The sequence below is a fragment of the Perissodus microlepis genome, chromosome 3, assembly GCF_051167445.1.
Source record: "Perissodus microlepis isolate ML-2025 ecotype Zambia chromosome 3, ASM5116744v1, whole genome shotgun sequence".
NCBI classification, from domain to species: Eukaryota; Metazoa; Chordata; class Actinopteri; order Cichliformes; family Cichlidae; genus Perissodus; species Perissodus microlepis.
The window spans coordinates 40,008,694-40,256,736 of record NC_140463.1 but is presented as its reverse complement, the minus strand read 5'-3'; the positions used below and the strand labels follow the sequence as shown (position 1 = coordinate 40,256,736).

At 41.4% G+C, this 248,043-nt stretch overlaps 6 protein-coding genes across 15 annotated transcripts; 3 read left to right on the top strand and 3 right to left on the bottom strand.

Moving 5' to 3' along the window:
• Positions 1 to 473: 473 nt before the first annotated feature.
• On the top strand, positions 474 to 3,060 carry gpha2 (glycoprotein hormone subunit alpha 2). The gene is made up of 3 exons (XM_084918662.1): positions 474 to 582; positions 2,513 to 2,697; positions 2,791 to 3,060. The coding sequence occupies exons 1-3, from the start codon at positions 474 to 476 to the stop codon at positions 2,893 to 2,895; spliced, it is 399 nt and encodes a 132-aa protein (XP_084774788.1). The 3' UTR covers positions 2,896 to 3,060.
• A 710-nt stretch (positions 3,061 to 3,770) lies between these two features.
• majin (membrane anchored junction protein) lies at positions 3,771 to 17,689 on the bottom strand. Of its 5 annotated transcripts, none has more exons than XM_084924432.1 (10): positions 17,456 to 17,678; positions 17,152 to 17,268; positions 15,293 to 15,338; positions 15,119 to 15,194; positions 14,835 to 14,933; positions 14,217 to 14,233; positions 13,835 to 13,965; positions 7,261 to 7,327; positions 4,883 to 4,947; positions 3,771 to 4,410 (listed from the first exon to the last, which is right to left on the bottom strand). In XM_084924432.1, the coding sequence occupies exons 2-10, from the start codon at positions 17,250 to 17,252 to the stop codon at positions 4,365 to 4,367; spliced, it is 648 nt and encodes a 215-aa protein (XP_084780558.1). In that variant the 5' UTR covers positions 17,253 to 17,268; positions 17,456 to 17,678; the 3' UTR covers positions 3,771 to 4,364. The 5 variants fall into 5 exon arrangements, with proteins under 5 accessions (XP_084780558.1, XP_084780557.1, XP_084780554.1 ...); XM_084924431.1 differs by having other exon boundaries at positions 4,883 to 4,950; positions 17,456 to 17,677; XM_084924428.1 differs by lacking the exons at positions 3,771 to 4,410; positions 4,883 to 4,947; positions 7,261 to 7,327 and adding an exon at positions 8,160 to 12,294 and having other exon boundaries at positions 17,456 to 17,689.
• A 12-nt stretch (positions 17,690 to 17,701) lies between these two features.
• Positions 17,702 to 20,046, top strand: LOC146391463 (uncharacterized). The gene is made up of 6 exons (XM_084924427.1): positions 17,702 to 17,877; positions 18,242 to 18,547; positions 18,674 to 18,819; positions 18,994 to 19,133; positions 19,216 to 19,374; positions 19,457 to 20,046. Exons 2-6 carry the CDS (start codon positions 18,303 to 18,305, stop codon positions 19,634 to 19,636), a joined length of 870 nt encoding a protein of 289 aa, XP_084780553.1. The 5' UTR covers positions 17,702 to 17,877; positions 18,242 to 18,302; the 3' UTR covers positions 19,637 to 20,046.
• Positions 20,047 to 20,146: 100 nt separating this feature from the next.
• badb (BCL2 associated agonist of cell death b) lies at positions 20,147 to 24,873 on the bottom strand. The gene is made up of 4 exons (XM_084924433.1): positions 24,717 to 24,873; positions 23,902 to 24,048; positions 22,644 to 22,864; positions 20,147 to 22,533 (listed from the first exon to the last, which is right to left on the bottom strand). Exons 2-4 carry the CDS (start codon positions 24,038 to 24,040, stop codon positions 22,417 to 22,419), a joined length of 477 nt encoding a protein of 158 aa, XP_084780559.1. The 5' UTR covers positions 24,041 to 24,048; positions 24,717 to 24,873; the 3' UTR covers positions 20,147 to 22,416.
• Positions 24,874 to 42,901: 18,028 nt separating this feature from the next.
• On the top strand, positions 42,902 to 177,781 carry slc8a4b (solute carrier family 8 member 4b). Of its 2 annotated transcripts, XM_084924426.1 has the most exons (17): positions 42,902 to 43,282; positions 104,132 to 104,395; positions 105,423 to 105,562; positions 105,696 to 105,848; positions 105,943 to 106,170; positions 106,288 to 106,701; positions 109,618 to 109,728; positions 109,808 to 109,960; positions 113,350 to 113,446; positions 113,692 to 113,883; positions 115,292 to 115,484; positions 151,094 to 151,200; positions 153,512 to 153,636; positions 154,360 to 154,395; positions 155,067 to 155,166; positions 156,888 to 157,160; positions 171,004 to 177,781. In XM_084924426.1, the coding sequence occupies exons 2-17, from the start codon at positions 104,209 to 104,211 to the stop codon at positions 171,381 to 171,383; spliced, it is 2,889 nt and encodes a 962-aa protein (XP_084780552.1). In that variant the 5' UTR covers positions 42,902 to 43,282; positions 104,132 to 104,208; the 3' UTR covers positions 171,384 to 177,781. The 2 variants fall into 2 exon arrangements, with proteins under 2 accessions (XP_084780552.1, XP_084780551.1); XM_084924425.1 differs by lacking the exon at positions 154,360 to 154,395 and having other exon boundaries at positions 42,903 to 43,282.
• Positions 177,782 to 188,074: 10,293 nt separating this feature from the next.
• plcb3 (phospholipase C, beta 3 (phosphatidylinositol-specific)) lies at positions 188,075 to 245,219 on the bottom strand. Of its 5 annotated transcripts, none has more exons than XM_084924420.1 (35): positions 244,509 to 245,219; positions 229,990 to 230,013; positions 227,179 to 227,265; positions 210,751 to 210,819; positions 209,523 to 209,660; positions 209,121 to 209,200; positions 208,977 to 209,030; positions 208,687 to 208,759; positions 207,274 to 207,374; positions 207,009 to 207,175; positions 206,433 to 206,579; positions 206,184 to 206,341; positions 205,895 to 205,977; positions 205,538 to 205,622; positions 202,902 to 203,049; positions 202,650 to 202,748; positions 202,494 to 202,567; positions 202,312 to 202,408; positions 202,019 to 202,103; positions 201,337 to 201,461; positions 199,007 to 199,161; positions 198,760 to 198,921; positions 198,571 to 198,670; positions 198,326 to 198,430; positions 197,343 to 197,446; positions 197,110 to 197,245; positions 196,626 to 196,667; positions 196,369 to 196,478; positions 196,163 to 196,263; positions 195,824 to 195,980; positions 195,063 to 195,139; positions 194,365 to 194,454; positions 194,208 to 194,265; positions 193,943 to 194,029; positions 188,075 to 193,470 (listed from the first exon to the last, which is right to left on the bottom strand). In XM_084924420.1, the coding sequence occupies exons 1-35, from the start codon at positions 244,605 to 244,607 to the stop codon at positions 193,159 to 193,161; spliced, it is 3,789 nt and encodes a 1,262-aa protein (XP_084780546.1). In that variant the 5' UTR covers positions 244,608 to 245,219; the 3' UTR covers positions 188,075 to 193,158. The 5 variants fall into 5 exon arrangements, with proteins under 5 accessions (XP_084780546.1, XP_084780547.1, XP_084780550.1 ...); XM_084924421.1 differs by having other exon boundaries at positions 197,352 to 197,446; XM_084924424.1 differs by lacking the exon at positions 196,626 to 196,667.
• Positions 245,220 to 248,043: the final 2,824 nt, after the last annotated feature.

Here is a 248,043-nt window from a genome sequence, read left to right as displayed (position 1 = left end):
GATGGGAAACCACCTTGGCAGAAAGAGCAGGAGGCTCTCAGGAGGCCATTCATTTGAGGGGGAAGTTCATCCTGAGAAGATTAAAAAAAAAGACATCATGGCTTCTTCATGGCCCAGAAGACCAAATGCAAATCTGATTTAAGTGACGTAATGACTGGCTCCAACTTTTTTTTTGGCATGTTCTTCAAAACCAAACAATGCCTGCTCGGCTTAAAGAGGTTAAACTCTCCAAGATTTTACAGGAAACCAGGCAATAAAATAAGACAAAGCTGAAAAACTCTTTTGTGCAGCAATAATCATTCTGAGCCGTCCTGAGGCCGCTCTGATTTATTGCGCCAAGGATCGGAAACCACTGGCCCTGTGCATTTTGCATGATTTCCTTAAAAGCTGGGGACAAAACACTTCTCTTTCCTGGGTTCTTGTAGCAACATTTAACGTATCCCTCTGTTTGAACCATTCAGATGTCGCTGTGCATGACCTCACATCTCTGCCTGCTGGCCCTACCAGTGATCTCACTCCTGCTGCTCTCCTCTTCTATTGGTTGGAGCTCCGATGTCCTCACCCCAGGCTGTCACCTTTACCGTAAGTTTTAAACTGTATAGTTCAGTTTCCAGGTGCTAGCTTTTTAGTTAAAAAAAAAAAAGAAGAAGAAAGGTCTAAAGTTTGTGGAAGAGGTAACCAGAAAAAATTCACAGATGATTCGCGGATTCAGTATGCTCATACTACGGAAATTACCCCACCTTTGGCTGCACAGTTTTATGCGATGATCAGTTCCCAAACCTCTTCCAGTGTGGGCTGTTTCTCAGCAGACACTGAGGCCAGTGGACACAGTTACTTTCCAAACTGTAAACCAAACAGGAACCAAATTTTTGGTGTTTTGCTTCAAATATAGGTTCACCAACCAGAATGGAAACAGTTCAGTGTTGGTGCAGTGTCCACTTAGATATAGTTTTTGTTCAAAGTTAGCTTTTAGCATTAAATCCTCACAGACTTAAATTATGTCCTATTCTAGCAGCATTATCCTGACAGTGCCAAACCATACTTTTCATAATTGTGGTTTGGATCTTTTTTATTTTAACGTATTTTACTTTTTCATGGATGAATAACCTCAGAGACTGAGGTCTGATTTAAACTGACTTATAGGCTTTTGCATTTATAAACATGACCGAGAAGTAATAGTCCCATAATCAATTTGTATGTACTTGTCAAAGTATCATACATCCACTTTCTTCCACTTATCCAATTCAGCGGCCCCGCGGGGTTCTGGAGTTTATCCCAGCTGCCATAGCATGAGCTGGGGTACACTCTACAGGACGCCAGTCTGTCCCAGGTCAAAATATCATTTTGACATTTTCATTGTGGACTTAAAAAGTACACTCAGCATTTTTTTTTTGGGAGGGGGTGGTGGTTATGTAATAAAAGGTAAATGGACTAGTTCTTATATAGTGCTCTTCTATTCACTGCACTCAAAATGCTTTATACAATATGTCTCATTTATTCATTCATATATGCACTTGTTTTCTATACCTTTTCTACCTAAGTGCTTTCTGTCTAACATTCCCACACTGATGGACGCACTGGGGAGCAACTTAGGGTTCAGTATTTACCTAAGGTTACTTGGGAGCAGCCCAATGCTGCCTTCTCATAAACTTATAATTCATGCATTAAAAATACATAGGAACTGGTCTGAAGTTGGTGGAAACCACCGTGCTCCACCATGTAGCCAGAGACCCACCACATTTGCAGTACACCAAAGCATTACGCCAGCTAATGCTAAGCTTGAGTGTCCATTACATTCTCACAACATATGAGTGCTAATTCACTAAGCGCCAAAGTGCACCAGTGTCACTTCAAAGATATTTTTATTATTGTCAGCAAATAGTAGCTGATAGAGGCTAACAGTAGCTAACAGACAGTACAGTAGTTAAGGGTGGCAAAGAAAAAAAGCAACGCTACCATCAGTTTAGCATATCCTCACAAATCACCACAGTAATATTCTTCAGAAGCAAGCTTCCTTGACTTGATGATTTGTATGGGACTCTTTTCACAAATTTTTGTTCACAAATTTTATAGCGTCTCCCAGTGTAAATAAAGTTGGGCACTTTTCACACGGCATTGGGAGGTGAGGTGAAATGTGGAAATGGCAGCCTTCCATAGATAGGGAAAAACCCCCGGATGGATTCAGTCCAAACGGATTGAATGTTTTTTTGGCCGTTTGTCCTACAGCAGCCACCGTAGCAAGGACTATACACTTGAATTGGGAGAGGTAAGAAAACAGAACTCAGTTGATTGGAATCTGCAATCTACTGATATCTAGTGGTGAGAAAATGTACACATTGAGAACTCTTATGCATTTCATTGTATGACAGTGGGACATAACTAAGCATTCTTGGACTTAGTGCGAATGCATATCAAAGACCATGATTCTTTGGGAGTGAGCTATTGGTTAGTCTTAAATTCCTGCATGGATCTGCAAACCAAACACTAACCTGTACTTTTCCCCCTCCTCCAGCCTTCAACGTGACCATACGCAGCGACCGTCGCGGCACATGTAAAGGCACTCATCTGGTCTACGCCTGCGTGGGCTACTGTGAGTCCAGTGCCTTTCCATCCAGATACTCTGTACTGGTGGCCTCCAACTTCACCCACAACATCACTTCCACTTCACGATGCTGCACCATTAGCAAGGACGCCAAGGTAAGAGGTGGGAGATGTTGAGGAAACAACTATAGGAGCAACTACTGCTTCATTTTTACTGTTGTTCATTTTCTTTGGCTTCTCTTCACTTAGGTCAAAGTTCGCCTGGACTGCCCGCAGGGTCGTCACCATGACGAAATAGAGATCCTGACAGCGAAGGCGTGTCGCTGTGACATGTGCCGCAAATCACGCTATTGATACACAATGATATTATACTGCATACTAATGTTAACCACAATGAGTAAACCAGGTTACAGTGTAGGCAGTAAAATACTGACAACTTTTCTTTTTCTGTCCATTTAGGCTTGTTTGAACAAAATTAACTTTAACTGACATTGTAATATGGTACTTTCATAGCAGGGTCTCCTTCACTAAAGTGGACCTATTATGCTTTCCCTTAATTTTGTGAAATATATATACTTTGCTTTAGTGGTGGACGCTCATATTAATTAAACTCATCCTTAATATGGTCATCAGAAGCACAGAGTTTTGGCTGTAAACATATATATAGTTTACATATATAGCACACAATTCAAATCTTTTGTTTAAGACAGACAGCCAATCAGAACAAAGTGAGCCTGAGGTGAGGGGGAGGAGCTAAAACGACTTATTTCTGACAGCGGAAGAGCTGAGGGGCTGCACCAAGGCTCAGTATTAGATAATTAAAGATTAATCTGATATGTGATTCATGCAAAGCTACTCTAGTAAAGTCCAAGATCAAAAATGAGCATAACAGGAAATGAAATAACAAAACAAAAATTGTAGACAGTAAATTCTCTGGCTACAGATCCAACTACTTTATAACTGCATGAAAAATTCACGCTTTTTAATGTACTGTTAGTTTTTTTTGTGTAAAATGTGATGTAAGAGAAACTTGATTGACATGCTTTGAGTTTAGGCTGTAGAAACCATTCTGTCACACACACTGCACACAAACTAAACATTTTTATAGTGTTGCCTCAGGGCTTTGAGGCTTGGCAAACACTTCATAATTCAATCATCTTTCATCACACTTTGTGATTCAGTAGCAAGTGTCAGGACACAGACATAATCAAACTCGCAGGAACCAAAAGTCAGATTTAGAATGACTTTAATATAAAATGAATGAAAACATAGCAGTCGATAAAACAGTCGAGTCATGTCTTTGTTGACTTCGATTAACAAAAAAGTTGAAATACCGTCTTTGGAAACAATGTAAACCTCAAATATATGAGGAATGTCATTCTTGTAGTAACCACTAATCACAGTCATGAGACCAAAGAATGTACACAATTTATTTATATTTAAGAATCTGAACTAAAGTCATTTTGTAAATAATATCTATTGATGAAACCAAAGAATGTTGGAAATGAAAAAGAGGAACAATGCACTGTGTAATTTGTAATGAAACTGTATGTCAATAAATTTCTATTCTGCAACTTTAAAATAATTTCTGTGAATTTTCTATTTTTTTTTCTTAACAACCACGCACAAATAAACTTAAGCGGTCACATAACATGCCTAACCACAACCTCTATCCCTAAGCTTAACTTTAAATTCAGCCTTGAATTAAGTGATAAATGTTGAGTGAGTTTGTGCTCCTATCAACCTCATTCATCACTGTCTCACTGTACACGCATCATATCAATAAACAATTCAGTTGGTAATATTACTGAGGAAATGCTTTTCTAATTCTCTGGATCTTTGACGAACAATGAGAAAGGGAAGACATGGCTGCAAAGAGAAAAAACAAAGACTTTTAGAGATTGTTGCAGTGAACAAAATGCACATTTGATAACATTAAGACAGGGTTCTTGGGCTCAGTCCACGGAGCTGCTACCGTATTTCATTACCACCACGAAAAGACTTGTTAGATGGTTTGGCATGCTCGTTCAGAACATGCTCATGTTAGTCCTTGATATGCCTAAGGACATCGGGCGACTGTGAGCAGGCATTTCGCAGGAATACTGTAATTTCTGTGCTTACATGCACAGGAATTACAGCATTCCTGCAGAGTGGGACTTCCCAACCCATTGTAATCTTTGACATCTTATTTTATCAGCAGATCGACCGTACAAATCAGCTCTTGTTTCTCCCCTGGGTGTAAAAAATCAATCAACTGTCTGACTGTTACCCTGCTGTGTCTGCCTGCAGCATTCAAGGAAAAACTCTACTGATGGTGTTGGCACTGCACTGTCATACTGACCTGGCCAGCTGCTTCAGAAATCCTGGTCTCACGTGTGTCCCCTGCTCCTGCAGTGCTATCTCAGGCTGCTTTTATTTTTAAAAAAAGAGAAGAAAATGTAGATAAATAACACACACCTGCTATAACTTGTTTTCACCACTTTTCCCATATGGTGATATAACCCCAAAAAGCATAAAAAAAAAAATTTAACACCCCAAAACAAATCTAAAATGTTCAAGTATGTGAATTGACCAGGACAGAGCCACGAAAGGGCATAAGAAGAGATGCATTAACTAAGCCAGTATGAGGTTTTCAGTGGTCCATTCAACAGCCAACTTGTTATGTGCACTTTTTCAACTCTTGTTAACTCAAATATGTAACCAACCAATCACATTCATTGCATCGCTCAATGGCTTTAGACATGAAGACATGGTCCAGACAACCTGCTGAAGTTCAAGCTAAACATGTGGAACCTTAAAGTAGATGGGTTATAGCAGCAGAAGACCCCACCAGGTACCACTCCTGTAAGCTAATAATGGGAAACTGAAGGTACAATTCATGAGGTCACCATAACTGGACAATTGAAGATTGGAAAAATGTTGTCTGGTCTGATGAGTCTGATTTCTGCTGCAAAATTCAACTTGGTCTGAATGTGGTGTAAAAACATAAAAGTATGGATCCCTCCAGCCTTATATGAATGGCTCAAGTTGGTGTTAGTGGTACACAATTGGTACTCTTTGGGTCTCGTAGTACTACTTTAGCATTATTGAAACGCCACAGCCTCTCTGACTTCTGTTGCTGACCACATCCATTGGTACACAACCACAGTGAGCCAATCGTCTGATGCCTGCTCCCAGCATGATAACGCAACACGTCACAAAGCTCAAATCATCTCAACCTGGTTTCTTGAACATGACAATGAGTTCTTTGTACTCGTATGGCCTCCACAGTCACCAGATCAATCCAATAGAGTAGATTTGGGATCTGGCGGAACAGGAGACTTAAATCACAGATGTTCAGCAAACAAATGTGTAGCAACTATGTGATGCTGTCATGTGAAAGACTCAGAGAAAAATCTCTGAGGAATCTTTCCAGCACCTTGTTGAATCTGTGTAATGAAAAATTAAGGTTGAGCCAAACTGATAGTAGCAAGGTTTACTGAACAGTAATAAGGTGACCAGCAAGTGCACATTTGGCTGTTTCGGTGAACAGAAACGGCTTGAAGACGTTGCTTGAAGACGTTTCACCTCTCATCCGAGAAGCTTCTTCAGTTCTAAGGTCAAATGGTGGGGAGTCCCAGATTTAAACCTAGTGGGAGTGTCCCCCCACAGAGGGACAAAAGGACCCCCTGATGATCCTCTAATCGCCTGAGCCAAGGTGTGAAACTGGGTGTGGGTCCCAATCAGCCAGGGTTTCGGGTGAGCTCGTTGTGGAACCTGGCCCCACCTTATCATGCGAATTCCTGAGGTCAGATGGCCCAGGATGTAAGTGGGCGTTAAGGCGTCTGGGGAGGGAACTCAAAACTGGATTATAGATGGCAGACAGTTGGTGTCGTAAACCACCGCCTCTGTTCAAAGATGGTCGCTCACAGTGGACATAGATGGCTTCTTTCAATCCTCTTTCAAACCATCTGTCCTCTCTGTCCAAAATGTGAACATTGGCATCCAATTTTTGGACAGAGAGGACAGATGGTTTGAAAGAAAATAACCACAAATTTGCAGTCAACATTAGTTTAAATTGAAATTAATTTCATAAAAATGTTTTCCATCCTTCTCTTAAAGCTCGTATGTACATTAACATCATCAAGACCACAACGTTCGAACATAATTCTTTTTAAAGCTTGCAGACTTGTATCGACACTTCCTTCTCAGTGTTAAGACAATAATAACTCAAAGGGCTGACATAACAAGTTTAAATCATTTTTTCCACTTGAAACAAATGCTGAAGGGGAAAAAAGGAACAGAAGCAAGAGGTGGAAAAAGACAGAGTGGACAAATGTAGAAACAGAGGATCAGGTTAGATGAAAGGGCACGAACGAGAAAGGAACGGAGAGAGGGGTAATTTTGGATTTTACTGCTAATTAAACCAAAGAACATCACCACTCTCTCACATGCACACAATTACAGAGTTCTGTGTCTGATGTAATGCTATTATTAACCTTAATGACACTCGTTATCCTACCTGTCTGCGCTAATGTTAGCCTCGGGCTGCAATAAAGACAAAGATGCTACAAGAGTGTGTGTGTCAGAGAGGAAATGAAAGGGTGTTACAAGACTGACATTAGAGTTTGAAGCGTTGGAATCGTAACTCTAAACAATGACTGACGCTTCAATTTTACACGGAAGAGTGTGAGAATCGATCAGAAGTTACGAGTAAAACGTCGAACTGGAAAGGATCACCTTGTCAACGTGTCCTGGATCTTCTTTGGTCTTTCCCTGTGAGTGCTCACTGACCAAGTCCAACTTGCTGTAATTTAGACACAGACAACTTTCAAGTATCTGAGGAACTTTATTATAAATACAAGAAGATCTGTCAGTCAGTTTTGGTTGCCTCGGCAATAATTGTCCTGATTTAAGTGTGTTGGTGTGATCGTTTAAGTGTGCGTTATGCTCGCTCGGCCACCACAGATCGATACCTTTGTCATCAAATGGAAAATGTTCGCCTTTGATTGTTTTATTTTAAATAGTGGCTCCACAGATTAAGGTGATACATTTGAGGATTTAAAATAGGATTTAAATCTAGCCCGTCTATCAGCATTCAGTCCTTTGTGTATTTGCTTAGGATGTTGTTAAAAAGTCCAATTCCATGTCTACTTCAGTTTTTAGAAACAAGGCCTTACATAACCTTTAAATGCTTTTGCTATTATTCACAAACCGTAGTTGAATCAGTGAATGCAAGTACCTGACCCAGTCCCTGAGGCAGAGGAACAAGCAATCAAAATTTCAAATGGCTTTACAGCTGCTTTGAGGTTCTTCTGATGAGCAGCTGTCTCACTACAGCAAACATCTCTATCATTGAGGCCTGGTCTTTATGATTTGGTCACTTTAAAATTTGTGTTCAGCGTCTTTCTGATTGGTGACGCAAGGTGGCACAACAGTTGCAACAGTTACCTGCAGATCCCGGGATAAAATTTTGGGATTGTTGAAGAATTTTTTTTTCTTGGGCATGACACCCAGCCTCGAACAAACTAGCAGTCTTTAAAATATGATAATATGACCAAATTACACACTTACATAAAAAAAACCCCAGCAGACTTTTTTTTTTTTTGGGGGGGGGGGGGGGGGGGGGGGAGGGAATATTGACGATTACCATGTTGCTTAAAAAAAAAATATGAATGTATTCATATTAATATATACATATCCAAGATAGTAGAGAGTGGTACTGCACTTTAATGCTGGCTTTCAAAAATTAAGGGACACACAGCAACTAGCTAACTCCTATCACCATAAGTCAGAACCTGGAATCACATCGTTGATGGCAGATCTTTGGTCATTTATTAGATTATCTAGTTTCTTTTACATTTCTACTAACTGTAACTAGTCTGCACAGTTCTTAAAAACTCACTGACACTGTGACAGTAACAGCAAACTATCAGAGCTTTTGTCATTCTCTAAGTAGGTTCAACTATTTTCACAGAAAGCACCACCCAAGTCCGGCCAAATAAAGAACCTACTGTTAAAACATGTTAGTCCAAGAACTTTAATCTGCTAGGTCAATGACAAAAAATAAATAAAATACACACAAAAAAAAGAGCAAAATAAGAACCAACTATCTGCCAAAAGCAAGTTTAAAAAGTTTTTTTTTTTGGTGTTTTTTAAAAGACACCACAGATCTCAGGCTCAATGTGAGAGATCTCCAGAGTCTGGGGCCACTTGTCACAGCTGGGGCAGCAGCCGTGTGGTGGAGTGAATGAGGACCCAAGTTGCAGACAGTGGTGGAGATGCGAGTGAGGTTTGTTTACAGTGCTCAATAACAAAAGGCGAGGGCAGAACTAAACATGAACCTAAACTGGGGAAAACTAATAATAACAAAACACGAAACCATAACTCACAAAGTCACACGCGGGGAAAACATAAGGAGGTACGCAGGGGATGAAGAGCTGGGAAGGGAGATCAGAGTGTGGCGCAGAGAGACGTAGAGATGACCACAAGACGCAGAATGACACAGGTTACACAGACGAACCGACAAGGAGCACAGACTGACACCCACGATATGTACACACAAAAGGTAATCAGGTAATGGCACACAGGAGGGAAGCACAGCAGATGCTAATTCACAAGACGACAGGAAAACACAAGCTGACACAGTGATAACAGACACAGACCTTCAAAGTAAAACAGGAAATTCACAAAGACAAACTCAGGGACACGAACAGATCACAGGAGGGAGAACACTAAAGCACTAAACACAAGACCCAAACCCTAAGCCCTAATACAAAATAAGAATTAACACAAAACATAAGATGACACCAAAATGAAACACAAAACGCTGGGTCAACGACCGAGGACCATGACACCACTGTTGCAAAGGCTCTGCCTTCTTTAGTTCACAGCAGGCAGGCCCTGTTCACAACCACCTGCTAGGGATGTATGGATGTAAATGTCCACTTTAAGATGCTGGTGCTTGTCCATGCAGAGTTCTAAAAGTTAAAAACAGCATCTTAAAGTGGACCCTGAAATTGATGGGAGCCAGTACAACCGAGTTAGCGAGGGTCTCACATGGAAGTGTGTAGATTACAGTGGGAGAAATGTAGTGGAAGTACTTTGCCATGTGAGCAAATAACTACACAATGCCAGTTGTGTATGAAATTTGTGCATAAGCTTCATCATTAACTGCTTCCTTATACTGGATCAAGTGTCTGCTTATCAAAATAGTATATGTCAAAAAAAAGCCAACCTTCCATGAAATATCCTTGTACATTTTTAGATCTAACATAATCTGCCATCCACACTATATTAGGTCAGTGAGCAAGTACAAAGAAACTCTACAAGCGCCCTTAAGGGCACTAAACTATTCATTTTTTCTTGTGACTAAGGAAACTTTCTGGTTCAGAAAGCTTCCGATTGGCCAGAAATCTTAAAAACAGCAGTGCTTATATGATTTGTGTGCAAAAAACAAGAACTTCTAAATCCAGATACAGAGAGGCTTGAAAATAACCATCATTTAGAGTCAAGGCCCAGAAAAGAGAAAAGTGGACCAATGGTGGCTTGTGTTAAAAATACAATTGAGAGCCTTACTATAACTGATCCTGCTTCACAGGAAAACAGTAGAGATGTGATTCATTATTATCAGGAAGTCCTAAAAACTCCCTGAAAAGCCTTCAGTTAATCCAAAATGCTGCAGCAAGAGTCCTGACAGGGACTAGAAAGAGAGAGCAGATTTCTCCTGTTTTGGCTTCCCTTCATTGGCTTCCTGTTAAATCCAGAATTGAATTCAAAATCCTGCTCCTCACATACAAGGTCTTAAATAATCAGGCCCCATCTTATCTTAATGACCTTGTAGTACCTTATTATCCTATTAGAGCACTTCGCTCTCGCTCTGCAGGCTTACTTGTTGTTTTTAGAGTATTTAAAAGTAGAATGGGAGGCAGAGCCTTCAGTTTTCGACCCCTCTTCTGTGGAACCAGCTTCCAGTTTGGATTCGGGAGACAGACACTATCTCTACTTTTAAGACTAGGCTTAAAAATCTCAGTGAAACTTTATTTCCTGTGAATTGGTTCTGATGCTTGAGGCTGTGCCGTTTGCAGGGTGTGTGTGTGTCTCCTGAGTTTTAAAAAGGAGACAATTCTGTTTATATAAGTTAAAACAAACTAGATGGAACACGGGACCTTGTTTATGTGTGTGCACACATTTCAAATAATAATTTTCGCCCCACTGATCTGACTGTCAGAGTGATTGAGGTGGCGCCTCTTGCCTGTTTCATAACTGCAAGAACCACTGAAGCGTGCATTTGTGTGTGTGAAACAAAGTGGTCGTCAAAATGAATGACTTAGTGATTTTATGAACAAGGACACTGATTTTGATCCCTAAACTGTGCGTGTATAATACTTGTATGAACAAGTGTCCTCTTATTGTTCGCATCGTCTTATAACAGCAACATAAATGGACTCCGAAGGAGAACACAAAAATATGCACTGGCTTCTTTCCGAGAAAGTTTACCTATGTCAGTCACCTCAGTGACTCAGTCACCTTATTTCACCTGAAATAGAGTAAATCTAAACGAGGGTTAAGGCCCCCACTGGGTGACCCTTTGTCGAGCTCTGCGTGTACACAGAGCCAATACAGAAGCTACAAGATGTGCATTGGTGCAGTCCTCCAGATAGCCAAAAGTATGTCAGCTTTGGGCCGATCCTATATAATAATAATCATCATAACAATAATAATTATAACGATTAAATAAAAAAGGAATACACCAGAAGACTAAAATATGTTAATCAATAGAAAAAAAGTGAGAAAAAGGGCGATAAAAGATGTCATCACATAAAAAGCAAGTCCTTAAAGCAGGGGTGCCCAATCCTAGTCCTCGAGAGCTACTGTCCTGCAGTTTTTAGATGCATCCCTAATGGTTTGATTACCTCTTCAGCATGCCATCAAGTTTGGCAAAGGCCTGATAACAAGCCATTCATTTGATTCAGGTGTGTCAAAACAAGGATGCATCTAAAACCTGCAGGACGGTAGCTCTCGAGGACTGGGATTGGACACCCCTGCCTTAAAGGAACTGAGTCTACAAGCTTTATGTCCTCTTCTAAGGCCCCAATTGAAAAAGGATGGTGACCTTCAGACTGAAAACTTGACCTTGGAAAGGCTCCATCCGTGGATCTAACGCTGTGACTGGCTCAGATGAAGCAGAGGGCAGGTCCGGGCGTGCTTTAGAAGTTATTATCTTAAAATCAATTCTAAAATGTACAGGGAGCAAACGGATTAATCCATGAAGTCAGGATTAGAACAATGTTATTCTGTATGCGAAAAGCTGCTGCAGTTTGCATTGGTTTTAAATCTAGAGCTGGATCTAATTTAGAGGAAGCAGAACTGGACAGCTTTTTGTTGTTGTTGTTGTTGTGTTGGTCCGATTTAAATTGTCCACTCAAATCTGTCCCCCTTTGGGTTCCAAAACAGCCCTGACCTGTCGAGGCACAGACTCCACCAGACCCGTGAAGGTGTGCTGTGGAATCTGGCAATTCCTATAAGTTGCGAGGTAAAGCCTCCATGGATCAGACTTATTTTCCACAGATGTTTGAGTGGACTGAGATCTGGGGAATTTGGAGGTCAAGTAAACATCTCAAACTTTTTGTTGTGCTCCTCAAACCATTTTTGCTTTTGATTTCATTAAAGGTCTGCAACAATGTTTGTGTAGGTGGTACCCAAGGTTTCCCTGCAGAACACTGCCGAACCATCACACGTCCTCTGTTGGCTTGCCTTCTTCCCATAGTGCACCTAACCAACCACATAATGTAGAAGAAAATGTGATTCATCAGACCATGCCACTTGCCCTAATGCTCTGTGGTCTAGTTCTGATCCTCACATGCCCATTGTTGGCACTTTCAGTAGTGGACAGGGGCCACCATGGACACCCTGACCAACACGTTCTCATCCCAACGTGGAACATACCGACGACTGTGACAAATTATCAGCATGTTACACGTTCGGAGACATGCAAGTGACTTCTTCGGTCTTCAGTCTGACTGCAGGTTTCCCCAACCTTATAAACAATACATTTGCACAATATTTGCACATTATGTACATTAAATCTGTTCACTTTCAGATCCGGAATCACTTTGGAAAACACTATGTGATAGGGTTAAGGTTAGGGTTAGGGCTGGAATGGACGGCTGGCCTCTTCGCTAAGCGTGTCTTACTGCCGCGAGCGGCTTTCTATTGGATTCAATTGACAACACAAAGCGTTTGATAAGGACACGGAAGGGTACCTTTCTTGTTACTATGTGACACCTAGGGGTGTGACACATCGTCGGTATGTTACACATTACCCTGACTGGTCTGTGGTTATGCAAACAAACTGTGATACTCTGTGTATTCTGACAACTGTCTATCAGAACCAATAATAACTTTTTCCCACAATCTGAACTACAGTAGCTCGTCTGTTGGATCGTACCACACGGGCCAGCCTCCCCACGAACCTTGGCCATTCATGACCCTGTCTCTGTTTCACCACTGTTGCTTCTTTGGACCACTTTAATAGATACTGACCATTGCGGACGGAAACACCCTACAAGAGCAGCAGTTTTGGAGATGTTCTGACCATCACAGTTTGGTCCTTGTTAGACTCACTCAAATCCTTACGCTTTTCCTGCTTCGAACATCAGCTTTGAAGATAAAACTCCATCTGCTATGTGCACCTGGGCTTCAGTGAGGCTCACCTTCTACGTCTATAGTTTGTTTACATGCTCAGTTAGCTTACGCTCAAGTTTCTGCTGAAGAGCACCAATTTCTTCTTTTAACTCTCTTTTCAGTTCGTCTTTTAAAGTGCTTAGTTCGGTTTTTAGCTCTTGCGTAAGGTCTTTTATGTCTCTACAGATTGTAGCAAGCCAAACTCGGAGTGTCTCGTTGTGAACTTGGCCGTCCACTTCCTCTGTTGTGCCATCTTTGCTTTCCAAGACGATTCCAGGTTGTACCACAGCTTTGTCTTGCTGCCGGTTCGTTTTTCTACTTCTTTGTTCATTCCCACCACCCATCATCTCACGTTTATTTGGCCTGTTAAAGTATGTGGTGGGTTTATTATGCCCAACTTAGGGGAGTAGCTAACTATGTGTCTGCTCTCTCGCCACCTTCAACTAGCTCACCATTTCACTTCAAACCAAGTGCAACCTCTGCTGTTGCCATTAGCATAAAACTTGTCACAAGAGAACCAGGTGAGTGTTGAAGATATGCAATTTTTACATTTTCAAAGACAATTTTAAATGTTACAAATGGAGCAAATGCAGTTTGTGAGAGATGTATGCAGAGAGAGAACACTCACCCAGTCACTGCCACCCTGTTTTCGGCCTCCATGTCATTGATTAAGTCCTTTAGTATGGCCTCCTCTAGTGGTGAATCTCTCTTTAACTGAGGCTCAGGAATGGAGGGGATGTGCTGCGTTACATCATTCTCCTACAGAAAGACGCTTCAATGACTTCCCAGCTCGACTGTACAGTTGTATTACCTGATTGCACTCTATTATATTATAAGGAAAACATCATACAACCTTTTCATCTAGTCACTGATTTTAACTTTAAACTATGTGTTCAGAGCAGAACTTTTCGGCACTAACCACAGCAACATATTTCTTTGTTTAATAGTTTGACTATAAAATGTAAACATTCTCTCGTGTACTCTTGTGAGTAACGTAATAATCCACTCACCTCCACTGATTGACACCCTGAAAAACACAAATAAACTGACATGAGATATCATCATCCCTGAACACTATCCTTGATCATTGTTCTCATTTCCCAAGATTTTCTCTCTTTGATTCCTTCCCTTATTTCCTCGTGTCTTAGAGATGAGTTATAAAGAAGGCAGGTGTAAACCAACAGGGAAAGATTTTTTTTGTTTTGGAGCCATAATTTTAAATGAAAACAGTTAATATGAGGTATTGCACAATATAGCTGTGTTATGATGTATTGTTATATTTTATGGGCCATTTGACATATTTTATCTGTCAGATGAAGTGGAGTCATCCTTAAGAGATGGACAGAGGAGAAGCAACAAGGTGGCATAAAATAAAGAATAGAAAACTGCTAAACCTCTATAAAGTATTCGTCCATGCCTCTGCTTGCATCTTGCTTTTGATGACACAAAAAGATAAATAAGGGTGACGAATTAAATCTCTCTTCCCAGATTCTGTCCTTAAAACATAATTTTTTTAAAAAAAAGGTGAATGTCAGTTTAGTTGAAGCTTCCTTTACTTTATAGTGTGTTATGTTAGTACGTCAGCGTTAAAGCTGCAAGATATCCAGCAGACGTGCAGCTGCCCTCACCGTTCTGCATGTTTTTCTCCAGGTAGAGGATAAGAGTGAAAGGGTAGACGCTCAGATTCATCTCATCATGTTTGCACACACTCTCCCACTGTTTCTTATCTGACAGCTACAGTTAACAAAATACAGCAGGCAGGAGCTACCATTCACATTTTGACTTCTGTGATCCTCATTACATGCCTATGGACTGTATTATATCAGTTTAGTAGCATAGGTAGAGAAATAACGGGTCAAATTGAGGGATGAGAGGCGCTTAAACACAGAGATGATGCAGAGGTGAAGGATACAAGGAAAGATGATGTAATGGGTGGAGGAGAACGGCTGAAGGTCATCCAGGTTGCCAAGAACGGTTCTAATAATTTCCTTAAAACAGAGAAGAAGAGGCACAAACATGAAAAGAGGATCTAAAAAAGAACAGTGTGTGAAAGAACACATGAGTGCTGAGAAGGATCCACAATTACCTCTAATTCCTGATTGAAGGCGACTTCTCCCATAACATCCTGTTGGCTGTTGAGACACACCCAGCAGATGCTCACATAAAGTTTCTCTCTTAAAGAAGTTGTCAACTTATTACAAAAGCAGTAAGGTTAAATATAATATCTATCGTGTCACTAAAGGCTTTTTATCAACCTGGCCATCCTGCTTGGAATTCCCATACGAACTGTGCTATTTAAACCGTTTCAGCATGAATAGTTTTTGATGAATCTGCAAGCTTCTTTGCAACCCACCTCCACCCCCTCTGTTACCACTGAGGTTCTGTTGCTGCTGCTGCTTCGATAGAGTGTGGGTGGACACCAGAGCAGAGCCATACTGTACGACCAAATATGACACACTGTGGTGAGAATATTTTGATTAAAGTTGTCCTGACAGAAATAGAAACGGTTAAGTGCTGCAGGGCTTTAAATGTGTAAAAAAAACAAACATGTATGTTGTATTTTAAATAACAGAAAATAGCTTTAAGGCAGAATCAAGGATCACTCAGACTTTTATTACGGGGCATTATCCTGGAATATAGACAGACAGATCCAGTGAGATATGTTTCTCTTTTGCTGATCAAAATAACTGCCAGGAATCACATATCGTGATATATAACAGAAACCCTTATAAAGAGTGGCATTAAAAGCACGGAAATCATCAAAGCTTGAAGCAGAGCTGTTTCCCCAACTGATTTGGGGATTGAAAACATTTTACAGTGCTTTAAAGAACTTAGACTATCAAAGGAAAAGGGATGTCCCACGTGGCAACAAGAAAAAAGGTAGGTGCAACCTGAATCCTTACTTTCTCTGCAGCGCGTGTACTGATTTCAAGCTGTGCCGCAGGGTTGTTCTGCTTTGAAGAGATACACGTGGAAGTGGAATCGTCTCAGGCTTAGGCACAGTTAAATTATTTCATTGCTGAAAATGCTAGTAAAGCTCATTCTGGTTTGGAGAAAGACTACCAAGAAACGAGCAAACAAGAAAGTCTTCACTAGTACACAATTAGGATTCGACTGTTACCATGTTTATTTCTGCTTTTTTATGTGGGGATGTGACGTTGGTTCATTCTCTATACTGAAGAGAGGCAAAACGCACTGATCACAAAATCACAGGAACACTTTGAAAACACATCAGATCTCAAACAAAGCCTTGTTTAGTAGTAGACTAAAGAGACGCTCGGTTTAAAGGCGCTTAGCATTACAGTTGTCTCTCACTGTGACTATGATGCTTGATAACTATACTGATATTGACTGAGTCGTGTATTAGGAATGAAAGCATGCAGAATTACCTGAAAATGAAAATTATCAACCTAGAGAGTAACTGAACTCGAAAAACTCTGAAAATGGGCCAAAATTTCATTGGAGCAACTCAAAATGGTACCCAGTAATTTGCATAGCCCCTACGCGCTTGTATGGAAGCCAGAGAATGTCGGGGCATCCTGGAGGAGTCTCGCTACCTGTGAAACCTTTGTAGAGTCCAGGTATCACCTCATGCTATAAGCAGTGACAGTGATACTAGCCAGATGCAAAACTATTTAAAAAATAGTCACAAACGATCAGGAGGGGAAAAATGTCAGTAACCTCCACCCTCTAACACCGTTGCTGTGTTGGGGGTTGTCTTATTGTCGCCCAGTTGTTGTGAACCTTTTGTTAATTCCATTAACACTGCAGCAGCTGAAACTAATTAACAACCCCATCTGCTGTTTAACTGACCACATCAATATTGCTGAAGTTTAGCTAATGTTAAGCTATACTCTGATTAAAAAGCCTTCTTTTCATTTTTCCGAGCTGTGTACATATACACTAGAGCCTGAGTACGAAACACTGTGTATAACACTGTCTTGCCTGTAGCTGGAGCCTCCTCTGATCGTGAACTTGTAGATGAAACTCCCTGCTTTAAAGAATCGAGTTTCTGGGAGAGGAAATGATATGGCCTGCAACGGCATAGTCGACCTAAATGAGCTTAGGAAATAAAATGAGAAAATTAGCCAATTCCTGTATTCATTGTTATAGTGAGGATTCAATTGGAAATACAGCAGGGAGAAAATGTTCAGATAGCTATACAGGGCAAATTTCACATGCAGTACTGTCCTTACATATGTTAAAAAAAAACAAGATTTCTCTCTCGTTTTAGTTTTTTTTTAATTACCGTATTGTCTAATGCTTAAAATGGCGACCTCGAATTCGCTACCTCGTTCACTGGGTTATCTCCGACCTCGAGCAGACCGTGAACAGTTAAATCTGTATCCGTCAATCAAACGTCTGATTCGTCTCGAGATTTGCTGAGCAGGATGTATTCCCGCCTTCCGGCCGCTCGGGCTGCTGTGATTCGTTAGATCCCTCACGTCTTCTTCCAATCCACAGTGTCAGAGCAGGTGTCACTATGGTGACGGCGAAAACCGACCCAACTGTCACGTGACTGTCAGCTGACTACATATGGTAGCTAGTAGTAGGAAACTGTACTCAGCTGCTAGTTACCTTTGCTTTATAACTTGTTAGTAATTTCTTTGAGAGGACACTGCCAGTGTATGCACCGCCTTTCCTAAAGAAGTCACTTGAGGTGAAAAAAAGGTGGGGTGGAAATATTTTTCACGTAAAATTGTTTATATATTAGAGTATACCGTCCCCTTCCTGCATTGTAATGTCCACGTGTCTGCCTACAGAAATTATTAAAAGTGCTCTTCAAGTGTCATAGTCTTCATACACTGTGACCAGCTTAATTAGTGATGTTAGTTTACATCTTCGTGTTGCTTGCCTTTCTTATTTTGCGTTAGAGAAGCACCAAAAAAGTCTCTAGTGAAACAAGATAAAATCTGTATTATTACCAAGTTTAAGGAAGTGCTTTCAAGCAATTTTCCAGTGATGTAACACACAAAATGGGACAAAGGGCAGCAGAAAACCAGCTAAACTCACTTTCTCTATCCGTCTTTGACAGAGCTTGGCAAACCAGTTATTCCTAACAGGGTGCAAAGTAAAGAAGTGCCTTGTAGTCCAGGATGTCGTCCACCACCACCTCCTCTGTTACCCTAAATACTGGGGTTCAAATGCCCCTCCTGGGGTTGGGGACTTACAAGTTGCACGGCTCTGAAGAAGTGTATCGGGCCGTGGATGCCGCCTTGGCTGTGGGTTATCGGGCCTTTGATAGTGCAGCCGTCTACCGGAATGAAGCCGACCTGGGCCGATCCCTGAGGGAGCTCCTGCCCAAGCATGGCTTGACCAGACAGGATGTGTTCATAACCAGGTGATGCACAGGCTTCTAAAGCATAAGTTGACACATGATTTCTAAGAGAACACATTGGGGGCACTAAAGCTGACTTTAGGTGTTGCGCTGCTCATTCAGATCCCTGTTTCTCTTCCTGTTTTTCAGTAAGCTGGGCCCTAAGGATCAGGGTGAGCGGGCTATGGAAGGTGCCCTTCACAGCCTGTCTCAGCTGGACTTGGGTTACATTGACCTCTATTTGATTCACTGGCCTGGCACGCAGGGTCTAGCAGTGGCTGATCAGAGCAACCCAGGTAGACTCCACTTTTTTTTTTTCCAGTTGTTTCAGGTGTTTCGAGTGATCTATATTTCATTGCTGCACTAACTGCACAAAAACCATTCAAGCTGTCTTCTCTCATTCCTCCACTGCAACATAGCAGGCATTGAGTAACGGCAGAGATGAGGTCCTAATCAATATTTGATCCCAGGAAACCGAGCTCAGAGTTGGGCCACGCTGGAGGAGCTGCATGGCCAGGGGAAGCTGAAGGCCATTGGAGTGTCCAACTATACAGTGGCTCACATGAGAGAACTAATGCAGAGCTGCAAAGTCCCCCCTGCAGTTCTACAGGTACAATGCAGGAGTTTGAATGGAGGACAGGGAAAGACATTAGCAGCTGTTTGAAATCTCACGGTTTTTTTGTTTTCTTCAGGTAGAGTTTCACCCACGTCTGTGCCAAGCAGAGCTGAAGAGTGTTTGTGAGGAGTATGGAGTCTGTTTCCAAGCATATTCCTCCTTAGGCCAAGGAGATCTGGTTACTGACCCTGTGGTCCTGGAGGTGGCAAAGCAGTGCCAACGCACCCCCGCACAAGTGAGCCCACTCGCGCTGCTATCTTGGGTATACCTTTGTTTTTATTGCAAACATTTTAAGGTTCTTCTGTCCCTCTCCTCAGGTGCTGCTGCGGTGGGCGGTGCAGCAGGGTGTCGCTGTGCTCCCAAAGTCATCAAACGCAGACCGAATACAGGAGAACGCCAGACTTTTTGACTTTACACTGAGCGACGCAGACATGGACAGACTGTCAGCTTTGGACTGTGGACAGAAGTACTGCTGGGATCCGTCAGGGGTCGCCTGAAACACCAGCTTGTGTCCTCCATGATGCCTTTTTGTCTTCAGTTTTACAGTGGTAGTTTTGTTGGGGTTGTTTTTTTTTAAAGCTGCTACAAGTTCTGTGTCGACACTTTGTTAATTTCAAGACAAAAATACAGCATATTGTGGTATGAACTCTAAATCTATGCAACGTCACCCATCACATGACTTCATTGTCAACCATAAGCCATGTCTTAGTGAGAACCTTTCCCTTTGTTATTGGATAACAAAAACTTTTACAAATCTGTCAGTTTAACTGTTGCTCCTTATTCTGCATAATCTCTTGCCTTTTCTTTGACTAACCAGAAATCTCCACTGAAATCTCCACTGAACATAATTCAAAGGTCTTCTAAGCCTGTGTAGTAGACAATTAAAAGAACAAAATACCTTTTAAAAGCTCTCTTAAAATTATTTATTTAGACCAGAGTTTTCACAGTTGTAGAGAAAATACATTTACAAGTCATTAAAACTGAAAAAGAAACCAAAATAAGAAAAGTAATATTAAATTTTTATTTTCTCCACACACACACACATCTCCAGATTCAAGTAATACTAAGGATGGTTGCAAAAAATCCAGGTGCCCAGGCAGGTTTGGGGTGTGTTCACTGTCACGGATGTTTAAAGTCAAAAGAGTTGCCAAACTCCACATCAGCCATTTTATAGTGTACGCGTGTGTCACTTAAAAATCTCATGACAGTAAATGCACCGGGACATTTTTGTGCTTTCTGTTTTTCCTCTGAGTGTAACTTGTGAAAGCGAGCAGTGAAGTTTAAGGCTGTAATTGGGTAAACAGACGAGGCTGGCTATGCGGCGTCACAGGTCACAGCATGTTCAAGGCAGTTCTTTGCAACATTAAATTCATTTAAATTCCATCTGATCTTTATTTTCAGCAGAGTAAAGCTTCATAATCTGACCCAGAGTTCTCAAAACTGTGTGTGCACTCCCGGCAATTGGATAACATGGGTCTAACGTGTTAAAATGCAAAATGCTGTTTCTTGCTTAAACACTCATGTGTCTAGAAATCTGATATCAGAAAAATCATTCCTTTTTTATAATGGGAAGTAGTTTAAATTTGACAAATGACCAGTCAAAACACATGTGACCAAAAGGATGGTAGAACAGGATGAGTGTCAGGTAAAGTGGCCACCGTTTGATTGTCTGGAATTCTGATTAAAAACCAAGCTATATATTATATTTATATACGTATATATATTTTTTTCAATTTGAATTTGAAAACCATATAAATGCCTGCACACCCGAGCGCTTCACAACTCAACGCTACGAGTCGAGAGGAAGGAAGAATAAGACAACTTGAACAAACCCACTACCATTTTCAGCAATCACGTATTTATAAACAAGCCACAAGTAGCCCACTCATGTTTACCGAGCTGCACAGAAATGCTGATCTTTGCCCTTAGTTAGAATTTCCATAAAGCATATATATTATGCGCCTTACGTGCCTAAAAAACACCAGCAAAGCTGGCATCAGATCAGCACTTCTAAAGCTAAGGCATGAGAGTTTTATGAGCCCATTTTAATCACATCCCCTTACAGGTCAAAGTGATCAACTCACATTTAAACTGATTAAAAACAAAATAAACAAACAAACAAAAAAAAACATCAGGATGTGCTTTCTCCTGAAAACCCTTCAAGCAAAAAGCAAGTGGAAATCCCTCATTTTTAATGTGACTGGACTCTGTATTCATCCATGCACCGAGAGCTCAGCACGCAACATTTATCACAACAGCCATGGATTGTACACTGCCTATTGCTGGGTTAGCCGAGCTTAACAGCACGGTAACCTCGTTAATAAAATCTGGCTAAACCATCTTACTCACCCCCCACCCTTTACCATTTCATAAAATGTTAAAATATTTACACATAGAAATTTCAATTGTTTTTTTTATGCTCGTCCAAGGCTTTAAAAACATATTCATATTGGATTGTGCCTTACTGTTTAACGCCCTCAGCTATTATCCCTGAAGTTTTACAAAAAAGATATTACTTCTGCATCAGAGATTGTCCTTGTAAAAGATTTTTCTTTTTTTTTGGATAAATTTGTGATATAAAGCAGATGATAGTTGAGTACAGTTGTTTAAGAAGAGGCCTAAACTGAATGCCAAAAAAAAAGAGAAAAAAGTACTGTCTCTTGTTGCCGGCAGATCTTTTTGGCACAAAATGAGCGTGCAAGTCAAACACGAACAGCTTCTGGAGATTTCCTCATGAAAATGAGGAAAGCAGGAAGGAAAAAAAATCTAACAGCATTCAATTTGGCCTTCAGTAGTCAGGTGTTATTCCTCTCTCCATACACAGCACATCGTGCAATGTCAATGTGAGAGACAACTGTAATGCTAAGCGTCTTTAAACCGAGCGTCTCTTCTACGACTAAACAAGGCTTTGTTTGTGTGTTTAGAAGAGATTATAGCCCCTCTCTCGGCCCATCTTTTTATCCGTTTTGCAGGATTCCGGCAGCAGTTCCTCCTCATCACTGCCTTTCAATTCCACAGTGGGCTTCCCAATAACATTGTTTACACCACACTCAACACGAGTACAAAAGTTCTATTTAAAGGTAGTTAACAATGACATAAAATGGCATGACTATGATGGGATTCACTGAACATGTACTTTTTTGCTTTTTACTGCACGTCCCACTCTTTTTGATCGAGCCAAATCCTCTTCAGTCTTGTTCTGATCTTAAATATTGTCTCTCGGCTACAGTTTCCCCAATCCGCTCCTCCGAACCTTGTATCCTTGTCCTCTCAGTGCTTACTCAGTGCGTTGGTTGTGGTTGTCAAGATGGTTGTTCTCTCCTTCAGTCTCTTGGTGACTAAAGAGATAGCTCCACCAGGTTTTAGAGTGGTGCAGCTTCTTGAGCTTCATCTCCTGCACAGTGGAAGAGGAATAATGTCAAGTTAGCAACCTATCATCACCATCTTTTTCATCTTTTTTTTTCCAAAAAACTAATTTAATCCTTGACTCACTCCCATTCTTACCCCTTTATCTAGTAAGCTGTCAAACTCGTCACTCATTCGTCGAAGCTGCCTGCCGTACTTCTTGGCAGCCCACAGAGCAGGGGGAGCTGACTTTGACCTTCGCCTGAATGGGTCTCCCTCTGTGGGAGTACAGACCTCATCCTCCCCTCTAGCCATGAGCTCCTCATCCCTGGCAATTGAGGAAGTGTGGGACTCTGAGTTCACCCTGAGCCTTCCAGCAGCTAAATGGAAAAAGGAAAGGTGAGATAGGTTCAGAGTGTTTTAATGTAAGGCAGATAGAAAGGAGGAAATAAAGAATAATGTAGGAATAGAGGAATTCAAATCATTAGTTGTCTCTGCGACCAGCGACTGTTATTGTACACTGTTATTTTGGCTCTTTTCAGCTGCACGGTAAAAAGAGCCAAAACATCCTCCTATAGTGCTTTGAATGAAGCAATTCAAAATGCAAAACAGGTTAGCTTACAACACAACTTCATTTTAATGTCCCACCCCAGAATGCATCTCAAGAAAAATAAGGAGAAAGGATAGATTCTAAACTTCTCTACAGATACAGCCAAGAAATGGCTAAATAAAGGGGTGGGGGGGGATCTCATCTAGAGCAGGCTGTGGTCACGTATGCTGCAATATATGTTTTGCCAACAGAACTTCTGCTCAGTTAATCCACAACATACAACAAGGTACAACATCCAGGGCTGAACAGTAAAGCCAGTGCACAAGTCCCAACAACTTCCCCTCTTAAAGTACAGTTAAAAAAAATAAATACTGCAGCTATAAACATGTTTACAACCATATACAAAAATTTTTTTTTAATCTGTTCACATAATTGCACCCCTCATGCCAAGTGCGTGCCACTGGTTGGGTTGTACTAAAAGACACAAACAAACCAATCAGCTTTTCAGCAAGTGTGTTTTAAGTCTATTTTTTGTTTGCTTACCAAAATTAATATCATACTGTAATAAGGACATCCCTTGCTTCCCCCCCAGTTCTACCTCGTGATTCAAACTGTACATAACAGAAAGAGGAAGCCACAGCGATCTCACCCTCTGGTTTGTGGGAGATCGTCTGAAAGCCTCAAGCCTGGCATTGTGGCCTTGACTGTTGTTTTGGAAACCGGGTGCAATGTGACCATATCTGAACGCGTGAGCTGGGGAGTTATCACTAATCCACAAATCTAATTATGCACAATTTCAAGTCTTCATATGGTCCAAAGGGGTTGGCTATTCCACCGTATATCAGACAATTTATGTTGTGTTCCTACCTGTCGTTTTGATTACAGGAAGGGAAAGCGTCTGGGGCTTGCTTTCTTGAGCTTGTCCTGCTGACTGTTGGTTTTCTCCTTCCCCTACCTCCTCTGATGCCTCTGAATCACTGTCTGAAATTTTGAAGTTTGCAGCCATCCTGACATCTGGAGAGATAGGGTGGTGTTGGAAATATGAACGACAAAAATGGTTAAAGAAATGACAGTGTGTCCTTAAGTGCATGCACATAACAGATCAATGTTGTTATGACCACAGCAGGTTAATACTGGCGTTGCTCTGCCTTTGACCTTTCAAGCAGATATAGAAAAAAAAACACAATGATAAATTGATTATTTTTTTAAATTGACATCTTATTCTAACAGAAGACTGCACTGCAAAAAGTTGCTATATTGCAATTGTGCAATTTTATTGTCATATAACACATTACCCAAATATGTGTAAATATACCTAAGACTCATAAAATGGGATAATTCATTGTATCGGTGGAACAGCCACCGAGCACACCCAGCGGGCTATATCTTTCTTTTTAATGCCCCTGATACTGGCCGGTCCAAAGGTATTTCACTTTAACTAGCCACAAGATACCAGACTTGTTTGGACAACACGGGCCTGTATTTGGTGTTATTAAGGATTTGATCCTTGACTGTTGCTAAATTAACCAATACACCTTCTTCTTCGGTAAACACACTCTCTCGCTTGTTTTGTTGTTGACTGAAGAGGACAAAAGAAAGTTCCTTAAGGGCGGAAGCTGCTCCGGCCAACCTTAGCTAGCAGCGTTTGTAAGGAAATGACTCCACAAAAAACGACTCCTTACCCGAATCTTTATCGTGTGAGCCTCAAAAGTGTGAGTGTGTCTTTAGTTTGCTTCATACGGTCGCAGCTGTTGTTGTCCGCGTCTTGTCTTTTTACTCTACTGCACACTTTAACTCCGCGCTCACCCAATCGCCGCGCGTCACTGCACCGCAGCGGCGCGCTGACGTCACTGTTGCGAGCTAGGACTGGGCTGTGCCTTTGTTTGTCTCACCGGCTTACCGTAATATGCAGCGTAGATGCGCAGTACCAATTAACACGAACAGCCGCCGCATTTTTTTAAACTGCTGGATTTCTTGTAAAATTGCATAATAAAACTTTATATTTAAGAGTCCCGCTTTTACAATCCTACACAATAAATAATACCGAGGTTGCATAAAAAATGCTCTTAAATTAAAAGTACTGCAATTTTACAGTTAGTCTTTATTTGTTTTTTGTTTTGTTTTTTATTTAGTTTAATAGGAAAAAACATGCTGCACTCATAAAATATACATTTATTAGTGTGTCATTACATCTCCTAACAAACTGATGCCTTCTTAAAAACTTAGAATTATGCCAATGAAAATACTTCTTTTTTTTTCATTCAAACCTTTATTTAAACAACAGTACAATACAAAATAGAATTAAACAGTACCACATTAATGGTGTTGTACTTACAAAAAAAAAAAAAAGATTGCATAACACAGACAAACAAATAAATGAACAGTATTCAGAACCTACGATATAAACATGCTAGTAACTGATCAAACCAAAGAATAAAGTGATTGAAAGATCTTGTTTTTTTTCACAAACACCCATAGTTTTTATAGCTTTTGGGTTAGTGGAGTTCTTAATTGAATTAAGATACTGTACAAGTTCAAAGGAGAATACATAAAAAGAGGGATGTCTTCTTAAACATTTGGACTTGTGAATATGAAATTTAGCCATTAAAATTAACAAGTTAATCATATATCTGTTATCAATGTTGAATTGTCTTTGGTTTTTGTGTAGACCAAATAAAACATATTTCCAAAACAGTACAAATCCTTTAAATACATTTTCTGAGATAAAAACACATAAACTCTGCCAAAAATCTTGCACAAGGTTACAAAACCAAAAAAGATGTATAGTAGATTCCTTGGAAGTTTTACAAAAGCTACAGCTTGTATCAATGTCTAATTTGAATTTGCTTTGAAGATAATCTTTAGATGGATAAATTCTGTGTATTAATTTATAAGAAATATCTTTGATTTTGTTGGTAATTAAAAACTGATTAGGGAGTCTCCAAACTTCGTTCCACATAATACCATCAGACAACCGGTTCCAGAAAAAAATGACATATGGTACCGTGGTTATACTACTCTGAAATAAAGATCTGATAGATTTATTGTTGTTTTTAGAATGCTTAGAAAAGCAAATCTTGCCAACAAAAGTTTGTATTGGAGATGCCAACGGCCTGTGGGATGAAGTGGTATTAGGTTGATTCTTAAACAGCATACAAACCCCTGATGGTATTGAGACAAATACTTTTGTATAATCATCATGATTTATAGCTGCCAATAAAAATACTTAAGAGCAGGATATGGTTTGTGGGAGCTGCCATCCTTCTCCACCATCTTTACTTGTCATCCCGCCTAATTGTGTTTTATATATGTGGCTAGAGACCAGCCACATAGCTGGTACGCCAAAGGCAAAGGAGAAGAGAACTCGTAGGCCTTTGGCCTTTTTTTAGACTCAATACAAGACGGATCATACCCATGTTTTATCATCTGAAAAAGAAAATTTAAAGAAACAATACAACAATTGAAGGAAAGAGACAACACATGGGCATCTGGATAAAACATCATCCACCTAACCTTAAATTTTATATCCTGAACTGAAGTCACCTGCATAAAAATTCATCCATCCATCTATTTTCTACCACTTATCTGACGCCTCTTCCAGCTCATCAAGGGGAAACGAGTGGAAAGATATAATTTCTCCACAACTTCATTCTTTTGGTTGCTATGCTATTGCTATGAATATGCTTATTCATTCCCAATATTGTTGTCAGTAATTATCATCAGCAGATTAAACATGTGACCCTCCCATCTCCAGACAGCTGGCTAAATGACAACAGCAACTGGATATAAGCTAATATGCCAGCTAATGTTAGTTTTGAGTGTCCTAAAAAGAAAAAAGACTCTTTTCCTATGATAAAAAGTTTTCTTACATTCTTATGTCTCATGAAAGTTTATTTGCTAAATGTCTGAGTCTTACAATGTTAGATCCACTTAAAAGAAAGTTTCAGTAATGCCAGCGAGCATCAGCTAAAAGCGTAAAAGCAGACAGAAAGGTTCAGGATATCCTCAATAACTCACCTCAGCATGACTGTCACTGGACAGAAGTGAGTTTCACTGACCCACAGTTTCACTGCGGATCTGACTTTTATGGCCTTAAAGTGTGGCCTTACCTTTACTAAATTGCTCCACTCCAGGTCTACAAGTCAGGTTTTCAGGTCTTCAGACAGGGGCCTTCTTATGATTCCATGTACCCATGTGAAGGTAAGGATGACTGTGCTAAACCAAAGCACCAAAACTTTGGAACATCTAGAGTTTCTTGTTTTGCACTGCACTGCTTGGGAACTTGAAGCGTCAGCTTGCTCCACAGATTTTATATATATTCGATGGAATCTGGTTAGGGAACTCCATGATCTTAATGTGCTTCTTCTTTAGCCACTGAGAACCTTCACAGACATCTTTAGCCACTCCTTTGTTTGCTTTGTTGCCCCCATCCATTGGCCCCTCAATACAGTGAAGTCGTCCTGTCCCCTTAGCAGAAAAAATGCCTTAAATCATAATATTTCCACCTCCATGCTTGACTGTAGGGATGGTGTTCTTCAGGTAATACTCAGCATTTCAGCTTCTTCAAACATGGCAGGTTGAGCTAAAACTTAAGACAGGCCTGTACTTTGCGGGTGCTGCAAAATTTCAGTTATGAATTCAATTATGGTTTATGTGTTACCAGTGGTGTTCTTGGTGACTGTGGTCCCAACTGCGTTCAGATCATTAATAAGCTCCTGTCATGTAGTTTTGGGCAAATCAACCACCTTTCTCATAATCACTGTCACCCCATGATCTAAGATCCAAGATTTTTGGATCGCGGAGCTCCAAACTGAGGGTGACTGATCTTTCCATTTCCAAATAATCGGTTTGGAAGAGAGGTTGCAACAGAAGAAACTGATTCTGTGGACAGACATGCTTTATAGATAAGTTTATATAATGAGTTGAGATTGGGAGTATCTGTAATTGACTGACTGACTGATTGATTGAGTGTAATCTGTTTGAATTAACAGAGTTGTTGTGTTGGAGCCTGAATTCTGGCTCAGTTATAGGGGATCAAATACTCATTTTAACTCAATGACATGCAAATAAATTTATAACTTTTATGTAATGTAATGTTTTTTTCTAGATTTTTTGGTTGATATTCTGTCTCTTTCTATTAAAATGAAACTAATACAAACATTTGAGACGGTTTAATTTAAGTGAGCATTTAAGTGAACAAACATGCTAATTCAGCACATTTACTGTATCTGATTAATATGACTGTAAATACAATAGAAACTTTGCCTTATAAAGAGCAGGTAGAAGTAACTCCATAGTCATTTAAATTACATTTATGATGAAAAATACTCTTTTCTTTTCTTTTCTCCTTCCTGAAATGAAGTGCAGGGAAGACTGACAGCAATTTGTTGCTATTCCCTGTGAGTGCACCAGGTGGGGAGGCAGGACTACAAACTGAGCTGCAACTTAAGTCGAGAAAGTAATGGGCATAAACTCCTACGTGTAACTACAGCTCCAGAGGGAGTTCCTGCATATCTATGGCTTCAGCAATAATGCGTTTGTCAGAGAATGTGAAAGCCTGGCCTCGAGCAAACCTGTATATGGCTCAATGTCCCATGTGGATTGCACTTCAACATCATCAACACAGAAAAGTCAACCATGTAATTATTAACCTTTAACTTGTTTTAAAAAATGTAATGCTGCCTCTAGTCCTCATCTCCACCTTTACATCATTCTTCTCTTTCCATCTTTCCATCGGTCTGTTTTTGCAGAGTCAGTAAATGACACCTGAACGGGAGGAACAAACTGTTTCTGTGGATACTGTGATGTGATTTGAAGCGATGTGATGCAGCATTCTCTGATTCAGTGTATCCAAATGGAGCTAATGTGAGTTTACAAGTTTAGACAAACATCCAAAGTCTGCACAGTCAGCCTTTCATACACTAATGGATCGTCTCAGAAAAGAAATTATTAAATAATCTGTTCTTTTTCACTTCTTTTGACCTCTATTTTGGGATGGATTTCATAGAAATTATACAAAGGACTTTGGGTTGGATTTGGAAAGCTATACAGTTAATATCTGCTTTAATCTCTCTGTGTGTGTGTGTGTGTGTGTGTGTACTCCCCTTAAAACTGCCATCCATGACAGTGTGTGAGTGTCAAAGCTCTTACGCACTCTGTATGATCAGGATAATTTTCACACGCAAGCATGGAAGCTTGGAAAGTGTGCGTTTGTGCATGAGTCTGCTGGATTTGAGCTTTATCCGATGGAGCTATACAATTAGCATCCATTTATATCTCCCTGTACCAACCTCGCCCTGCCTCCCTGCCCCTCATCTGCTAGTTATTTTGGGAAATGGAGGCGTATGCACTCCCACACTGTCTCCAAACCACCACTCAGTGTGTTTCAGTGCACCCATCTGTGTGTGTGTATGTGTGTGTTTGTGGCTGTGTCCAAGCAGATCCCAAAATGTTCCTTTCAATTTAATGCCCCGACACAGCCTGTCTACCGGCACCACCACAGCTGCACTCTGTCCTTTCGAATATTTTCCTGTCTTTGCAGACCCAAGTTCAGTCAGTTAGCTCTGTGCTGGTGGCGAAGAAGGAGTTTCTGAATACCTGAGTGAGAAAGAGAAGAAAAGAAAGGTGGTATGAAAGAAAAGGACAATTTGGTTACCCAGTTCTGAAAAAATATTAGAAATGCAGTGTGTACCCGCTACTTTGAAATGCAGCGATACAGACAAAGAAAGTGAAAAAGCAACAGATGAACAGATCAAAAGTAAAAGCAGTCCAAGAGATTTGAGAGGTGTCTGAGAGTGCAGAGGAAGAGGTAAGGTAACGGAGGAGCTGAAAAGGTGACATCGTCTGACAGAATAAAAATGAGCTGGAGAGACAGAAATTCAAGGATGGCACATGTGAAAGAGACAGGAACACAGAGAGAGAGCAAACTTAACCTACATCAGAGTGAATCCACTCCTGCAGCCCGCTGCTTCGACTCGAGCCCTTTCATCACTGCTCTCGGTACATGCTCATTATATACGGACCGCTCCCTTGCTGTATTACCAAGTCACTCTGTGATCACAAAACTGGCATTTAGCAGCTTTCTAATTTGATCCACCCCGCCCTTGTTAAGCTTGCTGGTCTTATGAACCAGCTCTTCCTAAGGTCTTAAAGCCTGGGAATATATAAATGGGTAAAAACGTCTTTTTCTGTAGTGCAGAAAAATATCAAAACATATCAAATCGATCCCATCTGATAACAAACAAACAATAGCCTGACAGAGGAAAGCAGTGTGCTTTGATCATTTATAGCAATCAATGTTTGGATCAAAAGTGGTCCATATCTGCAGTTATTGTTGGTTCACGATGACTCAGCTCAGCCTCAGGTCCACCCTATATGTATAGCTATGTAGTGGCATTTGGGCCACATCTGGGCCACAAATCACTGCTGTGTTCTTGTCTAGCCTGGTGACTTTTGGGCCACATGCACTCCACATAACATTTGCCAGAGCTGTAACTGAGACAAACATGTCACAATGAGCCCACACAGGGCCCAAATGTGTCAGCTCTGGACTGGGATGATTTGCACCACTTTCATATCTGTAGCCAGTTTGCAGAGTTTAATATAAATAATGAAAATAAAGAAGACGGCTAACCTAGCTCTGTCTAGAATCAAAAAATACACCTACGAGAATCAAAAATATCGCTAAATGGTATCTTTATTTACTATTTAGAAATAAAAGTGTAACTTGGTGACTTTGATGAAGATATATAATTCAACACAAAGCCACTTGTGAAACTGGAACATGACATTTTACACTTTTGTTATTTTTTGGTGGTTTAAAAACCAGTATTCATTTATAATAGCAAAAAGTTGAGTTGCTATAATGTGAAATTACCAGAGTAGTGATTTCCCGTAGGGCTGGGCGATATATCGAGTTTTTTTTAAAAATATCGATATATTTTTATACGAGATATAAGATGTGACCATATCCTTTATATTATAGTCTATGTTACAATATAATTATAGTTGTGGAGCCACAAGTTTGCCTCTCTTTCGTCCACTTTTGTCTCTACGCAACATTACTCCGCCTCGCCTCTCCTTCACTGAACACAACTCCCCCTCCTCCCCCATCGCTTCACCTGCAGGCAGCAACAAGGTGGACATGGCAAATCTCCGTTAACGAGTTACTGCGCATCGCCCCATGTGTGGGGCTGGACGGCATCAACGTGTTAACGAGCTAACCACGCTAATGAGCTAACCACGCTAATGAGCTAACCGCGCTAACGCTATGCAGCCCAGAGGGACTGCACAGCCTAAAATCCTTTCATTCTCTCAAAAGTTGACAGCGCGCCTTATGTATGAATTCTGGTTGTGCTTGAAAAACAACAGTTTTCTTTTATTTATGGAGCATTATTATCTAATAAATGCTCATAATTTATTTTTGAGTAGTTTTTTTCATGTACATCTATGCTGTATGTTAATAAAAGTGCCTGTGTGACATCTGGGACACAGCTTTGACAAAGAACTCTCTTTTTGTTCTTACTTTATGGCTTTAAAAAAATATCGAGATATATATCTTATATCGCCATCCAGCTAAAAAATATCGAGATATGAATTTTGGGTCATATCGCCCAGCCCTAATTTCCCGATTTGCAGTTATTACAATAAGCTAAGCTAAGTAGCTCCAACCTCATGTAAATTTAATCCTTATCTCAAATCTCAAACTTCTTATTTTAAATACTTGATTATTGATTTTGGTAAGAAGCAACAGTAGCTAACAAAGGTTTGTTTGCCTTTCTCTATGAGCTGAAGGTTAGCAAAGGTTCCACCCAAGCTAGTTCTCTGCTTTGACAAAGAAAAAACCCACACTCTTCTGTCTGTTCCTCTTTTTTTTAACCCTCCAGTATCATCACATGGTTGGGTTGTTTTCATGTGGTTGGTCTAGGCTGTGTGTGTGAGTTCAGTTCAGAGGCTCATCTGAAACACATGTATCCTTTATATGTCATTAAGGTACAGACTTATTCATTAACTATCATTATATTGTATAATGACACTTAATGAATAGCAGCTGTTTTTTTTATATATAAAAAAGGTTGCTCATGATTCCAGGTCTTAATCAGCCTTTCTTCAGTGAGTTCAAAAGAAATAATGCATGATTAAGCGAGGACTCTGCTAATGACCATTGTGGTCATTAGCAGAGTGCAGCTTTAATTATCTGTGCTTAATTCAGCTTTTGTTGGCTAATCAGTATTTTTTTAGCGTGAAGCTGTACCTGCAAATTGAAATTGTTCAATCAGCGTAATGAAGTGCAAATGTATTTCTAAAGGGTAAAACACACTTTAACTTGTGGACCGTTTTGTTCACTAAACAAGAGTTAAAAATGAATGGTACCAACCAGAGCAAGACTGGTTAACATTTAACAGTTATTCTTTTGGCTTTCTGGGTTCAAAGGGAGAGCAAAGTCTAATTTCACTTGATCTAGAAACTTCTACTGAGAAATGTGATAGTATTCTGTAGGATACATCTATGATGTGTGCTAGTTATTTTCACTATTAAAAGAGAACTGAGCTAGAGTTAGTTTATGCAGGCCTTGAGATCAAGCTTTATGCTGTCCCAGCAATATTTGCTGATTAACTGTCATATGCGCTCGCTTTTCAAGCCTGTCCAAAGCTGGCATGCATCTGCAAGCCGTTTTGCAACCCAGCTTCTTCCAAGCTCTGATTTTTGTGCTGTGTCTAATACTGATACTGTCATTCATGCCTGCTCAGATCTGTGTGGAGATCCTCCTGCTCCTCTCAGCACAGAGCCGAACCTCCAAATATACTGCATTTTTCAGACTACAGGGCGCACTTAAAATCCTTTATTTTTCACAAAAATAGACAGTGCACCTTATGTATGAATTCTGGTTGTGCTTACTGACCTCGAACCGATTTTATGTGGTACACTGCGCTCAAAAGTCTGTCAAAAAATGTTTTAGTACGACTCTGGTACGCTACAAAGCCGCACCGCTTTATGGATTGTCTGAGCATTACAGAATTTATTCATTTTGGCGAAGTTAGAAGTTAGCAGGAAGTTAGCTCACTAGTTTCCACCTAAACATGATATACCATGTTCTGACTGAGAGATTTCTGGAAAAAATTAAAATGTACCGCTCTGCTATCACTTCCGACAAAAATGAAGACAGAAAACTAAACAACAGTGACTTTTGTAGGGTTACTGAAGTTGGGCTAGCTGGTATATAATGATGTGCTACGTGATCGCTAGCAACATAGCTATGTTAGCATAATAAACAGTGAAGCTGGAGGATGAACGCTAACTTTTTCCACTCGATAAAAGTTAACACGAGGGTTCCTGATGGTTAGGGACAAATGCAATCGCATGGCAGGATGCTGTAAACGGACCAAACTTCAGTCAAGAGAACAACTAAGATAATCCATCCACAATCTGAGGTTAGTCATTAATATACTGCAACAACATGGGAATGGAGCAGCTGCGAGAGAATTCAACATTAATTAATCAATGGTACCGAGGTGGAGGAAGAATGAGTTGAGTAAAGTCTGACTTATCTGACTGTTTTGTTTCGCTTACTGCGCCTTATAATCCGGTGCGCCTTATGTATGAAAACAGACCCGTTCATCGACAGTGCGCCTTATGGTCCGAAAAATGCGGTAAATGACCTCTTTTAACCGTGGTGGTCATGGCTGAAGACCTTTTAATTCACACTGGATTTGTAAGTTTGTACTATGTATGTTAGCTAAGATGGTTGAAACAGTTTAACAGTATCTCAGTTGTGTTTATTCCGCCAGCCATATATTGATTTGCTGCATTAACCTGCTGTCTTTCAAATCAAAAGTGTCGGGTCATAGCAATTTATTTTAAGGTATCAGGCGACACTTTTCAGTATCTGTGCTTGGGGCCTCTGTTTTTCTTGCCATCCTCCAGAAAAAGGGGTAATCCATCATCCTTAAAGATTTTATTTGCTTACTGACACTGATGAAAGGCAGGAAATTGGGTGGAGAGGAGAAACACGGTGCAAAACAAGACACATTTCCAGCCCAGACGAGAGTACACGGTATCTGCATTAGTAGATTCATCTTCCTCACTGACTAATCCTCTTCTCCATCATTTCACCCACTCACGAGCTCATCATTTTTGCCTCTTATTTTTTTGTTTTCAATTAGTCTGCCCTTCTGCCTCCATCACTTGTTGCCCCTCTGTGCCTGTTTCCCCCTCTTCTCTCCTCATCTATCGTTACTTCCCGTCTCACCCTCGACTCACCCTGATTTCTTTTCTCCACTTCTCTTTCATGTAGTTTCAGTTCTCCCTCTTTCCTTCCTTCCCTCTTTGTATCTGGGTTGCTGAACTAGTTCACCAGGAGCTTCCTCGCTGATGGCGCCATCGCTTGTGTTTAATTGATGCTGTTTGATAGAAACAAGCTGCTTGTTGGATTCACTCAGGTGGTAACAAAATCTTAAGAGCCCTTACGAGGTAAAACTCGAGAGGCGAGTAAAACATTTTTGGGGGCGTCTGTAATTTCACTTTTGGAGTCGTTTTCTTGTGTTTGACGTTAAGAAACTTTCCTTCAAGAAAAAAAAAGGTTCACACAGTGTCACGATGAACACTTTTGCTTCTCTCCGATTGCACTTTCAGTTGGCAAAGTTAGAGAGAAGTGCTGTTAAAAAAAAACTAAACTGTAGAGCGGGAAACACAATTACATTAACAAACTATTGAATTCTAATGAGAACTTACACTTGCTGTTGGCACCAGGACGGCGCAGTCAGCAGAACAGAAATGGGATGAGGAGCTGTAACATTACCATAACAATACAAATCTGCATAAAAATAATCAAATAAAGGCTGTGATAGATGGACATCATTAAAGGAAATGGAATTGGAACCCATTTGCCAATAACTCAATGTATTTTTCATCCTTAGGTCATCATAATGCTCCGCTCAGCTACTGTAGAACTTAGTCCAGTCGCCGCTGGCTACTGAACATTTCATCAACTCAGCTTTACATTTTAAACCGCACAGTTCGAAACTGCACGCTGGCATAACGTGAGGAAAAAGTGTGTATCTGCGCCTATATATGTGCGACTGTGAGCTTGTGTGTGGTGATATGAATCACAGTGGAAGGTCACTATGGCTCGAGGAGAGATGAAACAGAGGAGAAGTGATGAATTGCACTCGGACCATTTTCCCTGCAACACTCCAGGTTATAGTGAACCACGTGAGTCCGTGTGTGAGACACAAGAGAGAGAGAGGGAGGGCGTTCAGGTGCGCACGAGTAGGTGTGTGGCACACGTGTGCGTGTTCCCGTGTGTGTATGCTCAGCAGAAGTAAAGTAAGAGGAAATAAATGCTATAGTGTGTAAAGGATAAGAGAGAAGTATCACAAGGTCATATACGCGGGCTCGCAAACTTGACAGTTTATATGCACAGCAGCACGTGTGCATGTTGCGGTTGTACTGGACACTCTCGCAGTTACACTCGTCATTGCGAAGTGGAACTCTCCATAAATGACTTGCATCACTTGCATAAACTTCTCCTTTCATTTTTGGGCAGCAATTATGCAACAACAACGATCGGCAGGGGCGCAGAATATTAGAAATGTGTTTGCGGGGGTGGTGGATGGTGTTGACATGAGCTCAGGATACATGGGATTTGGGATTGGGGAGGGGGGGGGTTCTTCAGTTGTGCCTGGGCTTTGCTTTTCTGTCACGGGTCTGATTGGTTTCTGTCCCCTGATTATGCAGCGCCTTTTCAGCACAAACCAATAACCCAGCAACTGAATATGTCAGCTGGGTTTGAGTGCTGCCATCATCTATGCCTTTTAAAAAAAATAATATATATACATGTATATATGTATGAGTATGTGCATGTGTGTTTGAACAGATGGACACGAATGCTACAGTGCATCAACTGTTTGTGCACATAACAGCCGCTCCCTGAGCCACATAAGCCCCTACCAATCAAGTTTTATTGTAACTGACGATGAGCTCGACAGCCACAACACCACAGCCAGAGATGCTTTGATGCATTCGTAAGGCCATTAGCTCTGTAACAACCTGGGGTGGACAGAAAAGAAGCAACTGGTGCGTGTGGGAGCATATGTTTTCCTGATTGTGGATGTGGTTTGCCAGGACAGGACCGTGGGTGCATATACAAGCAAACGATGCAGTTTTATCCAGTGTTTCTGAGCAGACGTGAGAGGGTGTAATGTGGCTGTGATACTTATTTGCTCGCAAAGGATTGGTGCTCATTTTCTCACAATCCTCCTCATCATCATTATGTTCTGTTTCACAGCTCCCCTATGGACTGTACTCAGCATGACTTACAATTGCTGACACAGTGAGTTTGAGGCAGCTCGTGAATAGTCAGGAGCCAACGGTGCTTTATAAAGTTGGAGATAAAGCGGAGTGGGGGCATATTAGCAGGCTACTGTGTAATCATGTCCAAGGTCTGAGCGGTCTTCATGGGGCGATACGAGGATTGCGTAATGAAAGTTGGGGACTTTGGCCTCTAGTAGACTTTATTACTGAACATAGCTTCAGTAATTACATTAGGGTGTTTCAGGCAGTGCCTTGTTTACACAAGTTTGCTGGTTGTTTTTGGAATTTCTTTAAAAGTATTAACATCTTATAGGAAGTGAAAGTGATGTGACTGCAGATGCATATTGTGAAATAGTTGTATTCTTCCATTAGGAAATTGATGTTACAGGCTCAAGACTTAAGCAGCTTTATTGTCATATAATAACCTACAGCTCCTGTAAAGTATAGAGAATACCAGAATCGACAAAACGTGCACCAACACCAACCCATGTGTGCCAGATAGTTCAAAAGAGTACAATAATTTTGTAGTAAAATGTTGTAAATATACAGTAAAACTAACTTTCTAAGGCTGACTTTCTCTGGCCTCTGCAGCATTTTATGTGTTGCACCTTTGGAGCAATTTAAGAAAGAAATGTTTTCAGAAATGGCTCAAAGATGAGAGGTGTCATCAGACTAGTCTCTGTTAGATAGCGTGGCTGTGCAGGTTAGAGTACCTCAGTACCTGTTCCAGGCAACAGGAAGGAATAGAGTTTGTGTGAAGTGTGTAAATGTGTGTGTAGGGTCATCTACAAAACTGGTGATTTTGTGTAGGCAGCATGTAGTGTAAATATCGGAGATGCAAAAAGGCGAGACAATATTCTCAGCTGTCCTCACTTTCTCTTGCAGGGTCTTGTCTGAGATGAAGCGGGCAGTGATTCAGCTGGTCGGGATGCTCTCGATGGTCCCTTTGTAGGATGTGGTAAGAATGGAGGGAGGGAAATGAGCTTCTCTCAGCCTTCGCAGAAGGTAGACAAACTACTTGAGTATTGTTTGGCTAAAATTTAACAATGTCCCCCCCTGGGGGGACATTTAGGGGAATGCGTTTACCCTTGTTACTTGGACAACACAGTCGATGAAAGAGAAGCCAGCGGCTAGTTAGCTTAGCATGTGAGGGTAAAAATAGTTGTGATTGAGATCAAATGTGTTATTTTATTTATTTATTTTTTTTAACTTTTGAGGCGCTAGTAGGTGGGTTTTGCTGCCATCAAACACAGTTTAGCTGTGTCACAGTTTCAGGCCTCCTGCTAAGCTAATGTGCTAATGTCAGGAAACATGAGAGGTGTGTCAATTTTTATGAAGCTGAGCTGTGCTTTTAGACTTTAGGGAAGGAAAAGGTCCAAAAAAACTACAATGTGCTGTTTTTGTATTGTATCAAATGAGGCATAAGAGGTCAGCTAGCTCTAAAGCCTCGATTAAACTCTTTTCCAGACACAGATGGTTGGAGACCCGATGGCCTCGTTTTTAATTTCCAATCTGCTGCCTGGGGGGCATGCGTGATTGTTGCATTGTAAAGTAATCTTAGTGGACTCATGGATGCGAAAAGTATAGTCCCTGCTTAAGTGTTGCCTTTAGCGTCTAGTCTGTGTGCTATGCTAAGCTAACAACCCTCACTGTAAGATTTCTCAAAATGTCAAACTATTGTTTTTATCACATTTCCACACTGGAGCTTTCTGAGTTTTCTGCTCATCTGTTAGTTTGTTGGTCATGTAATTCAGTGATTGTCAGACTGTGGAGTGGGCTCCACTAGTGGAGGATTGAGCCACTGGGCATGGATAACCAGACGAAAAATACAAATTGAAGCTACTTAACTTATCTAAAGTCAAAGATTAATAAATGCAATTGATAGCTTGAGAAGGTTTGAGAGCCGCTGCTGTAATTTACAAGATAATCCTATAAAGACATAACAGAACAAAAGAATGCAGAATAAGAAACACTTGTTAAATATCTTAATACAGTATTGTAGCAGTTGCACTGTATTGGTATGCAGCCAGTGTAGAGCAGTTTATATCATCTGCAAAGGGGATGGGAATAGGGAATAGCAAATAGCAGTGTGAAGAAGAACTAGCTTCGTTTTTTTTTATTGCCTTTAGAGCCGTGCCAACTGATTGTCTGCCAAAGTCTGTTAAACACACGACAGACTACAGCATGCACTGTTCATTCAGGGAGTCCAAAGCTTTGGTTGTTAAGCGCTATCACCTTTGAAAAATTCAGTGCAAGTGCCACAGTCTGTGGCTGTGTTAACAAAGCAAATCTTAATTTTCTACTTTTGATACCTCAATGTATATATATATTTAAATATATATATTAATATATGTGTGTAGATGGCTGGAACACTGCTGGACACTGACTAATGGGCATCAAATACAGATTAGCGTGTCCTCAGCAAATTAAACCATGGTATTGCTGAGTTAATATTTCTAAGGGACATGTAAAAATTCTCATTATTTCTCAAGAGAAAAGCAAATGGTTGAGAAGGTTATTAACATAACTTATTTGCCTAAATTAGGGGTAAAAGGAACATTTGCCTAGAAAAATAACCTAATGCAGAGGTCAAGAGCAACATTATCCTATAGTAATATTATATACAGTACTGTGCAAAGGTTTTGAGTCACACCTGAGTTCTTTCTATTTTGGAGCTAGACTGTCTTGGATTTTTTAAAAAACAGTGGTCTTCTTCCACGTGGAATTTCCATGTCCTCCCCGTGTTTGCGTGGATTCTTCTTGGGTACATCGGCTTCCTCCCACATTCCAAACATGTACAGTTTGTGGGGCTGAGTTAAGGTTAGGTTGGTGCCCATAGTTGTGAGTATGAATGATTGCCTATCACTCTGTGTCCAGGGTGTATCCCGCCGTTCGCCCTACAGTAGCTGTAGCCAGCCCCGCCTCCCCCGGGATCCTGATAAGGATAAGTGGAAGAGGTTGGATAGTCTTGAGTAGTTCTGAAGGCCTTTTTAAATTTTGGCATTGGCTCCTTTTTCACTCGTTTTTAGTTTGACCATTTTCAGAAGTATTTTCACACCAACAAGGCAAATCCCAAATTAGCTGCAAATGGCATATTTGGCATGATGTGCAGTGTGTGCAAAAAATTCGGGGAAACTGGACAAGTGGAGGGCAAAAAAAAGGTGACGGGTCTAAAAATATCAGCAGCAGACGGACAGTATCTGAAAGTCATGTCCTTATGAAATAAAAAGTAAACTTCAGCAAAGACCTGACACAGGACCTGAAAGATGCATCTTGATCCATCTACTTCTTCAGAAATAGTCTCAGTGGAAGGGTGAAAAGAAACCATTCTTATAGAAGGAAAAAGAGACTAGACTAATCCACATACAAATAATTTTTGCTATTTATACTTAATGTGTCTTTGACTAATCTAGAACTTGTTGACAACATAAGAAAGACTCAGTTCTGTGTATAGCTAACAGACGTTTAACCAGCGTGCTACAGTTTCAGGATTCTCACGCTAAAAGAACAACATAATATTTAATGGAAAGAAATGATTATCCTCCAGGCTGAGGCTGTTCACATTGCTGCTTTCAAAGACCCCCTCTGCCCTGTGGTGCCGTCATCATTTTCAGCTGTTTTATAGTAGTGCAATAAGGAGGTTCTGCTCATTCTCTCATTGCCATAGAAACTGAGTGGAAATGCAGTTTTCTTAGAAGATATCATTGTGGTTTGTTTGGCAATATACTAGCAGAAGCAGGCAAAAGCACACCACGAGGAGATGGGCGAAGTTTAATTGGTGCCGGGTCTGTAATATTTTGATGCTGTGCTGAGACAGCAAGCAGCACAACAGCTGGGAAAAAATGAAAAGCATTATATGAATGTGAATATTACGTTTCTTTATGAAATGACTTTTATAATAAAATGTTTCAATACTTAGTTCCCCTTTTCTTCTCATACTGACCTTACTTGACTTTTTAAGCCTTAAAAAACACTGTTCCACTTAAAGGCACATTTTTTTCATCCTTTTTAAATGATATGCTTTTTAAGAATTTTGTTATTTTTATCTCTCTCGCATTCAAGAAAGAAAACATTGTGCCAGTCCCTCTGCTCTATAAAAAGACTTTCTAAGAACTGTTTTTTCACTGTTATATAAAATAAGCACATGGTTAAGAAAATGTTGTAGTTATCCTTTGATAAAATAAACACAGATTTTCTTTCTCAAATAGGAAACTAACAGTACAACACCCCTGTGAATGCCAATGTTTTGTTGACCTATCTGTCCACCCCAGTCCCCTCCCGTTGTGGGCTTTGCTGCTCTGTAGAAACACCACCTGATTTCCTGCTTTGGCCGCACCACAAATCAATGAATTGATCTTTTCAGCGAGATCTCTAAATAAAAGATGAATGATCACAGCAGTCAATTGTTCCTATAGCTACAACTTACAGGAGTATTTCCAACTAAAACTCCACATGAGAAGATAGGAGGCTTTGGAAAGGAGGCAAGGGCACGGCTGACTGACCAGGATAAGAGTTTAACTCTCCTTTGAGACCGCTTTTAAATTTCACTTTTCATCAGTGTTTACTTTTCACTTGCTGTTTGATGCAGTCTAGGCCCACATGCACTTGTATAAAAGTGCAGCCTTTCACGGTGTTAAAGTGTTTTAGCTCGACTGATCAGGTTCCGCTCGCACAAATGACCTACGAGATCACGTTGGAGAGGTCTTGTTCAGCTTAAAGTCTCTTAAAAAGATGTAGTTGAAACCATGAATTTATGGCCTATATTTGGCTCGTTTTAATCTTGATTTGGGAAAACATTTGAAAGCACCGAGATGACAAACAAAAAGAGAGGCGATAAAAGGGAATGTGTTATTTTTGCTCTAGTAATTATTCTGACAGGGAACGTTTTCCTATTTTCAGACACAGACCACCGTGTTCATTAGAAGAGCCCTGTAATATTACATCCACTGTTCACAGAGCCCTCTGTGCCATTAATTTGTGGACTTACCGCAGTAGATGTGATAGAAACGATGCTGCGTGTGTGTCCTCATGTCCAACTATGAATATGCGGTTACATTTGTGTGTGTGTGAAGTCGTGTTCTCTCTGCGTATAAAGAGCTGGGCCGGAGCTGTTCGTGTGTGTTTGTGATGTTCCCTCCGGGTGTGAATTAGCTTGCGGTGTAAGGGCCATGCTTCACGCTGAGACAGACCTCTGATCAACTGTGTCGAAAAGACGGATCATGTTAAACTACTCCTCTCCGCTTTCTCATTACTTACACTGACCCTTGCACTCCTCTTCTTCACCCTCGCCACTTGTCCCATCTTCACTGCACCCATCCCACACAGCTCCTGCATCCCTCCCTGCCCTTCTCTCCCCTCATTCATCTCTTGGCCTGTCACGTCCTCATCTCATCTCTTTGGAGGCTATCCTTCCATTCCTCTTCCTCTGTAAAGAGGTGCAGCAATGCAGAGAGTACTCAACCGGCCTCTGAATAAATTCCAGCACAAATAAGATGCTTATTTGTTCCCAGTAAAACCAAGACTTTAGTGCAAAAAATGAGCCGTTCAACAATGTCTTGACAACGTTGCTAGTATGTAATTATTGATTATTATTGATCTTCTTCTTTTAAATATGAATATTTTATGTGTTTGTTGGCTAACTGATGAATGGAAGTGAGAGGAAATATCATAACTGGTCCACTTTACAATCATATCATCAACAGTCATAAAAACAGATCTTTCCTGCAGCACCATTGAGTAATGGGGAAGACAACCTGCAGTGATGACAAACAACTGCTCAGCATGATGTTTCATTACTTGATGTGGCAACCCAAAGGGAGTAACTAATGATTTTTTAAGTTCTAGTAAGGGCGTTATCCGGGTCATGGTTCCTGATACTTCAAAACATTCATAATTAATTTGTCACTTGTTCTTTAGTAATGCAAGTTTTCATATCCCTTACAACAAAAGGTCATTGGTTAGGGGACAGAGTAGCTCATGCTGCATTGCTTTAATTTATAGACAAATGGAGCCTCATTTTGGCAATTTTTAAAGCGAATGGTTATGGTTACATTTTCTCTGATTAGAGATGAGTTTACTGTTGGTTGATGTAAATCTAATTTATTTGAAGTTGGGGTCCTTAAGTGGATTTTATTAAACTACTAATATAGAAGAAATAATCAATAGATTCACTGTGTACAGTAAATAGCTACTGGTAGGAGCCTTGAACTTAAGCAGGCTGCCCTTTTTTCAATTCATCTTTATCTTCTTCTTATCTCTGCTGCTTCTCAGCTTGACCATTCTCTTCTCTTCTCTTCTCTTCTCTTCTCTTCTCTTCTCTTCTCTTCTCTTCTCTTCTCTTCTCTTCTCTTCTCTTCTCTTCTCGTTCTCACTGGTCTGTGTTTATCAGTGCAGTGCTGCTTGAGCTACACGCTCCTTTGGTTTCCATTCATTCTGTGCTCGTTCCACACACACACACACACACACACACACACACACACACACACACACACACACACACACACACACACACACACACACACAGCCACTGTCTTGCTCTGTGTCTTATCCCTGCACTCCTGCTCACATCAGCTCATCCTTTCCTCGGCCCAATCTCTCTCTTTTTCTCTTCCATCTCTCTCTCTCGGGAAAGGAGGAAGATGCTCCTTTCCCGAGAGAGAGAGGCAGAAGCGCGCGCGCACACATACACACACTCAGAAAGACAGACAGAGAGAGAGAGAGCGAGGGAGATACAGGGGAGGGCGCAAGAGCGCGCAAGCGAGCCAGCGGGTGAAGTGCGCGTGCTCTGTCACCGCCGCCGCCGCTTGAGAGGAGGAGAGACGTTTATTCAGCTGGTGGATAAGGAAACGAGCGGAGGGCAGGGATGAACAGATAGAGGCACCAGCCAGTGAATCAATGAACGGATCGCGACCTGGGCTTTTTCCAGAGTACCAAACCGGTGAGAGGACACAAATATCGCGCCACTGTTATAATGAATTTATGTGCATTGTTAAAACTGTTTTGTTGCTCTTACGCGAGCCGTGTGTGTGTATGTGTGTGTGACAGGAGACAGTAACCGTGTTTAAGAAGTGTGCCGGCATGTGAGGTGCATTCACTTTGACAGTTTGTCTAGACCCTAGCAGCGGGCGCTGCTGGGTGCAGAATTTGGTTCATGCGTGCGTAAATAAGGAGCGAGAAAGTGTTTTGATGAGGCGGAAGAGATAGACGTTGAAACTGAAAGACACCGGAGGGGAGGTCTCTCAGGTGTGTTGCGACACCGCGGAGTCCTGCCCTGCGCGAGAGACGCATTCAAGTGCCGTTCCAATTAAGCATCTGTCCGGCGCGCAGTCTCCTGTGAGAACCAGCGTAGCCTGTGTCGTATGATAAGAGGATCTTGATCCACGCCGGCTGTTCTCTCAGCTGGAGAGCGAACGATGGAGTAAAATTTACTAAGACCTATAACCTTTGCTAAGCCGGGTTGGGGATTGCGCAAGAAAAGAAGGTGCGGGAACGTAAGATTATGGTTAGGGCTAGGTACACACCTGGGTACTAGGGGACTGTGCACCGGGTCAGGGCGCGCAAGAGTAATGGATTTGTAAGGGGTGAAATAGCAGCACAATAGCGGCCTGTAGCTTTGCATATGAAAGGAAAATCCTGTGAGTTTGAAATAAGGCTGATGATAATCGAAATGTAAAAGTTGGACGAATTCTATTCAGGTTCCTGCATTTCTTTAGAGGAGCTGATTATTATGACGATTTGTTGATTCTGGTGGTGGTGACGATGATGGTGATGAACGTATTTATGGAAGGAGTTGTGATGATACCAAAGCTGATTGATATGTGACACTTTTAATGATGGCAGTCCCAACATAAATGGATGCTGCTGCTTATAGGTGTTACACGTCGGTGTGGAGGTGGTTTTATAACAGTTGAAGAATTGGCAACAAAATAATGGAGATGAGGATGATGACGTTGATGGTTTATAGAGCATGATGACGGTGGAGAGTTAATGATGATGGCTACTGATGAGAACTTTTTCAACAATGATAAATAATTTACCCAAAGATATGTTGCCCTCTCAATAATTCAAGGAGCCAAGCTGTCTAAGGAAATGTAGGCTATAAATTAATCTGCATATCTCAATCCATTCCCAGCATATAAGCAAGAGTAACTCTTTGTGTTAAGCAGCTTTTACACAGGTGTTGCTATCCAGCCACGTCTACAAGGTAGCGATTTTGTACAATTCAGACATACAAAGCTGTTTTTCTGAATTAATAAAGGGTCAAAATAAGTCTGATGGTTCCTGGAAGGAAAATATATCCACATTCTGAGGTTAGCAACAGTTTTTTTTACCTTAAAAAATGATAATACATTCTTTTGCTTTATATCTTGGCTCTCAACTAATCCAAAAGCAGCAACAGTATGATTTTGGCTGCTTGTGTGAGTAGTGACTGTGAATAACTGCAAGTGCAGAGAAACCTGGTGCTTGGAAGGAAAAACACATGCATTTATTCATTATTTTTGTAGCGCCTAATCCTAGAAATGTCAATATTGACAATGATTTGGTCAAGTTCTCACATTTATATTTTGTTTCTAGGTCTGTGTGTTTATTGTGTATGCACGTAATGGAGGGTGCCTACTAGCTAAGGGTGTTTGCATGCCAGAAATATCCAGGACTTTCCCTGTCTGTCTGTCGTCTTTTCCTGTGACGGTATCCTCAGCTAATCCATTAATGACTTAAACAACACACTCACTTCCCCACAGCAGAGGGTGGTAACCCACATCTTGGCCTCTATTCTTGTCCATGTTAATCTGATTATGTGTTTCGCTGGCACCGGTCTCTGGTTTCTTGTGTTGTTAGTGGTTACTGAGCATAGGGAACCTGTTACTTTAAGCATAATGCATCTGTCCAGTAGCTGGGAGGGACAGGAAACACCCTGTGGTCATAATCCTTTTTTCTCCTGTGTGTGGGTGTTTGTTACACAAGGTTAGTAGTGCCAGCTTTAAAAACCTTGTTTTGAGTTGTGTACCAGAAGAAGATTATATTGACAATACTGTGAAATATAAAAAAGAAGACCTATTCATGTTGGCAGGAGCATAAAGGAGCAGGAACTTCTATTAAGCTAGAAGATACATTTTCGTGTTCTTTTAATTGATGAATTGTTGAATTGATTTATTGTTTGAGTGGTAGGCTACATGTAGCCAAATTTCTGTTTGGCCTAATGTTGAGATCACTAATCAGTTGTTTGTTATAACTTCAAGGGCTAAAATATTTCCTGATGGCACTGACTGATTATTTATTATATTTGTCCATACTGGTCAAAGCCTTTATAGACCAGTAAGATTGAATATGTAAAAGTGTAATACAGCAACTGGTGTGATATAATTAGCAATGAACTGATGCAAGTAAAGACATTAAAGCCAAACTCAAAAAGCAACATACTTTAACATAATTATCTTTGGGGAAAAAAAGTTAAATAAAATAATTAAGATGACAAGTTAGAAAATAATGTGTTTAATGTGGGTGTGACAAAAACCCCATATATATATATATATAACATAATGGATAAGCGATATGCACTCAACTCTCTCGTGTCAAAGTCATCTTCAGTGATGACTCTAACCCTATGCTTTCATGTCTTTTTAAAATTTTTCAAAAAAGGTACTTTATGCTTGCCTCCAAAGCATAATGATGATAACTTAAACCCCACAAGGTTAATATATCATGCCAAAGTAGTTGCGTTCCATTTTATGATAACTGTACCAGTATTCTAGTATAGCTGCCCTGATGTGATTATTAAAAGCAAACAGTAGTTGGACGTAATATTAACACGGGCTCTAAAACAGATTGTATCAAATAGAATACACGGCATAGTTGCATGAATCTAATTAAAATGATTGCGCACATTAGGGCTGGGCCATATCATACCGTTCACGATAATACCGGTGTAATGTTGGGCAATGATAAGAAAATGAAATATCGCGATAGAATATGGGTAAAACGCGCATGCGCAGTGCCTATGTTTACATACCCACATGGCTGCGACGCAGAATGAGAAGAGCGAAAGTGGATCGTTAAATGAAACGGATGAACTAGAATTGGTTTGTAAAAATGCTGCAACTTCAGTGGTGTGGAACTGGTTTAGCTTTCGTCCGTCAGATACACAACAAAGCATTCGTTTTGGTAGAGCATGCTAGCGGACTGTCATTATTACCGTGTTTTTTTGGGAAATACAGCACACTTAAAATCAATCCTTTGATTTTTCTGAAAATCGACAGTGTCCCTTATAATCCCGTGTGCCTTATGTATGAATTCAGGTTGTGTTTACTGACCTCGAAACGATTTTATGTCGTACACGGCGCTCGAAAATCTGTCAAAGGTTTCAGTACGACTTTGCTAAGCTACGAAGCCGCACCGCTTGATGTATTGTCGGAGCATTACGGCTATCGTAGGCAGGAGCCTCGCGGAGTGATACGTACTGTGCTTCAACATAATATTACCGTATTGTGTGTGTATAACCTCTTTTTAAGTTTTGTGGATATTATACATGGTTATGCTGAGGATATGTCGGCCAATTTCCACTGGAAATGCCTTTTGGTTAAACTGTCAGCAAGGATTTGCATTTGCACTGCAAATTTTTTATATAACTTTAATGCACTTAAAAAGCTGCTTGTGTAAGTGCAAAATACATTGATTTTTTTTTTTGCACTAATAAAGTTGAGGAGTTGTAAAGTATTTTGTCTAGTAATTATCGCAAATTTTCAAATGTATATTGTGATAAATATTTTTGGTCATATCGCCCTGCTCTAGCGCACATTATTATTAAATAGTGATTTGAACTTAAACATTAACAGTCCTGTGAGTTATTGTGCTCATCAATGGGAACTAGAACAACAGTGAGATAATAGCTCAACTAACTCATGATCTCTCACAGTTCATAGCTTATCATCTGTAAAATGACAAATGTGATCTTTACATTGACCTTGAGTAACATTTGGGTGAAGACTAATTAGGTGATAATTATTTGTAGGTTTGTGACCAATGCTGTAGGAGGAGTAGCGATTCTTGTGAATTGTGGATGAGCAGATGGCTTGAAGTCGTGAAACTGGATAAGCTAGAAGAAAAAGAAAATTAAATGTATTGCTAAAAAAACAGCTTTGTAGTGTAGTGGTTAACAAATTCCATGAGAAACACAAACCCAGCCTCAGGAGGTCACAACCAAATTTTGTCCTGTGACCTGGGCATATCACCTTATGTGTGGGAAGTTCTCCTCTTTGAGAGAGATTCTGACTTGAAGGGCTATGCTAGTAGCATATTGTACTGATGGTATGGCTTCTTTCAATTTAACTATTAATGCTGCTCTCCAACTGTCTTGCATGGAAGAAACTGCAAATTTGTCATGAAAGCCTTTACCAGGGTGTGCAAGTAGGCCTTGCAGTTTGTATTTAGTTGATTCATTAGTGCAGTGACATGAAAAGCAAATGCAGGACCCATCTTCCTCTGCATCTGAGAGATCTGTAATGTTCTTGACTTTCTTCTCACAAAAACACTCAAATTTCTGATCTCAGGTCCCGTAAACTTTAGCATTGCCCAGACGGAGCCACCCGACAGCCCTGTGGTAGCCTATGTCACCATCTGGAGTCTATTTGTGATTCAGTGCCCTTGCATTGATGAAGTGAATTATTTTAGTTACAACATCAACAATGTGGTTTATTTTTTAGCACTGACTAATACAACAACTCCTGGTGTGTAATATAATGCAAAAATACCATTAAGGTAAACAAAAGGATTGATAAATTACCACCGTGCTACTCTCTAACTGGTTGATTTGAAATTGTGTTGCCACTGTAGATGCTCTAGCTAAAAGGTAATTTCATGGTGGTTGGTGAGCTTAAAGGGCATGCAATGTAAAATATGTGATTAACTAAAATGTGGGCGGATCATAAAATATAACATGAAACAACAAAAAACTAAAGTACAATATCACATTTAAATGTTTTAGAATTTATTTAATATAATCGTCTTTTCAATTATTAAGTTATTGTTGATTTTAGTATGGAATCTTTGCATACTATATAATTGCATTGCAATTATTTTTAATATTCATTTAAAATTGAAATATTTGAAACTATATGTATTGGATTAATTATATTGTAAAATGCCACCTCTTCCCAAGAGGGATCATTAAACTTTCAGCTCTCATCCCAGGCTTTCTAAGCTATTCGCCCTCATTGTTTTAATTTTGTTTATCTTGTGTATGTACAGCGGCTTTATCCAAAATCTTAAAAGTTCACTCCATCTCCATCATTTGTTTTGGCTGCTGTTTAGATCTAGATAATTTTAAGAGGCATTTTAATCTCTCTGCAACCGAACAGTGAGTCGCCCCTCGAGGTTTAAAGCACGGCCTCCTGCCTACAGGTTGATTAATTAAGTACACTAACACAATAGAATGAGAGGACAGTGATATATCGAGTGGTTCATCTCTTCTCTGGCTGCGACACGAAGCCATTGGCCTATCCTTTCATTTGACACAGTGTTTGACATTCATGGAAACTGGCCAGTACCCATGGGTGGCGCCCAGTGCCACATCACATAATGGCACCTCAGTGTTTGCTCGACCGGAGGAAAGCGCACTGTGAGTTAAGACCAAGGAGTGAACTTTATAATATCAAACCCAAAGCTTAACAGTCAGTATGGGCATTTGGCAATTTGAGCTGTGAAATTAGACATTACAGCACGATCTAAATCATGACGCAATGAGAGAGAGTGAAAACGCGTTCAACATATTGTGACTAAAGCACAGATTAAATTAAAAATAAAGCGTTGCATCATTGCAAAGTGTCAAAGAAGGCTAAATCCTGTTTTAAATATCAGTAATCATTGGCACAGTCAACTAATTGCAATACAGGTTCCAGATATAGTCTGATTTAAATGCCTCTGAGTTTAAAAATCCTATAAAAAGGACGGTTGCAGATTTAATAACATCCTGATATCCCTCACAGGTTCAACTAGGTTGCCTGGGCCCTCACATCACTCATTCCACTCACTTTCAAATTGCTCTCAAAGTCTCAGTTTATGGCCAAATGGTGCGATTTCCAAGCTGGACAGCAGTTTGAGGTGTCTCAACAGAGATCTCACTTGCATGGCAAACTGATTTAGCCCTTACTCCTGTATACTTCAATTAATCCTTCAGAGGGAAACTACAAATGATGAACTAGTAGCCTGAAGCAGCAGTTTGCCTGGTCCACATTTTCACTTGACTGGCAAACGGATGTCAGGATTCCAAATATCCAGATGTCAGGATGTTATAGTTCTGCTCAACATTAATCAACAATTAGTAAAATCACCTATTTGTATATTCAGTGCTGGAACTCTTTGTATTTATCCAAATTGATATGGAAACTCATACTAAAAAGCCACGAGGAATGATTATTGGAACTATGACAGTCATAAAACATCAGTTTAGACAAAAGTAGGTATGTCAGGCTAGAAAAAGGAGTGTTGCTTTAAAATCTAATATCTTTATAAGACATAATTATGTTCTGGTTCTGCCGGAGGTTTCTTCCTGTTAAAAGGGAGTTTTTCCTTCCCACTGTCGCCAAAGTGCTTGCTCATAGGGGGTCATATGATTGTTGGGTTTTTCTCTGTATCTATGAAGCGCCTTGAGGCGACTTTTGTTGTGATTTGGCACTATATAAATAAAATTGAATTGAATTGAATTGAATAATTGTTTTCTGCATTTTTGACTTAGTTTAGTTATGTCTTACTCCTTTTTGCTTATCTCCACAAGTAAGTGGCAAAAAAGTGCTCATCAACTGTAAAACAATCTATTATGCAATACTCTCTATGTACTGCTGTTAAGTAAAAGGGATGCAATGGTGGAGCAAGGGATGTATAGGTTTAAAGAGGCAGTTTTAAAAATGAGGTAACACAGTGGTGACTCAGCCTATGGCCAATTGATGAAAGCACTCTGATATTTATATAGCTGCAATGTTACCAACTGACCATTATTTGATTTTTTTCTACAAATTATATTACAGGATAACACAAACCAAACACTTGCTGCTGTTGCAGCATCATATTAAAAGCATTTAAGCTGGTGAGCCTTTTGTTGCCATTTATTTTGTAACTGTCACGCAAAAAATTCAGTGTCAGTGAGTTGAGTGCTTACCATCATTGGCTAGTCATAAAAAACCAAACTTTTTGGCATTGTCTGGCAAATTAGCTTGAAATACTAAAGGTAGTAATGAAACCAGAAGAAGCAGCCACTGTGAGCTGCAGGCAGCACGCTCAACTCAACGTCTCCTTGTGCAAGCCACAAGGAAATGGATAAATCTGCATGAATTGTTTTTTGAAAGCATGGAAATAACTTGTTTTGCTTTCCCCGGTATTCAATGATTTACTAGGATTAAATTCTTCAACACAGCCATTTCAAGTTCCAAATTCAGGGTCGCTTACTAAATAGACATATCCAGGTAAACAAGCCCTCAGGCTTAGAGACTGGTGAGTGACCCCCTGGCAACCTCCGTTTGGAGATGGGAATTGATAAGAATTTAGCAATTCGTATTCCATTATCAATATCACTTGTCAATTTGATTCCTTATCAGTTCTCTTATCAATTCTTATTGGCTCTGCTTTGACAGTTCCCACGATCCCTAAGCAGCATATCAGAGAATTCACATTGATGCAAGTTAATTGGATGGTGCACAGCAAAATCTCCAGTGTTAAATTAACACTAGAGAGTGTCTATATGGGTCCACACCTCTGAGTGTTAAATACAACACTGTTGAGTGTTAAATTAACACTTTTGACAGTGTTATATGTTTAAAAGTAACCTAGTCAGTTTTGAAGATTAACAATGGCTAACACTGAGCAGTGCTGATTTTCTAACACTGGAATATTTCTAACATTTTGAGTTATTTTCCAGTTATTTTTTGTGCATGCTGGAAATATTTCCCATCTTTGTTGTGAGCAGTTTTGGGGTCGTTACTCAAAAAAAGTAATGTATTACACAGAACAGAAGTAATACAGTATATTACTGCTTAACGTTCCTTAATTTGTTATACTGCTTGTTACATTACTTTCATGTTCCTCTGTAAAATGATCTGAAACATGCTGTCTCTTAATTACCATTTATCTATATAAACCTACAGGCTACAGCCCCTCACACCAACACAAATCCCTGTCTTAATGACCGGGACGTTACAGACATACATATGATCTTTCTATTAGTATTACATGAAGCCGAAAGCACAAAGCGAAATTGAAAACCAGCACAAAGAGATTTTAAAGCAAATGCCACCACATTGATTATACTTTAGAAAGATGAGTGAATGGCAACAGAGACTGAAAGCACGACTGTTCATCTGTTTGTTATCTGATGAAATTCAAGCTATGGCTGCTGTGCTGGGGTTGGCATTCATTCACTTTCACTCTGGGTTCTTCGCTAGCTTAGTGTTAGCATGCTGTCTGGCTAGTTTAGCGTTAGCATGTTGTCTGTCCTGGATGTAGTTTCCACATTATCATTACGCTCTGTCTTTTGGTGCAATACAAATAAAAGCAGTATCCATTCCGGCACCATTTACCTCTGACGACACACGAATTGAAATCAGCTGATTGGGTCGCAAAAGGAAGAACTGATAAGCGGGATCGATAGACGGGCAGACTAACAATTCCAAGGAAGTGGCCTAGTGATTCCCATCATTACCTCTGTTCACTAGGGAAAATGTATAATGAAGTTAGTGAATGGTTGCTCTGTTACTAGGTGAAATTGGTCACATGTCTTTGTGAGTCCTTTGGTCACTAGCAGACTGCAGCACTCACCTGTACTTAGCATGGATGATACCCACTTGTTTGCAAACACTCCCTAACTACTCCTTAAGGGTAATGTAACTTGAGAAAGGTCACGGTGTGATGCAAACTTTGAAACGGAGAACGTTCGCCTTCAAAGTAAAAGTTGTGCCTTACTGCTCCAAACCGACGCGTTTAAAGCGCAGGTTTTGCTCTGGAGGTGACTGAAGCCCAACTGATGTAAGGGAGGAAGACCGAAGGCACCCCAACAAATTAATGCCTCCGAGTGTGGCTGGATTGTTCAGCTTGGCCTCTGTGGTCATAAGTAGGAATAACAGGATGATGGTAAATGTAACTCGAGTGTGTTTCATTGCTCATCAGTTTGGCAGATACTTCTTCATTCAACTTGGTAACTGAAGCTGCTGGTAGAATATTCCTGTGCCAAATTAACCATGGAGGGAGGTGCACTTGCCAGGACTCCTTGTCTCATTGATCTTGGTGGATTAGTTAAAATCCCACATGAGTTCTGCTGCTCTCAGTCATCTCTATGTCCTTAAGTCCTTGGGTCTGTTTCTAATAAAATAACCATCATCATCATCTGGCAAACAATGACAGGCTTTTCCACAAAATCTAAAAATGTGCACGTATGTAACAAAAGTTGTTGCAAAAAAACAAAAAAACTCTTTTTGCAGACAGACACATTCGATAGTGCTCTGATTACAATTATCATCCCACCAGATTATGTTTAAAGATGAGCCGAGCATTGATATGCAGAGAGGCTCCCCCTGCTGCTGCTAAGAATAGAAAACACCGAGGTGGAGGAGAGCCGTTTGTTTTATGAGTAACCTCAGCATATGATACGCACACTTGGACTCACCACAGTGTGTGAGAGGTAGTGACTGTGTCTTTGAACGTGTCTTTCTCTATGTCTGTGGCTGTCTGTGTCTTATCTGCGTGTGCAACACTGCAGACAACACGTGCTTATGGTTGTCTGCAGTGCTGTTGTTGCTTTAAATTACATTTTAGGGATGGTTTGGTGCTTGGCAGAATAAAACTGTGCTAAGTGAAGAAAAGTGACTAAAGCAGTTACGATTTCTGGAAGATAGAAGAAAGGACAGAGGAGAGGGTGAAAAACAGACGCAACCCTGCTTGTGTCCTTTCCTCGCTACTCTCTGAGGCCAGAATCAGTGCAAGCTGTTCTTTTAATATCATGAATGGGAGGAAAGATGTGAAATGGACAATTGCAGACTTATCCAGCCAACTGTGAAAATGGGCACAGATGAAGAATACAATGACCTTTTAAATCGCTTAAGCCCTAGGCCAGTTTGTGGAATTTGTGTATGGAAAAACAAACTCAATCAACTTCAGTCACTGGCAGCTCCACAAGTGAAAATGAACAACCTTGGGCTCTGCTTATAAAGAATGCTTTGAAGAATTTTTGAACTACAGTAAATTTCACTCACCAGCCCTGGGTGAGACTTGAAAAAAGCAGTATTTACTTCCACCATCTAAATCTGATCAGAAATTAAACACCCGCTTTATAACAAAGAGTCAGCGACACTGATGATGGTGAACCTGATCTAAAAAGTCTGACCTACAACCCTGCCAAACCTGGCAGTCGGTGGGACTATGTGGCCTCTCCATTTTAGCCATTTGAGAGCTTTAGAGAGCCAAATGTACCCGGCTTGGTGTTTGGAAATGGTGGCTGCAGGTTATGGAAAATGTTACAGTTTTTCTGAATGGACAGGTTTGCACTGAATGGTTGAAGAAAGAAGTGTACACTCTTTTAAAAGAGGAATGGATAAAATCCTGAAGTGAGTGAACGTCTATATGTTTACCACTGATAAACCTCCCTTTTTTCAACACAGGTTTACTTTCTGTTGGTTTCCTGCCCTCTGTGTTTTTTTCTTGCATTTCCTGTCTACCCTTATGTTGCTTTTTCACTTTAATTTTCTCTGTGTGTCCTGTCTTAATGTCTTTCTTATCTACTTTGTCATTCTTGTATGTGAAATTACTGTCTTAGATGGCCCCAAAAGAGAATTTTCTCCAGGAGATTGGGTTTGTGTCGTATGTGAAACCAAAAGGTCATTCATCCATTTTCTTCTGCTTATCCAATTGCAGGGGCGGGGGTGGGTGGGTGGGGGGGAAGGCATAGGGCATGAAACAGGGTACACTCTGGACACACACACACCTATGGTCAACTTAGAATCATCACTTAACTGAACCGAAGGCATGTTTTTGGACACACAGGGACAGGGGGAACATGCACAGTCCACACGGAAAGGCCCCAACCTGAATTCGAATCCAGAACCTTCTTGCCTCGAGGTGCCAGTGCTAACCACTGCACCACCATGCCACAAAACCGAAAGGCAATGTTGATTCATTTTTTTCATACTAGGTTGACTCAGGGGGCCTTTCTATTGTGACTTTGCACGTTCTTCCTATGTGTGTTTGGTTGAGTTTCGGATTCAAATTAGCCACAGGTCTGAATGACTGTGATTCCCAAGGTTCCCAGACTGTAGCAGCTCTAGCCCCCCAAGCACCCTGAATTGGATACGTGGTCAATAAAACAGATGTAAATGATGCAATTTTTTTCTTCTTCTTCTTTTTTTTGAATTTTTCAGTTTTCACTCATGGTTAGACGAGATTTCGACAAAAGAACTAGTCTGCTAGCTGTGGGATAAGATTATGCTTTGGGTTAAAATAGATCGCATTTTATGCATTTTCACAACAATAGCAGTGGTCACATGTTAGCTTTTCAGAACATTCTGAAGGCGAACTTGTCCTTTGTCCTGTTTTTCACCAGGCTATCACGTTACATCAAATAAACTGGTCAGTTGCAATCATGGTGCTGGTGCAACATTAACACCAACGCAGCGATATCAAATTGCCCCCCTCCCCCCCTCCCCACGCCTTCTGTTCTGTCTTTGTCCGTCCTTTTAACCTTTTCTGTGTGGCTTCACATCAACACTGTCAGAGCAGTTTATAAAACAAATAGACCTGATATCCTGAAGTCCTGGTAATTCCAGGAATTCTCCATTTTCTCGAGAAATGACACCCCTGTATTTCTTCGCTGTGTAAAACAAAGCAGATCTTAATCTGTTTTGTGTTATATAGCAGACAAAGCCCGCACTCCTTGCAATGCGTTTCTTGTGAGGCGTACAGGAATACCAAAATGTGGCTTCAGATAATCCATGTAGTGTAATGTATGCAGTATCATAATGCCGTTTACACGTACAGTGTTATGCAACTCACAATCAGCATAATCTTCCTTCGCTTTTCTATGGATGGGAAGTCACGGATGTGGTTTGTTCACGCTCCCAAACACACACACATAGACACACACACACACACACACACTCTTCTCTCCCCAAGCGCAAGTCATATTGCAGATGTTCATATCCAGTATCTGCCAGCCTCTGTTTGTTTGTTTTTGCCTCTGTGCGTGTTTGTGTGTGTGTGTGATGTTGAGAGGTACTGGCAGCACAGTGCTCAGACTTCCATCCCTTGCTAATGTCACACACAGAGAGGATAGCAAAAAGCCCGAGGGAGCTCGCATGCTAACCCCCACCTCCCCTCTCCCCATCTCATCCTCAACACGTGCACGCACACACACGCACACACACACACACACACACACGCATATCATGCATAAATAAGTTAATATGAATGCTGAGCGTGAACATTTAAACTTCCGCGCTTCCATGCGCACTTTTTCCTTTGCTCATGGATTTCGTTTTTGCTGCAGCGACTTACTCTCGCACACGTCCATACAGAGCCTTTACTTCTGTGTCTCTTTTTTAACCTCTGCTGCCGGGCCTTGATGACACACACACATGCGCTCACGTGGAGTTTACAAATGAAAATCATCACACCTATACATAGCAACACTCTGTATCTCTCTAAAGTACAAGCGGACTTAAACGCGAGGTCCTGGGGGAACCTCGGTCTTTGAGTGTCTGCGCTGCGCTCGCCCTGCGTGCCTTTACACCTCCGCTCAAAGCTTCTCTCCATTTTTATGTCACAGCCTTTTGCAGTAGCGGAGGCATTTAGTCTGTGTGACTTCCAAGTGGTACTACAAACAGTAAAAGAAATAAAGGCTTGGAGCAGTCGTGTATTTAGTCAAACTGACTTCTTTGTGAATTTGCAACTTTTGGTAAATACCAAGGAAAAGTGCTCACAGGGTGTAGTGATACAAACTCTATTGGCTATTATGTAAAACACTGGCTCTATGCATACTCTATGCAGTATGCTAGTTAAGTAACATAGTCTATTATATTATAGTGTAGTATAGTAGCTTTCAACAGTTACTTTTGTGGCCTTTTTTCAAGTAATGAGGATGCGAATTGAGAACTGGTTTCAAAATAACCAATCCATCACATCACTAAGCTTATCAGTTCCTTTTATTAGTGCTGGCATTACTCATTATTAAACAGTGGCAGCAGTGACATTTTGCATATTTGTATCATATGGAATTCTTTGTTCTAATCTGTTGCTACACTGTATTTGTTTAGACTCAGGGATAATGTAACACTTGCTTTGATGCTGATGTTAATGCCTCTAGGCCTCTGTTTTACACCATTTGCGGTCCAGCCTATAATCAGTATTGATAAGGACATTGGTATTAAATTAATTTCTACATTCATGTCTATCTATGTGGCAAAATGTGAAATGTGACCAAAAAGTTCTGGGAGCCGGTGAAAATCTCACCCAGTAGGGTGAGATTCAAGGTCACATTCAAGGTCATCTTTTCAGGCCTGTCCACACAACTTCCAGTGCAGCTGCTATTTTTAGATCCCATTCTGGCCACTTACACCAAGCGATGCACGATTTCATCACTGACCTCAAAGTTGCACGGAGAGCAAACATCAACTTCTCTTTCAAACTGACTCAGGTCTCATGTGGAGGATCGTCTCTGATGTTCAGAGCTTCAGCCAATTCAGTTGAAGAGGGAGCGAGCCAGGTGAGTCGTTCTGCTTAAACATTAATTGTCCATTCGTCCGCCAGGTGAACCTGTCAGTGCAGTATTCTGGTGTAAGGCAACTTGGAGTTGATGATATGAACTGCGGTGCATGGCAGCGTGCCATTTCAGAGCACGGTGAATAGAGTTTTTTGGCCACACGAAAAATGTTCTCTCACAGGCTGGCGCACTAACTGGAAATGAAAATCAAGTTGAAGGATCACCGTCTTGACACACTGGAGGAGATTGAACTTTAAGTACATACAGTACATGCAGTGCTCCAAGCATGGCACGAGTGCTGGGAATACTTCATCTTTGCCAAAGGAGATTTTTTTCAAATATTTTGAATTCTATTTATCTGAAATTATTTGATTATTAATACAGCTGAATGGATTTATAAGTAGAACTTTACTGTTTTTGTTGGTCTCGATGATGCTAGCTTTTCTCCCCGCCATACAGTGTTTATGCAAGAAAAACTGTTAGACCTGGAGCATGCAACATGTGGGGGGAACTGAGGGGGCTGTGTGTGTGTGTGTGTGTCTGTGTATTACAAGTCAATGTTGCATTTGATTCATGTAGTGTTATTCACCCTCTATAACAGTAATTGCTTATTGCTAGCACAGACAGAACAGAGGAGCTGCACATACGCCACAGAGCAGAGGGAGACAGAAAAACACTGGGGAGGTTATTTCTCATTAACTGTACATGTGCGAGAACGCTGACTTAGACGTAACCTCTATTACATCCTTGGTTTAGTGAAGATGAGTGAATGAATACGACTGATTTCACCCAGTGACCTCCAGCAACCGCTCACCAACCAGTCTGGGAATGCACATTTTTTCCCTTACGACCGGTGACTGCCTGATGGTTGCTGTCCAGATCATTCTCATTCCCAATGCGTAACATACCGACGATTTGTCACATCCCGAGGTGTCTCATAGTAACACGAAAGGTACCCTTCGGCGTCCTTATGATCCACTCCGGATTCTCAATTGAATCCAACAGAATGCCGCTTGTGCCTGTAACACACGCTCCACCCTTCTATTCCAGCACCAACCATAACCATAACCCTATCAGATAGTGTTTTCCGAACACCCAACATACAGGCGATTTGTCACATATTGTCGGTATGTGACGAGTTGAGATGAGAACGTGACATCCAAAAAGACCAGTGTCACATGGTTAGTGCTCACACGACTGCAGTTTATCAGTATTATGTGTACTGTTTATAGACAGTATAGTAGATCTAAAGGTGCTGTACACTGATTCCAGAGCAGCATAAATCTAACTGGTTCCACAAAGTGCTTTACAATGTGTCTTGGGAGAGGACCTAAGCCAAAATAGCTAGGAACGACTGGTTCAGTCTGAAGCATCTTATTTAAAAAATAATAATAAAATCTCTTTTTGAAGATTAACTATTAATTACAGAATATTGCTAAACATTTGCTATAAGTGCAGACTAGCATATAATTGAAATATAATTAGTCTAATTTCTTTAATTTACTGAACTAATTAAATCCTCAGATGCTTTCCCAAAACCTCTCATCTCGTTTCTTTTACCTTCTGTTCCACCAAGATTTTATTTTCATCATAGCTCCACTGCTTCTTCACTGTTTTCCTCTAACTAAGAGTCTGCAAGTTCTTTGGCTAAACACCTAACTATGTTTAGAGTTGAGGCCTGATCTCTGTCCTCCGTTTCTTTAATTTCAAAAGTAAATACCCCTGCAGTGATAAGAAATGATTGCTTCTTTGAACGGATGCAAAAAGAGGTGTGCCGCAGCATGTGTGTGTGTCCGAGTGTGCGAGCGATGCCAAGAAGAAGTACAGTTTGATGGCCGAGCAGATGGATAGCACGACTGTGTTTCATTTGTTTGTGTTCGGCAAATGGCAGTGACAGAGCTGTGGTGAAACTAATAAAGTTAAATGGAACCACGTCTTTCATTAGCTCAGTGCTTTCCTGTATGATAAAACCCCCGCGCTGCCCTTTCCTCGCTTTATAGGAGCAACTCAGAGAGGCAGTGAAAACACTCCATCTCTGAAATGGATTTACAAAAGAGCCCATTATTTTCAGTGAGAAAGATGAAAGACAACAACAGCTTTATTTTCACGTTCATGCTGACACAAATGCCCTTTTGAACGTGGTAACACTGAGGACTGAGTAGCTGGGAGAGGAGGCCAAAGCAAACTTCAATGAACATACAGACAAGCCCCGTTCAACGTAATGCAAGCATCTGAACAAAGCATGTATATGTGCAGTGAAGGGAGTAATACACAGAGAGAACGCCTGGATTAGAGTATTTAGGAATGCATGTCGTCAATGTGTTCTGTTTTATTTTATTTTCCTCCTGTGTACCTCTCCTTTTCAAATGATGGTCATCCCTTCCTAAATCCAATCAGGAAATCACCGGCCATGACAATCCTGACTGCACATACACACTCCCACACACGCATGAACATGAAAACATACAAGCCACCAGGTCCAGTGAAGCAGACACTTGCAACGACTGCTAATGCATGCACTTGTGAACACATCGTCACACGTACACATTGCATTCTGTACCAGCCTGCAGTCATGCATGCAACGTGTCTGGACAGCTTGTGTGTGTGTGTGTGTGTTTGTGTACGTATGCATGTGTGTGCGGACTCTTATCAGATTATATAAGCCAGGTTTGGGGTTTATGCTGCAGTGCCAGATTACGTACAAATGGATTGAAGAAATGGGTGGGCAAGAGGAGGATAGGGGAAAAAGACTGGAACAAAAATGGATAAGTAGAATGGGAATTTTAAAGCAGGATGAGGTGTTACAGGGCAGGATCTCCACTGATTGAATGGTACGTTGAGCTGAGCATTAAGAGACAATAATAAGGACATATGGCAGTGATTGTGGAAAGAGAGTCAGAGGAGATAAAATTGGTAAACAACAAAGGTGGGAAATGACAGAGATAGGATGAGCGAGAGCACCAGTCCGAGATGAGCAATGCTACTGGAAAACGGGGGAGAGAGGAGACGGCTGTGAGACAAAAAAGGGGGAGGGATAATGAGGGAGACAGACAGGAGGGAATCTAACAAGTGAAATGACGAGACAGGCGATAATCAGCAAGAAGATGTGGCAATAAGAGTAAGTGTCGATGAGAAAAGCTGAGAAAGGAAATAAAGTAGCAGACAAACAAGAATAATGAGGGAGAGAGGGAAACGGTAGCCATCCTTCTATCACAGTAAATCCTATAGCAACACTGGAAGACGAATTTTCCTTCTGTATAGGGTTTACATCATACAACAGCTGTCTACACAACTATTCGGTGTGAAGGTTATCTGTGATTATGGAATCAGTACTATCTACGGGTAGATCGCTCTCCCACCAAAACAGGATTTTAACGCTGCGCCACTGAATATTTATATATTAACAATAGGTCGAATTACTGTGCGTGTGTCTGTGTTTCCAGTGACAAAAAATGAAAATACAGCAAAAACAATCGAATCGGGATTTTGCCTTTGATGTCTGTCCGTTTTTTTTTAATACAAAACACTCAGTTTAATAGGTACACCCAGCTAAGACTGTTGCACACTTCAGCCTTCCTGAAAGTCACAGTGCTGAGGTGTAGCTGAAACTCAAAGAAGTGCTGATTCTACCACTTTAGACAGTTTACAGCCATTTGCAATCTGAGAGGAGGGAGAAAATGAGCTATCAATATGGAGTGGAAAACTGTTAGATTTAGACTGGGTGGATTTGGTGCCAGTGGGGAGAACCTCGGGTTTATCACTGTTCAATTTGAAAAAGTTGCAAGAGAACCAGGATTTGATTTCTTGGAGGGAAACACACAGGGTGGTGGGTGGGAGAGTGGTAATGGGTTTAATAGATAGGTGCAGCTGTGTGTAGGCAGGGATAGCTCAGTAGGTAGCATAGTCACCCCATGATCGGAAGGTCAGGGGTTCGGATCCACTGAACAGCTACCCTGAAGGTACCCCTGAGCAAGCTACCGTCCCTCCCCAGGTGCCTGATTAGTGACTGCCCACAACTTCACTGAGTGAATGGGTTAAATGCAGAGAGAGTAATCAATAAAATATACATTATTATTATTACCAGCATAACAATGGAAACTGATATTAATCTTACAGAAGATATGACCAAGTGGAAGTAGACAGATGATAAATAGAAGACGCCCCAGGACAGATCCCTGCGGGACACCAGTAGTTCCTGGGATTTGAAATTTAAGAATTTAATGAACGAATGTGGTTGAAAAGACTGGATTTAAACCAGTTTAGAGGTTAGTGTTAGTCTGTCAAGAAGAAATTTATTGGATTTGAAGGCAGATGAGAATGGTTAATAGACGGGAGTCAGTTGTCACGAGGAGATGATGGCGATATGCGTCTGTGCTTGACCATCTGGATGTAGGTGATGGCAAGCAGGTCTATGTCCCAACTTGACCCAATGTTTTCTGTTGGATACATTTTTCATTCTTCATTTTATGCTTTATTCCAACGGCTGATCCCATCCAGTTATATTTCCCTCAGATCCATCTTACAAATGCAGCTATTAACCTTCAGCCCCAGAGCCACGTTCATTAAGTTCATTTTCTAACGCAGTCCTGATCTAGAAGTAGAATGAAACATTCATACACACTTAACCATTCATCTGTCTTCTGATGGTTCAGGAAACCTCTCTGGCCTTTTCAGCCTACATGACACTTTTCTCATTTCCTCCTCTGGATCATTCTGCCATTATTCTTCTGCCTTATACTCTTTCTTTCCTTTCGTTTCTCATTCTTACTTCCCTCTTCACTGCGTTGGTTGTCCACTCTGCCATTATCAGCATGAAAATCTGTCGCTGGTTTGCTTGGATCTTAGTCGCAGCTTCAAACATGCTTTTAGATAGATCAAAGTAGATATTAGGCACAAATGCGATCGCATACGTATGCAGACACACGATAGCGTCACATGCGTGAATCTCACACCCTGACAATGAGCCTGTTGCTAATTGCTGGCTTCAAAGACCGAATACATGCTGTACAGCCTGTTACCTCTGAATATTTACACACATACAAATCCGACCCCACATCCTAAAACCGCACAAACAAGTATACCCAGCTAACATGGATTTACCAGATAAATGCATAGACGTAGGAGCATTAGATTGTACCCGTGTATGTATGTTTCTTCGTGAGAAAACACAAAAGTGTGCACAGCTAAGAGTGTGATTATCTGGGTAATGAATGCTCAGGTCTGCTGGAGTAGGCTGTCGGATGAGGGTCAAACGCTTCAAAAGCGCTTTCATGCCTGCCTCAGATAGGTCGCATCGACCCCTGGATCTGTGAATCGATCAACCAGCCTTAATGTGACTCATTCGGGGAAACAAGAGTCCCCTAATCAAACTTTAAAATGCTCATGCACTAACGCTTTCACTTTCACTTTAGAATAGAGGATATGAGATTTGGTGATGGAATCGCTTTAGCATAAGAAATAGGCGTGGAATAGCAAATCGTCAATACCACAGTTCTTCTCCCTGTTTTCTTGTTGATCATCATTCTTTATGTAATTACGTATGAAAAATAATTCAAATGATACAAATTTATTGCCTGCAACATTTTGCTGTTTCTGTGTTTGCTGTTTATGGATGTTTTAGTACTTAGCGGACCAGCGGAGATGGCTGTAAACACACACATATTCTCACCTTCTAAATGTGATTAGGCAAATGTGTCCACACGCAGTTGCTGATTTACATACTCGGCAGACTGTTTGAAAACAGCTGCAGTTGTAAATACATTTGATGTAAGCCTAGAGCAGGAGTGTCGAACTCCAGGCCTCGAGGGCCGGTGTCCTGCAGGTTTTAGATATCACCCTGTTTCAACACACCTGAATCAAATGATTAGTTCATTACCAGGCTTCTGGAGAACTCCAAGACATGTTGAGGAGGTAATTTAGCCATTTAAATCAGCTGTGTTGGATCAAGGACACATCTAAAACCTGCAGGACACCAACCCTTGAGGCCTGGAGTTCGACACCTGTGGCCTAGAGGCATAAGACAAAATAAAGCAAAGTCTCTGGAGGGAACTTCAGAGTCCTTGGTTATTACTTGGATTTATCTGTCACCTGAACATTGCAAATACATTATTTAAATTGACTTTTAGCTCATTTTTGGTCTCCACCAATTCCTGAGAAAATGACTGCACTCTTTGACTCCTTTGTTCTCTAGCAAGTTGCAGTGTATTCATGGTGATGCTGGGCAGGTAGCGTAGATTGCATGAAATTTTTGTGACTGACCTTGCTGCATATGTATTTCTAGGAGTCTCTTTCTTAAGTTTTAAAATATAGGTAGGAGAATTTATAAATCAAGCGTGCAAACACCCGACTTACGGCGAAAAAAAGAGCATCTTATGGTTTGCGCTTGACATTGAAATGAACTGACTGCGCCTGTGTTTAGAAAAGAGTGCAACTTTTGTTTGTTTTCTCCCAATTAGTAAATGTGACACTTGGTCGAAACTCTGACATCTAAATTGGTCAACACAGCGGCACAAACTGAATGCAGTTTGCAGAGGTTTAGTCGGATGGCCTCTTACAAAGTGAGAAAAATAGATCCGATTATTGCAGGAATTAGATGCTTCATTGTTTTTTATTAAACAACAACTAATTTACTTAGTACACAGCTGTGAGCAGATGGCCTCAGATCTTTTACATGTACACAGATTTTTATTATCAGAGCTATTTAAAAAAAAAATCATTAGAAATCTATCCATACTATTTATGTTATGTACATCTGGACTTCTGTTTCATTCATTTGCACGAGGAACATAATGCATAGGATTGTGCAGTTAGCTCAGTAGGAAGGAAGCTTGAGATTCTGCATTTTAATCACCATTGAACAGTATTTCTTTCCACATTCTTTTAATTGACAATGTTTGCTTTATCTAATTTTATTATAACGGATTAAGAGGTAGTTGAAAATAATTCTGCAGTCACAAACTTTATCTTGGTTGGACGTCATACCAGAACATCTGGGTGTGTTGAAGACGCACCTCGAACCGATGTCGGTTCAGCTTTTATTTTGAAAAACTTTTTCAGACATGACTAGACATAAAGAAAAGACCATCAGCCAGATGTTATTCAGTGCTGCAATGTTTGATGGGGACGCTATGACAGAATAGCCTGTAGAGAACTACAGCAAAGTCAGCCGATAAACTAGTCGCAAGACACATTTCACATTCTGTGCAGTGATTTGCTTACATCAGCTACAAATAGTGCAGTAGTTTGAGGTTTCACTTGTACAACTTCCAACCTTCCCAAGCCATTACTTACAGCTTACTTTAAACGTGGTGTGAAAATCAAGCTGTAGAGATTTGAAACTTGTTTTGCATATTCCAAAAGCATATTCAAATATACAGATGTGGTATGGCTAAACCTTAGACTGCCATTTAGACAAAACAGCTTTTAATCATTTTGTACTATAATGAATGGAATAACCTACAGAGTTGGACATTACTACACTTCTCACAGGTCTAAAACATCTCTCAGAGCTTAAATGCTGGATTAAACTTGAACATAATGCCAAGGATTCTTTTTGAAACAGCCATGGTTCACATGTACATCACTGTAACTGTCCTTGCATCAAAAACAAGTCATTTATTATAACCCACTTACATTTGTTGTGACCTCTAGTGGTCAAAGCAGTTATGACAGGGGCAAAAGAGGAAGTCAGGTGACACAGAAAGAGCTACAAAGTCGGTACAAGTAGGAGGTCAGGATAGATAAATGGACTTGCAAATCACTGGACTTTAACACAGGATAATAATTGTGGTTCTGCAGCTTTTCTTTCCTTTAAAAAAGTTGCTGACTGTGTTCCTCGTATGAGAGCTGGCGAGTACAGCTCCCAGACTTCAAGGGCACTGGATGTGTAAGTCTGTGCTCAAAGAAGAAAAAAAAACATATCTTAAAATCTTGAATTACTGGGAAATGTTGCTCATTCATCTTTTCCTGTCAGGTTTTGCCAAGCCAATCCAGGGATTTAAACCAATTCCCTCCAGTCAAAGGCTCACATATACTCCTCTAACCTCGCTGCTGCCGGGGTCCTTTGGTGACCCTCTCTGAGTCACGGTGCCTGCAGCTGTTGCTCACAGGAAGGCATGAAAGCCACTTTCACTCAGATTTACTCAGAAATCTTCTCTGTACATGTTGTGTGTTTTTATTGACCTCCTTCACCCTTCCTGCCAAACGTTGTCCCACTTACATGGGAGAAACTGGTATCGATCCAAAGATAGAAAAGCAGCCGAGGGGGAGCTAAACTCATTTCACAGAGAATTTCTCATTTCTCTTGTCTCCGGCTTGCTTTGCCTTTATCTCTCTGTCACACACACACACACACACACACACACACACACACACACACACACACACACACACACACACACAGTCACCCACTCCTCTCGTACCCATAATGATAACGTTAAAGACTTTTGTATCTCATTAATCACCATAGAAACAGTATTGGACCTACTTTCTGCACTCCTCTCCTTTGTTTAACTCTCTGTCTCTTGCACACATGCATTCCCCTCCACTATACAGTCATCTATATTAAGTACTATATTGGATATTATTGGATGTGACAAACTGCCGATGCTTTCTCATTGTGTCTTAGATTATGTTGCTGAAGGATGCGCTGCTGCGGTGATTTTATATGCAAGTGTGTATTCGTGCACGTGTGGGAAAAACAGTGTGTTTGTGAAGCGGGTGTGTGTAACCACAGAAGGGCAGAGCTACGTGGTAACAGAGTTATCTCAGTGTGTGTGTGCCTGTGTGCTCCCGACCAATCAGAATAATGTGGATTATCGCTGGTTATGTAGATTGTGTAAATGTAGAGATTGAGTTTGTGTATGCGTGTCTCTGTCTGAGCAGGTGAGAACAGCTCAAGATGTCTTTAAGTGAGAGCAGATGGGAAGTCAAATGTTATTGGAGCGTATGCTACATAATTCATTTATGTTGTGTGTATGTGTTCCTGGATCTCACTGTGAATATACAGTTGTCACCCTGAGGGGGCAATAGAAACACAGGCTCATTATAAGGGACATGTACAATGTGCCCAATACAACATTTAGCAGTTATTTAAAGATTTGTTTTATTCTTTTCTATTCAGGTATAGAAACTGAGCCAGGTAGAGTAGGCTTTGCATTAATCAGCTGCTAGTCTGTTGTTTATTTGCTAAAAAAGACTTACACCTGTCTGTTAAAGCCGAGCAACCAGGGCTGAAAAATGAAGCCAGTTACGAACCTGCAGTTCCTAGAACAGCCACTTGAGGGTGGCACTAAAAGCGAGTCACTCTTTATAGACTCCTGTGTAAAAAATGGCCAACTTTACAAAAAGCTGTTGTCAGGTTAACTTTTTTTTGTTCCACTTTTATAAAATAGCTGCTTGAATTTCACTGATACTCAGAATTAATCATAATTAAGTGTGGGGATACTTTAAGTGTATGTGGCTGCTGGCTCAATTTATAGCTTATTGCAAGGCTTCAGTTCAATTAACGAGAGTCACTGAAATGACTCTTGTTACTGCATTTTAAATGACATCTGACAAACGGCAATAATAATTAAAAAATAAGATCACAGAGCAGATTTGTGGATTTTGTGAAGGAAGATATGATGGTGTTGCCCATAAAACTAAAATTCAGGCACCAAAACGTGAGTCCTGTCATTGAAATCAGAAATATATTGATGGTTCAGACAGTTAGGTTGTCTTTGCGAGGTTTTAATTTCACTGTGCAAACGGATCAAACAACATTACAGAGCACAACAGTAATGGCGAGATTATGGTGGCCATCTTTTATTTACAGTCTGTTAAAGCTGGCTTTGAATAAGCATTGGCCTATTTGGAGTCATGAGCTTAATGTTCCACTTCTACCCAGGTTGCTTTTTATGGTCATTAAAAAAGGCAGGAGTGTAAACATCTGCTGGACCTGAGTAGGACGCATAGTGAAGAGGATTTTTCACACTGTGAAGGCAGGTCAGTCCTCTCTTCTAAACAGTCTGATGGTGCCCCTGTTTCTAAATCATCTCAAACCTATATTGGCATTTCTGCTTGGCAAGTTTTTGCAATAAACTACGCTCTGCTGTAATGCCAGCCTGGCTGATTTATGGCTCTAGCATCCTGCTGAAAAAAACTCCCAGTAAAACAGGAAAAGAAATGAAATGATAGTAAGCATAATATGCACTATGTGTACCTCGTAGTACTTCAAATCATCGGATTAATGAGAAACTAACATGGGTTTTCTCTCTTTTTACGTCTCAGTTTCTGCAGTTACGACATGCAAAACATATGAAAGAGCAGAATCGAAGATGACATGTTTAGATTTTTAATTTTTTATCTGACCAACCATCTAAAACCTACTTATATATTCAATAATAATTAGAGACTCAAGTACACACAGAAATTCATATCTTAATAGTGAGCTATTATTAAGTTATCAGCTGAGTCTATGTGAAGTTTGCACTGTGTGTTGTGTTCATAGATCCAATTTAAGAATCAGAGCCAAGTTGCAATAAAGCGGGTTGGTAATTTTGCCATTTTTTTTCTGTGGCTTTAGTTGGTTCATTCTCAGAAAATTGGTTGAGATTTTTTTTTCATTCTGCAGCAGACTGAAAGACATTAAATCAAAAGTACTCCTCCAGGTGCTAGGTAGGGGGGATATTGCTCTCAGCAGGGACTGGGGATTTGAGGAGATTCGGGCAAAATCCATAACGACTCAGGAGTGCTGTTGTTATGGTGGAATATCAATTGGTGTTTTTCAACTGCTTCAAATCACAACCTGGAACGAGCTTTTGGATGTGACCTTTAGAAATGCGCCCTTGCGTACGGACACTTTGGCTCATCATTTCTGTGCCACTGTTTTTCACATGCTCGATAGTACACAATAAACACCTGTAGGTGATGCACGTCGCAATTCTTGGTCCTTTTCTTTTCCGCTTGTTGGTGTAGTGTATTTATTTCTCTCACAGACTGCACAGACGTGCTGTGTTTGAAAAGAAAGCGAAGGCTGTGAAGTGAAGCTTTTGTCTCTGGCTCTGCTGCTGACGGAGTGACAGTGCTGGCATATTTGGCGCTCAGGGCAAGAGCACGAGTACCCAGGCTCCTCAAATGACCTGTGACTGAGCGACGCATGTCATGACTGCTCCTCAAGAGACCGAGAGCCTATAAATTGTTAGAAAAACAACTAGTTCGAAATATCTCTCAGTAAATTGAAATGTCTCAAAAAACAGTTTTAAGAGCAGCCTTTTAACGCAACACTCGGAGGTGTATTTTGAGGCTAGACCCGCACCAGACAGAAGCGATTCAGCAGAAAACACACTAGTGGGGGTGATTATTACGTGAGTGGTTGGGTGTCAGACGGCTAGACCACCAAGTCGCGTTAAAGTAAAGCCATCACAATTAGATGACTTGCAGTCAGACCTGTCATTGGCCGACTTGCCTGCTGCTGATACTGAGGCCTCCTGAGGGCACAAGAAACTGAATATTGCTACTGCAGAAAGAAAAGTACTCTGAGAACAGTTTTACCAGCACTGCTTGCTGTTGCTAAATTGCTTTTATTGGATTTTGTCTTTACATGTAAGGCTCCGGCGACTTCTCAAAGAGCAGGAATAATTGTCTAAAATTACTGTTTGGCTAAGAATCCACTAACTTAAGTTAAATAACGAAACACTTTTCTTTAGCTGTCTCTGTACCCTCTACTTACAGTCGTGAAAAAGAAAGTTTTCAGGTGACTCTGTGCAGACACGTGGAAAAACTAAGTATCACCTTACTGCTTTCATATGATTTAAGAGGGTAAATAGCAGCCAGGTGATGCTGATCAAATACACTTAATTAACTGATCATCAGCAGGTGTGAGAACCTCTGTAAAAGCAGATGTTTTGTCAAATTGCTAGTGTAGAGCATTCAGGTGTGTGTTAACACAAAGCCACAATCTTCCCAGCAGTGGACGTCCAAGCAAATTTAGCCCAAGGTCAGTCCATGCAATGTTCAGAGAAACTGCAGCTACACCTCAGACTCTGCAGACCTCGGTTAGGATGTTAAATTTGAAACTTCATGACACTGCAATTAGAAAAGGATTTTCTTGTTTGGAAACGTTGCCAGGAGGACGGCTCTTCTCTCTAAAAAGAACAGCACAGTTTAGGTTTGCAACGTTTAGTATGAACATACCACAAGATCTCTGGAGCAATGTCCTTTGGACAGAGGAGATCAAAGTGGAAATGTTTGACTGTAACGCACAACTACACATGTGGTGAAAACCAAACACAGCATAGCACAAAGACGTCGATTGAGTCGATCATGACCTCCACTGTACATCAAAGTAAAACCATCTGTCCAACATCTGAAGCTTAGCCAAAATTGGGTCATGCAACAGGACAGCAATCCCAAGAACAGCAGAGCCCATCAAATATACGCTGGAATGGCTCAAAAGATTCAAGGTGTTGTAATGTCCCAGTCGAAGTCCAGACATCAGATATGATTCAAACCTCAATGACCTGATGAAACATTATAAAGAAGAGCGGACAATAATTCCTCTATAACAAAGACACTGCTTAATGTGGTTCAACTACTGAATCATGGGATGCACTTCGTTTGTCACATGACTGCAGAGAGTCCTGTGAAAATGTATTTTTCCACATTACTGCACTAGCAGGGTACACTGGAATTATAGGCTACGCATGCTTAAGGTAACCCAAACAGAACCATGCCTCAAAGAGCCTCATCAGGTCAGTCTTGTTGTTGCTAGGCTATTTTCCTCTTAAGTTTTTCTTTCTATAGCCTTTAGCATTACCTAACCATGCAAATGCACCACAAATGCTCTGCTTTCTGTCTAGTTTTTGAAGCTACAGGCACATTTACAATGTAAAATAATCTCCTGGCTATAGTGGTATTTGACTTGCTAACACCTGACTCAAAGTAATTTAAGGAATTGACAGATTTCTCAGTACACAGCTAAAAGATGTTGTTTAAGTTAGTCATTTTAGGAAACACAGATAGGCCTATAAGCTTGTTGTTAAAAAGAAACTTTCATTTCTTTATTGTATTATACTACATACATCGAGGCTTCAAGCACTTAGCTTAGCATATTTACAAGCCACAAGGAAAAACTGCTAACCTAAAGCATCGTGTGTGTTTAATATATGCTTAAAATAAATGGGAAGACAACAAGTTGCGATTTTGTGGATAGATAACTACTTTCCATGGATACATGTGTCTCCAGCAATGTATGGTCTCCCTGCTGCTAGTTTTCCCAATGAGCTAACTTTCTCCATGCTATAGCTATGCATTAAATATACAAACAAAAGTGTAGTGTCAATCTTCGGAAGACATTTGTCATAAGCTATAAGAATTTTTATTAAAATGTCAGCATATACCCTTCAATGATGATATAAGTGCAAGTGGAAATAGTAGATTCAGTGTAAGAAGGCACTCTGTTAAATTGCCGACATAAAAAGGAAATAGAATAACCATCATTTCCATTGCATCCAATATCACTTGAATAATACTTGACTCGTGCTTAATTCTTGTAATTATATTGAGGAAAAACTTATATAAAAGTTGAATATTTCTTTTCAGAGAACTTTCACATTTCTTTGCCAGCATAAATCACTGCAGGAAGACTGTGAGCAACAATATATATATTTTATAGCAGCATTAAAGACAATCAAGCATATGATGTTGATCAGGAACAACTTTCTAAACATTCAAGGATATGATTTTTTTATTCATCTTATTTCCATATGTACCGAAGTCCTTGTCCAGAGAGCACACGGTGCAGTTCAGGCAGCCAGGTGGTGGCAAAGTCAAACTCCCCAGTTGTTGGGAACAGTGTCTGAAGACAGGTATGAGTCATCTCCTCAGCTGACTTACACACCTTTAAAACTGTTCATTGCAGTCTGTTTGTGTGTATTTGTGTGTGATTGTGAGTGCACCCGTGCATTAACTCTGCGTGTGTGTCTTTTGGCAATGCAGACAGCCAAATAGGCAGTCAGCTGCAACAGTGAGTCACTCAATCACTCGCCCTCGACTCAATACGCTGCCATTTAGACAATACTGCAACTCACTGTGAGGTTGGAGCGCGTGCATGTGCGGTCCTTGTCTGTGTTTTCGTGGGCTTTCATTTCACATTTCAGGATTTCATTAATATTTTTGCATCTTTGTGCACGCTCTGCATTAGCTACGCATCTCTGTGTCGGCAAACGGTGCATTGCATGTGTAAGCTGTGCATGTGTGATGGCGTGTGTCTGTATTTACACGTAAGCTCTGTGTTTTTCTTTGACCTTTGGAATTCCCTCGGTCCGTCGCACACCGCTGCTTCACTATAGGTCCACGCGCACCATTCATTTTGTGTGTGTGTGTATGTGTAGGCACTCTGCAGACACTGAGAGAGCGAGTGGCAGACGGATAGAGGAGGAGTGGGAAATGGCATAAATGTTTAATTTCTGAGTTGAATTTGTGCAATTTTTTATATTGTTCATGTATAATTCATGGCTGTGTCATGAATTAAATTAAATGAAAGCAAAAAAAAAAAAAAAAATACAAAGAGAATTGAAAGAAAAGGCACGTCTGTCCATCTGATCTGCTCACAGCCTGTGGATGGAAGTCCATTTAAGCAGTCGCATTAACAAAATAACCCTATAACGGCTCTTTTAGCAGGCCTTTGATTACACGTAGGACCTTTCTATGTGCGGTATGAATCCTGGCACTGATCAATATCTGAATTCCTGCAAAGCTTTACTACAGGATTGCTAATAAACACACAGGAAGCTAATCAAAATGCACTACCAAAGAGGACAAGAGGTGAGCCAGATTCAAATAAAGGCCTTCTCACATGATTGGGGAAGAATAATTAAAAAGGTCTTTTTCATTAGCTGCTAACCACTGGCAATATGGATGAGGCTGTATTTTCTTCCTCTCTCCCCTTTTTCCTTCTTTGATTAATTACAAATTTCAATGGCTTTTTTGGCTCCTTCTTTTCTTCCTTTATTCTAAATCATTTAGCATGGAAGCTATTTCCACACTGACATAATTAGTTTTGTTGAGCTTGACTTACCCGCTACCACATGTCCCGAAGATGCTGATTTATACAGCCTGCGCTGTTTTATTGCATCGGTAAATGTACAAAATCAATTGTGCCACGAAGAGAGAAATTAGGAGAGTGGATATTTGGATTTATGGGAAAGAAACAAAACAGGGAAATATACGTGTGGAAATGAAAGACGAGCCGAGAGAGGGAGGATTCAGAAGGATAGAGAGGGGGGAAAAGGACATGACAGAGGAGGGGGAAGTGGGTGAGCGATGTAACTCACAAGAGCAGGGGAACAAAGATCGAGGCAAATACGGAAAGGAGCAATGAAGTGAGTAAAATGTGCAGCAAAAAATGTGAATGGAAGAGGCAGAGAAAGTGGAGAGGACAGTGCAGACAATAGATGTGAAGAGGTGGTGTGAGAGGCAAAGTAGGTGAGAAAAATGGCAGAGATTAACAGAGATGAGAGGGTGATGCAAAGTGGAGTGCAGGGCTGCTGCAGGTGGTGGAGAATGGATGGCTGATTGGTATGGAGATAGAGCGTGGGACCAGATTAAACCTAATTAGAACATTATAATGACTTTGTAAGGTGAAACAAAGAGATGAAAGCCATTATATGCTGGAGATAAAGAATGGATGCTGGCCAGCTCTTTAATGAAGAATAACACTGATTTCAACCATTTGGAAAAGCCAAAATTGATGTTGTGTTGTGGGAGTTTGAGAAACACTGAGACAAATGAAAAGGATGGACATGCACGGACGATCAGTGAAATGTAGACCAGAGGTCTGTGCCCAAATGGCAGAAGATGGAGGTTATAAAGGCCATGGGTACCGAGGAAAGAAAAACAGAAGAAGAGAGAGAGGAAAAACGGGCAAAATTATCAAATAATGGGGACGATGAGAAAGACAACGAGAGCGTTACAGCTCCATCGAAGGAGAATGACCGAATCTGAAGAATTGGCAGAAATACAGCGTCACAAAGCTGCCAGCCTTTCTGTCTTTCTGCACTTGTTGGATAAACAGAAGAGAACACGAGTCGTTAGATGAGCAGTGGTAGCCACAACGGCTGAACGAGGACACTGCATCGCATTCAGATCACAAGCATCCTCAACCTCTGTGGTTTAGCTCTACTGGGCCGAAAACCTTCCATCAGACATGATTATGAATTGTGCACATGCTGATATCAGAGTATTGACGTACCCTTGATTTAATGAATGCAGAATATGTGTGTGGTTCGCATCTAGCTCTTGCCCTTTGGGTGCTCTGCTCTGTTCATCAGCAGCATGTGAAAGTCAGAGACATACTGTCTCATCTAATGTGACACTTCAGAAAGATCTACATCAGAGGCTGAAACAGAGGTCTCTCAACTTTATCTCAGAGCTGGTGGCACACGAAGGAGATGGTACAGGGATTTAGGCAGAGATTTTTTAAAAAGAACATGTACTTAGCCACTGGTTAGTGAAGCCCTGTTAACCATGAAGTTGAGCCATTTTGCCGTTACAATCTTTTTATTTTGATACCAGATTTTATTAGCAAGGGTTGGATCTGACTGTGAAACCGAGCTGCAACTACCATAAAAGGTCCTTCTATTTTATTCTGCTTATCCAATTCGGGGTCACAGGGTGCTGGAGACTATCCCAGCTGCCATAGGACAAGAGCCAGGGTACACTCTGCACAAGTCACCAATCTGTCACAGGGCTAACACACAGAGACAAATAACTGGTCAAACCAATTCACTTTAAAATCACCTTGCGTGTCTTATGTCTGTGGGAGGAAGCTGGAGTACCTGGAGAGACGGATACAAGGAGCACATAGACTCCTCACAGAAAGGCCTCAGACTAGATTTTAATTTCTTGCTGGGAGGTGACAGTGCTAACTAGTAACCGTTATGCTCACCTGCCCTAAAACATACCTTGTTTTAGCCTCCATCCTCTATGAGGATCTTAATTTACAGAATGAACATGACTTTGCATTCAACAAGCAACGCAGACCATATACTCAACATATTTACTTCTTTTTGCAACCTGAGGAGTCGCAACCTGGTGGCCATCAAGATGAATGCACATTTAAGGCACTCATTCATTAGCTTTGCTTTCACGCTTGGAGTCTTTAATACAGTTGATGGTTTCAAGTAGGTTTAGAGCAGCGGTCCCCAAGACCGCGAGAGTTGAGGCTCGGGTGTGAAATTTATGGTTTTTAGGGTTTTTATCGTTAACTCTGTTTCCCTGGGTCTTTTCACGTGTTGTAGTTGTGTGTCTTATTTTGAAATAAGTATTTAGGCGTTACCATAGCGACAAGAGAGCTTTAAGGGGCAGCGAGGAGGACGTTACTTTCAATGTTGTTGGTGCATTTCAGGAGGACGCTGCTAATTAAAGTTACACAATTACACAGTGGATTCGAGTTTATTATCATAATTTACAAAATACCGCAGTTTTTGTCTTGGTCATTTTATTTTGTTGTAGTTGTCCGCGACACCTTATAGGTCAGTCCGTGAAAATATTCTGACGTTAAACTGGTCCATCGCAAAAAAGGTTGGAGACCGCTGCTTTAGAGTATATTGAAAGTACTTTACATAAAAAGCATGGAAACTAAAGTAAGTCTTTCTGAAGTACTTCTAGCCATCAGTAGCTTTTATTTACCAATCAAAGTACAACTAAATCAGATTGACATTTGGTGTGACCACTCTTCACCTCTAGAACATCACCAGTTCTCTTTGCTACACTAATGCACAGTTTTTCAAGGTTATTGCTTGGCAGATTGTTCCCAACATCTTAGAGAACTTGCCACAGTTCTTCTATGGATTTGTGCTGAATTGTTTCTCTTCATATGATCCATGTCGCTGATATCTGTGGGTCCATACCATCTACGAGTGACTGGGGGCAGATCAGATGCCTCCCTGATGGTACAACGTAATCATCTTAAATTCCTAAAAGCTTTGAAGAGCATATGCTCTTTAGGTAAGATTGTACTAGAAATTTAGGTGAATGAAGTCACTTTAGGCTTCAATAATCCCAAGACATGCGCTTGCATAGTCTTCTCAGGACACAAATATCCACATACTGAAGCGCTTCATGTGTGACACTTCAGTCTGTGCATTTAACTCTGACGTGCACAGCCATGCAAGGAAACATAGGCGTGCCACTACCTTCGCAACACTTCTGAGGAGAATACTGGAGTTAAATGGAGGAATCGAAAGCAGCTTGTGTATTACATTTAGTACAACAATTTAGCTCCAGCCTGGCAATATGATTGCACAAAAGTCATTCTAGCAAAGACGACTGGGGCTTAATGGTTAATAAGGTGAGGCTGAGGCGCAGAGATTATGTGATTGAATCGCAAGAAAAGCTGGATTGCCTGGACAGAGAAATACACACACACACACACACACACACGCACACAATTTGCCCTCAAACAGCAGCCACTACCACACTGCCCTTGGATCTAACAGTGGCTAATAATGCAGAACTGTGAGACTGCAGATAGGTGAAAATGCAATTGTTCGTACACAGTCGTCTCTAGCTAAATATTACTGATACTATTTCTGAAACCTGTATGTATACTGACTGTTCATCCATCCATCTATCCATCCATCCATCCATCCATCCATCCATCCAGTGCCACCAGGCTAAGCAGGGTATTCCAGATGTCTTTCTCTCCAGTTCCTTTGGCAGTCTTCCAGGTTCTCCAGGTTGGGAAGATGCTCCCAGGCCAGATCACATGTATAATCCTTCCAGTGTGTTCTAATTCTAGTCCTTGGTCTTCTCCCATCTGGACATTTCTTGGATAACCTCCAAAAGAAGTTTCCTAGCATTACCCACACCTCCTTAGGCACCTCCTTTCAATTCAAACAAGCAGTGGCTCCATCCAGATGCACAGATTCCTTACCCCATCCCTAGGGCTGATCCAACCACCCAACACAGAAACAAATATTGGCTGCTTGTGTCCATGACCTCATTCTTTCCCACTCTGCAGGTATGGGCCATAGGTGGATGGATAACACCTGCATTACTGTTGACACCAAAGCCAGTCCTTCTACCTGCATTTTGCTCCATTTTACCATCATTTATGAAAAAGATTTATAGAATTAACTTGCAGATTTTAGATTATTGTACCTCATTTTGTAAAGAAGGAAAAAAAACATAATAAGCTTAACTTCACATATCAATAAGATTGTCAATAAGACTCTCTTCTAGTTTGTTTGGGTTTTTTTGGTGCTTTCAGCTAAATAGTGAGGTCAGATGAATTTATTTGTGTATGTACGGGGTTCTCCAGCTTCCACTGAAGCAGATGCATGCTAGGTTAAATAGTGATTCTAAACTGGCCACGAATTGGAAGAGACTGAACATATATTCTCACAATCATTTCAAATTTGTTGTCTGGATCCAGGTGTTGTTCTGAGTCCAGCGACTTGGTTCTTGCACTGTTCGGAGGGAAGTTTCAGCCTTGGTGGAGGCATGCAGCCTCGGGCCCGTACGTTTCTCTATTTTCTTTATTGAATGCATTGCAGTGACAGCATCATCCATCAAGAGAGCGCTCAATAATAAAAATAAATGTAGAAGTGTATAAGCATGCATGAGTAATAAAAGCTAGGATGGCTTAACAGACAAGAAAAAGAGAACAACAAATGGAAAGTAAAACTTTCTAAAAGAGAAAATCAAAGGGAATGATGTTACAGTCCCATACGTTAACTGACAAATGAGTCTGGAAAGTGCAGTGCGAATACAGCAATTCTGGGAGCTCCACTGCCTCCCATATACGGATGTTTACACTCTCTCGGATGCCTGCATTTAATATTTCAATACTTTAAATTTAATGCAGGGCTTGGTTGAGAGTGCCAGACAGACACTCATAAATTTCACTCCTGGGAAAAGCCAAAGCATCCCAGAGATGATTTGTTAGGGTGCTGTGAGAGAAGGTCATCTGCATCCTAAATGAGTCCAGGCTGGATGTATTCAGTTTTATGTGAACATAAATAAGTTATTAATACGACTTGCGTGTGTGGATGATGTCACGCATTATAATTACTGTAATTTTTTTCTTTCTTCTCCATCAAACCAGTGTGCAGGTTTGAATTCACAAACAGAATCTGCACATTTTTAGTGTCACAGTGTGTTTAAATTAGTTCATTTTGCATCTTTCGGTGTTAAATGTTGCGCTGGACTGTGTTTGTGTGTGTATGTGTGGTTCCCTGCAGACGAGCCAGATGGCTCTGTCAAGTGCAGATGACTAAAATCAAATGCTACGACATCACCACGCCACATCAAGCTGCAGTTGCCGCGTGTGTGTGTGTCTGTGACCGTGTGCTGGTGGACCAATCAGAAGGTCGGGGTGACTCAGGGACTAGCAGCACCTGTTTCTTCAAGTGCCTCACTGTAGCAGAGGGGCGGTTTAACCCATGGCTGCACATAGACACATACATACAGACACGCGCACACACTTAGACACATGGAGGCAGCAATAGTAATTAACAGCTAGCTGCGAGAAGCCATTATCATTACAGGAATGAGGTGGGATCAGAAGCTCCCACCTACATAATGGACAATAAGTGTGCGCATCATCAAGAGTCCAGTAGAAAACTCTCGGCTCTTTCAGGAATGGAAGCAGCAGTGATTAGTTTTCGCACTCTGGAGACAGTAATGTGCATTTTTTATGAGGGCCATTGTGGTACAAAATAGATTTCACTGCGATTTCCCCAGTTCTTTTAATTGCTCTGGACAGATTATTAGAAATTACAGATGGCTTGGCCGGGCTCATAGAAAAGTGACAGTTTTCTGTTTGACAGGACAAATAAGAACTGATTGTTTTTGTGAGCTTACCGCACCTTTTTGGTAAAAGACACGTAATCTACGCAACCGCATGATAAATCATATTGTGCAGTTCCACAGATACCAAAAAGGATTAATTTGCAGAACATTTACATGACAGAAATGCTCCATTGCACCGGGCGCAGCATCCTGTCTCTCAGCTGCCAGGCATCTTCTATCAATCTCGTCAAAATAAAAGCCTCCCCATTTAGAATAATACAAAACAAGACTAGAAAAACAGTTAAACAAATAGTTTCTCAAGGGACTTTGCAAAAAAGTGGAAGAAAAAGGTAATTCATCCTCATGGAGAACACAAGAATACCTTTCTGCCTGACTCAGTCGCTCTGATTGCTCTGATTTAAATTTGGTTCTGTGCTGTAATTATCTTTAATTTCTAAACTCTGGCTTCCTACAGAGTTACTCCTTCTAAAGCTCTTTATGGAACTTTAATAACTTTCTGTACTTTATTTCTCTAACATTGCTGGTTGCTTCCATTAAATCAAATTCAGCTCAGGCTGATTGTGTGCATAATCAGAGACTGGTTTGTCTGTCCTTCTACACCCTCACCAGTGCACCTCACCTCAATTTTATATTCACTTCAACTCCTGAGGTAAAATTTATGGAAAAAGCAACTCGTGGCTCATTTCTGGGTGGCAATATTGTAAAAATGACTATGACTAGCGAAACGTTGAAACGATTTTGGTCTTTTCCGGTGCTATTTTATCAAAGACTATCTGCACCGTGTTCCCTGTGAGTAGCAGATCACATATAAAGGTCCAAAGAAAAATAAAAAAAAATTACAATTGGAACATCACCGTAATTTTCAACCATTAGCACCATTACAAGCTGCGGCATGATAGCTGCGAGCGATATCAGCTCTTTTCGTGTGATATTACTCAAATCTGGCTTCCCACTGATGCTGCTGTTACATTTAAAATTTGCAGAGGTAAAATCATTCAGATACTTAAGAGCTTGCAGACAATTACACACGGGTTACACCCAGCCGCGTTTGGCTCGGAGCAGAAACTCAGTCATCAGTCGCTGCTGATGAGTTGAGTTGCGAGAAGAGTATTGTAAAAGTAACTCAAGGTAATCTGATTCCACTTTGCTTTCTTTAATCTCTTGCAAGGATTAATCCCATAGCGCAATGCGGGGGTCTGAGATGGAGAGCGTTTTTAAAATTAAACATCCTGTGCTCGTCTGCTGAACAGAGATGAATGCATTAGAGGCCAGACAAATTGGCTGAAATACCCCCACCCCACCCCTCCCCGATTCTCGCCCCTCACTTCAGTTTGAGCTAATGGAGGCTCGATGAAGGCGGTGGCCAAAGCGCCCTGCATGACTGCTCCTGAAATTGATCCCAGACTGCACACTTGTCTACTTGACACATTATACAAGATAGTATGTCTTGCTTTTTTTTTCTTCTCTTGCATTTTTTATTGATTGACAGAAGAATTTTCAGACGTTATTGGAGAATTGTAACAAATACAGATGAGAAGCTAATGTTGCATGCTGTGTTTTTTCTTAGGGTTTTTATGTGACGTCTTACCAGGGGTTTGCATATGAGTAGAGACTCTCTGTGACTGTCACTGGAATTGTGTGTGCATAGGTTTTTAATTCCTCCTCAAGGTTGTAATGGAAATCCACACCGTCCACATTAGTCAGGCCATATATCTCCTTGAGCCCCTTAGCGCTCATTCTTTCTGGAGGCTCATTTCCTCTGCTCACTGCTTCAGCTGATGATTTCTACGTTCTTCTTTTATCAGTCACATCACAAATATATAAACTGCTGTATTCTAGGCTCTAATCCTCTCCTCTCTTCACCTCCTCGTCCTCTATCGATTGCGGCGCCCGTTAATTAAGAGAATTTATTTCTAATGAGTCAAACGCTGATTACCTTGTTCCAGTCGGAGAAACAACATCTTGCGAGGCTTTAGCCAGACCTTCAAACATGTGCTCGAAATTACCCAGCAACACTCAAACCAGAGCTCCTTGTTGTTGCCTCACGGCTGATTTGAGTTGGATCACACCTATAGCCGCGGCCTCTCGAGGTTTCACACCGAACAGCTGGAAAGCAGTCACTCCTGCTGCCAGCTTCCTTCCTGCAAAATATCAAGAGGTGATTTGAAGGTTTCTGAGCATATGGGGCTTATGCTTCTGAAATCTCTCACAAAAAAGATTTCCTAGAGAAAAGAGGATATTGTGTGCATGTATGTGTGCACCGCAAGCCTCCTGCTGTTGATCCGGTGATGCAACAGTCAGCTGGTTCGGACTTTAGCGCGGTACACAGAGGATGGCTGTCTCATTCATGTTGTCAGTGGCTTCTCTGAACTCGGACCAAACACATATAAGACACCACAACTCCGGCTTTACTTTCGTCCATCGTTTACACTCTGTGTATGTGGGCCAGCTGCTAACATGGATGGACTTTTCCAGTGTGTCATTTCACGTCTACATTAGTCGCAGAGACTCTAAAATAACAGTAAATATTAAATGTCTCAGCTCAGCACAACAAAAGGCCTATATTAGTTGATTTACCACCACATGCAGGGAGTATGGCATCTTTCACTTTAACCTTGTCCTTTATTTAAACTGGGCAGTATGGATACTCTGCCATGATGTTTTTCTTATGTTTAGGAATGGCAATAGGTCCGCACTCAGCAGCAAACATGATTTTAGCATCTAATAATAATAATAAACCAGATGGAATTAAAGTATTTTCACTGTCTTGCATGCTGTCAAAAAGCTCTTTTCAACAACTAAATGAAGCTGACTCTTCCAGACTCGTGAGTTGTTCATCTTTCGCGGCGTCGATTAGTTGGACAGTTTATGCCATAGAGTGACTTTGATGTTTTAATGTGTTATTTTGTAGGGAACTGGCGCACTAAACTTTTTTTTCCTACCAGGTAAAAACTTGTTTTTGTTAATGGAGTCTGGTGGCTTTGACGAGAGCAATTACTGTCTTAGCATTTCATTTTCACAAAACAAGGCAGGTTGTCAAGTGTTGCCGCAGAATTTTAATTATCTTTAAACTTCAGGTTGGTGTTAATTGTTGGACCGGTCCTTGGGTCTTTCTGCATGTTAGAGAGAGCTTTGAAAGTGAGCAGATCTAACCACTACTGTCTAATTCTAGATATCTTTTCTCATATATAGCAGTGTATTTTTTTTTTTTTAATTATCCAACCCTAGCTTTCCCTCAAACAGAACCAAATGTCTCATGTCATTGCTGCATTAATCATCTTCCATCTCAGACCTCCAACTAGTGCCTTAACTCTTCATCCCTTGCAAAACCTTCTAGGAGTAACCCTTGAACCCTTGAATACTTAGTGACAATGGTCTCCGCCTCTCCAGCTACCCCTGGAAAAATTATTGTAACGCCTATCAAACCACATCTATACTGATGTATCAAAACTCATCATTAAAAGTACAGGGGAGGTCATCAAACTGGAGCTAAATGCTGAAGCTGTAATGTGACATGGCAGATAGGAAAGACTCCAGCCTAACCGTGACCTTGCATTGGACAAGTCGAACGCGATGGATGGATATGTCCAACGCCACTTTGGAACACAACATCGAGTTTCTTTTAGTACAATAATCGGTGATCCTGCTCTTTTGTGCATGATGCAAGATCAGATTTGTGATTAAGCTAGAACTTCTCATGAAAATACCGAACACCTAAACTGGGCTTAGAAACATCTAGATGAGTGCCTCTTTAAGCTCCGCGCTTTTCTCTAATCAATGCTCACACAAGGAGCCGGTTAATCCTTTCACTGAGCTCCTCAAATAGTCAATAAAGACAGAGTGCAGAGAAGAAGACCCAAAGTGTGGCAACAACAAAGAACGTAGAAGTCTTTTTTGTTGCCTGTCTTTAGACGGTTGTTGACATTGTTTGTAAGATGAGCATTCGAGGGTGAAACTGAAGAGAGCGAATTTAAGTGACAGTGAGACAGCATGTTGAAATTGTACGTCTCTAGAAATAGTGCGGTGCCCTCGATCTCTCACACTACTGTCTAGTTTCATTTGTGTGTGTGTGTCTGGGGAGGTGTGTGACCTTGAGGTAACGAGGTCCATTCAGATGCTGATTGCTGGCGACTCTGCTGGTGATGCCACGAATTGATTGGCTGCAGAACCTGGAAAATTTTTCGCCACCTAATCCAAATCGCTCTCCTTTTTTTTTGTCTCGGTGCCTTTGTCTCCGCTCTGTCCCTCTCTCTCTCTGTCCCTCTCTTCTTGGCCTTGCAGTCCATTCTCGAAGTGGATTTGGTTTGCTTATCTGTGGATAAGCCACTGCTGCTGTGTGCACGTTTGTGTGTGTCAGTGTGAGTCACTCTGCTAATTGCATCTGTTAAAAGTCTTGCCAACCTCGTTGCTTAACTGTCCTAGTCATTACAACAGTGGCAGTAAAGGTCTATCCACATTCATTTGCATTTTACAGTTACTGTTTGTGCCTGTGTGAATATGTGAAGAAAATCTGAACTGATGTCGGAGTGTGTGTGTGTCTGTGTGTGTGTGTGTGTGTGTGTGTGCAGCCACTCAGGTTGGCGGGAACAGTGACTATTCTTTTCCTCATAATAGCAGTAAAGGTTCATTCCAGCTACTCCACATTGTCTATAGCTGCAATTTGCATGCATGTGAATGTTTAATTGTCTGTGCAACAGTAAAAATATAAAAGCTCCCTCTCCACCCACACACCCTCTTACACACTCTCTCTCTCTCACACACACATACACAGACACACAAAAGCAGCTAACCCCCCCCCCCCATTGCATAATTACAGCAGGGAAGTTTTTTGCTGCTTCTTTATTAGCAGGTTTATGAGGATTACGAGCAGAGATGCATGTTCTGGTTCCCGGTATCTGGGGGGATTTAGTGGTAGAACAAAGTTTTAAACACTGAGCAAACATTATTAATAGATACTGAGAAAAAGATATCGAGCTCTGCGTTGCCCACCCTGTCACTGCAGCAAAATAAGCAGCCCGTGTTTGCTGAAATGGTGCTACACTTATTAACAAGAATACACCGTGTAGAAAAGCCCGTGCTTGCATACGTTCTGTTTACTTTTGCATTGGCGTGGAGCCGATTGCTGCGCTGTGCAGTAACTGTTAATTGGCTGCTTAAGACAGAAACCGTTTCAGGATTCACAGACAACTGCCTGCACCTTGGTGAAGATATAATAGTGTTGGAGCAATAAATGAGGCGTTTGATAGCATGCCGCATATTAGCAATATGCAATCAGATTCGTTACTTTCTCTTCTAATATAAGTATAAAGCTTTTGATGTAAAGTAAATGCAAAATTATCATAACTATATGTTAATTCATGATAACTGGCCATAAACTGGTGTAGGGAGAATGTAACTACTTATGGAAGCTCAAGGCATTGCTGCCTCAGGACAACAAAGGTCTTGGGTTCAAAGTGAGGTCACTATTTGGACTCTTTATGCAGACTGTGCTGTTTCCTCTGGGAGCTCTGGTTTCTCCCACCATCTAAAACATGGTAACTCGTCCATCATTGTGCCCTTGATCAAGGCACCGTCTGACAGCTGGAATTTGTCCCAGGGAGCTGCAGATGGTGGCTGCCCACTGCTCCTAATGCTCAGGATGGGTTAAATACAGAAAAAACGCTTCTACATTTAATCCAGAAACCGAGGAAGTAAGGCACCATCATTCTCTGTTGTGTAAGATGTATTTCAGGACATGTAGATCACTTGTGGTTTATTGTAGGAGTAGGAGGAAGAAGATGCAAAGAAAGAGTAGAATGAGATTTGTACAAAAAATCTTGTTCTGGATCTAAAATGTTTGTTTTTTCTGCACCAGTCTGGGAAAAACAGTCTTTTTTCCAGACGTCTTATTAAAATCATTATGATTATGTCTTCAAAGACTTGTGTGCATGATTTCTAGTTTAAAGCTTGGGTGGTGCGGTGGTTAGCACAGTCAACTTTAAGCAAGAAGGTTCTTTGTGTGCTCCGGCTTCCTCCCAATATCCGAAGACATGCATGGAATGATGCCAATTTAGAATTGGTAATCTTAAATTGTCCCTATGTGTGAATGGTTCCCTGTTTTAGCCCTACCACAGACTGGTGACTAGGTGTACTCTGCCTCTTGCCCTCTGCCAGCTGGGATAGACTCCAGCCCCCAAAATGACCCTGAATTGGATAAGTGGAAGAAGCTGGGGCGTTGAATCTATGTAGAGCCTACGAAGCAGCCTACACAAGTGGCTGACCCCATTGGCAGCATTTATACCTGTGCACAGTGTGCCTCAGACAAATCAACAAGAATGTGCATGACAGATTAGTCATAGCGTGGTCACGGCATTTTTTTATGTATGTAAGTGATAATGAAAGGGTTTGTGGTTATGACGTATTTAAAACAGAAGTATAATTCCACTATATATTATTTTTTTTGTGATTTTTGTGTCTAAAGGATGATGTTAAAGCAATAAATGCTATTTATTAAGACTTCCTTCCAACATTTTGGCTTTTTTAACGGAATCCAAAAGTTTCGCAAACTGGTATCTTTGTTTTGGATGGGAGTCTGTTTATGGTGCATGGAAACCAATGTTTATTTGCTTTAGCGCCACTGAGCTTATTTATTTACAACATTATTCACTGTGTATTGTTAATATTAATGTCAGTACCACTATACTGCCTCACCCATACTAAAAAGGAATCATTACACAAAACTCAATTGAGTAATTGTTTTTGTTTTTATTAGGATATCTATTGTTTGTATGGCAACTTAGCTTCAGCCTGTTATTGTAATCCCCTCTTAACAGCATAATTTATGAGGAAACCCCTGTAATCTAATTGATTTAGCTAATGTTTTCCTTGTGAATAATCTGCTAACATTACTCTCTGGTTTCTCCTATCTGGCTCACACACACGCTCAGCGCACAAACACACATTCTAAGAGCATCACCCACTCATTTCATACCCATAATGATAATGATAATAACTTTCCCTATCCCATTAATCACTGTGGTAATGCCACAGCAGAACAGCAGCAGAGGCCTGTTCTCTCTCTAGCCCCACTCTCGTTTTGTTTTGTCCCTCCTTCTGATAATCCCTTCTTTTATATTTATATGACCTCCGATATCAGGTTGGCTCTTTTTGTACCGCACTCAAGATAAGTGCTGTCCTCTTCATTGTTTAGTATTAGCGGCAAAATTTTGCAACAGTAAATTAAGAGGTTTTCAGTGTGTCACACAGCAGATGAAGATGCTTTGTGAATCTTTAAAATGACTGAGGGTAGACAGAGGTGCATAAATATGAACCTTTGCGGCTGCCTGAAATGTCTAACTGTAGCAATAACTATTATATTTATTCATCTTTTAGATAAGAATGAATCCTGCACAGGCTGATTACTAAAACCAGATGAATTAGAGTAATGTGTCCGCATACAAGAGTACTTTTTGGTGAAAATTTACAGATTGTAATGGTTTCGCAGGGTAAAATGGCTCTAGAGCGCCACCTATGCGTGGTTAAATGAAGTCCTACGAACACATAGTTTGAGCTATATGAATAAAATTTGGTGCACATGTGTAACATAGCAAAATGAGCAAAAAAGTCTGGGGTCCATAGACCATAAACCCAACAGGAAGTCCGCTGTTTTGAATTGACGTTGACATGTTCGTGCCGATTGTCATTTTCAGGTGCTGTACCTTTGCGAACTCCTCCTAGAGATGTTATCAGATCAACTTCATATTTGGTCAGTCTTAACTACAGACTTGGGCCACATTAAATTGCGGAGCTTTTGAGTTTTCGTCATAGGGCGTGGCTGTGGTGCCATCATTCGCCATTAAATTTTTATTTGTTCTTATTCCCACATACATTGTCCAATCTGGACCAAACTTCTCACATGTGATAAGGCTCCACCCCGGAACACATTGCAACTGCCATATTTGACACTGGTGACAGCGCCACCTAGTGGGAACAGGAAATGTCATGTTTTACACTTTGGGATACAGCGTAGAGGTGAGTGACCCCAGCAACATTTGTCCCGGAATGTCTTAAGGAGCTGGTCTTGGGTTCCACTGAAAACTGTAAATTTTCGACCTTGGTGGGGACGGCAAATTTAGATGTTGCAACATGAAGAACGAAATTGCTTTAACTCATAAGAAATCCAGTCCAATCTCTGCCAAACTTGACAGACATGATAAGAGTCCCGCCCTAAACACATTGATATGCCCATTGTCAGGAATAGTAAGAGCACCACCTAGTGGGAACAGGAAATGTCATGTCTTATACTTTGATGTAATGCTCCTGACGGGTTGAGCCCACCCACCTAAAAAGCAGTGAAAATTAACATCAGTCCCTCATGATGCTTCAGTGTGAAAATTGTGAGTTTCGAGGGGCTTGGAAAGCTCAAAAACTCATGAATTTTGGCACCGACCTCCAATGTGAGGAAGGCTTTCTTTTTATATGGTCATTTTCATGGAATATTCCAAAATGGAGCCACAGAGCCCCCTACAAAAAATTTCAAAAGCTCAGCCCCTGCGCTATGTTTCATGTATGAGTCTGAAATTTGGCAGCCTGATATAAGATATCAAGATGTACAAAAAAGTCTCTTGGAACAATAGCCCCCATCCAACAGGAAGTCAATCATTTTAAATTGAACGTGTAATTTTGGGGACATTTTTTGCAGATTTCAGTTCTTGTACTTTAAGGAACTTCTAGGGATTTCATCAGATCGATATGATCTTTGGTCAGTGAAATCTAAAGACCTTTGTGTTTTTAAATTGCGAAGCTTTTGGGGTTTCGTGAAACAGCATTGTCATGGTGGCACGTCGAGTTTTGATCATTCGCTATGTGCGAAACTGCTGTAACTCAAAGACGCATTGTCAAAACTTTACAGGCATGATGAGAGTCGAGCCCCGAACGGATTGATATGCCCCTCGTCAGCAATGATTAGAGCACCGCCTAGTGGAAAGAAGAAATGCACCGGAGGTTATAATCCTCATTGATCTAGATGAGATTTTAACTGGTGGTTCCACATCAGTGCATCAGTGTGACATTACATTACATCTCCATCACCGCCTACTGGGTGTAGGTGTTGGGCTCAACATGCTGGGGTGTGAGGATCCTTTCAACGCTGCTTGCAGCTTTCATTTATTTCATAATTTTAATAAGTTTTAAATTCACTGATGATGCTATTTTTGTGGCTGGACCGTTTTGTAGATGAATACACAAATATTACAAATAACATTCATTTATAAATTTAAAAACACTATTGATGAGCAGTAAAGTTCAGTTTCATATGTAACTGAAAAAGGTTTTGTGAATGTTGAATCAAGAACAGTGTTGATTGATTCTTTTTAGTGGTGCAACGGATCACGGTTGATCCGAAATCCGAACCGATCCCACTCCACGGTTCGGTACGCACGTGATCCGAAGATTCGAAAAAGAAAAAAAAAGTATGTGTATGGTGGCGTGGTGGGTCTGTCAAGCGGTAGTTATGGCCAGCGCTAGCAGTCCAAGTGGAGGAGCAGAGGAGTTTGCGGCATTTAAGCAGCCCTTTGCTGCCCAATCCGACCGGGCTAAAGCTATTACAAAAGCTACTGAGGTGTTTAGCTGCAGACGGGAGGCTGTATTCCATTGTGCAAAACAAGGGGTTTAAATTATGATGAAACGTGCTTGAGCCACACAATAATATCTCGTTGCGCGTCCACTTCAGTGTGACAAGATCGTTCCAAGCATGTATGAGCAGGAGAAGTTTAAAGTTATGGCTGAACTGTCCCAGGCATCTTCTGTTGCCCTAACTACAAATGGGTGGAGCTCCAGGGCAACAGAAAGCCACGTGACCGTGACCGCTCGTTATATCACAGTGGAGTGGTAGATACAAAGCCCTGTACTGCCCTATAGATTACATTAGATTATTTATCCCTCGGGTGGGTCCCTCCGGGAAATTCAGTTTCCAGTAGCACAGCACCGACAGAAGTTGCAGAATGTGAGCAGGAATATACCATATACATGCATATATAAATACAGAGAATACAAAAGGGATAAATAGGAATAAAAATACAAGGGAACGGCACATTTCAAGTATTGTGAGTCTATTACACCGTTGGATATTAACAAAAACTATTGCACAGTGAAAAGGCACTACAGCTTACTTGTCCCCCCCTCCTTTGTCCCCGTTTCCCCTTCCTCTCCCCTCCAGCGAGGAGTTAAACAGTTTAATGGCGTGTGGGACAAAGGACTTTTTAAGTCTGCTGGTCCTTGACTTTGGGAGAAGCAACCTCTCACTGAACAGACTCCTCTGGTTGTTTATGGCCGTGTGCAGAGGATGCCAAGCATGGTCCATAATGTCCATATTGCACCTTAATTTGTTTTTATATAAGTGTGTGGAATGAGTCTTTAGTTGAATGTTTTTTAATAGGCAAAAAATACTTAAATAAGTAAATGGCGAGTCGAATTTTTGTCTTTTTTTTCTATTTTTGCTGATATAATTGATCCGATCCGTGACTTAAAACCGTGATCCGATCCGAACCGTAATTCTTTTAGATGCGTTAGTTTGGTTTTTTTTGTCAAAAGCACGTATATTTCTTTAGAAATCAAGGATAGGCTTTCAGTAGTGCATGAAGTCATCTGCAAGCTACTTTGCAACCCACCTCCATTCTACCTCTACCTTTCTTGTTGTGTCCGACTTAGCTGTCATATCAGTCTTCAGTGATACCTGTATATTTGTTTCTAGGGTCTTGCTGCTTTTCTCGCCATGTCAGACTTTCCATGCATGAACATGACAGAGCAGGAAAATCCCAGAAAAGAAACATAAATGCTTTTTATAAACTACTATGAGAGAAATCCCCCTTAGATTAATCTTGATGGTCCTGCCTGAAATTTTCTGTGACCTTTTTTGTAGGTGAAGCCTAAAGGTCCTCCTTATTCCCAGAGTCCCAGTGCCAGTGCGTGATAGTCCCATTCAATAGTCCATCCAAGCATGACAGCAAAGAGTAAGAGGTTTCATGATAGAAGGAAAGAGGGGAAAAAATAGATGTCTATATATAGAAACTGAAAAGTGACAACTAGAAGCATGAAGAGTGTGGAAAATGGCTGCCTTACAGCACATGGTGCTGTTGCCACAGTGACTAATGGGATAACAAACTTATTCTGGCCACATGGGTTGAAGAAAGTCACTCATTCTTTGAGTATGTAAAAGAAGTAGAGGGAGTAAAATCACATCTCAGTGTGATGTTCAAATAAATGTACTGTGTGTATGGATGTATACTGACAGGTATTCTTTATATATGTATGTGTGTGTATCTGTGTGTTTGTGTGTGTGTGGATGCATCCTCCAGTACTCAGGGATATGAGAGAGATCAGGAGGGATTAATGCAGCTACCAATAACTGCTCTTGCGGTTGCTTTCTCTCCCCTCTTCATCCTCATCTTCCCATTGACAATCACACATACATGCACAAGCAAATGACCCGTGTCTCTTTCTCTCTCTTTCTGCATCCTCTAAGCTCACAGTGACAAGAGGATTTTCTTAACCTTTTTATTAAAACTGTTGTTTACTTGCATGAAAGAGTGTCAGGCTAAGATGGGGGGAAAGGGGGACTGCATGCAAAGAAATACACCGAGTTACCAGACAAGGGTGTGAGTCAGAAGGAAAGAAGCATGAATGAAATGAAAGAAAAAAATTGGATGAGTAATGTCGTAGGTAATGACAAACACAGACTGCAAAAGAGAAGATCAGGAGGTGAGCAGAGGCAAAAGAAAGACGCAGGGGAGGAAGTGATTAGGAAGGACGGAAAAGAAAGGAAGAAGCAAACAAGACCAACTTGCATCTGTGCAGTGGTAACATTTTCACTGTGACTGACACACACACACAAACCACATCTGGATTTTGTTGTCAAACTGTGCCACAAGTTCTAATCTAACAGAATCCAGTTCTAATGCTAAAAAATCAGAAATGAACAGTGTTATAAACACTACATAGTGTTTAGTAATTTAATTTTCTCTCCCGATATAGCGGTAATCACTGGACCTTTATCAAGTGCAGTGTTAAATCCAAGATTTTTTGGATGAGCTGTTTTTGTATTTTGGCTAAAACTCAAACTGCCTGCTCAAGCAGTAAAGGGAGGAACACGCATACAGACACCTATGTTGGTTTGGTTGTTTCTATGGGGACATTCATGGCAATTAATGCATTCCCAAGCCTCTTACCGTTAAGTAACCATACAACTAAATGCCAAAACTGCCGTAACTTTCAAACAAGCCTGTGAAAAGAATGGGAGTTAATCGAGAGGTTTGATTATTGGAATTTTTGCGATCCACAATCAGCCCGTTCTACAAGGCCACATTTTCAGCAGGCACATTTAATGAGTCAATCCATATATCTGTCCTCTTTTGAAAGCAATAAGAGACCAGAGAAAGCAATAATTCTAATTATTTTAAACTGAAGCAGCAAAAATAACCTGGGTTACACTTTTCTTAAGAGACACTGTAATTAGTCAAATGTAAGACCAGGGAATTAAACCAACCAACAGTGGCACGGGCAAAGGAGGGGTAGGAGGTCTAGGCAGGGTGGCACATACCTCTTCAGTGAAGTACGTGAAAATCCCCTAAATTAAATGGAAGGGTTTTCATTTCACCACCATCCAACCAACTTGCTAGTAATTTAATAAAAATTTCAGCAAGAAAAAAACCCATTAAGTGAGGGTCACTGAAGAAAATCTACTGAGAATGAAAACACACTCAGCCTGCGAGCTGTGTATAAATATTAAATGGTATTTGTGCAAGCTAAACAGTAATGCAAATATCTTAAAACACATCTGGTAGTCTTTAGAGGTGGGAAGTAACAAAGAACAAGTACTTTGTTACTTCTATTTTGTCACTGTACTTTGTCACACTTAAAATAAGACACAATTAGCTACAGAGTAACATTTCAGTGAGATATAGAGATTGAAAATGTGATGTCATTCAGGGGCAAAACCGCAAAGAATTCTGGGAACTCGTGGCAAGAGGTACTAGCGCACGCAGGCTTTAACTTGTTTTTAGACAGTACATCTTGGATCTGGAGAATTTTCACTTCTTCCATTGGCAGATTTTTTTTTCACTTAATACTTAATAAGATACTTTTGCTTGAAATAAGGGGAAAAAATCTGCCAATCTGCCAATGAAAATTCTGAGATGAGATATTTTGACTAGATATTAGACAAATATACTTGGTAAGATTTTGAGTTTTTGCTGTGTATTTGTAGTCTACAGCTCTGATGTTATATTCAAAATGGCCCCAGTCTGAGATGGGAAAAGTCATGTTGTTTTCTCTTATGGTCGCTGCTTAATGTGTTTTACCAGAGAGCAAAAAGCCCAGTAGACTTTTGACCACTAGCCACAACATTTAAAATTCACATTAAGCTAATTCTCCTTGAAGACATTCATCTCATTTATTCATTTTAATGGAGTTAGTTTGTTCACTCATCTAAAACCTCAAAAAAAGAAAAAAAAGAAAGTTGAACCTGCCTCAGCTTTTACTGCAGCTTCATATCAGCGTGTGCTCAGTTGGGCATGTAGATAAGACAAGCTAAAGTAAGCTAAGCTAAACTAAGATAAGATAAGACAGAAAACATGTAGGCATGTATTCTTGGTGACACACTTTGTAAAATGAACACCATTTATTCAAACCTTTTATATCTTTATGGCAAAAAAAAAGCATCTTATTGTAACTCTGCATTTTGCTGCTGCTTTCTTTTATAAAGAAGGAAGCACTTTAAAAAACATTGTCAAATCTGTTGATTGGGAATACTTTCCCGTGATTAAAAATAGAGAAAAGTTCATTAGATTAACTATTATAAACTATTATATTACATTATAAGTATTTCAAACTATTGACTATTGCAATAAAAAAATTTGCACCTCTTAAATTCCCACTGTTATCCAATGCTGTCCAAACTACCAGGCACCAGCACCATTCAGTAAATGTTTGTATACAGTAGCTCAGCAAGTAATATCTAATGTGTTATATTTTGTCAAAGGCACTGACCGGCATCTCATAGGAAAATCCTATGAGATGCCATAAGAAATCCATAAGAATAAGAAATCCATAAGAAATCCTTTGGTGCTCTTTGCTATGACTCTATGATGAGTTATTGTTTTGCAGGGACATATTTTGGCAAAAGAAAGTTTAAAACACAGCGCTCTCGAATGGGAGAGCAACCCCCGTCTGACTCTTTTATATTATGATGATTTAAGTTTCAGTTTAACCTCAAGTTTAGTCCTTCCTATATTTCTGAGTGTTTTGGGTTTCCCACGTTATGGTTATTTCTCTGTGAGGTTCCTCTTGTGTCTTTGTCTCACCCCGTGTCGCCTGTGTGACTCTGTCATGTCATTGTGTTTCTCAGTTCTCTCGTCCAGGTCTCACGTTCTGGCTTCCCTGTGTTTTGTGTTTTAACTTTGTTTTAATTTGCCCAGTTTGGTTAGTTAGTCAAGTCTTGGTTTCTTGTTTTGCCTTCTATTTGTATTATTATCCAGCCTTTGATAAACAGCTCGCTTTTTGTTCAACATCACTCTCGCCTTCAGGCGTCTGCATTTGGGTCCACCTCCTCTCTCCGGCAGATCGTGACACTTGTAAAATTCACCACCCCTCCTAGACCTTAATGCAGACTTAAGACCTCTTTAAAATTTGCATACAATATTGCAAAGGCCCATGTGTTAAGTCACCAGTTCTGGCTCTGGGATGAGGATGCATTGCCTCATTAACTACACTGGTAGTTATACAGTTAGAATTACAGTGAAAGATGTTAACTCTCCTTGTGATATCTGTATTTGCATTTCACTTAAAAAGTCATCTATGGAGCAAAAAAGGTTAGAAAATCACAGCTGCATATTATTACTTTTTGCATGCTGCTTGATTAGCCACACACACTCACACACGATACTGAATATGCATGGCCACCTCTGCCACTGGCAAAAATCAGCCTTATTTATGCATTCGAACAAATTAATTTCCTCCGAAGTTCTTCAGTGCTTCTCGCATCTGACACACACAACGTAGGACAACGAACTAACTTTAAAAATGTCCACAAACACCCAAATGGACATATAAGTCCCCCACACAGCAATCATAATCATATCATGCATCATCTTTTCTTGTATTAATGTCACAGCCCATTAAAACCATTTTAAGCTTATTTGGCTCATGTTCATGCCTACACAAAGTTTCACATGTTACGCAGCAAAGCGAAGAGGGAACAGATAGTGAGGAAGGAAACGGAAAGTGAGAACTTGGACTGCAGGCCCATATCTTTCTAGTCTACGCAGTCTTATGTGGCATAACAACATGTAACAGCAAGAGTTGGACCACAATAAAAACTACAACAAACAAAATTAAATATAAAGGAAAAGGAAGAGAGTGGAGATGTTTTGCCACTTCAGGCAGGATAGTATTAACCGACACTGACTCAATACCCTGTGGTGAGATTTGTACGGTGCTCTTTTTTTGGCAGTACAAAAAATGCCAAGATTGCTCTACCCATGAACTTCACTTCACCTTCTCCAGTTTCTTAAATTATTCAGAGGCCAAAAAAAAAAACCCCACTTACCATAAAGCCACATGACAAAAACAGGAACTGTTTTTAAATTCATATCACTACTTTTTTGACAGATAAAGCAAGCAGAATAAATGTAAGAGTAAAGGAGAAAGAGAGAAGTTGTACCAAGAGCCATGGGATTGCACGTGAGCTTGCTTTGTCTCTGATTAACCTTTTGACCTCAGCCATAGGCGCAATTGCTATAAATCATGACATCTCACACTGATATATGTACAAGCACATCTCTCCAATTTGTGTCAGCATATGGGTCTCATGAGTGTGCCAGTGTGAGCGCAGGTATTAGTTACATTGTGGGGACCTAAATGTGTTTGTCTCATTCTGGGGACTCATCTTTAATGGGGACAAAAGCCAAGCACCCATTACAAAACCATTACAAACCATTAAATTCTAAGGTGAAGACATGTTTCAAGGTTCAGGACGAATAGATTTCAGTTAAGGTTAAGTTAAGTAGACATGGTTCAGGTTCAAGCAGCTCAACAGACAATGAATATAAGTCAATGTAATGTCCTCTGAAGTCATGAAAACAAGATTTTGTGTATAAAAGTGTGCGTTTGTCCTCAGGGTGATGGATAAGCCCGAGGCAGCTCGATGTTGAGCAAAGTCCTGTAGGGAGAAATATTGAGTGACCAGACGAGTACTGACCACACATGCACACACTTAGCGACATACTAACAAACTCTCCTCAGCGCCTGCAGCTGTTGGCCTGTGAAGTATTTGGGCAGATAAACTTCAAAGAACACACGTCTCCAACTGCATTTGATTTTAAAAATACATATTCAGTGTTTGTCGTTTTGCTGAGATCCCGCTTCAAGAAATAATTGGCTAACCGTTTACACCTTTTTCACATTACAGGTCTGTAGTGACCTGCCTTCAGATATTCACTGTTACAAGTTTTCGTGTCATTCTCCTCAACTGAAGGCGGATGAGGAATAGGTAAGATCCGGTGGGATGCATTTGTGAGCATTGCAAATACTTTTGATGCAGCATTTCTCTCTCTGGATGCACCGTCCTCAATCACAGCTACAGTTCCTCGATCCGAGCTTGAATCATACATTCATTTTATAAATGCATTGAGTTGAATATAACACTGCAAAACCCAGAATATGGATTTAATGGCTAGCTTTCAGTCATTATCCTCTTTGGAATTACAGATACACGGACACACGGATCTGTAATCCAAAGCTCGCTGAAGCATGTGCAACACTTTCACGGTGACTTATAAAGTTATTTAGAGGCTTCCTGTGTCCCTTCTTTTCTTTCCATTCAGCGTGCATTACTATCACTTTAAAATCTGCACCATGCTCTGGAGAATGTGGAGCACTTTACAACATTCTCTAACATGCTTGGACAGCTGTATCCATGGCCCAGTAGGGCGCATTCACTATTGCCCTTAAATCTGCCTAATTATGCATCCCATGAGCTCTTCAGCTCTTCAGCCACTCAATAGCTGTAATCTCGGAGCCACACACACTCTGCTTCTCTTTCTCCACGACTTTCTACATCTCTTTTCATCTCCTCTCGTTATTCTTGGGTTATCATCTTTATTACCCTGCACGCTTTTCTGCTTTCTCCTCTTCCGTTCCACCCCCCTGCTCCCCACTTGCGTCATCCTCATCTTACGCTTAATCTTGTCCTTACCGAGAAACCAAGCTGTTCTAGCAACATGTCCCTCAGGCCAATGTGACCACTACCTCCTGGGTTCGCCTCTCGGTGTTATTGCATACTTCCCCGTCTTGCCACGTCACCCCTCCACCCTGCCGCCAAACCCCCTCTACCTCTTTCCCTGCAAGCCTTAAGTTTCGACCGACTCAGCCAATAATCAGTCATGCATGCATTTTATTTTTCACACAAACACAATATTTACATCGCACCCATTTACACCCAGTAAACTCTGGCACACAGCACAGCACCAGTTAATTTGCAGAGTTCAATCCATGCACATACAACCATAAACACAAATACTCTAAAGACATAGACCAAGTTATGGTGGATTCTTCTTGCTCTCTGTCTTTCTTTGTGAAGAAGTGAGGGCACTTTTGTTTGAGACAAAATAAAAGAATAGATTCAAGAGGTGAAAAAGATTGTGAAAAGTGAGATTCAATAATATTAGCATTGGTTTGTATAAAACTCCATTTTTGGAGAATGCACAAACATGAAGTTCAGACTGAAAGGAGATACAGTCAGCAATACCAGAAAGATCTGCAACAAAGGCTTAAGGCTTATCAGATTTAAGAAAATATCAGAAAATGGATCTGTTTTTATATTCAGTCCCAATGAAGATAAAGGCAGATTTATCCTAACTAACTAACCAACTCCAGATCTTTAGAACGAAAACCTACTAGGAGGTCTCATTCTGCACGATAAGGCTTCATCTGAAGTTATATATGATTAGTATCCACATCCATTTTTTCTTTTAAATGTATAATTAAAATCTTATAGTCTTACGCCCCCCTTAACTCTCAAGTAGTTAAGGTGCAGATAGATGTCGCTAACTGTGACCCTAACCTTTAAACAGCACCGCGGTTTAGCTTTACGCTGACATCATTCATGGTAGGGCGACTTTGTTGATAGCGATAGAAACTGAGTTCAGTATATAAATTACATGCTTAACAATAATTATACCTGCAAGCCTCAGGTCTGGCAAGAAAGAGAATGAAGCTGTTTATATGAACAGCGAGTAAAAGTTAATAACAAGGAGGATGCGGACGAGTCTGGATGGGTGGCATAATAAAGGTAGCAAGAGATGAGAAGATAAAAATGCCCATCCTGACAAGTAATATTTCTATCTACATACCACACATCGGCTTTCTTTCTAACCTTCAAAACAGCACACACCACAGCCGTGCCATAAAACCAAGACATGACCTGGGATTTAAAGGGAGATAGCAAATAGAGAATGCAATGAAATGCATATTTGCAGTCCTCAGAGAGTACATAAATCTGGGTCTAGCCACTTCTGTGTTGTATTTGTATAAAGCTTTTATCTGAAAGAGCAGCAACATATTAACGTACTGCCACACAACCCTCACATTTCAGCAAAGCACCTTTTCTCACGGCTGCTTTTGATGACATACCACTTTGGCTCATTATTTAAACAAAATATTATGTGGTGTGTTTAGCTGGGGTTGTGTTAGCTATGTGAAAATAAGGAATTTTAGAACTGAAGAGAAGGGGAGCTTGACACCAGTGCAGCCAGTTGAATCAAATGTCATTTGTTCCTAACACAACAGTGTCTGTGTCCGTCCGTGTGCATGTGCGTCTATTTGTTGTGATGTGCTCTGTCAAAAAAGGCAGATCAACAAAAGACAGCTGATGCGAATCGACAATCATAGTCAATTGTCTCGCAGCTTCCATTAAGCGGGCTGAAGCTTGTGACGTGCTTTAGAGAGGGTGTGAACACGAAGGCTGTCTGCCTTCATCTAATCTTCCAGTCTCTCTACTTAAAGCTGGTTAATTTGTCCATCCCTGTGGTTAGATTTTGTCCTCTGATAGTTAAGCGGCAAAAAGAGCGAACAACAGGTGTATCTGCTTAGATCTGTCTGATTGTAGTATAGAATAGGAACTGTGTTGTTTGCTTGTTTCAAACAACGTTAAAATTGTTGATTGTACAATTGTATCACTAAAAGAGTTGACGCGGTTGCAAATGATTGCATGAAGACAATGGTCATGGCAGTGTAACTCTGGCTTGGGTGTAAGGCAGGTCATCTGCTAACCACAAGGTTGGTAGTTCAATCCCTGGCTGCTCTAGTCTGTATTGCAAAATTTCCTCGGGCAAGATACTGAACCCTGAGTTGCTCCTGATGAGCCCTTGACTACTAAAACAGATCAGTCAAAGCACTCTATAAGAGAGATAATTGCTATTTCTATAAAAGATGGATATAGCTTCCGGGTCTGAAAAGTGAGATTTATATAAAATTTCCTAATGGCCAGAAGGGGGCGACTTCATTGGCTGCAAAAAGAAGTCGTGTGGAAGTCAAGGAGAAAATGGCTTTGGTTCCTTTCATCCATCAGTAAACACTTTCTTGACTGGTTTATGATCTCTGTTACTAGTTTGAAGTCTTACTCAGTGCACATGATGTTCATTTTATACATTTTGTGCCCACTTGGAGTAAAATAAATGATAAAGAGGTCACTACCATTTGTTTTCTCAGTCAGATCCACCCGTTGCTCATTATGTCTGGTTTCAAGATCTCAGATGTGACAGAAAAATGTTCAGCTTCTAAAAGAGAACTTCACAAAGCAGTGGGCGATGTTACAGTGTTTACAGTCACCTTTAAAATTTTGTGGTTACACCTGATTGTATCAACTCTTTGTATGTACAAAGGCAGGATGTACACCTCACCCCTGGCGTCGTTGCCCACCTCTCAATTTTAAATACACGTAGACATTGAGGGCTATCAGGAGGGGCTATGCGCTTACCTGCTGCTCTCTGGCAGGTAGCTCCATGCCCTCCTGGGTTTTAAATGCACCTTAGAGCACACATGCATCAACACTACATATGAGCAGGCGGAGGGAGGTTTGGAGTATTCTCACACCCCCGTTCTCTGCGACCAGGAGGAGGAGTTGGCCGTCCGACTGGGGTCTGGAGTGTGGGGCCTCCCTGCTGCTGTGGAGTCGGGGCGGTCTGCTTGTCCCCACCGCAGGGAAAAGGGTAACACCACCTGTGTCTGGGTGCAGTTTCCCCCTCCAGGGGCAAAGGTACCTACCCCCGGGGCTTAGAGTACGCTTGGGGAGTGTGATTGTGTGTACAGCGTCTCTTATGTCTGTCTCCACGTTGGTTGAGTGTTGAGTAATTGCTTATGAGAGCATGAGGGTGGGAATGGATGTTTGTATCTGTGTGTGCCTGTATGTCTGTGTCTATATGTCAGGTTGGGTATCAGACGCCACCTCTCTGGGGACATCTCAGCCCCTCTAAGGTTTGGAGGCCCACCACTCCCCCTGCCAGTGGCAGACTCCCTCAGACATCGGTGCATTGGTGGTTCTTTGTGTCCGGGGATGGGTGTCCAGATACACACCGGCTCACTCCTTGGTGGCTGCTTATCGGGGCCTGGAGCCTGGGGCTCGCTCGGGCCACTTCGGGGGTGGGGTGCCCTCGGCCTGGGGCTCGGTCACTCTGGCACAGCTGGCTGCCGGCGGAGCTCACGGGCACGTCACTGCAACCGCCCATGGCTTCTGCTCCGCGGCTGCTGAGTGACCCCTCATCTGGGACTCTCCTCAGCTCTTTCTGGGATAGTGGCGCGGCTGCCCCTCTGTTGGTCTTCCTTGGTCTCTTGTGTTCTGGGGGCCTCTGGATGTCTGGAGCCTTGATCTCCTCCATACCTGCTTCATGCCCTGGTGGACGGGGCTGTGGCTCCCCCACACCCTCTAGCAGATCATTACATGAAGGAACCTTTTAAAAACAAACGCATCCATGCTCACAGGTGTACACACGGGTGCTCACACACACAAACGACACCCTTTTTGGCTCCTACCTCAAAGCACACTGTGCGCTGTCAATCTTACGTGCTGCACAATAATGTGTAATATTTAGTATTTACTGTTATATTCCCATATATCATCGTGATGTTGTTTATTCTATTGCTCTCGGTTTCTTCTGCTTGTTTTCTTTTTTCTTTCTCAACAGGTGATCCAGGTGATTGATATATGTATTTTTTTTTTGTCTGCTTATTTAGTTGGTTTTTGTTTTTTTGCCCTTTATCCCCGTCCCTCTTCTCTGCTATTTTTCCCTTTTTCTTTCTCCCTTTTCTTTTCCTCATTCAAGTCTGTCCTGTATCTAGCAAGTGAAAATAAAAAATAAATAAAATAAACAATACAAGGTGAATCAAATAGACCATTACGGCAAGGCTGGGATCGTCAATTTGATAAAGTAAATCCGTTCGGCATCTTTTCTCACCTTTAGACAACAATTCTGATGATAAAAGAACCAAATGGGACAGGCAAAAAAAAAAAAATGTATGTACAAAGGCAGTCTGGAGGAACAGCAGAGTCTACCGCTGCACGCTGAATCCCTGTAAAGAGAACTGATTACAAAGTGTGCAAACACTGAATGGCATTTAATGAAAAATGTAGACCATGTAGTCCTTTCATCCTTGTAATTGCAGTGGCGTCCAACACTTGCAACAAGCATCAAACAATGATCAAATTTACTGGTATTTTCACACATTCCTAAGTTCACACGAACACCTGTCGGCTTGAGTGAAAGCAGAAAAAGCCATTTGGCAGGAGTGTGTCTGTGCTTGTGTGTGAATCAGCGCAGCCGAGTATTTGTCTCTGTGCCAGTGCATGTGTTGATATTCTAATTTACACACACACAAGCATTGCTTTTATGTCAGAAGAGGTCATTTTGTGTGTGATCAGTCAGAATGATTCAGTTCTTACACGAAGTCTTGAGGGAATAAGGAACAAATGCAGCACAAACACAAGCACCAGGGTTAAGAAGTCATTCGGAGCCTTGGACTTGGCCTCAAGCTTCGAGGAAAATCCGACTAACACAATAAAAATGCAATTTTTCCTCTGCTTATACTCCAGTAATTTGTATTAGGTCTTACGAACAAAGACCCTTGTAATAAACATTAAGTGGACAACTTTTGGGAAAACAAACAATAAATGTGTTTTTCCTGGTGTAATAAAAGATGACTGAGGGTTACATGTTCTTAGGGTCCTACTTTAGTTGGTACAATCTCCTATTATTCTGCTCATCTTTCCTTTTCTCATCTGTGTGCCGACATCTCTGTTTGCACATTATCACTTAAAGGTTGCTTTGAGAATGCTCCTTAAATTAGAAAGCATCTCGACTCAGCCCTGGAAAAGGCTAATAGCGTTTTTTAAAGTACAAAAGCCTCAATACAAAAAGAACCTTGACACAAATCGAGCTGATAAGCTTCAGCTACGGCTACATAAAGCCACAGCCGTTTATTTCTACATTTAGCCCCTGCGTTTGTGTTTGTGAAAGCCCATTCAGAGGCTCTCACCAGACATTTAGAGCTCAAATCTATATAAGACTAAGGGGACTTTTTTACCCATAATTCTCTCCATTACCAGTGTTTGCACCAGCATGAACTGTGTAGATATTTTAAGCTGTAAGAGCTTTAGATTTGTTTACCGACCGATCAGGATGATATAAAAGGAGCAGGGGTGTTGAACTAAAAGGAGGTGTGAAAGAGTGGTTGAGCGGGGGATATTGAGAGGTGCTTGAGACGTGAAGTGGTGACAGTCCATGTGGGCAGAGAGAGAGAGAGACAGAGGACAACAGGACATTGACTTGGAGACATGAGGGTGCAGGAGGCGTGGGTGACTGACAACGAAGCTGAGAGGGAGATGGAAAAGGAGATCAAGCAAGTAAGAGAAAAACAGGAAATAAAGGATCAGAAATTAACTTTAGGGACCTTTTCAGCAGCAACGCGATGATTATGATTTAAAATGATCCAACTACTACTGTAAAAAATCTAGAAACAAAAATATACCACTCACTATAACTGAATAGAAATTCATCTTCATATTTTCATATGTTGTCAGAAATCTGTAGACCAGCTGCTGATGTGAGCTACTCCTGTTTGTGCTGTTGTTAGCCTGCTAGCTTATCTCCTGCCTGGAGGAGTTGGAAGTCCTAACATGCAATGGATGTGCATGCTTTTAACGTTGTAAACTTGGACCATTTAACATGGGAGGCTATGAGGATTGTCTCCGTTTATCACTGCCGCGTGGCAGTGAACTGGCTTCACCCACAGGTGAAAAGTCACATGCTGAAGGCTGGATTACTAACGAGCAAGGCAGGAAGTGCCCGAGAACTGAGAGCCTCCAGGGCTCTGGGCGCACGGCGTATTGCAACACAAAAGGACATTATGAAGCAGAAATGATAAAGGGAGTTAAAGGATTTTGCACATGAATGTATACAGATCTGAACAGAGACTTTTATCTAAGCCTGTGAACAAATTTTAAAAAAGAAAAAGCTTTTGTTGCTCCAGAGGGAGTGGTGTGAAGTCTGACAAACAGCCGCAAGGAGTCGGTGCTGAAGACTACAAGTAGAAACTGAAAAAAAGTTTGAGTGCACAAAAAAGTGAGCTTCCCCAATATCTCATCTCTGCTTGAGGCTATCAGCTCAAGGCTACGATAGGTTTTACATACATAACACACCCGAATCAAACTGTCAGTGGTCAAAGTGTATTATGGGTAATGCACGAACTTTGTTTCAATGCAGAAGAATACATAGGTGTACAAGTTTGAAGTATATTCACGTCTAATGCAATGACTGCGTGCCTAACCAAGATAAAGACCCTCAGATTATCTTATGCCTCCCTGGAGATGTGTGCACAGAGTTGCCAAAACACATTTTAGTACCAGGAGGACGTGCATGATTTCTAAACATAATCCTGAGATGTGACCACTGAAAACAAAACCAAGCATGCTGCAATGCAGGAGTGAAGTCATTTTTGGTTAAAAGGGACAAAAAATAAATACTGAAAAAGAAAAGGGAGCGTTAGAAGAAGACGGCGGAAGAGAGAAGTGACTTAAAGTGACAGGTTGTTGTCAGAGCGGCGAGACCCTGGAAGATAGATTAAGACAGGGTCAGCAACTTGATGCTAATGTCAAGACTCATGACTAACCGCGGGTGTGTGTGTGTGTGTGTTTGTGTGTGTGTGTGTGTGTGTGTGTGTAAAAACAGGGTCAGCAGTTTGTATTTGTCCAGAGTGGACTAACCCAGAGAGTGGACCGTGTGTGTGTTTGTTTGAGAGGATGTCAGTACGAGGCCAGGAACTTCTGCACCATGAGGGTGCTTGACACAGTTTGTGCATTTGGGTGTTTTTTGAGTATTGGTGCATGTGTGCGTGTCTGTCTCCATGACCGTTTGCACTTGTTTGACCTAACGCTGCCTGGTCAAACCATTTCGCTTCCCTTTGTTTTGGTGCATTTTCCCTCACAAACCGTTCACGCTGAACAGCCACTTGTACTCCTCGTCACAAAAGCAGATTGCTGTTGTATCTCTGCTGTCGACTGCTTGTTTCCGGCTTAGCTTATGTTTGCTGCCAGAGAAATGTGCAGCAAAGAGTGGCATTTAAAGCTGCTCTTTGTTTTAAATGCTGCAGTAATTTGCATGTAAAGATTCAAAATTCACACATGAAAGACTACAATCAAGGCCAATGGTGGAAACAGAAAAAAATCGATGGAGAATGCCCAAATTTAAAGGAATCAGTGCTGAATGTTGCTACATTCAAATTCAGAGTTTTGTGAAATTGCAATCTTTAAACCTACAGGGATGGATTGATCCATTTTGGCGAGAGATATTTAATTCACTTCAGTTTTATTTATATAGCCCGCAACAAGGCACTTTATATTGTAAGGTAAAGACCCTATAATAATTCAGAGAAACCCCAATAATCAGACCACCCCTATATATGAGCAAGCACTTGGCGATAGTAGGAAAGAAAAACTCCCCTTTAACAGGAAGAAACCTCCAACAGAACTAGTGTCAGGGCGGGGCAACCGTCTTCCACAACTGGCTGTGGGTGTGAGAAGAGTGATTAAATGCAGAACAGTGTAGAGACAGTAAACAGCAATAACACAATCTCACATTGCAAACCTGGCAAGACAAACATTTCTTGTTTGGGGCTATCTACTTATTAAATTAAGTATTTTAGATTTTAGCTGTTTTGGTCTCCACCAATTCCTGAAAAAAGTAACTTGCGCCGTAGCTAAGAGCTCAAATTGCGTCCCTCATATAAGATTTGACTGTTTAATGCAGAAAAGAGTCTGTAGAACAGTTTTATTAAAGGACCCTGGATGTTTTAGCTATTCTGTGGCCATCCACTCTGTCCACTGTAACTGGTGCCTTTAAAAGAGTAAATGAACCAGCCAATTTGTTGATGGTAGGGATACGCGGAGCATGCTGATCATTGTACTAGACAGACAGCAAACGAGCCAAGCACGATGTGAAAGAGACACAAAAGTTACTGATTTCTTTCCTGCAATGAAAACATCCCCTGTGGATTTCTCCAGGACTGATTCTGACTAGAATTGATTGTGTTCTCATAAAAGCATAACCATCGTCTGTGATTGCAGTTTGCCAAGGGTGCTTTTGTTAATTATTTATTATCAAAATAGAGTTTTTGTATTCATATTTTAGCAATGGAACATGTAACCGTGTAACAATCTCCAAGTTCTTACTGTCTGCTTTGCTTCGAAGCTGCTATTGACTGTTCTGTAGTGATTGATTTTTTTCATCTAGGTTCCCGAGCAGCTCCAGCTGGCTACATCGGCTTCAGCTTTATTGTTTTAACTTTATTACAGATGCTGGCTACAAGTGCATCATCATTTACAGCACTTCTACAGACTCTTTCTTAAACTTCTCTTTAAGTAATGACTTTCCATTATTGCTTTTATTGCTTTTTCATTTTATCTGTTCAAATGCATTGTAAAGCACTTTGCAACTATGTTCTATTGACTTCTAGGAAGAAAAAAAGAAGTCGTCACACATATAAGGTTTCGCTGACAGCTCACCTGAGCTGTTTTCCTCACATGGAACACAGCGCAGGATTTCAGAACGTTTTAATTGAAGACACCTAACAGTTGTTTTCATACTGAATACAATTAAGTGAACTGAAACAGTTCGTGTGAAAATTCATAAATAGGTGTTAATGAACAGTGAAGTAATCCAACCTTTCTCTGTCTGTCTCCAGGTTTTAGGTATCGACCTACACTGAGCTGACCCAGAGCACAACTCGGTAGAGTCCAGTGAAGGTCCACATCAGCAGAAATGGCTCCGGCAGCCATGTCTAAGCCTCCGTCCTCTCTCAACTCACTCCGCCCTTTCCACTTTTCTCCCTCTTCTTTCCTTCTCTGCCTCCTTCTCTCCTTCTTTTTGTTGCTGTCATGCCCTGGATCGGTCACTGCAGGCGCCGGAAAGAAAAACTGTTCCTCTGGTGGAGACCCCTGTCAGGAAGGTGGGTCTGTGAGAAAACTGCAGTTTAATGTGAAAGAAGCACTGTAAAGAAGTAAAGAAGCACTGACATGATTAGACTTCTGCATGTAAGCCTCTCAGTGAGTTTGCAATCAGGAGAACAGATAAACATGACGATCAGCCTGACACTCAACACATTTCAACACATTTTCTCCTTCGCTGATTATGGAGTATTAACATGCTAGGGAACACCACCTCAGCGTATGGAGCTCAACATTTTTGAAGCAGTGTTGGATCATCCTGACAGTGAACAGAACAAAAAGCAGCCAGCAGCCAAAGAAGAGCATTGGATGTCCTTCTAGAAGCCTGGAGAACTAAAGCAGAACTATAACTGTCGAGCTTGTTAGAATCGCATGAACTGTGCTGTTGTTTTATATACTTTTGCACATTTTCCATTTTCTTAGCAAAATATTAAAAAATGAGGCATGACGCAAACGTTTTGCACAGTATTGTGTATTTCTCTTATGATACCACTTAATTATTCTAAACCAAGTAGTATAACTTCTTATAACAGCATAGTCCATTCCATATGTCCTGTCCAGATGTGCAAGTAACATTGAAGGGACATATTTGCTAGGTGTCAATGGTCTATGAAAGTGAAATAAAGTCAGGAGAATATTCACGACAGTGTCACATCAGGCATCAGAAAGGTCTGCCAGATGAGCAAAAATGTGCCACCGGTGAGTTAAAAGTGAAATATGTCAATTTAATGCCACAAATCTAAAACGTTGATCACTTTGGGGTAAGTTTTCATGCTTTCATTAACTTTAACAGTTCCACTAAGTTTTAGTAGGACAAATGGGACCATATAGAAAATTTCCCACTTACAATAATCTTTAATGAGGTTATGCTGCCTCTGTGGTTTCCACAACATGCTCACAGTGGCAGGCTTTATAGGATTAGAGAGGCGGAGAATGATTACACAACACTGTTGCAACCAAATATTCCCTGTGATATTGCTGAAAAATGATTTTACCTTTTTCCACCTTTATCTTTTCTTTTGATTGCAGGAGTGGTGCTGCCTGTCTGGAACCCTCAGAACCCCTCTGTAGGAGATAAAGTGGCACGAGCCATTGTTTACTTTGTAGCACTCATCTACATGTTCCTGGGCATGAGCATTATAGCGGACCGGTTCATGTCTTCTATAGAGGTAAGTCAATGAATATTCTTTGAATTGTTATTAGATTGCACTATAAGTTTCTGATATTAGACCACTAACAGGTAACCTGTATAAAACTAATAAATCCAATATTATTTCTTTCTTTACGCCCTCTCCACTCCAGGTGATAACCTCCCAGGAGAAGGAGATCACCATAAAGAAGTCGAATGGTGAGACCACCACAGCCACCGTGAGAATCTGGAATGAGACTGTTTCTAATCTCACTCTAATGGCCTTGGGTTCCAGTGCCCCCGAGATACTGCTGTCTGTTATTGAGGTCAGTGCAACATGAGCCTGCAGGCTACACGTCAGATTAACTGATAGAGAATGTAATGGAAAGACAGTAATCTTATTTTCACCTCCAACTGCAGGTGTGCGGTCACGGTTTTGAGGCTGGTGATCTAGGTCCCAGCACCATTGTGGGCAGCGCCGCCTTCAATATGTTCGTCATCATCGCTCTGTGTGTGTATGTGGTCCCCGACGGAGAAACGCGCAAAATCAAACACCTTCGGGTGTTTTTTGTCACGGCAGCTTGGAGTATCTTCGCCTACATCTGGCTCTACCTGATTCTGAGTGTCTTTTCCCCTGGAGAGGTGGAGGTGAGGACAGTTTTATGTAAAAACTGCTGAAGTTTAAAGAAAGAAATCACTGGGATGAAATATAGAGGAGGAGAATAAAACAGAAACGCTTTTAATCACATCTCTTCTCTCATTCAGGTGTGGGAGGCAGTGCTTACTTTCCTCTACTTCCCACTCTGCGTGGTCCAGGCCTGGGTGGCCGACCGCCGCCTTCTCTTCTACAAGTATGTCCGCAAGCGTTACCGTGCCGACAAGAATCGGGGAATCATTATTGAGACAGAGGGTGGGGCTGATGGAGGGCTAGGCATGGATGGAGGAGGAGGGGGTGGAGTGCTGGGTCCAGGGGGCTTCACCAAGATGGACATGCTGGAGCTGGACGGACAGATAGCGCTGAACTGTCACAGCGGGATGGATGGAGGCATGATGGAGGATGGAGGAGCAAAGGACGATGAGGACGAGGCTAGGAGGGACATGGCAAGGACGCTAAAGGAGCTGAAGCAGAGGCACCCGGATAAAGACATGGAGCAGCTGATTGAGATGGCTAATTATCAGGTTAGCAGCATCCAATCCCATTGATGTCTAAGCTTTGGAAGTCATGACTATATCAGATTTCCACCACACGATTATCACGATTCAAATAACTTGCTAAAACCATATACAAAGAACAGGTTCATTGGCATTTAATAATAAGCAGGATTTTATAAAACAGTAGTAGCTATACACTTTTGCCTTCTTATACATGGTATACAGCCTAATAACCAGTACAACATCATCTGCACTCACTGGCCATCCCATGTGGTACACCTGTTCAACTACTCAATGCAAATATCCAATCGGCCAATCAAATGGTATTGTTCTAACACCACAGCCTACCTGAGGATTGTTGCTGACTATGTCCTTTCCATTATGATCGCTGGCTGCTTCCAGTAGGATAACACACCACGTCACAAAGCTCAAATGGTCTCAAAACGCTTTCTTGTACATGACAATGAGTTCACTGTAATCAAATTGCCTTCACAGTCTCCAGATATCTCAATCCAATAGAGCATCTTTGGGATGGATGCAAATGTGTGATGCTATTATTATGTTATATGGGCCAAAATCTCTGAGGAATGTTTTGAACAAGTTGTTGTTGTCCAACCCAAGACTAGCAAAGTGTATTCAATGACATGGCCATTGACTGTATATTAGAGTGTCAAAAAATAGTTGCTAATGCTGGAATATTCTCAGTATTAATATCTTATTATTATTATTATCTGTAAGTACTGATTCATTTTTTAGATGCCATGATTGTCATCAATGCTAATATATCATGACCCCTATTAATACTTTTTAAATCAACTTTGACAACTTGTTAAATCAAGTTAAGAAGTTTTGCGGTGTTACAAACAGAGGCGTGATTAGCTTAGCTCAGGCTAGCATAAGCTGTAAAGCAACCCCCCCTAGTTTCTGTTGAAAATAATTTCCACTAGAAATGTTGTAGTTTTACAGAAGATTACACAGAGACTGATTTCATTTAGACTATGAAAGATGAGATATGTATGTGCTGATATGGGGAAGTTTTGGAGGTGCTAGTAAACATAAAGATAAAAGCTAGCAACCAAAAGCTAATAGCAATAGCAAAATTTCAATAGTTCTCTCACTTCCATTCTTGAATTCTTAGACTTTTGACATATCATTATTTCACTCAATTTCCAGATTTTCTATCTAAACCAGTAGCACACGAGCAAACTTGAGTCATATTCCATATGTTACTCTTCTGAGGGTGATAATGACTCAGAAATGGTGCTATGACACATTCAGCGTGGATTTGAAAGTAGAGGAAGGTGCAGTTCCCCGAGGAAACAGCACAAAGTTACAAAGAGGAAAATCTATAAGGTTTACGGCAGTCTCATACAATCAAACCAATAGCATGTTCACATAAACTAAAAACATTAGCGAGTGGTTAATTGAGTTGGCTGAGCATCAGCAAGCTACACACATTATCTCAGTCTCTCTCAGCTTAACACACAGTAAAACTGTTTTATTAAGTGTACTGAGTGGAAGGTGTCTGTTGGCTTGACTGACACCAGTAAAACCTTCGCCCCTCTGCCATCCAGGAGATTTTTTGCCCGGTAAGTTACATGAAAGCTAAATATATTAACGTGAGAGCCCGTTCTGGACCCTGGAAGCCTTAAAAATATTGACTTGCGGTAACATTGCTGCCTTTTTTCTCATCAATTGAGTTAATCTTTAAAGAGATGTAGCTAAATGCTTTGCTGAAGAACTTAAGCGGGCCTCAAGTTAATATTTTTTGGAGAGAATTTAGATTTGTGATGTGTTGGTTGTGATACCTTAAGCAAAAATTGTTCAAAATTTAACTCATAGTTAAATTTGGCATTTTGTAACCACATTTTAGCTGTCAGCGCACACCCATACTCCTCTCTGTTATAGCAGTTGCTCACACTTTATTAAAATGTTTAACTTTTATGGGGAGTAATCATTAAACTGGCTCATTAGAGATTCCTCTTTTTTATGCAGCACACATATTTCAGCTGTAGAAGCTGTCCAAGTCTCTGCTGCTCTCCCTTTCTCTGCTTTCCCACCAATTCCTTCCCTTGCCTCCTCTCCAACTCATTTCTATGTCTTTGGTTTCGGTTTTGAAGGAGGGGAGGGAAGGAGCTTGGCGGGCCAAATGTGAACTGGTCAGCTCCCAGAGGTTTGTTTGCTTTCAGGCCTCCCTATCCCTGCAGCTACTCCCTCCAGTCCGTGCTGTAAATAAGAATGACAGCTGCCCTGTAGATTAAACTTGACTTGCTAAATTTCTGTTCTTGCGGTCATAATGAATCACTGAATTTAAAATTAAATTGCCATCATGGGATATGGAGCTGGGTGATCTTGTGCAGCAAAAACCCAAATCAGTTTCTTAACTAAACACTTACTTATTCCTTCTATCTAAAGAGATGCAGATATAAACATTCTGTCAGCTCACTTCCATTAAATTTGAATAAATTGCAGCGTTCTCGGCTCTGAGACCACATTTAGTCTAATGATCTCGCAGCTACAGTGGCCACTTTGTTCATTTTCAATTTAGTGGATCGTTGGGATAATACATATTGAGCCATACGTTTTTATTAAAATCGCTCCTTATAGATTGATAAACCTCATTAGAACGAAAGTTGGCAGTGAAGAGAGCCAGCAACCAGAGCCTGAAGTTATGACATGAGAAAAGAACGTTAAATGATTCTTTGTCAGTATTATTGCACTGATTTAGTTTGTCTGTCTTCTTTCTGGAAATGTCAGGGAATCTGCTGTTGACCTTTGACACTGAGTTGAAGTTCAGTTATGGCGGTGTAGGATCTCCCAGGAGAAAATTCTCAGATTGTAGCCGTGCTTTTATGATTGCTTTCATAAAAGCACGGCTGTTTGGGCCACAGCAAATTAAATTAACATGAAATGGTTTATTGATTCATTGCATTTGTTAATTAGGTCCTAATGCAGCAGCAAAAGAGCCGAGCATTTTACCGCATCCAGGCAACCAGGATGATGATTGGCGCAGGTAACATCCTCAAGAAGCACGCTGCAGACCAGGCCCGCAAGGTGAGGCACGCACTCTATTTGCCTTTCTCCATTATATTATATTTGAAGCTACTGGAACCTTGAGCGTGTTTTTTCTCAGGTGGTAAGCAGCCATGAGACCCAGGCCCAGGAGGATGACCCTCACACCATCAGGATTGAGTTTGAACCCTCTTTGTATCAGTGCTTTGAAAACTGTGGTTCCCTGAAACTGACTGTTGGCAGACATGGAGGTGACCCTGGAGTTACTGTCAAGGTGAGTGCACGGGAGGGATGGACAGTAGATCATGAATAAAAGTGTGTGTGTGTGTGTGAGCCTGTCTTTAAGGGAAACAAGTCTTGCAGAGTCTCATGCAAATAAAAGCAGACAGCAGAGACAGCAGAGAAAACAACAATATTCTGTGGGCTGACTTCCCTGACACCTTTTTCTATCTTAAGCAGATCTTGTGTCATGTGCTCACCTCCAGAGGCTTTGAGCACCTTTGTTTTTCTTTCCTGGTTGGATAAAGGCAGAGAAGTGGGTGGCAGAGGAGAGTAGCTGAGAGGCACCAGAGAAAACACCTTCATCTCCAGATTTCTAGTTTCTGGCTCAGGTTGTAACTCAAAGAAAGCGCACATCCTTTTGCAAAGGCTCATTGATCTCAGACTTAATGGTGGCTTAATGCTGGCTATGAATGAGAGCTCTCCCTGAATGAGAGAGTCTCCCGCTGAGTCTCTGTTAGTGGGATGATATCTGATCTGCTCAGCATTACCACGTTGGGTTCGCAAGGCTGGCTCTCCTTTATTCTTCTTCTTGTTTACAAATTAAACTGTGATGAGAGATCATAGTTTTCTGCTGGTGGCACGGCCTTAGTCAGCCGTCTGCTGAAGGATGTTTTGCAAACATGTTGTCAGAGCAGTCGAGAGACAAAAGAAATATTATTCGTGTCATTTAGGTATTCTCAGAGAGCTCCCTCGTATTGATGGCTGGGTCAATGAAAGTTAAAAGCGAATTACTTTGCACTCATACATTGCTATCTAAAGGCTTTAAAGCACAGGAAAAGGTGCAAAAACATCTCCACAGTGCTTTTTCCTTTAAAAGATTTAGCAATGTTAGAACAAGGTAGGCCGTTCCCAACACAAGCATTGTTTTCAAAAGGACCAAAATGTGAACATCATGCTGCATTAAATAACCGTTAAAGATAAGATTAAGCTGATCAACTCAATGAAAATGTTTACTGATGTAGACTTCAATACAGGAAGACTTGCATTGGTGGCCAATGCAAGAATGCAGGTTCACTTCTGCCACTCAGTTCAATTTACAGATCTGGAGTTTCTGTTATTTTAACTTTGCACAAAAATTGAGTAAATTTGTGTTTGCCAATTATTTCTTCTTTCTAATGCTTCCTGGCAATGACTCTTATACGGTTGGAAAGCCTGTTTATTTCGCTTTAAAAAGTGCCACATTTCTAAGAAAAATGCAGTTGTGGGTAGAGCAAAAGAGTTGACTATGTGGGTTGCACCTTTGAAAAAGTTGCCAAATCTTCTATGCTAATGCCAAACGGTTTATTCTGCTTTTGACTCTTGTTTTGACCCTGGTACCCCGGTGCTGATAATCAGGTGCCTGACTAGCAGCACATGTGAGCATGCACCTTGTTAAAGCGGTCACTTGGTGTCTGATCCATGCATGCCATGTTTGGCTGATGTGGATAGTCCCCGTGCCCTATCCAGGTAACCTCCAGCTGGTGTTCCTCAAAACTAAGCTGCAACATCATTTGGAGTGATCCCTAGTACCATTTCCAGGCAACCAGGAAATTGAAGGTCTAAATTGAAGGTCAAGTTCCATAAAAGAGGTGATGGCAGAGACAGGCTACCAAGTGGGCATCAGCAGATATGAACGAAAGGCACTCTTCCAGGGTTTGCAGGATGATATGGCCGACCACGCTGGTGACCAGCATGAGGAGGATGTGCAAGGCTGCTGTGGCTCTGTATGGTGTGCCACATGCTACTGAGGCCCCCGTTTATTAAATGAATAATAAACGGGGGTGATTGCAGCCTGCTTCTTCAGGCTGTGAGTAGCAGAATAAGCTGGTTGATGTTGGCAGAGAATATTTGGCACAACCTGCATACTCAACTCTGCTGCTCAACCTGCATTTTCCTTACAAATGTAGCATCGGGGAAAGCATTGTTACAACAAATAAATAATCGGCCAAATCATGTTTACTTACTTTATGTGCTAAGTTTATATACAGTTTATGATTGAACATTTGAAGCAAGTTCTAATCAAAATATCAACTTTTAAGCAGATATGGTGGAAAAACTGTGTTAGCAAACTGTGGCTGTTTTCACATCCAGCATGCACAGTGCGATATTAGCATCTCTTAGCAGCTCTGCTTGTAGCTACAACATGTACATGGTGCTAGTGTGATAGCAAGATTTTATTAGCTGAGGGTGTTGAGGGTGAACTTGAAATAATTATCATTGTTTGAAGTCTTGAGTCACAGTTTGGTTCGATTAAGTTGGCAAAACATCAAAGTTTAGCATTACACAAAAGACAAACTGTGTTTTCTGTGAGTCAGGTGATGAATCACAGTGGACTTGTTACTATTAGCAACACTGTGAAGGTTTGAACAGTCATTTCAGCTGTTAAATTAAGATAAATATAATGTAAGTTAAAATGCGTCCCTTATATACAGATACTAGGGGTCTTATTGAGGGCACGTCTGTAGTGTTAAGTCATTAATTTGAACCCATACAGCTCCAAAACAGTCATTCTCATCCAAGCAGCATGATTGACTGATAAGCTACCCCAATCTATCTTCAATCAATTTGTCACATGCAAAGTTTACACCTGCAGTGAAAAAACTGTCAAATGTACAATACAATGGGCAAGAGGGAAAAAAGACACCTCTACTCATTCTGGGCTCCTTGTGGGAGGTCAGCAAGCTCCTCTGCACAGAGAGCACATACATATCCACATCACAACACCCTAAACCACATGACAAGCAACTGGGTTGGGTAAGGGTGTGAGAGGCTACATATGGTAGCCACATTAAATGATGGTGGTTTTCCTTTAGTGCGAACAACTGCATGTCAATTTTACAGTTGATCTAACAGTCCGTCACTGGTCTATCAATCTCCCGTTGGAGAGCCGTGAGTTTGTCCGAGATGTCATCAATTTTGCGCTCAAAGAGTATAGAGCGTCTTGCATTAGAGGAAACTCAGCTCTTATATAATCACGGGCTGTGACAATATAACTTCTCACACATCAGTCTAAAATGGAAAAAATCAGCTATCCACATATCTTAAAATCTCAGCTTCAATTTAATCCCGAAAATATCATCCAACCATTGGATGCATTTAAAAATATATCACTTATACACATTTCATGAGGCACTAAAAATAGAGCAGAGGCTAGGGATTGACTTCAGTAGCACTAGCAGCACCGAGTGACTGACACAGCTTTGCCTTCAAACAGAAAAAAATGGCTTTGAAGCCATTTGAACTAAATGCATTTTAGATATTTAGGTTCTAATGTTGTCTAAATAAGAAGGAGGGGGTAATTAACACAAAGCAGTTGAAAGGACAGAGAGAAAGGACAGGATACGCAGAAGGTTTTCTTATGTTATCTTCAAAGTCTCTCCTCTGTGTTCCCATCTCCTGCAGGTGGATTATCGCACAGAGGACGGTACGGCCAACGCAGGTTCAGATTATGAGTTTGCAGAGGGAACGCTGCTGTTCAAGCCGGGAGAAACCCTCAAAGGTAAAAAAAACAACACTGACTACAGTAATTTCTGACATATTTTCAATAAACATGTCATTGAAACTGATGCTCAAATAGCAGAGGTCATCTGCAGCTCCTGAGGCAGATTTATTTATTTTTTCTTTTTCTTTTTTTTGCTAGTGATTTCACGGGGGAAAAATGTAATTACATTAAAAATGTTAGCAAATTATTATAATTACTTTGCACCTGAGAGCAAGATGCTAAAACAACAATTCTTTTCTCAGAGATCACAGTGGGCGTCATTGACGATGACATCTTCGAGGAAGATGAGTATTTCTACGTTCACCTCAGTAACCCTCGTGTCGTTGGCTATCCGGAGATTGGCACTGCACCTCTGGATGCCAGCGCTACCCCGAAAGCCGTGCTGGGTGACAACCACACTGCCACAGTGACCATCTATGACGATGATCACGCAGGTAAAAGGAAGCTTCACCTTAACTGTGTTCACAGGTGTCACGTGGTGTCGTGATATTCAGACTTTAACACCTTAAAGTATTCAGTCTAAGATTCCTATGGGGAAAACCTGCCGCCGAATAATATTGTGGAGGGCCACAAGTGTCAAAATGAATTAAATAAATAATTCATTGTGTCATTAATTAATTAAAATAGAAAATAATTGAATGATTACATATATAAATAATAAAATATCAAGGAATTCAATTTAAAACATTTACAAAATTATTTATTTCCAATTTTAATTAATTAATGACACATTTAATTAATTATGTAACGATCTATTTATTCAATTCATTGTGGCACTTGTGGCCTTCCATATGTTTAGGCCACATCACACACTGGTTTGTGAAATTCTTTTTTTAAAGCCTCAATTTTAGAATCCTGTTATTAGTAAACAACAAGTGACCATGTTTGGAGGAGACTCTGAATACTAGCTCAGGTTAGTTAGGTTAGTTGGCCAGACTATGCTAATGCTTTGTAACATACAAGTGGGATACCAAAACTTCACTTGATAAAACCTGACAAGTTGACTTTGGGACAGGCTGTGAGTGCAATTAGCACCAACAAGGTGCAAAGTCCCATTCACTGAATAAAGTTAACAGAGTTACGTTGAAACCAAGCACACCATTGTTTTTCTTGTGACATTACCAATAAGTTTGATGTGTCACATGGGCCTCTTCCTATCGAAAAAACTAAAGTTGTATCCAAGATGGCCGACTTCTAAATGGCCACCATGGTCACCACCCATCTTGAGGAGTTTGCCCCCTCACATATACTAATGTGCCACAAACAGGACTTTAATATCACCAACCATTCCCATTTTATTACGGTGTATCCATATAAATGGCCCACCCTGTATATCTAAAAATTTTGTAAACTGAAATTTCAATTCTCACTATTTCTTGGTATTTGATTCTACATTATTCAAATAGATATATTTGTTTTGCGAAGGGCCTACCTTGTGCAAACACTGCAAAGTAGAACAGCTTTTTGCACACTGTAAACCTGTGCTTTACTGCTATCAGGAGTCCACATGAATCTGTTGGTGTGCCATAGGTTGTCGCCTCTGGGTGTCCATAAAACAGCATCATTAGAAGGTGACAAAGAGCTCGTCCTTCCAGTGTTGTGACATTTTTCTGCAATTTGAAAACATCCAGGGAGTTAAAAATGCAGGTGGATGAGTGGAGAGTGGGTGTTTACCCATTGTGTTTCATCTAGAGAGAGTGGGAAGTGATCTGTTATCCTCTTACTGTACAGTATATACCGTGCACCTCTGAGAGCAAGCTAGTGCGTGAGTGTGTAGGTGTTTGTCAAGCTTTTTAGTGTTTCTCCCCTGTGAAATAAATTCTTTCTTTCATTAATTCTTAGGCATCTTTACATTTGAAAGTGCCACTCAAAGGGTGAGTGAAAGTGTTGGCGTGATGGAGGTGAAGGTGCTCAGGACGTCGGGGGCTCGAGGCCTGGTCGCCATTCCCTATCGAACCTTGGATGGAACCGCTAAGGGAGGGGAGGACTACGAAATGGCTTCAGGCAAGCTGGAGTTTCAGAATGATGAGACCATGTGAGTACCTCGCTGTTGTCTTTCATTTCATCCACCTTTGAACACCGTCCCGGTGTATTTTTTACATTTTGCGGTTGGTGTGACATCATATGGAGACTGGGACATTTTTGGATCAACAATGACGCCCTCAAATTTCCTCTGTTTTCCTTCCTGTGATTGATTTCTATTCAGAAATTGCTGCGTAGGTTAATCAAGTATTCTGCTGTATAAATGGCTCTATTAGGTAGATAACAGTGTAATAATGTCACATTTCCAGGCAGGCTTCTCTGCATTAAATGCTTGCAAACACATGGGTGCACACATACACATTCATAAAATTGCTCTTGCGTCCTTGGGCACATGCATTTTTAATATGCTGAAGTTAGCGGTGTTAAATTGACCAATACATAAAATGGTTGGGAATGCAGTTTCTCCAACGCCACTCGGGGCCCATAAAGCAAGCCCTCTACGCACGTGTGTGTAAGAGTGTGTGTGGTTTCACATATCTATATGTATGAGGACCAATTAGACTTTTAGATGTAAGCGTGAGGACATCTGTGCATAATTTAAGAATATTTTATTAGATTGACAAGGTTACAGTGAATAAGGACTGAGCCAGGTGGTGTTATGACATTGGTGTGTTTTCAAAAGCTTTGTGTGTGTGTGTGTGAGGTTTAAGTTTAAACCTAGATTTAGGTTTTTGACCCTTTGGGGAATATTTGCCTTCAAAGTTCTGCTTGAGAAGAACAATTATGGCTTTGGAGTTAAGATTAGAACTAAATGTTGGCTAAGGTGAAGGGCTGGTGTTCTATTTAGTGGTTTGCGATTGCATCAGATTAGAATTTACAAATGAGCACAAACGTCTGACACCAGCAAACCTCTAAGCAGAGCGTCTTTAAAGCACAGGTCATAGCGTGTTCTTGTGCGTTTGGGACGGAGCGATGTGCTGATGGTGCAGTCACTGCTGCAAGGTCAGGGAGAGATGAAAGGGAGTGCAAGAGAAGATAAAGCAAAACACAAGAGTTGAGTGTAATCAAACCATGCAAACGGTAAAGCTGAGGCAGTCTTCTGAGAGCTGCTGTTATATGAGCACAGGAGGTTACATACAAAGCTGGTATCAGTGGGTCTGAGACTGCAGCAGATCAGATTAGCTGAAAGTGAAACTATTGCTGGTGTGTTTGCTAAAGAGGATTAAAAAGATCACTTAGTAGAGTGTGTTTCAACCCTGAGAGATTGCAACTTTGTGGGTCAAGCATAAGCAGCAATGAGCGTCTTCCTCTGCTGGATGTAGGTTAGTAGTGAAGGGCATGTTTTTATGAAGCATCGGAGAATAACTCAGTGTATATATGGGAGTCATGGAGTCATAGTTAATGTATTTAATGTACCTAAAGGAACTGCTAAAGATCGTGCATATAAACGACTGCTGCAAAAACAAAAAGCTATTGATTCTGATTCTGCTGATCTACATCAACCAACAGTGTATTTTAGTTAGTTTAGATTGCTAAAGCCAAAGTCAGTCATGCACTGGTAACCACCACTCGCTATGGAAAAGTGTTGTCCCACACAGTGTTGGTGAGTGGTTGCAGGAGGTTGTTTGCAAGGTGAAAATAGTCGCAAAAACCAAAAGCGCTACGTCCACTAAACCAAATCAACTTTTTGGGATTTCCTTAGCTTTTGCTACAGCTCTGTGGTTAGTTAGCAAGTGTCTGCTAGCAACCAAAGCACTTGCAAAAGAAGCTGAGATGCCTTCTGTGACTGAGACTGTGAGCTGAGGAGGAATGGAGGCAGTGTATAGTTTGCATCAAATACAAAAGCAAAGACGCTGAGAGGCCTTGAAGCTGTTGCTTCAGACGAGCAGGGTGACTGCTGGGGAAAGGAGGGGGTGGATCGATAATCCAATGTTTCCATGTAAAGGAGTGTGAGCCAGCTGAGCGAGGGATATGCTGGTGAGAAAGCCCCTGTGGTAAATTGATCTATCCATCCTGGCGTCTCCCGCCGCGCTCCTTCTATTCTTCACCTCTGCATTTACTCCCCGGCCCTAACCTTTCATCTCCTCGCTCTTTTCGCCGGTCAGCACTTATAACTAATTTTTCCTTTGCTTTTTCTTCATGTGATATTGTTTTTTATACTTAAATAAGTCTATCCATCCACTTCTGATTCACGAGAAACCCAATCAGTTCTCGACTTTGGGTTTAAGGTGGCTCGATCTGCCCTCGTTATCAGTAACTGGCTCTTTCTCTTTACAGTTTTACCCCTTTTGTTCTCGTCTCACTCCCTCTCTCTCTTACTTCACTGATTCAGTCTGTGCTCACTTATTGTTCATCTTCTCTCGCTGCTGCCCCTCTCTGCGTGCTTTCTCTTTTCATCATTGTGCTTTTGAACTACGTGTCAAAAATCCTCCTGCACACTAACGTGAACCTGCTTTAATCTGCTGCACTCGTTTCTCCTTCTCCCTCTGCTTTCTGCCTTTGCCTCATCACATTTCTGTAGTTCATCGTGTTTTCTCCATACTAATCTCTCACATATTTTCCTGGCATATTTTTAGATGAGTTTTCTCAAGCCCTCCTCCTGCTTCTCCACCTTTTCCTCATACCTCACCTCCCCATCACTCTCCTCTTTCACTTATCTCTCGCTTTTGCGCACCTTTGACTTCTCTTCATTTGCATCTTGCTCCCCTCTGCCTTTCACCTTTTGCTTGTTTACATTGTCAGACTTTTCCTTCTCTTCTCCCTTCCTCTCGCTCTACCTGGCACCTTTATTTCCCTCCACCTTCTCTTCTTAATTACATCCTTCTCCCCATCTTCTCCAGCCAACACCGTAAGAACAGGGACTTGCTGCCAAAGCAATTCAGCTGGATCACAACCCAGACATAACTCAGTGTTCACACGCCTCCCTCCACTTCCTTGAGTTCTCCTCCAATCTGTGTAATTGTTTTGTTTACCCCCTTTCGCCTATATCCTGCATTTAAGCAACCCCACATTAATCTGTCATTCACGCTGTTTGCCGGAATGAGCTTTACTTAAAGCTCAGGAAAACAGTAAAGCGGTGAGAGGAGGAGAGCGGACTGAGACGGGGGAAACATGACGAAAGGCGAGTCAGGTGCAGCTGAAAAAAATCTTGTGGGAAATCTAAAAGTTGCTGGAGCTGAACTGACAGGAGGAGAGGAAAGCGAAGTGAAGAGAAGGAAGAGGCGCTTCCACTCGATTTCATTATAGAAGATAATGTAATGCTACGCTGAGCCCACAAAGGAAAATTCCTTTTTTCTTTTGCCTCCCTACATCACAGATACTCCAAGAGGTCGTGCTGAAGGTGTCCGCTCTCAGAAGCCCAAGATGGAGCCTCCCTTTATTAAGCAAAACCATTTTTACACATTAATGTCAGTCGTGAGGAGAACTACTCAACCTGCACATCCTCTTAAAAGGAAGACGAAGAAGCAGCTTTCAGATTTCTGAAAATAACCCAGATGATGTCATCATTCAAACAGAAATCCAGCTTTAAAAACCGGGTGTGTGCCGCTTGAAGGAGCCTGTCAGGTATGAGGGCTCCCGCAGACGCGAAGTGAAACTAAAACTTTAATGCAGCAAACACCTAAAGCTCTAGCGTTACACTGTAAAGTACGTGACAGGAGAAAAATGACGAATGTGGCCACATACACGCGTAACACAAAAGCGACCGTGTTAGCCAGTTCTTGTACCCATACGGCATCACTTTCTGTGATGGAATACATCAGTGTTATGAGATACAGATGCACGTATCAATATTTAGATGTCTCAGTTCCATCAAGGCGTCGACTTAACAGCATAAGCAAGTCTGTGGGTGAGTCAAGTCGGACCTGAATACGCTGCTGTGCAATTCACTCAGTCACATTCAATTAAATTTTATTCATATTGCACCAAATCACCAAATCACAGCAACATTCACCTCAGTATTGTAAGGTAAAGACCCTGCAATTATGCAGAGAAAAAAAACCCAACAATCGAAGGACCCCTATGAGCAAGCACTTGGTGACAGTGGGAACAAAAAACTCCCTTTTAACACAGGAAAGGACAGCCATCTGCCATGACCAGTTTGGGGGGGAGAGGAGGAAGACAGGAGAAAAGACACACTGTTGAAGAGAGCCAGAGATTAATAATAAATAAAGATTAAATACAGAGTGATATGTAAACACAAATGGGAGGATCCAGTATATGTAAAAGTATATATTACCCACCATAGCACTGTGCATCTACATTTCTTTACTGTCTGGACTCCCATTATATGCTGCAGCAATGAATTAATTCTCTCTCTGTTCAGCTAATTAATGAATGAATGTTTTTTTTAATTATCCTTTTGTTTTTCCCCATCGGACTTCACGAGCTTTGCTCCGTTTTCTGTCTGCAGGTCTTTATCTGCCGCCTCTGCCTTTGGTAGGCCTTTGTTAATCAGAGGGCATGTGAGTACTATATACAGAAGCAGGAAAGAGAGGGATACGCTCAGTAGGGTCTGTTTATTCTTAGCCTCCCTATGACCTGCAGCTCAGTGCAGATTCACAGCCAAGCTGCAGAAAAATGTGTGTGCGTGCGTCTGTGGCTGTGTTTGCGTGTGGTCCTCTCCCCTCGCTGCTCATTATAAATTTGAAACAGGTGTCGCTGTGCCAACGCCTGTTCAATTACTGCCTTGCACTGTGTGTGTGCATGTGTGCATATAGTGTGCACTCACTTTACATACCAAAGCATCCATTTCTGGGACTTTTTTAAAGTATGTGAGCATATGAATGATGAGGTATTTAACTTCGACTGAGTTCTGAAAAATGCTCTGCAGCATATATGTTATGGGGGGGGGGGGGGGGGGGGGGGTCATTGTTTTGTTTTGTTTTTTGTCTGGTTTTGTATGGTAGCTGGGATAGGCTCCCAAGATCCCCCTCCCTGCTTTACCCTGATAAGGATAAGTGGAAGAGGATGGATGGATGTTGGTTTTGTGTGTGTGAACTCCATACTTACTCCAGCACCTGTTCAGCTTTTTGCTCCCTCGAATGGCTTAGAATAAAAAAACTGGTGGATATATCAACCAAGCTTCTCGATTACAGCCAAAGGGGCTCTGACTGTGATCAAATGATTGCCACTGTTGGCAGATTTTATATGAACTATTTATATTAAGCTACCTTGCTTGGGCTAATATTAGCTCATAAGAATGGAATATGTATTTGTACAAGTAGTTTTAGAACCAAATATAACACCGTACTGAAACACTGAGGTAAAGCTACATCTTAGCTTCCTGTGTGGCTCATTTATTCGATATGGTTTATGTAAGGGGGGGTTTCATTTTGCATAATGAGAGGAAAAGCCGTAATAACAAGGACCATCTGTGGTGTTTAGTGAATGTAAAGCGGGCAATACTGGCTGGTGTTTTCTGAACTGTATTAGTGAATTCAGTGAAGAGCAGAATATTACCAGTGACTAAACTGTGAGGTCATCCAGGATCATTGACTGTATTTACATTATGTGTGGGTGGATGGTGCTGCACTTGTATCCATTCGCATTAACATGCTGTTGTGCAGGGTGAAGGATTAAAGTTATGCAACCTATGCAGACATGCTTGTGTTGAGACCTCCAAAAATCAGGCAGCGTGTATTTTGGAGATATGCGCTGGAGATATAAGGAGATTATGCTCGACGCAGGTAGAAAAATGAGCCTGAACATGACCGGGAACGTCAGCAGAATTTGAACACTTTGTTTCACTTCACCTCTTTGAATGTTCCAACTTGGCTCTTTTCCGCAGCTCGTTCAAAGACTAACAACAGATGGTAGCAAGAGTAGCTCACAAGTGTTTTTAACACTGCCCCCTGGTGACAGTAAACAGGTATAACAACAATGATCCGCAAAGCTGTGCATAGCTTTGTGTTGGTCCTACGGAAAAACTACGCACTTGGACAACACGTGTTCACAAAGCTATCAGAGTTACACAGCTGTAACTGTCGTTCATGCTTTGAAATTTAGAGGTCAAACTTACGGTTCATGGGCCGGATAATTTCACATCTCAATTACTAATGGGTCGACTGTATGCGGAGCCAAATCTTCAGCTCTGCTGGGAATCCATGCAGGAAGGGGTGGGACTTTATTTTGATGGTAACAATCACATGCAAAGACAGACTGGGATCATACCATTATGTGAAAGACGGAATGGGGGAGATGTTCCAGAGACAGCAAGTGTAGTGGTACAGGCCAGGTACACAGCGAGAATGTAAAAGTGTTGTAACGTTTAACCCACATGTTAACAGTGCTCACTTTCACATGCTGTAGTTGGCTATGATTCTGGAGGAATCTAAAGCATTTCTGATACAACTGGACAGTAAGTGTTTGATGAGTTTAGATCATTTAGACTCACACGACAATCCCCTGAGTGATACAGTATTTATCATTTTGCTTTAAAATCATATCACAGATATCCACTCAAACACTACCCAGAATGCACCGGCCGTATCACCACTTCATCTGCTCTAATCCCAGCATCCTGCCATTGTGCGTTATGTTTTAATGAGCCTGAACACAATTTCTTAGTGTTTTTGACAAAGCTGTCAGAAGAGCTGTGATCATACATTAGCTGCTGGTGAAGGAGAAGCAAGCTAGCAAGTTTAAAACAACACATCCTCCCTTTGGCGAGATGTTTCTCGGAATTAAGAGAGAGAGAAAAGAAGGAAATACAAGGAGAGCGAGAATGTGAGTCTGTGTGTGTGTTTGCGTGTTTGCGTGGGTGTTTGAGCATGTTGCAGTGCTTGTAAAGTGTTTGATATTTGCAACCTGTTTCTCCGTCTGTCACCAATGTAGGGTGACTAACCCGAAGCTGTTCCCAAAATAAAACATCCTTTGAACTCCAAATCCACCACGTGTGTGTGTGTGCATGTGTGTGTGTGTGTGTGTGCATATAAATACAGATGCAGAGTCAGTGTTTCAGCTTGATTGTTGCTCCAGGTGCTTGTGTTTGTGTGTCAGCAGCTAGCTTCATTTCCACACAATCATTTATGTTGCTCATCTAGCTGGTGTCAGATCATCAAACTCACACACAAACACACAAGCGCAATCACAGCGCTTTCAGGTTTTTACAAACAATGCACATCTCTTCACATCGTGTCGATCCTGCCAGTCAGCACACTTCTTAAACTTTTTTCTTTAAATCATCATTTGTGATTAAACTTGGCACGTGCTGTTTATCAGACGTGATGGAGCTGACACCAGGATAAAAAAGTCTGAGCACATATTTGGTAATAATATTCAATCGCGCAGCAGAAAAACACAAACATGATGCTCCAAACATGTTTCTGTCATTCATTGTTTGGATGTTTGCCTGCTGCTTTGTGTGAATGTCACACGTTGAAGCTGTAGAGCAGTGTATCTGTGTCTCACACACACACACACACTGGCTTTTTTCCTGGTTAGTTAAGATGGATAGTGCTTCCTGCCGGGCATATTTATGCAGCAGAGCTCTTATTAGAAAAATACACCCTAAAACCATGGAGCACATTTCAAAACAGCTTCTGGGTGCTATCTTGAAATTGTAATGATGTGTTTTATTTTGATTTCAAAAGTTAATTGGACAAACGTGACTGATCACACAGTGTTTGCCTACTAACACTGCATTAGTTGTGCACTCGTACATCATTAACAAATCAGACACACGTTTTTCTATGTTAGGCCGCTACTCTTGTAGTCCCATGCTTGTTTCTCTTATTTTCACAGACGTTTTCTTTTTATACAGAATATACCATCTCGGTTTTAAGAGTGACCCTATGTTGTGTTAGACCTAGAATAATATATATGTGTAGTTTAATGAATAAATTAATTAAATCATCTTCTATTTTATTTTTAGTAGGTATATAGATTGTTTTGTGTCCATTTTTCAGGCCTTTTTCAAGTGAACAAGAAAAATCTTTGGACACACACTCACCGACCACTTTTGTTTAGGTAGGGCTGTTCAATTATCCATTAATGCATGCATCTATTCACCCAGACACAAGGTAGAAACTCGGTGCATTAAGGCAAAACGACCTGCTCGAGTTCACACTAAGAATCAGAGTATGTAAAGTGATTTAGGTGATTTTGAATGTTTCGTGTTAGTTACTATACTACTAAACCTGTGTGAAGGATAAAGTTTTATCAACCCAAATCCATGACCCTTAAGACAAGGATAAACAAGCTTTAATGCTTCTTGGTCCAAAAAATCCAAGTGATCATAAGGATGCTGAGCAAGGAGAACACGCAGCAAACAGTGGATTTCTCAACAAAAGAGAGACTCTATCATCATATTCAAAAGATGATCACGGAGCAGTAACATCTGGGGAACAAATCATTGATGATGAAACAAGAGAAGCAAAACTAAACACAAAGCACCAAACTAAAAAGACTAGGAAACAGCTAGACGCATAAGACAGACAGTGGAACACAAGGTAAGTTAGATTTAACCTAAACACACGAGGAAGGAAAAGCAAACCAAAAATTAAACCAGGATACAACAACTCAAAACTCTGGGTTAAAGCCTCAGTCTCTGTATTTAGAAATCTGCTGGGATTTTCCCACACAACCATCTCGAACGGTAGGAAAAAAAGAAGATGTCCAGTGAGCAGTAGTTCTCTGGGTGAAAAATTTAAGCTCATTTCATCAATATTAGAGAGAAAACCTCAGCAATCAGATGATCCCCTGTGTGCAACACTTGGCAAAAGTGGGAAGGAAGAACTCCTTTTTAACAGGAAGACAGCCAGGTGATATCTGAACATGTGGGGAGTGAAAAGAAGGGGTATCAGAGGAAGTCCCACAGCAGTCTGGGCTTATAGCAGCATAACTACAGGATGGCTCAGCGCTGAAGGCTCTGCCTCTCCTCTTACCTTTGGAAAAGAAACTGCTAGTGAGCCTGTAGTCTGAGAGCTCCTGCTCGGATGATAAGGTGCTATGAATACTCCATGATGGCAGATTTAATTGAAAGTTTTATGGTGTGTATATAGAGGTGGATTAGGATAGCATTTACATTTATTCCAATTGTCTCTTGAGGCTGCATTATGGTGCAAAAAAGTACGTTGTTTGCAGCCAAATGGAGAATTTCCTCATTAACACAGACTCACTGGTTCAGTTTAAACTTAGAAAGTGAGGTGCTATACAGAAAGACTCTGTAGCTTTTTATAACAATAGACATCAGGGCGATACATATTTTTGTGCTTTTCATGACAATTTTTATTTATTCTGTCAGCTGGATTCAAATCCTGTCTATTCTATAAGGCCCGCATCCTTTTAGGTTCAAATGACAGCCTGCAAATGGACAGATAAACACTTTAAACTCCCCCTCCCCCCTTTGTTCTGCTGAAAAACGTCAGGATGCCTCCATAACCGCGAGAGTTTTTCCTCTTTCTTGTCTTCTCCCCGTTTGTTGCCTTAGCAACTTTTGATCCCCTCCCATTGTAAGCACAATAAAGCGGAGACGACGGAAAGAAAAACGAAGAACAGAAAGATAAAGAATAAAAGGGAGAAATTATAGGAGTGGGAAAAGAAGCCTTGTTGTCTGTTTTCTTTTTTTTTTTGATTTGTAGTTTTCTTCTAAGGATTTGTTTTTCTGCTGTCTGCACCGGAAGTTCCAAAACTACCGACTGTCTGATCCCGTTCTCCATAATTTCTCGCGTCCCCCCCCCCATTGCCCACTCTTCTCGAAGATTTATTGGGAGATATGGAAACATCTACCGCATCTATTGTGTGTGTGTGTGTGTGTGTGTGTGTGTGTGTGTGTGTGTGTGTGTGTGAGATAGAAAGAGAGAGGGACACACATCCATTGTTTGTTCTTTAATTAGTAAAGCAAAACATTCATTGGCCAAGTGGATTATGAAGATTAAAAAGCAAATCACATTTGGGCGCAGTCATGGTCTGCCTGACAGAGAGAAAGACTGAGAGCAGTCAGAGATAGACTAAATGACAGAGTCGGAGAGCAAAAATAAAGACAGAGAGGAGCGGAAGAGGGAGGATAGAGAGGATGCGAGCTTTTATCTTCCCTTTTCCTCTCCTCTCTCGCCTCTTCTTGTTTCTCCTCCTTCTCCGTGCCTTTTGACTCTTTTCTCCCTCTTCTATCCCCCTACTTTTCTTCATCTCCTTTAATGTCAGAGCAGTCAGAGTAAGTAGCTTAAGTCAACATCTTTTACAACGGTAGAAGCCTTCTGTGTTCGCCTCATTGTGCGTGTGCATCCGTTTCTCTTCGCGTGTGCGGGCCCGAGCGTCTTACGTTTCAGCTGTGTATCAAAATTGATGTGGCAGCCACCATCTGTTGTTTGCCTATTGACATTTTTCTCCCTACTACAGTTATTCAACTTGCAGTGCCGCACACACGTAACCAAAGAGCATCCCGGGCTTTCTCTAAACACAAATTTTACCCATTTGTAATCCCTGCCTCTGGCTCCTCTTGCCCTCCCTTCATCTGCCTCTTCCTCTTGCGGTGCTGCTGTTTAAGCAGCAAAACAAAAATTCTGTTGATTTGCGGGTCTGAGACGAAGCCAGTGACCTGACCACCGAAGTTGGAGAGATTTCACATCATATCAGAAACATGATGTTGTGTTGCTAGCATCCAAATCAGCCTTCAGTTAGAACAGCTTTGAAATGCTAAGCCTGCTGCTTCCGTCTTTTTCTGGATGTGTGCTTCTCCGTCGCTGTCGTTGTGTCTTCCTCCTTTCCTTAAATCTCTCTTTCTGTTCTGCCATCTAGAATCCCCGTCACTCCCTGTTTCTGCTGCCACTCGTGCTCTGTGTGTCTCTGTCTTTGTACTGCATCGCCCTACATGCTCCCCTGTGGTTGTTTTTTTAGCCCTGCAGTTCCAGCAATTTTCATTGCCAAGTATGCACACACTCACACACAAACACACTCTACAGTCTGAGTTATGTACCCACATACGCACAGAGTACAAGCACACGCACACGCTGACTCTTGCCAATGAATCCCTGTCATCAAACCCCTGTGGACTGTGCACGCCCTGTAATCATGGCTCTGAGACCTACCAAGAGTTCTTGCAGAGGGCTGCTAGTCCCTGCCCTTTTGTATCCACCGTACCCCCCTGTAGTCTCTGCTCCACAACCGCACAGTCCCCCCTCACCCACCCAGTTCCACCGGTCTCCACCCTGCCATGCTGAAACCACACTAAAGGACTCACACAGTTCGGTTTATTAGAAGGCCAAGGTAGAGTTACATGGGTTGGGTCAGCTGGAGTGCCACTTTTCCAGTTCTTTATTTTGACTGTGGGTTTCCTTAGAGTTTTTAGACTCTTTCTCAGCAGGCTGACTAAATTCATTGCTTCATGTTACAGTTTTGGTGTTTGCTTCATAGACTTTGGTGTTCAAAAGAAGGAAATATGAGCTTATGATTTACACCACTTCTCTCACTTTTTCATAAACTCAGGAAACCACCACTGCATTCTCACCCCGCGTTTCTCTAAGGGTCATCAGAGAGCAACTTCTTATGTACCAAAGTCCAACTTTAAGTCTATTTTTAACCTACTCCTCGCTTCATTTAAACACTTTCTTGGTAAGTTTGCCATTTAGCTATTGTTAAGCCATATTATACTACTATTATAGCATGATGTTCATTTGATAAGTCATTGTCCCATTTAGAGTAAAACAGAAAATAAAGCAGGGTGTGCCTTAGGGTGGACTAGTTTGCAGTTGAGAAGCTGCTACCATATGAGAGTGCAGTGTCCTCAGTTGGATCTAAAACACCAACATGTAACTGCCAAGACGCTCAACCAAAGCACTCTTTTCTATGCCATCTTATATATCTATCTATATATATTTATATCTATATAAATATATTTTTAAATACTCATCGATTTCTGTCATCTGCTACTGTTCTGTTTTTGTTAGAAAATGACATAAATGTATCTGTCATTTAAATGTAACTGGTTTTATTAGTAAATCTATCAGTAATGATAAATAATGATAATTTTGTGTCATTTAATAGTTTGATCTATAAAGTGTAAAAGTATAAAAAATAAAGCATCCCATCATAGCTTCACAAAACCCAGAGGAACTTGTTCTGTTGAGAAAAGTAAAAATAGCAAAGTTTATCTCCCTTTTTTCTGTTTTCACTTCAGTCATCTTGCAGTTATACTGCAGCCATTGCCTCATACTAACTAACTGTTTGCCCTCTGATTTGTTGGAGGGGATTGTTAAATTCTGCCAGAGCGGTGACCTTTAGCTCAGATGGCAGTAACAAACTAATGAAATCAAGTGAAATCGTAACAGCAGCCTCAGACTGCAAGGCTTCTGTTTCTGCAGCTTGGCTGGAATTACCAAACTAGAAAACCAGGCAGATTTTAATGTAAATAGGAGACATATTCTGATTGCAGCTGTGTTAGCAATCAGGTGCAATCAGTTGATAAGTGTTTAAATAAAACAATAAACTGGGTCAGTTGCAGGTGGGACATTTTTCCATGGAAGGAGATGCTTGTAGGTGATGATAATAACAGTATTCAGTTTTTTATTTATTTATGATGATTTAAAAGATTAATTTTGACTCTGAAAAATCACATTATGTGGCTCCAATAATCCAATAAAAGCCATCACTTTTATATCTAGTAGTTTAAAATCATCTGTAGTTGGTTAGCTAACATAGCTAACAGCTAACATGCTAGCCATCGAGCAGTCGATAGTAGTCACAATAACTCTCTTAGATTCTTTCTATTTTAATTTTTTAATCAGAATTTGACATAATTTTATATTTTACATAATTTTACATAATTTGATCAATATGATTTTATTGCTAGATTACTTTATTTGTCAGTTAGCATGTTAGCTGTCTTACTACTAAACTCATACAAAGCCCGTAATTTCAATGTTATTATTGGCTCATTTGTGCATTTAACTAATTTTAAAAGAATTTTTACACGTTTTAACACTTGTATATATTTTTTTAAAAAGAGTGTTGGATTCTGTTGCAGATTGGTCGTTTTTTTATTCAGAGACAAAGAAGCTATCCAGGCTAACACGTTTGCAGTCTGTTTGCTAACTAGCTTGCTAGCTTGGTTGGTAATTGTGTAGTTTCATCAAAACAATAGACTGCAGTCTCCTTTATCTATTCAGGCAGAACATTTACGGAGTAGAGTTTATAAGTACATAGAACAATAAAAGTTCATAAGAACAATAGCTTTACTGTTGTTCACTGATCTTTGAGTCATTGGTTAGCAATAAAAATTAGTTTCTGTTCAGATTTTACCAGCTGTTTTTTGCTTTGAAGTTTATCAGTTTCACTCTCACAAAGGATATCAATTCATATCCTCTTGCATCAATCTAGTGGGAACCCACCGGTGAAACTTGCAACCTGTTTTGGGTCTCAGTCCAGTGCTTGAGAAACCTCACTCTGACATGATGAATGTACGCTGTTGTAGAAGAGTGATGAGCCAGTTCCTGACTGCATTACCTCAGGGTAATCTAGTATGATACACACACACACACACACACACACACACACACACACACACACACACACACACACACTGATGTCAGAGTCATTAAAATCACTGATAGCTTGTGGAGATGATGTGACTCACATAAGCACTCACTCTCCTTTCCAGTTCTTTTTCTTCTCTCCATCTGACTCTATTTACCACATTATCTGTTTCATCCTGCTGCCCTCCCCCCTCCCCATTTGTCCCTTATCTTTCCCTCTCTACTTACTTTCCCTTCAGTTTTTGCCCTGCTCTCTTCTTCTCTGTCCTGTTTTTCTGCCCTGATCTCAACATCCATGCGTCTATCTCTCATCTGCCTTTTTATTAATCTTTCAATTTCTTTTTTGTCCTCCACTAATTCTCGATCGAACTCTTGTCCTTGTCATCACCTCACTTTTATTCTTCTTTGTCTGTCTCTTCATTTTAGAGAATGATACAGTGTATCATGTTTTCAGCTTTAAAGTTCAACCATTTCCTCTTTCTCACCTCTTCCACCTTCTCCCTTTTGCCGTAGTGGTTCTTCTCAGTGCTCCAGCGTTTGCTGTCTATAATCCTGCATCATCATCGTCCTCCTTTGTGCCTACTCCTCCTTCTCTGTTATTTTGTCTGTGCATTAATAGTGGGGGAACGTTTAAGCAGTTTGTTTTGCTAGAGAAAAAAAAAGTTTAAGAAAGACTGACCAGTGCTTTTAAAATGTCAGCACAGAGTGGACTGGAACTAGACCCACATAGATCATGCACAAACACTCGCTGTTTTCACAAGCACTTGGTAGTGTGCTTTATGGCTTGTGATTATTGATTTCTTCACTATGGAATAAATGCATTGCCAGTAAAGCTTAGTGTGGAGAGGGCTTTCAGTCTTCATGCTCAGTATATATATGAGTAGCAGGTAGAGTTGCAGGTGAAGGGTAAACTGGAGAGAGATCTGTTGATCCAATGAACAACTGAAAAAAGCAGAGATATGTTCAAGAGTGCGCTGTGAGGAGCTCTTTGGAGCCAGCAATGAAAGTACTGCAGCTGTATAGGTAGCCACAAGAGATCAATTCAAAAGAAGTATAATTGTTTAGCTTATGTGCTCATAGTGCATTTTACCCTCATTAGTTTGACCTTCACCTTCTTTCTCACTGGTATGGTCATCACATTGACAACAGCCAATACCTCATGACTTCTTTTAGGATGAGGTAGCTGCCCAACTAACTTTGTTCAAATACATCGTGGTGATTACTCACCATAACGATGAGCTTCTTAATTTCCATGTCAAAAGACAGCCCTGCACATGTTCATAATGTGATTTGATCGGCTGGCAGCTGAGCTGGAACATAATGTGACTGCCTGGTGCTTGATATAGTCGAATTGCTCTTTACCACAAGCAGGACAAGCAAAGCAGATCAATAAATCCCCATTTCAGCTCATTTCAGCGACGCCTGATGTCACGGCTTTCAAAGAGAATAAGATACGAGAGAGTCAAGCCTGAAACATGTAGGGGGTCAAATGCATCCCTTTTAAGACAGGTAACTAAAACTAGAGTGAATGACACACATCGTTCCTACATTTAATAATAATTTAGTGCATATTTTTTCTCCCTATTCAAGTATGAATTGCAGTGTTTCATCCCTCTGATCAGGCTGACGTGATCAGTTATTGTATTGTTAAATACAGCAGCAGAGTTGTATGCTCACTGACATCACCGGCTTTTAGAATTCATACATGTGACAGCATCACGATGCCCGGAGATATTCTGTGCAGCTCATTCACTTTCCTTACTCTCATTTCCCCTGATGGACAATGATAAAAACCTCTTGAGACCTCCAGGTTATAAACACACTTGTGCAGGTATTGTGAGTGATAGGTAGAAGAAGAAGGATAGACTGATGAAGGGGGCAGAGAGAAAGAGAGTGGTGGAGATGTCAGAGGAAGATGAATAGGTTTCAGGGTCAGGCAGTAAATGGAAAGAGAGGGAGGAAGATGAACGGATGGAGGGAAGGGCAAGGAAAAAGGATAGACAGAGGCAGAGTCGGTGGAGGGAAGAAGATAGATGAATCGCTGGGAAAAAAAGACAAGAGGGAGAGGAAAGGGCAGGTGGAGGTAGAGAGAGAGAGAGAAGGGGAGCAAATGATAGCTAGAGGGAGATGAATAAAACAAATAGGGCCGAAGAGGAGAAGAGGATTTGGAGAACGGCTCACATTTGGTAAGACCAACTGTCGGCACCCCGGGTGGTGATGGGAGGAGTGCAAGAGGGCAGACGGAAAGAAGAGGAGTAAATGAAGAAGACTGAGGGGAGAGAAAGAGACAAGTGGTAGATTTTCATGTGCCAGGGGCGGAGACCGAAAGAGACGGAGAGAGTGAGAGAGATTTTGGCGAGCTGCCGCACGCAGCCCTGGCAGTGGTTGGCATGGTGATATATATATCCCACTGCTTAAAAGCCCTCACCTTGAGCTGCTAATGCCAGTCAATCAACCAAAGGTGTCATTACTCAAGCAAGGCAGGAGATCGTCTATATTCACGCCGCTCACTCAGAAATGTCATTTTCTTAATTACAGCCTTTTTCCATGCACTGAGAAAAAAACATTTTCCAAGCCCGCTGAACTTTTTTAAATTCTGGGCAATGTGGACAGCTGACCTATGACACCAAAACCACATATTGTGTATATCAGCATGTAATTATGAATGCAATATCTCACTTACGCAACCTTAAAGGTTCCCAGGCCGGGAAGGTATCGGGCTGTCAACCAACCACTTGGGTCACAACTGAACTGTCTCAGCAACAGATCTCTGCAGGTATGACGAGGCTGTTCTTAGGTATGTCCCAATTCATAGGCCGCATCCGGCCCACGTAGACCTCTGAAGACCGAGAAGGCTGTGAAATGGGATGGTCTAGCCTTCAGATTTGTCTCACCAGCTGTCCCAGTGGAGTTTAATAAATTCAGCCATCTGCTCCTTGCTCGCTAATATATAACAGGACATTGGAGTAAATTCTTGAACATCTCATACTTTTGTTTAATCAGTTTTCAGTTTGATGTTTATTCAGCTGTGGGAAAATTATAACTTTAATCTCAGCCAAACCGATTTACTCACAAACAAATAAAACAGCCAAAAAGTAACATTTAAGTTATCTAAGGGACTTATGAATCATGTTTAACCTGTGTAGCGAAAGACCGCGAGGGGAGTTCGGTGTTCTCGCCTGCTCTACTGAGCCTCGACCTCCCGGTCAGCTTTGAGCTGGTGGGTAACAGACATCTCCGAAAATGTCTTTTAACTTTTGCAAATATATGATGTTTTGATGGACCGAGCACATATTTGAAGTTTACACAGCTACATTCTCGCCCGAAAATAGGTTAAAAAGTGTATTTTGTGACCCAGAAAGAGTAACATTAAAACTAAGTAACTGCCGCCATTGTTGGAAACTGGAATTGGCTGGGCCGCGCTATGAATTCTTGGATAGGTTGGGCCACGAAGGATACACCCAACCCATCCTTCAAATTCGGGGAAATGAAGGACGCATTTGTTGGCCGCATTTGGAGCAGCCTTTGAATTGGGGCAGCCCTCGTCGCATGGCTGTGACATAATCGGCCTTCAAATGCGGCCTCCGAAGGATGCTGCCTATGAATTGGGACACACCTCTTGGTATTCACCGTCCCTACCGTCCCCTACTTGCTCTTAGTGTCATGAGGGAAATAGCTTGATTTTTCTAAGATCTTTCAATGTTACAACATAATCAGTTTTTTCAAGGGGCTAATTTACAATAAAATACTTGTCTTCTTTTAGTCTTAATATTAATACACACGTTTACTTTCGATTCATAAAAAATGCCAAGTATGAGCATCCTTGCTTAAGTAGATTTGCAGAATCCCATTTGGACTTACGCGTCTAAAAGCAGTAAATTTCAAACCTCATCAGATTGTTGGTGTCTGCCTCGCTGATCCTCCTTTATACGTTACCAGTGCAAAAAAGACATTTAGACAGAGATAGCTGTGGACCTGAAGAGGGTGCAGAGCAAACATTTTGGAAGAAAGATGAAACACTTTTATTTCAGTGAACTAAATCATGGTTAGACAAAGCCAAAGACTCAACTTGTAAATATCAGCAAGGAATGATGTGAAGTTCACTGCAAACTGAGGACACCTTTGTCCTATACCACAATATTCTGAGATAAACAACAGGAAATTTAATTATATCAAGGCTACATCCACACGTACCCGGGTATTTTTGAAAACGCAGATTTTTCTATGTGTTCGCACCTTTCGTCCACACGCAAACAGCGTTTTCGGTCACTGAAAACGGAGATTTTTAAAAACTCCGGCCAGGGTGGATATTTTCGAAAACTCAGTTTTTGCATTTACGTGTGGACGAGAAAAACGGAGAAAACGCAGCATCAAAGGTGTGCGCATTTTTTGACGTCACACTGTGTGCCACGTTATTGTTTCAGTGAAATGAATTTCTACAATACTGTTACTGTTAATTGTACTCTCTGCAGTGTTTAAATGCTTACATATACACACACAGTTACTGTCCCTCCACACATACGACTCGGTTCTGCTTCTATGCCCCAGCTTTGTTTACTATTTCCCACCGAGGCTTCTAGACTTCTGATTGGCCAACATTTCTGCACGGTTAGGAATATATCGCCACCTGTTGCTTTGGCATGTTCCTAGCAGCGTTTTCCTTCATTTCTGCCTTTACGTGTGGACGGGATTATTTTTTAAAATGAAAACGGAAAATCTCCGTTTTCAAAAATACCCGTGTACGTGTGGACGTAGCCCAAGTCTAGACGTTGCTTAGAGAGACACAAAGTGAGATTTTCTGAAGACTATTTGGCGTAGTCAGTTGATTGTTGATTGTTGATTGTTTAGGATCACAACTGAAGTCTGTTTTGTAAATGATGCTGAATGTGATGAGTCCTGCTGACTTGAGTTTATTCCCTTGACTTTTGCTGTTCTAGTGCCAACAGGAGGTAAAAACTGCATTATTAACTTAATGTTTGACCATATGCCCACAAGGCATCTACTTCTAATAAAGTACTGATTATAGAGTGTTGCATTATCCATATGTTCATATTTTTAATCTTGGATTCTACTAGAGTGGCTTTGGAATGTTAACAATTCCAAAAAATGTATCATGTAGTGCAGCCCCATCAGTTCAACCTCTGGCTGAAACATCCAGTTTTACTTCCTATTGCTCTAAGCCAACTTTCTTCTGATTGGCTGACCTTCAATAACAGAAGAACTGAACAGCAGGTGGGCGGGGCTTCTGTGTTTACAGCAGGAAACACATCTCCTGGATATTCTTTCTCTGTGATATCACACAAATCCAAGAGTATATTATTTAAACCTTTAGCTTTACATATACGGGCTTTTTTCGGGAGTTTTGCACGAATTATTAGCATTCAATTCAAAGCAACACGGTGCCAAGATACAGCCGTGCATGAGCTTATTTTATTTCGCTCATTTGTTTTAAATATTTTCTACTCTCATTGAGCACTCAAAGCGCTTTATACAACTCGTGCATTCACCCAATCACTTTATCTAAGGTTTTTTTTTTTAGTGCTTCTATCTAACTTTCACTCGCCTTCACACTCTGATGGATGCATTGGAGGGCAACAGGTTAAGATCTTGCCCAAGGATATTTGGCACGTAGATTGGAGGAGCTTGGGATCGAACCACCAACCTTCCGGTGAGTAGGTGACCCGATCTACCACCTGAGCTACAGCCACCCCGCACACATGTGCTCAGTTTTTTTCTCCTACAGCTGTCCTTCGATGTGTAATGCTAACTACTTTGGCACAAGTGGTTATGTTTGCATGTTTACCTGAAGTTTAAAGCTGGAGCGCTGCTATATGATTCAAACAAAAGAGCCTAGGTATAATGTCACATTGTTTTATCACTGGACATTTATTCAGTGCCAGTAAATCATATTTGAACATTGTCAATTGCAATGTAATAAAGCAGCGATCCCCAACTCCCGGGCCATGGACCTGTACCAGTCCGTGAGTCATTTGGTACCGGTCCGCGAGACTTGAGGCTCGGGTGTGAAATTTATGGTTTTCAGGTTTTTTATCTGTATTTTTTTTTATCGTTTTCATCATTAACTCAGTTTCCCTGTGTCTTTTCCCGAGTGTTATGACTAAATCTTCTTTTTTTTGATACTGGTACTGGTTTTATTTTGTTGTATTTATCCGCAACAACTTAAAGGCCGGTCCGTAAAAATATTGCCGGACACAAACCGGTCTGTGGCGCAAGATTGGAGACCACTGTAATAAAGCACAATGTTAATCACCTTGGTGACAGCCTTAAGATGGGTCATGCTTCATTAAGTAATAGATATTGACTGCAATGAGGATTACAAACCTTCCAAAGCAACCAAATGTGGTATAATAATTTTTTTGTTATATAAGACTTAAAGACTATTTGGATTTGATGAAACTGTGCAGCTATTAAAAAATAGGTTTGCATTTTTAATTAAAACTAAGAATGGTAATGAGAGTATCAGAGAATGTTGAGAATAGGAAGAGTTTAATAACCCCAACGATGCTTACGGGGGAAAAACAAGAAGAATTGGCTAAAGTTAACCCAATCTCAACACCCACAGTGGAAGGCTGTTAGGTAGATTTTGCCCTCGTGTTGTGACATTCTTGCTTCCAAGACAGCCGTTTACTTGACCAGATCATTAATATATGATGAGCAGCATTAAATCATACATGAGAACAGATGAGAAAAGAGTGGAAGAGGCGGGAGGGGGTAAAAGATCAGAATGACGTCAGACGTGGAAGGCCGAGTGGCTGTTGCCTATTTATCTCTCTTTGCTTGTGTTCAACACTACTTGTATTTCAGGATGTTTTCCGCCCGTGACAAAGATGGAGAATGGATAAATAGAAGTTGCACTAAAGTTGCGTCGTTCCGGTTTATCGGCCTCATTTTTTACTCTTCTTCTCCGTCTCTGTGGAGCTTTCAGGGCTTCTTTCTTTCCGCCCTGGATTTTGCACGCTGAATCTTTGTGTTTGGTTTTAATCTCTCCATCTGTTAGTCCCCATTGACTGCTCCATCCTCCATTCTTCGATTTATTTGCTTGTTTCTTTATTTCTGTGTGTTGTAATTCCATATTCTTTGTTTCAAAATCTTTTCCTCCAGGTTCATTTCCATCCATTCCTCCCTCCGTGCATCAAAGGAAAAAGAACTGATGCAAATGTATAATTGAAAGCTGCTGAAAGCATTTACAGTAGGGGGTGAGTGGGAACTGGCAGCCACAACATTTGAAAACATGAAGAAACATAAAGTCAGGTGGGCTGCTGCTGTATGTAAGTTGGTCATCGCCATGGCAAACCTTCTGACAGTTAACCTTAATGAGAGCTTCAAGCTGTTAAGTTAAAGAGTCTGAGATGGTGTGTAATGCTACAGTCACAGTGGGGAAAAACAGTGGTTGGAGACTGCAGCATGAACTATTGCAACCAATGAGTGCAATGAGCTTGTGATCTTGTCGCCTGTGAAGTGGCAGTGTCAAAGATTTGGACCGGGCCTGACCTACTATCGAACTGCTGTCATTTTGCAATTGAACAGGGTCAACTTTGAAAACTGTTTGTGATAATACAGCCATGAATCAGCAAACGTCACAAATTCAGCCATTTCAGCTGGAACCTCTAGAACACAGGTGTCGAACTCCAGGCCTCGAGGGCCGGTGTCCTGCAGGTTTTATATGTGTCCTTGATCCATCACAGCTGATTGAAATGGCTAAATTACCTTCTCAACATGTCTTGAAGTTCTCCAGAAGCCTGGTAATGAACTAATCATTTGATTCAAGTGTGTTGACCCAGGATGATGTCTAAAACGAGGACACGGGCCCTCGAGGCCTGGAGTTCGACACCCCTGCTCTAGAACATCTAGAACCAAAATTCATCCACAAACAGTGACGTAGTTGCTGCAGGACAGTGGTTTAATTGCAACCTAACCTTGCATCTGTATAGGAATATACCAGAATACAACTAATTGGGAACCAATCAAGCCCCCTTTCCCAAAGACTACACAGCACAGATGGGTTGCGCTCATCATCGCAGGCTAACTTAGACTGATTGCAACTTGCTGGTTTATGAATTAGACGACAGTTATTTGCAAGCATTCGCAAATCTGCCTGAGAGTGATTGCAGGTAGGCCTCAATTGTTTTGAGACAGGTTGCCTCCCACCAGGCAACATGAGTTTGTCCTTAAGGACAGCACAGTTTCACCAGGTTGCTCCTATGAGGACGATCTGTAGATAACATGAAAAGCAGTACCGGCAGACTCGCGCTCCACAGTGTGGATTCATCAATATTTGTGGATATTTTCGGGAAATCATTTTGCATTTGATTTGCGAAGTTGTTAAAATCTGCAAGGTGCATGTTTCATTTGCCTGCCTGAAGGACAAAATGAGTTGCTGCAGTATGATTCAATTTCAATTTTATTTTATTTGTATAGCGCCAAATCACAACAAAAGTCGCCTCAAGGTATGATAATACTAATAAACTGTCGTTTCTGTACAGGTGAGCACTGCCCGGCTGTTTATCACAGTTTCCACGGTGTAGGCTGCCGTTTTCTAGGGCTGAACTGTAGCCGCAGCCACGGCTCCTTCACAGCAAAAATGGCTGTCAGCTGTTATATAAGCTGTTACATAAAGTCAAAGTGTTTGGTCAAACCTCTGACCCAAGCTAAACGAACCACATTAGAAAACTTGTCAGCTAACTCAGAGACTCACACGCTCTCATGAGGTTGTGCGATTCCCTTTGGAGGCACACCGTGTGTCGTTGTTCCTCTGTACCCAAAACCCTTTCATAGTGCCACTCGGGGATTCTGCTATACTCTATTCGCACTTTCAAATTACACAAAAAGGGGCTAACTGCCATCTAAAAAAGGCAAGCGTGTGGGTCTGTCTTTCGTCTGTCATCGACGTCATGAGGCTGAGCTACGCTAAGCCCTCAGCCTTGACTCTCCATGCCGAATAAAAACCAATTCACTCTCATTCACTCAATTTTTTTGTCATTGTGCTTATTTCCTTTAACATTTTAATGTCTTCTCGCTCTGTTTCCCTTTTTCTCATTTTTTCCCCTCCCTCTTGAAATCTGGTAAAGTCAGTCTTGCCCTCATGAGACCATCTCCAAGTAGCACATCACACGCAGCAGAGGTAGAAAGAGATGTTGGAGTGGGGGGAATGCAACATTCCCAATTAGGACACAGAGCCGCAGAGACGAGCAGCTTTTATGATCATACCAGAGGAATATATTTTCCATATCTGGAACAGAAGCAACACATACATGTGCACACTGCGTCCCCGCAGCACCAATCCCGTGGACGGTCACATGTCATACGCTTTATTTCACAGCAGTCCCAGTCCTCATTCATGCAAATGTAACGATAGGATTGTGGAGGAGGGAGCAGGAGTGAGGGGGAAGCTGCGAGGGCGGATGATGATCAGGAGAGAAATGAAAGTGTTTGCGTGCAAGTGTGCAGAATGTGCGATGTTCACTTTGTCACTTTCACGTGTCTGCGTGTCGCACATGTGTGTCGCCTCATTTCTGTTCTACTTGCTTTCGATTTGCAAACCTAATACAGGCAACATGTCTGATCAGATTTTTACTCCCTTGTCTTTTTTTCCTCCTCATTCTTCCCATCATCCCCCCAGAACTAATTTCCCATCCTCTGATTTCTCTTTCTTTCCCCCTTTTCCCTCCTTCCATAATCGGATCGCTCTTCACGTCAGACGTTTCTTTCATTCTGTCTTTTATTTAATACTCTTCACATTCCTGTGCAGTTTTCCTCATCGCTTCTCTTCCATCCTTTTCCTTCATCCTTCTGTTTTTTTTCTTCTGTTCCTCGTGGAGCAGGAGAAATAAGTAGCTCCTCTGGATTATGGTGCATCTTGCAGGATTTGTGTGTGCATGTGCGAGGGAGGTGATGTGATTTGTGAGCTTAATTTTACACAATATAACGAGGTTAGGATTTCACACACACACACACACTGTATGTGTATGATGCTGCCGACTGCACAGTGAGTGTGTACTGCACACACTCGTAGCACATGTTGGCACCGCCCCTCATGACTTAATGGTTACCAACCAGATATTCTCATGCTCCATGTTTTCACATTTTCTCTCATGTCTAGTTCTTCAGAGTCTTCTGATAATAACTAACACGAGGTGAGAATGAAGCCTCTGTGAACAAATTCTGCTTATGAATTTACCTGATATGTTTCACTGGAAGCTTTGCCGTCCATTTGTAATGTAGGGGTTTTTGATCCGTCACGCTTGAGCAGACTTTGGGTGCGTGCAGTCAAACGGTCTGCGTGGACAGCCAAACAGGGTTGGCATTTGCTGCATTGAACCAGATAAATATTGACTATCGTCTGATGAGGACTGAGCTTTTTATTAGCTTTTCAAATTATCTGAAGAAACGGAAATCGCTGGCTACACTGGCCCATAACAAATTAGATGTTTGCTCCAGGTGCAAAGTCAGCAGACTGGCTACTGGTTTTAACAAAACTGCTGTGGTGCTAAAAGAGCTCCTTAAACACCTCACAGACACAGAATTCAATTCAATTCAATTCAATTTTATTTATATAGCGCCAAATCACAACAAAAGTCGCCTCAAGGCGCTTCATAGATACAGAGAAAAACCCAACAATCATATGACCCCCTATGAGCAAGCACTTTGGCGACAGTGGGAAGGAAAAACTCCCTTTTAACAGGAAGAAACCTCTGGCAGAACCAGGCTCAGGGAGGGGCGGCCATCTGCTGCGACCGGTTGGGGTGAGAGAAGGAAGACAGGATAAAAGACATGCTGTGGAAGAGAGACAGAGGTTAATAACAGATATGATTCAATGCAGAGAGGTCTATTAATACATAGTGAGTGAGAAAGGTGACTGGAAAGGAATCTTACCATTGTCATCTGGTGGTGCACACCAAAAGTCATGTCAGTCAGCTTGTGATGCACTTTAGTGTTTTGGTTTGTCATGTACACAGTTTTGTAACCAGCTGCTGCCAGCATTTCAATGATAACAGTGCTTTAGGAAAATTGCAGTCTGTTCTCCAGTTGGACAAACATAGTCCAGTCTGATCACCCCTCGATTTCTACTGTGACATTTGGGCGATAGGGTCAGATTTTGGCATAAATGGCATGAAATCATGGATCCATGCTGCCTTGTGTCAAAGGTTCGGGCTACTGGTGGTGGTGTAATCGTGTGGGGGGGTTTCTTGGCCCACTTTAAGCCCCTAAGTTCCAACTGAGCACTAGGGGTGCAATAATACTCGTATCGATATTGAACCGTTCGATACAGTGCTTTCGGTTCGGTACGCATATGTATCGAACAACTTTTCTTCTGACGATGCTGTCTGTGTTGAGCGCTCAGTGGATCTGCGTTCGACTACTCCACCTAGGCTGCACTCTCGAGCGCAGATCCACTGAGCACAGCGCAAGCTAGCGAGACAGAAGCTAAGCTCGTTGCAACATGGCAAATTGAACCTCCCCCACCCTCATTCAGATCTGGCCTTTGGAACTATCTTGGTTTTCATGTGAAGCATGACCCTGATGGTAAGCGCGTCATGGACAAAAGTAAAACAGTATGTCGGATGTGCCACACAATGCTCAATTTGGTGGGAACTAGTGCGTTAGCGCAGTTAGCTCGTTAACGTGTTGACGCCGTCCAGCGCCACGCACGGGGCGATCCGCATTATGGCATTAATGTCATTTTAACGAGATTAACGCTGACAGCACTAGTGGGAACACAACGAATATGACTGCACATTTACCCCGACATCATCCTAGTGCAAAGACAAGTGGAAGCAGACAAAAACAACAAGCACGCATGCTACAAACTTTACCCGAGTCATTTAGACAGCCATTAGCACATGATTCTCCTTATGGGAACCTGATATGTTTAATATGCTGCTGAAAGTATACCCCAGAAGAAGCATATAGTATAGCTTTTATTTTGGAAAGAGCCATTTCTCTGTAATAAACTCTTTTCCAAAGATGAGTGATTTCTCGATCAGATGTATTTTGTTGTTGTTGTTTCAGCAACATTACATTTAAAAACTGTACTTTTGAGTTAAAATATATATTTATAATTTTAATAAATGACAAATTAAAAAAGCATGAACATTTTCGTATCGAAAAAATATCGAACCGTGACACCAAAGTATCAAACCGAACCGTGACTTTTGTGTATCGTTGCACCCCTGCTGAGCACCACAGCTACTCCTGCTAACATGTGACGCACCAAGTCACAAAGCACAAATCAAATTACTTTCTTGAATAATGACACTGTACTCAAATGGCACCAGATCGCAATCCAATAGAGCATCTGTGATCTGTGTGTGTGCATATGTGTGTGTCTCCCCCTAAACCCTGGATTTGATGTGATACTTCAAGATTTCATCCCCTATTTTTGCGAGTTGTCCTCCAGGTCTTGCCTTATTAACTTTGAGCCTTTCTTGCTATCCACCATCATTTTTGTACCATCGCGTTACCACGCAGTGTACCCGAAAGTAGCAGCTGCGGCAGCTGCTCCATGAAAACAAACACCAGCTGTGCCTGCAACTACAGCAGATTAGTCACTAAAGTACCCTGAATGCTGCGTGACAGGATTTCCAAAGCTTCATTTGACTGCAGGTTTAGCAACTTTGCTAAAGTATACAAATGACAATTTTATTTGGAGTTTAGTGGAGTCTTAACATATGAAGTATTGAGGACTTGGAAGTAAAAACCTCTTCTTTTTTTTTATGCACCTTTTGTGCAGAAACACAGATGACTTCATATCGAGAGCGCATCTGTGTGAAGATAAAACGATCATCCATATATTTTTGAATCGTTAGTGGGTCACTTGTGCCAGAATCGCATTAAATTTCCTGTGTGAGAAGCTGGGGAAACCTTTTTCTTTTTATTCGCTCTCATCTGTTTCGGCTTTTCATTCTTAGCTCCCTTTTTTTAGCCTCACTTCATACCCTCGTCTGTGTCCCTTCCTCATCCTCCTCCTCATTTTAATGTCCTGCTTCTCTTACCTCTTCTCCCCCTCCTCCCCGTACCCCTCTCTCTCACCCTCAGTTCATCCCCTGCACCTTTCCATCTTCCCACATACACACCAGAGATAAAACTTTATTACTCACCACAGCCAGAGACCATTCAGTATGCGTGTGTATTTTGCATTTCCTCATTATGAGTTCCGTGATATCATTAAGAGGGGTGATATCTCTCCCCTAAAGAGCTTTATATCTCACCCTCTCTCTGCTGGCCTCACTCAAATTGCTTTGTTTGTGTTGCTTCCACGCAGACGAGAAGAGCTAAACGAAGGACTTCTCTCAGCCTACCTGCTCATGTAGAAGCATGTGTGGGTGTATGAGTGATATTCAGAACGATTCATATCATTTGATCAGCTCTTCAGTGATGTCTTTTTGCATCTTTCTACTATCTTTGAAAAGGAAAAATCCTCCTTGATTGCAGTGTTAGCAGTTTTTACACTGGATTCATTCATAAAGTCGTTTCCGGCATTCCGACAGTCAAAAATGTAGGATTTCAATGACGAATTGGGAATTTTAGTTGGATTTTCATAGCATTGTATTAAAAAACAGCCTGTGTTATTTGTTATTTAAAGGGGACCTATTGTGCTCATCTCCATGCTTTTATTCTTTGACTCTACCAGAGTGCCTTTGCATGAGTCACAGTTCAAAACTTGTTTATTTACTTATAATGGGTCTTGGCGCAATCAGTGGTCTGACACAAGCTTTTTTGGTTCTCTCCATTTAAGGTAGCTTTCTTCTGATTGGATGCTGGTCACAAACAGAAGGTTTGAACAGCCGTGTGCCTGAGATGACTGTGACATCAAACTGTGAAATCAAGTGCTTTGAGCTTTTGGCTCACAGGATTACTGTACAAAATCAGCTTCCCTCATTGTGTGAGGGTAAAGAAAGAGGTTTCCTTTCAAGCTAAGAAATCCAGACGGTGTCATGCATGTGCACTCAGCAGTTTGGATCCAGATTTAAATACTGCTTAGATGCAAACTTCAACAGAGCAAAGCCCAGAGTCTGTAAAAGGCGGATCGCTGCCCCCTCTCCTCAGCTGTTATCTTTCAGCTGCTATCAAGCATGTTTTGCGTTAACCTTTCATAGTATGTAGGAGTATTCTGGTAGAAAAACAGCCTGACGTGGACACGTGTAGATGGTGAAAGCATCAGCACTCAGGGCTGAATAAGCAGAGGAAGGGCATTCATCCTCGTTTAAGAAACTGCAAGACCGTTGTGTTTGTTGTCTTGGGAAATAGGCTAACACGAGATGCTGCTAGTGGAGCTAGGGTTAGAGACAGGCTGCAGACTTAGCTGCGCGCCACTGTGACGGGGTAAATGTAAGCTAAAGACTTGTGTGCAGTCGAGATGAGTCACGTCCTGCATGCTAAGAGCAGAATTAGCAACAATCCTAATCCAGCTGATATTGTTTACCAACAGACAAGCTGCAGGACTTTTTAGCAGCTCATAAAAAGCTCGTAATTCTTTTAAAATATCTAGCTAATGCTAGCTTTAGCAAATGGAGTGAAACCTACAGTACAGTAATTTACCAATCACACCCTCCAAATTTTGCAGTCTACTTAAGCTAGAAGTTTCCCAGCTCTTCCTCTGACATGTCAGTGCTGCCCTGCAGCTGTTTCGTCCCCTCCACTACCCGAGCATCTACCTGTCGGCTCTCATGGGATAATTACTCATCACTCTCCACTTTCTGTGCATCATATTTGCAGGGAGCAATGAGCTCGAAGCCTAACTGTTCTCACTGACCTGTCCAACTGGACTGCGTTTCAGTCTCTTTCAAATTCTTTTCGGTGCATTTACACTTGTTTTGAAATTTGCTTATTATTTAACCCAGAACAAGGCGCAGGAAGTAACTAAATGAGATCTTGGCTTCTTTCCTCATCAATACAGAAATGGATAGTGTACCGAGTGCTTTACCTTCCCTGCTTTCAGTTGCTTTATCTGTGGCACAGTCAGTGTACCATATCTGAGATAGATACGCTGGGTCACTCTTGGTAAACTATCAAAATCTGTAGCAGAGTGCTATTCTCCCTTTTGGACTATAATCAAATTTTTGTAATCCTGTTACTTGTTGTTATGTCCAGTACCATCCTGGCAGCCATCTAAAGGTCTGTTCAAGATATACGCCCCCTGTCTTGGCTCCTCGACTTTGTTCTTGTTTTATTTTCAAGCAGCCAGACTTCGGCTTCCCTTTTCCAAGTTTTACCCCTTAAACTAAAATATTTTACCGTCGTGAGTTTGCATAGTAGCAATCCTGTCTCTGAGCGAGTGCATACATGAACAAGAGATTTAGTGGTTCCACCAGAAGGCACAATAGTAAAACTGGCGTGTGTATATAAATCAGAATCACTTAAGAAAATGAATTGTTAGCTGCTGCGGTTCTCTACGATGCTCTTTCTATAAAAATATGGTGGACTGTCTTTCAGTGCCTGAAACAGCACTCATGCACACAACACACACACACACAAACAGAAAAGCAGGAATGGAGCTAGGAGAAAATGAAAAGCGATGGAGACAAAGATATAAACAGAGGTTTTGTCCATTAAGTAATGCAGTGAGGGCTTAACTAATCAAAACAAACTCGGACCGTCGCTCCTGTAAGAACTTTAGAGCCACGCACAAACACGCAGGCATGCTGCAACGGTATAAAACCCATTAAATCGATTTACAGCTCACTCGGTTCTGTCTGGGGTTTTTCAATCAACAACACCTTTTGTTGACCTTTTTTTCACTCTGTCCTTCTAAAAGTCTCTATTTCTGGCAGTGCAAGTTGTGTGCTCAGTGAACCTGGTATGTGTCTGATTTTTGTGTCAGTCCGTTGACAGAGCGGGGCGTTGAGGCTCCGCTCTGACAGAGGAACTTTCTGGGGAGCAGGTGTCAAAAAGTAACAAGGTAGAAACAGAAGGCGAGACGGAAGGGAAAGATTTAAAAAATGTGTAAAAGGGAAGAATATCACAAATTTAGGACATTAGGACGTGTTTTTATGCACTGTTCCTGCATTTTGAGTTTATTTTTGTTAAATAAATAATAGCATTATTTTTTATACTAGAAGCGCTGCTGGAGCCTTAACTTCTTCAGATCGTATCCTTTTCTACCTGCACCTGAAGCCTGTGGCAATAAAAAAAGATCTATAGAAACAGAAGCAAAAGTATATATGTAGAGCAGGTCGTGGTGGTTGGTGGTTTGATCCCTGGCTGCTCCAGTCTGCATGCCAAATACTATCGGGCAAGATACTAACCCCAGGTCGCTCTCCAATACATCCATCAGAGTATGAATGTGTGTGAATGTTAGATAGAAAGCACTTAAGCATAGAAAAAAGTGCTTGTATAAGTGGGTGTGAATGGATGAACGAGGCATGTTGTATAAAGTGGTTTGAGTGCTCCGGGAGAGAAGAAAAGTGCTATAAGAACCAGTCCATCAACGTTTACCTTAAATCTATAGCGTTATAAGGCTGCTTGTGGCACATCCCCTAGGAAGTAGTCTGGACAGTGGTTCCCGGGGGATGAAATCAGTGGACAAGTTACAATGATGTCAATGTTGATTTCTTCATTTTCACTTCTTCATTCCTCCTGCAGACACAGCTCCAGCTTTGTGAGCTCCCTTTTTCCGGCTTAGCTTCTTCTCATTTGGGCTAAGCGCTGAGCTGCCCACGAGGCTCAAACAAGGCTTGAGGTGGTATTATCTCCGTGCCTATGATGCTGCAGGCCAGAAGGACAACTTTAAAGTCCTCCATCAGGACCTCTGCCCTGCCAGGTGTCAGGCACAGCCTCAAATAGTACGACTTTGAGTGATTCACAAGTTCAGCAAGAGGTTTAAAGAACAATCCCTTTTAAAAAAGCCTGGTTCTTTTGTTACTGTGGTTTGTAGAAGTTTGTATCTCTGGCTTGTTAAAAAGCAAAAACAGGACACAGAATGGTGAATCCTTTCACTAAAGCTCTGCCTGTGATCACTTCTGCTCCAAACAGAGGGTGAGGAGATTTAAGGATCTGAAGTCCTGCTTTGAGGTGTGTCCCATGATCGTTGAAGACAAGCCTTTGGTCGCCACTGTCTCCACTGGTAGCCTGTCAGACTGCCGTCAAGGATTAGAGATGCACTTTCTGCTACTTTATAGAAATCATCAATAAATCTCATCTGTGATCTAGGGGAAAGACTTCTGGAAGACTTCAGTATTTCCACTCAGACGTTTCCTCCTAGACAGACTCTCATCATCATTTTGGCTCACATCATCACTAGGTGTCTGGGAGGGAGTGGACACTCCTGCAGGCTTAGCCTTCGTCACTGTAGAGTGGACACGAGGCTGTGCAATGAGGAGAGGAGATGTGCATCACCTCAGTGCGGCTGCAGCTCTGAGCCTCAGCTCCCACCTGTAATTCGTTACATTATATTACAGTAACGCTATGTTTTGAGAAAAGCAAAACAGACATGTCATTTAGACTTATGATCTTCTTTGTTTCCTGATTACCAAAACGTGTGCTAATGTTTTATTTTATCTAAAATAAAAATGACATCGCCTGATTGTCTGGGGTTAGTGTTATGCATCAAGTTCTGTTGTTTATCTATGAACGTAGACACAGTGCCTCATTCTTCAATTCAGCAAAGGGCATTTTATGGTCATGGTTCTCTGTCCTGGTTGTCTTGTAACACTGAATGAACTCTGTGTGTATTTAGCTGTAACCCCTCATATCTCAGTAGACTCTATGTATTGCTCATATTCGTCTTCCAGCCTTTTTCCTCTCTGTCACCTCCTTTTTCTTCATCCCATCCCTCTCTCTCCTCTTTCACTTCCTCCTCCTCTCTGTTTGCCTGCTTTGCATTTCATTACTTCTCTATCCACTTACCTCTGTCTTCCCTCGCCCATGTCACTGTCAGTTTGTGCTTATTTATTGTTGCTGCTCTCGTTCTTCCTTCTATGAGGTCACATTGGAGTTTACTGTGATTGTGCCTTTTTAATTTACCTTTTAATTGTCTTTTTGTGTGTGTTTGGAACTTTGAGTTCTTGGTTTCAGATGGATGTTCACATTTTAGCAGCTGATGTTAAATTAGAGCTAATAACTAGCTGGGACCACATCCTTGGTAACGATGGGCGATGAGGGATGAGGAAGTGTGAACTGGTGCTGCGGTTTGGGGAAGGCCTCAAAGGGGACTGGCGACGGCTCCCGGGCCGGGCAGATCCCCATGTACTAACGAGAAGTGAAGGAAGGAAAGGAAGAGAGAAGAGAGGGAAAATGGGGGGGAAGGGTGGGGCATGAAAATGAGAACAGCAGGTATAGGTGAAGGGGGGCTTTTATAGCCTGAGGCTGGAGGGGGCGTGAAGGAGGAGAGGCCCCGCTCCTGAAATTCAGATGATATCTCCACTAAAAGTAGAACATAGCGCCGCTGCCAGAAGCTCACTTTAAGTCAAAGTGTTTGGTTAAAGCATTGAATTTAATAGTAGAGCAGCGGTCCTCAACTCCCGGGCCACGAACCGGTACCAGAAATTTATGTTTTTCAGGGTTTCCATCGTTAACTCGGTTTCCCTGGGTCTTTTCCTGTGTTGTAGTTGTGCGTCTTTTTTTTTTTTTTTTTTTTAAGAAATATTTAGGCGTTACCACGGTGACCAGAGAGCATTAGAGTTCATACTACGATAATTATTTTCGAACTTTATGATTTTCTTCCAGTTTTTGTAGTTTCTGACAAATGTGCTGCGTAACAAATGCTAAGCTACAAAAAAAAAAAAAGAAAATCCCAGTTCAGAGGAAAAGGTTTAACAATGTCTGTGTAATCTTTTACATAACTCAGCATTACAATTTCATTTGTGAAATCATTTGAACAATATCAAATGTTCCAGCTAAAGACACAAATCCCCTTTGGGGATGCGTCAGGATGCTAAGACTGACATGTGGAGCTACCCGCTGTGGCGACACCTTGTGGCATGAAAGTAGCTACATAATAAAGCAAGAAGAACACAGTTTCTCTAATGGCCACTGATGGCTGGCTCCAAAAGCAAGTCAGTCCCCACAGATCCCCAAGTAAACTTGCCTAAATATACAGCGTTAAAAGCGCCACCATTTTTTATTTACAGTCTGTGGATATAACGAGCGTAATCTCAGTTCCCTGTAGTCCTCCTAAATATAGGATGTTTTTTTATCTCCTTTTGTTTCACATCTGATTAAACAACATTTTAATTTCTTCTCCAGCTCTGCCTGGGAGTTGGCCACTCACGCTGATGTGACGCTGGAAATACCAAATCCAGCAAGTTACATCCACTGTTGCCTTGACAGCTCGCCAACGATAAAAATGGACTTCCACGTCTTTTCCCCTCCGTCGCTTTCTCTTTCCCTCGCTGCCCTTCCTCCACCCTCCATATACGTCTCCCCGCCCATTTCTCCCTCTCGCTTCCTCTTTCTGCTGAAGCAAAGCCTATTTTCCGCATTATAGTCAACATGGCTCACAGCGAAACGTGCGATTACACAACCAGGTGGAAGTGAACGCTCTTTCTTCCTCTCCGCTTGGTAGACGCAGATGGATCGTGGTGATGAAGATGAAACGGGCCAGAAAGATACCAAACCTGATGAAATTTCCTTAGAAGCATCAAAGCTGCTGCACGACACGCACAAATAACAATTAAACAGAGAAATACTTTATAAACTACAGAAGTAGTTCTCCTTTTAAAGTGAGGATAAACGCTGCACGTAATGACTTTGGTGAAAATCCATTTAATCTCTCCATTTAAAGTAATTGGAAGTATAATTTGCTGAAGCTTTGTCCTCTCTGATAAAATCTTCCTTTCTTGGCTTTGTCATATTTAACCAGTTTTATATTTTATGGTCTTAAAATAATAATCAGCTGTGACTTACATCTCTATGTGCCATTGCTGTAGCTTTAAATGCTCTCCCTGGCTTATGCTTTCCACGTATGCGCTTGGAAGGGTGGGGACTTCCCAGAACTGAGCCACACCGCCAAATATAACGCATTGCAGATGGACCAAACAATCTCCTTTTGATTACCGTTGTCCTGAATGAACTAAGTTTGATTCAGCCAGACAGTTCTGTTTGAAATGTTTATTTACATCGAGCAGTTTAGTGTATAGGCTTTGACCTCATCTTCCACAGAATCTAAACGCACAGATGTGTTTGGTAGTGATGAGTAAATATCATCCCACCATTCAGAATCAGCAGCAGTACCGTGGTGCAAAGCAAAGGCAGACATATTGTCTTTGTATGTGGGATTGTTAGAATCTAGTTGAGGTTTGGACCTTGACTGGGCCATTGCAACACCTCAGTTGTTTTCTTTTTCAGGCCTTATGTTGTAGATTTGCTGCTGTGCCTGGGATCACTGCTGCATGACCCTGTTTCAGACAAGCTTTAGCTGTCAGACAGATGGCCATACATTTGACTACTTTCATATGCAGAGGTGTTCATGGTTGACTCAATAGCTGCAAGCTGCCCAGGCCCCGTGACTGCAAAATGACCCCAAATCATCACCCTCTACCCCCGTGGTTGGCAGTCGATATGTGGTGCTTTTGATGATATGCTGAGTTTGCTTTTCTCCAAATGGTTCAGTGTGCTTTACAGGCAGACATCTCTACATTGTTCTTGTCTTTCCAAAGGATTGTTCCAGACATATTGTGGTTTTTGTTGATGCAACTTTGCCGTGTTCTTTTAGAAAGAAGAGGCTTTCTCCTTCAAAACAAGCTCTACTTGTTCAGTCCTTTTCTGATTGTACCGTCAAGACCTTTAAGATTTAACGTTTCATTAAATGTTAACTGAAGTCCGTACTCTCTGAGCTCCAACTCTTGGCTTTTTGTGGTTTCTATGTACATTACATGGTCTGATCTTGGGGTGAATTTGCTGAGATGTTCAAACCTGAGAATGACACCTGGCTTTGTGTTAACACACAGCTGAACGCTCCAGCATTCAGCCACATCTGAGTCACACAGAGTGAATCCAGTCCTCGGGATTTGAAATCCCAAGCATAAAAGTTTTCTCACAAGTAATCTAGCATTTACCAGACCAATCCTGGCAAGAACCGGGGATCGTTAGCTGTCTGAGGAGCCCGACACAGAGGCCTTGCGAATGCCATGACTTTCAATCATCATGACGCAAGATCCAACTAACCTAGTCTCCTCCTAAAAGTCCTCAGTTGCTAAGAAGTAGCTCAGGTCTGGGTTTTTGTGCTCCACACAAAGAAACGTAGATATGAAGCTGGTTAAACATGCGAAACCAGCTGGTAAAAGTAACACGCAGAAAGACAGAAGCTATGCACTGAGTGGAAACTGAAGGAAATAACAAGCCAGTAAATATGAACGCACACACTTTGTGAGTTTAAAAAAATTGCAGATGTTTAAAGTGGGGAAAAATTGATTCAATAGATTTGCCACATACAAAGAATGGTTTAATTATTGTTGGTTTACGTTGAAACTCCACATGAAAAGCAATCACAGCTTTCAGTCTGTCCTGTTAAACTCCCGTCACATTTACAGCCTCCCTGCACTGACACCTTAATGCCTGCAGTTTTAGACACAAATTATTAGTTTTTATGGTTTTGAAAGATTCTTTTCTTTATGAAGACAATAAAATCATTATTTAAATATATCAATAGTCTGTCTTTTGCAACACAAGCAGTACTAAGAAGTGCTCCAATAGCTATTTTTGAAAATCTCCACACCTTTTTTCCGCTCCAATTTACACATCCCCTCAAAACTCTCTGCACTGCATTTTAGTTGCTCCCCCGGGCGCTCCTGATTGAAAATGTTTCCCCAGTAGTTGTGGTGTTCATAGCATCACTGTCAGTTGTCAAGCCTGGGAGGTAGCTAGCACCCTCACACCCTTCCCCCGAGTACTGCCAATCTGGGCTTCAGCCTTTAGTTTTGCTCAGACTCGTCATCCTTTTCTCTGAGAGAAATCACAAGGGGATCAAATCTAATTATTTTTCCTTTTTTGGGTGTGTTTATTATAACTGTTACTTCAAGTTAGGTAGTATAATGATTACTTATGTCAGTGTTTTTCAGGGTAGGGGCAGCAGAAATGACCTCGTGTCCGATTACAACCTGTCACGGGGAGAGTTTTAATAGACTGGTCCTTTGCCATAAACAAGCTCTTACTATGATGGAGAACAACCAAAAAAGGTAATTATCTGGACTGCACACACTGAGCCTCGTCTTCTCTCTGTTCTTTTAACAAACAGGAAGATCATCGAGGTGAAAATCATTGATGATGAAGAGTATGAGAAGAATAAGACCTTTACCATCGAGCTGGGAGAGCCTGTTCTGTTGGAGATAGGACAGAAACACGGTGAGTCTTTCTGCCCGTGTGTGTTTGTTCAAAGAGAGTATCAAGAAGTCAGGAGTGAGAGCAGGAACAGGGAAAGTGTGACAGACAGAATGACGTCTTTATTTATCAGCAAACAGGCCCGGTGCACATCTGTCGCTTGGAAACAAGGTGAGACCAGCATTGATTACCTGAAGCCTCCAATCTAAACTCAGATTAACCGTGGAAACATTTCACTTTGAGCCACTGAGGATGTGACTTGGGAAGGATTTCGACATCGCTGGCCCTGAGCTGCGATGCGTTTTTGAAGTAATCGTGTCACAGGAGGCATAGGAGTAATAACTCATCCAAATCAGCATGTGATCTGCTTAATTATGTCACCATAAGGAGGTTTAGTGTATGCAGTATAAACAAAAGCCAGAAAGCTTCCTTTCGTTGTCTGGAATCGCTGTAGTATCGCAGCGTCGTCACAGATGGAACACAATTTGCAGTTTAGTCATGGCAAATGAACCGTTTCGATCAGCTTCTTTCCTCTCGTACTGTCATCTGCTAATTCAAAACCCGCGCAGATCTTTGAAATCCAAGAATCTGTATATGTATGTATATATATACATATATATACATACATATACATATATATATATGTATATGTGTGTATATATATGTATATATGTATATGTATATATATATTCCACATTTAGTGCTAAACATTACCAGCATTGTACCTCTGAATGTGTTAGCAGCTTCAAAGAGCAGCTAATGTGTCCCAATCAGAAAGTGCCAGCCAATTAGCCGCACCAGAAACCTCCTGCTTTATCACTCTTTAAACACACACAGAGGCTCTTCTCAAAGAGTCTATAGTGTAGATGTCACACAGGAAGAGCCCATAGCCTGCGGCATGCCGTGGCATGTTTCATTACACAGAAATGTGATGGCTTTTATAATGCTGTCACAGAGCGAGCAGACTGGCAACCACATAATGCTGTCACATACAGTACACACCTTTTCAATTACAGCGAGCTAGACACTGATAACGGCAAAAATTAATAACTTGCTGTCTGTTTTTGAAACGTGAGCGAACAAGGAGACGTTTGGGAGAGATGCTGCAGCATACACGGAAGCGCGCAATAGAGAGGTGGGAGAAAACGTAAAGTTTTTGCGGCTAAAGCTCGCGTTTCCCATGTTTAAAGATTTAGCATATACATAAATATTCTTTCACAACCCATAGCATACGTTTTCTCAGTAATAGTTCACACTGCTGTGGTCTCTGCTGAGAATAATGAAAAAAAGAGTCTTAAGATGATGTCTGAAATCTGTCAAATTAAAAGATTAAGTAAACGACTATATGGAGAAACCTCAGGGCAAGATTTGATGATTAAACTGAGTTATTTGAGTAACGTGACTGCCCAAAACTAGAGTCATTGTGCTGAGCTGAAATTTAAAAATGGACCTATTATGTTCATTTCCAGCTCCATATTTTTTTTTTCGTGCACTCCACTAGAGTGACATTGGATGATTCACTCTGTCATTCCTCTGTCTTTAAGTCTTCTGATTGGCTATCCCTCCCAAACAGAAGGTATGGACCAATAAAGGTGGAAAGTATTGATAGATGATAGAAGATTTCCATCACTGCATAAATAAAACAGTACAATTATCATGTTACATGTTATGTTCTGTTGTATGATATGTAACTACTATTTGATATTTTCTCTACCATTTTAGACACAATTTTCATCTTAAATCCTTAAAAATATCTCACTGTTAAACAAAAAAACTCAGAATAACACAAGGAAACATTTCAGACCTTATTTTTAATATCGTTTCATTTTCACTGTGAATTGGGTAAAGTTATGTATAGGTACGAATGTCAAACTTTAAATGAGGCAGAGCTTGTTAATGGAGTGTGCAGGGATGCAGCATTTGAAATGCACACATTATTCGGCACATATAAATTGCCTTGGTAAAGGGAGCGTATGTTTCTCAGTGGTTTCTATTGACTTTTTTTTAAGTAGGATCTTAGATAATAATAAATCCTATATGTGAAAATATTAGCAAACTAGCTTTGGCCTTTAAAAATGTCAGTGTGCAAGTAAATGGAGCAGTAATAAAGACATTTCAAAATGAAAACACGTAAGGTCTTAAACAGTATCCTGGCAGGGCACATCCACTGAAACTGAAAGGTTTGCTCTTATTTTGAAAGTACAGTCACTGCTAACCAACGAGCACCAACCCGTTCTTGTCATGTGCTTCTCTGCTGCCAGGCTGGGCAGGTAGCTGTTTCTGTTATTACTGTTACTTTAAAGTCTCATCACTACTCATCTCTATTGTCACCTAGGTGACTCGAATGAAAACAAGCCTTTGGTGGGGGCGGAGGAGGAAGAGGTGGCCAAAATGGGCTGTCCCAGTTTGGGCGAACACACGCAGCTAGAAGTGGTCATAGAAGAGTCCTACGAGTTCAAGGTAAGTGTGTGTCTGTGCGTGCCGATACTGCACTAACAATGCCATTACCTGAGCAGGTGTATGTCAGTGATCAGATCAGATCCATGTAAATCCTGCTGGGTCGCTAAAACTAAATGTCCAGTGTCATTCTTTCATTTTGCAGTGGATGCATGTAGAGCAACGCCTTCTCTGGTAGGATGCTGCTGATTTTTAAAAAGGACCTGCAAAAAATAAGTAAATAATTTATTAACACAATTATTTTAGAAACTCAAAGAAGTTAAGTCGCTTTCTTTTCAAGCTCCTTCCATCATCTGGATGACTGAGAACCTACACAGACGATATGCTTTCATCATTTTTCAGTACAAAACAGGCATTAAACAAGCCTGGCTTTGTTCTTTCATAAATATTTTAACACTAGGAGGCGGGCCTTCCTAGATCTGATCCATTTCTAACTCGACGAACTGACGAACACCATCGTCACGAGTGTGCAGCCGGGGAAACACAACAACAGGGCTCTCTGTGGCTTCACGTGGACCCCTAACTGATGCCTGTCTCTTCATCTTGTGTCATCATATCGTTACTTATTTTTCCTGTTAATTGTCATATTCATTTGTCCTCTCATTCGTCATTTTCATCTCTGTTTGGTCTCGAAATGTCACCACTCGTGTGTCTGCGTACAGATTTCATCATCTCACGTGTCCATTTTTTGTCATTTTGTGTGCGTGTGTGTGTGTCTGTGTGCAGAGAGCAGTAAATATACTTCTTAGGCATGCTGAAAAGGTAATCCATCATTTTCATGCATGCAAAGCTTGTTCTCTAATCATCTACTGTACACTACTGAAATGTACTAATGGTGCCTGGGTTAATCACATCCCAATCTATAAATCATTAAGCGTTGCCACACATCGAGATTAATTAGTAATTTATCTTACCGGGACTGCTAAAATATGGCACATTTACCATTTTATGATGCTTTTAACATAGTAGATAGTAAAAAATTCAGAATTCCCTCCAAGCCCTGTCAGTAAAGTTACAGTAATGACTGCTAGTGCTGTGCTCCTTAGCTGCTGTCAGCTCTTTTACAACATCTTTTATCATCTTTCTTCTCTTGCCTGTTTTAGACTAAAACACTGAAGCAGTATGCCTGAAGGTTTTTTCTTCCTGAATTTTACAGCGAGCATAAGTAAAATGTGGCACGGCTGATTTCACAGCTTCATATTAATTAGCACACCTTATACCTGGAGTACCGGGGCCTGAAAATTTAAATGAATGTATGGTTTGGGTTTTAACCGAAAGGCCTGAAGTCAGCAGTTTCCTCTTTCTGTATAGCTGCGAATGAATTAACAGCTTGAGGGTTGTGTTTTTCCTGTTCTGCCTGATTTGTATGCAATGGCATGGTTGATATTTGTGCGTTTGTATATTTGTGTGTGTGCGTGTGTGTGTGTGTTTAGAGTACAGTAGATAAGCTGATCAAGAAGACAAACTTGGCCTTGGTGGTGGGAAGCAGCAGCTGGAGGGAACAGTTTGTCAATGCTGTTACAGTCAGTGCAGGTAACACACACACTCTCTCTCACACACACACACACACACACACACACACACACACACAAAGGGCTTCATTTTGATTTATGAACAGTGGTTTTGGCTGACATTTTTCTTGACTTTATTTTTAAAGATGGTGGATGAAAGGAAAGAACTTTTCTTAAAACGTGACATCAGCATTTAATTTGGACCCTTATAGTGTATTTTGATAAGGAGAGATCATCAGAAGGAATTGAACGTGATTTATTGATGTACAGAATGCAGTTTGAGATATTTGGCGGTTAGACCCTGATGGCCCGGCGCAGCAGAACGGGATCTCAGTGGTGATAGGGATTAGAGCAGGACTCCCCAGAGTCTAGACACCGGTGGTGGAGATGAAGATGGAGGCTTGAATGGAGCCTGAGTTGCACGAAGGCAACTGCAAGGAAGAATGACAGATGTACAGTACGCAGAGTGAAAGCTGATTGGCCAGAAGAAGGCCAGCAGAAAGCTGATTGGACTAGACATGTGATGTCACAATCAGCTTGACAGCGTGGGAAAGTGGAAGTGATTTAAAGCTTAGATTATCCATCAACACCTGGGAAGCAGACAGATGAGTGACTACAGATCTTCCCTATTGAACTTAGACATAAGCTTCGTTTATTACATTCATAGTCTGTTTCTTTACTGTGACAGACGGAAGTCTTATTCAGTTTTAGTTATGTAAAGTAGTTTGACATTGTAGGAAATGCAGTACATGGAGAAAAGAATATTTCTACCTGCACGTTACACATGCACATGTGGAGTTGCAGTTATGACTGCTTCCACTCTTTGGAGTGTGTCTGTTGGAATTTCTGCCCATTCATCCGAATTGGGGGATACGTGGGCAGAAACTGAAGTTGGATGAGAGGGGACTCTCAGCAGGTTTTATATACTATTCAATAATATCCCTTAGAATTCACTTTGGAATATCTTGGACAGAAGAAATGTATCAAAATTACTTGCTAGTTGCTATGGTGACATTTGATTACAGTACCACACTCAATTTTTTTTTCTTTTGCAAATATTTGTAAAGGCAGACCGCAAGGCTGCATGCTTGACTCTGTAAACTGGTGGCAATGGGATCGAATGAAACAGCTCTCGTATATGGGCATAGTATGAGCTACTAGCAAGCTAGATTAGCATAACATAGCACAATTATTGGTACATTATAGCATTTAATTAATACAGCATTTTGTGTTGCTTAAAACAACCCCTCACTCTTAATTTAAATATATTTCTATAATCTCTAAAGCTTATCAGTTAATATGTCGTGCGTTATTAGCTTCTAATTAAAATGTTAGGTTGGGAAGGTATTTCAGGCAGTTAGCCATCTTGCTTATATTGGGTAGTTTTTGTGAATTACAGCTACATACCAGCTGCTTTTCATCAAGTCATGACTAAAACATTTAAAACAATGTCAAATACAAATTGAGTGAGATTTAAAGTGCTGCTAAATGGGTGCTTTAAGCAACGCTAAGTAGATCAGCTGTTTTTTAGTCTTTATGCTAATCTAAGCTAATCAAGAGACTAGCTTAGATTAGCTAGGAGATAAATTAGGAGATAAATGTGACAAGAAAAGACATCAAACTTCTGTCTCTTACTAGAGTTAAAGCTGAAGTTTATCTGTCTTGTTTCTTCTTTTTGTCTCATTCCTTTTTATTAATCGTCTTGTTACTTTTACTCTGTTTCAATCTCCCACCTACCCAAAGGAGATGATGACGAGGAGGAGAGCGGCGAGGAGCGGCTGCCCTCCTGCTTCGACTACATCATGCACTTCCTCACTGTCTTCTGGAAGGTTCTGTTTGCCTTCGTCCCTCCCACAGAGTACTGGAACGGCTGGGCCTGCTTCATCGTCTCCATATCGCTTATCGGCGTCCTCACCGCAGTCACGGGCGATCTGGCATCTCACTTCGGCTGCACGATAGGACTGAAGGACTCGGTGACGGCTGTGGTGTTTGTAGCGCTGGGAACATCAGTGCCAGGTGAGGATGAGTGGGGAAGAGCCTTATTATTTGACTTTAAATCCCAATCTAAGCACCGAAACATTCACCACCACACGCTCATCAATGGCCAGCTCATCAAAAACATCAGCAAACGTTTCTGGGATCTTTATTTCTTTTATATTGTTTCACCTTTCAAACAACTTGGTTAGATTGGGTTAAAATACAAACTTTCAACAAAGGTTACAGTGTCTTATCCATGCTGATGATTGGTCAGCATGGATAAATGCCACCCGTTTCCTGAGAACATGCTTTTAGCTGGATTGAAAAACCCTGATTTAACCTATTAAGTTCATAACCACCACCTTTGTGTCACCTCTTAGTCTGATTGTGTTAGGGTTAGTTTAGCTAGATAATGAAAAATTAGTTAGGGACATGGTTATATTTAGATGCGGTATTGTGGGTTATTATGAGTAATGCCTATGTATGAGTGCGGCTGTTGAAAACAAGCAGGAAGAAGATTTTCCCCAACTTGCAGCTTGATCTGAATACAGGTATGAGGAGAGGTTTAGCAGGACTCAAACAGAAACAGATGGCTCGGTGTTACGCCACAGTGGTGCAGAGTGATTATTTTCCACGTTTGCCATGTTACAAATTCCTCCCCTCCCATTACACCACACTCGAGCTTTCCGTTTCACCAGACATGAAATGAGCTGCGTCTTCCCTCCAAAGTTCAGATGTAAATAAACAAACACAAGCCTCTCTCCTGCACCTGATTTCAATAGCAGCCGCTTTGACTTCCAGGATCAAAATCAAAAATGTAATTGTAAAACTCCGGCTCCATCACAGCCTTCAACCTCGGATTTTTTTCTTGCCCGGAGTGGGCAGATCGTCCCCAGACTTTCATTCAATTCCCTGCCTCATTCCTAACGACAGCAGGTTTATTGTTTCCCCTTCGTATGATTTATAGAAACGGCTCCTGTGCTGCTCTTCCAGGCGGTAACTTGGATGGCTTGTGATGAGGTCTCTGGAAAGTAGTGTTTGAATCAATTCCTTCTACAACCATGTTATGGTGTGTGAAGGGGAATTTTAGATCCGTAAATCAGAGCGTTTCCTTTTGCAAGGTTCTAATGTTTTCATTTTCCCTCTTGTTGTGAATCTCTGATCACTTTCACTCCCAGCCAAATCTCTATCTGTTCCTTCTTTAGTCTCTCATAGTCCCCCCACTTATCTGTTAGGCTCTCATGCCCCATTCTGGTCAACTTGTTACTCTGACTTGGTGTTACCTTACTCCGCTCTTTCTTTCCTCCTCTTAGTGTTTTTGCTATTGGATCATCCATCATTCTGACCTGTGTATGCTGTAGAAACCAGGCGTGCGTGTGGGTGAAAACGTGTGCTTTTCCTGTTGAGTCGCTGCAAGTTAGCATGCAGCATCTCCAGCGGGCCATTATGACTTTCACAGGGAGTGTTTGCTGCCTTCTGCGTGTGTGTGTGATCTCCTTAAAACTTGTTAGCAACACTCATCTGCTCTCTCGTTTCCCTTTCTCTGACATGCGCCCTTCCCTCCTCCTCTTCTCTCTGTCCTCCTCGAGATTCATAAAAGCATTTCTGTGTTATTTGATTGGAGACACACTCCAGGATTATCGGCCCAATTTACACAGAATTTGCAGATTCAGGCAATTAGAGAGCAAACACTGATGGTTTGAAAGCTGCACGCTGCAAAATGTTTCTGCCTGTTTAAGAGGTTTGTACAGCTCATTTGTAGCCATCTGAGGTATTTAAACGGTAAGTGGTGTTTGATATGTGCGTCCGTGGTGAACAAACGCTGACGCTGGTTTGCAGTCTTCATCTGCTTCATACCTGAAGTTTATCTCTGTGTGAACTGATTTTTGACTTTTTGGATAATATTGAGTTTTTGTTGCTCTTCTTTTGGTCTAAATACATGAATTTCACTGTGGAAAGTCCTTTTGGAATTTTGCGGGAAGTTGCTGCAACAGAGGATTTAAATTGTTTTAGTATAACAATAAAAATCTGCACAGCCTCGTTCATCAAATGAGAACTTTTAGATATTTTTGTGACCGTTTAGCAGGAATAGTGTGGATGAAAGGAGTTTATACGAGCCAAATGAAGATGTTCAGAAGATGACACTCCAGTAGGTCTGTGTACATTCACCACAGCATTAAACAGGCTGTTCTCATCATTGTTAGCCGTGTGGCTGGTTAGGCAGGACCAGATCGCAGGACTCAGAGACGGGGGATTTAAATATAAGGGGCAGCTTTATTTGCTGTGATGAAGAAGTAAGATGTGGTACAAAAATAAAAATAAAAAAAAAACACTAAAAGAAACAAGACTAGAACTAAGACTCTTGCAACCAGGACACAATAAAGGACCATGAACTACACACAAGAAACACACTGCAAACATGGAGACCACGACGACCAGAGTGTGACTGAAGACTTAAATACACATGCAGGATAACGAGGGAAACAGGAGAGAAACACAGCAGGAACAAATCAGACGTAACGAGAGAGGGGAAGGAAAACTAAACAATGCATGCAGGACATGTCAGGGTGGGTGTAGAAAAGAGGACTGTATGCAGGACTCCTTTGGGAGAAGACAGTGGATTTATTTACAGTGCGATAAAGGTGCAACAGTTCAATAATATATATATATATATATATATAGTGATGGCTGCCCAGGTGCGGTCTCCTCCTTTTCCTCCTAGCAGTGCTCGTGGCCGTGAAGTGAAAACACACGTAGTGACTCCTTCCAAACAGTTATCCCAAGTGGCGGTCCAGCTCCCGTGATCTTCCTCTCCATTTCCCTCCTGGTGGCAAACACAAACAGTAACTAAACAATCCTCAGATCAACATAACTGCCACAAAAACCATCCGCGCTGCTCTACCGTGCTTCACACAATGATCCAGCGCAGACCAAAACTCGATCGCCCTGTTAAGAAGGCAGCCTGGAGATGGCGGATAATTGGCTACAGCTGGTCGGCTCCGATCGACAACAGGTGCGGCCAGTCACTGCGCGGGAACACTCTCGGGAATGCTCGTCACCGCTCGGAGGTAAACAATCCCATTCCGAGAGAGAGAGGGAGAGGGGAAGGGAGCGACATGCACACAATAACACATGGGCAGGCAGCCAGGCGAGGGCTGTCAGACCATGACAGTACCCCCCCTTTAACGGGAGCCTCCCGGCGACCGACCAAACTTGTCCGGGTGCTGCCTGCGGAATTCTCTCACCATAGCATCATCGAGAATAGCAGATCGCGGCACCCAGCAACGCTCTTCCGGACCATACCCCTCCCAGTCCACCAAGTATTGGAAGCCCCTACCGCGGCGCCTAGCGTCCATAATCCGCGTTATGGAATATGCAGGTGCGCCATCGATAATCCGGGCAGGTGGTGGGGACCCAGCAGGCGGGCACAACGGGCTGGTCCGGACTGGTTTCACCTGAGAAACATGAAACACATCATGAATCCGCATATTGCGGGGCAAAGACAACCTCAACGTCACCGGATTGAGGACCGCCTGAACAGGGAAAGGTCCGATGAAGCGGGGACCCAGCTTTTTGGACTCAGTCCGAAGGGGAATGTACCTGGTCGAGAGCCAAACCCTCTGGCCAACCCGGTAAGCAGGCGCCTGTGCGCGGCGGCGGTCCGCCAAACGCTTGTTCCGTTCCGCCGTCCTAAGCAAAGCTGCCCTAGTCGCCTTCCAGGCGCGCCGACACCGACGAATATGATGTTGGACAGACGGCACGGCAAGCTCACCCTCCATGATCGACAGGAGCGGAGGTAGATAACCCAGGGAGGCTTCAAAAGGTGACACTCCTGTTGCGGTCGACGTACTGGCGTTGTGGGCATATTCAATCCAGGCCAACTGCTTGCTCCAAGAGGACTGGTGAAATGAGACGACACAGCGTAGCATGGCCTCCAGCTCCTGATTCGCCCTCTCAGCTTGGCCATTTGTCTGCGGGTGAAAGCCAGAAGACAAACTGACCTGGGCCCCCAGTTCAGCACAGAACGCCTTCCACACCCGGGAAGTAAACTGGGGCCCTCAGTCCGACACAATGTCCTGGGGAATGCCATGTAAACGAAAAACATGCTGGACAAGGAGTTCAGCAGTGTCCAAAGCAGACGGGAGTTTAGCCAGGGCCACAAAATGGGCCGCCTTGGAAAAGCGATCAACAATGGTAAGTATGACGGTATTACCAGAAGATGGCGGCAAGCCGGTGACAAAGTCCACTGCTATGTGAGACCATGGACGGCTGGCGACAGCAAGTGGCCGTAACTGACCCGAGGGCAGAGAGCTAGGAACTGTGTTCTGAGCACAGATGGTACACGCAGCGACATACTCCTGGACGTCCTTCGCCAGAGCAGGCCACCAGAACAAGCGTTGCAAGAACGTGATAGTACGGTTCTTACCCGGGTGGCAGGAGAACCTAGCCGTGTGCGCCCAATGAATGACCTTGCCACGGACAGCTGTGGGAACATACTGTCGGCCCGCTGGGCCCAAACCGGGATCAGGTTCCAGTCGCAAAGCCTCCCCGATCAACTTCTCGATCTCCCACGTCACCGCACCCACCACACAGCTGGCCGGGATGATAGTCCTCTCCTCCTCCTCCCCCTCCCCACTGGGAGCAAACTGGCGCGAGAGGGCATCTGGCTTGGTGTTACGCGACCCTGGCCTGTAAGTGACGACAAGATCAAAACGAGCAAAAAACAAGGCCCACCTGGCTTGCCGGGCGTTGAGGCGTTTGGCCATCTGCAGATACGACAGATTCTTATGGTCCGTCCAGACCAGCACCGGATGCACGCTCCCCTCCAGCCAGTGGCGCCATTCTTCCAAGGCCAACTTGATCGCCAGGAGCTCCCGATCCCCGACATCATAATTACGCTCCGCTTGGGAGAGACGATGGGAGAAGAAGGCGCAGGGATGGAGTCTACCGTCCACCCGTTGGGAAAGGACAGCGCCCACACCAGAATTCAAGGCATCCACTTCCACAATGAAGGGTCGAGACAAATCTGCTTGAACGAGAATGGGGGCAGACGAGAACAACAGCTTCAGTCGCACAAAAGCCTGTTGGGCCTGGGGCGACCACACAAACTGCAGTTTAGGAGAAGTGAGAGCAGTCAACGGCAACACCACAGTGCTAAAGTTACGAATGAACTTACGGTAAAAGTTCGCAAAGCCCAAGAACTTTTGGAGCGCCTTCCGAGTCTTAGGCTCCGGCCACTCCACCACCGCCTTGACCTTAGCAGGATCTGCTCTCAACTGCCCCCGATCAATCACAAACCCCAGAAAAGACACAGTTGGGACGTGAAATTCACACTATTCACCTTTGACGAACAGGCGATTCTCCAACAGCCGTTGAAGCACCAGCCTCACATGTTCAACATGCTCCTCACGAGTCTTGGAAAAAATGAGAACATCATCCAAGTACACAAAAGCAAAGTGGTTAATGAAATCCCGAAGCACGTCATTCACCATAGCCTGAAACACTGCTGGAGCATTGGTAAGACCGAAAGGCATGACCAAATATTCGAAATGGCCCAAGTGCGTGTTGAATGCGGTCTTCCACTCGTCCCCTTCTCGAATACGAACCAGATGATAGGCATTGCGAAGGTCCAGCTTAGTAAAAATGGTGGCTCCCTGGAGCAACTCAAATGCAGACGCCAACAGAGGGAGAGGATATTTGTTCTTGATGGTTATCTTGTTGAGACCACGAAAGTCAATGCAGGGGCGAAGGGATTTGTCCTTCTTGTCGACGAAAAAGAATCCTGCCCCTAGTGGAGAAGTGGACGGTCGAATGATGCCAGCGGAGAGAGAGTCGGTAATATAGCGCTCCATGGACTCGCGCTCAGGCTTGGACAGGCTTGGACAGGCTGTACAGGCGGCTGGTGGGCAGTGTAGCTCCTGGAAGCAAATCAATGCCACAATCGTAAGGTCGGTGAGGCGGAAGCGATGAGGCCAAACTCTTGCTGAACACTTTAGCTAGATCATGATATTCAGCCGGAACAACAGAGAGATCAGAAGCACGGACAGAGTCCTTCGTCACAGTCGGCGTCAGATTGGGAACAGCAGACCGTAAGCACTGCTTATGACACCACTCACTCCATCCCCCCACACTACCCTGGGCCCAATCTATCTGAGGGTTATGACGTTGAAGCCACGGGTAACCCAACACTAATGGAGTATCAGGCGCCTTAAACAGAAACAAACTTATCTTTTCAATTCAATTCAATTCAATTCAATTTTATTTATATAGCGCCAAATCACAACAAAAGTCGCCTCAAGGCGCTTCATAGATACAGAGAAAAACCCAACAATCATATGACCCCCTATGAGCAAGCACTTTGGCGACAGTGGGAAGGAAAAACTCCCTTTTAACAGGAAGAAACCTCCGGCAGAACCAGGCTCAGGGAGGGGCGGCCATCTGCTGCGACCGGTTGGGGTGAGAGAAGGAAGACAGGATAAAAGACATGCTGTGGAAGAGAGACAGAGGTTAATAACAGATATGATTCAATGCAGAGAGGTCTATTAATACATAGTGAGTGAGAAAGGTGACTGGAAAGGAAAAACTCAATGCATCTTGGGAATCCCCCGGCAGCCTACGTCTATTGCAGCATAACTAAGGGAGGATTCAGGGTCACCTGGTCCAGCCCTAACTATATGCTTTAGCAAAAAGGAAAGTTTTAAGCCTAATCTTGAAAGTAGAGATAGTTTCTGTCTCCCGAATCCAAACTGGAAGCTGGTTCCACAGAAGAGGGGCCTGAAAACTGAAGGCTCTGCCTCCCATTCTACTTTTAAATACTCTAGGAACAACAAGTAGGCCTGCAGAGCGAGAGCGAAGTGCTCTAATAGGGTGATATGGTACTACAAGGTCATTAAGATAAGATGGGGCCTGATTATTTAAGACCTTGTATGTGAGGAGCAGGATTTTGAATTCAATTCTGGATTTAACAGGAAGCCAATGAAGGGAAGCCAAAACAGGAGAAATATGCTCTCTCCTTCTAGTCCCTGTCAGTACTCTTGCTGCAGCATTTTGGATTAGCTGAAGGCTTTTCAGTGAGTTTTTTGGACATCTTAATAATAATGAATTACAGTAGTCCAGCCTGGAAGTAATAAATGCATGAACTAGTTTTTCAGCGTCACTCTGAGACAGGATATTTCTAATTTTAGAGATGTTGCGCAAATGGAAGAAAGCAGTCTTACATATTTGTTTAATATGTGCGTTGAAGGACATGTCCTGGTCAAAAATGACTCCAAGGTTCCTCACAGCGTTACTGGAGGCCAAGGTAATGCCATCCAGAGTATGAATCTGGTTAGATACCATATTTCTAAGATTTTCAGGGCCGAGTACAATAACCTCAGTTTTATCTGAATTAAGAAGCAGAAAGTTAGCGGCCATCCAGGTCTTTATGTCTTTAAGACATTCCTGCAGTTTAACTAATTGGTGTGTGTTATCTGGCTTCATGGACAGATAGAGCTGGGTGTCATCTGCATAGCAGTGAAAATGTATGCTATGTCTTCTAATGATGCTGCCTAAGGGAAGCATGTATAATGTAAACAGAATTGGTCCTAGCACTGAACCCTGTGGAACTCCATAATTAACCTCAGTGTGTGAAGAGGACTCTCCATTTACATGCACAAATTGGAGTCTATTAGATAGATATGATACAAACCACTGCAGTGCAGTACCTGTAATACCTACAGCATGTTCTAATCGCTCTAATAGGATATTATGGTCGACAGTATCGAACGCTGCACTGAGGTCTAGCAGGACAAGCACAGAGATGAGTCCACTGTCAGAGGCCATAAGAAGATCATTTGTAACCTTCACTAAAGCTGTTTCTGTGCTGTGATGAGCTCTGAAACCTGACTGAAACTCTTCAAATAAACCATTCCTCTGCAGATGATCTGTTAGCTGTTAGCTTCAACATGATTACCAGAAAGAACCAGCGTGATTTCATGCGTGCGATGCGTGACTTTGGCCAGCACTTCCCCATTGAGGGCAGACACATGTAAGGGAAGATGCAGAGAAACAAGCGGGACCCCCAATCTCCTGGCTTTATGGACGAGACGTCCATAAAGCTTTGTTCTGCGCCCGAATCCACTAGTGCGTTACAGGAATGAGTTATGGACTGAAAGATAAGCTTGGCGGGGCAGCTGAGGTGGGGTAACACATCTCTCGTCGCACCCATCAATAGCCCCACCGCTACTGACGGGCCGAATCTTTTAGCCGGGACGGGCAAGAGTCTGCAAAGTGCCCCTTCTTTCCACATGCAAAGCACTCACCCATCTGGCGTCTCTTCCTCCATCCCGGCCTGCTGAATCTAGCTCGCCCCAGCTGCATCGGCTCCTCCCCCGTTTCCTCAAGCTCACGCTCCCCTTGTCCTCCCCCATCGGAAGAAGCGCTCAGCCAACCACCTGGGCTTCCAGTTGCCCGGCGGGCATCCTCAGCCCGCCCTCCGTACTCTCGCATGTGGTCATCAAGGCTGATACACATATTAATCAAAGCATCCAATGATGTAGGTAAGTCTTTAGTGGCCAACTCACGTCTGAGTCCGTCATTCAGGCTATTGAGAAATGCCCCCCGAAGTGCTTTTTCCTCCCATCCAGTTTCCTCAGCCAAGATCCAAAAATCCACAGAGAAATCCGCCACACTCTTTTTGCCCTGTTTCAAAGAAAACAACCGGTGAGCAGCAGCATCCGGATTAGAACCTTTATCAAAAACACTGCGGAATTTGGCCAGAAAGTCAGGATAAGACACATTGGGGTCGGAACGCAGCACTGCCTGAGCCCATTTCAGTGCTCTCCCAGTCATGAGTTGCACCATGAGGGCAATTTTGGCACCGTCGGTAGCATAAGCTTGAGTCTGTTGGCGAAAACTCTGGGTTAAGAAGCCTCTACACCTATCCAAATCCCCCAAAAATTTTTCAGGCACAGGTAAGGTGTGCTCACGCATGGGTGGAGGTGGGGAGGGAGGAAGAGGGCAGGCGGCCGCAACGCTTAAGGAGGGCAACTGAGGTGAAACATTAGCTGCTGCTGGGCCAGGAGATTGCCACATACCTTTGAGTTCCGTTACTACCTGAAGCAGGGCGCCCTGTTCCTTAGAAATATGCTGAAGCATCTTCTCGTGTCGTTCCAATAGGTCCGCCTGAAGAGATAGCTCCCGTTGTACAGGATCGGAGTCCGCCGAGTCCAATGCTGGCTGGATCATTTTGTCAGGGTGGGTGTAGAAAAGAGGACTGTATGCAGGACTCCTTTGGGAGAAGACAGTGGATTTATTTACAGTGCGGTAAAGGTGCAACAGTTCAATAATATATATATATATATATATATAGTGATGGCTGCCCAGGTGCGGTCTCCTCCTTTTCCTCCTAGCAGTGCTCGTGGCCGTGAAGTGAAAACACACGTAGTGACTCCTTCCAAACAGTTATCCCAAGTGGCGGTACAGCTCCCGTGATCTTCCTCTCCGTTTCCCTCCTGGTGGCAAACACACAAACAGTAACTAAACAATCCTCAGATCAACATAACTGCCACAAAAACCATCCGCGCTGCTCTACCGTGCTTCACACAATGATCCAGCGCAGACCGAAACTCGATCGCCCTGTTAAGAAGGCAGCCCGGAGATGGCGGATAATTGGCTACAGCTGGTCGGCTCCGATCGACAACAGGTGTGGCCAGTCACTGCGCGGGAACACTCTCGGGAATGCTCGTCACCGCTCGGAGGTAAACAATCCCATTCCGAGAGAGAGAGAGAGAGGGAGAGGGGAAGGGAGCGACATGCACACAATAACACATGGGCAGGCAGCCAGGCGAGGGCTGTCAGACCATGACAGGACAGACTATCATAACAAGACAGGAAACACTGAGGACAAAACAATAAGGGAAACTAAACCAGAACCACAAAGGATAAACACAAGAATCAGAAACTCATAAACGTAAGAAAACTAAACTAGGAAATATGAGAACTCTAGGAATACCACAATAATGACTTATCAAGATTCAAAAAAGTCCACAAACACAAAACACTGGGTCAGAGACCCACAACCATGACAGTTCTGTTTGCTATTTTTAAACATATGAAATTAAGGCTGTGCGGTATGACCAAAATCTCATATCCCGATATAAGACATTTATTGTCCCGACCAAGATATAAATCACAAAAATTTTACATTTTCTGTAAATTCTGTGAATCTCGGGTAACTCGACTCGTGTGAAGTGTGTTCAGCTGGGCGTCGTGTACCTGGAGTCGAGTGTTTTCACCGATTCATGACACTATACATTTTTAGACATAAGTTGTAACGGGCGCCATTTTCTTTGTGAGCATTTATTACACGGCGTGCTGCGGGGAAAAGCTTGTTTTAACGTTTGAGTCTAAGATAAACTCTCTCCATACTCTTTTACGTGACTCTTGCGTAGGTGGTTGAAGAGGTTTGCTGTGTTCGAGTCTGAGGTGGGGACCAGTTTCCTGCATAATTTGCATAGTACAGTTTTCTGGTCCGTGTCAGACTTTTCATAACAAAACCATGTCCATGCTACAGAAGTAGCCCCTCGTTTAGAAATAAGGTCCTCGGTTTGTTTTGCCTGCTCTTCCTGTTTGTCATCATTTCAGTTTATTTTGAAAAATCTCAACAGGATCTTCAGCTTTATTGTGAAAGGTTTAAGTGGAAAATAAACAAGTGGATGGTGGAGCCACACGCTGGGTTTACCGTCATTGTTGCTAACAACAACGCGGAAAAACAGCCGCTTATCCGTCTGTAGCGTGGTTATTTTAAATATAAGAGAAAGCGAGAGCTTTAAGAAATTAATAAACTACAGTGACCATCAAAATCATGAAAAAATATTGCCGTAAACAGTTTATTTTGCGACACCACGAAACAAACGACAGCGTAAAATGAAACGATAGACGTTTTCATATCGTCATCCGATATATATCTTATATCGAACAGCCCTATATGAAATAGCAAATAAATGTTCATTGAGCACCTATTGGGATTTAAGTTGCTTTTTAGACAAGTGAAGATATTTCTTTAGCAAACTGACTCCTTTTAAGAAACATTGCTAATTCAGAGTCTGTGATGCTGCTGGATTTTGTCCCACTGCATCTCTAACATGTGTCTGATGATCTTATTTGGAGGCAGTAATGTGGAGATATATGGCTGCCCCTATGTGCGCGCACACACACCAGTGTAGTCTCTCTGCTTTTCATCCAGTTTCTCCTCACATATCCTGCACCACGGAGCACACTTAGTGTACACCTACAGCATTTCACAGCATTTATTACATTGATTTTGGTTGTTCTGATGCCAGAACACAACTGTAAATTGCAGCAGGACTAATAAATCTTCTCTGAAACTAATGCAAGTGATGTTTAATTCTGCCCAGTGTGCATAAAAAAACGATATATGGCAAGTGAATCCATTTGTGACAAAACTGTGTATCGCGGAGCAACGCAAACCTCCGGAGGCTTTTTTTAAATGCACATAAATTTTGATAATGTAACTCTAAAGGCTCGCTCTCGCCTCAAACAGTGACCCAATGTGAACACAGAAATGATCATTCCACAGGGATCCCACAGGGATGGAAATTTCTCTCTAAAGATATAACCTGGACACAGGGCAACCACTGAGCAACCAGCATTAAACCACTGATTCAGCTCCATGGAGCATGATTACAAAAATATGTACTAAGAGACTTTAACTGCAGCTGACCTTATGCAGTATACACTCACCGTCCACTTTGTAAGTTGCTTTGATTCAACAGCTCGTGATTGCATGCATCTAATCAGCGAATCACATCACAGCTGCATTTGCGAATGCAGACATAGTTAAGAGGATCTGCCGAAATTCAAACTGACCATCAGAATGGGGAAGAAAGGTGATTTAAGTGTATTTGATAGTTGTTGGTGCCAGATGTACGGTGGCCCTGAGAGGCCAAACGGACTGCAACTTAAGAAAAGACCAGCAATAAGAAAAACGCTGCAAAAACACACAAAACACAATGGAAATCGGAAAAACAAAAACAGAATTAGGAAAAGACAGATTTCCAAAAGCACAAGGGAAGTGTTTCTGGGGAGACAATAACCCGACGGACCAGTTGCAGGAACCCAAAACATGGTAGATGTGTTTTAATCTCATGATTCATATAATACTGATGACGGATTTTTAGGATAACAGTCAGGCTAACACAGTTACCTCTCATCTTTTCTTTCCTCACAAAACCGATAGATCCTCCACTTCTTTTAAGTGTCTCCCAGCGCAATTCTTATTGCATAGTTTGGTTCCTGCAACTGGTCTGTCGGGTTATTGCCTCCCCAGAAACACTTCCCTTATGTTTTTGGAAATCTATTTTTTCCTATTTCTGTTTTTGTTTTTCCTATTTCCGTTGCGTTTTGGGTGCTATTGCAGCGTTTTTCTTATTGCTGGTGTTTTCTTAAGTTGCAGTCCATTTGGCCTCTCAGAGCCACCTTACAGATGGGCTGAATGTGGGTGCTTTAGAAACAGCAGATTTTCAACACAACCACCCCATTAAGGTTTACAGAGAATGATCCAAAAAAGCAAAATACCCAATGACTGTCAGTTCTTTGTCTTGTTGATGCCAGAGGTCAGAGAATGGCTTTCATAGGACTTCATAGGAATTAAACAGTAAGTCAAATAATCACATAATACAATTAAGGTGTGCAGAGGAGCATCTCTGAATGTACAGTGCAGCAAACCTTGAAGCAGATTGGCTACAGCAGCAAAAGACCAGGTGCTGCTCCTGTTAGCTGGAACAAGAAGCTGAGGCTGCAGTTAGCATGATCTCGTGGACAATAGATCACAGGCATTTAAAACGAAACAATATTGTTTGTTTATATCAATGGTTTCGTTGTAGCAAGGTGTGCCTAAAAAAGTGGCAAGAGAGTGCATATATTTGTAAGCTTGGCTCTGTTCTGGGACATCTCTTTACCCTTTCAATTACACATACAGTGTTACACATCCGTGATAATATTTATGCTGTTGCTTATATAATATTTATGCAAAAGGAATGGAGGAACTGACCTTTGTGGTTGCAAAGGGGCTTGCAGACACATAGAAATTGTGGGTAGTGTATAAGATGTCAGCAAGTGTTAGGTGATCTACCAAGAGTGAAGAACTGAGTTTGACTTTAACTGACATGTAGGATATTCCCAGAAATGTCAGGATTTCACTCATCAATGACTTTCAGTGTCTGCAACAAACCTTTTTTATAAAATCGTATGTATGACTCCCCATCATCTTCGTGATAGCTGACTGGATTGCATATTTAAATTATGCAGGTTATAAAATCTTCTGCTGTATTTGGCTGTCACCCAAGCATTTGTTCGTCCTTTGTCTGTCTTTGAGCATTATGTCCTCAGTTATCAGTACAGTTGCTTTTCTTCTTCCTAGGTGTTGTAACTTTTTTTTTCTTAGACTGATAATTAGTGTCTGCCTGTAAAAAAGAACAACCACTTCACAGTTTTGTCATGTCTTTATGCTTCTCTTTCTATTCTTGAATGACATGATGTTCACTTGTATGTTTTTAAGTGGAAAACAGTTGTTACCTTTAGCTTTTTGCAGCAGCCTGTGAGCAAGTCTTTCACAAAAATCCATCTAAAATGTATTCAGTTAAAGTAATTTCCATAGTTTTGGTTGGCACAGTGTCATTGTTTTGTTTTGACGCTAGGTCTATGCTTTGCTTTTATGCCTTGTTCTAATCTTTCACGTTGATTTTTCTATTGTAGTTTGAAGCAGTTGCTCTGAGGTTTTGAAAAGATGAATGTAGTAGAAGAAAGAACCCTAAAAGTGAGGCAGCATGAAAAAGTGTTTTACAATAAAGCCTTTCTTTCTTTCTTTCTTTCTTTCTTCTAGACACATTTGCCAGCAAGGTCGCTGCCATCCAGGACCAGTACGCTGACGCCTCCATCGGCAACGTCACCGGCTCCAATGCGGTTAACGTCTTTCTGGGCATCGGCGTGGCATGGACCATCGCTGCCATCGCCTGGCGCTCCAAGGGCAAACCTTTCAAGGTGGACCCAGGAAGTCTGGCCTTCTCTGTCACCCTCTTCACTATCTTAGCTGTGGTGAGCGTGCTCACGCTTCTGTACCGGAGGCGGGCAACAGTCGCCGGTGGCGAGCTGGGTGGGCCGCGGACTTGCAAAATAATAACGTCGCTGATGTTTGTCTCATTGTGGCTGATCTACATCCTGCTGGCTTCCCTGGAGGCCTATTGCCATATACCAGGGTTTTAAATGGAGAGGAAAGCAGAGGGAGAGAGAGGCCCACTGCCAATATGAAAAGAGAGAGAGAGAGAGCAATGCAGCAGTCTTGAGAGAGGGAGAAGAGATGGATCGATATGGGCCGACTTTTCAGGAAATCTTTAAATCCGTCCAAAGACTATTTCAGTTTTTCATCAGATATGTTTTTTCCCTACATTCCTCTCTGTCCTGAAAAACAGAGAGTGAGTCCTCATAAACAGTAAAACTTGCCAAATGTCCAAATTAATAATTATTTATTCCTCATTAGCAGCATTTTTAGACAGGAAGCCCCTCCCTCTGGTCTAGTTATGAGGAAACTTCTCGAATACATAAAATTAAAATGCAACATCGTGGAAAAAAGGTATAAAACTGACTTTTGAGGGTGCTTCTAAAATCAGCAGTTGACAACAAAGTGTACAGGCTCATGTTGTCCTAATATACTGCCAAGACAGCTGGAACGAAAAGACGATCAGCTGGCTTCTGAAGAGAAAATAGGTTAAGAGTGAGGATTAAAGTGAGATTTAAAAATGGAAAAGATGAGAAAAGAAGAAACAGAAATAGAGGAAGAAGAAAGTGTGTATAGCATAAACAAGAATATGTGGTAAAAATCTTTTACTGCCCTGTATTAGTCACTCGTTCGCTCCCTCCACCTTTACCGTATCAGTGGACGCTCCTGTCTGAACATTTGAGCTCTAAAACTGACAGTGACTTCACACTTTTAATCCCTCTTCCACCAAATGCACACAGACACACACACACTCACATATACACACTCTTGGGGCCCTTGGGTGATTCTGCAGTTGCAGGGACCAAGTTGCGGGCGAGATGAAAACTGACCACCTTTCATTTTTATTTTTTTTGTCTTTTTATTCTTTTCTTCCTCGGTACACTGTGCAAAATAGTCCCTCCACACACAAACACACACATACACACCATACACTTTCCTCAGACCCTTGCTCTTGCCTTACTTTTATCTTCCCCGTAGGAATAAAGTCTTAAAGTTGATGAAATGTTGTAGTCAGCACCGACCGACCTGCCCTCTTTTTAATTGAGCCAGTTTCTGTTTCATTTTGGCATCTGTTTAATGCCAAATCCCCACACTTTTTACTAAACTTTTGAGTGGCGTCACGTGTTGATGTTGTTACCGTGCAATTGTAAAAAATAACAACAATGAAAAACCGTATAAATGCAGCGTGATCTGATAATGGACAAGACAAATTCAAGTGAAGAAATCTCTAAAGTGGGGAGGAAGAACCAACAAGAACAGTCCACCAAGAAAAAGCTGAAGCATTGTGCACGACACATCGTGAGGTGCATTGTTTACACTTTAAACTACGGATAATGTGAACAACTTTGAGCCAAGCAGGGACTTCTGTGATGCCGTCGATGAACAACACAAGAATCGGAGCGAAGGATCGACTGCGAGACTACGACGACGACGGTGTTGACGACAAATCAGATCCATCACTACAGCCAGTGTTTCTAATTGTACATGATAACAGAAATTATCGTTGATGTGTGTGTGAGAAGTCATTGATATCCCCTCTATCTTAAGCCCCACTCTGTAAGTAAAACTCTGGAGGCATTCAAGAAAGACTCACGTGGACTTTTTTCTCTGAAACAAAGAGAAACGAGAGGACATTATAAAGGAAACCCAATGCAACAAGAAGAGTGTGAACATAAAACCAGAGGAGAGTGAGACACTTTGAGGGAAATGTACGGCAGCTCTGAAATATCACATGACTGTTCTGCTCCAGTCGGGACATTTCTTTGTAATCTAAACAAAAAATTAAAAAAATATATATATACATATAAATCACAAGTGTGTGTTATCCAAAGATGAGATAGAAGAAAATAGTCACAGATCACGTTTTCAGTGTGCAGTCTACAAGCTGCTGGTTGTAGTTTGTAAAAAAAACAAAACAAACACAATAACTGGCAAGAATTTCATAAAAATGTTCACACTACAGATATATGTGGTAAATGATCTGGTATATTTTATGGGTAAAACTGTGCTATTTATTATGTTTTCGTGAAATGTTTTTTCTGTGAAACTCAGGCGTGGTGTGCGTGGAAGTGAAAGTAAGATGTTCAGAATAGCTAAAAGCGAGAATATTAGGCCATGTATCGTGTGAACTGTTTTGTCATCCGTGTCTGTCGTTTAAAGTGTCAAAGCCCAGATCTGCATTATGTGGTGTTAATAGCCCGGTCCTGCCCGGAGGCTGGACCGAAACTGGACAGAAGGGATGGCATATGGCTTGTCAGTGTAGATTATTATTAAACGCTAATTTCCCTTTGTTGAAAACAGTATAGAAAGAGATGCAGGAAGTGGGCGATTTTTCTCTCAACTACCCACCATGCTGACGGTGATCTTCAAGAAAAATCATCCTGAGATAAACAATAATTTAGCTTTTTGGTTTTTTGACTGACACAAGAATAGGACCGAAAACAACAATTTACCTGCCTGCCATCCTTATTGTTAAATATGGACAACCCACTCACTGCTGTCAGCCCGTATAAATGCAGACATGACAAAGCCGCCTTAATTTGTGACCAATCCACGCCTCTGATACAGCCCTGCCAAGTTCGGTGGATGTAGAAATGGAAGATAAGTGGGTGATTGGTGCAAACAGGCATTGCTCTATGGGGGTAAACATTCCTGTATCCATTGCACCTTCACTCTTTCTATGGTACATCTTTTTGCTGCAGGAAATAAAGGAAAGCTGTTTTCCCCAGCCCACTTTCAATGATAGAGTTTGGACATCTGCCATATTCCTTTTAGCTGCAAAGATTTAACATTGCTCTACAGAAGTTAAACATGATGACATGTCCTGTCCCAACACCTGTAGAAAAGGGCGTTGGTCAAGATGTTTTCAGCCTTTCAGATGCTGAGGTCATGTTAAGTCAACCTAAGGCAACTCTACTGTCCATGTGAAAGGTGGGGTTGGTCTGAAAGCCTAATTTTGAAAACTGCCACATTGGGAAGATGTGAACTGGAAGTATTCAGTGGGTTGTTAATAGTTTGTCAGCGTTAATCTTGTTAAAATGACGTTAACGCCATAACCGCATTAGCAAATCTCCGTTAGCGAGTTAGCGCGAATCGCCCCATGCGTGGGGCTGCACATTGACAATGCGTTAGCTCAGTTAGCTCGTTAGCACGTTAGCGCCGTCCAGCCCCACGCACGGGGCGATCCGCGATAACTCGCTAACGGAGATTTGCCGCGTTAATGCAGTTATGGCGTTAACGTCATTTTAACAAGATTAACGCTGACAGCACTAAATATAATATATAATGATAAGTCACAGTGAAACTAAGATATGTGCGATTGTACGTTGACATTTGCCTGATAGGTTGAGATAGCATCCACGCCCCTAACTTTAAGCCTTACCAGTAAAAAAAACGACAACTCTAAATCTCTTGAATTAGTGATATTTGTACGAGGCTATAATTGTGAATTTCATGGCTGATGCTGGTCATTTTAACATTTAACATTCACACCCTTTAATGATCTGTAATTATTTGGTCTCAGCACATAATATGTTGAAACCTAGGCCTGAACCCTCCACGACCGAGGTCAGTGTTTCAATGTTTGGCATGACTTGCACATTGCCGTGGCCCCTGCCAGCCTCTTACTAGGGCCAAACTCTTTCTTTTTTTCTCAATGACTTAAGCTTCAGTAACAGTTGCCAGTTTCCGAATGAGTGGGCAGGATAATAGTGCTGCTGACGCCACAGGAACACAGGAATACTGGGACGGATTTAGAAATGTAGGCTTTTTAAAGGTTGATAAGCCTTGCTGGAGGACAACTGAAAGTGTTTGCGTGTGTGTGTGAGTTTGTGCGTGTGCCTGCTCTCTAAGTGAATGAAGAAATGCGACCATATTTTTAGTCTTTTGCCTGTTGCTTAGCGACCATCTATCTGCTAGCCGTTGTCTTCTTGACTGTTGCTGGTGTGTGCGAGACACTTCGTGTGTGTGTGTGTGTGTGAGAGAGAGAGAGGGAGGTTTTCTTATATTTCTCACTTGCCCTTGTTCTAATGAATGTGACAGACTATGGATGACTGTCACATTTAAAAAAAGGAAATAAGTTGTTTAGCTTTCAGTTCTCATGCAGCTTGATTCTTCCAGAAGATTCTCTAATTTGGTGTTTTGACAATGGTGATAATATGTCAGTCCAAAATCTCAAGTCTGTTCCATTAATTTGAGATTATTTGACTGCTCAGACCATTCCAGTCATCTCTCACAACTGATCAGTGGGAACGTTGCTGAGACCACACCCACCAGGATTTCATTCTAGCTCAAAAGTGGCCACATTTGCTTTGCAGAGACCATTCCACTCACAAATGGACCTAAACAATGTCAACACAATGCCCCTGTCACACGTATGTTACTCAACTTGTGTTTTTTGCTTCCCATCGTTTGCATGTGTATCCATTGTCTGTGCCTTTTTGTGTGCTGGTGCACCTGTGTGGGTTGTAATCTCCTTACAAGGGCTCGCCCCACGTGTCCCTAGCTGACTCCCATATGCTAGATTAATGAATTTGAGTGCCAACCTGACCCACAGTAAAAATGCCTGGAAATTTGATTTTCTCCCTTGTGTACATGCCTGCATGTGCGTCTGAAACGGAGATAGAGAGGCAGGTAAATTGTGGCCATTACTCTACCCCCATCAGGTGTCTTTGTGTCTGTACCTGTCAAATAAGATTATATATATAATCGATCTGGCTGTCTATCGAGACTGGAAAGCTGGCACCTTTCTTTAAAAACGAATATGCGTGTTTACGTGAGTGGAGTTTGGGAATGCCTGTCGTACACTGAGGTCACAGACTCCACATCTCTTGACTGACTGATGACTACAGGCACACACGCTCCTGCACACAATATTACATCATCAATTCATATGCAAAAATTCAGAAGATAAAAATGGAACCATGTGGAAAAAATCTAACACTTAAAAGTATTTACATTGTGACAACAGCTGTTAAAAATATTTAACTCATTCAATCAAGTGTAATTATATGATTTGCAGCGTGTGTGTGTGTGTGTGTGTGTGTGTGTGTGTGTTCTAGTCCAGCTATCATAGTGAGGACCAGATGGTATTGTAGACCACTACAGTGAGGACATTTTGGAAAGTGAGACCCTTTTGGTCTGTCCTCACTTTTTCAACCGGTTGTGAAAAAGGGTCTGTGACTGTGTTTGTTTTGTGGGGTTTAACAGATGTACTGCATCTATCTGAATAGATAATATCTGAATTTTGAAATGGAAAGATTATTTAAGAGTATTTGTTTTCAGGTAAACCTGGAAACCAGCAGCAGTGTTTTGCTATTGTCATTCATTCATTTTTCCAAGATCTATTATTCCATAGTTTGTATTATTTTTCAAACTATTATTTGATCACATAAATGTCCAGCAGCTGATCCATGTGGAAACTAGAAGACATGATTGAATAGATTATTTAAAAATAAATTTAAAAAAAAAACCATGAATAAATACAGACAAAACACCTAACCTTGAAAAAAAATGAATGTTATTCATTACTCTAATGAGCTGAGTATTAATAGTGTAAATCATTACTACAGAGCTATTTGTCAATGATAATTTTGAATATTTTGTCTGTATTCATTTATATAGAGTAAAAATTTATTTCAAGAACTTGGAGTGTCTCAGCGCATGAAGACATCAGTCTGTTTCACACAGTGACGAGTCTGTTGTATACTTTACCAAATGTTTGCTTATATATGTAAAGAATCTGTTGTGAGTAACACCTGAACAAATTAACAAAGAACACATTTTTAGCATTTTTGTGCTTTGCCACATTTCTGGTTTGAAACCATATGTAGTGTATCCATGTGTGAAAGACAAAAGAGTATTTTTCCCTTTTTTCAGTTCTCACCCCCTCCATTGTTAGCCACTACGTTGCTCTCTACCTTATATTTTTTTTAATGTATACTTACGCCGCCCTATTTATGAGCTCACAAAGTGCTTTTTAATATAAACATCTGGTATTTTTTCATTCATTTTATTATTATCTTATTGTGCTTTTCATCGCATTGTTTTGTGTTGTTTTGGTGATTTTTGTAATTGATACAAAAAAAATCCCTCACAAAGTAGAACAAGAACATAAGAGTGTACTCTTATTGTTTTCATTGTGTGTGTGTGAGTGTGTGTGTGTGTGTGTGTGTGTGCATATATGTGTGAGCTGTTCATATCATACTGTGCAAGAGTGTGTTATTGCATGAATTAAAGTCATTCAGAATACAGCGTTCGATGTTGGAAATGTCGTAGTAAAGAGTATTTTTAAATGCTGACAATGACATAATATGAAACATGATATATAGACCAAACTTTTCTTTTCTTTTTTTTCAAAAATTAAATAAAACGTGACTGGAAAATGCTCAGAAATGTGTGTTTCTTTTCTAATAATGGAGAGAAAGTCTTTTTTCAGCATTAAGATGCTTATTTTAGTAAATAAATCAATCATATTTGAGATAAGTGTTTACCCTGAGTTCATACCTGTAATTGCAATCATCTATAAAAATGTTCATCTACAGTTTCTGCAGCAGACATCCAAAGAAAGCAATATTTTACTTAATTTAGAAAATTAAAAGCCATTTTCAGCCTGAGAGTTTTACACTTAAAACCAGCTGACAGTTTTTATTACATGGTTTGTAACAGTCTTTTCATTAACATTAATATTGGCCTGTAGCTCAAGGATCTAATGATGTGCTACTCTGAGAGTGGGTTACCTGCAAACCTGTGAACATGAATGTGTCATCAGCAAACAAAGTCATCAAAATGATTGGCCATGTTATCACTAAAACAACATTTGTCTATTTGAATATATTTATGTACGGGATGGTTAAAGCTCAGGGGGTAGAGTAGGTGGTCTACTGATCGGAAAGTTTGTGGTTCAATCCCCCAAGTTGCTCTCCGATGTATCCATCAGGGTGAATGTAGGTGTTAGATAGAAAGCTTAAAGTGTTTGTGTGTATGGTTGTGAATTGGTGAATGAGGTATGCTGGGGAGAGTAGAAAAGTGAAATATAAGAACTGGTTCAAGCATTTGTAATATATTGAGATATGAATGAATTAGTTCCTAGAAGATGTGGAGGATAAAAGTATTCAACAGAGATCAGTATATTACAGTCTGATCGTCATGATCTAACTTATAAAAAGGGAAACAGAACTGAATTCAGTTATGTGCATGACTTTGTAAAGTATTGTTTTTTTGTTTTGTTTTTAATTATAATTGGAGTATTTTAGGGGATTTTTAGATGATGTGGAGGTTGAACACAGTGTTGCAGAAATATTAAGCCTCTTTGTGATTTCTTAAGCTTTTTGCTTATTTGTCAGACTTACAAGTTTCAGATAATCAAATAAATTTTAATATTAAACAAAGATAAAGCGTGTAAACGCTAGATGCAGTTTTTCAATGATGATTTCATTTATTAAGTAAAAAGCCTAAAAAGGTTATCCAACCCTACCTGGCCCTGTAAAAGCACTAATTGCCCTCTTAATCTAATAAAACTTTGGGCCACCCTTGGCAGCAAGAACTGTAATCAAGCATTTGTGATAACTCTAAATGAGTCTTTTAAATCCTTGCAGATTAATTTTTACCCACTCTTCTTTGCAGAATTATTTTTAATTCAACCACACTGGAGAGTTTTCATCATTCAGGCCCTTAAACAGCAAAGCATCCCCAGACCATCACACCACCCCCAACATGTTTGACTGCTTTCATGATGTTCTTTTTATGAAATGCTCTGTTAGTTTTGACTCGTCAGTCCACAGAACATTTTTCCAATAATATTGGGTTTTGGGGGTTTTTGGTTTTCTTCTTCTAACTCTCCCATGGGTGATATTTTTGCCCAGTCTCTTTCTTATTGTTAAATTATGAACTCTGAACTTAACTGAGATAGGTCAGGCCTGCAGTTCTTTAGATGTTTTTCTGGGTTGTGACCTCCTGGATAGGAGGTATCTGCCATCAAACAAGAAGACAGCCTCATGTAACTACGACGGTGTTTGCTAGTTCACTTTACATGCATTAATGTGGTTAGCCTACTCAACGTAAATTACACACGATCAACATTATGCGACTCACGCAGAGAAGAACGGCTGCTGCTGCCATCATCATCCGTCATCATTTCTGCTAGACTGGCAGAAGCCGGAGTACCCGGAGAGAACCGACGGAAACACCATGCAAACTCCACGCAGAAAGACCCTGGCCTGATGATGGAATTGAACACAGGACCTTCTTGCTGTGCAGCAACAGTGCTAACCACCGTGCCACCATGGTGCCCAGAGAATATTATTACTGGCCATAAGATGGCAGTAATATATATATATATATATGTATGTGTGTGTGTGTATGTATGTTAGGGGTGCAACAATACTCGTATCGATATTGAACCGTTCGATACAGTGCTTTCGGTTTGGTACGCATATGTATCAAACAATACAAAATTTGTTATTTATTTTATCAACTTTTCTTCTGACGATGCTGTCTGCGTTGAGCGCTCAGTGAATCTGCGTTCGACTACTCCGCCTAGGCTGCACTGTCGAGTGCAGATCCACTGAGCGCAGCGCAAGCTAGCGAGACAAAGCTAAGCTCGTTGCAACATGGCAACTGCCTCAACGCTACCCGAAATTGAACCTCCCCCACCCTCATTCAGATCTGGCGTTTGGAACTATCTTGGTTTTCATGTGAAGCATGACCCTGATGGTAAGCGTGTCATGGACAAAAGTAAAACAGTATGTGGGATGTGCCACACAATGCTCAATTGGTGGGAACTACTGCGTTAGCGCAGTTAGCTCGTTAACGTGTTGACGCCGTCCAGCCCCACGCACGGGGTGATCCGCGGTAGCTCGTTAACGGAGATTTGCCGTGTTATGGCGTTAATGTCATTTTAACGAGATTAACGCTGACAGCACTACAGGGAGTGCAGAATTATTAGGCAAATGAGTAGTTTGTCCACACCATCCTCTGCATGCATGTTGTCTTACTCCAAGCTGTATAGGCTCGAAAGCCTACTACCAATTAAGCATATTAGGTGATGTGCATCTCTGTAATGAGAAGGGGTGTGGTCTAATGACATCAACACCCTATATCAGGTGTGCATAATTATTAGGCAAATTCCTTTCCTTTGGCAAAATGGGTCAAAAGAAGGACTTGACAGGCTCAGAAAAGTCAAAAATAGTGAGATATCTTGCAGAGGGATGCAGAAGTCTCAAAATTGCAAAGCTTCTGAAGCGTGATCATCGAACAATCAAGCGTTTCATTCAAAATAGTCAACAGGGTTGCAAGAAGCGTGTGGAAAAACCAAGGCGCAAAATAACTGCCCATGAACTGAGAAAAGTCAAGCGTGCAGCTGCCAAGATGCCACTTGCCACCAGTTTGGCCATATTTCAGAGCTGCAACATCACTGGAGTGCCCAAGAGCACAAGGTGTGCAATACTCAGAGACATGGCCAAGGTAAGAAAGGCTGAAAGACGACCACCACTGAACAAGACACACAAGCTGAAACGTCAAGACTGGGCCAAGAAATATCTCAAGACTGATTTTTCTAAGGTTTTATGGACTGATGAAATGAGAGTGAGTCTTGATGGGCCAGATGGATGGGCCCGTGGCTGGATTGGTAAAGGGCAGAGAGCTCCAGTCCGACTCAGACGCCAGCAAGGTGGAGGTGGAGTACTGGTTTGGGCTGGTATCATCAAAGATGAGCTTGTGGGGCCTTTTCGGGTTGAGGATGGAGTCAAGCTCAACTCCCAGTCCTACTGCCAGTTTCTGGAAGACACCTTCTTCAAGCAGTGGTACAGGAAGAAGTCTGCATCCTTCAAGAAAAACATGATTTTCATGCAGGACAATGCTCCATCACACGCGTCCAAGTACTCCACAGCGTGGCTGGCAAGAAAGGGTATAAAAGAAGAAAAACTAATGACATGGCCACCTTGTTCACCTGATCTGAACCCCATTGAGAACCTGTGGTCCATCATCAAATGTGAGATTTACAAGGAGGGAAAACAGTACACCTCTCTGAACAGTGTCTGGGAGGCTGTGGTTGCTGCTGCACGCAATGTTGATGGTGAACAGATCAAAACACTGACAGAATCCATGGATGGCAGGCTTTTGAGTGTCCTTGCAAAGAAAGGTGGCTATATTGGTCGCTGATTTGTTTTTGTTTTGTTTTTGAATGTCAGAAATGTATATTTGTGAATGTGGAGATGTTATATTGGTTTCACTGGTAAAAATAAATAATTGAAATGGGTATCTATTTGTTTTTTGTTAAGTTGCCTAATAATTATGCACAGTAATAGTCACCTGCACACACAGATATCCCCCTAAAATAGCTAAAACTAAAAACAAACTAAAAACTACTTCCAAAAACATTCAGCTTTGATATTAATGAGTTTTTTGGGTTCATTGAGAACATGGTTGTTGTTCAATAATAAAATTATTCCTCAAAAATACAACTTGCCTAATAATTCTGCACTCCCTGTAGTGGGAACACAACGAATATGACTGCACATTTACTCCGACAGCATCCTAGTGCAAAGACAAGTGGAAGCAGACAAAAACAACAAGCACGCATGCTACAAACTTTACCCGAGTCATTTAGACAGCGGTTAGCACATGATTCTCCTTATGGGGACCTGATATGTTTAATATGCTGCTGAGAATATAGCCCAGAAGAAGCGTATAGTATAGCTTTTATTTTGGAAAGAGCCATTTCTCTGTAATAAACTCTTTTCCAAAGATGAGTGATTTCTCGATCAGATGTATTTTGTTGTTGTTGTTTCAGCAACATTACATTTAAAAACTGTACTTTTGAGTTAAAATATATATTTATAATTTTAATAAATGACAAATTAAAAAGGCATGAACATTTTTTTGTATCAAAAAAATATCGAACCGAACCGTTAATTTTGTGTATCGTTGCACCCCTAATATATATATATATATATATATATATATATATATATATATATGTATAAGGTAGGAAAACACAGTTCAATTGCGTTACCCTTGTGAAAAAGGTAGGATGAGTTCAAGCTGCAAGCTCTACTTCTTGGTGCATTATGTTTTCACATGAATTTCAGTGAACTGACACAACTGCCTGACACTTAATTATCTCGTCAGGACTCAGCACAGCTTTTCAGCTGCTATCTAACCCGGCAACCCGAGAAACACCATCATATTTATAGCAAAGCTAGAGGGGATGGTTGCTGGAAGTTTCCACACTCACGCATGCAAACAGACACACACACACCTGAGACCTGACCACCACAAGCGTTGTGTTGCTCCGCTAGCCAATAAACAGCTCTGCTGTGGTTCCCTGATTTGCTTTGCAGCACTTTGGGAATAGTGAGGTAAGAGAGCTTTCACTCTAGCCGCATAATAGTCCAGGTGCTAATCTCATGTGCTTTTCATTCACTCTCAAGACTGACCTAATTAAAGAGAAAAACTCTCAAACTTTGCCACAGATGCTTGAAACTAGTTATGTTTTGCATGATTTTACTTTGCTGGATTCTCTCCCTTTTTCTCGTTCTTCTCTGTCAGTTTCTCAACAATGGAGTGGCAGCTGTTATTCCCACAGCAAGCTGCGTGGTAACCACAACGGTGAGGCATGTCTCCATCCTCCACTGGAGGAAAACGAGACAAAGAGTAAACACAACAGTCTTGAGGGAGAGATACAGGAGGAGAGGAGGAACAAGAAAGAGGAAGATCCAGACAGACAAAAAAGAGACTGGGAGAGGGGCGGAAGAAAGAGCGCTACAAAGTGTGAGAGGAGGAAGACAAAAAGAAAGGCCAGAAGAAGGGTGAATGTGACCAGAATTTGAGCCAGAGTGGAAACCAGTGGACAAATCGAAGCGTGAGAAAGAAGTGATGGAGTCGGTGCTGACACAGAATTATCCTGTGGGATGAGGAGGAAGACGGGGAGTGACATGCTGCAGTGATCGCCTCCTCTCATGGGTCCAAGTGTTTGCCTCTACGCATGAACTGATTTTGACACTTCTTAGTCGTTTAATTGGCTCTGCACTTACAACAAACAACTTCCTATTAGTATTCACCAAACCAAATGTTGTTTTGCACACAGTAAAGGGAGGGACACCTCAAGATTTGTTTGAGTCATCTGCAGACATGAAATAAAAATGACTAAGCAGGTTTGGAAGAGGCAAACGTGGATTTCCATTTACTTAATTTTCCAGCACATCAGTTCATGTTGTATGTTGTACTGTGGGTATTGTTGATGAGATGTATAAACTTTAAATTAAAAAGCATAATCACCTACCTCTCTTTGGCTGTTGGAATGCAAAAGTACTGTTTCAAATCAAAGGCATCTATCTTAATAAAAATCTGTTTTTCAAAATAAGGTAACTGAGGGATGCCTTTCCATTATAGGCAAAGCAAGTGTAATTAATATGCACAATACAGCTTGTTTGCTTATTTGCAGGGTGCAAATGAGGAGGAAACATGAAGGGAAAATAACAATCAGACCCGTGAATAGTGCTAGAGAAATGCAGGATCATGTGGGAAAATAATAGGTAGAAAAAGGAAATGAAATGAAGTGGTTAACCTAGAAAAGATAAGAGGTGCAAATGTAATAGATTTCACAGATGAACTGATTTGTTTACGAGGTTATGAGTAGTTTTGAAATGATGCAGGTGATTACCAAAACGCATTACTGTCGCTGGATAAACTGTGAATAATCCCTTGAACCAGCCGTCTCCTCTGAGGCTCTGATTACGGAGGATTTGCAGCAGGTAATCAGTGACGGATTATATTTTCAGCTAACCTTCCTTACCATGCCCAGCAGCCACAAAGGAGGACAGTGGGAACAAGAGAAAGAAGGAAGGGGGAGAGATGGTGGTGTAAGGAGCAATGATTTCTAGTTGGATACTACACTTTCTCTGCTTATGGTTATCACAAAAAGGTTCCCTTCTCCAGTGTTTGTGTATGTGTGTCCGTGCTGAACAGAGAGGACCTGCTGGTCTTTGTTACTCTGCTTTTATATTGCAGATCGGGTTTGGGTTCAAATGTGTTTTTACAGAAAGTTACAACCAATCAAAAATATATATAGTAATTTTATTTTAATGGCTTACAGTTTGCTTCCAGAAGAACAGGACGATGCGATTCTCACAAGGACTGGGTCCTGCCCCTCGGCAGGCTTCCAGTAGTCAGCCAGTAAGATAAATATACAGAGCAAATTTTTTAGTGCCAGACAGTGGATGGACTGAGAAACTATGTCTGCTGAAAAAAAATAAAATAAAGGAACACTTTGAAAACACATCAGATCTCAGTGGGATAAAATAAAAATCCCACTGGATAGCTATACTGATATGGACGGAGTCATGGGTTAGGAATAAAAGGATGCCACATTGTTTGAAAATGAAAAGTATCAACTACAGAGGGCTGAGTTCAAAGACACCCCAAAAATCAAAAGGGGAAAATGATGCTGCATCCTTGTCCATTTTGCTGAAATTTCATTGCAGCAGCTTAACATGGTACTCAGTAATTTGTATGGCCCCCGTGTGGTTGTATACATGGGTGACAATGTCCATAATGGTAAATGGCCTGTATTTGTATAGCGCTTTACTCAGTCCCTATGGACCCCAAAGTGCTTCACACTACATTCAGCCATCCACTCATTCACACACTGGTGATGGTAAGCTACATTGTAGCCACAGCCACCCTGGGGCGCACTGACAGAGGCAAGGCTGCTGGACACTGGCGCCACCGGGCCCTCTGACCACCACCAGTAGGCAACGGGTGAAGTGTCTTGCCCAAGGACACAACGACTGAGACTGTCGGAGCCGGGGGCTCAAACCGGCAACCTTCTGATTACAAGACGAACTGCCAACTCTTGAGCCACGATCGCCCCATAATGGTCTCTTGGGGGATCTCCTTCCACATCAATGAGCTTCTGGATAGTCTGAGGTGCAACCTGGCGGGGTCGGGGGGGGGTCAGGTTACACACACACACTTACTTGATATGGATGGACTATATCAAGTAAGTGTGGGGACGAGTCAGTGGAATCCTTCATCCTCTTGCCACATGAGGTCAAGCATTGTCGTGCACCATGAGGAATGCGGGACCACGTGCACCAGTGTAGGGTCTGCAGGGTTAATGTGTTGTTGCCTAGCCCATAGAAGTCGGTGCATCCCTCCATGGGTATACCTCCCCAGACCATCACTGACCAACAGGTCATGCTAACCAATGTTATAGGCAGCACAGCATTCTCCAGACCCTTTCGCATCTATCATGTGTGCTCAGGGTGAACCGGCTATCATCTGTGAAATACACAGAGCACCACTGGTAGATCTGCTAATACCGGTATTTTATAACCCATGCCAATCAGGCTGCAAGCACAGGGCCCACTAGAGGGCGTCGGGCTCTCAGGCCACCCTCATGATGTCCATTTCTGATTGCTTGGTGAGAGACTTTCACACCAGTGGCCTGCTGGAGGTCATTTTGTAGCTCTGGCAGTTTAGGAGGAGCAGATACACTTCCTGATGATGGGTTAAGGACCTTCCTGAGCAGGGGTGGGCAACTCCAGGCCTCGAGGGCCAGTGTCCTGCAGGTTTTAGATGTTTCCTTGATCCAACACAGATGATTTAAATGGTTAAATGACCTCCTCAACATGTCCTGAAGTTCTCCAGAGGCCTGGTAACGAATTAATCATGTGATTCAGGTGTGTTGACCCAGGGTAATATCTAAAACCCGCAGGACACCGGCCCTCGAGGCCTGGAGTTGCCCACCCTTGTTCTACATCCATGTCCACCTGTGCAACCTCTGGAGTGACTACCAGCAACGACACTGACCCTAGCCAAATGCAAAACGAGAGAAAAACAGTCAGAAAAGATGAGGACAGAAAAATGTCAGTGGCTTCCACGTGCATCGTGCTGTTGCCCCTCTAGTGAGCCTGTCGTTGATTTCATTCCCACCAAAGCAGCTGAAACTGATTAACAAATCCCTCTGCTACTTATCTGACCAGATCAATATCCAACAAGGATAACTGCTTTGGTGCTATACTCTGATTAAAAAGTGTTCCTTTCATTTTTTGACTGTGACACAGTCAAAGAGGGTTACACACACACACACACACACAGTACAAGTCAGCAGAAAAAGTACAACAACAGAGTACAACACGTGTACAGCACCAAGTGCCTGTAACAGTCCTTTGGTGCCATGTGCTCTATCAGATATAAAACGACTACTTTTAAGAGGGGAGGCTGCAGGCTGCTCTCTCTTAAGAATGCATCAGGGCAATAACATGTGTGCATTATACTGAGTGAACCAGGCAGGCTCAGAGAGAGTAATGACTGACATTTTTGTTACTTCAAGACCACAAGGTTAGTCGCATTAATCTTGAGCTATTTCTAAAGCAAGACAGGCCACCTCCCCCACATGAGATGTGTTTTTACTTTTCATTCAAGCACTCGGTGACTTTAGGAAAGACTCTTGCTCCTGTCTGCTCTGATCATGTCTTTATGATGTTAATATTGTTATTGATGTCCTTGGGCAGATTGTTTCCTAAAGAGAGGTCAGAGGTGAGGCACTGCTGCGGAACGGCACCGATTATGATGAAGATTAAGGAAATGACGTTGTCCCTTTCAATCATTCTTTTCCTGTTTAGATTCACCTAATTAGATGATACCATTCTTGGGTATTTCCAATTTACAGTATCTTATACTTTGACTTTTCTACTATTCAGAGGCAAATACAGTAAATTCACCAAGTTTAGTGTTCTTTCACTTCGTGTAGTGTCTTATGGATTCACTCAAACCCAAGTACAGACTGAACAACAGCTGTTCCTCTGTTGTCTGTTCTTATCAGATCATTGCCATCATTGCTTTGACATTTCCTACCCTAATAAACACTGCTGTAGACTAAGTACCAACTTGGGGAGGCAACAGCACTCCTCAGCAGCAGCAATCTCTCTCAGCAGGTCAATGCACCCTGACAGAGTTCAAAACTGATCAGAAAAGACTTGAGAAAGTGGCTCGAATATCAGCAACAAAGCCCATGTACAGCGGCCCACCTTACAACCCACTGGATCCAAAAGACACCAAAGGATACTCACAGATTTACAAAGTGTACCTGCACTATAACAGACTGGCAGAATACTTTAATCCACAATGAAAAAACCCCAACATATTAGTGTATTAGTAAAGTGAAAACTGTTGGACCCGTGATGGAGTGTCATCCAGGTTACCTTGCCTTACCTTCTAATGTTAGCAGGTCTCAGTTCCAGCCACACTGTGATCCTGGTTGGATAGGTGGTTAAAAAGACGGTTGAATAGATGGATAGATTATATCAAAATCAAGCACAACAGTTTATTGTTTAGTGCTATAGCACTTGAGGAAGTTTCTCTTGGCAATTCAGTATCTCTACTTGCTGTAAATAGTCTGAATTCAAGAGGGTGTGAAGGCAATGCTCTGCCTCAGTCATATTCAATTAACTTAAAACCCATTACACAACTAAAGGTGTTAAATAATAGACACTTTTCATTACAAATGAATGGAAGGCACTGTAAGTGCCTCAAAATCCTGGGGGAAAAAACTACATTAATGGCAAATTAACCAACAGCAGAAAGGAAGATGTTGCAGACTTGTTGGTGATGGTGAACAATTACCATCCATCGCAAAAACCAACCAAATGAATCAGGAAAGGTTACAGTCCATCAATGGAGGTTAGACATTTATTATTCAATGCTCAGTCTTATATCAGTTATGAACGAACAATATAGCATTACATCCAGATCATTGTATAGTATTCCCTTTATATCTCACAGTCATACACTACATACACAGTGTGAACAAGACTGGCTACACATCTTGTCTAATATATCACATGCTGTCTGTCACTAACTGATGTGCACAAACACAGCTGCAGTTTTTGATTAAACTGGTTCAAAAGTGAAAGATGGTCTCATTACTGGGTGAAACTGGAGGCAAGGAAATGGGGCATTGAGGCAAAAGGAATTGAAGAGGGAGGGAGGACATAACAGCCAAAAGCTGTAGGGCCGGCCTGAGGGAGTCACACCAAATGTCTGCGAAAAACAAAGTTGAGCAGTGTTTGTGCATGATGCTAAAGTGAACAGTGTCCAGCGTTATGCTAATGTGTTTGTGTCAGAACACAGTAGTGTGCAGGTCTGTTTGAATGGGATTTTTTTTAAGGTAAGTGGGACAAAAACAAAAGGTTAAAGCTCAAAGCTGACACGGAAAAAAAAAACAAAACCCAGGGGCTCTATGCCTTTGGGAAGGAAACTAGCTAACGGCATTAGCACACAGACTGGCCTTCTCTTCCCTGTGTGCCAAAGCAGCATAATGATGCACTCGACTAAAACAGTGTCACGGTAAAGAATTAAAGATCCTGATTGAGGAAATAGTTATAATTTAAAAGACTCCTTTAGAGTTTTAACAACTGTATAAAAAATCTGCCCGTTGACTAGCAATGATGCTAATTCTTTAGCATTCAAATTTAGTATTAAACCAATATAATTTAAAGTCGGATCAAAATAAAATGTCAAATCTAGACGTCAGACTGTAATCAGCAGAGCAATACTTTGGGCTAAATGCAAATATTAGCATGCTAACAGCGGCTTTCATCATAGAAATTCTATATGATCGCCAACATTTGCGAACCTGCTATAAACACAAGGTTCAACTGGGCCATATACTGGGTCATATATTCCCATTTAGGCATCTACTCAAGCTTGAAGAACTGGAAAAATGTTAGATGTTGGACCTAGACGCTTAAGAAAATTATAAAAATTAACACACAGATTTTTATAATTTCTTGATTGACTATTGTACGGATCTGATTTTTTATTTATTTTTTTAAATAGACAATGCAAATACTTTTACATTTATTTTTCACTTGCTACCCTTTACATGCCAAACTATCAAAATATAATTATTTCACTGCCTTACTGGTGGTTGTTGCCAGGCCGGCGGTGTTTTTTCAAATTCTTCATTCCATATTTAGGGGCGACTCAAATAAAATTCCACGAACGATACAAATTTTTCAAAGTTAAGTTACGTATGGGCGACATATGTTGACACCTAAAATAAACACACATGGACAATTTAACATTGCACTTGCGGGGGATGAAAAATACGGAAATCAAAAGAATTTATAATAAAATGTTAATAATCGCAGTGTGAGACGATGCTCGTGCAAAGACTGGCCCACTCATGGAGGAGGAGATACATACATCCTATAATCATTATATTAAGAAGACTGGACTCCTCCTTTTTTTCCCCTAGCCTCAGAAGGTGATCCCACCAATATAGGTAAAATAAATTAATATTAAGCTGACATCTGTAAACGGTTTTAAAATCTTTGTCTTAGCTCACCTATAAAGACACTGTACATCATCTGTAAAGCCACTGACAACATGAATTTCTACAGTAGAGTAAGAGTCCACATATCAAAAGCTTTGCACAAAAAGAAAAAACGAATTTGAAATACTGTAGCCTACTTATTCACTTGTATACACAGATACATTTCCTGCGAACAGCAGAGAAAAGAGTTGCATTATTAAATTGGACTTCCACTTGGAAATCTCAGATCTGCTTAGAAATGTGACTTCTGGCAAGCGGTGCATGACTTGTGTTTGATTTCTCACTAAAATTTTAAAATCTAAAAACTCTCATTTAAGATGCGATGACATTTTCCATCCAAAACCCAAAAGTACAGTACAAAATAAATCCAAGCTCAAAGTGCAAAGAGGAAAACCTTTCTTGTACACAAAATAAACAACGGCTGATACGTTACACAAAAAGTAAAATCCTTAGAAAGTAGTTGCATTGATGTCGGCGTCACAGGAACTAAAGGTTTTTATATACACGTAAAATAGAGTAAAAGTGCATTTAAACATAAAGAGATGAAAAATGGGATGTACGTTTCTCCTCAAAAACAGGAATGGAAAAACCTCGAGTACCCAATAGTCATGACTTTATGATGTTCAAAGACATTAGATAGTGTTAACTGGATATGGAATGTGTTGGACTTTTGTTTCTCAGTGCTTTTTTCCTCTTTGCTCCTCCCTCAGCCCTAATAAGCTGAGGCAGATGGCTAGCCTCAGTGGGCGTAGTCAAGCCAGAGGTCATTTCCTGTTAAAAGGGGTTTTTTCCTTGCCACTGTTGCCAAGTGCTTAACTCTTTGTTTTTTTTCCCCTTTAAAATATTATAGAGTTTTGATCTTACTATGTAAAGTGCCCTGAGATGACTTGTGCTGTGATTTGGCACTATAAAAAGTATTGAATTAAATCGCTTGGACCAAGCTGACCTTTAAAACAGACGACCTGCGAGGAGTATGTTGATATTTTTGGCAAGTAAAATTATTTGAGACTGGTGAGTTTCACCTCTGAGACCAACGTTGGAAATAAAGGCTCAAATCTATAACACACTACACAAATAAGCATGCACATGTAGGTCTACTCTATGGAGCATGGCACAGAAAATCATCAGAGCCTGTGGCGGCTATCCTACTGTTGACCTATATGAAAAACCAACCAAAGCAAAACTGTTATTTGTTTCAGAGATTTCCTTTTTGAGAACAAAGAACAGCGCCATTAAATCAGATATATTAAAATGCCAAAAAAAAAATAACACACATACTGAGTCTGTGATGGGGACTTGATATGAAGGGTTTCATTTTTCAGCAGCCTGAATAGACAGTCTTTCATCAATAAAGACTTGAATCACAATAAAAGACAAAAAGTTGTATAAAATTCAGTTTCAAAAGATGACAGTTTACATGATGTGTGTGAAGGGGGCAATCAGACAGAGAATACAGGCAGCCAGTGCTCATCGAAGGACGGATGTAGGAGAGGACAAGACAGGACTCCCAAAACGTCATCCAATAGTTATTTTCTTTGAGAAAACATTTAAATGAAACCCACGTTTCTCTTCTCAGCCGTCTTTGACCTCTCTCACCTCCATCTTTCATCAGCACTTGTGGTCAGTAGTAAAATTCACATACAGCTAAATACCTACACAGTACACACAAACAAAGTACCATCGTTTCCCCCTTCGATGAGGACGAGAAAAGAAAACAAAGACCACTGCTGTTAAACTGACAAAAAAGTAAAGAGGAAAAAAATCAAAATATATACAGCCAAACAGGGAGCTCTGCTAGAGACAGAAACTGATATTTAACTTAAATGTACCATTCAGTTTGTACATCACAATGACACACCATTTTTCGCTATCCAATACAGTGAAGGAACTGTGTGGGAAGGGCATATTTAAGCTAACATAAAATGTACATGTACCTTATGTCCATTTTAAAAAAAAAAATGGAAACATGCAAGTGGTATTTTTGAGGCTTTAGTGAAGTTCAAGCAGCATTAAATAATTAATACCACGCTAATAGAAAGCCTTAATTTAAAAAAAAAAAAAAGAAGAAAAATGAGTGCATTTTTACATTAAGATGTCATAGTGCCGCTCTGTGTCATCATCAGACTGTCGTCTACAGTAGTGACACTACTTTAGCTTTTGATGTCTTTCTCCAGTCAAACTAACTGCACCAACAGAAGTGCATACACACCAACTCTCTCCATTTAGTAGGAAGTATTACTGTCCCCACAAACAGATGCCTCATCAACAGATTAAGTTCTGGCCACACACACATACACACTCGAATTCCCTTGAGTGTCGTAATCTCTGATATTTGGAAAAAATTATTTTGATTTGTCCCTATTGTGCGTTAAATACGCATCTATGTGGAGCAGATTGGATGGGATGAGGATTTTAGAGACTTTGGGTTTCTGAACCAATAAACTGTGTATATGTGTCGAGAGAGATGCCCACATGTTTTAGAAAGCGAGTGTTGCGTCACCAAAACCCCTCATAATTTGTAGCCAGATGGATGTGCACTCATGCCCCCTCCCTCCTCTGCCCCTTCCTCATTGGCTGCAATTTCATGGAGGGTTAAAGGGCAGAGGCTTCATCCCCACCGATGACGCGGCAAATCCAGGTGTGCATGTGCAGGCGTGTGTGTTGGGGTACAGTCTAATAGGATTATCAGGCTGCATGCACAGAGCTCAAATCACCGATTTAAAAAAAATAAAATGGTTAAGGCTGTAGCACCACCTGCTGGTCAGCCGCTGTCATTACAGCTAAAAGTTTAGCTGTAATGGAATTTTAAAATCACCCTTTTCCCGTTTTATCCGTCCTGATACTCACATGCTCACATCTGGGATGCACTTTTCTAACCTCATAACAACTGGGAAAAATAAAAAATCTCCTTTGGCTGTCTCCTTTTCCCTGTCTTTCTCAAGGAGATAAAGCTGTGAAGAAATAAAGCTAATCAAATTTGTAGTGAGAAGTACCCTTACCATTACTCTCAGCAGCTGGGAGCTACTTATGTGGTTTATAATTATGCTCCCCCCTCTGCACAGGTTAAAGGTTTCCAGAAACGTCCACAAAAGAGGTTAAAGCCATTATAAGCCTGGAAAAAAGATGACTGACCACACAAAACAATAGGAATGACGGGGGGTGACATTAAAAGCAAGACAAGAAAAGAACAATGAAACAAAACAGCTCTGGTTACGATTCTTATGAATTATTCCAACATAATCCACAATGAGTTTTCTGACAAAAATGGCCAAAATAAAAAATAATATAGCTCTGTAGACAAGACCAAAAAAGGTCAGGATTAAAAAGAAAGAATAAAATTAGTAAATATTCTACATCATTACTATCCCACATTACAATCACTATAGACCCCTGTTGTATATTCCTTTGAACGAGTAAAAGTTTTAATTGAAAGACATTTCTGCGTCTGACAAGACGGGCGTGGTGGACGACGAAGTGGAATCGGCCAGAGAGACGGTGCTATTGTCCCGGCTCCTGTGCAAAGTGCTTCGACTGGGCGTTGACGAGTTAGAGGGCGTGGAGCAGTTGGAGGGCGGGCCCGAGCCTGTACTGGGACTGCTATGATTGGACAAGGCGGAGAACAGCGCGTTCTTTTGGAGATTTTTGTTTTGCAGCTCGAGCTGTAGGTGCTGGCAGATCTCCTCGGGAAGGCGGTGATACTCCTCTTCCAGTTTCCGATCCAACTGAGACTTAAGCTGCAGACGACACGGAGGCAAAATATTAACACATTTTCATTTCAGCTTGGGTAAATTTGTTGTTTTTGTGTGAGACTACGACAGGAAATGACTGGAATGAAGAAACTGACTGTATATAAAAGATAGCTGTAACCATCGTATCTATTTGAAATCAGACATTAAAAAAAAGTATTCGCTGAAGGTGGAAGCAGCCTCATTATTCACATTGACTTCTAAACAGCTGATCTCCTATTTGCAACCAGTGGAGTCGCCCCCTACTGGTCATTAGAAACAATGCAGGTTTAAAGAACACTGCACCGGTTTAATTTTTGTGATCCTAAAGTGAGAGTTTAAAAATAAACCCCTGGGCTTATCTTTGTCATTTTTTTTATTTCTATTTATAGAGATGCCAGCATTGTTGCTACATGTATTTCTAACTAAGTTGGGGATTTTTTGCAGATCAAACTTTTTTAGTTTCGCTTCTTTTGCTCACCTGTGGAAGCTCCTCGTCTATGTGTTGTAGGACGTCCCGATGCCTCTGCATTAGCTTGTCGTCTCTCCTGGTCTGCGCTTCCTCCAGCTGGGATACAGAAAGGAAAAAGAAAAGGGGGAAAATGTTGAATTAAAAAAAAACAAAAACAAAGACAGAGGAAGTGCTTTGAAGTTGATATCAATAATAGAAATATGAGCTATAAACAAGAAAAATGGACTGCTGGTGATAAAAGATGAAGTGTGTGTGTGCTAGGGCGAGTACTTACCCCACGGATTAAAGAGACAGAATCTTGAATGTGTTTCCTGTTGATCTCATTCAGTTCCCTAAAGAGAAAAATATAAGGATGAAAAGAAGAGTGAGGAATTCAATTCTTTAAGATAAGGCTGACTTTTTCTTTACTAATGCTTAAAAAAAATTATTACGATTCAGCCTTGTCTTTTTCACGGTTCTTGGCTTCACTGATGCTGTTTAGTCGTTTCCTGTCCAGGATCTTCTGGAGTTCTTTCTTCTCCCTGCAGAGACAATGACACACAGATAGTAGGTCCAGACAAGGACTATCAAATTAAACTTGCAGATAAAGCAAAAATGAAATATACCATAGTAGCTAAAAGGAAATTGTCATCCCCCAAACATCTGATACAAATTCCTTCTGACTCAGCTTTTTTCATTTGATCACTCATGTTAAATTATAATAACATAATAAAAACAAAACAAAAACTAGAAATAAATCTAAAATAGGAGTGTTCTCTTTTTTTGGTTTCAGTAAGACGTCTGGCTGCTGCATTTTACACTTTGTGGACTCAAACAAGTGTATTATAAAAAATTGGTGCAGAGGTTTTTACAATATTGGCCAAACTTTATACACAAGGTGCTCAGATGTGGTGTTTTCAGTTCGGTAGACACATATGACCCTTAAGTCATATTTAGCTGCTGTGGCATCCAGCATTTAATATCCATTTAATAGTCCTTTAATGTACTGATTTCAGGAATGTTGGTGGGATTTTAAAACATTTAAAAAGACATACATCTTCATCCGTATAGCAGTGAACATTCACACTATGCCTGCATGATTGACACATGCAACATCCCCCCCCCCAGTGGTAGAAATGGACTGACTTACTTCTCGCATAGCTCCTTGACCTTTTTCACCTGAGCTGCTTGGCATTCGCTGGCAATCTCCTTCAACTTCTGGTGGGCCTAGAAACACAGCCCAGAAAAGACGACCTGTTAGCAAATCACTGCACTTTTTACAACATTGCTTCAAATCACTGACATTTGTTTATGCACAGCTCTATTAAGGTAACACCACAGCATTTCAACCAGGTTGAGGTCTGGACTTTGATTGGAGCATTGTGACGCAACTACTCAGGCACTCTGTTGTAGGTTGTCTGCTGTGCTTGAGCTCAATGACCTGTTTCGTGACCCAGTTTCAGCTAAGCTTTAGCTTTTGGACAGATGTCCTCACTTTTGTCTCTAGAATACTTTGGTGTACAAAGGAGTTCATGGTTAGCTCAGTGACTGCAAGGTACCCAGGTCCTATTGCTGCAAAGCAAACCCAAATCATCCCACCTCCACCACCATGCTGGGTGTGAGTCATAAACGTTAACATTTAACACGCTAACTGAGGTCTGCAGAGCCTGAGATGAAGTTTTGGCAGTTTCTCTGAGCGTTCCACGGTTTGAAGATCGTGGCATTGTGTTAACACACACGAGAATGCTCCAGCACAGAAAACTGACAAAACATTCGCTTTTCTGGAGGTTTTCACAGTACCTGATGATAAATAATCAAGTGCGCACGATTAGCAGCCTGGCATGTGCTAGCTGCTCACAGCACTGTACATGCAAGAGCTTTGTGTGTGTATGAGAGAGAGAGAGAGATTACCTCTTGCAGGTGTGTTTTTTGCTTCTCTCTTTCGATTGCAAAAAGCTCTTCACGTAGTTTTAGGAGTTGCTGCATGTGAATCTCTTTCAGCTGATTCTTCTGCTTCTCCAGATCATCCAAGGCAGCCAACTCGCTCTGCACCAGTTCCCGGGACTCACTGAGGTATAATTTCAGGTAAGCTCTTTCACATCTTCTACAAAGTATCTCCTTCTTAATACATTTCATTAGCATTCTTTTGAAAAACTATTCTCCATCACTGGTTCCTTTTTTCATATTTTAGGATTTCCCCCCCAACATCAGGGAAAAAACTGCCCAGTTACACCGCATGTCCATCCTTACCTTTTCTTGAAACTGCGTTTGAGTTGTTTCTCAATCTGGCTGCGTTTCCTTTGGGTGTCAGACTGAAGCTGGGTTTTCTGGTCCTTACTTAGATTAGACACCTACACAAACCACAAAAACCAATTTATTTTTGCAGCACAAAGGCAACAAGCAACAAACTGATACTTCAATTACTAGTTTCGATAATTAAATCCGTCTGTGTGTACCTTCTTCAGATGTTTCTTGCGCAGCTCTTTGAGTTCTTTTCTTTGTTTTTTAAGGAGCTTTTCATAATGTTTATTCTGCTGCAGCTCCTCTACAGACTGAACCTTGACATCTGACAAACACACAAACCAGCGTAAATGTTGCTGTAAACTTGTCATTTCCATCTTGGCCAGCCTGACCATAAAATCATTTTTGCACACTTAGCTGTGTGTGAGATTTCTGTGAAATGAGTGAAATGAATAAGCTGGGATGACCTTACCTGTTAGGACAGTACCTATGAGGTCCTCCTTCTGAGATTGTACTACGCACAAAGAGAAATAAACACAAGAGGAGACACACACACACAGGGCGCATGAAATGGATGATGGACAAATGACTCAGATGCAAATAAACAGAAGTTGATGCCACTGCTAGAAAAAAAGGACTGTAAAAGTCTTATTTTGAAAAGCCTGACGCTTTAACTTGTGAAAAACTGACATAGCGGACATGGATGAATTACACACACAGTGAAAGTAGGTCATTTCACAGCTTTATCAAAGACACATATGTGAACATATTTCGTTAGGTAACTTCAACATATAATAGAGTCTTGGACCAAGACTGCACAGTGCTAATACACAGCAATACAGTTTCAAGATATCACAATTTATATTACGCTATAGATGCAACTATAACAAGCAAACACATGTGCAGGTCTGTAGAATCTATATACTTAATCATTTAGACAAGGTTTGCGACTCTACCTGGTGCAGGTAACTTGATGACATCAGGGGGATCTTCCTTTGGGGGGGGATGGGGTGTTGGGGAAGGGGAGGGGATTCCAAATCCTGGACTGAGTTCTCTCTTGTTCTCTCCTTCTTTGGGCTGGTTGGTGAGAGGCTGGGTGAAAATGACATGTAATGAATTAAAACCTACAATAAAAGTGTACAGGCGAAAGCAAAAATAGAGTGTGGGGGAACTAATGTGATCAACATACCTGTCTCACCTCACTGTTGTCTTCTAAGAGACTAGCTAGCTGTGTCTCTCTCTTGTGCTTCTCACTGATATGCTTAATAGGGTTGGTGAGAGCTTCTGCATACTCTGAAGACACACACAGATATCCATGAAACAATATACAGGTTAGTGTAACTTATAGTGCTGTAAACATGGCTGACAAAATAATAATATGAGAATAGTTTTCATTTTTAGGGTAGATTCATTTTTTTTAAGTCTGTTTGTGGGAGTCATGCTAGCCTTTGCCCTCTATTTTGCCATGCTAAGCTAGGCTAGCTGGTTTCTAACTTTGATACCGATCATGTCTGTAGAGTAAACAGTTTAATTTCAGGAAAACAGTAAATAAGTGAATTTCAAAACTAACCTTAAACTATTAAAATTGTTCCTTTAGAGCCACATGTTGCCATGTATATCATATCATAACAACTAGCCAACAAACAGAGAAGACAAACATGTTAGCTAAAAGTTAGCTAAAGGTAACAATTTCAATTTCTACTGTTTTTTTTAGCTAAAAGGGTATGAGACTTAGATAAGTAAGTATTTCCACAAAAAGTTATTGCTCAACAGATACAATACATATAAAGAAAATGAAAGTAATTAAAAAATAATAATTAAAAAATCCAGATCCAAACACTGAAGCATGGTTTGACCAAATAATAAAACACCTTCATATGCAAGTGGGCTAGAGACAAAACTATACACAAACATGTGCTGGCTAGTGTCATCTTCAGGGTGGTCAGGAGACCACACAGCTAAATCTGCTACTAATACAGAACCTGTCAAATTATTGTTTAAAAGTTGCTTCTGTAAAAGTGTTATCTATAAGCTAGGTCGAGGATATATTGGGCAAAAGTTGCTGAATGCAAGAAGAAAAGAGAAATGCCTCAAAGGTTTGTGGATGTAGTTTATTTTTAGCCTGTTTGTGTGACATATTAATCCAGAGTGATGCTTGCATGGTGTCATTACCCTGGTGTTCATTAGGGATGTAGTCCTGAGCTTCAGTATAAACCAGAAGTGACGGCAGCATAAGCGGCTGGTTTAGCTCATTCTTCAGGTTGATGTAATGGTAGCCTAGAAGGAGGAAGAAATAAATAACTGACGTTAGTACAGATGGTAAAAGACCATGTATGATGTTCCCACTGAGTGCAAATAAAGTATCAGTGATAGCCTCTGATAGTGACTGTTTGATGCCAAGAGGGTTTATTTCCTACCCGGCCTAATAGCCGAAACAGGGAGAATCCGGTGTCCAATGAACTTGCCGTTTTCCTCAAACACAGCTATTCTCAGAGAGGCCAGTGTAGGGAGGACCACCTGGAGAGTGTTGACACCACGAGAGAAGTTTAGAGAGCAAGAGATAAAGGTTTAAAAGATATGCGAACCCTGCTCTGTTCGTCTGTTACCTTGTTAAAGACAAACATTTCATCATCCCACACAGGGTCCAGCGAGTTCCCATTAGATGTTTTGGTTCTGTACTTCCTTTTTGTGTCAGCTGGAAGTCCAAAAATGTCCACTTCCACATACACACCAACCTTCTTATCTGTCAGGAACTGGCCTGAGATCACCTGGTAGATGTTGGGTTACAAATTTGTCATTTTTTCACTCACGGGAGCAACGAAATTGCAAATACTGAACTCAGATATGTCTTACTTTAATTTTGACCGTGTTAGCGACTATGCCGTCTACTATGTTTTCTGTGAAAGGGTCAAAGTGTTTGTCTGTCCTTCTCATGAACTCTGGCTTCAACAGGTAACCGCTCAGGCCATTATACTCAAACACACCCATGTTCAGCTGCATAGGAAGGTCTAAGAGTAAGGAAGAACAAAACAGAGCAGATATTGGTATCAACCAGCATCAGAATTCCAACCTTTAATTGACTAAAGACTTTGAAAGACAACCAAATTAAAACAACTTTACAAATACATAAACCACAGTAATGATAAATGCATATTATTCATAGCTATTAATAATTGTTAGAGTGTCTAGATGGTGCCACCAGGTGTTTGCAGGGTTTATTTAGCATCTTTTCAGTCAAAGCTTAATTTTAGGCCGGTTGAATTTGTCACCATTAAGGCCAGTAAAAAATGGGTTGCCCATACTCAGGTGCCAATTCAATCCAAGCAAACACTACGATGGAGTGGCTTCAGCCTGTGCTGGGGGACAATGTTTGTGTGTGTGGCATGAAGATTTGTTGTCCACTCTGAGTCCCATTGCATGTAAAGCATGTACAGGGTGGGCCATTTATATGGATACACCGTAATAAAATGGGAATGGTTGGTGATATTAAAGTCCTGTTTGTGGCACATTAGTATATGTGAGGGGGCAAACTCCTCAAGATGGGTGGTGACCATGGTGGCCATTTAGAAGTTGGCCATCTTGGATACAACTTTTGTTTTTTCAATAGGAAGAGGGCCATGTGACACATCAAACTTATTGGTAATGTCACAAGAAAAACAATGATGTGCTTGGTTTCAACGTAACTTTATTCTTTCATGAGTTATTTACAAGTTTCTCTTTGTTCACAGCCATTGACATGTCGAAGAGGTTAACACGTGAGGAGCGGATCGAAATTGTGTCGATATCTGGTGAACGCAGTAACCGGGTCATTGCAGCAGATTTCAATGCAAGACACCCTACGAGACCACCCATCTCCCATGCTACAGTTAGCAAACTGCTTGCAAAGTTTCGTGAAACTGGTTCAGTGTTGGATTTGCCAAAATGTGGACGCAAGAAAACTGTCACTAATGAAGAAACATCAGTGGCTGTCCTAGCTTCATTCAGCAAGAGCCCACAGCGTAGCACTCGCCGCATGTCACTGGAGAGTGGCGTTAGTCGAACATCCCTTTGGCAGATATTAGCTACTCACAAATGGCACCCTTACAAACTCCAGCTACTGCAGCATCTCAACGAGGATGACCCGGATCGGCGCACAGAATTTGCAGAATGGGCAAAACAAAAGTTGGAACAGGACCCTCAGTTCACGCAGAAGATTTTGTTCAGTGATGAGGCAAACTTTTATGTGAATGGTGAAGTTAACAAACAAAACCACCGCTACTGGTCTGACACTAACCCACATTGGATGGATCCCTCCAAGACTGTTGGAACAACAAAAGTGATGGTTTGGTGTGGTATATGGGGTACAACGATAGTGGGTCCATTCTTCATCAATGGAAACCTCAAGGCCACTGGATATTTGAAATTGCTACATGATGATGTGTTTCCCTCTTTATGTACTGAAGCTGGCACGTTCCCTGAGTTTTTCCAGCAAGATGGTGCACCACCACATTATGGCTGCCAGGTCCAAGCATTCCTAGATGAACAGTTTCCTGGAAAGTGGATTGGTCGTCGTGGGCCAGTTGAATGGCCCCCAAGGTCTCCCGATCTGACCCCCTTACACTTTTATCTTTGGGGTCATCTGAAGGCAATTGTCTATGGTGTGAAGATACGAGATGTGCAGCACCTGAAACTATGGATACTGGATGCCTGTGCTGGCATTTCTCCTGCGGTGTTGCTATCAGTGTGTGAAGAGTGGGAGAAGAGGGTTGCATTGACAATCCAACACAATGGGCAGCACATTGAACACATTTTATAAGTGGTCAGAAACTTGTAAATAACTCATGAAAGAATAAAGTTACGCTGAAACCAAGCACACCATTGTTTTTCTTGTGACATTACCAATAAGTTTGATGTGTCACATGGCCCTCTTCCTATTGAAAAAAGAAAATGTTATGGTGTATCCATATAAATGGCCCACCCTGTATAAAAGTAGCTCCATGTAGAATGAGGATAGCTTGAAGTTATAGGACATCATCAATATTTTTTGGGTTAGGGTTTGAATACTTGAGTCTTTTTGATGTTCCAAGTTAGTCCCAATTTGTTCCATGATGTGAATGCAAAGGGTTTGCTGTCTTACAGTTTAGGCTTAACTTTTAAACACATCCAGTTTCTTTATGTCCAAGACTAAAAGTAGCACAACTTACCAAGTGTCTGGAAGTTTAGCGCCACCATCTGGCATCCGACGTTCCAGAAAAGCTGAGGCATGTAGTTGGAGCTGTCTACTCTCGTTCCTTTAGGATAGATTCGGCTCAGCTGGTTCTTATTGTACCTGGAGGAGTCCTGCTAAGGATTAACACTGTATACAGAGGTAGAGTGTTGCACATGTGCAGAGACTATTTATTTATTACACACTGTAAACTGCACCAGAAAAAAAGAGTCACTGGTGTTTGGTCTAAGGTCGAGATCAAAACCAGATGAGACATTTTCCTCCATCAATAATGTCAAAAACTGTTGAGAAGGACTGACAGCGCAGCTGATATTTAGAGAAACACAGTTGTTTGGTTGATTTTCTACAGTCAGATGAGAAAACTGATACTACTTTCAATGTCCGCTAAAACTGAGGCTACAGCTGATGGGCGGTTAACTTGAAGCACGAAGATTAGAAATGAGGGAGAAAAGCTAGCCCGCCTAACTACACAGACAGGAAAGTATGCCTACCAGCGGTTTTTGTGCGTTTAATCTTTATTCCTAAGATTTGAGAAAGTCAGTACACCCAGTAAATAATAATTCAGCAAGTAAATTCTCATGACACCATAAATTGTACTTCTTAAACCTTGCCCAAATACTCCTTTTTTACCACTTTTAAACTTAAGCTTGCAAGGATACTCAACAAACTCTATAGGGAAGCTCTTCAGGGCATCCATGCCTTTGGTTTCAACAAACGATGACATCTCAAAGAACCTCTTCCTCTCTGTTGAAAGAAATGAGAAGCAAAGGGGGAAAAAAACAAGTCAGAATAACCTGTGACAAGATGATGCTACCTGTGAGTGAGTCTGTTTGGCTAATGAGCTACACCATAAACACGGCTGCTCCTCTCACTCGCAGTTTTTGCCTGATAAAGTGAATGCATCCTTCCTTTTCCGTTAAGCACACACACACGCACTCACACACACACTTACTAGCTGCCCATTCAAAGGTCTTAAATTTGACGGGTTCAATGTAGTTGACGAGATTTGACATCTCCTCCGTGGCGTTCGCCTCGCTGCTGGCGGTACCCTGCGGGAGGAAGATACCACTAATCCATAAAGCAGCCTAATACCAGCCAGTCAAACAATCCATCAGTGCTCTTGCTGGCACCTACCTCGTCGGAGTTTGGCTTTTTCAGCTCTGGCACAGACTCGTCCTCCTCCTCCTCCTCGCTTTCTCCTTCACCTCCTGGTAGGGTGTGATTAAAAAAAGTAACTTTACATAAGACAACTTCTACAATGTGCTGGGATCCTTTGTTTCTTCAACCCACCAATGGACTTCCGAGGCTCGGAGTCTTTCACCATCCTTTCAGCCAGCTTTTCCTCTCCATTGGACAGGAGTTGGCTTCCCTCTTCTGTCAGAGGGCAGTCTACACACGCAACAGCAAACTATCAGCTTAACAGGAATTCTTTTGATCGTCTACATCAACTTCGTTTTCAGTTACAATCATTTACCACATTACAAAGGCTAAGTTGATGTTAATATCCCAGCAGGGGAGAACAGGTGGTTGCCTGCACTTTACCGTTGTGAGGCGAAGACTGCTCCCCTGGCTCTTTGCGCCTTATGCTGCCACTCTCAGAGGGTCGGTGATGGTGATGTTTCTTCTTGTTTTTAATAAGAATCTTCCCCATCAATTCCTGCGGCGAAGGCAGCAGCTGACCTTCGCTCAGCTGAAATCACAAGGATAACACCATGCTGTCAGAGGGAGGAGAATAATGTAGTCGCATTGACGAGCTTCTTGATATTTAAATATAATGAGAAGAGGTATTTTAGAGCTACACATATTTGACCAGAAAATACGATTTTTGTGCTCCTTCTTTTCTGCAAGTTCTTCCCCGTTGAGCTCTTTTTCTGTATCATATTGTATTGTTGTGGCTTTTGCTTTTCTTGCAAGCTATTCTACTTTACTTCGAGCTGTTCTACGGTTAACGTTTTAGGTGATGTAACACAGTAATTTTCTAGCTTTGGGGATAAATAAAGCATCTTTTCTTATCTTTACTTGACTGAATGAGCTGAGCAATAAAAAGAAGCACACGTGCCTTTATCTGAGATGAATAATGAGTCTGCGCTAAAAGAAGCAAAGCAAACAAGGTCACAGTTTTCAACAGTTTGGTAATGTTAAACTGGCCTCTATGACTCTTGAAACTGGAAATGCAGAGGCTAAAATAAGTGTTGAAAACTCCTCCAATTTTCTAAGTAAATATATCTCTAAAGGTGCTATTGATGTGAAATTCTCACCAGATGTCAGCACAGGGAAAAAGTGTTGAACGCGCTTACTGAAATGTATTTAATACTGAACAAAAGCCTCCTGTATGGAGAAACTAGTCGCATGCTTTGCTAAGGTGTGATTTTGGCCCATTCATCCACACAAACACTCTTCAAATCCTGATTTTTTAAATTGGATTCGGGTCAGGTGATTGGCCGGGCCGTTCTAGCAGATTTATTTTCTTTCTCTGAAACAAATTAAGTTTCTTTGGCTGTGTGTTTGGGATCATTGTCTTGCTGCAACATCAATCCTCATTTCATCATCATCATCATCCAAGCAGATGGCAGCAGATTCTTAATCAAGAATGTCTTGGTACATTTTCCATTCACCCATCCTTCCTTGTTAGCTTCCTTTTATCTGAAGCTTGCCAGTGCTGCTTGCTAGAACAGCCACACCACACCGTGATGTTCACATCTCCAAACTTCACTCTTGGTGTGGTGTTTTCGGGGTGAAATGCAGTCCCTTTGACCTGCAGACATGGTGACTTATTGCATCCAAACGGTTCAATTTTGGTCTCATCTGACAAGACTATAGTCTCCCAGTATTTGACAGGCTTGTCTAAATGTTGTTCAGCAAACTTTAAACATGCTTCTTCAGCCTTGTATGATGAGCGTGCATACAGGGCATGGCGGTTGACTGCATTATTTATGGTTTTCTTTGAAACAATGGTGCCTGCTGACTGCAGGTCTTTCTGTAGATCTTGTGGGGACCACCTGGTCGTTGCTGGTTTATGGTGAAATGATGTCATTTCCACTTCTGGATTATGGCCTCAACAGTGCTCGCTTGAACCTTCAATAGTTTAGAAATTGTTCTGTAACCAGTGCCATTAGTATGTTTTGCAACAATAAGGTTGTGAGAGAGCTCATTGGCTTTACCCATGATGAGATGTTTCTACCTTGGTAATGACATTTTTTTTTTATAGGCCATCGGTTGGGACTGAACCAGCTGATACTTCTTGTTTGTTTGTTTGTTTGTTTGTGCGTTGTGAAGCCAAAAGCCAAGCATGACGGGTCAGGTCACAAGCTGATCAGCATAAGGAGTGCAATCGTATTTGATGGTTTGTAAGTTGAGTAACACCGTGACAGACGAGTAAAAAGATATTAGTGTCTTAATAATTTGCCTTGACGAACAGCAAATGTAATCATTAAAACTAAAAAAAAACACAACAACTTCAAAGCTGTTATATAAATAAAAAGGGACAAATTGTATATTTTTTAGAGAAACAGAGAGACTCAGAAAGACAAGAGAGAAGAGTGATCATCCAAAACTAGACTGAAAAAACAAAGACATGACCTAAACCCCCCACGCATTCACACCACTGAATGTGGAACTACATGAGGGTAACTTGGTGCTGCTAATCATCATTTAAAAACTCATTGTAGCTGTGGAAAAACATGAAAAGCCAACTTCTAGCCTATAGCACCATCAAGTGCAGTATATACCAAGATGATGCTCTATCCTTTTTGCTGTTTTGCTTTTATCTGAACCCCCTCACTGAGCTGATTATAAAACAAGTACATGGCTAAACATTCAAATCTAGGCTGATCATTGGCTACCTGGTATAAATGGACGTCTTCAAGTCATACACTAGAGCTATGTTCAGGCCCGTGGGATGTTACCTTTCATTATAAACCCCATTAAAAAGGCTGAGTACACATGAAACAGCTAGAAGCCTGTTATCTGTCTTTGCTAATACACTGTTCACTGTGTGCAGGGTTTAGAAACTTTGGGTTCTATCTGGGTGAACGGGGGGAAAAAAGCTTCAAGTTTTTCAGCCCAGCAGTGATCTGATCTGCTAGGACATCTGGAGTCATTTGGACTTTTACACTTTTACAAGTGTGGCAGGAGCAAATTGAGGGAAAAGCTCAGCATCCACATCAGAGATGACTTACTGGATATTTCTCCAGTGGCTCGATGAGCAGTGCATCTCCAAAGATTGTCCTGCAGTACTCTGCCATCTTAGCCTGCTGCTTTGCTCTGAAAGGACAGAGGAAATGGTTGGTTGGTTGGTTTAGTGTCTTAAAAATCATTAACCCAATAAACCCTTCATTGGTTTAGGAATGTTTTGCACTCTGAACACTGCACATGTTACAGAGCGAGCATTTTCTTCAAAGGATTGGATTTGCATCTGGTCTGGTATTAAATAAGCTGAACTCAAGCGTGCTGTGCTTATCCCTAATGCAAAGAGCTTGCAGAAGACCAAATCATCTGAATACTCCTGACAAAACACACACAGACGTGCAACTTACGAATCTACGTGGTTTTCAAAGGACAGGATGACGGGGTATGGCGAGGTCTTGAAAGCACTCTCTGCTATGGCTTCAATCACTTCCTGCAGTCAAGACACGAATGATAAAAACTCAAAACTGGACACAATCCCTCAGCACAGGTTTTGTTTGTTGAAAATTACTTCACAGTAAATTTTTTACAAGAGTAAAAAATGACACAAAACTGCAACTGATCAAGCTGATCAAGAGGAAAACAAAAACGTCAAAGAGAGCAGAATTGTGCCTGTGACATTTCTGCAGCAGCTCCCACCTTAAAGGGGATCTCAGTGGTCATGGTGAACCCGTGGGTGATGTAGGGTTCTTCATCTTGTGGTCGGCCCTTCCAGCAGTCCAGCTCAATACAGCGACAACCGGTGAGCAGCACCTGCCTATACATCTCCACCGAAGAATTCCCGGTCAGCTGGCCCACTAAGATACGAGAAGAGCTATGGGTTCAAAACCAAAAAGCGCCCAGCAAATGAACCATTACGCTTGCATGCATGCCGTTTACATGTCACACCTGTGAGGTACGTGTTGTGTGACGAGTTGATAAAGTAGTGAGAGAGCGGTTGGTTCATGTCGTCGATGATGTCCAGCCTCTCTGGAGGTACGATGGTGTTTTCCTCTCCTCCCAGATACCGACTGAATGCCTGCAAACTGATTTGGTCTGCAAGAAAGAACGTGATGACAGCGTTTCAAAACAGCCGGAAACATCCCAACAGATCAAAGACTGCTGTTCTTAGGAGAGGCATCAACAGGCGCAGAGGGCAGCCAGATGTGATCGCTGCAGGCAGGACAGCGAATCATCTCGCAGATCGCGGATTAACATAGTTATGGCTGTGCCGCTAATTTGTTCACAGGTTTATTAATATGTTTTATCCACAGATAAAGAACAGCCTTAGTACTTGACCAATGTTTTTTGGCCTGCTATCGCTTCATCAGGGTCATCAAGAACTATACTGCATACAGCACTTTAAATAACATGCGTGTTTGAGGAGAGAGACACGAAATTGTAATAGGTCATTTTAAAAAACAACCAATCATATCCACCGATTCAGTTCTGAATAAAAGCCTGATGCCACAGAGAGTTACAGACCTCTCTCCAGCTGACTGGTGTTGGTCTCGTATTTCTCCATGATCTGTCGGACTTGGTCTCTTTTCAGCGGGGGGTAGAGCACCTCGTTTAGTCTGGAGTCTCTCTGCCTGCGGTTGATGAAGTCCATTAGCTGGTCCAAAGAGATGAACGGCTTCCTCTTGGAGCCACTGGAGCAGAGAGAAAATAAGAGTCCGAGTGTATAACGCGTACGCAAGAGTTTTACTAGAAATCCTAAGACTATAGCTAGAGCATCCTTAAAGCGCACCTTTCCTCAAAGATGCTCTGGATCTCAGGTCGAAGACATAAGTTGTCGAGAAGCTTCTGGAAGGCGTCCCAGGTGATATCATCTGGCTTTATTCCCTCTGACTGAAGCAAAAAGACAGATTTGATTTTATAAACAGGCTCTGCCTCAAGCACACACATTTATAAGTTAATAAACAACAGACAGCATCACATTACACTGCTATGTCCTATTGTCTAGAGAGAATATTAACAGGCTTTTATAAGCTGCATTGCTCTGAGTAACCAGCAGGAGGCTCCAGAGTACAGCAATCTACAGAGAAATGCTGACAGCACATTTTGCACAATCTGGTATCTCTTCAAGAAAAAAAAAAAAAAAAAGTCTTGTGACTTCAAACTGATTTTAGGAAAGATTGCACTGACTCATCAAAAAAGAATTTAAAAAAGAAATAAATAAAAAACTAATTTTACCTCAAACCCACAGGGCTGAGGTACTGTACACAGCAGATACAAGCAAAGATTAGCAGAAAGTTGTTTTAGAAAGAGAGTTTTAGTAGAAAGCATGTTACCATGATTAACATTTTAACCGCAGGCACACTGTCGAGAAAACAAGATTCATGGCAATCTTTAGTTTGTTGTGTAAATTGGTTTATTTCCATTGTTGCTAAAGTGAACTTCAAGAGGTTTTTATTGGCTGTGAAAGAAAGTACTGTAAGAGAAAGAGTTGCATTTTACGTAACAATTACTTAAAGCTTAGCAAAACACTACGTGCAAGTTGCAGTAATCAAAGCTAGTCAGTTAGCTAGCTATACTATGTTTAGCTAGCTATATGTAGTAGCTGAAGCAGCCAGTTTACCTGTTCATTTATTAGTTTAAATGATTTCACTTGTATTTTCAGTGCTTTCACTGCATTATTAAACTGTTTCATCAATTTGTATTTTAGTATGCAGTTATTTTATGTACAACAAAGGATTTACAATTGTATGTTAGCTTGCTAGGTGGTTTTTAACTCAGGGTAACATGTGGCTACAGATAAAAGCTAGAAATGTTAGAAGCTGTGTTTAAAAACTGTGTGGCCAATATTATTTGAATACAAACATGCCTCTAAGAGCAGCATGTTAACTGTTGTGTAAGAGTACAGGCAGCAGCTAGCCTCTCTCTGTAACAAAATCCACAAACAAGCATTTCACATGTTAATTTCACGTGTTATGTCTTGTCCTGCAACCCACTGAAATCGTACTATTTTCTGTTATTGCTACTCTTCCACGGGCCTGCCAACTTTTGTTGCCTTCCTTGCACTGCAAAGACACAACAAGAGCACAACTATATGCAACGCCTCCGCAGTTCAGTTCATTTCAGCCATTCTCGATGCATACACCAGTTCACCAAACCCATATGTCGACTATCCATGTGATCAGTGATTTTATTGAGTGATTACCTTGTTATTAATGAGGCCACACTGCTCCAGAGCTGTCTCCACTCTCTTTTTATCAGAAAACATCTTGATGACACTAAAAGACAAAGTACAAAATTACATTCAGATCAAATGTTTACAGTGACGCGTACAAGCAAAAAGAGTCAAAAACCTAAGAAGTGATTGTAAACATAAAAAAAACCCAGAGTCACTATAAAAGAGCCGAGAGAGAAAGTGGAAGAGAGACAAAGAAGAGGAAAAGAAAGAAGAAGTGAGGAGCAGTTTAAAAAGTGGTTGGCGAGGGTGGTACTCACTTCTTCACTGGAATCTTCCCTTCCTGGTTCACTTGAAGCTTTAACTTCGTGTACCTGACAAAGGCAAAGAACAGTCAAGTATGAGTATTTTTTAATCATCGAAAATTCGCAGCATTGTAGGACGACACGCACACAAACTCTTACGCTTTGTAAAGAAAGGTGTTCCGCGATACATTCTGGGAAAGTATGTTTGTGGACAAAGCGAACAGCTCATCTGTCCAAATCTGGAAACACACACACAGACATGAAAGGATAAAAGACGGTTGTTTGACTGTTCACCTCATGTTAAACCTTGGTGAAACAGTTACTATATACAGTGGAGCAGACACACACAGGAATTAATCCCTGTTTTTAGCTACTTAACATACGCACGCCTTTATGTCAAAGTAAAGTAAGCAATCAGCTCAAGGCTTGAGGGAATAAAGTCAGCTGCACAGGTAGGAGTGCAGTGGGGGACATGAGGATGGAAAAGAGGAAAAGAAAAGGAGGAAATACGTTAAACTATAAATTATTTGGACAGTTAAGCTAGTTAAGAATTGTGGTTACCTTCGCTACATCCTCTTGCATGGCCTGGAAGTTGAGGAAAGAAACGTTGACCAGGTCATTGCCATAGACGACGGTTAACAGCTTCCCTTCTCCGTTCACCTCCTTAGTAAGGCCCAGCACTTCTTTCACCTTTGCGTCCTGGCACACAAAGATATTTATGCTTTTTCAGGATGTTTCATTACACGGACACAATCTAGCAAATTCAACAACGATCTGAACACTGAGCAGACAGATAAAACTCGTCCGTGTCTCCATCTCCTGAGGATATTAAATGTGATGCATGCGGTGTAGCGCCCTGATCTAATTAACCAAACGACTCTTTCCTCCTTTTTAGCCCACCCCTGTGTTCCCTCCACCAACTCTCTCTAACACTCAATGGCTTTCTGTCAATTATAGATCACTCTTGTGCCATCATGTCTCTCTTTCATTTCAGTTAAATACATTAGCCAGGAGCACTCTTTATAGACTGTTTATAGGGAATATAGTGCTAAAGAAATACGCAAAATGCTCAAAGACGGCGTCCATACTACTAATGTTCACATATCAACATATGAAAATACAGAATCTGTAGGTAAGGGGCACAAATTCGAGCAGGATTTGGTTGGAAGCAGGTAAATACTTCACATGGAGACCAAATCAGGAAGTCTCACCCCAGATTGTAAGTCTCAAAGGTGTCGTACAGTAGCTGACGGTTTCCTAGATTCACAGATGCTAACATGAGAGAGGAAGTGCAACCATGAATTATGAGAAGGCTCTTTAATAACAGAGATATCATCCACTGATTATAGCAGGTTTAGTCAATATTTTTAATGCACTTTTCATACTATAACCACGGTATGACATAAAAAAATAAGACTTTATCTTACCATTTCAAGAACCATTTGTAATAAACACTTTAACGTGCAGAATGAACTCGCCACACATCTGTGTTTGAATTGTTTACCACTAATACGCGCCCATATTTCACACTCTGCCTTGGTCAGATCTAGGCTCTTACACAATGACTTCCTCACTAACAGTCGCTGGTTATATCACTTCCTGTCTGATAGTCCATCTGTCATCAGCCTCATTAGCACTCCGTCACCTTTGCACCATCAGCTGAGAGAGGAAACGCACATGAATCGTTTGGCGACAGTCACATTTGAGCATCACATTTGTGGTCGGGACAAAGTAACAGCTTCTCCCTCCCCCCTTTTCTCCCACACAGGCATAAACAAATATTACCAACCTTTGGCTGTTTGGCATACTTTCCCGTTCTGGTGTCCCTGATGTAACTGATGTCCAAAATCTCAACATCCTACAGAAGAGAGGAATATCAAAAGATTTGTGTTATCACACACACTCAGTGAAAGCGTGTGAGAGCAGGACAGCTAATCTTTATCAGTCAGCCTATTAAACGGGTGGGGAAAGAGGAAATTGTGAGATGTAAGTTCATCTGTTTCTACACAGTGTCATGCACACATATCATATTGTTTCCCTGACTCTGAGGGCTTCTGATGTGATACATGATTATAAATCAGGAAATACTTGATGGACTCATAGAAATAAATAGAGGAAAAACAGATCTAATACACAGGATCCATGCAGCACAAATAAAAGCCCTTACACTCTCTGTGCAGAGAGCTGGACTGATTAAAAATTAGTGCATCCATTCATCAAAGAGAAATTTGGGTGAAATGATCACATGTGTTTCTGGTGGTTCTGAATCTAATTTTATTACTTATTAGGAGGCTTTGTTTTTTTGGATTATCAAAATCTCGATTGGAAAACGTGCTTTAACCAATAACGGTGGCCGAGCCTCCTTACGCACCACCGCTCTCGTGTCACATATGGGTTTTAAACATATTATTTACTGCTGTTAGCAGTTTATGTAAGACGCAGCGAACAGAAATGCTGATAGAGCAAAAGTCTGCTGCTCTTGCATGGAGCAGTGTGGGAGAAAGAGAAAAAACTTGAATAAAAGCCTTTGCAGAAATTAATTCCTCAGGCAAAAAGCTCATGCGCCGTCTACCTCGTTCCATTAAAACCTCTTTTATTTATCTTTCATCAGACTCCACCGCTTCTCTAGACACAAGACACAAGCAGTGACATATGAATTGTGAGGGTGATGGAAGACAGAAAATGGCAAGGGACTCTGCACACACACAGGGAGGACAGATCTTTGGAGAACATTTGCATGTTTGATGCTGCGGCACAAATATATACTCACATGAACGCATGCACGCACATGCAAACGAGTGAAAAACGGAGACAGAAACGAGTGAAAAAGAGGTACTCTGTAATAGCGACTGGCAACAATTACACCCTTAACTAGACAAAAATGGAAGGGTCGGACAGGAGGAGGGGAGCGTGGTCATAAATCCAGCCATAAACACACGTGAGGATGCATGCATCGCCTTGTGTAAATATGTGTTTAGTCCAACACTCATTCCCCAAAGCTGTTTTTACTTCATCCATGTCACCAAGTCACTTCTTTTTATCCTCGCTTGCCCTTCTGGGTCTGAGCGGCTTTGCTTTAAAAACCTTATGACTCTGTTTTATGACGTCATCAGTGAAAAATATAAAGCATTTGTGTCTCCAGTTGTGTTGTTTTTTTGCACGAGTCTGCACTCGTTTATGTTGTCAAACATGTCATTTTCATTCCTTTTCCGTGTTCTGCTCATACTGTATGCTCTGTCCAACATAACAGCAAAACATTTCACAGTATTTAAACTCGTCCCTTCCTGATTCCTATGTCATTATTACACTCGGGTTGTGATTTTACCGCCCTGCAGACTGTCTCCTCCCCCGGGATTGGTTGCGAGTATTAAAGGTCAGAAGTGTTGGACCAATTGGGTTAAACTCTGTCTCAAACCTTGTCCTCTGATTGGCCTGTGGAGAATAACTTGCTTCCTGGGGGAATAAACCACTTCTGGGTCTGTAGGACACACATTTATGTGCGCACGCACATGTCTTCTCTCCCACAGGCCATGGTTTCATTCTGCCTTTGCCATGGTGACTCCTTGGAGACCACAGAAATGAGTCTACAAGTTGGTCTGCGGACTGTGTGCGCGCGTGTGTCCTTAACAGTTAACATTTTTGCACTCTAACACACACACTCAACACCAGTGATAATGCACGCAGACATATCCTTGATGTGCAGGTCGCAACTTGTGAAACATCCTGACCTGTTGAGCAAGATGGGGTGTGTATGTGTGAGTGTGCAAGCGCATGTGTGTCTGTGTGTGGAAGAGCCTTGCAAGTCAGTGCACATTGGATACACAGAATGCGAGAAAACCTTCACGCAGGATGAGTACGAATGTGTCAGCATGTGATCGGCAGAATGTGCCAAATGAAATCTGTGTTTTGCCACTAGGTCGTGTTTCCAAGTGCATGACGTGGTGTGTGAGTCTGTGTGAAGGTCGATCTTCTCTGAAAGCACATTCCTGACATATTCCATCCTTCTGCCCATTTGGCGCGTGTGTGCATCCGTGTGTTTCAGTGTGTAATATTTAAGCTAGTAACGGCAGCTGTAGCGCTCCATTCATCTTTTCTGTGCAAAGACCAAACACAGCTCAGTCTATTTATCACTTCAGACTCAGCTGCGGTCTCATTACTGCTCTGAATGACTCGGGTTATGAGTTTTCCAGGAGCCATGTTGTGATAAAGTGCTATAAATTACTTTAATTTACTGTTTTTGCTGGACCCAAGAAATTTTCCTCAGCCTGCCGTGTGCACTTCTGCTTCAGTTAGCGATTGCCTACATTTCCCAGAATGCACACCCGCTCCTTTTACAGCGATTACTGTGAACTTGTTGCACTCTGCTGTGGATTACACAGGCAGGTGGCTGACAGAGCGTTCCCACCAAAGAAAAGCTGAGGCGCACCCTTCAGAACAATTCATGTTTTATGTATGTTTCCGCGCGCTGACGCCAAGGAAGTGATACTAAACTGTCGCTCTTTCGATAAGTGAATTATTTTAATAAACCACAAAAGCACTAAAGTAACGTACTGCTGCGTAATAGTGGGCTATTATCCGCATTTGTTGCGAGCCATTATGTAAACTAGTGTAAAGATTGCACTAAACATGCAGTACCTTAATGTGACACCGCTTCCTCCGCTGTGTGGGTTTGTTTTTGTTTTGTTTTTACAAGCTCAACAATGAACTGTGAAGTTCAAATTTCAGGCCAACATCAACAACACATCATAAACTTAAAGAAATGACAGCTTAGAAATCTACAGGCATCTGCAAATAAGAATCAAGCGATATGATCCAGATCTCAATGTTAAATATTAAACGGACCATTATTACGCCAGTTGTTGTTTAAGTAATAAACTTTTAGATAATGTTCAGTGTGCCAGGGAACCGAGAAGAAGGCTTACCCAGCATCTTGAATCTCACACTCCACCCTAGGGCTGGCTAGAGTCCCGCTCACAGCCACACAACTGATGTTTGAAATGATTCATTACATCACAGGAATACAGTCTGATTTTCGCATCTGGGCCCTCCAGAGCTGCGGAGCTGACATGCCAGAGGGTGAGATGGGAAGCTCTGCAGCTTAAATAGATCAACAAAACTGGGAGGTTGTGTTTGGTGTATGACATGATGACAGCGAGGCATGTTAAGAGTGTATAAAGTAGCGTCGCCGAAAGGATTAAATACAAAACTGTGCAAAGCGACCACCCTCCAGATGCAACGCTCCCCATTTATCCGGACAGTTGGAGTACACCGACTTGTGACAACTTCCCCCCTCCCCAGCACATTTCTTTCCCCTCATAAACCAAACCATCATGCCACTCCAGTTCAACAATAAAAGACTTATTATATGGCAACAAGAACAACAATATACTACAAACAAAAAGTGGGCAAGAAAGAAGAATCACACAAGCTGAACTCAGTCCATCCAGTATCTGGGATCTCGCAGGTAGAGTTAGGCCTGTTTTTGGAAGAACAACTCTTCCCATTCTTACCTACAGTAAGAGGATATGAGTAGTTGTCTGTTTTGTCCACGCAATACAATACAAGCAACGCCCAGGAGCCAATCTGACTGGCACAAACACGGGAAGCAACATAACCTGTCTCGTTTAATCAACAGAAAACGTAAATCTAAAAGCTGATGTTTCTTAACCAAAAACTCTTAGGCTTCTCACTTTTTTTATGTGGATATCGGTATGCGAAATATAACTTTAAAAGGTGGACGTCGGTTGACTTTCCACACAGAGCTGGGTTAATCATCATTCATAGCTATGGGGGGTGGGGGTTGTAGCTCAGGCTATGTCTTAATGTTTTATTGTTTGCGTGCAGAGGTGAGTTTGATCCAGCAATAACTAGTAGGTCAGTCTATATTTAGTCACTGAAGTGAGTACAGTAAAACGCTGCCGTGTTGAGATTAGGGCCTTGTTCACTTTCACTCCTTTCCTTCATTTCTTTGATTGACTTCCCGCTTCCCCTCGTCTCTCCTGCCTCGCCGCCGTCCCCCATTCATTTTCTCAAGATTAGAATAATATGAAAGGGCAACTAAACAATCAGGGGAGCGCCACTCCTTTCCTGTGACGCGCCCAAGTGTGTGTTTGAAAGACCACCGCTGCTAAATACGTCTCAAATGACCAATCACAGCTCCTATCAAATGGCACACAATGACGGCATAAAAGGAAACTGATACCTCCTGAGCGCTCATACATGCACACTAGCAGGGACAGCTAGGCCAGGACGGCGTGCGTATCCACCCTAGACTTTTCTGGCTGGGACCCAGCGGGCCAATCAGTGCACAGCAGTGGAGAGGTAACAGACAGAAGAGGACTTTAAAGGACACAGAAACAGCAGAGACGTAAAACAAAGAGCTTTAAACTGTTTTATGGCTCTGATGGGAGACTTGGCAAGGTGTTTATAGAAGGAGGAGGGGGAACACTTAATACCCCTGTGAAGCATGGGACAGCTCTATAACTCTGTCATTTTGTTATATTTTTTCTGTCTATACCAGTTTGATCCCACTCTTCCACTCTGCCCGTCATCCTCTATTAACTTGCTTTCTTCCTCACTCAGCTGTTTCATATTTCTGTCGTCTTCAGAGTGAAAATGAAAAGCCGGCAAACATTAGAGCGAGAACGCGAACGTTCACATTTCAGCCACTTAGCAGGAGATCTGATCCAGAGTGATTTATAATGCGTGTTACTGTAAAATCACCAGAGACGGAGAAAAGATGCTGAATAAAGGGAAAAATTAAGACGGAGACAAACAATAAAACATGAAAGAGAGCCGAGGTCCGTCCAAATGGAAAACATCATCGTTTATGGAGACTTAAAACAAGACTGAGAGGGGACTTGAACAAAATGAGCACCACAGAGTGTCTCAAAGTGCAAATAAAAACAGGGTGAATCGGGCTGAACACGCACACGAAAACTCGTAAAACACAAGAACAGTTGAACTAATCATGACTTGCTCATGAAACACAAACACGCATGGATCATGGCCCTCGTGTGCAGCCACCCGCAGCCCAACACACACAAACACACACACTTAAAACTGAGTTTGATACTGAAACTGACATTACAGTCATACTTGTATCCTCAGCTAAATCTGAAACTGTAATCAGCATAAATCATTTTCCTGGGTTTGTCTACTTTACAAAATTTATTGTTTGCGTTGTTTCACAATGAAACCAGAACATCAGTGACATAGAAGCGCGTGCAGTTCACGACCCATCACACTTCACAGGCCTGTAAAACAAGAAATTTGAACTGGACGTTTAGCTCAGTTTGGGTGAAGACCCATTAAGTGACCATCGTGTGCAACTTTGATTAAATTCTCAATGCTGTAAAATCTCAAATAAAAATCTCAAGTTGCCTATAAGCGAGATGGCCGGGTTTAACACTGTTAAGCATTGTTCAGGTGTGTGCTGTGACCAATGTCTGAGATATTTTATATTGCAATTTGAAAGTTCTGTATATTAGCTGCCAGGCATGACTACTGAACAAGAAATTGAGGAAGAGGAACTGCTTTCACTTTGGTCCCTTTCATTTTTATAATCCTAGCCAAACCGGTTGTTGGCATGCCATCACATTCAGGCAGATACCTTGGTTTCTAAGTAACTGGTTGGGGAGAAATAGGTCTGAGTAGGGGCAATGACAGACTAACGATAGAAACGAAGTCAGGCAAGAACTTTGTCAGGCTAAAGTAGCTTAGCTTAGCCTAACTTAAAGCAGCAACTGTTGAATATATATTTAATGTGTTGATTAATAACCTTGCAGGCAAGTAGACACAAACACCTATATGTCTTCTACCAACTTCAAGCCGGTAGTCTGTATGTCGGCGAAAGAAGCAAGTCTTTACAGATACTATGCTAATCAAAATGCATATTTGAGTGGTGTCTCTAAAGAAAGAGAAAATTAAGTACATCTTACAGGCTGTAAATGAGCCAGCAGTTTAACCAGATTACCAAATCTGTACCTGCAAGTAAAACAGAAAGAGTACACACAGTGACAGATATACCCTGAGTACTCACAACTACAATTAACAAAGAATGAACTAATTGTTTGGGTTGTGACTCGTGTTTCTATTTGCATGTGTTTAATGTGACATAACTGATTTTTTTGTGCCATTTTGGCACATATTTTTCCTCAAAATTGACATTTTCTTAGTTTTTATTGTTATTAGAACAGTTTTAATAAAAGTTTGAGCTTGTTTAAAAAAAATAAAAAATAAATTGTACTTGGACAGGGTTAAAGGGTAGGTAGTGGTAGGCTGCTGGGAAAAAATAGCAGCGGTATATATAGAAGACGGGTTGTTTCAGCTTTCATGAAGCAATGGGTGTTGATTCGGGCCTTGAAGGTTTATGCAATAAAATTCTGCAGGTGTGCAAACATTTGATTACTTACAAATCCCATTTCTGTACAAAGGCTGTGTTGAAACAATCTGGGTTACTATACCCTCTAAATCTTTACTGGGAAAATGCTGTAGTGCAGAAAAAAGTGCTGTGTTTCACTATCAAATGGTGAGAAAGGAGGAGAGATTGGTCGGTTGGCGGTTCATTTTACAGCAAGATAATGATCCAAAACTTCAGAATAAAAGAACCCGACAGTCGGCATCAAATGACCTCGAAACCCCACTAAAGAGTTTTAGGAGGAACTGGACAGAAGAGTGAAAGCTAAGTACAAGTGAAACACATTTATACAAATGTGTTTGCTCAGCTGTTGAGCGACTCAAAAGTTTATTTTCTATTTAATATTCAGAGATCTATTTTTAAAAGGCCCTTTTCATTTTTACTTCAGAGTAAACTGAAACATTACGCTGCACAATTCAGGAAACTGCAAAAGACTTGAGCAGTAAAGCTACACATACTGATAGACACAAACACACAGAGACAGGGTGGCAGTCTCATTAGCTACGCCGAGAGAACGACACGTCTGTCAAACAGAAACGCACACATGCACAAGCATCTGCTCACACAATGGATTCGGTACCGTGCAGCGTCTCAGTTCTTCTTGCAGAGAAGAACTGAATTTTGACACCGTGCGTGATTTTTGTCTGTGCGTGCGTGTCTGTGTGTGTGCGTTAGTGTCACTATGTTTCCGTCTATACAGGAGTTAATGGGAAGACTCGGTCTGCCATGTGCTCGAGCAGATAATGTCAACAGAAAATAAAACATGGGGAGGAAGCTGTCAAAGTATCGGCCGACACGCTCAACTTCCCCTGTGAACCACTGTGTGTAAAGATGATCAAGAGTGTGTTATGCAAGCCCCCCGCTCCAAGTTAATTCCTCTGGGGATGTCCGACTTGAGCAAGGGAGATAATCTCTATTAGATCTCTACTTATACCTGCCAACAGTCATTTTACTGACAATTCAGTTGGTTCATTTACAGACACAGACACACACAGAGCTGTGTAGCTGCAAGAGGCTGTTACTATATTTCCTAGCCTGGCATATCCACACGCATGCATGCACTCACTATTACCCGTTCAGTATACGGTTCTGGTTCATTAACAGCAACGTTATTACCAAATGACCTCTTTAAAGAGATACGCACTTATTTAAAATCCCATCTCAGCCTCATCCACTGCCTAATGCCTTTTGTCATGTTGGATTTGCATGGTTCGTATCACTTTCACGCCTCCTGGGTGTTTTTTAAAAGTCACACCACACACACACACACACAATACCTGATATATCGGTGCAGGTTTTTGTTTGTGGTTTGTGTCCTACACGTCAGTCTGGTGAAGGTGTGCAAAATCACCGACCAAACCGGAAGTCTGAGACACAGGTTACATCCCTCAGGGGGCAAATGTTTATAAGCCCAGGTGGTATCGATATGACACCTTAAAGGAAAGAAGGAAGAAATGACAAGTGGAAGGAGGAAGGACAGAACAAGGGGAATTCAAGAAGAGGAGTAGAAGAAGGGAGGAGGGATGAGGGAAGAGGGGGCAAAAAATTCCCCAGAACCCCCATGCCGCGTCTGAGCTACTTCCTGCCCACTTTCCCACGCCGAGAGAGAGAGAGTGAGAGATTAGAAGTGCTGTTCCCCCAAAAAAACAAAACAAAAGACCAAAAACTGGTGAGAAGATGTATTCATTGATTAAAATCTAGAGGAAGAACAAGGACAGAAAACCTAGACAGTGAGGTGGAATGCTAAAAGAAATGGAGATCAGAGAGGGAGGAAATGTCATCCTTCAGTTTATATTAGAGGAACATCTTTTGCCTTATCCCTCGGATAGCTACCAGCTGCCCCAAGAGAGAGAGCAACATGGGGAAGGGAAACGGCAGGGAGAGAAGGACAAATTGAAGGATTAGAAGTGTAGACAGAGCTGAAGCCAAACGTGTGAAAGAAAGGACAGGCAGTGTAAAACCGAGCAAACGGGAAGATTAGTCATTGGGCGAGGTGCATTTCACCTCAAGCCAGGTGACAGCTGAGGCTGCTCTCCACCAGGATCGAAAGTACAGAACTGAATTGAGGTCAATTTTATTCATTGGAAATGATCATCCGTGCTAGCACTGTCAGGACTGTTACCGAACGAAAAACACTAAAGATGTGCGTTGCTGGTGTTGGTCTTTAAAACCATATGACTCATCACATCCCGCCACATTCGTTTCCCGTTTCTATTCTGTTTAACCCAGACATTTACTCTGCAGTGAAACAAATGGTAGATGGAAGTTGGATTGACAAGAAGAAGAAATGGGAAATCTCAGCCACGTTCAGTGAAAATATCACAGCTAGCCAAGTTCAAACAACTGGAAGGTAAACCAAAGACTGGAAGTGAAATATCTCAAACTGGGTGAACTTTATTTGCTTTGGAGTACTGAAGGGCTTCAAAACAAGTGCTGATTTATTAGCAGGCTAATCCATCACAGCATTTAAATAACCACTGGACATGCAAGGTGCACGGGTCACAAGCAACATATCAGCAGTATCGGTACATCGGTGCTGGCATCTATAGCAGCCTTTATCAGCTGGGCTCTCGTCCCGAGTTAAACTTTTCTCAGCTTTGCAGAAAGAGATTAATGCAAATACGAGCCAAGGATGGCACTGATAGAATATGGAAGGATGGTAAATACATTACAGTGACTGGAACCTTGAATGTCCACTAGTGACTAGCCAGTGGTCACAAAGCAATGTGCAGTGGTTGAATATACTGGCAGATTTAACACACAGATTTTGGCTGTCAGTTTAATATAAAAATAGCAATAGAGGACGACTATAAGAAAAAGGCGAAAACAGGAGTTTAAGGGCAAACTGGCACCCAGCTTCAACAGGCCTCAGTAGGACTGCAATATAAGATCACAGGCTCGATGTTTTTTTGTCAGCCGTGTGAGTCGGGCTATAAATGTCCCTTGCTCCCTCTCATAGGATGGTTTCTTACAGCAAAAAATAAATAAAAAAATGCATAGAAACTAAAATGGCAAACAATAAACTTTTGACATTTTTATGTACTTATGGCTGTAGTTTAACATCCATCCAAATATGCTCCATTCGCCTCAACCTTACTGTTCTTTTAACCCCAGTAGCATCTGCATGATACCTAATTTAACCTCCTAAGACTCGAACTCTTTCATGGCATGCATTTTCAATTTCTCTTTGCTATTTGGGCTGATTGGGACCTGATGAATGTAAAAACAAAGAATTACCTGATTTTCTTTTTTTTTTACTGATTTTTGCTTCTGAGAAAAATGAGATCCACATATGAGGACATTCGTTTTAAATTTCGATAGAACAGTGGCAGCATAATGTCCTCGTAAGTGGATATCAGGCCCTTTTAGAGCAAAATTTAGTATTTTGGTCTCGACACCTCAAAATGCGATGTCCGCATATGTGGACGACAGATCCTAGTAGGTTAAGTCACAAATATAAAGAGGAGGAAAGTTTGGCCAGAGGACAGCAGAAGGACACGCTGCAGAATTAGCAGGAAGCAGCAAGCATATGTTGTAACAGATGTGTGGCTATGGGATGTGCATGTGGATCTTGTGTAACCCGCGACCACTGGCATGCACTTTGCGTTCAGCATTTAGCCACAGCTATTTACTCAAGTGGGGTCTTTGGGAGTTAAGAATTATGGCAAGTCACAAGCCAGATCTGAAGACGCAACAATGACCAAAAGGGTTTTTTTTTCCTCAACAGTGCTAAAAAGTTTTTGCTTAAGGGTTGGAGGGCTGCAATTCCTCCTAGAAAGCTCCTCCATACTGGGTTCCTATTGGACCATAGCGGTCTGCTACAACATGCCTTAGGTTAGTTAAGTAAGGTCAAACAAAACTTGTATTTAGGACGGTTAAATTTGCAGTGTGTGCTAATATGTTCTGAGGCATCTCATCCAACAACATGTTACTCATCATAATGTCATGGGAAAACATTTAATGCCTCCATAAATCCTCAGAAATGACAGGCTGATTACCAAAAAAAGAGCTTATTTGAACCCAAGCCAGGTTTTTTTAAATAACCATAAAAAAATAAATAACTTTAAAGTTTAAATTAGAAACCTTGCTGAGCTGTTATTTGCTCAAAGCAAATCAAGTAATTTGTTTTGGGCCAAAACAACAAATGAACATGCAAATGATGTATAAATGCAATACCAAAAGAGTGTAAATAGCGGTTGAAGTGAAGTTGTTCTTTGACTAGACAGAGAAAACTCTTGTTACTGGTCATGTTCCTTTATCTCAGAGGCAAAGAAAGGAGCACAGTGAAGTGAAAGACAGGGGAAAACAGTGCAGATCAGTGCACGGTGGGGTGTGTCTGCCCACAACCACTGTGTACAGCGTGTGTGTGTTTGTGTATGTGTTTCTGTCAGCAACAGTTGGTCGTTATCAGCACTAGCAGAGTTGAGAATGGATAAACCCGCACACCAAACACCTCTCACAGAAGGATTTATTTAATGTGTGACGTTTCCCAGGACAAAGCTCTTCCACAGAACAACGGAAGACTTATGGGACATTCTGGGCTCTGAGTATACACTCATACGTCAGAGGTCTCATAAGCTGAACCTCTGGACGTTACACAAAGATGGAGAGAGGGCGATAACAAAGAGAAGGAAGGGGGAGGCGCGGAGGAAGAGATGTGAAAGATTGTTGTAGAAGGATGGAGAAAGAAATTATCAGCAGGAAGAAAATCGCCGTGAAGAAAAAGTGTCAGCAAAGAAACGGAGATAAATGAGACCCTGGAAAAAAAGAAGAGAAAAGTAGAGATATATTTAAAGGGAAATGTTAAACAAAGCGAAGATTGAGACAAAGGTGACACAACGCAGATGGAGATAAGACAGGATGAGGAGAGAATTACCTGGGGAAAAGGTGAAAAGGCTCAAAGCGACTGAGATAAACCAGATTTCATGAGGAAAAGTTATGTGAAAAGGTGAGAAAAAGGAGGCAGGTAATCCAAATAAAGTCAGCGCGGAATAAAAGGAGGGTAATAGAAGGGTGACGGATGAAGGAAGAGGAAAAGGGATGGAAACATGCTTCCCCTGGGCTGCACGTAGGCCAATATTTAAGTGGTTTGTCAGGGATGCTCTTCTCAACACAAGTTTACTTCTTTTCTTTTTTTCTTTTTTCAAATCAATGGCCCCACTGCATCCTGGGTGGTCAGCTCCTCTTCGAGTTATTCACAACAACATCTTTTCATCCACAGAGTAAATTTATTTCATGTTATGACATTACTGTTGAGCTGCAGCGATTAGAAGAACTATATGCTGGGCGGGAAACGGAAGAGAAACTCTGCTCAAAATGAAATCCACAGGAGGGGTCGAGCTTTCATGCTTGCACACCTGTCCTAAATAAAATGCAATGTCACCTTTGTGGTACAACACATCCTCTTAAGTTGTTAGAAAAGTGCTTTTGACATTTTTGGGTTGCGGACTTTTTCGATGTCCTTCCAGGCCTTTGCTGAGATTCTAAAAATGACTCTAGTGAGTGATCCAGTTCCACTCAGTGACCACGGGCACCCTGAATTAAATGAATCAGGTTGATACAATAGATCTTGATCAAGTCAACTGGGAAGAATCCTCAAATTAAATCCTCATAGATGACTTTGGTGTAAATCTCTGCTCTTTATCATTTAAATGTCAGAGTGGCAAAAATATAAAATGCACTGGAGAGCCAATATTTTGGGTGGCTCTATTCAGAGAAATGGGTTTCTTCCAGAATACCCTTGTCATCTGTGTAAAAGCGTATTAACTGTTCTCATTAATGATCGCTGGATATCTGTGTTGCAGTGTCCTCTTTCTTTTCAGCTCTGCTTGGAAATCTCCTGGGGAGTCGCAACGCTGAATTGAAGCTTCACTCGCTGAAATGACTACAGCCACTTTAAATTAGGACTTCTTTAAAGCCCGAGTGCATTTTTATACATTCAGGTGCGCCTATTTTCAACAACACAAGCAATAGGACGTTTGCAAGGAAGGTTTCCCCGAGCCCGATTCTCATTTGCTGTTCATTCTGAGAAAAGCTGAAGAAACAAATATAACAGCACTGGCCAGTCATTTTCAACATAACATCCAACATAATGAGCAAACACTATTAGTCACTGCCAGTCTGACCCTATCCATGTCAAGGACACCAGCGTTTCCCTGTAATTAGCCTTGGTGGCCTTTAGTTTTTTGAAGGATTTTTCGTGGCCGTGGTCATCAGAGAGCTGGATTCCCGCTACTGAAGTAAGAATGGGGACCACAATCGGCCTTAGTCATGCCAACACTAACAAAGACGAAAGGCAGCAATGAAAGAAAAGTCAAACACTGTGGCACACGAGGCAAATGAGGCGGCACTACCAGCGCTCGCTGCTTGCATTTCCAGTAAGGCAGAGGGGAATCTTCCTCGACTTAGTGTAGTGGAAAGATAAAATCTGATATTATGAAAATCCATCGTTTGCATAACTGGGTTCATGCAGGCAAATGGACCGGAGTCGGCTTGACAGACAGTCCACCTAGATTTCTTTCATCACACTCACAGGGATTAAATCTAATCTGGCATTTAGTGCAACTTTATTTCAAAGGAGGCATTAAACTAATGTTCTTCTTATTTCAAAAAATAAATAAAGAAATAAAGAAACACCACAACGCAAATGATGTAACAGCTAATCAGCCTTTTTAGCCTTTTTCCACACACATGGCTGGAGTTTCTCTGCTGTAGATCCTCACGATTAGAAACACCCTGTTGGGTTTGGGTGAGGGCACTGCCTTGATAGAGCAAGCAGGAGGGAGGGCACATCTACCCAATCACTGCCCGCTCTATTCTTAAATGGGTATAAAACAAGCACAACACCAGCTTGGCACTAGAGAATTGGCCAGTAAAAGACTGGAACTGTCCCACCCACTAAACAATCTCACGTGCAGCTGCATGGTGGTGAAGTCTAGAAAAGTTTCAGGACTACGGAGCAAGTGTAGAAGTGTTTAGAGTCAAGCAAATAAGGAATCAGCATGTGTGTAACAGACGGCTGTTTATCATGGAAATGTTGTTTAACTCTGTAAAGCCTGAACCACAAAATAACTGCTGGAAAATTAGATTTTAAAAAAAAAACTGAAGTGTTTTTATTGAACCTTTTGGCAACTTAGGAAGAACAAAAAGAAATTAAATTAGCCCATATGAGTTTTTATTTGTACATTTCTGGTACTTCTGGCATTTTTATGCAACTTAATGTTTAAAAATTTACTCAACTTATTCAGGTTTAAATCACACCGATGATGTAGAGGTCTCAAAAACTCTTCTAAATGAAGCTCAAGCTCGCATTAATTCAATTGATTAGTAATGTGAAACCGGTCTATTTCACTTTGTGACAGAACAACATGGACTCAATACAATCCGGTCTTCAAACGATGACGTATGAACCCTGCTTCCAGGTCCAAACTACTCTGCATTTATTACGGCTGTTTTATTTTTAATGGTTTTAATGCTTTGTATCTTGTTATTTAATCTAAACCAGCCCCTAAAAAGTCAGTGGATAGATTATATCAGCGGTTCTGACTGAAGTTTGGTCCTTTTACAGGATCCTGCCATACAATTGCATTTCTCCAAAACCATCAGGAACCCTCACATTAACTTTTATTGATTGTAAAAAGGTTAACGTTCATCCTCCAGCGTCACTGTGCTAATGCGTTTATGTCATGCTAACCATAGCTGTGTAGCTAGCCACCACGTAGCATCATATGCCAGCTAGCCAAACTTCAGTAACCCTACAAACGTGACTGCTGTTTAGTTTTCTGTCTGTCAGTTATATATGAAGTTATAGCAGAGCTGTGCATTTTAATTTTTTCAGAAATCTCTCAGTCACAACATAGTATATTATGTTTAGGTGGAAACTAGCGAGCTAACTTCCTGCTAACTTCTAACTCCGTTAAATTTCATAAATCCTGTTTAAACAGACGCCTGTATTTTAAACTTAATTGTTACACCTGGCAGAGCAGCCAAACTGATCATTTTATTAAAGATTGAAAAATTTAGACAGTTTAACTCTCAGTGATGCCGCAGTGTTCGTTTGACTTTGGGACCTGAAGCGGAGTTTGGACCCAGAAACGGCTAATGGCGTCAGACTTAAAGACCGGATGACGTTCTTTCAAAGCGCAACATGTGATAAATCTGTGGGTAGGGAAAGAGTGTCCGGTCCACCTCTCACCTCTGCTTCAGTCTACACGGATCTCTGTCCAAACTCCTGGTACAATTGTGTTGTGGGTAATTTAGGCATCAAGCTTGCAAAAAGAAAGTGCATAGAGTATCTATTTTGATTTTTTTTCTTTAGTGACTCCGAGAAAACTAAAGATGTACACTGTTTAATCAGTGACATTGGAAACAATGTGTTGTCCCTTTTCTCTCTTTCCTCAAATGCTGTCTCAAGTCATCTTCAGTCACAGTGAGCAGCTTTACCACCTTGTTGAAAACATTCAATGACTGACAATCTGACTCTTTGCTAAACAGTGTCACAGTTGCACCTCAGGCGACAAATGGCCTATTATCCTAATACCACACACACACACACACACACACACATATATATATATATATATATATATATACACACACACACATATAAGTAAGACATCAGGATAGAATGAGTATTTAAAGCTTGTGTCTGTTATGTGAATGCACAAACACATGCTGACACATGTGCAGGCCGACAGCGTGACGTGTGCTCTGGCCCAGTTATGCGCACACATGCAGTGCGTACACATACTGCAAAACATGCAGACAGAACCCAGTGATAATATTGGCTATCAACAGGTCATTCCTTACATGCCTTTTGGATAAACAGACAGCCAGAAATAAAGAGGGAGAAGGTTTGTGCATGCAGAAGAAAGGGAAGGAGAAAAACAAAGTCACTGGGAAAGACTTTTGTTTGTGTGTAAGCGCGCGTGGGAGGGAGTTAATTGAGCTGCCCCTGTAATGTCATTTGATCCAGAGAGCCTTATAAAATGTACAGACCAGGCCAGCATAACCGAGATATACCGGTTATGTGAAGAGATGAGTAAAAGGATAACAGTGAAATATTGCCTATATCTCACTATATAACAGAAGGGCAGCTTTGTTCACAGGATTTGTTTATGGAAATGTTTACCCATGACAGCAAATTACCATATTCATACTCCAATATCAAAGGAATAACTCATTATGATCCCATACATCTACATGCATAACCACAGTCAGAATCACCATCATGCTGCCAATTCCCAGTTTATTGCTAAATGCCTAAAATGTAAAATCCAATATTACTAAACTAATGGCTTAAACGTAACCTCTGAAGTCAAGGAGAGGAAGGACGGATGTTGGGAAGCAATAACACATGAATGGGGGGGGAAAGAGATGGAGGATTGCTGATAACCACAAAGACTACAGGGATCAGAGTGAACAGGAGAAAACAGGAGACAAACAAGGCCAGGACAAATTGATGAAACCCATTTTGGTTGAACTAATGGGCCGGTAAAACCACAATAAGTGACACACAGAGCTGAGGAAGAAACAGCAATTTAGAAAGACAGATGAAATATGTAGGAGAAGTGGGAGCGTAGCTATGTAGTGGTGTTAAAGTAGACAAATAACAAGTGTAATATCCATATTAGCACTCATGATGGTACATTAAAAATCCATTATGGTTAGAGTGGCTCATTTGTATTTGATCATGTCCAAGTACTTCGGAGATGTGCGACAGTCTATTTGGCCGACTTTGAAGGTAATCAGTTTGTATGTGTGTAACTCTGTGTGTGTAAGACATCGAGTACGTCTCACCTGGCCAGCACCTATGGTCCAGTAGAGGAAGAATCCTTCCGGATCAACTTTCAGGTTTATCAGCGTCGGCTGTGTACTGTTAGGCTCCTAGGCGACAACAGAAATGCAGATGTTAAAAAATTGCAAACACAAAATAAAGGTCCAAGAAGAGAAAAAAAAAACCCACAATGTGCAACTCAAAACAGGAGCCAGTGTTTATTACAACGTGGGTCTTACTTTTTATAGATTTGGCCTTGAATTTCATGGGGTATTATGTTGGAACATTATCACAACACACAGTGAATTAAGGTCCCAAACACTCGCTCACTGTCATTGTTTGCTAGTAAAAAAGCTTTTTTTTTTTTAAATCCTTCAAAAAGCTGAACTATCCACAGGGTAAAGACCTCTAAAGTACATTTCTGAAATGAAAAAGTGAGCCACGCCAGCGATGAAAGAGGATACTGGTATTACATCATGAGGCGTCAGCAGGAAGACTGGGAAACAACCATATTCCGTAATCTAAGATAAGCATGTAGCTTGTACTATAGCAGAATATAGATCATTTCAAAAGCTATGATTAATATTAATATGCTTGCAAGTACCTTGCTAACTAACTAGACATAAGCTGATAAAATAAATAACTCAACAGCATTGTGAAATTTGGTATTTGTGGCCAACTACAGCCAGTTTGTTGGAGTTTCAGCCAGCTGTTCCATAACATAAGGCAATCAGGCCCCACCGATATAGGATTTTAACATTGATACCAATACTGATATTTGGCGATTTCTTATCTGATACATAAGCTGAATTATTTTTGTCTATGATAGAAACAAAACAAACAGATTTGACTAACATTTGTTAAGTCTAGTTATTTATGTTAAACCTTAAATCATCGCAGCCAAATGACTAAATGACTATTTTTTAAATGACTTTACTTAAAAATATAAATGTAAGTAAGTGTAAAAACTGTACTTGCATAGCAGAGTGTAGTATTTAGGTCAGTCTCAAATTGCTCTGTAGTATTTTTCATTAGTTTGTTTTTCAATTTTAATTTTAGTTTAGCTTTTATTAGCCTCCATGCTATTTAAAGTTGTTGTTTTTGTCATAACATGGGTGCTGTTTGTCAGTGGCACATTAAAGACGTTCTGAACGGGGATCGGAATGTGAACGCTTGAGTCTGTGCGTCCTCAGATTGACTAATCAGACTATATTGAAAAGACTGTAGTCTAAAATTAAAGGCATGTTATATATATTTAATTTGTTTTTTTTTGTTTAACAGTTTTAATATAGTTGTAGTTAATTATAAAAAAAAAAAAAAACGTAATGGTCTGAAAATAGTGAGAGGTATTTACCATTGATAATTTTAATAACAGTGATTAGGTAAAACACCTGAACTTGGGACTGCTTTCACACTTTAATCATTTACATATTTATTTACGAGGAAAGTGCTGTAGAAAAAGTCATTGCACATTTCATGGACTACATAACTCATTTGCTTATTGTTGAACCGGGACAGATATGCTTTGCTAACACTTTTCAAGGAAAATCACGACCCATCTGTATAGTAGCAGAAGAGGCACGGACTCAACAGATGGGAAAATCCTAAATGCTCGCTACTGACTGAAAGTTTTTGTTGTTACCATCAAAACTGTGGCCAACCTACAAAAATAATAAGACCCAGTTAGTATAAAACTCTACTTTGTTTAACTTTATGACATTGTAGATGGACAGAAAGACAAAGGAAAGGACACCGTGTGTTTATGTCACATGTTGCTCAACAGCTGTTTTCAAGCTGGAAACCACAAGCTTTGACCAGCATGAAGATCTCATTCATGTGCAGCATAATGATGGCACAGAAGCCTGAATCAACATATCATTAGCATCATCATTATGGAGTCGTACGCAAGATACGATGACCACATGCACAAACACAGGCACACAAACACACACACGCACACACACAGAGCTTCTGGCTGCGTAATTACAGTCACACTCTGGTCCAACAGACAAACACATTGCCAAGACCGCCCGGGAAACAGAGATGTTGATTCAAATTGCTATTAAAGTGACAGACTCACAACACCAAAGCATCAACTTAACAATATACTTCTCATAATTGGATTATAAAGACAGAGAAGGACCTCCTGGTAACCACATAAACCTTTCTCACTATCAACTTAACAAAGGAAAGAAGCTTTATAATTTCCTTAATGTGTGGTGAAAAAAATATGCAGCCATCATGTGAATTCAACAAAGCTGAAACATTAATGACTGCAATTTTAACTTAAACACAAAAATGAAGCGAACAGGGAAAAAAGCACTAGAAGGCTTCCTCACAAAAACAGAGTGGGTTGATAAAATAAGTGATGGAGACAACTGGCAAACACAGGAAAACTTTATGGGACTCCATAAAGAACTGTAGTCCTTAAGTATACTCTTGTATACTTAAAGTGCACAATTTTTCTTTACATCTATAAAACAGTTATAAAACGGCTAACAATGCTAACAGTTTTCATTTATACTTTATATCCAAAAAAGGGAATAAATGTGCACCATATTAGTTTGGCGTTTTAATTCAAACCTATGAGCTATCCAAACAACACATATCTTGTGATATATTGTTATCTTTCACCAGCTGTTACCTTTGGACAGAGCCTGGCTAGTCGTATTTCCTGTTTTAGCTTTTATGCTAAGCAACAAATTTAGCGTCTAATGCTGGACTTCTCGTGTTACCAACTCTAAGCAAAAATATTCCCAGTGTTTCCCAAACTCTTAAAATGTTCCCTTACAGACTCCTTGCAAAACATACATTACATTTTAAGCTGAACCTACCTTCATTTTAGGCTCCAAGGTTGGCTAACAGAGTGCGCAGGTTAGCAAGAGAGGTAAATAAAGGAGAAAGACAAAGGTTTAAGAACAGGATAGAAGTAGGTGGATGGGAGCAAGAAAAAAATGTTATAATAGAAAATAAAACAAAATGTCAGGAGAGGTAGCTGAAGTTAAATCTAATGCTGTATCTTAAATCAGCCTCATTTTTCTAACTTGACCATGCATAATGTCAGCCATTTTATTGTTGCCATAGTGACTAGCAATGACTGAGTAGACAAGGGGGCGATTTTAGACCCATCATCAGGCCTTAATAAGCAGCAATATGTTCTTTTAAAAGTGAGCTGCGTTAGCTTAGTTAGCAAGAAGCAGCTATAACACAAAAACACAGTCTGAAGCTCCAGCCAGCTCTAGAGATACCAGGAGTTACTGCTTCGCTCTGAACAGAAACTCACTGACAGAATAATTTGAATGCAACTTCAATCGTGAAGTCAAACATGCGCTTAATCACTGAACTCGTAACCTCTGCTTACTCACTGGTGCAAATGGAATGCTATACATCCCCAATTTCACGCTGTGATTACCATCTTAAGGCTGTGACCTGATGTCATGGCCTCTTTTCAGCCGGTGATTGGTCAGAACAAATGTCTTGCAGTGAAGCTTGCAAATCTCCAGCCATATAGCTTTTGTTTGTGTATCTTATGTCTGCAAGACCAGCGGTCCCCAACCCCCGGGCCTCGGACCGGTACCGGTCCGTGAGTCGTTTGGTACCGGGCCGCGAGAGTTGAGGCTCAGGTGTGAAGTGTATAGTTTTCAGGGTTTTTATCGGTTTTCAGCGTTATTTTGTTATCGTTTTTATCATTAACTCGGTTTTCCTGGGTCTTTTCACGCGTGTTATGAATAATAGTTTTATTTTGTTGTATTTATCCGTGACACCTTAAAGGCCGGTCCGTGAAAATATTGTCGGGCATAAACCGGTCCATGGCGCAAAAAAGGTTGGGGGACCGCTGTGCAAGACAACAGAACTGAAAACACAAACTAAAACTTCCATTTGGAAAGTCAGATGTTCCTAGTGCTAAATGACAAACAAATACAACAAAAACCCAAAAACATTAAAACAAAAAAGCCAGTTTTAAAATATTATACCAATTGTTGCCTTTAAATTAAAGATTTTGTTAAACTAAGGATCTATTCAACCTCACCAACTAAAAATGATGACGGCAATAAGTGGAACAATGTGACAGACCTGACAATGTTACTTCAGCTTCATGCTCTACTGTCCCTGCAAAGCAAGACTGGATATACAGCTAATCATTGCTAGCCTATGTTGTAATAAAACAGCACACATATTGTTAGTTGAAGACAATCCGGTCGTTAAGTCTGACGTCACTAGTCGTGTCTGGGCCTAAACTCTGCTGCAGGTCCATATATCAAACGATCACTATGGCATTACTGAGAGTTGAAAAACTGTCTAAAGTCTTTCATCTTTAATAAAATGGTCAGCGTTCTGCTCTACCAGGTGTAACAATTGAGTTTAACATCCAGGCATCCATGAAAACGGAATTTATGCCATTTAACGGAGTTAGAAGTTAACAGGAAGTTAGCCGCTAGTTTCTATCTAAATACAATATAGCATGTCCTGACTGCGGGGTTTTGGAAACAAATTAAAACGTACAGCTCTGTTATCACTTCCAACATAAATGAAGACAGAAAACTAAACAGCAGTGACGTTTGTAGGGTTACTGAAGTTTGGCTAGCTGGTATATAATGATGTGCTACGTGACCGCTAGCGACACAGCTATGTTAGCATAATATAAACAAGCTAACTTTTTTTCCACTCTATAAAAGTTAACGTGAGTGTTCTCGGTGGTCAGGAACAAATGTAATCGCATGGCAGGATGCTGTAAAAGGACCAAACTTCAGCCAGGAGAACAACTGAGATAATCCATCCACAATACGAGGTTAGTCATTCATATACTGCTGCATGGGCTGGGCTGTAGTTACATCCTAAGGTTTTAAAAACTGAGCTTAAATAAATGATTAGCGGTAATAAAAGCCGAGGGAGGTCAACAGTGATCACTGACTGTTTTAGGAGCTTTTTGAGATTAAATACAAGAAAATACAAAACATTAAACATGTTAACAACACAAAAGCCATATGCAGACTACTTTAGGCCCGGAAGTAGGATTCGTCACGTCATCACTTAACGACCGGATAGAAAGGTTACTACTTAGTACACTGAAGTGACCCTGTTCTCAATGTATACAACTTAGTATTAACAAACTCTATAGCATGACTACTGTGCACCATGAATATAATGAGCTGAGAAAACACGTAACCAATATTAACAGGCAATAATCCATGAATATGATCAGGTCAGGTCATGTTTAGCAGAGACAAACAGAGACAGAATAATCAGGTTCACACATACACTGCATCTCAACTGCAAGCACACATTTTGTCATTGTGACTACAGTCATTATCAAGTCCGTATGTTTGAGACTTATGAGTCATCTTCATAGTCAGTAAAAGCTGCAATGTTATTATTCCTCTAATTGTTAAAAAAGTAATAAAGTAGTAATATAATAGTAGTAAAGTAGGAGTAATAAAGATATTTTTAAGCCATGTAGGGGCTTATGTGGTTTAGTTCACTGCCTGCTATCTGCAAACTATTCTATGCATTATATTATAAATGTCATATGTTAGTACCTTCTGTGCAACCTTCAGGAACAACTTGATAAATTTTTCTGGAATTGAATGAAAGACCTGCAGCTGAAAAATAAGCAGCAGCCTGAAAATTAATGCACAATCGTTTCTAGGAAAACTTGATGCTGTATGCAATTCTGACAGGATTTTCTGATTAGGCAGACCCACCCCTTTTGCACCGAGAACCAGAGAGGGTGGGGAATATTTTAAACCGTTCTGGAGACACCAGTGCAACAGGATGATGGAAAGCGGATTTCTTTGTTCACACAAAGAAAAGTACAGGTGCTGCTAATTTACATGCATAAGTGAGAGATGTATAAAGAGACCATCTTTAAGCTTGGTTCAGACTGTACTGAAATGGGACTAAATATGAGATTAACTCTGAACCCTTACTCTGGTTTTCTTGTTGACACTTGACTATCTACTGACTAATAAATATCTGTGGAATCTAGTGGGGGCAGACACGCAAACACATACACATGATCTTTAGATTCAGATGTCCAGAATTATAACAACATCACTATCAAGCCTACATGCAATACTACAAGTACTGGCTGGAGGATGAACCCAAACACACCCACACACACACACACACCAGTATTGGTCAAATATATTTGCATTTTAACGCCTGCTGGATTTTACATACCTGTTAGTTGCCTTTACAACTTGAAATACACACAGTTTCTTGTTTCTTTCACGGTTCATCCACTCTGACTCCACGTGAAGTCTGAAATACTTTCACTTAATTCTTTTGTTTAGTTGTTTTTTTCCTCCCTATCACTTAAATCAAGCCTGCGTGCCAAACATTCTTTGGCCGTAGCTTCAAAAATGTTCGGATTTGACGCTTGGCTTGATATTTTTTAATCAGCGTACACTGAATGTCTTTGGTTTTGGGATTGTTGGATAGATAAAGTCAGTTATTTGCAGGCTGCAGTTAGGAATTTGTAGACCAAAAGATTAACGGTAGTGACAACAATTTGTCATTTATTCTTTATTCTTTATCTGAAGGTGTTTTTTTATTTTTACAACACAAAGGCAAAGGTATTTTCCACCTGACATTAAGTGTAAAGGTTACAAAACTAACCAGGAAATCATTAGCCGGACACACGGGCGTGAATACACAGACACCATGTTTACTGTAAACACCCTATGATGTGTTGGTATAAGAGGGGGGTGGTGGGTCTATAATTGGACCTCACCCACTCCCTAATTAACCACCATATGTAGGATCCCTCTGAAGTCTTATTTCCCTCTTTGCATTTTCATCGTCTCCATGTCAATCGCTGCCTCACTTTACTCGCTAAGCAACATTTAAAAACATCTCTTCTTCCTTAATTGATTAAAGACCGTGTCTCCTTCTCCAGACTGCCTCCAGATGCCCTGACCCAGTAACAAACACCGTCATTACCTGACCATATAATGTCAAACACACACAGAGTGAAGGGACCACCCCTGGAGCCGATGTCTTATACGGACGAACTAATGAACACCTCTTGAAAAACCACAATGTGTAACAGCTCAGATGTAGAAAGCCTTCACCACAAATTATTGTGAGTGTGTGTAATGCCAGTCAGGAGAAAGCCATTAGTTGGAAACTGATAAAAGTGGCTTCTCCGGCTGCACCTTTGGTCACTGCAACTCTCTGTGTGTGTGTTTTGTAATAGCTTACGGGAGTGGTGTGTGAAAGAGGGCCAGCGTGCACTTAGTGTCAGTGTGTTTCAGCAGCTGCTTTGGCAACATGGTAAAAGTTGATGACAGTAGGTAACCTTTGGACTCAAGACAGAGGAGAGTGAGGAGGGAGAAGTGAAGCCAGAGATGTGAAAGTATGCCATAGGATTGAATATGGAAGGAATGAAATAAGCAGGTCTGTAAAGATTTATTTAGTGTAGGTGTAGATGGCGTCTGATGGGCATACACACATACTAGATCTAAACACCTGAGGCTTCTCTCGAAGTCTTTTTAATATTTTGGTTAGTGCTACCTTCTTGCACACGCTCAGTACTTTTACGTGCACCGTTTTTCCTGTTTGCAGGTGCTGCACCATTTCATTTCCACGGGGTTCATTTAACTCTCATCTGATTGGGCTGTATAGGCAGCAAATGAACCACTAACCCTTCCGAAGACAGAGGCACATTCTGCATACTGAACAATACCCAAGTGTGCACAGATTTCACTCAGCTAAATAAAGTGGCAAGATCCATTTTTGTGATTTCCCCCCCTACTGGAAATGCTAGATTGTAGCCTGTGTTAACAGCACTTTGAACCTGCAAATTAATGTAGAGACTACAACCGGTTCTTTTTTCCACCTGCCACACAGCCTCACTGAAACACAGGACTGGCACTCTGTAGCAGATTAATGTTCACTAAAAGAGAAAATTGTTACATGTTTGAAAGGCACTTGTCTGATCAAAGTGCCCTTTGAGAGTAAAGACAAAAGTGTTTGTCGCCGTCAGGAACGACTACAGTCCAGTCTGTGGCACAAAAAAACAAATGCTCTCCGCTCGACTCGACGGACCTACCGAGCTAAACTGTTTCTCTGCAGAGAACTTGCTTTTAACGCAAGCGCAAACAATTAAGAGCAACACAAGAAAGCCAACTCCTGCGCTGAACAGATGACAGGCGTCTACATTCAGGGAGCTGATCGGACATGTGCCACAAATACAAAAGCGGCTGAATAATCTGAATGTGGAACAATCACCAGATTTGCACGTCACGCTATTCAGATTAATGTGCATCAGAGCATAAACAGTTACACCCTCGGCAGTCTTCAATCAGCCAATGTCCATCTCTTTGAATCATCCCTATAACCTGATCCAATTTCAACACTCTGCTTGTCACAGTGATTTCTAACAGCGCTACGCGGGCCAAGTGTATTACTATTCCTCGATGAAAACAGCCAAGAAACCTTGCTGCGCAGTAAAACGGTATCACATAATGATGCTCAACTTTCCTGAAGACTAACATTGATTGGTCAGTTCATCTACAGGAAAGATCCATAGTGGTGATACAAAGTTTTCACATTACAGTGGTTCTAGTACTTTATGCGCTTTATGAGATAAAGGCCATCTAGGACCAAAAACGAATGGTGGACGATTGGATACGACATGACATCTGACCAGACTCAAAACTCACAAGACACAAGACAGAAAGAGGGAAATACAAGAGGAGGGCAAAGGGGAGACTCGTCTGAAAATTAAGGAAGAGCTTAAGCAAAAGACAGGAAGGAGATAGATGAATAGGAGGAGGAAGAAAGATGGCAATGATAAATGGGCAAGAGAATACATACAAGATAAGAGACGGCAGAAAATGAAGGTAAAATTCATAACAGAGTCAAAGAGGAGAAGGAGACGAGATGAGATGCAGAGTTCAGATGGCGGTCCCAACACTTCACATGTGGCTGTGGTTGACCTTCCACCTTTCTCTCTCCCCCTCCATCTGGCCCTTGTTTCTCACCACTCTGTCAGGATGTCAGCAGCGTTTGTCGACACGGTGTCAGGCCCTTCCCGCGATTCTGCGCATCCGTTCCTCCACTTCTACTCTTTCGCTCCTGCCTTCACTCTAATCTCCCAAACATCTGTCTCATAACGGCAATTTGTGGCGCGCCGCTTCCGCGCATCAATCGAGAGCCAAACCAAGATATCCACTTTGTGAAAATACTGGCACACAGAAGCAATTGGCACAATAGTGAAGCTCATTGTGCTCTCCTATAAAAGGACAGGACGACTCTGCTCGTGAGAGAGATCGGTTTCTCTGGTCTGAAATGTGTTCATTTTAAACACGGCCTTTCACAAACATGTCATTGTGAAACCCCGGTTTGCATCTCCAGCATCGTCAGAATTCAGCGTTGAGACATGAACAGCAAAGGGTCTATTTGAAAACGGAAAGGAAGCGTGGCTCGACAATATCTGATCTTGTTTTCAGAAAGCAAAGATCACCCTAGAATGCTGTGGCAGATATTTCCTATCAGAGCTGCAGCGTGCGACTGGATACGGTCAGGCTGAAAAGCAAACCTTTACAAGAAGGTTCAGCTGATAACAGTTTTACTTTCATTTAACATGCTAATAGATTTCTTGCTTAATAGATTATGAGTAATGAGCAATTAAGGATACATTAAAAACTAAACTATAAAAACTTCTCTTATCCAACGCAATGGATGCACACTGATTGGGACATTGCACAAGTACAATTATTTAGGAAAATGATGGTTGTGTGTTGAAAAAGGTTGACTTTCATTGGCTATAAGGTGAAATTCAAATAAGCCAAAGTGCAGACTATGTGCATTTCTCTTCATTTTTTAAGCTGAAAATACAACTCAGTACTACAAATAGACATCCCATCCCCCCAGTAAGCAACTGAATATCGTCTTGAAGGCAATACCCCCCCCCTCAGTGACTTCCAATATTGTCTCCATTTGGCACGATCAGCCGTACTGGCATTAGCATATAAGAACTTCGCAAAAAACTCAAACTGTTAGAGCAATTTTTTAGACATTTTTGAAAACGCTTTCATTCCTGATGTTTTGATACAACAGGTTCCAAGTATTTAAAAACTACTCATGTGACATTTCTCACAATATTGTTTTACATGGGAGTTCCGCAAGGAAACGTTTTGGGTCAACTGCCTTTTTTTTTCTAAAGTTTTGAAGTAATTGTTTTATATGTTTTTGATGCAGTGACTTTCTTCTTTTAAAACACACCCTGTTCTTTAGACCTTTAGCAACACAAGTGTTAGAACTCTAATCCCTTGAAAATTATGAACAAAATTTTAAAAAAGAACTCAAAAAACATCTATAACAACATGTCACAACATCTCACCCAGCCTCTGTTAGTTATATAGATGCAACAAATTCCTCCTGCCTCCCATTTTGGTGTCTGACCACAAAGGAACTCACTAAACCACTACAGGAGCGAGATTACACCGAGCTCACCTTCCTTCCTCCTCTCTGCCTTTGCTGACTTACTGTAACATGTCTTGGCATGCTACCACCACCTGCACTACAGCGAAATAGTTTGATGTAATAACCAAAATATGAATCATGCCTGAATCAGTTTTCAGACATGAACTCCAGGGTAGGGGTGAGACTCGGGTTTGGATGGTGTCCATAGCTTCCCATTTTTCACATGTAGAGCACAACAGAAGACATTCTCACTCCTGGAAGTGATATGTAGGGTAGGGCATGCCGGGGGGCAGGACACATGATACAGTCTTGGTTGCTGTGAAATCTCTGGATGATTAGCTGCTCTATCCTCACATGTGCAACTGGACATCATCCAGACTTGTACTATAGGTAGCTGGCAGCTTGAAGATCAGTCCTTCAGAATGCATCAAAAGTGTTTATTTAGACATGCAATATCTGTTGGGCAATCTCTAAAAAAAAACCTCAGGAGGGCCACAGTGCATGGATGATTGCAGCTATATAAAAACAGCTCTATAGAGCTAATGGAGGCCAAAAACGTTAAAGTGGTCCTGTTATATTATTTTTTTTGTTTTGTCGTGTATAGACTAATGTCTAATTAAAAAAAGACTAATGACCATGTCTTATTTTAATCCATTTCTTTGTACATAATTTTAATCTCTTGGAAAATCCAGTTGATTGATTGATTGGTTGATTGGTCTTAGTCAGTGGTAAGATTCATGATTTGATTATCAAATAAAAATCCACTCGACTGCACTCTCAAGCCAGTGGTGTCAGAGCACAAAAAACAGTGCGAGTGCAACATTGGCATGAGTGCCACCGTGCGTCATCCTGGATGCTGCCGCGCATGTTTGAGCTGTTGATGTTGTCTTGGACATCCATGAGCGCGTCATGTCTGATCTGATAGGCCTCTGTGAATATCTGACTGGACAGAGGCAATGAGATGAGGTGCTCCAGCATGTACACCGAACACTATGCCCGTTTCACCAGCACAATGGCCAACGATCGGGAGTTTATCCAGATGATTGCTTGGCCAGCATTTAGTCTCAGTAGGTTTTCTGTTGAACACGCCAGAACATGCTGGGTCATAACCAAGTTTTAGGCTGCACTTATCCAGGAATGGAGAGCAATGCTTCAACAACAGATCCAGACAGTTTTGCAGTCCACGTGCTATCGTCACATGCATAAGAGCCCATGCCTCACATTAAACTTATAGTGTTGGTCTATAAAATCTTTTGACTAGCACATGTACTGTTGCTATGGTGGGTGCTTATATTAAGCACTCATAGGGGGAGGAAGCTACAATGGCTTGTTTCAGACAAAGGACGAGGGGGCTGCACCAAGGTTGGGTATTGGATGTATAAGGATCAGTGTTAAATTCATTGCATAGTTTTGCACCTTTTGCACGAGTAGAAAAACTTTTATTTCGTCAACAAATAAAAATGAGATGAAAACATTCCAGAGAGATGAGATCCAATCTCTCACCAGTAAACCTTTACACTTTATATTTTAGTCAGATGAATCGACTTTAGATCAAGTCTACTATAATTTTATGATATTTAGTTGAGTAAAAATGTAAAATTTAAACAGTTAAATTATGACAAACACAATAACATTACAGTCAAAAGACTATGACTTAAAAAAAATATAATTATAGTCAGAATTAACACAGATAAGCATTATTTTAAACAATGAATCATGCAAAGCTACTCTGAGAGGTTATTATAATCAGACCAACGCCATTTTCAGTTGATTTTCTAAACTAAGCACTAAACAGCCTGCAGATATGATGGAGGTATTGAGCTCTTGGCAAGTAAGAAAATAAGAATATTTCCAGAATTCAAACTATTGCTTTAACAACCTGAACGGGAATGGGGTATTATAACTGAGCAGACCACGGAGTCATTAAAATTAAACAGACTCACAATCATCCAAATATCATATTTGGCTTTTGATATGATGTTTAACTTTCATGCCTTTATCCAAAGCACACAGAAGTGTACTTCAAACTAGATTAGAGTAATGGCAACCACAGAAAGAAACGCCTAGATGGAATTTCTGAATTGTGAACAAGTGCTGGCTGTCAGTTTGGTTTGCCAGCACGGTCCTGATAAACACAGAGGACAACAGCAGCTTTAAGTTTCTTCAGCTGTCACCAAGATTATAGTTCTGCGCCCTATAAGTGAACTGCTGTGCAGTATTTAAAGTCTGACAAAATAATCCCAACCAGATTGTGGGAAATGAGCCCAAAAAGCAAGCATTTTATGGTCCAGCGTGCTTCACTCAACTTACAGGGTTTTGAAATGGAGCCAAAACCTGTAATCCCAAAATGATGCCAGGTTCCCAAACCTCTGTACAATTAATGAGCAACTTGTGATTCCATGGGACTTTGTTTACAAGCCCAAGTCTGCTTGTAATTATGCAACGTGAATATAAACAAGCCCACAAATTTAGGAAAAAGTCTACTTGGCCTATTCATTTTGGTAATGACCAAAGCGAACGTGGAAGCGTGTGCTCTAAAAACAAGACAGAAAAAAAGAAAAATCGATTGAATGAAACGTGCAAACACTCTGCATAAGAGGCAAATGTTAATGCTGTTAAAGTTATTTCTTTTTTTTCTTTTCTTTTTTTTTTAATCGACTCTTAAGATTCATATCAGGACACCCTACAGCACACTGACAGCGATCCAAGCAACTCTGTAGACAAACTGTCTGTCTCTGTTTGTTTAATTGGCTGTTTAGGAGGAATTTTAACCAAATTCCAGTTGGAATTTGTCTAAATTGAATTGTGGCCAGGCTGCAGAGGGCAGAGCAGCTGCAATGGTACAGTCAACAGACGGACCAAGGGAGAGTGAAGGAAAATGGTTTGGCTCTGGAGCCTTTACAACAAGCTCAAACAGGAAGTCATTCAACACAAAACGCACACCCATGACAAAACAACCACGCGTGCACACAGAGCACGTGCGCTTGTGTGTGTGCGGACGAGCCCGATCGCAGACGAAAGAGGGTCAGTTTGGAACACATTCCTTCCTCCCCCGAGCATGAGTCAGTATTTGTGTGTGTGTGTGTGTGTGTCATTTGATGTGCCTACAGCAGACTTCCTAAAGGCCATTCAGAAACAGAGCTAAAGAAATCTAAAAACAATAAAAGTGGAAGAGAATACAGCAGCTGAATGAGTGATGTGTGTGAAATACAAGAACATGAATTAACGGAGGAAAGAAAGAGAGAGAGGCTGAAGCTTGAAGGGATGGTGAGGGAAGAGCAGAGGATAAAAATCGGAGACATGTTGGGGAGGGACAAAGTAATGAGGAAGAGAGGAAAAGAGGGGGGGGTCGAATGAGGGTTTTTCATATAAACAAACTGTACCGCCCTCAGGCACTTTCTGTATATGTGTGTGTTTCCTAATGCTTATCTCAATTTGCTAAGTACTTAAAGGAATACACCAAGTCTGTGACACAGCTGGCTTAAAACTTTGGCGAACATCACTCTGAGAAGAGAAAAATCACATTCAATATTCTTAAATATCACAGTTAATAAATGGCAAGCAACCACCAATAGTTACAAAACTACTGGCTCGCTATTATTTTGGATTCACGCTCAATTTAAAGCAGATAACGTCCAGTTTAAACAAACCTCTGAGGCTTTAAATCTGGAAAGCTGCATCGTTCTGTTTCTGTGTCAGAAAAGCAAAAAAACAACTTTTAAATCAAACGCAATCAAATCAAAGTGGGAACTTTAGCCGCACGCCTACATTTCCTTGTTTCCATTCATAAACTTTGAAATATATTAATTATCTGACTGAAATTATTTTTAGATTAGTACAAACAGGATGACTCTACTGTGTGTTGGGTGGGTCATTTTTGCCTGATTAAATGTTCAAAGACGGTGTGACAAAAGACTTTAAAGCCTTTTTGTTATTTCCCAGTAAAGATGAGGGCGGCTCTTTGTGCAAAAACAAAACATAACAAAAGAAAAAAAGAAGGGAAAATAATTCAACAAAAATACTGATATTTCAAACATTAATTGAAATATCAGTGTCGACTCATAACCGGTGCATTTCTTCATTTTTTTTAAAAAGTGTAACCACAGGAAAACTTTGGGGCAACTGCGCCCCGAAGACCTTACTAATCGGAAGGTCGGTGGTTCATTTCCCGGCTCCTCCAGCGTCTGCATGTTGAAGTGTCCCGGGGCAAGTTAATGAACCTCAAATTGCCCCATTGAATCCTTCAGATTGTGTGTGTTAGGAAGTACTTAAAGGCATAGAGTACAGCGCAGTGGGAATGGGCTTTGAGCGGTCGGTCAGTGCAGGATTCTGCAGACCTCAGCTGGGCTGCCATGTTCTTTTTAGAGAGAATAAGCTTTCTCCTGGCAACCCTTCCAAACAAAACACACTTGTTCAGTCTTTTTCTAATTGTACTGTTGTGAGCGTTGAACATTTATAATGCTAACTGAGGCCTGTAGACTCTGAGATGTAACATGAGAGTTTCTGCATTGCACTGCACAGTCTGACCTTGGGGTGAATTTGCTGGGATGTAGTTTCCTGTGAAGACTGTGTTACCCTTAACGCACACCTAGATGCTCCAGATCACTAAACTGCCAAAGCATCTGCTTTTATTCAAATGAAAATACCACTCCATTAACCATTTTGTCATTTACTAGTCCAAATATGCAAAATGTGCTTCTTCTTGAAGAGTTTCTTGCAATGGATAAATAAAACTCATCTTATCTTACGTCTGGGACAAATAAAGGCATCAATTTGGAGACAACTGAAAGAAAATGAATGCTGACTAACGGCTTTAAAACTGGTAACCTTCGTTTTTCCAGCTGTTTATTCTCTAAAACATTAGCAAACGGGCGTGTGTGTTATCTGTCCACTCAAGATGCCCATTTTGTCCCACTCATACGGCAACGATACCCAATGTACAATAACAGGCAGCTTCAAATCCTGCCATCGTAAAGCTGACACCAGATAATGTTTATATGATGATTTTGGTGAAATAACTTGCTATAAAACGGCTGTTTGCTTTAGCCCTATATTAAAATGTGAGGAAGGTGCAGCAGCACAAAACACACACTAACCCTTCGTGTTGTGTTAGAGAACGAACGGAAATCAAAGGGAGTAAGTTCAACAGCAGTTTGTCAGCCTTGAAGTTATTGCTGAAAGAATGCGGAGCTGAAAATATGCACAAAAAATACCAAACTTTTACTTGCTTTAACGCAGCATTTATCGTGCTGTGTGGAAAGGGAGGAAACTGAGATGCTCGTTGACTCTCTGCTGGCTAATTAGAAGAAGCATCTTTTTCACTCACAGTCTGACTGTGTGAAAGAAGCCGACCCGTGTTCCTGAATAAAAGCACGGAGTCTCTCGCTTTCTTTAAATATTAATTCAGTCTGTTTCATGTCTAAGAACCTGTCTGGACACAGACTAGCCGGAGGCTTTAATCTCCAAACTCTCAACCACAGTCTCACTTCGCGATGCCGATTTTAATCCTCAGAGCAAACGTGCAGAGCGTTCCTCTGCACGTTTTAGTAACAACAGGCCCTCTTGCGTCGCCGTAACTCACTTGTTGACAGCGGAGGGAAAAAACGGCAAACAGAGAGGAGCGAGAGACAGACAAGGGCACGCACATATTTTTAAGTGTTCACACACTTAATAAGCGGCATAACCATTTCCTGGGAATTCCCTTTGAGAGACAGAGAAACAGAAAACTAGTGTGTGAGAGAAGGAAAGGAAATCAAAGGGAGTTCAATGTGTTGCGTGACGAGACCATTTCCATGAAGGCCTGAAACATACACACACCATTTTATTGTGATGACATGTCGGGCTGCGTTGCTTATAAGTTGTCTTAGTTTCAAACACTCTTGTGGTTCTTTTTTTTTTTTTCGCCCTGTTAAATTGCACTTGGCTGAAAGTTTCTCTGCGTCTTGTGTGTCAACACAACTACACCATGTCTGAAAAGTGCTGCTATGATAACGGCTTTATTGGAGCTACACGCCTGCCCAGCAGCGAGATTGTTGATGACCCGCACCGCACATGGATAAACACACTGTGGTGTACACAGTGCGAGCAGCTGTAATATAAATCCAACACACAGGGCCTGCAGACTGAGCCCTTCAGTCAGCCACTCCGTTAATCATTGATGGACGCCCAGACACATGGACACCCCCCCACACACACACACACACCCCCCACACACAGGTCAGTGACACAGGCTGGTGTGTGTTTAGGTTTCCCCGTACACACTTCAGAAACAAGCAGAAACCAGAGGGGAGAATTAATCACAGAAAGAAAGAAACAAAAACAACATTGATTCCAAATAGATGTAAGTCCTGCAGAGACAGGTGCCTTCTTCCTTAATCCCCTGGGAAAAGGAGGGAAGGTGGTGCAGAGGTGGGAAGGAAGAGGAGGGAGGGGAGTGTGTGTGTGTGTGTGAGTGTGAGTGTGAGTGAGAGAGAGAGAGAGAGAAAAGTCTGAGCTGAACCGGAGCCCAGGGGGAAACCGGCTTGACAAGAATTCAGCACAACACTCACATTCAAGCACAGATGCCTGCTGGCGACTACATGGGGAACTTTTTTTTGGCTGGAGTATCTGATTAACGCACACATTTGCAAATAAAGTGCGCTGCTGTGTTGAGCACAGACTGTGCACACACACCTGTAAATACATTATTACATCTGTGTCTACATCTCAGCCACACACACGCGCACGCACAGGCACGCGCGACAGTGGGCCTACTGTCAAAACTGTCATGTTGTCCCTTCTCGTGTCTTTTTAGTCAAAGCGTGCCGCATCAGGACGGCCGATCGCACTCGTGTCGCTTCAAGGTCTTTTGCGACACGCAAACATAAATGGGACGCTATTATGCGTTTGATCTGAAGGAAACTTTCAGACATTTCATTCTCACCTCGTCCCACTTGACGAATTTGCCGCCCTTCTTCAGCGCTTCGTGGACGGCCACGGGTTTCAGCTGCAGCGCGTGGACTCCCGGCTTGGCCCCGGCCATGACGAGGGACTCCCAGCCCGGGTGCCAACGCCTAAACCCCGGCTACGGCGACTTGGAACTCCTCGGAAGGAACAGAAGGCTCTTCCTTCCTGCACTTCCAGCCCCAGAGTTTCTTTTACTGTTCTTCTTCTTCTTCTTTTTCCGGGGAGAGGGTTAATTGAAACACCGAGCGAGGAAGGGAGGGAGGTTCTTAAAAGTCAGGCACTGTCCTTAAAAGTTAGCGAGCCTCCCCGAGAGTTTGAAGAACATGAGGAGTAAAATCCAGACTAAAGACAGGACTCGGGTTGTTTCAGTGAGCGCCGCCGCCGCTGTCTTGTCCGCGTCCACGCAAAGCGGTGACGCGCCTATAATTCCACTTTTTTAAAATTATAAGCTTTGATTCATATATTTGTTTATTTGTGCAGAATCCTTTAATCACGCACTTGAGCCCTTGGAGAGATCCTTTCCTTCCTTCCTTCCTTCCATCTGGTCGACCCCTCTCTCCTCTCCCTCTCGTTCCACTACCAACTTTCTCTGCTTCCTCTCTCTCTCTCTCCCTTGTCGCCTCCGACGCGTTTTTTTCTTCTTCTCTCCTCCTCCTCTCCTCCCTGCATGTTTTCTGTAGGGAAAAAAAGAGAGGATTTTTGAGAGGAGAGAGGGACGGCGTCAGATAGCGCTGAGTGAATGAGAATGGGGTGGAGGGAGGGGGGGGGGGGGTGTAGTAAAATGGGTGTGTTTTAATTCAGTTCCTCTGCCTGCTTCTCTGTCTTCTCTGTACAGCATTCATGCAACAAAAGCTCAGAGAACACGGTCCAGCATATCACATATATGCACAATTGTTCCTGTTCCATGATTCGGCATCTCCAAATCTCCCCACCTCCATTCAGACAGCTCCAATCAATCCTAACTCGGCTTCCATTACACTGGGAGACCTGGAAGTGTCATATTTAAAAGATAATGACCCTTTTTTAGACAGGTTGGTCCCTTATTTGAAGTAAATCTACAAACTTCCCATTATGCAAATTCAAACTGTCTTCCATTAACGTTATGCTTTTCCCTACATTTACCTCTAAGTTCATATAAAACATGGCCAAGGTCACGGTAAGGTCATCTCAGGCTCTTGCTTTGAGCAAAGAAGCTCCGCCCAGCTAATGTTCCAAGTTTCTTTTTGCTAGGCTAGGGTAAACCAATCAGAACCCCCAAACCAACCACAGGCAGATGGCCGCCCCTCCCTGAGTCTGGTTTTGCCAGAGGTTTCTTCTTGTTAAAAGGAAGTTTTTCCTTCCCACTGTTGCCAAGTACTTGTTCATAGGGGGTCATTTGGGAGTTTCTCTGTATTACTGTAGGGAACGTCTGTTTAGCACTTTGGCTGGCACCCTATGTCTTTTAAATGTGCTATACAATTAAAGTTGACTTGATTTGACACTGTATTATTAGTGTTTAATGCCGAGCGGAGGACCACACCTATGGCCAATTTAGAATCACCAATTAAAATAGCATGCATGCCTTCAGAGTGTGAGACCGGAGTGATTCGGAAACTTCCCACACAGAAACACGCTAGCCAACCAGCAGCCCAGAATCTTCACCATACGTCACGCCATTCTGCTAATCTTTAAAAATCCTCCAAATAAAACAACATAAAGGGAAAAGAAATCCCTCTTGTTTTCTCCGTGCGTACAGAGAGGACACAAACACTCTCTTTTGAGCAAAGACAGAAGAGTGACACAAACTATTGCTCTGAGGCACGAGGCAAGGAAAGTTGGGTACTGACGTAAGAGGAATAAAATATTGTATAAGGCCGTTTTTCATTAAATATCACAGGCGCACGTAGGTCCCCCATGAAAATATTAGAGACATTTCCTGTAGTTCACTGCAGGGTGCAAAAGCAATCACCAAGTTCTTTTCATTCTGAATTACTTTCGCCTTCGAGTGCTTTAAGTCTGCTTCTTTGTTGACACTGATAGATTTGCCTGCACAGTCAGCAGTGTTATTAAAAGACAGTATCACTGTTATTGGAAATGCATAGTAATCAGCTTAAGAGGTGATTTTGGAGCAATGAGTGGTCCTGTAACTCAGGAAGTTGGAATGCGCCATTAAGGACGGGCTCAAGATAACAAATCTGCGTTACAGAAACAGGAAATAAATTCGAGGACTGACAGTTGAGGTAACTGAAGATCTTTTCCCCCTCCCCTCCTCCAGATCAGTGGCAGCGTATCATGTTTAAAGAAGCATGAGAGCAACGGAGGTGGCACAGTTAGAGCACGGGCCTGTCCAAATCCTGCTGCCAAGCAACGTTTCAAGTTGGACTCCTCATAAAAAAGTGCTCCAGAGCAACTGATGTTTTTTAAAATTGTTTCTTTTTTTTGGCAACTATTGACATTTTCAACTCCTCTAACTACACTGGGCAAGAATGTGAGATATGCTGCAGCTTGCTGACTGACAGCAATTGAGTCTTGTGTGTGCATTTCCTTGAAATCAAAAATCATGACCCTGAATGAGGCACACTTTCTGTACAGCATCTTGCATGACACCACACAAACACAGGGAGGATTAATGCATGTGCATTCTTTCTGCAGTGCAGCACGCATGCATGAGCACGGGGCCGTGTCTCTGTGCTGTATGGCAAGAATGTATGCACATCTTCTGTGGGTTCACGCAAACAATGTTGGGTTGAGTCCTGCATTTGAAGCGTGGGCACCTGTGCTGTCAATAGGCCTCTCTCCACCTCCCACTCTCTGTTTCACCCAGTTCTCTTCCTCTGGCTGCCCTATCTTCTCCCTGCTAAACAAACTCCCTCTCTCCTCCTCACTATCTCATCTCTCATTCCAACAGGTGTCGCGCTCCCATTGGCTGCTGAGGCTTATCTGCAAAGAAAAAAAATTAGGTAATGGAATTAGGTAACAAAACATGATAAAAGAGTGAATGCAGACACTTACTTACATGCTTACATTGCATGTTTTCAAACTGGAGTAAGATCAAGATCCTGGAGGGTGCTTCAGCCCTCAGGTCTCTGAAACAAAATCTCTCATGACCTAAAAACCACAAATAATGTGTGTATTGTGTATGAAGTGTGTGTGTGTGTGTGTGTCTAAGGTGAGACTAAACCTTCTTAAACCTTTTCCTGTTAAAAGGGTGTTTTTCCTTCCCACTGTCACCATCTGCTTGCACATAGTGGTCACTGTTGGTCTTTATCTTACAATATAAAGCACCTTGAGGCAACTGCTGTTGTGATTTGGCGTTATATAAATAAAACTGAAATTAAATTAAATTGCCCGTCAACTACTTTAGTGGAAGAATAAAGGAAATTATGCAAAGGAGGACAGGCAAAGCAAAAGGAAGTATCATTTGCTAAGAAGCATCAAAAGGAAGGCGCATTGACTGGAAACGTAACTGCAGTGAGTCCGAGATCTAATCATGCTCAGGCATTTAGTTTTCATGCAACAAGGAAGTCAAAATC

Coding starts and splice junctions, on each gene's coding strand:
- gpha2 (XM_084918662.1), top strand. CDS start 474: ATGACCTCACATCTCTGCCTGCTGGCCCTACCAGTGATCTCACTCCTG. Junction 583..2,512: donor CCCAGGCTGTCACCTTTACC/GTAAGTTTTAAA, acceptor CCCCTCCTCCAG/CCTTCAACGTGACCATACGC. Junction 2,698..2,790: donor CCATTAGCAAGGACGCCAAG/GTAAGAGGTGGG, acceptor CTCTTCACTTAG/GTCAAAGTTCGCCTGGACTG.
- majin (XM_084924428.1), bottom strand. CDS start 17,252: ATGCCGTTGCAGGCCATATCATTTCCTCTCCCAGAAACTCGATTCTTT. Junction 14,934..15,118: donor CCATTACATCATCTTTCCTT/GTATCCTTCACC, acceptor TGTAGCTGTCAG/ATAAGAAACAGTGGGAGAGT. Junction 12,295..13,834: donor AACAGGGTGGCAGTGACTGG/GTGAGTGTTCTC, acceptor GTGGTTGGTTAG/GTGCACTATGGGAAGAAGGC.
- LOC146391463 (XM_084924427.1), top strand. CDS start 18,303: ATGTCGTCCACCACCACCTCCTCTGTTACCCTAAATACTGGGGTTCAA. Junction 18,820..18,993: donor GGCTGATCAGAGCAACCCAG/GTAGACTCCACT, acceptor ATTTGATCCCAG/GAAACCGAGCTCAGAGTTGG. Junction 19,134..19,215: donor TCCCCCCTGCAGTTCTACAG/GTACAATGCAGG, acceptor TGTTTTCTTCAG/GTAGAGTTTCACCCACGTCT.
- badb (XM_084924433.1), bottom strand. CDS start 24,040: ATGGCTGCAAACTTCAAAATTTCAGACAGTGATTCAGAGGCATCAGAG. Junction 22,865..23,901: donor TCCTGTAATCAAAACGACAG/GTAGGAACACAA, acceptor TTTTCCATTTAG/CTGCTGGAAGGCTCAGGGTG. Junction 22,534..22,643: donor ACAGCTTACTAGATAAAGGG/GTAAGAATGGGA, acceptor TCCACTGTGCAG/GAGATGAAGCTCAAGAAGCT.
- slc8a4b (XM_084924426.1), top strand. CDS start 104,209: ATGGCTCCGGCAGCCATGTCTAAGCCTCCGTCCTCTCTCAACTCACTC. Junction 113,884..115,291: donor CTATGACGATGATCACGCAG/GTAAAAGGAAGC, acceptor ATTAATTCTTAG/GCATCTTTACATTTGAAAGT. Junction 154,396..155,066: donor TTCTTAGGCATGCTGAAAAG/GTAATCCATCAT, acceptor GTGTGTGTTTAG/AGTACAGTAGATAAGCTGAT.
- plcb3 (XM_084924420.1), bottom strand. CDS start 244,607: ATGGCCGGGGCCAAGCCGGGAGTCCACGCGCTGCAGCTGAAACCCGTG. Junction 230,014..244,508: donor AATTCGTCAAGTGGGACGAG/GTGAGAATGAAA, acceptor GCACTCTGTTAG/CCAACCTTGGAGCCTAAAAT. Junction 202,749..202,901: donor GCAGTCTTCGCCTCACAACG/GTAAAGTGCAGG, acceptor TTGCGTGTGTAG/ACTGCCCTCTGACAGAAGAG.